Here is a 277,632-nt window from a genome sequence, read left to right on the forward strand (position 1 = left end):
ATCATACTTCAAGGACGCGCACTACTCTGGATAGCACGTTGCAAACCAAAGGTTGCAAACCATGTGCGCGTCGACAAAGAGCATGATAATGGTGACACGTCCTATTTACTCCTGCTGCATTTGCTCTGATCTTGATATCTCAGAAGGCATAGGATAAGCGTTAAGATTGTAATAGATTTTGGGGTTCAGAATAATGTAAATATTGGGGTTGAAGGTTAAGATTTATGTTCCGTTTATTGTGCAGACTTTCCATCGGAGCAATTGTCGCCGGAGCAAATGTCATAGTCGGGTCGTGTGGTCCTGTGGTTAGAGCATTGGATTCATAATCGCAAGGTTGTGAGTTCGAATCCCAACTCTGCCATTGTCTCCACTTTGATAAAAAGGCCCAAGAGTGATATATGTCGTCTATAACGTCAGCCACTATGACTGATTAACCTAGACGTAAAATGTTTCATAGGTAATTGGTTATATACCAGCTTGGCGTTTACCAGCAAAAATGCTGTCCTACCGAGTTCCTACGGGAGTTACCACAAACAGAAACAGAAACCCTTTGTGAAAACACCCCCTTGCTTCCGACCCTGATGTAAGGGTTGGCCTATCGGCATGCTTAACACGGAATAGCAGTACTGTCAGGTAATTGGCTTGAATTTCAAATTGGCAACGTAAGGTGTTCATTCGGAGCCTAAGGGGTAATGTGACTGATAAAACACACGCCTACAATTTACGACCACTGAATAAAATATTAGAAGAGAAAGCCATTCCAAGTATAGACAAAATATCGACGTCAAAACGCGGCCGACATTAGGGAGGGGATGAATATCTTATGAGTGAGTGTCCGGAACTGGCGGAAACGCTAACATAAGAATCGGATGTTCTGAAACGCATAGTTTGCTGGGGTAGGGGTAAAGTGTTCAACCCAATAAATTATGGACCTACTGTTACCCCCCCCCCCCGTAGGCACATTCTTCGATGATGTTTTCCTGAGACCCGGAACATACAGATATCAGAATCTGCCTGCATTTTCATGAAGTTGATGGTGGGTGCATGGGGTCACCAGGGGAGCGTTTCATCAACATTTTCATCCGAAAAGTTGTCAGATCTGACATCTTTCTCTTATGTTGACTGGCTGAGAGGTACTGTTCCTATGGTAACTGTCGGATAAATTGGGACTTGTCGGACAAAATGTCTGACAAGTCCTTTCATAAAACGCCTGTTAAGGCCCTAAACCGCAAATTGCACCTAAACCGCAAATCGCCGCCTAAGCTTGTAGAAAAAAGTATTTTTGAAACGAAGGACCTTGGATGAGTGGTTTCACTCCCCTGGTAACAAAAGCTTGAAAATTTTTGAAAATAAGCTACTATTACTACTACCACTACTACTACTACTACTCCTACTCCTATACTACTACTACTACTACTACTACTACTACTACTCCTACTACTACTACTACTCCTACTACTACTACTACTACTCCTACTACTACTACTACTCCTACTCCTACTACTACTACTAAAACTACTACTACTACTACTCTTACTGCTACTACTACTTCTACTACTGCTACTACTACTACTCTTACTGCTACTACTACTTCTACTAATGCTACTCCTACTACTACTACTACTACTACTACTACTACTACTACTACTCCTACTACTACTACTACTACTAAAACTACTACTACTACTACTCTTACTGCTACTACTACTTCTACTACTGCTACTCCTACTACTACTACTACTACTCCTCCTACTCCTACTACTACTACTACTACTACTACTACTAAAACTACTACTACTACTACTCTTACTGCTACTACTACTTCTACTACTGCTACTCCTACTACTACTACTACTACTCCTCCTACTCCTACTACTACTACTACTACTACTACTACTAAAACTACTACTACTACTACTCTTACTGCTACTACTACTACTACTACTACTACTACTACTACTACTAAAACTACTACTACTACTCTTACTGCTACTACTACTTCTCTACTTCTACTATACTGCTACTCCTACTACTACTACTACTACTACTACTACTACTACTACTACTCCTACTCCTACTACTACTCCTACTATACTACTACTAAAACTACTACTACTACTACTACTACTACTACTACTACTACTACTACTACTACTACTACTACTCCTACTCCTACTCCTACTACTACTCCTACTACTACTACTACTAAAACTACTACTACTACTACTACTACTACTACTACTACTACTACTACTACTACTACTACTACTAAAACTACTACTACTACTACTTCTACTACTGCTACTCCTACTACTACTACTACTACTACTACTACTCCTACTACTACTAAAACTACTACTACTACTACTCTTACTGCTACTACTACTTCTACTACTGCTACTCCTACTACTACTACTACTACTACTACTACTACTATTTCGTACTGATTATGACTATAATAACATGAGTACATGGCTTCATTACCCTCGTAACATTTTGTATTAAAGTTTTAAAAAGATTATAATTAATATTTAAAAAAATTATTTATAGCGATTCTTTATTTTCTCCCTCTGTGTTCACGCCTCTTACGCGCACACGGTCCTTGTTAATATACCGTGTGCGCGTAAGAGGCGTGAACACAGAGGGCGGCAAACATAAATCGCAGAAGGATAGAGGTTGAAGAGTGAGGAATTAGAACTAGGGTGCTGATCTCATTTTTATGAGAAATGTTGTTGTTGATCCCTTTGTTGATACACGTATTTATTTATTTGTTTATTTATTTATTTATTTAAATATTTTACCAGGGTGCTCATTCAACATAAAGTTGGTCTCCCATGGGGCCCTAAAAGGCTATCATTATTGTTCTTCTTGTTTGTTGGTTTTGGACTCTTGGTTATGGTGGGAGTTGGGCAACTTGGGCTGTACATAGTGCCGTTTTTTTGTGGTTTTTTTTTGGTGTTTTTTTTTGTGTATCCCTAATTCTCCCCTAGTATAATCTAACGCCTGTAGGTTTAAGCAAAGGAAAAGGAAAAGGGAAGAAATGAAAGGCGGAAAATAAAGAAAGAATCGCTATAAATAATTTTTTTAATATTTATTATAATCTTTTTAAAACTTTAATACAAAATGTTACGAGGGTAATGAAGCCATGTACTCATATTATTTTAGTCATAATCAGTACGAAATAGTAGTAGTAGTAGTAGTAGGAGTAGCAGTAGTAGAAGTAGTAGTAGCAGTAAGAGTAGTAGTAGTTTTAGTAGTAGTAGTAGTAGTAGTAGTAGTAGGAGTAGTAGTAGGAGTAGGAGTAGTAGTAGTAGTAGTAGTAGGAGTAGCAGTAGTAGAAGTAGTAGTAGCAGTAAGAGTAGTAGTAGTAGTAGTTTTAGTAGTAGTAGGAGTAGTAGTAGTAGTTTTAGTAGTAGTATAGTAGGAGTAGTAGTAGGAGTAGTAGTAGGAGTAGGAGAAGTAGTAGTAGTAGTAGTAGTAGTAGTAGTAGTAGTAGTAGTAGTAGTAGTAGTAGTAGTAGTAGTAGGAGTAGGAGTAGCAGTAGTAGAAGTAGTAGTAGCAGTAAGAGTAGTAGTAGTAGTAGTTTTAGTAGTAGTAGTAGTAGTAGTAGTAGTAGTAGTAGTAGTAGTAGTAGGAGGAGGAGTAGCAGTAGTAGAAGTAGTAGTAGCAGTAAGAGTAGTAGTATTAGCAGTAAGAGTATTAGTAGTAGTAGTTTTAGTAGTAGTAGTAGTAGGAGTAGTAGTAGGAGTAGTAGTAGTAGTAGTAGTAGTAGTAGTATATAGGAGTAGGAGTAGTAGTAGTAGTAGTAGTAATAGTAGCTTATTTTCAAAAATTTTCAAACTTTAATACTAAATGTTACCAGGGGAGTGAAACCACTCATCCAAGGTCCTTCGTTTCAAAAATACTTTTTTTCTACAAGCTTAGGCTGCGATTTGCGGTTTAGGTGCAATTTGCGGTTTAGGGCCTTAACATCCGCCACCCAGGTCTGTAACTATGACATCACAAAGGGGGAGGGAACGAGCCCCTCCCTCATTGCCATCTTGCATTTCGAAATTTTCCTTTCTGCCCCCCCCCCCCAAAAAAAAAAAAATGTTTGCTTACTCCACTTATTCCGCGTAGATGGAGATGTTATAGAACATTACATCCTGTCAACTTTTTATTTCATGGAAAATATCTCATAAAAATCATTATATTGCTTTCTAGCTGAATGGCAAAAGAGGGTTGAACTGTTGTAACGGTCTTGACCTTCATGAAGTAGGGCTAACCTATGATAGAGACTTCCCCCAAAGGAATATGGGTAAGGATGCCAATTCGAGTAGGGACTCTCTGTCAAGAGGAGCTTTCGTGTCGCCCCGGTTACTCCACTTCAAAAATAGACTGCCTCCACCCGTGATCACATACATTATGTACACTCTAAAAGTGAAAGGGTGGAAATGGGTAGGCCAGATCACTTTATTAAAGGGCCGAGAAAGGACCATATTTTTAATTAGGGTGGAAAAGTCTGTCACATCTCAGTATTTTGTATCCTCTTCCCTTCTTCTCGCCATACAGAGAGCAATGGAGCAAACACCTCCCAACATCCTGCTTTTCTAGATGTCACAAGGGATGAAAGGAGAAAGAAAGGAATAAAGAAGAGTATTAAAAGAAATAGATAGAGGGGTCTGATTGAATAATCTTAAATCGATATAAACCGCTGTTATTCAATCGATAAAAATATATATACCATCTGTAGGTCATCGTACGTGTGCGTCCCCCCCCCCCCCCCTATCTACTTACTTCTAAACGGCAAACTGGAAATGAAAAAGAATCGAAATTCAAAGTGAATCCTCACAAAATCATCGTAAACAGAGCACATAAAGTATTTAATAAAACAGTAATTTCCCCATTTCTCCTTTTTTCCGAAATAATCACAACGACCTGATTGTCTTATCGCAAGATCAGTCAAGCAGACGACTAGTGACTTTGAAGTGATCGATATCGAATGCCCTTTGACGATCATTTCCTAAACTTCTTCCTCCCACATTGTCAATTATCGATAAACCATCCACTATCGTTTACTTCGACATATCGGCGTTTAGCCGTAGACTGTCACTTGACTATGAATGAATTACTTCCGATACCATTCCTAGTTTATCAATAATTCATGCTAAATGTTTCCTAAAAGTAGTATTAAAAATTGTCGAAAGGCAAGGGAGAGATCAAAATATATCACCGTATTGCATACAGATATGGCTGCTTAGCAAGGCAGGAAGAATATAGGTGTAAGATATTCATCATAAACGAGGAAGCGAGGCAAGTTAAAATGATCGCAACAGGTGGTATTTTAAAGCATTGTTAATACCTTGATCACATTTGCTCTACGGCGAGTCGAAAACAGCCGTATTAACATTTTTTTACCAGCTGCATATAGGTGGTTTGGATTAGAATTAATAAAACGGCTGTTTCGACTCGCCGTACTGCCGCCGGTGAGCAAATGTGACCAAGGTATTATTTTTCACCATAACCATAATTACTCCGTGTGTATATATTTTAGAACTTGTCAAGTAAGAATCATTTTAGACATGTTGTAGAATAGGAGATGAGAAACAGGGATAATGGTTGGGCTTCTAAAATGTGGACCGACTCCAAATTACCGTAACCAAGAACTGTAATCCGTACTTCCACGGAATGCTAGATTTCATCTTCCATTGATGAAAAAGATAATGCTCCAGATGTTTGTACTCATATTGTTTGTTTTTCCCCACAATGATAATAATGATAATAATAATGATAATAACAATATTAATGATGATAATAAGCATAATAATGATAACAATATTAATAATAACAACAATTACAATAGATTGGACTTATATCTCGCCGAATGCTTAAGGCGCTTTTCTGTAATATTTTAAAGGAAATGAAGAATAAAGCAAAATTCAACAAAAAAAATTTAGGTGTAAAATCCTTTTTTTACAACTTTTCCTGAGAGGATTTTTTCTGTCTTTGGAAAATGGCGCTCAATAAAAGGATTGTCTAAGTTAACCTAGGTTTAATTGTGACAATATCACCAAATGAGTAGTGGATGGATACCAATCGTGGGTACATATTAAGCTGGAAATATATTTTTTTTAATTTGTAATAAATTTGTCAAGGAAAATGTCTACTTGTCCCCATCCCTCCCCTCCCATTGCTCTCTCTCTCTCTCAAAGATGATTTCTTGTTGTATGTAGTTTACTCATATATATTTCGTTCATGATATCATTTTCCATGAACTGATAATATAAAGGAGCCGAAATTAAGGAACTAGGTTATGAAAATGACGTCGTTGATTAAATCAATACAACGTACATTGAAGGGATAAATACGTTTGAACGTGAGCAGATAACCATTATTAACTGTGGACAGTGGTTTAAATTTGTCTCCTTCTCCGTTTCATAGACAAAGGCTGTCCCATGTTCATTATGTAATGCATATATAATATCTGCACTGGTTTTAGGAAAATACAAAAAAAGAAATGGAGGCATTTGCCCCTCCCCAAAAGAGTTATACGAATAGATAAAATAAATATATTAGTAAATAAATAAATAAATAAATGACTATGAAAATGTAAGAAGAAAGATAATGACAATAACAATAATAATAATAACAAGACAGAAATAAATAGATAAGAAAAAGATAACGTTCCCCCCCCCAAAAAAAAACGGAAAGAAAAGCGCAAAATTTGTGAAATATGATATTAAATTCGGAAGGTCGGGAGCTTAAGACCCGGCCTCTTCAGACCAAAAGACAGTAAAAAAAAGCAGTTGCTGCTACTCTATTTGGCGTTCAACGATTTAAGGAACGTTGATGTGGCGCTGTACAGCTGCCGGGCCCGCGATCATTTTTATCGGGCAAAATGAACTTTCGGAGTGTTTTTAATGTATTTCGAATAATAAAATATAGATTTTCATGGACTTTTATATTTCATGTAAAATCTATCACAAAAATATATTCTCAAGTTAAAAAAGATCAAATTATTTTTCGCTTGCTTCAATCGCATTTTGCTTTTTTCAATATAAAGATTGCCCATTAACCTTGCCCCCTCTAAATGTTTAGCTTATTGCGCCACCGATTGTCTGGGTCGGCACCACATTTAGTTTAACAGACTTGAATTTCATTTTTTTTTTCAAAAATGAGAACTTAAGGATGTTTATGTCACAATATATATCATGAAGAGTTAAACATATTTTTGTATTTAGATTTATGTTCAGAATCTGCTTGAAACATTATACGGTATTCAGTTTCATCTAATTTGCTATTGCAAAAACATAAAGATTTTTTTTTTTAAACAAGTCCACACCTAGTTACCAATAATGCAAATAGCATTTCCATTTATTTGAAAGCAAGATAAAAGAGCATTGTAGATTAAATGCCTCGCTCACGGACATAGGTGCCGCGGCCGGGGATCGAACCCCGGACTTTCCATGTATAGCCAGGCGCCTTAGACCACTCGGCCACGGCACCTCCACATGTTAATCGATCGACTTTCCTCAAAGAGTTTTTTTTTTTAAGTTAATAAATACAGCACATGGATTGTCCTTTTTTCATATCTGTTTATGATCGTTATATCGTTCATAATGGTTTCTCATTAATATTCTATATACGGAATGACGTAGCGATTGTTTCATCAACATGATAATTTGGGATGCCAATTATAGCTATTTTAAGACATCGCGTGCTACTCAAGTATCGTTGATCATGTTTATTCCACTTCTTTGACCATAACATTTTCTAAAAACACTAATTCGGTCGGAGGGGTGGAAAATAAGGAGGAGCGTGTTTATGAAAAGATGGAATAGTCATTAATAATGCATTGTGGGGGAAATAAATGATTTTCGGAAGGATGAGTGAAGCCACGACAATTATAAAGCTACGGATTTGGGGCATTTTTTTTCAAGGTCAAACACACGCAAAAAAATATTGCCTGCTCGTCACTTTAAAAAATGTTTTTCTTATATATATATATATATATATATATATATATGCATCATTTTCTCCATCTATCCCCACCTCCCCCCTCTCTCTCCCTCTCTCTCTTTCCTCCATCCCATCACCTTAAAAACCTTTTGGAATAATATTTAGAGACTAACGATTTTCAACTGAACTTCGCGTGCTAGTCGGTGAAATACCAAATGGCAAATCAATGTCCGTCTCGGAAGTACTTAACCTGATAAGTTAACTTAAAAACATCCGAATCTACCACTGAAGTTATAGGATGTAGACATATATCTTGATTCTATTGATTAAAAACATCCGATTGTTTTATCCATTGACGGACGCCATGGCGGAACCAGGGGGGTGCTTCCTACCCCGTCCCATCCCCCTTCCGTAATAACTGTTATAAGCGGTTATTCTTATGTCTCGCAGATCTCATTGCACACTGCAAAAACTCCGGTGTTGATTTAACACCAGTTTGGAATCAAACCGATGCTGTTTTTATACTAATTGGTGTTGTATAAACACCTATCTGGTGTTAGACAAAAACGAAACTGGTGTTGTTTAACACTTCTCTGGTGTGGACATATGTAGATCCAGAGGTTTTGCAGTGCAGTTAACTCCCGAATTTCATTTTTTTTTATAATATGTGGACCGCGCTCTTCCTTCAAATGCCCCTTCTCTGTAGAATAAGTTACCTTGAAGTTTTTACATTACAATACCAAGTCCGTTGTACAGTGCGTGTCAGTCCCTGCTCAAAACATGCTTTTTAACAGAATCGTCTATAAAATGAACAAGGTCGGTCAATTTAGTTCTTTCTTTTATTAACCTTTAAATGTAATTAGATAATACAAATCAGATCCAAATAAATGGTTCGACATTAAAAAGCATTTGAAATACAGCATATTTGAATAGAAATGACGGGGGCCACTTAAATGCTTGTGAGGTGTCGATACCCTACAACATAAAAAAATCAATAGCTGTACACTTAAAATTATATACCCCTCAAAGAAATATCGCTTAAACTTTAACCAGCACGAAGGTAATTATGTGTCCAACCAAATTTGGGCAGTATTTTACCCAATGCAGGAAGCATATTGTCCAGTAAGTTTAACAAATAAGCAGCAATTACTTTAGAATGAGCAAAATTTTCATCACACTGAATAAAAAGAAATGCCCAATGTTGGTTGGACACATAATTACCCTCATGGAGCATTTTTGCCCAATATTTTTTTAGAGAGTAGGAGTAATAGGGGAAAACGGGAAAGGTAAGAAAAACACCGACTCAAAGACAACTACATTATTCCGAAGGGCATTCCATCCGTCGATTTCCTTGCTCCAACTTCAACATAGTAACCAAAATTAATCAAATGACGTGGATTTCCAGTCAAAATTATAGGGCCCAAATACGAAATGCTATTAAAACATGACTACAGCCCCCGAGATGAATAGCACCATTATACGTCATTGAATATAGATTACCGAGTCATTGATTATTCATTTTAAATTAGTCAATACTTTTCCGGTACCCATACAAATTTCCAGGGTGACATATGATTGTTTTGCTCTATGGGGAAAGAGAAATAGCAATGAAGCACAAGATATGAAATTGTTTATACTTATTTGATTTGTTTTCTTTATTTCGCTTTGCTTTGTTTAATTTGGTTTCATAAGGGGGATTTACGTACTGTTTTGTTTTCATTTCATATATTCTTTTTTTATTAATCTTTAACAACCCCCCCCCCCCCTACAAACGGAAAAATCCTGTAACGTCTCGATGTGATTATTGACTAATCGTATACCATTTATACGGCAGAATGATAACGAAAAGGGCTATATAAAATTGACCAAGAGAAAAGAGATAACACAGTGACCTTTACAAGCATGTCGCGTTATAATTATGCATTAGAAAAGCAGAGAAATTGATAGTTTGCGTGTTGGAAACTTCTACAAACATGTCAAATTATCCACTCACTTACCGTCTATCTATTATTTCTATCCATATCCATTTTCAATCTACATGATCTAATTGTATATCTATCTAAATATCTGTCTATCATCCATTCATTTATCTATCTATCTAATATAATCTGTATATCTATCCGTCAATCTACCTATTTATATATCTATCTAGTTATCTGTATTTTTATCTATCTATCTATCCATCCATCCATCCATCCATCCATCCATCCATCTATCTATCTATGCATCCAGTTATCCATCCATCTATCTATGCATCCATTTATCCATATACGGTTCAATAAAAAAAATAATGTAACACAGGAAAGGAAAGCGAGCAACAATTCTCGGATTTCAATCTTGAAAATATGAAGAAAGCCAAGATCCGATGGTAAATTTTCTGCGACCTGTTAAAGTTATATGATAAGATAAACCATATTGTAAGAAATGTATATACGCTAACTTTTAGTGTACATTTCACCCTTGGCTTCTAATTTCATTACTTTTAATGAAACTTCACAAACCGATCTGACAAATATCCTGTAAGATGTTCATACTTGTTCATTATAAAGTGTCAAATATTTTAGCTTCATATCTCGTTCTTTGTATTTGACCAACTTTTTGGTGTCCTCTTAAAACGTATCAATTAATCAAAATCAAGAGATCCAATTTCAGGCGCTGAATTTCACTTTAACATGAAAGGGAAGCGAACAACAAGTGGCACTTTAAATGTAAGCAAAACTCCGGGGCAAAACTACTCATCTCTCTGGAGAATGACAGCCAAAACCTCATGAAGAATAAGAATTAATTTGATTGTAAAGACAATACGGAAAAACACATAGAGGTAAGCAAACAAAGGACTGGCGAATGCATATAACAAAGAAAGATCGAAGAAATTTGTGATTTTCCGGGTTTCGTGCCATTTTATGAAACATCTTCATACTGATGGTAATGAAGTTAAAAAACAAAGATTGGAAAACTATGGGAAGTTTGCCGTTTTTTGCTTAAGAAAAATAAGGAATTAAGTGCAGTTTGCCTGTTTCCTATTCCTTTAAAATATAAACGATCGATTTCTCTTGGTATGCGCGTTTCAACAAGCCCTTTTTTTTTGGGGGGGGGACTTTTCAGTGCATGCCCCGGGTCCATTCATTTGTGAATACTTTTTCATATCCATCCGCTAATTATTATTTTACGATATATTATCACCGCTTGTATTGCTGGGGAGCGTTTGTAATAAGGACTTGTCAGACGTTTTATCCGGCAGTTACTAAGGCAACAGTGCCCCTCAGCCAATCATAAATCAAGGAAAGTTGCCAGACCTGACGAAGATGGGAAATTCCAGTGCTCCTTTTTTTTACTTTCTTTCCAAGGTTCTTTTGAGCATTCCGGGGCTAAAACAAAGATTGAAGAATCTAATTAACTTTATCGGCTGTTAAATTCTATGGAATATCTTCATAAAAGACAAAGGGGGGTCCTCATACGAGGTACTTTATTTCATAAAATCAAATGACACAAAGTTTTAATAAAACACTACAACAATATATCGTGTATTTGGTACACTACATGAGTTTGAAATCATTTAACTTTGATTCTTATCCTTTCCTGTAGATGATTCAGATGCCCCCCCCCCGCCACCAAAAAAAAAAACGAGAAAACAGTTTCAATCACTGATTAACTTTTGTTATTATGAAACGAGCAACAAGTGTTACATCAATGAGCGCACATGATCTCAAGTGTAATCTGGAAAATATGAAGAAAGTCAAAACCGCATGAGAGGTTTTTTAAAGGACACGAATTTTGTTTATAAGGAAAACGAAAATGATAGCGCATAAACGTATTAGCAATACAAAGACCGTGGGTGAAAATTATCAGGCAAACAAAGATCGGGTAAATTTGTTGATTTTTTCTTTGTTCGGCTTTACGTCATTTTATGAATATTTTCATAATCATGGTAATGAAGATAAAAATATACTGTTGATGAATGTAAGTGTTTTGGCTTCACATTAGTTCAGATTTATGAAATAACCTCTTGTACTAGTAAAGTGACGAAATTTAATGAAATAAAGATTATGAAGTTTGGGAAATTTAGTAAAGTTTTTCTGTTTTCAAATTCATGTTGTGAGTTTCTGTGCTGTTATAGTTTCAGAACGTTTAACACAATACAAATATTGGTGAATATCTATGAAGTTTGTCAGCATTTTTATTTCATGAAATACATTTCTGTCCTCATAGTTTTTTTTTTTAAATACAAAACAAAATAGGAAGATCAATTCAAGTTTGTGTGTTTTTCAATTTCATATTCAGGAAAGTAACGTTCAAGCTTTCATTGGTTATTCAAACTGACAATACTTGCTGAAAATAATACATCAGCAAGAGTTTCACTATAGCCGTAAGAGCAAAATTTTGCATGTACCCGGTTTCTTCAACATTTTTATTCATTCAGTTAGATTTGGTATCATAGGCAAGCGATATCAATCATGTTCAGAAAATTTATCAATGAACTGCAAATGGATAACCTATTCACTGCTCTGTATAATGCATGAATATACACTCTCAAATAGATCAAGCATGATTTCATTGTTGGACAATTATTTCTTTATTCTCAAAATTCAGGACACAAAACATGAATCAATCACATTTTAATACATATCTTGTAAATCTCCTCTAATTGCCTGTGATAAAACAGCATGATATAAACCACACTGGAGCAAAATTCCACAAAGTGATTACTGCAAAGCATCCTTTGGCAAGGCATCAATCCCTACTTTGCCACTCTCCACCCAGGTGCTATTGGGTATCCATTAGGATGTGAAAGTCATTGTAGTTTGTACAATATTGTGTGTATTCCTTGACTGACTGGGCTACTCCACAGGGAGTGGAGGATGTGCATACATTGTGTGCAGGAATGACAGATTGAATGTGATGGGTATCTTTAAGCACTTAGATACATACATTGTATGTCTCCAGTACCTTATGAATAACATTATTATCATTACCATTTATCATTATTTTTAATGTTTTATACACCAGGTAATGAATCATCGTATCCATGTATTTTTACTGTTATCTAGCTTTTTTATCATGAACAAAAGCATTTAAGCACCAAATAACTACATGTAAATAAATTTGACATTTCCAGATGTCAGTTACAGAGCTGCAATCAATTGCAACTTGATTTTCAACTAATCAGAGGAGTGCATTTTGGACTTGCAAGTGATTATTTCAAGTTGCATTTAAATACTATCATTCTGCATTGGGGGCCAAAATGAACAAAACATTAAATAAAACCATAAATGAAATATTAAAATTGAAATATTGCAAGGGCCCAATTTGGTCCCACAGATAACTCAGCCTTTGATCTTGCAATCCCAACACAATTCAGCATTCACATCATCAACAGTATATCAAGAAAAATCATTTAGATGGTTGTTCAAAATCATTCAAATACATTTCCAACCAATTATTCTAATTAGAGCATAACAATAGATTTTGGCTGTAAATCTTTCAGTAAAGCTATGAAACTGTAATAAAGGTATAGATGCTCTTTTCAGGATTATCATCAAATGAACATACACAAAGGAATCAAGTCTTTCTGATGTATTTGATCATATTTTTCATTTATTTATTACATATTTCATTGTAATTCTAACTTTTCTGTTGTACTACATCACTGAGGACACTGAGCATATATATAAAACTTGAAATACATTCTTTTAACCCTAAAAGAGCCGGGTCACTTGGACCCATCTCACAGGCAGGGGGATTCCGCCCCCCCCCCCTGAGATCCCGGCCTTCGAGCGCACAAGTGCCACAAAAATTTGCATGGTGGTAGTGTGCGGTGAAATCTACAAGGGTGTATGATTTTTTTTTTAAATCATAATTTTTTTTATTTGATGAATAATCATGCCAATTTATGCATGAAATAAAACTTGCTCTAATCAACTATCATACGGAACCAAAACTGCAAATTTTTTATTTCATAGACTTTGGTATCACAAATGTTTCTTTTGTATTTTTATTCTTTTATTTTTTATTTCTTAGGTATTTCTTTGTTTCTCTACTTTTTGTTTTTTATTGTTTTTTCGATGGAAATTGTTGTAGACTTAATTCTGATCATGAACAAGACAAAATTAATTCAGTTCAATCATTAAAAGTAGAAATAATGATACATTAATAAATTTTGGCTAAATACACAGATTGCATTGGATTTGTACATGAATTATTGATTTTTAGCAGTTTTGGGTCTGACATGCACTTACATAATGTTGCATAATTTTGTAACCACGTACCCGGGCAAAGCAAATTTGGTCTAAAAAGTTGTGCGAGATTTGAAAGTAAAAAGTCAGCGAGCGGCGCGGTCAAAAAAATTTCGCATGGTGGATTTAACATTAAAAATGTTTTTTTACGGTTAAATCAGCAAAATCAAAAATAATGATAGATGTACATTTTTTACTTTTGGTCCAAAACAAAATTTGAATTTGAGTTGTACAAAATAACATTTTTAGAACAATTTCAGGTCTGACATGCACTAACAATGCATCAAGTAACTTTAGAACTAGCACATGGCAGCCTCAAATTTGACTTCTGAGGAAAATTAGTCATGAAACATGGACAAGCTATACATATCATAATTATATCCTAAGAAATGTTGAGGGCTGCTAATCTCAGTAAGGGTAGGCAAAAGGTCTGCAAAATATCTTCAAGATGCCTTATTTAGATGAGTCTTTTATTGCTATATCATAGTTGACTGGTGTCATGATCTTTCTGGCAGCAAGAGTTTCTCGTTCTGTCATTTCATTATGAGTTGGCACATTATTTTTTACACCCTCAAGTCATAACAAGGATGGAGTAACTTTGACCCAAATTTCCCAGTTATAGGATACTCCACCTCTCCAATATCTGCAAAGATTCTTGAGTCTTGAGTCGAAGAATTTAAACATTTTGGGAAGAATAACTTGAAATTAATGTTTTTCTCTGTCAGTTCGTGCAGTTCTTTTTCATCCAAAAGTCATGGGACCAGTAAGCACCTAGTAACTTCCATAGGACTTCCCAGCTATCACCAATGGTAAATGCTAGATGACTTCGGTGTCTTGTTGTCCAATCTTTTAGACCATTAAATATGATCAGCTGGTATGAGCACTTGAAGTGAGTTTCTTCCTCTTTTGCTATATTGGATATCCAAGTCTTCACCAGTAAAGTCTATTTGGAGAAACGCCTGCACGAATATCCTCAAAGAGTCCTTGGGCCTTGTGCATAAAACTTTTTACCTGAGAAAACTCTGGTAAACACTAAAAACTAAGGTTAGTCTGATTGCTGCCATTGACTTTAACACAGGGCAAAAACTCTGGTAAAAACAACCTGAGTTTTCTCAGGTAAAAAGTTTTATGCAACGGGCCCCTTGAGTCTAGGGCAAGGTTTGGCTAGTGTCATGATAACTTGGCACCAAGTTTCTTACTCTGCCAGTGAGCGTATTTCTTGTAAGCAGTTTGTAGTAGATCTTCCATGTGGTTCATTAACTGTATTGACAAAAAGAAAATGCATAGAAAGTCAAACTCGACGCAATATCTGGTGCATGTTTCATAAAAAGTTAAGTTACGGTACTTGTAGGTCTTTATGAAACCGGGACCCTGATGTTTGGTATTCAATTGCAATTTCAGAGTAATTGATTAGCTTTTGCCCTGCAGTTCACAAAGTAACATGTGGAGCGTTGTGGCCCAGTGGACTAGTCTTCGGACTTTGAAACAGAAGGTCGTGGGTTCGAATCCCAGCCATGGCGTAATTTCCTTCAGCAAGAAACTGATCCACATGTGCTGCACTCAACCCAGGTGAGGTAAATGGGTACCGGTAGGAAGTAACTTCTTAAAAAGCTGTGTGCGCTATGAACGCCTAGCTTAGCCGGGTAATATAGGAACGCCTTGAGCACATAACAAGGTGGATATGTGCGCAATAGAAATACCCCATATTAACAGGACATTCTGTCTGACGTCAATTTGGCATCTCAAAATGGAGTCACTTCAATGTATTATAAATTTTTAAGGCTTTTCCTTCTTCAGACATGACTAAACAATGTACAGCAACAATATGAGTTAATCTCTATTGCCCAAATTTACAAAGGTGGTTTTAATTATAAACAAAACATGGACTATGCAGTTTAATTGTACTAAAGCATGAATTTAGCGCCAAAGCGTACATTCATTATTAGACTTCCTTGATATCTGCTTGTTCTTTTCAGAAGCCATGTTGAGAGGGTGTATATTCACATGGTTTACAAAGAGTTGGGTCTACTTCCCAGATAATCTATTAACACATTAACCCATTTATTCTTCAACCAATTTGGTCTTAAATGCAGTTTGGTATACAAACGACCTATTACCCACTTAGTCTAATTGCCATTAAGTCTAATGCCCAAATGGTCTAATACTAACTTTGTTTTCTTATCATGCACTTTGTCAAATAGAATTTTGGTTCATGAATAGTTCATCTCATCATACATACAAATGTAATGCATTAGACCTAGTGGACTAGACGTTTGACGAAATGTTAAATGGGGCTAAATGCTGATTAGGCCAAATGGTAGGTAGACAAAATAGGGTTAGACCATGTGTGATGAGATCAAATAGATAAAAGCCAAAGCAACTGCAGACCAAGTGATAATTTAATGTTCAGCATTGTCACATCGTCATGTCTGAACAAGACTATTTACGAGAGCGGTGTTGGCTCAGTCGGTAACGCGTCTGCCCGTCGAACCAAAGATCGTGGGTTCGAGTCCACCCCGGGCAGATGACTGAAGCCAGTGCGTTGTGTGTAAACGTCTCTCCCATGTTTCATAGATGCAGGCTATGTTACAATGGAAAACACTCCGTCCCTCGGATAGGACATTAAATGGAGGCCCCATGTAGAGGAGAGTCACCACCTTTGCACGTTAAGAACCCACTGCACTATTCGTATAAGAGTAGGGGGGTAACCCCGGTGTAGTGGTCCACCTGCATTCCCCCCCAATCAGTTATATCGGGAGGAGAGACCTGCGGGTCATAGTGATTCAGTTCGCTTTTCGCCTCCCAGGCACAGGTGACGCCAAAACAAATAATAATAATAATAATAACAAGACTACTTACATTAAGCCCTATATGTTGCTTTGCAAGGGTATCTTTGAATGGTTTCATTTTCTTGGCCTGAAACTGTTCCAGAGTGCCTTTCATCCTGAAGACCTTCTCCTCAAGAGAGCGATTGGTGATGGGGAAACATGACCAGAAGTGCCTCAGAAGCTCTGCAAGGGCAGCATACAACCTCTTGACTTCTTTCTGGATCTCAGGACTATACAAGGCTATGAAGGAAAGAAAGAAGAGTACACTGAAGAACGGGCTACTTTACATATAGCTGATAGAGCATTTGGGGCAGGAAAGTGCCTCAGTAGCTCCACGAGTGCTAAGTACCTTTTAAAATTCTTTCTGAATCTCAGGACTATACAAGGCTACGAAGGAAAGAAACAAAAGTAAACTGAAAAATGGAGCTACTTTGTATAGAGCTAATAGAGCTATTGAGGGCAGGTCACATAGCCAGATGTGCCTCAATAGCTCTGCTAGGGTTGAATACAACCTTTTAAAATTCTTTCTGAATTTCAGGACTGTACCAGGCTAAAAAGCAGAAATAAACCAGATAATTTGAATTGAAAATTCACTCCATTTCAACGTGTACTCAACTGTATCTTCAATAAGCGCTTTTTACTGGGGTTTTCAAAAGACATTAACAAATCTAGTGATTTTCCTGCTTTTTTTCAATAAGTTTCAGATATTGCCTGATAATAAGATCCACCATGATATATTCATCAAAATGACTAATGAATGTTGAACTTACTGTGAACAGGTTGATGGGCTGAGCTTGCCATTAGAGCGCCCCCTGGTGTCAGCTCTCCCATTACTGACCTTGCTGTGTTACTGGAGATAACCTATTACACAAACCATAAAAAATAAGAAAAAAATGACTAAAATACAGCGTCTCACTGAAAAGATACTGTTGCACTTGGGTCTGTATTCTGATGAATATTAGGAATTATTGGAAAGCAAGAAAAGTTTTTCTTCAACCTGGGGAGCGTTTCGTGGAATACAAATAATGAATGTTCATGAGTGTAATGGACAGAATACTTCTTGAGGTAAAAGATAAAATTATCCATTCAATGAGGCAAAGATGAGTTGAATGGACCATTCATTTCATCTTTCACCGAATTAAGTATTATGTCCTTTGCACAAATGAAAAGTATTCATTATTTGGTTTATGACACCTATTAAAAATATATCCATGTCATATGAAATTTATGATTTTTGATGCAAAATATGCTCATGAAGTGGGAGTTCAGTCTGTTGACATACATGTGCACTGCAAACAGAGTCTCGGTGCGCGTGTGCAATGGACATGATCATATGGATCCAAAATTGCATGATGAAAGGATTAACATTGCACAGATGACGTCATTGTAAAATGGGCTGAGTGATCGATATCATCAAACACCCAATTAAAGAACGAGGGTCTATTTAGATGTCATATAAAAGGTCTTTTCGAAAGTTTTATCCTAAAAATCCTATTTTATCAAATAAATACCATAGTGACAGTGCTTTTAAGCCAACTAAAATCACAGAAAGACGTCTAATCAGTCAACTTGTCAGATTACTAATATTGATGAAACACTCTCCTTAGCAACTCTTTTTAATGATAACATCATCATCTCTACTGGGTTGACTGCTTAAAACTCATTGATTTGGTTAATTGTTTGTTGTTTGTACATTTCTTAGTTGTTGTTTTGCTTTGTGTAAGTTTAGTACATAAGATGGATGACTTAGGCACAAACACCCTTTCCCTTTATTTCTTTTTTTTAAAGTTTGATGACCTTACTAGTTGTTTGTGATAATGAATATAAGAGGGAGTTTTTGATGCCTTTCTATCTAATAATAATAATAATAATAATAATAATAGGCATTTATATAGCGCCATCTATCTAGAAATATTCTATTCCGAGGCGCACAAGAAAAGAAAGAAAGAGAAAGTTTGGATGAGTGTCAAAGTGCCAATAACTAATACTGTTAGAAAAGATAAGATTTCAGTTTGGATTTAAAGGTCTCCAGTGATTGTATAATTCTTAAATTTAATGGCAAATTATTCCAGAGAGAAGGTGCTGAGGCAGAGAAAGCTCGTGCACCATATGCTACACGTGTCTTGGGAGTCTTAAGAAGTTGCTGGTGTGATGATCTCAGGCTTCTAGCTGGTGCATAAGGCGTGACAAGGTCTTGTAGATATTTTGGTGCCAAACCATTATACACTTTCCAAGTGAGAAGTATTTTAAATTCTATATGCTTCCGGATAGGCAACCAATGTAACTTTTGGAGAATTGGTGAGATGTGTTGATATTTTGATGTACCAGTTAAAACCCTGGCAGCTGTATTCTGAGCATACTGAAGTTTATTAACATTGCGTGAGGTTATATTAAAAAGAAGAGCATATCTAATTGGTATTCAAGCTTCTTTGCTTGATTGTTTTACCTTATGTAGATTAGGCACAGAAGACATGACCTCAGACTGGACAGCTCTCAAGGCACCAAGCACCTCCTCCGATGAGAAGTAATCAGTAGACTGGACAACGGTTGGACCATGATAGTACCTAGTGAAAACATCAAAAGAATAGTAGAATTATGGTGAAGATAAAAATGATGATGAAGATGATACCTGTAGTGGTGGTGGTGGTGGTGATAATGATGATGGTGATGATGATGGTGGTACTGGTGGTGGTATTGGTGGAGGTGGTGGTGGTATTGGTGGTGGTGGTTATGGTGATGATGATGATGATGGTGATGATGATGATGGTGATGATGATGATGATGATGGTGATGATGATGATGATGATGATGATGATGATGATGATGATGATGATGATGATGATGGTGATGATGATGATGGTGATGATGATGGTGATGATGATGATGATGATGATGAAATGATGATGATGATGATGATGATGATATGATGCTGTTGATTGTTGACAGTGAAGGTTGTGAAAATCATAAAGACAAGCAAAATTACAATCTTGAAATGCCAAATAAGGAATTCCATACCTGTCTGTCCTTTCAAGCCTCAGGGAAACGCCATCTTGCTTCGAGGTAGATGCTAGATCTTCAATCTCTATTGCTTCTCGTAACCTGGCTTTCTTTGCAGTGCTCTCATCTCCATCTCCTCCTCCCTCTACTCGATGATTTGTGTTTGAGTTCTGACTTGGTGTGGAAGATTGGGAGCTGGTTGATGGTCCATCGACGTCGTCTATGCTTCTCTTGCTGTAAGGATGTCATTGAAAGAACATGATTAAAATAAAAATAATTGGAAATGTGCTTCATCTGATTTTTTATTTCATTCATCATTTGTAAAGGGGAGGTTAAAAGTTGGTAGGGGAGGTTTGAAGTCAAAGGTTACTAGCTTGGCTAGCTTGGCTCCTTGCTGACCAGGCTCCCTTTGGGGATGACAACCTTAGCTTGCATCCGTACAGGCTGTGAAGGGGAGAAACCCTGTTTCAGCCCCAGGAACAAGTGGCTTCGGCCCCTGGCTATATTTGGTTTGGGTTGACTGCCCACTCCATCTAATTACAATTGTCACATCATTTAATTATGGTTCATTATGTGGCAGTCATGGGCCACTTTTAATCGATTTATGATGGCAACATCAGGCCCACACAACAATGTAAAAAGTCATCTTTTGAATCTTTTATAAAGCTACTCAACACAGTTCTATCCACCTCATAAATCCTTATGAGCCTTGAACATGCTACATAGCGGATTTTTAACAAGTGATGATTTAATATGCATTGGGAATCAAGTAAGTTCTGAAATAGACCTTGGAATGAAAATCAAATTATGTATTTACATTTCTATCAAATCTTTATTTAGAGTGCAGTGATTGAGTGGTATGGCCCCAAAACTTATCGAAAGAGCTTCTGAAGATCAAGGTGGAAAAATATTACAGAATGTTTTTTCTATATATTATAAGAACTATTTTACATTTTTGGGGTGTTGAATATCAAATTTATACCATAAAAACAACATCAAAACCACTTATAAGACAGCATCCCAAGTTGTCACTTCACTCAAGACGAGGATATTGTGATGTTACTTTATGCGGGCAAGCTCAAATCCAACAAACAATTCGTCGCACGCACCACGAACCGTCCTCTCTGCGCACTTCGATGCAAAAGCTAGTTTTGCAGAAAACGCATTTAAAGAAAGCTTTTTTAAAACCAGCAATAAGGGCACCTACAAGAAGAGCCAATTATTTACCGGTGTCTTTGTTCAAAAGTTCAGGTTCTAAGGTTTCATCCCCTATCTTTATATTTTCTTGAAATCAATTATTTACGCCACAGTGGGCATCGTAACAGAGAGGACGGTTCGTGGAATAGATACAGTGCGCTATCGCACATCGAAGTGCGCAGAGAGGACGGTTCGTGGTGCGTGCGACGAATTGATTAAACATCTGCAAAATACTTTTTAAATGTTTATGTATATTGTGCTGCACTCAATCCAGATGAGGTGAATGGGTAGCTGATAGGAATTCATTCCTAGAAACATGGAGCAAGTAACTGCTGCTCTGCTAAAGCCAGCTCATGCTGCAATACTTTCAAAGTTCTCCTTCTCACCTACAAAATTATCAATCGCCAATCCCCAAAATATCTCACAAATCTTATTTCTTTACGCTGTAATACTACTTTAAGACCTCTCTGTTCATCGTCTACAATGCAGTTAACTTCGGACCTCGAACTTCTACAAAGTATAGTGACCGCCCTTTTTCTTCAATTGCCCTTCTCTTTGGAATAGGCTACCATCTTACAGTCATAATGCCAAGTCTGTGAATCAGTTCAAAACCCTACTCAAAACCTACCTGTTTAATAGATGATTCAGTTGTGGGTCGGTCAATTGGAGGTGCACACCAGTTTTGATTTTTGATTATTAGTATAGTTGCATTAGCTGTGTTATTTTTCCCTGCCACGTTTTTTTTTCTTTTCTTTTAATCCCAAGAACAAACTATAAACATAACACAGTGTGCTTAAAAACACCAGTAGTACGTGCCTTTTAAATGCTATGTATTGTTATCATTACTGTCGAGCGCTTAGAGATTCCTGATAGTATAATTGTATATAAGCAAGAATAGTTATCATTACTATCTTTACATGTTGAAACTTACTTAGATTCTGATGCAGCTAGTACCCGTGTGTTGTGATGGTTAAACCGTTTAATGATGGATTTATTGACAGCGTTACTTGAATGCTTTACATTGTCCAAAGAAAACCCAAACTCCTGAAAAGAGATTAAATTAAAGCAATGAGAATAAATAATGGTATCTTTTAGAATAGCTTGGTTGTCAGAGCAATGTTTCATAATCTGACATCCCAGCTTTAAATTCATTGGTCAACATCACAAATGTCTTTATTCAAAATAACTCAAACTTTGACATGTGTAGTATTTAATTTTGTAAACACAGAATTAAACGAAAAACCAACACCAAGGGATATCATATCAAATTCGTGCAGTCACTTTCTAGATATCTGTGAATGAAAACCCATCATTTTATTAATCTCCTGGCAAAGTTTATGTGTATTACAGTATACAATTGGGATGGTGCTTCTAGTCTCTTCATTTGTCACTATTTTGAAGCACTAAAAATTTCAGAACTTCATTTCTCAAACAGAGTACTCAGTTACATAAAGTCATATAAAACTAAGAAACAGCTTCTTTCTCCAACTAAAAGAGAAATTACAGATAACAGAGATTAATCTTGAATTTGAGAGTTTTACCTCATTTAGTGTCCTGTCAGATAACCCCTGTATATCAAGAAGAGGATCTTTTACAGTTTGGTTTGCTTCCTCTGTCATATCTAAAAAGGAGATAAATAAGGCATTTTAAAACGATTAAAATTGTTCCTAATGTTTAAATTATCTTGTTTGTTTATCATCAGCTATATAGACATTCATAACATACATTTTCAGTCACTTACACTTTTTTTATTCCTTTCTCTCGAACTCAAATGTGCCTTCATTTAAATAAAAATGGGAATTGCAATCCAAAAATTGTATCTATCTTCAATAAAGAGAAAAGGAAACAATTGCACTTCTTATCTTGAGAAAATAATCATCAAGATAAGGACAGGGGAAAAAGTGAAATAGAAAAAAAAATGGAAGAACAATGGAATAAGAAAATGAACTAGAAGCAGATTATGAACTAGAAAAACAAGAATGAGAAAAGAAGAAATACACAGTGGCGTAATGAGCCAAAAGTTTTTAAGGGGGCTAAACATGGCAAATGGGGTAAAATTTCTTTTATAATCTGCAAGCGAGCAAATTTTATTAATTTTTTAATACAGATCAAATTTCAAGCTTGATTTTCACATATTATTCACAAAGCAATAAATTTCTCCCTTTTCCATTTCCTTTCCTTTCCTCTCCCTTTTTCTTTTATTTTCTCGGTTATGAAAATTTGGAAGGTCCATGGCCCCTAATGCCCCTCCCCCTTCATCTATACGCAAGTGGAACAATGGAAAGAAAAGCATTCAGTACGAATACAACTCTACAGCAAAAATAAATTGTTTAATACCTTTCTCATCTCTCTTAGCACACTCAGCAAAGAGATCTTTGCTTCCAGCGTTGATACGATCTCGATGGAAGTACTGAGATTGGAAGAAACACGTCCAGAACTCTTTCTCGGACATAGTATGAGGGACACTCTCTAGATGCTTCTTTCTCACTGGATATCAAATGAAAGGAGAAAGAAAAACACATCAAAGCAAGATGGAATCTGAATATCTTCTTCCCGCATAGATGTGATCTTGATACTGAGACTGAAAGAAACACATTCAAAACTTTTTTCTCGTGAGGATGCCCTCAAGAATGTGACAAGATATAATAAACACAAAATAGCAATACACAAATTGAATCCAGCAATGTCATCAATGATTTTAAGAATTGGCCTAAACCTAATTTTTTGGTATAATTTTCAAAAAAAATTGGAGGAGGAAGGCTCCTGAATGGCATGCAGGGATCAAAAACCTGATCTAGATACTGCAGATATGCATTGAGTGATTTTATACACTGGCATAAAACCTGGTGTAAGATGCTAAAAACCACAAGATGCACATGGTGTAACAAAGTGACCTAAATCCCATTTTTCATGAACAAATATTTCTGAAATGCCTACCTGGGCTTCATTCAAGTATTGAGAAAATTAATTTGAATTGTGAATAAAATTGGAACACTATAAATGAAACAATTTTTGCTTTAAAGATTACCTACAGAGGGCATGATCAAGTGTGATATCCTCCAAGGTAAATTCAATTTTTCTAAGAGAATTAATGGAAAGAGAAATTTTCATAGCCATAACACTTTTGTAAGATTAGAATATCAAATGATACTCGAGCACAACCCACATTCCTAAATCTTGCTAAGGAAGCTTTACTAAAGCTTTAGAAGGCTTTAAACATAAAAAGGAGGGTGTTTCATAAAGAATAAAGTGTTAAATTCCCTGTTTCATGCAGTTTGATAATCATTGCATTGGTCAAAATCATGCTTAGAGGATGTGCTTCAGCATCTATACATAAATCTTTGTGAAACCATGTTTTTTGGTAGCCTTGGCAATTACAAGGAGAATCAACCAAATCTATTACCTGCAGGGTAGATACGGAATATAGAATCAATGATGTCTGCCGTTAGGTTATACTTGACACCGTTGCAACCATCCGTCTGAGGTTTGATGTCAGAGAGGAACGCTGCTGATACACCGACCCCTTGACCTCCATCACTGCTGGTTGAAGCCAAAGTGGTGGAAGACGAAGCACTCTCTTGCTTGGCCATCTAAAGAAATAAAATATTTTTAGGAATAGCAAGAACTGTGAAACAAAGCTTTAATGAATTGGCATGATGCACCAAACATGGACACTTTTGTCCTTAACGGTAATGCAAGTTGTGGTAACCTAAACATTAGTTTGAACAGAATTGAATTAAAGGACCTTCAAAGTGCTATATGCTAAGAAATAAACAAGCATGGAATTCCAGCCAGACATGTTTTTTTTTTCAAACAATAATAATACCCTGCCCCCCATGTAATCATCTGTAAAGGTGATCTTTAATATAATACAGGGTTGTGTATAGGGTTTTTCCACCATAGATTTCATTTATTATTTCAAAAATCTTTGTTTATGTAAATAAACCAGATCTCAATCTACATATACCATGTGGTGATTTTCAACCTCGTTTTTATAGACTTTCTCATGAAAGAATGGTCTTCTTCAATTACATGTACTTAGTTTTAAAAAGATTTGTTTTAATCAAGTCCAATATTTGTGAAATACACCCCTGCTCTGCTCATAGATACTACATATACTAACTCCAAATGGAACAAAATGAATTTACAAGTGACTAAGGTTTCACAAACTCACATTGATACGGCTGGCCCAGAATTCGTCTGCAGTCATGACCCCGCTCATCACAAGGTCACGGTAGAGCTGAAACAGTTCCGGATCATCCTTCAACATCCTGTATGACAATCGTAGAAATTATAATCAAGCATAAATTGAAAGAAGATAGATACTACACAAATGAATAGATTTAATATGTATATAACGCCCAATTAGGTGCCCAAAAAGAGTATCATGTCACATATGTTTTGACCAATAGCCAAACTAAGTAATAATAAAGCTCCTACAGAATTAATCTAAATCTTTATTCAGTTATACCTTTTTCTTGTTAATTCATAACACTGATGTAAATAGAAAACAGGCATGTGAAGATGTTGCTTTGCAAAGAAATAACACTTGATGTGTTTCATAACCAAACCCACTCATACATTCTCACAGAAATAGCGTACTTATTTTTCTGCTCCAGTTCTCTACTTGCTTGGCTGCGAAACTTTGGAAGCAGCTGCTGGAGTAGCTCCTTGACATCGTTACGGTCTTGCTTCTGGACCGCTGGACCCTCACGGTTTGCAAAGTGAAACTTGGTGCTTGACCCATTGTGAAGCAAGATCTGAAGCTGGACTTTGGAACTTGTATCCTGACTGATTCTCTGTTCTGAGAAGTCAAGAGAAGAAAAAAATATATTGTAATGATATAATGATAACACAGTTCTTGTATAGCGCATATCACATCATGTCATAACGTCCATATGCCCTTCCAAAGGACTTAGATATACATTTATAGATGTAATTAAAGACAAGGATTGAATTTGATTCAGGGTTTATTTAAAACACAAGTTGCAGTGCAAATGGCTAAATTTGGCATGTGTATAATTAAGAGACTCATTAAGGAACATGAGAAAAGGGGGGAATTTGTATATTTCCTCATATCTTCAGCATTGTACTTTCTTCAGCTATGACTGTTATTTTCATACATTGAAAATTTAATTGGGAAATGGCATACTAAAGTTGTAATAGCACATGATATATCCCAGAATACAGATTACTATAATACTATTTTTTTCTTTTAATTAAAAAAAATCACCCCTACAAAGGGAATTTTATCTTTCAAATCAGGTACTTACGCTTGACATCTGCATAGTAATGGCTGATAGTAAAGACTTCTTTGTTGTCTTCTTGCCAGGCCAGACGTTTACCCATGAGATAAAGGCTACCATTGCTCTTCCTGCTACGGACTTGATTCACAACCAGTAAGACTTCTTCTGATGAGGTGGCCATGATTATAGATGATGATACCAGAACCTCTGAGATAAAAACAGAAACGGGTTGTTTTTTCCTTTTCACTGCAATGATGAGTTAACATGTATTTTATTTTACCTCAATGCATTGAGGAACATGTTCTGTGATGAGTTGCTCTACATTGTTATCTTTGAACTGTTTATACTGTATTTATGTTGTTTTTAAAAGAGCCTTTTCAATCTACTTGTGAAATAAAGATGAATTGAAATTGAATTTAAATTGACATGATTTCAATTATTATTTAGAGCTGCATCAATAGCTCTCAATCTTCTCTTATCTGGCCCTGCTGCTTTACAAGAGAATATTCTCCTATATAAAGAGTCAACAGCAGGTCATCCATCATGCTCTACTTCTGAACCAAGAATCTCACCTCACCAGTCTTGCAACTCAGTCTCCCAGGAGTCATTAACACAATCCTACATATATATAAAGAATCTTGTCTTTCAATATGAGAGATTTTGAGCTAAACCAGTTCTACCTTTTTAAAATTAAAAACATAGTGGATATTTTTAGCAGTAATCTTTCTGTGCTGAATCCTGAATGACACCCACTTTCAAATGTAAGATAATGATTGATAATGGATTGTCGCAGAAAAGCCAATGCACATAGCCCTTTTCCTGCATCGTAGTTTCCATGCAATCTCTAGCGCCAAAGATATCACATATAACAGAGCTCTGTATGCATGTTTTGTGACAATGATCCTTGTGGAAGTAATAGAAGTTGTAGTCACTAGTAGTGGATGTATGCCTTCTTGCAGTAGTGCAGATTACGCTGTATATTGTGATATCCTGTCAGAAATTTCTTCCTTAACCAGTCAGTACATTGGTTCCCAAGTCATACTAACAGGGGACTTCATTGCTGATATCACAGGGCTACCATCTTCTTGGTACAAGAAGGCCCAACTACTACAGCAATACCTCACAGAGTAAAGCTCAGTAAGTCTGATGATAATCAATGAAGAACCCAGAGATTACACCTAAATGAGTGATGATTGATCAAAGAAATCCAACATAGACCATAACTCAATCCACTGATGTAGGCAAGTTCATCTACAGTATGGTAATTCCTGATGACCCTGTTAATATTCAGATCACCTGCCAATACAGGTTTCATTCAACTCCCAACAGTCATATACGGAGATAATAATAATAATAATAATATGTCCATTTATATAGCGCAGTTACTATGTGCATATACTCAACTGCCCTTTGATAAAATGGTATATTATTACCCCGGCTGTAGCTCAGCCGCCATATTAATAGGCGCTAAAGCGTTCTAGGAATAAATCCTACCGGGTATCCATTAACCTCACCTGGGTCGAGTGCGGCACAATGTAGATAAATTTCTTGCCGAAGGAAGTTACGCCATTGCTGGGATTCGAACCCACGACCCTGTTTCAAAGTCCGAAGACTAATACACTGGGCCACAATGCTCCACAATTCAGAAGTGGAACGAGGCATCTTCACAAGAGATACAGGAGGTATACTTAATACCTATTGATGACATCTGTAACCAGTTATTGTCCTGTGTATCAGATGAAGCCTCTTTGATGAGAAAACAAAATCAACCAATGCTGAATACATCATCTCACACTTTGTTGAACCAGAGCATGAGAAATCTGCCCCATGTCTCCAGTAAGAAATGAAAGCGCCAGAAGCCGTAATGGAGTATATCAATTGACCTGACATACAAAGTCATAAAGATTTCTTAGAAGTGGTAAAAAAAGAGATTACAAACAAGCCCTCTTTGGAATGATAATTAGAAACAAGATAAATTTTACAAGACAATGTTAAAGCAGCATACACACTTTTAATATTTTGAACTTGAAAAAAATAAGCAAATAGGCTAAAACCATAATATTACAGTTGGAAGGAGTTTTAGTATAATTCTTAATTGTCCATTCAGTGCTCCAACTTACCCCATACCATGTTCCAACTTACCCCATACATGGGATAAGTCGGAACGCTTGTGATGGTCGTGTTCAAGGTGGATTTTTTTAGTAACCATCATAGAGTTAAAGCATTTTATGGGGTACAGTTGAAGCCCTTGGATATATGCTACAAGCTGAAGTATTGATTGTTTCTCGAATAAAATCTATTTGGATTTTACAGCTATTTTTGTCAAAAATGTTCCAACTAAACCAAATCTCCCGTTTGTAAGGATGATAACGTCATCCAAGATGGCAACTTACGATGACCAACAAAAGGATCGAGGATGACTATGTTTTGATCATCATTTTAAAGGAATTAAAAAAGTGCAGCAACGCCACATGCGCTAGCATGCATTACTTGCAGGTGCAAATAGCTTCTAGAGAGTAAAATTCTAAAATCATTTACTATCGTAAGGTTACTCTCATACGAAGCCAGGGGCCCGTTGCAGAAAGCAAAAGTTGCAATCGAACGCAACTCAGATCAACCGCAACTTTGCGGGTGATATCTTACGCAACTTGCAATCTATCGCAAATCTCCGTTGCAGAAAACAAGTTGCGATTGATTGCAACTTGCGTTTGATTCGGGTGTGAGAAAAAATAAAAAATCTTCGTGAACGAGCCTGATATGGTCGCGCGCTGTTTCACCCGCGAAAATTTTACAGAAATCCACTGCCTGCACCGGAAATTTCTGCAAAGGTAAGACATTGAATTTCGCCCCTACTTTCTAAATTATGTCATTAATACTTATGTAAACCACGTAATTTTAGCATGAATTGGTATTTCAAGTATAAAGATGCTAAATATCGTTTGACCAATCGAAGTGATCGTGATGATGTGAAATTGCAAAATTTAATGCACATTTTTCGTCTTGGCATCGTTGAAATTCTCGCACAGACGTACCGAGTGACACATGCAATCGTCTTCCCCGGAGTTGTGGCTGTGCTGTAGTGTGGTGACCTGTGGCGTTGCATGTGTAATGTCTAACGTTAGCAATGGTGTTTGTGCGGCCCATTTAATACCGACTCCAGGTAATATTATATTCAATGTCAGATAAAATACTAATAGTAATGACACGTTAGAATAATGTGAGTAAATCTAATGTTTGGTCCACATTTCAACCTGTTTGGAGAGTTTCCTGAATTCCCTGAAATATTATTAATGTACGGTAGGCTACCGTACCGTAGTCGAAGTCTGAGACTCTGACGTTAGAAATATAGAATTTAGGCATACCTGAGACTAGAGATGCTTTCAGACCCATTTTATTTTCAAGAGCAAATGCTGATTATTCTATTTCCATTAGTTTTTTCTTCAACCAGTCGACTGCGTGCGCGGGCGATCGTATTATTCGGCGAAGGTTTTGGGCACTACGAAACAAAAAACTATATTGAAATTCTCTATCAATCCTAACTAGTCTAGATTGAATACTAGTGCCATTCAGTGCAAAAGACCATCGCCGCATAATTTGATCCTCCGCGCACACAGTCGACAGATTGATAAAGAAATTTACCGACAACAGTTTATCCTGGAAATAACAAAGGTCTGAAATTCAGAATCAGATATATTCCCTATTTCTAAATATTTGGGGAAGATGTCCACAAATATTTCAATTCTGCTGGGTTGAATACTAGTGGGCATACTAGTCTAACTTGCACTTGCTTATCAAAAAAAAAAGGTTTACATTACACTTTAAAAAGCCATCATGATGGCCATGGGAATTAAAAATGTACATGTGGCCTTTGTGGGCAATACTTTCACATATAATCTTGCTTGGGTTTGGCCTGCATGGGTGTCGATCACAATATTCAAGTGAGGGGGTGGCCTGTATAATCACCCCCCCCAAAAAAAAATAATAATAATTTAGGGCAGAAAAATTATAATGATGAAAAAATGACAAGTTTGATCAGGTTTTTGCTGTGTACATTTTCAGTGACACAACAGAATTTCCATTTTTAGATAAAGTTAAAATGGAATTACAGATTTTCAGAAACGGAAAAGACAAGTTTTTTAATGGAAAATCACTGTCTCTAAGAGAGGTTTGGAGATCACAATTGTTGAATCATACGGGCATCGCCATTGGTAAACCCAATTTTGTTATTTTCGAAATTCTTTTTTAAACTATAGAAAGGGTTAATTTGACAAACTGGTTCTGACTTGAAAAAAATAAATGATTAAGTTTGCTTTCATTTTTTCACCATGATTTGTAATCTTTTTAAATTTTCTTCCATTGTGCAAATTCTTCTCCCCCCCCCCCCCCACTTAGATTGTCAAGACTCAAAATATTCCAGCACTACATGTATATATGTACATGTATGAGGAATAAACTAAAAAAAATTCAACTTAAGTGTTTTTTTTTCTGCATTCTATTAGTGGTAGGCCTACCATGATTTATTTCCAGGGGGGGTATGAATTTTTCTGTGGGGAATTCATTATCAAAAATTGCAGTCTTCTCTTAATTTGATACTCCCAAAATGTATTTAAAACATCAGACTGTATAGTTTAATTGATTTGCAGAAAATTGCATCATTCGTTGAAAAAAGAAAAATTAAAATGTTTTAAAACAAAAAACATTTTTTTTTAAATAAAATGTTTTATTAGAACCCTGCTGACATATAGCTTTTATAAAATTATTTTAACTAGGGTCATTTAAAAGGCAAATCAATACCCTTTAATATTTTGGAGTACTGGCTTTAAATTTCACATAAAAACTTGTCTCTGTTTATATTTTCAGGTATGAATATTCATATTTCTTGTGAAATCATAGTTTTTGATTGGTCAATGTTTCAGTCATGGATAATGTCAAAGTCTGAAAAAATCTGAAAATGCTAATTTTATCGGTTACCAACATGCAAGATGGTGGCACACATTAAGTTGGCGCTATGCATGTACGTGATTTTATTTTTCCCTTTTATCTGATAGAGCTGCATGAGGTTTACCAAACTTGTACACAGAATTTTGAAATTTTGACCAGAAAATTACTCATGCTAATTTAGGGGAAATTTATAAGTGTTTTTCAAAATTAACATAAAATGCTTCTTTATTTGTTGACTGATTTTGACTTTGTTTCCATGTGGTAGATGATCATGAGGTTCACCAAACTTCTACCCATTGTTGCAGATTTCACAAGTTTCAAGCCAATATAAAAATGGTAAGAATCAGTGCCATCCTCCCAATATAAATGGAATGAGGAAGGGGGGGGGGGGGTCACTGAGAAGCATTGATTCTTTTATGTAGTTTACTTTGTCAAAACATTTTTTTTATGTTTCAATTGGCTTTGAAATTTAGAATAGTGTTTACATACATGTACAAGTGATCATAATTCACATTAATTTGTGTATCAAACTAAACTCTTCTCAAGTGTTATCATGACTCCACATTAAAGCCGAACCAACCTTAAAATTTGTGTGAGATATTGAGTGAATGCATTATGAAATGGCATGGAAGGTAGAAGGCCAGATCTCTGTGCAATCACATCATCCTAATTGCCAGAAAATGGTTGAGAAACTTAATATTTTAATGGATCCATATTTTTCCTTGTCTAAGTTGGTACATAATTTTTTTTTTATACAGGAAGATGAAAAGAAAAAAAGACGAAGAAATTGGCATGATGGGGAGGTGCACTGCCTGTGCCACTATGTTCAAAGGCACAAATCTGTGCTTTTTGGCAAGGCTGGCCATGCCAGCGTTCCGGTAAGAAAGATCTTCCTTTTTAGCTATCATCATGTTCAAAGTAAAGATTGTAACTTTATTCCAAGATGGTCATAATATCTCAATGGATTTCAATTTGTAAATTATTTGTTTCTTTTAGTTTTGGGCTCAGTAACTCAAAGGTTTGCAATGAATTGCAAATATAAAAGAAGCGCACCGTTTGGTTCCCGATCAGTATTTTAAACAGCACGCATGCAATGATGATCTTGCTTGGTCATTGGTATTTAGCGATTGATTGCTAACCTTCGTGTTAAGAAGCCCTGGATATTAAACCTATGAGACCTGAAACAACTCTGTTTAAATTGAGAATTATAATGTATTTGAATTAAAGAAAAAATCAGCTTGATTTCTGTAAATTCTGTTTTATGTTAAAATAAAAAAAATTCTTGGAAATAATTATGTATTTGTCATTTTTCATTCATCCATCAAATGTAGTTTGTGGTATTAACTTTTTTTGGGGGTGTCACACTATACCAATCTTCTACATGTACATGTAAGTATTGTACATGGCTTTGTCCTCAGATTTGCAAGCATGGGTCTTAGCCTTGAATTAGATACAAAACTGCCAGAATAGAGTCAATTCAAAGGTTTGTTAATCCGAATCTGTAATATGGTTCGTTGTCCAAAAACGCAATAAGATTTGTAGTTCTTTAGGTTTGTTGGACAAAAAATGCAATAAGGTTTGTTAATCCAAAGATTTGTTAGTCTGAAAATGAAATACAGTTCGTTAATACAGAATTAAAAATCAAAATATTTTTTTCATGTTCAGGTGGAGAAAAGAAAAAAAAAGTACTGGAAAAAGGCAACGGCAGTACTTAGGGCCAATGGCTACCAGAGGGAGGAGGAGGAGGTCGTCCGGAAGTGGGCTGACCTCAAGCAAAGAGCCTTAAAATATAAGGCCCAGCGAAACATGACAGGTAATGAGCATGATCAATCGGTTAAGACTTAAGGGTTAACACCTTGTTGAATTTTTTTTCATAGATTTTTCTGTAAAAATTGCTTTTAAAGTAATCTTTATCTCAAGTTTAAAAAACTTCAGTTTTATGAAGATTGATGAGTTTGAAAGTACCGCAATAAACCAATTTGTTCATGAGGATGCTGTTGCGTCTCAACACGGACAGACATTCCTACTCAAATTAAGTTCACTCTAGTAACTCCTACTTTAGTTGGATGTTCTTGCACTCTGAACATTAATCCATCATCAAACATAAACTAGTAGAACAAAGATAAATTCTTGAGTGAAATATTGTTTTATTGATGGAGAGATGCTATGCTCAAAGGAGTTGGCAAATTATTGTGGTGTGTTTACTGGTTGGCATGAATATTTAAATGCTAATATTTTGATGATCTTCTTTCATCAGACAATTTTCTTATATGTGATTTATTTTTTATCTTTGGAAAAAAAAAATTTCAATTTCATCAAGGTAATGAGTAATGGATTTCAGTTTGAGATTTAAACTGACTGTTATATTTATTGCTACTAATGGGCACACATGAGTAATACAGACCCCCATTCACTCACGTGTTATATCATAGCTCATCAAAAAATCATTAAAAATCAATCCCTCGATAGATTTTGCTTTAATTCACTGACATTAGTCACAATTAACAGTGCATTAAGACTTGATATGTTAATCAGGTACTTGACCAGCTCAATCAAAAGTTAAATGGCCTGAAATAAGACTAACCATAATTTCGGCCAGTTCATCGCCAGAAAAACCAGAACTGCATTGTGGGTAATAATGATTAAAATGAAATACAAAAATGCAGTCTAGCCTTCCCAAACGCCTTGATTATGAAAGAGTATGAACATAGCATTATGTCTATCGTTTTTCTTTTGATATACAAACATTTGATCTATTTTTAATGAATTATTTTAATCAACAAAGTCATGTGATCTTTACTTACGCCTGTCCGGCATGCATTGCGCGCAGATGAATTACACTCGTGTGCCCTAATGCTCTTGCTGTGAGATATTGATGACTTCATTTTTTTTTTGTGTATTGAAAAAAAAACAGGTGGGGGCAGCCTTGAAGTCCGGCCCACGTTAGAGGCTGTTCTGGAGGTTCTCGCAAGAGAAACGGTGCAGGGGGTAGTCGGGTCCTCCGACGAAGCAGGCTTTAGCTCGTCCCAAGTAAGAACATTTTTCAATTTTGATTTTGAAACTGTGATTTTACAAAATTATGCTCAACTGCAATTACTTGGAATTTTGCTGTCCATGTTTTGGAAATATGTAAAAGAAATTGCTCAAAGAACACTTTCTGTTATTAATTCCTCATTCATATCGAGCAAAACACATCAACATTTCTGTAATGTTTCAATGTTGTGAGTAAAAATTTCTGTCTTACGACATTAGATGCATTTGAAAAAAATAATTTAGTGACAGAATAAATTGATTAGTTGTGCATGATATTGTTTAAAGGAGAAAAAAACCCTGGGAACAAGCTCGCTTGTGTGAAAACAGAAAAACCAAAGGAACAATCCAATGAAAGAGAGAAAAATTGACCATCTTCCCATTGCAATGCGACTGTTTTTTTCTAAGTTGTACAGCTCCCCAATCACTTGTTTACATATTTTTTACTGAAATTTCTACTTTTATCAAGCCTGTTCATAAATCAGGTTTTTTTCTATTTCTTTTTTTTCCCTTCATAGGAGGGCATGTTATAGGGGTTCCATTAGGGGCAAAGAATGTGTACTATCATAAGAATGAGCAAAAAAAGGATGTTTTGGAGTACATTTACAAGGGGGGGGGGGGGTGTAGAATGATTTGTGGCATCACAAATTTTGGTGATTTTGCCAGTGGAACCTCCATAGCATTAATGATTTCGACATTAAAATGCTCCTTTCTTATTTGCTGTTCCAATTGTTCTCTAACTTTCTTTGATCTTATAATTTGATTGCAACTTTTTCATACAACATGTAAAAGCAAACTATGGTTTCATTCTTCTTTAAAGTTAGATGTAACCATTGTTCTTTTGATCCTTTGATCCTTTTCATTTTTACATTTCCTTTGTCATCTCCTATATCCATCTCATCTCCACCATTTCTACCCATTGTACACATACATTTCCTCATTTATCATGCAATTATGTATACTTGCATTCCTTTGCTAGGATTTTCATGAGAGTCAAATAAAAACAAATAGAAATCATTGATTTGTGGTATTAAGTCAGTACTGTGAAGTTAAAATTACTTCATTTTATTGTTAAACCACAATATTAAGTTCATTGAGATAATAAAAATGCTTATGTGTCAAAATATTTAATCATCATTCAAACTAAATGCAAAACAATAAATGCACTCTACTATTATGTTGATAGATTGTTCAACCATAATGATAAGTGTTGTATTCTGACAATTAAATCCATATTCCTATTCACGGAAATAATGTCTCAATTTGCTGAAGATGTTAAAACTGCCACTCCATGACTTCTGAATTGAGTGGTCTAAGTTAAACCAGGGTTTAAAATAAAAATTGAAGATAGATGAAAATTCACTTAAAATAAGGTACAAGTTGATTTTGCACTTAGACTGCTATCTAATAGTCTTATAATCAATGAACAGGTTTTTTTATTCATGCATTTAATCAAATGACAATGTTCATTTCTGCTTAGGACACAATAGATGGAGACAATGAGGCTTGCCTGCTGTTCAGCAGCATGGCTGCAGGAGCGTGTTCACGCACCCCTGATCGTGTCAAGACAACCTCCACTGTCGTCAACACAACAACTACTGTCGTCAACACCGCCACCGCTGCTGTCAACACCTCCACTGCTGCCACAACCACTACCACAACTGCAATACCTGCTGCAACCACCTCCGCCTCCACCACCAAGACCCCTCAAAGAAAACTTTCCTCAACTGACCAGCTTGTAGAGCTGGAGAAGGAGAGGATTCGACTGCTTGAGAAACAAGTTTCCCTCTCTGCAGAGCGAAACTTGTTTCTCAGTAGAATTGCAAATGCCTTAGAGGCCATTGAAAAAAATGGCATTCAGTCATTGGGAATGATTGAATTTTAAGGCATTTGCAATGTGTATTTCATGTGATGTCCACCTTGGTAACAACAAGCTGAAACTTCAGCTTGTTGGTATCAAGATGGACTTTTCATGAATATACTCTACATGAAGGAAACCATACTCTGTTGATGATTGTTTTTTAATTTGTTTATCTCTTACATTCTTTACCTAATATTTTCAAGTAACCTTTAAAAAAAATCCTAGTTATTCCACAGTGCACATATTGAGAGAAGAAAATTTGGTACACAAAATATCGATGGCCAATGAGAGAGGCATATTAACCATTGGATAGGGCATGAATATTGCATTTTATTGATTTAAGCTGGGTTTATTCCACAAAAAATACATAATATTGGAGATACATGTTCATGTTTCAAAAAAAAATTTATTGCAAACCAACAATTTAGAGATAATTAAGCTTTTGGTTCCTGATCTGCTTCTCATTTCACTGTGGATGCTATTTTTGCCCAAACTAGTTACATTCACTCTGAATGTAGTAACAAGGAGACATTGTCTTCTGCGATTCATGTACAAGTATGGTTTTCTTCACGTCGAATCTTCTCCTTCAATATGTAAATGACATCCATGTCAATTGAAAGGCCAAGTCCATTACAACAAAAAGTAAAGTTAAGCACGATACTGAAAGTTTGTTCACAATTAAATGGAACATAGGATAGTTACTACGTTTATTTATATTATCAAAGTGCAGTAATATGCAATTCGTCTTCAGAATAGAAATGATAAAGTCACTGCTACTACCATCAACAGCAACTTCCAGAATAAAAAAAATGTTTATTATTTTAATGTTCAGGTGGAAAATAAAAGAAGTAGTACCGGAGTAATGCAACTACTGTTTTGAAGGTAAATAGGTTTCTGAGGAAGGACATTATGAGGAAGAGGCTGAGCTTAACAAACCGTTTGAATGTGATTTTGATGGAATGTTCAGTATCATAAATGCTTGATTTGTTTTTTGTTTTTTAGTAAACTTTTTCAGAGTGGACTTGGCCTTTACTAAACATAACAATTTGCTTTTCAAAATGTTTTTTAAACCAATTATTCCTGACAATAAAATCAACCTTACCAAAGGTGTGTTTCATTCCTAACAATTATTGCAAGCAACACTTCTTTTCAACTTGGTATTGTATTTGAACAAAAATGTGTACAGGTACAAAATTGAAATTTTGCTGCATTTGCTAGAAAAATTTGCATGAAAGTAAAATCAAACTTAACAAAGAAAGAGATCCATTATAAAGGATACTTATTCTACAGAGCATACATTCCTTAAAAAAAAGGAACAAGAGTATTTGGCCATGGAAAAAAAGACAACTTGAATAACTAATATATAATTACATTGATGTACATGTAAATTCAATGTAGATTAAAAGTCTAAAAACCTTCAAGGTAGTGTTTTTTAATGGTATAAAAATCCAGCAATACCAACACATCAATAGTATATTGATGCTCACCTTGTTCAAACATTTCAATGTTGCTAATTATCAACACTTGCTGAGGTTGAGATTTGACATGAAAGGGCATTTTAACTCGAACAATCACTTTGAAAGATGCGTTAGATTGTGTAAAGAATATAAAAAACGCAAATCATTCCCATTCTCAAGACACTTGATTTTTAAACGCAATGGTAGATTCCCTTGCATTGTTGTATATGAAAATAATAACATGACAACTCAGTATGTTTTACATATTATGTTAATGTCTTGCCATAATACGAACCTTTTAAAATGCTCAGTATGTTTTATATACAGTAGTATATGAATGTCTTGCCATAGTTGGAACATTATTTAAAATTGTGTTCTTAAAATCTTCACCACAAAAACAGTGTGTGCCATTTTGATGCATATTAAACATGCATTTCAAAAGTACAAGGATTCTTTACTTGGCTTTTACAAAATGAAGTGTTTACTGTGTTATAGCAAATCACAGTTTCATCTAGTGGACAGTAAATATTTATTCATAATGGAAGAGCATCAGTGTATATAATTTGAAAACTTATGACCATGTTGTTAGGTATTTTTGAAACGGACTACAACCAAAAGAAATTTGACCAACAAGTGTGTAGAAGGTTATACGTAATTGCCAGCTCCAAATATTACTTTTTAATCAACTTGTTATCCTTATGAAGGGGGGGGTGGAAATTATTAGTGCTTACGGCATTACATAAATCCCAGCATTGATATAATGATAAAGCCATTGAAAAAATGATATACTACACAACAAAAGACTGTACGATCTGGGCCCGGACAGCGATGGCCGCTGCATCTCCCCTTTCCCTGTTGATTTCTCCTTCCATGTTGTCATCGATCATGTGGTCATCTTCATTATCGTCTGCTGCTGGCTGTCTGAATCTTTTACTAATGTTGAATAATATGCAGCATGCAGTAATGATGTTGCAGGCCCTATTTGGTCGAATTTGTAGGCCATGGCCGAGCAGACATCTAAATTTATTTTTTAGCTGTCCATTCACTTGCTCGATGATTGATCTCGTCTTGCACTGTGCACTGTGGAATAAGTAGATAATGTATGATAATCAAAAGAATTTCATTTTGAGCAAAAAGATATTTAAAGACAAATTGAAGTGTATCTTTTAAATGCAATCTGTATGGACAAAAATATTCAAGATAGCTTTGTGATGAGAAAAAAGAAATTAGGAAAATATTTGGTTTGAAAAGAAGGCACAAAAGCTATCAATATTTTGGCATTATAACACTACGAAGGCTTAGGATTAGCGGATATATCTCAAAGCAAACAATATCATTGTTAGTGGATACATGAAGTATAGAAAACATTACAGAGTACATGTCTAGTCGTAAATTTTCCAGGATTTCTTGTAATCACACACGAGTCTGCCAAAACTGTTAAAGGACAAGTCCACCGCAACAAAAATTTGATTTGAATAAAAAGAGAAAAATTCAACAAGCATAACACTGAAAATTTCATCAAAATCGGATTTAAAATAAGAAAGTTATGACATTTTAAAGTTTCGCTTTATTTCACAAAACAGTGATAGGCACATCTCGGTCGGTATGCAAATGAGGGAACTGATGACATCACTCACTATTTCTTTTGTATTTTATTATATGAAATATGAAATATTTGATTTTCTCGTCATTGTCATGTGAAATGAAGTTTCATTCCTCCCTGAGCATGTGGAATTCCATTATTTTAACATTTCGTGCTTCAGGCAAGGAGGTCCTAATCATCAAATTTGTAAAAATTGAAATATTGTATAATTCAAACAATAAAAACAAAAGAAATAGTGAGTGACGTCATCGACTCTCTCATTTGGATGTAACTGGCTCGTTCATATGACTATTTTGTTAAAAATAAGCGAAACTTTAAAATGTCATAACTTATTTTACATCCGATTTTGATGAAATTTTCAGCATTGTGCTTGTCTGATTTTTCTCCATTGATTCAAATCAACATTTTGCTGAGGTGGACTTGACCTTTAAATATAAGAATTACTTTTCACAACAAGGCGGTTGTTGACTTGAGAAGGTAGACTTATGCAGACACAATTGATATACGATAAATTGCATGATGGATCATAAATTGAGTGTCGACTGTTATGTGTAGCATTTATTACATGGTACAGAAATCGCTCATTCAAGCGATTTCAAAAATTTTCTTTTTTTACATGGAAAAGTTGAATTGCTCACTTGTTGTAGGCTTGTTCCTCTGGTGTCTGTGGATTAAGGATGGGGGTCATTAACCATGTCATCAAGGGATAACCAGAGTCACCGAGGATGATCCCTTTCAGTTCTCCATTATTGTACTTGCGGTACAGTCTGCTATTCTGTTAACAAATTAATAGAATAAATCAAATTTACTAAGATATCTCAGCTTTATGGTGATGCTTTTCTAACAATTAAGTTTGCATAATCTTGTGAAGATATTGGATTTTCCTTCTCATAATGCTTTTTTTAACAAGGATTAGTTATGTATTGCATGGGATCTATGATCATTTGCAAAGTGGCAATTCAAGTCCACAGCAATTTATCTAGTATTTGACATTAAGTACAAGAATACAATTGTACAAATCTAAATGCAAATGATGCTGATTGTTTTACTCCCAAAGAATAATTATTACTGTGGTGATAACTGATAAAGGTCTGCAAGCATAGACTATACTATGTTATTTCATGTGACTACTACCAAGGAGCTGGCTCCTACAAAGATGGTCACAGTGATGTTGTTGCAGCTAACCTAATATGTCTCTTGTATATCACAGTGATGTTGTTGCAGCTAACCTAATATGTCTCTTGTATATATACATATGTTACAAAGAACTGACTTCTAGTATGTTGTTTGCCTCCAACATAAGTCGGTAATAATTACCTGAAGAATCCTGGAGTCGTGGGTACTCCCCGGCCATCTCGCAACAACATTTATTATCTGGAATTTTGCGTTGCAAGCCAATTGGACGTTGATGGAAGACCTGCCCTTTCGATTGGTGTAAACGTATTCATCTGGGCCTAATGGGCAGCCATGTAGGCACACGTGCGTGCCATCAACAGCCCCTACCACTCTCGGGAAGCCTGCGATTCTATAGAAATCCTGAATATTGGCGGCTGTTTCGGCATCAGTCCTGGGGAACTTGATGAACTGCCAAATAACGCATACAGGATAAAGAAAAGAAAAAGAATATTTAACATTATTTTGTGGAATTAAAGATAAGTCTCTTTTATTGCACTGTTATGCTGAGAAAAAATTATTATACTTGTATATACTTTTGTTATTGGAATGTAGAAATAAATCAAATTAAATCAAATCAATATTTCCCTTGTTTATGTGAGTATGATAATCCACAAAGAAAGGGATGAATGATGTTGTATGAGCAGTGAAAATACAGCTTGGAAAGTCGGTGAGCTCAGAGGCAATGAGAAGAGAAGTGGCAACAACCCTTAAAAAATTTCTAAAATGATTTTCTTCAAGATAAAAGGGGGCAACATTATGAGGCAATGTTTACAGCAAAGTGGCAATCAAACTTAATGTTTGTATACAAATTTGGGATGCCTTTGAAATTGTCTGCCCCATATCCAAACAGGTACCATGAGCATAAAAATTATGGTAAATTGGTGTTTGAATCCCATCATACCAAGTACACCAATTTAATTTCTGTAAGGTATTGAGATTACATTTTGGTAAAAGACAGTATTTCATGGCTTTTCATAGCTTTTAGAATTAAGTGGGGTTTTTTTGGGGGGGGGTGGCTGACAATAAAAAGGTTGCAATAAGATTGTCATTTTATATTTTTGAAAAATGTTGTCGATAAAGTGGGGTGTAAATGCTCTCACCTGAATCATGAAAGGTTATAAATAATTTACACGACTACCGCATATGCACTGGCATTAATATAGGCCTTGATTATGATTGAGGCAGAGATGTTTGTTCAAAGACTCGTATAAAGCTCATATATTCATTTTCATTTAATTTATAATTATTATTTCATCATTAATTACTATCATCATTATTATTACCATCATCATTATTACCATTAATGTTATATTTATCTAAGTTATTATCTATTCAAATTTAACCAGACCCATTCTTATCATAAAGATGGCTCAAACATACTACAAATGATGAATGTAATTATTTTCGTATAGCATAACAGTATATAAATTAAGGTTACTAATTAGTAATAGGAGAAGGTAGTGCACTGGGGTTTAGGGTGATAGTCTGATAGACATAGTGCATGTGCCTGTTTTATTACTATAGTCAGGGGCAGCAAAAGGGGGAGGGGGGCTGAAAAAATCACAATTGTATGGTCATTTTTGCATTTTTGTACATGGTTTTGGAAAAAAGTGGGGGCTGAAGCCCCCCCCCCCCCCCCCCCCCGTTCTGCGGTCCCTTATTGTTTCATGCTTTGGTGAATTACCTAAAAATAAAAAATAAAAATTAGGCTATTTTGAAAATAAATCAATTTTCATTTTCTTTTTATGGTAGATCAATAAAGAAATTTGCCAAGAGATTGGTTAGATACTATAAGTATTCTAGGCATGAATGAAACTAGCATGATTTCAAAATATTTTAATTGAAGGAAAATTCCTAATTAATTTAGATTTCAGTTGGAACACTTAAATTGATTTGAAGAGACCATCGACTTCATTGTATCAGCAGGCAGGGCGAGCACGATCGATAAGCTAGCTCCTATCTTCAACAATAACAAACGAAAGTTGGATGTCGACTCGAAATTTTCAACCCCACTTCTTCAAAAAGGGTTGGCTTTAGAAATTGTAATCAATAGAAGTACAAAAAAGGAGAACCATTTAATGGTGAGTATATCAAGTCAAACATTATCGACATGCATATTGGCATTCATATCTTAGTTTGCGGTAATAAATTATTAATATGGATTAATACATCCAGTTCCGAATATCACTAGCAGAATTTCAGGAGCGCTCACCATGCATGCTAAACCGCATCCTGCCGGAAAGCCCCGGCCGTGCCTGCCCGCTCGCTCTGCACCGTCGGGCCGGCTGGATTACGGCTATCGCCGGATAGGCGTCTATTAAACTCTAAGTAATAATATCCATTTACGTTTTTTTTAAAGTTTCGTGCATTATCATCTTCACTAACTAGACTCTATTGAGTCTTGATCAATGACATGTAAATCTAGAAGTCCCTCATTTATTTCTGCATTTCAGTTGACAAACTCTGAAACATACAATTTTAAGTGTGGTGATCATGATGAAGAAAATAGAAAAGTAAAGAATATTTACCTGGCTCTTGTGACCACACAAGGCTTCAGAGACCCTGTGGATTATCCTAGACACGGTGCTGCGATGAATGCCATGGATATTTGCATCACTTTCCAAGACCGATCCGGTTGCGAAGAAATTCAGGCTTATCAAAACTTGTAGTGTGGGATGGATTGCCTTGTTGCGTTCCGTTGTTGGTGCGATTTGATTGGTGAGTAGATTAATTAGAAAGAAAATTGCCTCGCGACCGAACCGGTATCTCTTAACTAACTGCGTCTCAGAAAGAGAGTCGAGGGGCTGGTCCCTATCCCTTATCACTCGGCCAGGACGTGGCTGCACTTCCTCAGCTTCTGCTAATAGTATGGCTGCCATGTTGTTGCTATGGATTTACTGCAACTTGCGTATGATCACTGATCAAACGCAAAGTTGCGTTTGATCGAGGAGAGTTGCGCTTGATAGATGCGTCAAAAATCAAACGCATCTCTTTTCTGCAACAGAGTTGCGATCTAACGCAACTCTGTTGCAGAAAAGAGATGCGTTTGATTTCTAACGCATCTATCAAGCGCAACTCTCCTCGATCAAACGCAACTTTGCGTTTGATCAGTGATCATACGCAAGTTGCAGTAAATCCATAGCAACAACATGGCAGCCATACTATTAGCAGAAGCTGAGGAAGTGCAGCCACGTCCTGGCCGAGTGATAAGGGATAGGGACCAGCCCCTCGACTCTCTTTCTGAGACGCAGTTAGTTAAGAGATACCGGTTCGGTCGCGAGGCAATTTTCTTTCTAATTAATCTACTCACCAATCAAATCGCACCAACAACGGAACGCAACAAGGCAATCCATCCCACACTACAAGTTTTGATAAGCCTGAATTTCTTCGCAACCGGATCGGTCTTGGAAAGTGATGCAAATATCCATGGCATTCATCGCAGCACCGTGTCTAGGATAATCCACAGGGTCTCTGAAGCCTTGTGTGGTCACAAGAGCCAGGTAATTATTCTTTACTTTTCTATTTTCTTCATCATGATCACCACACTTAAAATTGTATGTTTCAGAGTTTGTCAACTGAAATGCAGAAATAAATGAGGGACTTCTAGATTTACATGTCATAGATCAAGACTCAATAGAGTCTAGTTAGTGAAGATGATAATGCACGAAACTTGCCAAAAAAAAACGTAAATGGATATTATTACTTAGAGTTTAATAGACGCCTATCCGGCGATAGCCGTAATCCAGCCGGCCCGACGGTGCAGAGCGAGCGGGCAGGCACGGCCGGGGCTTTCCCGCAGGATGCGGTTTAGCATGCATGGTGAGCGCTCCTGAAATTCTGATAGTGATATTCGGAACAACTGGATGTATTAATCCATATTAATAATTTATTACCGCAAACTAAGATATGAATGCCAATATGCATGTCGATAATGTTTGACTTGATATACTCACCATTAAATGGTTCTCCTTTTTTGTACTTCTATTGATTACAATTTCTAAAGCCAACCCTTTTTGAAGAAGTGGGGTTGAAAATTTCGAGTCGACATCCAACTTTCGTTTGTTATTGTTGAAGATAGGAGCTAGCTTATCGATCGTGCTCGCCCTGCCTGCTGATACAATGAAGTCGATGGTCTCTTCAAATCAATTTAAGTGTTCCAACTGAAATCTAAATTAATTAGGAATTTTCCTTCAATTAAAATATTTTGAAATCATGCTAGTTTCATTCATGCCTAGAATACTTATAGTATCTAACCAATCTCTTGGCAAATTTCTTTATTGATCTACCATAAAAAGAAAATGAAAATTGATTTATTTTCAAAATAGCCTAATTTTTATTTTTTATTTTTAGGTAATTCACCAAAGCATGAAACAATAAGGGACCGCAGAACGGGGGGGGGGGGCTTCAGCCCCCACTTTTTTCCAAAACCATGTACAAAAATGCAAAAATGACCATACAATTGTGATTTTTTCAGCCCCCCTCCCCCTTTTGCTGCCCCTGACTATAGTAATAAAACAGGCACATGCACTATGTCTATCAGACTATCACCCTAAACCCCAGTGCACTACCTTCTCCTATTACTAATTAGTAACCTTAATTTATATACTGTTATGCTATACGAAAATAATTACATTCATCATTTGTAGTATGTTTGAGCCATCTTTATGATAAGAATGGGTCTGGTTAAATTTGAATAGATAATAACTTAGATAAATATAACATTAATGGTAATAATGATAATAATAATAATGATGATAGTAATTAATGATGAAATAATAATTATAAATTAAATGAAAATGAATATATGAGCTTTATACGAGTCTTTGAACAAACATCTCTGCCTCAATCATAATCAAGGCCTATATTAATGCCAGTGCATATGCGGTAGTCGTGTAAATTATTTATAACCTTTCATGATTCAGGTGAGAGCATTTACACCCCACTTTATCGACAACATTTTTCAAAAATATAAAATGACAATCTTATTGCAACCTTTTTATTGTCAGCCACCCCCCCCCCAAAAAAAAAACCCACTTAATTCTAAAAGCTATGAAAAGCCATGAAATACTGTCTTTTACCAAAATGTAATCTCAATACCTTACAGAAATTAAATTGGTGTACTTGGTATGATGGGATTCAAACACCAATTTACCATAATTTTTATGCTCATGGTACCTGTTTGGATATGGGGCAGACAATTTCAAAGGCATCCCAAATTTGTATACAAACATTAAGTTTGATTGCCACTTTGTTGTAAACATTGCCTCATAATGTTGCCCCCTTTTATCTTGAAGAAAATCATTTTAGAAATTTTTTAAGGGTTGTTGCCACTTCTCTTCTCATTGCCTCTGAGCTCACCGACTTTCCAAGCTGTATTTTCACTGCTCATACAACATCATTCATCCCTTTCTTTGTGGATTATCATACTCACATAAACAAGGGAAATATTGATTTGATTTAATTTGATTTATTTCTACATTCCAATAACAAAAGTATATACAAGTATAATAATTTTTTCTCAGCATAACAGTGCAATAAAAGAGACTTATCTTTAATTCCACAAAATAATGTTAAATATTCTTTTTTTTTCTTTATCCTGTATGTGTTATTTGACAGTTCATCAAGTTCCCCAGGACTGATGCTGAAACAGCCGCCAATATTCAGGATTTCTATAGAATCGCAGGCTTCCCGAGAGTGGTAGGGGCTGTTGATGGCACGCACGTGTGCCTACATGGCTGCCCATTAGGCCCAGATGAATACGTTTACACCAATCGAAAGGGCAGGTCTTCCATCAACGTCCAATTGGCTTGCAACGCAAAATTCCAGATAATAAATGTCGTTGCGAGATGGCCGGGGAGTACCCACGACTCCAGGATTCTTCAGGTATTTATTACCGACTTATGTTGGAGGCAAACAACATACTAGAAGTCAGTTCTTTGTAACATATGTATATATACAAGAGACATATTAGGTTAGCTGCAACAACATCACTGTGACCATCTTTGTAGGAGCCAGCTCCATGGTAGTAATCACATGAAATAACATAGTATAGTCTATGCTTGCAGACCTTTATCAGTTATCACCACAGTAATAATTATTCTTTGGGGGTAAAACAATCAGCGTCATTTGCATTTAGATTTGTACAATTGTATTCTTGTACTTAATGTCAAATACTAGATAAATTGCTGTGAACTTGAATTGCCACTTTGCAAATGATCATAGATCCCATGCAATACATAACTAATCCTTGTTAAAAAAAGCATTATGAGAAGGAAAATCCAATATCTTCACAAGATTATGCGAACTTGTTAGAAAAGCTTCACCATAAAGCTGAGATATCTTAGTAAATTTGATTTATTCTATTAATTTGTTAACAGAATAGCAGACTGTACCGCAAGTACAATAATGGAGAACTGAAAGGGATCATCCTCGGTGACTCTGGTTATCCCTTGATGACATGGTTAATGACCCCCATCCTTAATCCACAGACACCAGAGGAACAAGCCTACAACAAGTGAGCAATTCAACTTTTCCATGTAAAAAAAGAAAATTTTTGAAATCGCTTGAATGAGCGATTTCTGTACCATGTAATAAATGCTACACATAACAGTCGACACTCAATTTATGATCCATCATGCAATTTATCGTATATCAATTGTGTCTGCATAAGTCTACCTTCTCAAGTCAACAACCGCCTTGTAGTGAAAAGTAATTCTTATATTTAAAGGTCCACCTCAGCAAAATGTTGATTTGAATCAATAGAGAAAAATCAGACAAGCACAATGCTGAAAATTTCATCAAAATCGGATGTAAAATAAGTTATGACATTTTAAAGTTTCGCTTATTTTTAACAAAATAGTCATATGAACGAGCCAGTTACATCCAAATGAGAGAGTCAATAACGTCACTCACTCACTATTTCTTTTGTTTTTATTGTTTGAATTATACAATATTTCAATTTTTACAAATTTGATGATTAGGACCTCCTTGCCTGAAGCACGAAATGTTAAAATAATGGAATTCCACATGCTCAGGGAGGAATGAAACTTCATTTCACATGACAATGACGAGAAAATCAAATATTTCATATAATAAAATACAAAAGAAATATTGAGTGATGTCATCAGCTCCCTCATTTGCATCCCGACCGAGATGTGCATATCACTGTTTTGTGAAATAAAGCGAAACTTTAAAATGTCATAACTTTCTTATTTTAAATCCGATTTTGATGAAATTTTCAGTGTTATGCTTGTTGAATTTTTCTCTTTTTATTCAAATCAAATTTTTGTTGCGGTGGACTTGTCCTTTAACAGTTTTGGCAGACTCGTGTGTGATTACAAGAAATCCTGGAAAATTTACGACTAGACATGTACTCTGTAATGTTTTCTATACTTCATGTATCCACTAACAATGATATTGTTTGCTTTGAGATATATCCGCTAATCCTAAGCCTTCGTAGTGTTATAATGCCAAAATATTGATAGCTTTTGTGCCTTCTTTTCAAACCAAATATTTTCCTAATTTCTTTTTTCTCATCACAAAGCTCTCTTGAATATTTTTGTCCATACAGATTGCATTTAAAAGATACACTTCAATTTGTCTTTAAATATCTTTTTGCTCAAAATGAAATTCTTTTGATTATCATACATTATCTACTTATTCCACAGTGCACAGTGCAAGACGAGATCAATCATCGAGCAAGTGAATGGACAGCTAAAAAATAAATTTAGATGTCTGCTCGGCCATGGCCTACAAATTCGACCAAATAGGGCCTGCAACATCATTACTGCATGCTGCATATTATTCAACATTAGTAAAAGATTCAGACAGCCAGCAGCAGACGATAATGAAGATGACCACATGATCGATGACAACATGGAAGGAGAAATCAACAGGGAAAGGGGAGATGCAGCGGCCATCGCTGTCCGGGCCCAGATCGTACAGTCTTTTGTTGTGTAGTATATCATTTTTTCAATGGCTTTATCATTATATCAATGCTGGGATTTATGTAATGCCGTAAGCACTAATAATTTCCACCCCCCCCTTCATAAGGATAAAACAAGTTGATTGAAAAGTAATATTTGGAGCTGGCAATTACGTATAACCTTCTACACACTTGTTGGTCAAATTTCTTTTGGTTGTAGTCCGTTTCAAAAATACCTACAAACATGGTCATAATTTTTCAAATTATATACTCTGATGCTCTTCCATTATGAATAAATATTTACTGTCCACTAGATGAAACTGTGATTTGCTATAACACAGTAAACACTTCATTTTGTAAAAGCCAAGTAAAGAATCCTTGTACTTTTGAAACGCATGTTTAATATGCATCAAAATGGCACACACTGTTTTTGTGGTGAAGATTTTAAGAACACAATTTTAAATAATGTTCCAACTATGGCAAGACATTCATATACTACTGTATATAAAACATACTGAGCATTTTAAAAGGTTCGTATTATGGCAAGACATTAACATATGTAAAACATACTGAGTTGTCATGTTATTATTTTCATATACAACAATGCAAGGGAATCTACCATTGCGTTTAAAAATCAAGTGTCTTGAGAATGGGAATGATTTGGGTTTTTTATATTCTTTACACAATCTAACGCATCTTTCAAAGTGATTGTTCGAGTTAAAATGCCCTTTCATGTCAAATCTCAACCTCAGCAAGTGTTGATAATTAGCAACATTGAAATGTTTGAACAGGGTGAGCATCAATATACTATTGATGTGCTGGTATTGCTGGATTTTTATACCATTAAAAAATACTATCTTGAAGGTTTTTAGACTTTCAATCAACATTGAATTTACATGTACATCAATGTAATTATATATTAGTTATTCAAGTTGTCTTTTTTTCCATGGCCAAAATCTCTTGTTCCTTTTTTTAAAGGAATGTATGCTCTGTAGAATAAGTATCCTTTATAATGGATCTCTTCCTTTGTTAAGTTTGATTTTACTTTCATGCAAACTTTTCCAGCAAATGCGGCAAAATTTCAATTCTGTACCTGTACACATTTTTGTTCAAATACGATACCAAGTTGAAAAGAAGTGTTGCTTGCAATAATTGTTAGGAATGAAACACACCTATGGTAAGGTTGATTTTATTGTCAGGAATAATTGTTTTAAAAAACATTTTGAAAAGCAAATTGTTATGTTTAGTAAAGGCCAAGTCCACTCTGAAAAAGTTTACTAAAAAACAAAAAACAAATCAAGCATTTATGATACTGAACATTCCATCAAAATCACATTCAAACGGTTTGTTAAGGTCAGCCTCTTCCTCAGAAACCTATTTACCTTCAAAACAGTAGTTGCATTCCTCTAGTACTACTTCTTTCATTTTCCACCTGAACATTAAAATAATATACATTTTTTTTATCTGGAAGTTGCTGTTGATGGTAGTAGCAGTGACTTTATATTTCTATTCTGAAGACGAATTGCATATTACTGCACTTTGAAAACATAAATAAATGTAGTAACTTTCCTATGTTCCATTTAATTGTGAACAAACTTTCAGTATCGTGCTTAACTTTACTTTTTGTTGTAATGGACTTGGCCTTTCAATTGACATGGATGTCATTTACATATTGAAGGAGAAGATTCGACGTGAAGAAAACCATACTTGTACATGAATCGCAGAAGACAATGTCTCCTCGTTACTGCATTCAGAGTGAATGTAACTAGTTTGGGCAAAAATAGCATCCACAGTGAAATGAGAAGCAGATCAGGAACCAAAAGCTTAATTATCTCTAAATTGTTGGTTTGCAATAATTTTTTTTAAAGAAACATGAACATGTATCTCCAATATTATGTATTTTTTGTGGAATAAACCCAGCTTAAGTCAATAAAATGCCATATTCATGCCCTATCCAATGGTTAATATGCCTCTCTCATTGGCCATCGACATTTTGTGTACCAAATTTTTCTTCTCTCAATATGTGCACTGTGGAATAACTAGGATTTTTTTAAAGGTTACTTGAAAATATTAGGTAAAGAACGTAAGAGATAAACAAATTAAAAACAATCATCAACAGAGTATGGTTTCCTTCATGTAGAGTATATTCATGAAAAGTCCATCTTGATACCAACAAGCTGAAGTTTCAGCTCGTTGTTGCCAAGGTGGACATCACATGAAATACACATTGCAAATGCCTTAAAATTCAATCATTCCCAATGACTGAATGCCATTTTTTTCAATGGCCTCTAAGGCATTTGCAATTCTACTGAGAAACAAGTTTCGCTCTGCAGAGAGGGAAACTTGTTTCTCAAGCAGTCGAATCCTCTCCTTCTCCAGCTCTACAAGCTGGTCAGTTGAGGAAAGTTTTCTTTGAGGGGTCTTGGTGGTGGAGGCGGAGGTGGTTGCAGCAGGTATTGCAGTTGTGGTAGTGGTTGTGGCAGCAGTGGAGGTGTTGACAGCAGCGGTGGCGGTGTTGACGACAGTGGTTGTTGTGTTGACGACAGTGGTTGTTGTGTTGACGACAGTGGAGGTTGTCTTGACACGATCAGGGATGCGTGAACACGCTCCTGCAGCCATGCTGCTGAACAGCAGGCAAGCCTCATTGTCTCCATCTATTGTGTCCTAAGCAGAAATGAACATTGTCATTTGATTAAATTCATGAATAAAAAAACCTGTTCATTGATTATAAGACTATTAGATAGCAGTCTAAGTGCAAAATCAACTTGTACCTTACTTTAAAGTGAATTTTCATCTATCTTTAATTTTTATTTTAAACCCTGGTTTAACTTAGACCACTCAATTCAGAGGTCATGGAGTGGCAGTTTTAACATCTTCAGCAAATTGAGACATTATTTCTGTGAATAGGAATATGGATTTAATTGTCAGAATACAACACTTATCATTATGGTTGAACAATCTATCAACATAATAGTAGAGTGCATTTGTTTTGCATTTAGTTTGAATGATGATTAAATATTTTGACACATAAGCATTTGTATTATCTCAATGAATGTAATATTGTGGTTTAACAATAAAATGAAGTAATTTTAACTTCACAGTACTGACTTAATACCACAAATCAATGATTTCTATTTGTTTTATTTGACTCTCATGAAAATCCTAGCAAAGGAATGCAAGTATACATCATTGCATGATAAATGAGGAAATGTATGTGTACAATGGGTAGAAATGGTGGAGATGAGATGGATATAGGAGATGACAAAGGCAATGTAAAAATGAAAAGGATCAAAGGATCAAAAGAACAATGGTTACATCTAACTTTAAAGAAGAATGAAACCATAGTTTGCTTTTACATGTTGTATGAAAAAGGAGCAATCAAATTATAAGATCAAAGAAAGTTAGAGAACAATTGGAACAGCAATAAGAAAGGAGTATTTTAATGTCGAAATCATTAATGCTATGGAGGTTCCACTGGCAAAATCACCAAAATTTGTGATGCCACAAATCATTCTACACCCCCCCCCCTTGTAAATGTACTCCAAAACATCCTTTTTTTGCTCATTCTTATGATAGTACACATTCTTTGCCCCTAATGGAACCCCTATAACATGCCCTCCTATGAAGGGAAAAAAAAGAAATAGAAAAAAAACCTGATTTATGAACAGGCTTGATAAAAGTAGAAATTTCAGTAAAAAATATGTAAACAAGTGATTGGGGAGCTGTACAACTTAGAAAAAAACAGTCGCATTGCAATGGGAAGATGGTCAATTTTTCTCTCTTTCATTGGATTGTTCCTTTGGTTTTTCTGTTTTCACACAAGCGAGCTTGTTCCCAGGGTTTTTTTCTCCTTTAAACAATATCATGCACAACTAATCAATTTTATTCTGTCACAAAATTATTTTTTTCAAATGCATCTAATGTCGTAAGACAGAAATTTTTACTCACAACATTGAAACATTACAGAAATGTTGATGTGTTTTGCTCGATATGAATGAGGAATTAATAACAGAAAGTGTTCTTTGAGCAATTTCTTTTACATATTTCCAAAACATGGACAGCAAAATTCCAAGTAATTGCAGTTGAGCATAATTTTGTAAAATCACAGTTTCAAAATCAAAATTGAAAAATTTTCTTACTTGGGACGAGCTAAAGCCTGCTTCGTCGGAGGACCCGACTACCCCCTGCACCGTTTCTCTTGCGAGAACCTCCAGAACAGCCTCTAACGTGGGCCGGACTTCAAGGCTGCCCCCACCTGTTTTTTTTTCAATACACAAAAAAAAATGAAGTCATCAATATCTCACAGCAAGAGCATTAGTAGCAATAAATATAACAGTCAGTTTAAATCTCAAACTGAAATCCATTACTCATTACCTTGATGAAATTGAAATTTGTTTTTTTTTCCAAAGATAAAAAATAAATCACATATAAGAAAATTGTCTGACGAAAGAAGATCATTAAAATATTAGCATTTAAATATTCATGCCAACCAGTAAACACACCACAATAATTTGCCAACTCCTTTGAGCATAGCATCTCTCCATCAATAAAACAATATTTCACTCAAGAATTTATCTTTGTTCTACTAGTTTATGTTTGATGATGGATTAATGTTCAGAGTGCAAGAACATCCAACTAAAGTAGGAGTTACTAGAGTGAACTTAATTTGAGTAGGAATGTCTGTCCGTGTTGAGACGCAACAGCATCCTCATGAACAAATTGGTTTATTGCGGTACTTTCAAACTCATCAATCTTCATAAAACTGAAGTTTTTTAAACTTGAGATAAAGATTACTTTAAAAGCAATTTTTACAGAAAAATCTATGAAAAAAAATTCAACAAGGTGTTAACCCTTAAGTCTTAACCGATTGATCATGCTCATTACCTGTCATGTTTCGCTGGGCCTTATATTTTAAGGCTCTTTGCTTGAGGTCAGCCCACTTCCGGACGACCTCCTCCTCCTCCCTCTGGTAGCCATTGGCCCTAAGTACTGCCGTTGCCTTTTTCCAGTACTTTTTTTTTCTTTTCTCCACCTGAACATGAAAAAAATATTCATTTTAATTTTTAATTCTGGATTAACGAACTGTATTTCATTTTCAGACTAACAAATCTTTGGATTAACAAACCTTATTGCATTTTTTGTCCAACAAACGTAAAGAACTACAAATCTTATTGCGTTTTTGGACAACGAACCATATTACAGATTCGGATTAACAAACCTTTGAATTGACTCTATTCTGGCAGTTTTGTATCTAATTCAAGGCTAAGACCCATGCTTGCAAATCTGAGGACAAAGCCATGTACAATACTTACATGTACATGTAGAAGATTGGTATAGTGTGACGCCCCCAAAAAAGTTAATACCACAAACTACATTTGATGGATGAATGAAAAATGACAAATACATAATTATTTCCAAGAATTTTTTTTATTTTAACATAAAACAGAATTTACAGAAATCAAGCTGATTTTTTCTTTAATTCAAATACATTATAATTCTCAATTTAAACAGAGTTGTTTCAGGTCTCATAGGTTTAATATCCAGGGCTTCTTAACACGAAGGTTAGCAATCAATCGCTAAATACCAATGACCAAGCAAGATCATCATTGCATGCACTGATCGGGAACCAAACGGTGCGCTTCTTTTATATTTGCAATTCATTGCAAACCTTTGAGTTACTGAGCCCAAAACTAAAAGAAACAAATAGTTTACAAATTGAAATCCATTGAGATATTATGACCATCTTGGAATAAAGTTACAATCTTTACTTTGAACATGATGATAGCTAATAAGGAAGATCTTTCTTACCGGAACGCTGGCATGGCCAGCCTTGCCAAAAAGCACAGATTTGTGCCTTTGAACATAGTGGCACAGGCAGTGCACCTCCCCATCATGCCAATTTCTTCGTCTTTTTTTCTTTTCATCTTCCTGTATAAAAAAAAAAAATTATGTACCAACTTAGACAAGGAAAAATATGGATCCATTAAAATATTAAGTTTCTCAACCATTTTCTGGCAATTAGGATGATGTGATTGCACAGAGATCTGGCCTTCTACCTTCCATGCCATTTCATAATGCATTCACTCAATATCTCACACAAATTTTAAGGTTGGTTCGGCTTTAATGTGGAGTCATGATAACACTTGAGAAGAGTTTAGTTTGATACACAAATTAATGTGAATTATGATCACTTGTACATGTATGTAAACACTATTCTAAATTTTAAAGCCAATTGAAACATAAAAAAATGTTTTGACAAAGTAAACTACATAAAAGAATCAATGCTTCTCAGTGACCCCCCCCCCCCTTCCTCATTCCATTTATATTGGGAGGATGGCACTGATTCTTACCATTTTTATATTGGCTTGAAACTTGTGAAATCTGCAACAATGGGTAGAAGTTTGGTGAACCTCATGATCATCTACCACATGGAAACAAAGTCAAAATCAGTCAACAAATAAAGAAGCATTTTATGTTAATTTTGAAAAACACTTATAAATTTCCCCTAAATTAGCATGAGTAATTTTCTGGTCAAAATTTCAAAATTCTGTGTACAAGTTTGGTAAACCTCATGCAGCTCTATCAGATAAAAGGGAAAAATAAAATCACGTACATGCATAGCGCCAACTTAATGTGTGCCACCATCTTGCATGTTGGCAACCGATAAAATTAGCATTTTCAGATTTTTTCAGACTTTGACATTATCCATGACTGAAACATTGACCAATCAAAAACTATGATTTCACAAGAAATATGAATATTCATACCTGAAAATATAAACAGAGACAAGTTTTTATGTGAAATTTAAAGCCAGTACTCCAAAATATTAAAGGGTATTGATTTGCCTTTTAAATGACCCTAGTTAAAATAATTTTATAAAAGCTATATGTCAGCAGGGTTCTAATAAAACATTTTATTTAAAAAAAAATGCTTTTTGTTTTAAAACATTTTAATTTTTCTTTTTTCAACGAATGATGCAATTTTCTGCAAATCAATTAAACTATACAGTCTGATGTTTTAAATACATTTTGGGAGTATCAAATTAAGAGAAGACTGCAATTTTTGATAATGAATTCCCCACAGAAAAATTCATACCCCCCCTGGAAATAAATCATGGTAGGCCTACCACTAATAGAATGCAGAAAAAAAAACACTTAAGTTGATTTGTTTTTAGTTTATTCCTCATACATGTACATATATACATGTAGTGCTGGAATATTTTGAGTCTTGACAATCTAAGTGGGGGGGGGGGAGAATTTGCACAATGGAAGAAAATTTAAAAAGATTACAAATCATGGTGAAAAAATGAAAGCAAACTTAATCATTTATTTTTTTCAAGTCAGAACCAGTTTGTCAAATTAACCCTTTCTATAGTTTAAAAAAGAATTTCGAAAATAACAAAATTGGGTTTACCAATGGCGATGCCCGTATGATTCAACAATTGTGATCTCCAAACCTCTCTTAGAGACAGTGATTTTCCATTAAAAAACTTGTCTTTTCCGTTTCTGAAAATCTGTAATTCCATTTTAACTTTATCTAAAAATGGAAATTCTGTTGTGTCACTGAAAATGTACACAGCAAAAACCTGATCAAACTTGTCATTTTTTCATCATTATAATTTTTCTGCCCTAAATTATTATTATTTTTTTTTTGGGGGGGGGGGTGATTATACAGGCCACCCCCTCACTTGAATATTGTGATCGACACCCATGCAGGCCAAACCCAAGCAAGATTATATGTGAAAGTATTGCCCACAAAGGCCACATGTACATTTTTAATTCCCATGGCCATCATGATGGCTTTTTAAAGTGTAATGTAAACCTTTTTTTTTGATAAGCAAGTGCAAGTTAGACTAGTATGCCCACTAGTATTCAACCCAGCAGAATTGAAATATTTGTGGACATCTTCCCCAAATATTTAGAAATAGGGAATATATCTGATTCTGAATTTCAGACCTTTGTTATTTCCAGGATAAACTGTTGTCGGTAAATTTCTTTATCAATCTGTCGACTGTGTGCGCGGAGGATCAAATTATGCGGCGATGGTCTTTTGCACTGAATGGCACTAGTATTCAATCTAGACTAGTTAGGATTGATAGAGAATTTCAATATAGTTTTTTGTTTCGTAGTGCCCAAAACCTTCGCCGAATAATTCGATCGCCCGCGCACGCAGTCGACTGGTTGAAGAAAAAACTAATGGAAATAGAATAATCAGCATTTGCTCTTGAAAATAAAATGGGTCTGAAAGCATCTCTAGTCTCAGGTATGCCTAAATTCTATATTTCTAACGTCAGAGTCTCAGACTTAGACTACGGTACGGTAGCCTACCGTACATTAATAGGGAATTCAGGAAACTCTCCAAACAGGTTGAAATGTGGACCAAACATTAGATTTACTCACATTATTCTAACGTGTCATTACTATTAGTATTTTATCTGACACTGAATATAATATTACCGGGAGTCGGTATTAAATGGGCCGCACAAACACCATTGCTAACGTTAGACATTACACATGCAACGCCACAGGTCACCACACTACAGCACAGCCACAACTCCGGGGAAGACGATTGCATGTGTCACTCGGTACGTCTGTGCGAGAATTTCAACGATGCCAAGACGAAAAATGTGCATTAAATTTCGCAATTTCACATCATCACTTCGATTGGTCAAACGATATTTAGCATCTTTATACTTAGAATACCAATTCATGCTAAAATTACATGGTTTACATAAGTATTAATGACATAATTTAGAAAGTAGGGGCGAAATTCAATGTCTTACCTTTGCAGAAATTTCCGGTGCAGGCAGTGGATTTCTGTAAAATTTTCGCGGGTGAAACAGCGCGCGACCATATCAGGCTCGTTCACGAAGATTTTTTATTTTTTCTCACACCCGAATCAAACGCAAGTTGCAATCAATCGCAACTTGTTTTCTGCAACGGAGATTTGCGATAGATTGCAAGTTGCGTAAGATATCACCCGCAAAGTTGCGGTTGATCTGAGTTGCGTTCGATTGCAACTTTTGCTTTCTGCAACGGGCCCCAGGTCCTCTATTCTATACATGTGTGTGTTCCATCAACAAACCTGAAACTTTCGCCCCCGAGATTTCTACTTTCTCTCTTAAACTTTTAGAGAGAAAGTAGAAATCTCGGGGGTAAAAGATCTAGCCCTAAATCATGTACATCGGATACAACTTCATTTCGGACATTTCTACGCTATGGATTTTATTTTCAGACAAGAATAAATTAAAAAAATGAGAAAAATATCATGAAAAGGACGAGACTTGCCCAATATTTACGCCGCCATCTTGTTTTCTATTGTTCTTCACCCACGATACAGACAGTAGAGGCGCACGGCCAATATGGGAGACTCTCTCCAATAGGGGAGACAATCTCCCACATTGGAGACTTGCTTTGCAAAAGGACAAAAGAAACAACACCAACAAAAGCATGATTTTTTCCACCCAAAATTTTGTCTCACTGAGGTCAGAAGCCCATTTGTTTTGTGTGTGATTGACAACAAAAATCCTTATCAAAACAAAAGTAGACAGTGAATTTTTAAAGTAGACGGTGAAAAGGGGTAATTTTTCATGAGGAATCTGCTTATCACATTTTTATTTGCCGCCAAGGTAATCCTTTTGCCGCAAATGTAAACAAAGGAAATTGGTCTCCAAAACTGGAGACTGTCTCTGAAATTGGATACCCAAATTCTTCACAAAAGTCTCTGATATTGGAGATAATCTCCCACATTGGAGACAGTCTCCAATATTGGCCGTGCGCCTCTACTGACAGACGCTTGAATTCTTGTCTAAAAATAAAATCCATAGCGTAGAAATGTCGGAAATGAAGTTGTATCCCATGTACATGATTTAGGGCTAGATCTTTTTAGGCCTAGGCCCTAGCCTAGAGAGAAAGTAGAAATCTCAGGGGCTAAGTTTCTAAAATCAGGTTTTCATATTTTTTGGCTGTACACACACATGTAAATATGTATAGAATTGAAGACCTGGCTTCGTATGAGAGTAATCTTACGGTAGGCCTAAAAGATTTTTACTCTCAAGAAGCCTCCTGGCTAGGTGCGAAACGAAACTGCACTTGCGCCGGCCTTCGTTGCCAAAGGCAAAGCCTAACCGCTCGTGCCACATGCACTGCGACCACGCCGGAGCTCTGCCGCTAGCAGGCGTGCCATTCACGCTCACATGATAAACACTCACACTGCCATGTCATGGCGAGTACGTTCGATAAAAAAACACGATAAAAACGCAACTAATGAATTGAATTATCCCTAATTTATATATTCGACATTGAACTTACCATACAATCAATATAAAAGCTAATTGAAGAAATAATATCGTAGATTTCTCGTAATCCTTGAAGTAACTAAGACCCTCTTTTATTTTTTTCGCAAGTCCATGTAAGTTGCCATTTTACCTGTGACGTCATATGATTTGTGAAAGAGCGCCAGCTCACGTTCAGAGTCACGTTGGTACTTCGTCAAGGTAACGCCTTGGCCTGGCTTGCTTGTTGCAATTAAAATGCAAAGTTAATTAGGTACAATTATTCTTTCTTTCTTAAATGAAACCCTTGATGTCTGTCATACCAGGGTCTTAATCATTCTAAAACGAAGTCAAGCCAACAGAATTTTTTGTCTGGTATTGGTCCGAAAGTTACCCCACTCAGCTAAAGACAATTCACCTGTCGTGCAGTGTTGCTATGACGACGAGTTGTAATGTTTGTGCCGCGCTGGTAAGGTCGTAAACTCCGATCGTATGTATGCAGTGAATGCATACAATAATACTCGGCACTCTTTCCAGTTGTAAAGGAAACACTGCGGCACGAAAACTGACTAAAACTTTGTTGAATTTGATCAGGTTTCGAAGTTTGACATCATCATGGCTACGACGTTACCGTCATTAGAAGGTATGTTACTTATATGTTTTTATTAATTATCAATGGTTGAAATACTGTTTTTATCTTTCATATTCGACACATTCGTTGGAGATATATCGTGAGCATATACTGCAACTCCTTTCGTTCACGGTTTTCTCATACAGCAATATAAGTTTAAAGTTTAAACATACATATCTTAATCTTTTATTAAATATTTTGGTATATGCTAGATCATTTATGCATCATGTTACTGACAAGTTGTACTTTTTTAATTGATGTCACTTTCTAAGTCTTTTTTTTTACAATAGTATCCCATTCATGCCATTTGAGCCCAAATGAGATGGGGTTAAATCTCCATCCCCCATCGTTTTAAGGATATGTACTGTGTGTTCTTGATTGATTTTTGTATAGGCCTGCATGAAGCTTATCCTGATGCAAATCTTTCATTTAGAATAAAATTTAAAAAAAACTCTCTTTTTTCCAGCTCTTCTTGGGAAGGAAAAGAAGAGTAATGTCTCGTTTGGAACGACTGCAGACCGACCTCTCTTCCCAGCAAGCTTACCAGTAAATAGAATAGGAAATGGTATGGCCTTAGACACAAAGCCAAACAGGGGGCCAGGATCTTACAATAATGCTGAGGTAAATATTCAATTAATGAGGAGTTGATGGTGATCATGAAAATATATTATCATATTAATAAAAATATATTATTATTGTTGTTGCTGTAATTAATATTATCATTATTGTAATTATTGTTATTATTATCATTGTTATTACTATTAATGTTGTTGTTATTATTATCATTTTTGTTATTAGTATTGTTATTATTATTATTATGTCGTTAATATTAATGTTATGTCATTGCTATATTAGAAGGAGAATATGCCAACAATGTTTATTCCAGTTTTCCATTGATATAAAAAAAATGAATTTATATGTTCTTCTTTTCATCATTTTTTTAGAAACAGCACTTCATTGCATTATAAATGTTGACAACCACATGATGTGATTTCCATTTTTTCATAGTTACCAAGAAAATTTATATATTCCTGTTATTTGTTATTTTGACAGAAAACCACATCAATGTATCATGTTGAGAACCAGATAACAAGCAAAAATGGTTACACAATGGGAGCAAGAACAGGGCCAAGGATACGAAAAGAATTTCAAGTAAGTATTCCTCTACTTAATTGTAGAAATGTTCAGAAAGAGACTTCAAGAGTTTGCTCTTACTTTTTGTCAATAATCTTGTACAATAACGTAAAAATTACTGATTGTGATTTTGTACACGGTCAGTTCCCCCTTTCCCATACACACTTTCAAAATTATTCCCCAGGCACATGTTACACATGAACAAAGATGAATAAGAAGAGAAGTGAAAAAATTAAGAAATTTACATTTCAGTATCTTTTCTTCAACTGATTGAAAGTAATCTTTATCTTAATCAGTGTTTCAACTGTTTAATTCACATGTGAAAGCATGTAGACTAATGATTTAATGCCTCTTGTTGTCCCTCCAGACCAAGACACCTTGTCCAACTACCTATCAAACTAAATGGTCTGTTCCAAGGACCTTTGAACCCTCCAATAAGCCATTTGAAGTCGGAGCAAACAGATTTTACAGGAACACGGTCGACCCAGAGTTAACACCAGGGTGAGTGTTATGTTAACCTTTTTTAATAACTGATAGTTACATGTAATCATGTATTCCACTACAAAGAACAATATGCTCTTTGAAATTTAAGCAAATTGTTATGGCCAATAATTTAACAACTGTTTAAACTTTTAAACATGTTTGCTATTTCAAATAAATTGTTTTAACTTTCAAATAAGTTGCAAAAAAGTTTTAAAATCATTTAATAATTTAAACTTTGGAATGATGATCTTAAATGACGTGCTTAGAATTTTAAACACTGTTTGTGCTGTACACATTAACATTTAATACACTCAGAAATTTCCAAAAGATCTCTCTCACATAAGATCAAACTTAAAAAAAAATTAAGTAATTATTAGTCTCTCTTTATTCACAATTTACATTAGGGTCTATGTGGATGAAGTCTAGATTCCATATTTGTTGGGTTTTTTTGTCTCTTAGATTATGTCTACTCTTCGTGTGAGTGAAGAGTATCATCGGTTACAAGCACATTGAAAAAGTGAAAAATAGTTTTTAAGAATGAAGAATATTATTTTATTACTCTATTTTCTTTTTTCGCCCATACTGAATCACCTCTGTCTCAATTTGCAATATTATTTTTTTAAATGCAACTTTGATATATTTTGATATTGTATATAACATGCAAAGTCTAAACAATATCTTCATTTCAACTTTCCCAATTATTCCCATGATTCACATAAGTATTTCTTCTGCTTTTCCTTTTTTTGGAAAACAGAGCTGGAACGTACGAACACAACGTGCCAAGAAACAGGAAGGTAGCTTATCATGGAACATTTGGAGGTCCCCAGCTTCTAAAGATCCCGCCAAACGATGGCGTCTTAATGCCAGAAGATTGCAAAGGAACAACGCAAAAGAGCCGCCTCATGACGTATAAGGAGAAGAGGAAATTTGCAATCCGAGAAGCGTACCTGAGTTTATACTATTGAAGATGAATCTATTTTTATAAAGACAATTTATACAGAGACTTCAATGCTGTTGGAAGCGATGACTATTATTTTGCTTTGTGGAGCTGCAATATTCTCCTTAGTTTCTCCAGTATTTGCTTTTATTGTTCAGGCGAGAATCTTTTTCAGAGAGCTCCTGAATTGTGCCACCCTTGTGGTCTATGTACTCCTCCAAAGTGTTAGGACTTGGTAACCTAAACTTGGTTTACTTCACTCTTTTAATCGTTATATTTTTTCCATTATTGTAACTTTATTCTGGCTGGTACAGATAAATTACAGTACCCAGTATTTTCAGGTGGAATGATTTATATTTTGTGTAAACACTTTAAACAAAAAAAAGTTCATTGCTGCATTTAATCATTGAGGATGCAACCCTACAAAAACTATTCTAGTTTGTATTCAATATACTTTTTTTTTACAATGACATCAATTGTCAAGCATACTTTGAAATTAATACAATATTACAATGAATTCATTACAATCACATTTGTTTTTTTGGTCTTGTTAATGTTGAAGAGTATAGTGTACAGTTCCAGCTATTAGCTGCAAGAGGAAGATATTTATCTTAGTTTCCTCAATCCGTCCTTCCGTTCTTTCTCTCTCTCCCTCTATATTTACACCCTTCCCTCTCTCTCTCTCTCTTCCTCTTTATCTATCTTTCAATCACTCTGACTCAATTTTTTTCTTTCTCTCTCGCTCTCAAATCTCTCTCTTTCTTTTCACTCTTTTCCATCTGTTATTTCATTTTTTTCCTAAAAATATAATGTAAAATGTTATTTATCCTATGTAACATGTCAACCTGAAATGTACCTTTTTGAGTGATCAATTTGTACATACATTATAAGAATAATACAAATGTAATAAATGTTTACATACTAAACTCATAAAAAATACAAATGCTTGAAATAGTGCTTGATTTTTACAGGATGTAAGTTTATTTCTGAAATATATGTTTGTATTGTGTAATTGTAAACCTACCAAGAAATAAGGTACAGGGGAAATCTTCTAAAGTCAACTCTCTCGTTAACAAAGAAATATGTTTGACAAGGGTGAAATGACACTTAGATAACAACACGTTTTGCATATTCTGGTCTGGAAAACTGCATTTACTTGGGTCATTATTATACTTAGAGAAGGTTGATTAATGCACATAATACTGTACAAAGGGCCATAAATATGTATTGTTGACCCTCCCCCCCCCCCTGAAAAAAAGTGTTATGTCATATACATAGTGGACCAAATCAATCAAATGCCCATTCCAGGATTTTCTTGCTTGGAAATGTCTTTTCATAATTTGATCAAACAAATGCTTTCAAGAATAATATTTTTTGCGAGTGAAATCATTTTTTTTTCATGAAAGCAGATGCTTGATAACATGCACCCTATTTCTTTTAATGTTTTGAATTTAGACAGATTTAAATGATTTCCATTTGTAGCCAAATTCTGTTTTACAGAGCTGATTGAAAAGTTATGACCGATTTTACAAGCTTCTTGAATATTATCAGATAATAACAATATAACTGCAAAGCATCAAAAGACTTAATTTTGACCCATCAATTGCTAAATAAAATGAAACATTTTCATCATTATATTCATTGTGATGTCATTCAATCTTTCAAAAAGACTGCTAAAAATACAATTGAGACAATTACCACAACAAAACAAAGCAACAATATGGTTAGCTTTATAAATATATGAAATAAAAAGAAAGAAGTTCTTCAATGTGGAGTGTTGTGGCCCAGTGGATTAGTCTCTGGACTTTGAAACAGAGGGTCATGGGTTCGAATCCCAGCCATGGTGTAATTTCCTTCAGCAAGAAACTGATCCACAATGTGCTGCACTCAACCCAGGTGAGGTAAATTGGTACCGGTAGGAAGTAATTCCTTAAGAAGCTGTGTGCGCTCTGAACGCCTAGCTTAGCCGGGTAATATAGGAGCGTCTTGAGCACCTAACAAGGTGGATATGTGCGCAATATAAATACCCCCTATATTATTCAATATCCACCGTTGATTTATTTTTTCAATGTTTCACATTTGATGACATGAACGTTTGTGCATTACATATTTGCTGAGATCTCTTTACTCCAGAAAATTAAGGTTCATCAATATCATTGATCATGATATGTTTTATAAAATTCTAAGTTATTTAATGTCTCAACATACACGACATTAATATAATAAACAAATTATAAAGATGAGAGGACTGCTGAAGTCCAAATAAATAAATTTAGGAACTTTGTCTTTCTGGGATTCAAAAGTTAAATAAAATCAGCGAGAAATTGGTCCACAATATGCTGCACTCAACCCAGGTGAGGTAAATGAGTACTAGCAGGAAGTAATATAACGGTCAAAAATACTTTTACTAACGACGTACAAACTATTTCATACCACTTTTGCTATGTATAAACATCGGTCGTACAGCGATGGTAAAGGTGTTTGTAACTGTAGCTTAACTCCGTAACAGGTTGTGAGCACCAGAATCTGTAGTGTAGCTTAGCTAAGGTAATAAAGGAGTATCTGAGCACCTACTAAGGTGGATTTTGCACTATAGAGATACATTATATTATCATCCTTATTCTTAATATAACAGAAGTCACTCAATCAAGCAGGAGCCGAGTAAAGCATGATTTTCAATTTCTGTTTTTAACATAACATTCTTGGGAATATAGTTCTGGCCTGGGGTGGGGGTAGGTATCACTAAGCAATCATCGATTGTTGGAGCCTCAGATGCACATCTTTCTTCTTGTTATCAAAACCTTTCATGAACTTTGGAGGACATAGAGAATGATGATTGGAAGGAGGATGGGGTGCTATCACTAGTTTCACTTCTTTTTACCAAAACTTTGCATAAAGTTTGAGAATATCCTGGGGAATGGAGACTGGGTAGGGGCAGGGTGGGTATCACTAAGTCATCATTTGCTGCTGTAGACTATCAAGTCTGCCTTCTACTTGGGAGAGGTTGTTTTGCCAGTTGACCAGATGCTCTCGAAGTTGCTGCCATTGCTGACGACCAAACGTCCGATGCGTCACAAAGCTACAGAGAAATTATATATCATATGAATTACACTCTCAAGATGAATATTAACTTTGAGCGTTCAATGTAAAAATAAATAACATATGATGATGATAATAATAACATTGATGCAGTACCATCTTATCTCAAATATATTCTATTCCAAGATCCAGTATTTTTTTCATTCTTGGTGGACAAAATTTTAATAAACAGAAATTTGTATACAATAAATGCACAAGAATAAGAGGGGATATGACATCATCACCTTTCTCATTGCATATTCATGAAGAAATGCACAAAACTATTTCACTACAATAATGGAAAACTTCCAAATTCATAATTTTGTAATTTCTTGTCTTATATTGATGAAATTTTCAGTGTGGTGTTTGTCTGATTTTACTTTTCTGTTCAAATCATAGTATTTTCAGCCTAGAGTAACCCCTTTCATGATGCCCAAAGTAGACTATCAGTGTCTGACATATCAGCTGTTTGTGACAATATGGATTTTATTAAAGATTATACACCAGGAAGAGTTACTCTAAGTGCACCTGTTCTACCTTTAAAAAAGATCTCTAATTCTTTCCTGACACTCACCTGACATTGACTTTGTTCTGGAGCTGATCAATCTTTGCCTTTGCCATCTTGGATTTTACAACTGAAAAAAGAAGGAATTAAAATAAGAAATATATATACAGAGAATACAATCACTTGTAAAGATTGATGGGATCTTCACGTCTATGAGACACAATGATCTCAGAATACAATCACTTGTAAAGAATGATGGTATCTTTACATCTATGAGACACTATGATATCAGAATACAATCACTTGTAAGGAATGATGGTATCTTTACGTCTATTAGACACTATGATATCAGAATACAATCACTAGTAAAGAATGATGGTATCTTTACATCTATGAGACACTATGTTGTCAGAATACATTAAATTGTTCAGGTTGATTGGCTGCCTTTATGCTACTGAGCCGTGATGCAAAATGTGTTTGTTGCATGGTACATGAGATTCTTCAGTGGAGGCATGGCAAATCTGTTTAGTGATGGTTTTACATAACGTTCAAGCCCCAGAAAGACAATGATCTTGACTCTATTTCAAGTAGTATGTTGCAGTTCATCATATCCATCTCAGATAACAGGCATTTCATTCAAATATCAAAATTACAATACAGTAAAAAAAAAAAAGTGGGGAAATCATATGCCAGGACAAAATGGCAAAAACATCATTTACTTTTGCATTTACCATTAAATTGGAATATTATTACATTAAATAGAATGTGCATGAGGGGAAAATAATTGTTGCAAATTTGAGGAATGGACGCTGATCCTTACCATCAATTACGAATCCCTCAACGTCATCTTCTGACATCTTGAGTTCTTGCTGAAGTGTATCAAAGCTGATCTCTTTCACGTCGACTGCCATTCCCATAAAGGTCAATATCCTCATCTTCTTTATCATTGCATCATGGGAGAGACCTGCAAAAGAGTGAAATAGTAAGATATTCCATGAAAATGAAGTTCTCTTATTCAATATCATTATTCTATTCAATCGCATGTATATTCTTGTTTTCTTAAATATTATCTGGAAGAGATCTGCAGTTATGTGAATTATTAAAAATAAGTCATGAAAATGATGTTCTATTAAATAGCAAGACAATATATTCTCTTTTCCTTCATCATTGTATGAGAGAGATATGCAGTAATCTGAAAAAGAAATATTTCATGAAAATTCCAGTCTCCTATCAAAAAGCAAGACAATATATTCTTTCTTTCTTCATCATTGTGATGAAAGTAATCTACAGTTCAAAGTATAAATTTGAAACACCCAATGGGTTAGGCGCATCTAATTAAACTCACCTAATCCTTTGATGAAATCCTGGTTTGAATTGAAGAAGTTCATGTAATCATCTAACCTCCCAGACACAAATATTGTCAAGAGCTGAAGGATTAAAGAGACACAAGTCAAATTTTTAGAATACTGAAGTGACGCTGTCTTCAAGCTGTAGAAGATTTTAGATAATGCATTTTCAGATATTTTCTTTCTGAAAGTGACTTCAATTGTATAAACTGTGAAAGAATCATATCATCAGGAAATCATCTTTTATTATTCAATAATTACAAATATCCAAAGAATTCTGGTCAAAACGTACTTTGCACTGATGATTTTATAAGTCTGATTTTTTTTTTTGTGACTAAAAGCCCATAACACAAAGCTTGGCAATTATTGTACAACGCTTTTCACAATTGATTGCATTGACTAAAATGTACAGTTAATCTTGAAAATCAAGCATACAAATAAATTTATGGCAACACAAAAGTGTTTTTATAGCAGACCTGATTGGTTTCCAAGGTCCATTAACACAAAGGTTAGAGATTATTTATGTTGATAAGAATGTTTTATCATTAGAAAAAAATAAAAGTATGCAGCTCTGAGCATTTCACTTAAAAACTGATAAATTTCCATGGCAACTCACATCATGAATCCTCTCTCCCTCCAAGAACTTGACCGGTCTGAGGGTGAGGAGGTGGTCAAAGAGGTAGACCTGAGGGTCAGCGATGGCGTTGACGATACATCGGTTAGCCTCATCACGAGCCTGTGAGGCATTATCTTCTGTGTAGGTGCCTAAAAGCTCAACCATTACAATACTGGCTTCATCACTAAGACAGGGGATAAGGGAAGAGATTTGATTTGACTTATTTTATTTAAACATGGTAAAAAGCCCTCGATCAGCCAATGTCGGGTTTTCAGAGAGGCCGTGCAATATACAAACAATATAAAGAATAACAAATCATAACAAAGTAAAATAAGTAAAATAAAAATCTATATAGAGAGATTTGAATAATTCCCTTTCTAACTAAAGTCTGCACATAACATATTAAATCAATCAGGAAAAATTATGATTATTCACAATCTGAATGGCCAAATATTTTCATTCAAATAAATTTTGGCCAACAAAAAAACAACAAAGTTTTCATCACAGAAATTCCCCACCAATTAGCATACATGCAAAAATAACAGATTACTGAAATTCTGATCTGAAGTTAAAGACTTTACATTAAAACTTGACAATAATACACTCAAAAGGTAGTACTAAGTAGTACTGAATTAGACATTCAATGCTCTCAAAATTAAGTGAAAACTTGCAACTGATCAATTTTCAATATAAGTACTTAACCAGCAATCAAAAGCTAATTTAGAACTACTTTGAATGTGTTTGGCTCATAGAGGTCTTTGGAAGAGTATACAACTGACTAGCAAATATGGATTTTTTTTTTTCGATGTCTCCTTGGTCTTTAGTCTTGTTTCCAGACTTTAATATTTACCTCTGTTTGCTTTCTTTGAGTCCTTCATACAGCAATCTGTAGACATTGTTGATTCTATCTCGATTCAATTCCCATTGAACCGTCCACTTCTTAACCTACAGATAAGAAACGAAAAATGGTAAAATTCTAAAAATTATTCCTTGTTTTTCTGAATGAAAAATTGAAGAAATAATATCCACATTTGAACATTCCCTTTTTTGATTGTCTAAAATACAAAAAGGAAAACACCCAAACTTCTCTAACTTTTTTTTTCAAAGACTATCTGAATTAATCTACTGTTGGATAATTTTGATTTGATTCTATTGAAGTTTGTCTAAATAGAAGATTAAAAAAGAAATACTATTGCACAAGAAGAAATAAATGGTTTATTGGGTATAAAACTTATTATGTAATGCTGTAGTCCAATGACTAATAAATTGTTGAGAACTTGATTTCACTCAAGAAAGAATCACAGGTTGAACGTTAAGATATGTATAACTTTTTATAGATAGTTCTTTGGACCTGATGTTGTCATAATGAAATGATTAAAAGTGGCCCATAATTGCCAAATAATAAACCATGATTAAAATAAAAAGTAGAAAGTTTGTACATTAAAAGCTAAATAAATATGAATTAACACTGTTCTTAAATCTGTCCAGGTTGGGAGTTAACTATATAGCTTTATGAATCACCACCACCAAGGTCAACAACCATCTGAAACTCACCTTGTCGAGATCTGTGACGACTTGGTCAATGTTTTCATATTTAGCAGCAACTCTTAACATACCACAGTAAACATGGTAGGCAAGGGGATTTGTCTCTCCTACACCATGGAATAAACTATTCAAACTGGAAAGGGAAACACACAGAAATCAAGAATAAATTGTGAGGTAGGGGAGAAACATAAGATAAGGGCAAATCAACCTTCAAATGTCATAATGGCTTCAACAAAACAGAACTAATTAGTTGCTTTCCTGCTGAATAAAAGGCTTGATTGGGAGGTTGATTGGAAGAATGTAAGTAGCCACTTTGTAGCAAATAGTCCCCCCCCCCCGGATCTAAGCCAGATTAGAGAGAGATAATATCTAGAGTGGAATATGAAATGAGAGATAACAAAATGACAACTTACAGATTAAATCACCATTTTAACAAATATATGGAAAATGTACATGAAAATGGGGTTGAATGACAACTTGCAGATAAGATCAATAATTAAGAAGTGGATATTGACATGAAAACTTTTACAAATGACAACTCACATTTTAATTCTTATGTACGACTGTTCAGCTGTGCCTGATTTGGTGATGTGTTCACTAAGTTTTGGGACGAGTTTTTCCATCGTTTCTGGCGGGAAGTAGATTAGAAGAGACAGGATACTGTTGAAAACACCTTCAATTTCTGTAAAAAGAAAAGAGAATGAAAACATCCTAACAGATAATTCAGAGTTGACGGTTCGTGGAACATTCAGCAATCAATCGCGATTACTATACTGTAGTTTGTTGTTCCTTGATATCAATAGTCGCTACCAGTCAGCCATCTTTATCTCTCTCTTACCTGTAAAAACTAGAGAATACATTCAGTTGACCAGATCTATTGTTCTCTGGATTTTGCAAGTAATAGTGAGTTAAAGATAGCTGACTGGTAGTGTATATGTGTAAAATGATGAATTAAATGAATTTTATTACCACTTAGGGATATACAATCATTTAGACTGTGGGATGGACAAGGAAAATGTCTCTAGTTTTTCATTTCCGTAGGGCGGCAAATACAACCACGGTTCTTGGACATGATAATGTGTAAAATATTATGAGTGAATACATGCAACATGTTGCCATCGGTAAATTCTGCTCCTGACCTCAAAATTAAAATAATAATATGCAAAATCATACCATTGACTCGACTGGAAATTCCGCCATTCACCCTTTGTGTTAAGGACTTCCGCGAACGCGCGCGTGTACAATGCATGTAACCTCGTTCGCGTTTATTTTTTTTTATTCGCTGTACATGATATACGTTATATACAGAATATACGATGGCAGATAAGATTGAAGGAATTCAGTAGCTTTTAATTGTAATTGCAAATTTGTTACTATAACAAGTTTTTTTAATGAAATAGACCCCTGGTCTGAACTACACATATCCTTACCATTCACGTCAGGTAGTTTCCAGACGACTCCTACATTATCTATGATTGATTCCAGGTCTAATTCTAGTCCTTCCTCGCTCATCGTCTCTGAGATGTCCGCTCCCTTTTCTTTCAGAAATGACCTCAGCTCCCCAGCCTGAAAGACATAAAAAAAATTATCGCGTATTGGTATTGAGCACTGACGTTATGAACTCAGTAAGGTAATCCTGCTTACCTTGGTAGTAGAGACGAGAGACATCACCGGTATCCGACGACGAAGTTCCTTGTAGCTCTAAATCTCTGGTATAATCTCTTGTAGTGGTCTCAGTAAATGGTCTCTTGAAATGGTCTCTGCCGTGGCCCGGCGTGGCAGCTCTTTATATACGGGGCTGCCGGGCCTACGGCTGACTGGGCAGCAAGGGCTATTGATCGGGGGAAACCAGGGGAATCAGGGGCAGGGTCTCCTGCCCTACAATGTAATCTTACCGATTACTATATTCCCCCCAACCAACAAAAACCAGGCCCATCTTAAAATCCGTTTAAAAACTTGACACAGTCTGTTAATAAAAACTGCAAATCTTGCCATATATTAAAAATTGTAAATGACATAGGCCTATCTTCATCATGTACATGTATCATGTCCGTCTCGATAAAATGCAATGAGTACTGAATAATCATTGATCGACTATTCTACTTCTACATCAGTATATGCCCTAGCACAAGTATATTTTGATGAACATTACAATACACAACTCGAGGGCGTATGCAGTGAGAAATATTGGAGAATGGACAGCATACATGCACATCTGGGATTACCCAATGAGATTCAACTTTCAAGAATGGCCACAATAAATAGTTCACAATAAAATGATCTTTATTCTGAAAGTCACTGTCTACTTACTATTTATAATTCATGATTTCAAAATGATTACATGAATGATCAGTGTCTCATTAATGCGACTCAATGTATAATGTGTTTTGTTTTTCGTCTGAACAGGTAAGGACCTAGTGAACCTCTTGGGTAAACCCATACATTTAAAAAGTAACTACAGTTAAAATAGAGGAAGGACCTTATTCATATTTAGCAAATTAAATTCTATTTCCTTTGTTTACTTCAAGGGCAATGCAGTATTTAAAAGGTAAGTGTAAACACAAAACTATATAGCATTTGAACAATTGGCGGTCCGACATATAAAGCCACTTAAATGTTTCGCGAAAGTAATGTTGCCACATTGAATTTCAGAAGATGATTCATTATGATTTGCTAAAATATTCAAACTGTCCGCAATCTCCTTTGTAAATTTTGTCCTCATAATATTAAAGTGGGACAATTGGTACTTCTGGTTAATGCACATCAAGTAAAACATCAAAATGTTTTCTGACTTGTTGAGGTACACGTTTTGACATGTGCATAATGCTAGAAAGACATAAAATTCAAAGAATAAAGTCCTATCCCCATATATATATATAATAAATTTATAAAAAATAGTTGCAACAGCAAAAGGCAATTGGTTTACAACATAAGCAAAGTATAAGAATATTTCATTTATCTTGATAAAGTGTTAGGGATATCATTGCAAAATGTGTAATGTTTACTGTCATAGTTGTTATTTTATTATAATCACCTTCCAAATAAACTTACACTCAGGCCTAAATGACCTAAGGGGGGAAGTCCTTTAACTGCATGCAGGTATGTGCCAGAATTTGAGGCATTTGATTGAATGCAAACTAATGCAATTTTAATGTAATTCAAGTAATTTGGAGCACTGAAAAAGACATCTTGTTTGTTGTGCCCTGAAGTAAATCCTAAAATCTGGCTGTCATAGAATATTGCAATGAAAACCCATTCTACTTTATCTTAACACTTCTCTACTTTATCTTAACACTTCTCCCTCTCCCTTTCATCTTTTTTTTTTTCAGGTGGTGGCCATGGAGGTAGCAGCCAAGGGGTGCAAGAGAAGAATGGAGTATCCCCAAGGGAGAACAAGATATAGGCATACAAGAGAGTCCCATCTCCATCATGAGATGTGGAGGGTCTACCTTGCATCCCAAGTGCATCCCTAATCGTCTGCTGGCCATACATGTACATGTTCAACTGTTTCAATTGATCACAATTATCTGCCGGAAACATTGAAAAACTTCTACCCAGGCAGGAAGAGTTGTTATTTATGATAGTTGTGATCTTTGGCGACTTTGAAACAGGGGGAGAGGGTTGGTCCTTACATATTGGGATCGAGGTCGGACCCACTCCTCCGATCCCAGATCGTTTCCCTGACTTTGTTCAGATGTAATGGATACCGATTCATTAAGCAGGGTCTTGGGCTCAAAAGGACCAGGCTTTTCATTTCCATGGCAACAGACACTTTGACCTGGTGTTGATTGCACCAAAATCACAGGTTTCTCTAAATCCATGGAAGAAGTCTGATTCTTAGCAGCCTCAGGAAGACCCTTAGGGTTACCCATGCTAGGTTCTTGTATTGTACTCCTTTCTGAAGTTAGTTGCTCTATTTTGGCTGTCAGGTATTCGACAGATGATTCTAGTGCGTCAAGTGCTTTAAGGCGATGAAGCACGAAGTCCATCTTGTATTCCAAAAGAGTAACTCGATTTTCAATTAGCCTATGATTGATAGAATTAGCACTAACTTTTTCAAGCATTTCTGACTGTTTAGAATGAGCTTCTGAGGGAGGGGGAAGTTGTTCGTTTTTCCCGCTCGGTCCCTTATCATGCTTATATTCTAATGAACTAGACTGTTTAGTTAGAGCTTCAGAGGGAGGGGGAAATTGTTTGTTTTCCCCACTCGGTCCCTTATATCCTAATGAACCTGGGGTTGCCCTGATCTGCTTGAGTGAGGAGGTGTGTGTAACAGAGGGCAAAGGTTTTGCTCTTTGACATGTTTGCTTTGGTTTTGAGGTTGCCACTGAGCTGACACCACTACTCACATCACTCTGGTATCCATTACTAATTCCCTGAAGATGGGCAGATGAAGGGGAACGAGTATCCCTCAAACGCTCATGAGGTGATTGCGGGGTTAACCGTTTACAGTCTTCGACTGCCCATTCTTCAGAAGATGAAGAAGCCCTTGAGTACCCACTGCTGTTTGAAGGACGAGAAGATGAAGGGGACCGAGTCTCACGCCTTTGATCATACTGATTATCATAAAAGGATCGAGGGGGTGAACCATGGTGTCCTTCATTCTTCCGTACTCGGGAATGAGATGTGCTAGGGTGCTCTGTGCTTACTCGAGAATGGACGGGCGAAGGAGAGGGAGTGTTCCACCGGTGAGGATCAGAAAACGATCCTCGAGGGGAAGACTGCCTTTGGCCTTTACCCTTCCTTTCTGAGTAACGGATGGATGAAGGGGAGGAAGCATCCTGCCTGGAAGAATCAGAAAATGATTCGCCAAGAAGATACCAACTATGCCCGTCATCCTTCCGCTCTTCATATTGTGATCGAGAACGACGAACAGGTGAAAAGAAACGAGTATCCCATCCTCGCATCCTTGAATCATAAAATGATTCTCTCGGGGGATCCCGCCTATATTCTTCACCCCTCCGTCTTTCTTCAGAAGGTGATGGAGATCTATGTTTGTTTCGATACCTACATGTAGGCGAATGTGATTCACGATCATCGCCCAAACGCCGGATTGGAGATTCGTTACGATCACAATCATAATCATCCCGATAAGAGTGGGGTGAGGATTCGTAACGTCTCCCACGACGTGGAGGAGAATGATCGTGATCACTTGGGTAATCACAATAATGGTAAAAATCCCTGTCTCGCAATGGAGAATTGTAATGACTGTCGTAATGATAATCATCCCTGTATCTTGATGGGGATTCGTAATGCGGTCTATTACTGCGACGAGGGGAAGACTCATAACGATCACCCTTTGAATCATATTGATGACGATCGCATTCGCCCCGCAATGGAGTCTCGCTAGAATAATCATCTCCCCTGTAATCATGCTGTGGGGAAATGGAGCGATCTCTCCGATTGTGGCGCGAATGGGATCTGTCAAGGTTATCCCTAGTTCTGTTAGCCTTGGGTTTTTCCCCTTGGCCGTTGTCATGACTTACTGCATCGCAATGAGCGTTGCGGTAATGCCGTGAACGTTGAGGGGAAATATCATGATCTTCCATCAACCTTCTTTTTACATCTCTAGAATTCCTCCTTTCAGGGGAATCTGAATAATTATCATATCTACTTGAGACTTCACGTTCATTCCACCAGCGATGATGATACTTATCTGACATATGGGAGGAATCATCGCTGGAGGAACTTGAATGGTAATGGTCATAGTCCTTTGACCTATGCATGTTAATTTAATGTTTAAACTTGTATTCCAAAAAGTTCAACAGGAGGTGGGACAATGAAATATTACCGAAGTCTCTTGGCGATAACTTGTACAAAATATATCTATATATTACAATTAATAATTCACCTACGAATTAATACTAAGTATTACAACAGATTCTTATAAACAAGCTGCAAATTGTAAATATTCAACCTACAAGTCGCAAGATACGTTGCGAATTGTAAGAATACAAGTCGCAACCGGATTTGCGAATTGTAAGATACAAGTCACAAATCAATTTGCAAGTTAAACAAGAAAGTACAAGCCGCAAATTGGATATGGTATGACCTGTACCCAACTTGAAAATTTGAGTGCACAAAATAATCAGAATGCTTGACTTTACGCAATTCGCGTAGCTAAAGCCAATTACTGAACTGGTAATACGATCAGCAAAATTGGGGCAATAAATAAAGCACGCAATTCAAATAAACGCTAAGTGTACTCAGCGCTGTCAAGTTACATACACAAGTCTTAACTACGATGTGAAAATATTTACAATGAAAACAGTTGAATACTAATAGTAATATAGATCTGCACTCGGAATACTGAGTAATTTCAGGATTCCGCTCGCACAAAATGCAAATTAAAGAAATATCAATGTGTATGCTACTATGCTTTATTTACAAATTGATATGTTCATGCACCAATTACGAATTTATGTATGATGTAAGTTCTTGCACTAAAAATAACTTGAACGCCTCTTTGTTCTTGGAAAGTGCACGAACTATATTTATTTACAAGTTATACAAGTATCGATTGACAAGGAACTCTTGCTTGTCAACAGACAATAATTAATTGAACTAAACAACTTCAATTAGCCCACTTGGCTTTGATTCAGGCGTTCTTTCACCAACTAAACTAAAAGAACACTCAGTCTACTTGACTGTATAACAAATAAAAATAAACTGTTATGCAAGAGGTAAATTCTTATTGGTACTGAAATTCTTTACTGCTGCAAAATTCTCTTAACAGTACAGCAATAACAAATTATGTCAAATTCTTGAGTTTCAGAATTTTATTTTCAATGATGATGATCCTGAAATCCAAGAAACAAGTAATCGCTGCATTAAATCCTAAATATTTCCTTGATAAACCTTAATAGATAATTTCAATGGCTCCAATAATTCCAATGAAATATTACTTGGAGCGAGGGAGTGAGATGAATGGAATCAAGCAATTAAATATACTATTAAAAACCAAATTATCCCCAACATTGACTTATTAAACACCCAAGAATTATAATGACAATCGCCAAAAAGGTGAAAAAGAAGTCAGGATTACATGTATCTAGCTTCAACACTAAAAATAGAAACTTCTAATATAAGATGGTGTTCTTTGCCACCACAGGAATTAACAATAGGAAATTAAGCCAAGTCCAAGCTGAAAACACGCTTTAATCAAGCTAATATGTTTCAATAATCCAGTGGACAAAACCCTAAATTCCAAATGTAATCTCCTGTTGAAGCTAATAAATAATAATATAAATTGCTAACTGGTTAAACCTGCTAATTAGAAGAGCCCACGACTATCTTCATGTAGGGAGGCAACTACAAAATTTAGTAACAAGTTCAAACAGTGAAGCAATAATTAATATTAAACAAACCCCAACTATTAATAATTATCTTTTAATTAGGGGAAAGCTTAATAAATTCGGTAAGAGCCTACTAATTATCAAAGTCAAAGAAGTCACTTTCAATTCCAGCTAGTGTGAGATGCCCAACATTGAATTTACAGGGGCAAATCCACAATCTAAAATCTGAACAGTCAATTGATGGCTAATTCCATTAAAAGACCTATCGAAATAAAGATAATCCTAATTCACTCCACTCCCTTTCTTTTATTTTTATTTATTTATTTTTTTTTTTGCAAGAGCTAACGGAGGTTTAAATTGTGGGAAAAGGTTATCAAAAACTAATTACTAGCCCCGATGTCTTGGAAATCTGCTCCCTCTGTTGATTACAAAGATAGAAAATTCCAAGAAAGGAGGAGAAAATTCAGCTTGGAAAATAAATTAGAATTGATAATTGGAAACTCCGATGTAACAATTACGTTCAGGAATTTCAAAAACAAAAGCAGATTCGCGCCAGAAACGCGTGTTGGAATTTATGAATTGGAAGAAGCGGGCGCGAGCACAATAGAAAATATTTGGTCAATGACCTGCACGGCGATCCCTTTCACCAGAAAATGCCACACCCAAAATCAAATTGAGCTCCAAATAATCTTCAAACTTATTATTTTCCACGGAAAAATACTAAAAATTGATCCCCAAAACAATTACTTTGCTTTATCTGAAAGCTAAAATTAAACTCGTACGATACGGCGTTGTGCAGCTCTATGCAGTTCTGCACATGTAAATAGCAGTGCAGCACAGCGCGAAAATTTTAACAATTACGGCCTACGCTACAAAAATACTTATGTTTATCGGCAAAATAACCCCTACTTTACGAGAAAATAGCTTCACTCCTAATTAAATCTCAGTGAAAATACAATAATATCATTCCAAGTGATCAAAATGCAGCTCGTATGTCTGCGGATTTACGTGTCCGATAACTGAACACACGGCGGCGCGTTGACGTGTCCGATAATTGGACACACGGCAGCGCGGTGACATACACGGACATGCAAATAGGCCTATAAGAAATTCTCAAAAATCACAAAATACTCGATAACCGAGCTAAAAAATGTTATTAAATAGCGCAGTTTCGATGTAGACGCAGCGCCAATAAGGTAATCCTGCTTACCTTGGTAGTAGAGACGAGAGACATCACCGGTATCCGACGACGAAGTTCCTTGTAGCTCTAAATCTCTGGTATAATCTCTTGTAGTGGTCTCAGTAAATGGTCTCTTGAAATGGTCTCTGCCGTGGCCCGGCAAAGCAGCTCTTTATATACGGGGCTGCCGGGCCTACGGCTGACTGGGCAGCAAGGGTTGTTGGTCGGGGGAAACAGGGGAATCAGGGGCAGGGTCTCCTGCCCTACAATGTAATCTTACCGATTAGGAACTCAGTCCCCTCAATAAAAACAAAATTCTGCATCAAAATTCCTGTTCACCGAAGAGCTTCATTTCCCCTGAAGTTGCAGAAAGAACAAAGTACAATGATGAGCTGACTGCTACTGATGGTGCTGCCTTGACAGCTGAAATCTGTCTGTTAGGAGGAATTTTTAAGCATATTTTTTTTTACTTTTCTTGGTTTCTCCTCCAACATAGTCGGCTAGCAATCTCACACAGTATGAGGAACTTGTGCCCCAATGGCTCAATGTATTCCCCTAAATACCAAGGTTCTGATTTTACTATAATGATTCTTACTTTGCTGTAAAATTGCACAGAGGTTGTGTCAACTTAAGACTTCAATCATTCATAGAACAACATTCAATGAATAATGTTGTATAATGGAAAACATAATTCATTTGGGGGAATAGGTTCCTTCACTTCTTGCATTAACTTCATGAATGTCAAACATTCTTTGTTGGTAATAACTCATGTAGCCCACCCTCTTCCTGAATAAGCTTAGCTTTCATGTCTTTTGTTTCTTATGAATTCCTATCAAACCACTATTATCGTTGTATGTAGCTGCGCTGATGGCAGGCAATCAAAGAACCTGGCTGATCCTGATCTGTTTTCATCAAAATTCATTATTTTCTAGCCTATGTTTTGAAAGATGGTTAGCTGACTGTATTTAATAAAATTGTATTCATCATTTCTTCCTTTTCAAATTTCAAAAAGCAAAATTTTAGGAGAAATCGAGCTGATTGAAGAAGGTACAAAATTACACTCTTTTCATCATAGACGCTGTAGTTAGCTAGGGCGTCGGTACAAGCTCAACATCCGTCTGTGTACTACTATTATGTCAGGACAACAAAATCAGTGAAAATGGTGAACTTGATCTTGAAAAACTCCTCCAAAACAGCTGATTTATCAGTCTCTAGCCAGCGGTGAATTACGATGCTTGCCAAATCAAATGTGCACTACACACAGTAATACAGAGACAGAGTAACACTAGTAATACAGGTACTGCTAAAACAATTATCTTTTCTTTCTTTCTTTCCTTCTTAACACACGAGGTGACGAGCAGCGCGCAAGCGCGCATGACATGCATGAAGTTAGTCGTAATAGTTTTACAAACACAAATTTCAATAGGTGGGAATAAATAAAGAAAACGTGAAATTCGGGTAACAAAACAATAATTATTCAAATATTTTTTCTCTTTGTCCAAAGTAATAATGTAAGTTTACGTTAATTACTTACTTGTTCTGCCTCAGGAATATTGATAAAAGCCGGTAAACTCATGATTTTGTGACTTCTTTTCTCCCGTATGTCTCAAGGAAAATTAACACACGCAGCACGCGGGTAGAAATAAAATGAGATCTCAGGTATGTCTTTGACCAGTCAGGCATTAGGATACGTTTACAAGTGAATACGTTATAGTATTAAGAAAAGGTACCAGTCTTTTCATTTGTCAAAGACCCCCTCCCTTCCACCTTTTTTTTACGACGAACTGCCCCCCCCCCTTCCTTGCTTACCGCTTTCTAACATAAACTTCAAAATATTCGATGCATGCATCAAACTCATTCTTCTTTAGTACAATTCGGAAGTTACAGAAGATTCTTCATGATCGAAAGAAAATTGAAAAATATTATATGACAAATTTTCTACCAGAAAATATTTCAAATAATTCGGTACAGGTTGAAATAAAAGTGCAATAGATAATGCAGTCTTATCAGAAACAGATCCATACCCCATGTCATTATCAATATCAGTTATAAAATTTGATATTAGGTTTTGGTATCATGTTAAAGAAGTTTGATCCAAACATAGATAGATAGATCGATAGATAGCATAGAGTTTGATAGATAGATAGATAGATAGAGAGATAGATAGAGAGATAGATAGATAGATAGATAGATAGAGAGATAGATAGAGAGAGAGATAGATAGATAGATAGATAGATGGATGTGTGGAACAGTCTCCCAGATGTAGTTACTGCTTCTTCAGTGATTGCTTTTAAGGATAGACTGGATAAGCATTGGGAGAAGATTGCCTATGACTTTGAGTAATTTTCGTTTCTTGTGTGTTTCCATGGAATTTTTCACTGTCTACGATATCCCTGCCAACCCTCCATGCCAATATAAGTAGCGCATCTAATTTTGTCTGAAGGAGAGCAGCAATAGACAGGCTTCGTCCTACAACATCGTTGGAGTAAACTAAACTAAACACAAAATGACTTTATAGGCCATTGTATATATGGATGGATTGGAAAATAAAACAACCCTCATTAAAAAATAGAAAAACTTTTTGATATATAGCAGGATTCACACACTGAAAATCAGAATACGTTGGTAAAATGTCAAAAAAAAATTGATCGTTGATGAATTTAAAGAGAGATATTTAAGATATTGGAAAGAAAGCCATGACCGAAAATGAAATATATAAATAAAAAAATTATTTCCTCTTGGGCATTGACAAAATGGAAATTTTTTCATCAAGCTCAGGATAATCTACAATAAATTGATCGAACAAAAAAGATAAAACATTAACAGATTTCAGTATCGGCTCTGCCCCTTGTCATACGAAATTTTATTAAATACAAATGATATGTTGAGAATAACATTTTGTTAGCGCCCAAATAATCGGATTTATTTAGAATATGCATCAATAAATAATATGTATGATTTGCTATCCAAATTAGTATGGCCCAAATATTTCACAAATTATATGAATTGCAGTTGATAATTAGAACGCCTGCTGATTATTATATGCAATGTAAATTGACAGATAATTGAGAGACAAACAGTGTGTGACTGCATGTAATGGCCCGGTCTTGTAGTTGTTTAATTCGTGACTCTGCATGTTTAATGTTGAAATTTTTTATTTATCAATGTAACTTTATTTTTTATCATTGTAAAAATTATTAAAATTCTTTGATTATAATCCTGTATGGTTGGATTTGAAACTAGAAACTAATTGCTTTTAACAGGTGGGAAATCAAGTATGAAAAATTGGCATACGGGTAAATATATTTTAAAAAAATTGTGAGAAAAAAGAAAGAGCAACCGTTATTAAAAAAAAAACCTTTTTTTTTGCTTGTCGAAATTTCCTTAAATTGGGAAAATGTGCCCTCCCTTTGGAAAATCCTGGATGCGCCCCTGTTGCTTAAGGCATACATGCATGACATCGGGCTCGATACTCCTAAAAAAATAAATTCAATAGAAGCAAAATAAAACTTAGGTCGCCAGTCATCACCCCTTCTGGGAGAAATTTTTACATTGAAAAAAAAAAATACCCCCCACCTTTCTTTGGTATTCGGATACGGAACTGCGGCAAACTGCAGAGTTGAATTGGAATATCAAAAGTTTTCAACTCGCGCTACGAACACGCGCTCGCATACACTGTAAAAACGCTGTTTAAAATTTTAAGGACGTTGTTTAAGCCTGTCACTCTAACAACTGCTGTTCAAACTTTTTAAACAGATGTTTAAACTTTTTAAACAGTTGTTTAAACTTTTTAAACAAGTTGTTTAAAAAGTTTAAGCAATTACAAAAAAGTCTAAACAACCTGTTGTTAAAGTGACAGGCTTAAACAACTTGCTATTTTTTTTTACTGTGTAGTCATCAAATGGGTTACAAAAGGTACGTGTTTTAGTCCAGTGAGTCTAATCCTTAAATATCATATATTTTCAGCTCGCGCTTCGCGCTCGCTGGATTTTTGAGAGATCCTTTACACGAGTCACTCAATTAGTCCTGTCCTTAACAGTTTGGGTCAGTATATTCAGAATTTCAGTTCAGACTTTTATTGCGCTCGATTTTATGAAATATGCAAAAAAAATAATATAAAAAATTCTTGTCCACCTTATTGTTCCACCGAAAATGTTCTTTTGCCCCCTTTGTTGGTGCCGCCACTGCAACCATTCGGGGAACCGTGTCATGACTTGTTGGATATCAATTATCTGTTAGTTACCACATAAAATGCATGTGCTTGTCGATCAGCCAATCAAAATTAAATCAGATCTATTACCGCAATAATTTGATGAAACGCTCCTCGATCAAAAACTCGAAGGTACTACAAAGGCACACCAGCAAAAAATATGTCGCTAAGCGTTAATCATATTTTTTCTTATCTTTTTTTTATTTTGTTCTTTTTCTCTCACATCCCTCCCATTTTCTCCGCCAAGAAGTCGCTTCGGCAACTTGAATCTGCTTAGATCACCCCCGTTTATTTGGTACAATTAAGTGAAGACAGTGGCCTTTTGGATCCTTCATTTTATGGATGAAAAACAACTGATCATATTTCTCCCTATACAGTATAGACACTCTTTCTCTTTTTTTTTCGCTGTGTCTTTTCTTCTGTCTTACCTTGTTTTCTTTTACTTTCCTTTACGCTATATACAGGAGCGGATCCAGGATTTTCCGGGGAGGGGGGGGGGCACATATTTTCCCGAGGAAAATTTGACAAGCAAAAAAAAGTTTTACCAAAAGTTGAATGTCATTTTGTCCACGTCTATTTGACAAGCAAAAAAAAAGGGAAAAAATGGTCCTCACTTGTGTATGAACGACCGTGCTATAACATAACGACATATGCTGCGACTTTTAACAGGAGGCACACTGGTGTAAAAAAGAGATTTTGATTATGGTTCTCAAAGGAGGGGGGGGGGGGGGTCACATCTGGCCAAAAATTTTAGGAGGGGACAACCCAAAAAATTTTGACAAGCAAAAAAAAAAAAAAAAAGGTTCTGAACCCAAAAAATGTTAGGGGGGACTTAGGACTTAGGAAAATAAATTGACAAGCAAAAAAAAAAAAAAAAAAAAAAAAAGGTCATCAACAACAAATTTAGGGGGGACCGTCCCCCCCCTCCTCAAATTTAGGGGGGACACGTCCCCCCCCCGCTCCCGCCGCCTATGCTAGCCCCTCCCCCCCCCTTGGATCCACCCTGTCTCATGCTTCCCCACTTCATTTATACTTTCCCTCTTTTCTTTTTCCTTTTAGATTTCCCTTCCACTTGTTTCCCGATCTTTCCCTTTTGGAGGGGGGGGGGGGCGGGGCAAGCAAAGCCTATAATGGGCATAAGCGTATATAGATTATAACGTCTTTGGGCATAGGATACCATTTCCAGTTTCCTTTTTGTTTCTCTTTATCTTGATCTCCCATTTTTACATTTAAAGGTCAAGTCCACCTTAGAAAAATGTTGATTTGAATCAATAGAGCAAAATCAGACAAGCACAATGCTGAAAATTTCATCAAAATCGGATGTAAAATAAGAAAGTTATGACCTTTCAAATTTTCGCTTATTTTTAACAAAATAGTTATATGAACGAGCCAGTTACATTCAAATGAGAGAGTCGATGATGTCACTCACCATTTCTTTTGTTTTTTATTGTTTTAATTATACAATATTTCAATTTTTACGAATTTGACGAATAGGACCTCCTTGCCTGAAGCACAAAATATTAAAACAATGGAATTCCACGCCTTCAGGGAGGAATGAAACTCCATTTGACATGACAATGACGAGGAAATAAAAATATTTCATATGATAAAACACAAAAGAAATAGTGAGTGATGTCATCAGTTCCTCATTTGCATATACCGACCGAGATGTGCATATAAAGTTCTGTTTTGTGAAATGAAGCGAAATTTTAAAATGCCAACTTTCTTATTTTGCAGCCGATATTGATGAAATTTTCAGTGTTGTGCTTGTTAAATTTTTCTCTTTTTATTCAAATCAAGTTTTTGTTGGGGTGGACTTGTCCTTAAAAATATATTTTTTTCTTTCTCTGCTTTCCCATCATTTTTTATAATTCTTTTCGGCCCTTTCTTTCTAGCCTTTCCCTTCTATCACTATTTTATATAGATTTTCTCTTTAAATTGATCTATTTCCTTCATTTCTTTCCCTTCTCTTTATCTCTGTTTCTCCACTTCTTTCATTATCCCATTTTTGGAAGGGGAGGGGGGGGGGAGCATGTTTGATCCCCATTGACCCACGCCCGTTGTCATGGTCTTTGAAAATTTAAATTCTGTTAAGGGTACTATTTTCGTACAGGTCCTCCCGCGATGCTGAGGATTAATTTGTCTTTAATTTAAAATGATTTCCTGCTTCTAAAATCTTATTAATCTTGATTACAGTTTCAAAATAATCATGCCCCTTAGGTGCTTAGTTCTACATGGTTGAAATGCCCGGTTGAAATGACTCTGGCGTTTACAAGGGTGTATATTTCAGTTTATATTGAATATCAGGAATTTGTTTGATGTAGACAAACGTATTTAACACTCGGCCTCGTGGACCTCTCCCACCCCCCACAAACACATACATACGAAAGAGATTCAGAGGAGACGAAAAATGACTGTTTAGAGGACAATCAGGTAAAAAATAAAGAAAGAATCCCTGAAATTTGATTTTAAAAGTGAAAAAAAAAACACAAATTACAAAAACAAACAAATGTATGCAAAATTTAAGAAAATTTGTAGAATATTTAATTCTCAGACTTTTGAAGCATCTACATTCTTCAATACACAGTCATTCTTATTCATGTCAAATACTAGAAATGGGGAGTGTTTCATGAAGCAAATATTGATTTTCAACTGACAACTGTTATAAGCTACCGAAATCCTTGCATCTGATTGGCTCGTAACACATTAGTCAGTGAAAATCACTGTATTTGCTCGAAGAAAGACTCCCCTGAACTTGTAAATAGTGTCATTTTCACCTACTACATTAGAACAGTAGTTGGATTTTATTTAAAAAAAAAAAAACATTTGAAATTTTCATTATATTACATATACAAGTGGTATATTGTATTGTATGGTAACCATTCCAAGTTTAATCCCGAAAGATTAAGTGATTTAATTCTTGACTGATAACTGATTTACCTCTAAAATATACATTGCAGTTCTCCAAAATTAAAAAAAGACATAATTTTCAGTACCCCTTGTTTCATAAAGATGTAAAGAATTGCACTTCTCTTGTAACACACAATTACAAATCTTGAAATAAAGTGTACAGATATTATGTTTTTAACAAGCAAGCCATGATGTATTACAACATACATATAGATTAATTATATCACTCATTGAAATTGCTGGGAAAAGAAGACCTCTGAGCTCAAATTTTGTGGAACATTTTGATTGAATTTTAAAGTTTTATTTCAATCCAGATTTAACCTCACACACTATTGATAAACAAAAAAATATTTTTTGTTTATCAAATTATTTTTATCAAACAAAAACAGCAAGCCCTTGAAGCAGAGAAAAATATGTAAATAGATTGGCAAAGATGTTTAAAACAAATTTGAATAGACAGTTCCAGAAAGGGTTTTAGAACTGTAATCAATAAAATGAGAATTTCAAACCAGATAAACAGTTTCAATATCACACATAGTTAAAAGACAATTTTCTAGAATTTGCACTGCTACACAAGCTTGATTTTTTTTAACCATACACAAGTGTCACCAAATACAAGTTTATTTCATTAAATTAGGACCAATTAAAACATGCTCTCAATAAATTCAATGACTACCCTGAATTAAAATGCACAAAAGAGACAGAAAAATCAAATTTTAATCGCAATGCACAGCCATACGCTCACCACTAATACTTCAAATTGGAGGAGACTTTCTAGTTCACTTTGCAAATTGTTGAGTACTGATAAGAGAGTGAGTAATCTTCCAAGATCAGGGCCCCGTAACACAAACATTAGCAATTAATCGCTAATTGAAAGAACAGTTCTGATTGGTTCGTAGTCAGTCTACTGAGCAAAATGCGGAAGCAACAATGATCTTGATTGGTCATTTCATTTAGCAATTAATCACTAACCTTTGTGTTACAGAACCCTGGTACACCTGTCATAGAAAAACTGTTATAAGCTACTGAAATCTGATTGGCTAAGAGAGAAAATGACTGACTTATTTGCTTCAAGTTCATAAAACACTCCCCATGCTTCTTTACAGTCAGAATGAATATTGGCATATTAAGGAAGAAAACAAAATAGAATGGATTTCACAACTGCTGTACCCCGCTGTGGGAGCATTAATCTATACTGTACTGAAATAAAGTCAACTTCGCAAAGGATAATTCTGAGTGGAGTAGCTGTCCATTTCAAGTTATTTCAATCCCAAATTTCTCAGAAAATGTTACCATGATTAACAGATAAGATGCATCATCTATGGCAAGCATAACACAAGCACTACTGAATTATTTGAGAAAAAATCGAAAAAATCTTACAAAGCTGTGTTTGCCACAAAGTATGCAGGTATTGCAGCAGAGGACAGTGACAGGAGTACCAATTCAATACATTAAAGCTCAAATTTAGCACAACATTCAACATCTAGACAACTTTCGCTTAAAAAACAAAATAAGAAAAGTTGGAGTTGATCTGAGTTACATGTAGGAAAAGAGAGGATATACCCTCAATACATGATATTCACAACAATGTTCATATACATGTGTACAGATATAAGTTCAAAGAACATCATATTGGTTCATTGGCTGTTGCATTTGACATTACATAGCTTACCAAAATTCAGTTGTAAGATTTGATACAAACAGAAAGAGTAGACCCAATGTAAAAATAATAATATTCTTTTATAATATATAGCACTTATATATCGCAATGACTTTTCTAAGCACTTAAAGGGGAAGTTCACCCTGAAGAAAACTTTGTTGCAAAAATAGCAGAAAAAATAGTAAAAAATATTGGTGAAGGTTTGAGGAAAATCCGTTAAAGAGTAAGAAAGTTATTAGAGTTCAAAGTTTTGGATTGGTGACGTCATAAACGAGCAGCTGCCCCATGTGTTATGTAATATAAAATGCATGAATTTCAAATTTTGCATGGTTCCTGATGGCTTAATTTTGTTTTCTATTCATGATCGGGTGTGAAATAATTTGTCTATTGATATACAAAAGGTACAGTGAAAACCATTTTCAATTTTCTGAGAAAATAACATTTCATTGATTTTTTACCATTCGCTATGTAGGAATGCTGCTCGCATATGACGTCACAAATCAAATAATTGAAATTCTAATAACTTTTTAATTATTCCAACAATTCCAACACATATGTCAACTGTGACATAATGGAATCGAAAATAAGCTAAAATAAGACCTCATGGAAGACAATTATATACAGTGTCTATAATCTCAACCATGTTCTAGTATCAATTTCAAAAGAAAACTTTGCGACATTTTCATCATGTTGCATTCCAGGAGCATCCTCCCCTTTGGGGGTATTTTCATGAGATATGGTTTGGTTGGTGGTGTGTGTGTCTTGGTGAAGGGGAGGGGGGAGTATGTTGGAAGCCTTGACAGAATTGGAATGGTTGTCATGGAAACTTGCTGTTGTTTCTACAGAAGGGCCACTTCCTCAAAGTAGGCACCTAAGAGCTTGACCTGTATCGAAGAGAAAGAGAGTGATATCTTAATAGAAGTAATTTACAGGGTATTTTGATAATGCTATAAAGCTTTTGAAAGAGATTACAAATCACAAGAAATCAAAACTGATTTTAATTTCACTACCCTGTAACAGGTAATGATTGTTTTTGGGTGGTTTTCATTGATTTAATAGAATGCTTTCTCATTGCATTATATGTATCCACTATTTCCATTTGGATTATTTTCATCACCTCCCATGAATATATACATTTACCTTATTAATAATAATTGTGCTTGCTTATTAAGCCACTTTTCATCGTTTTATTCAAATTGGACATTATACAGATTCTAAACTAATTTTTAACTACAGTTCTATGTAATGCTGGGCTTAATAACATTTCTGTCATATTCGCGGCAATTATTATAATGTATCAGTTACTTCAGCAAAATTTATATAATTTTGCAGTTTTCTATTCTTCCCATTTCATGTCTAAATTAATTTTCTGATAAATTAACCAGCACAATAAGTATAATTTCAATTGGAGAATGAGTTGACAACTGGTATTCCATAAAAGTGTTGTCTAAGTTAACCCAGGGCCCCATCTTACAAAGAGTTACGACTGATCCATCAATCATAGCTCTATGGAAATCCATCAGTGTCATAATTTTTCCTACGAAAAATTTGCACAATGTCCTTAGTATGAAAAGAGAAGCGCAGTGAATTTTCAAGAAAACAATGAATGCATGATTAGGCCTATACATCATATACATATACATCATGATAGATGTCGACGTTGCTGGCCGTCCATAGTTACAATTGATCAGATCAATCGTAACTCTTTGTAATACGGGGCCCAGGTTGAACTAAACCATGGCTATCAGAATACCATCCATTGGTTACACATGTATCAAGAGTAAAAATCAAGCTCTAATCTTACCCCATTGATATAGTTTGAGCGATCAAATTTCTCATTCTGTGAGTGGGCACCATCGTCTGCTGCCCCCATTGGCAGGAGCATGACATTCTTGCCTGTCGCCTTCTGAAGAGATAGCGTAACAGGGATGCTACCGCCCTCTCTTGTCATATCAGGAGTAACTCCGTGCACTACAAAGAAATATAAAAAGTGATAGCAATGAGTCTCTTCAATCAAACTGGAATATTTTGAGTACATATTTTTCAATGCAATGGCAATAAGAATTAAAAACAAATTCTGATTGATAAATTGATATTTTCACTTGCTTTCCTTATTTCTTAATTCATTAATAATGTTATATAAAAAACAATGTATAGATTTACAGGGCACAGAAAATATTCATTAAAGTATACATTCTACAATACTATATACGAATCCTTATATGCGTGTAATAGTTTAATGAAATAGGTATGTTTTTGTTTTATCTATTTTCAAAACAAGACAAGCCTGTCAGTATAGCATTAAGTCCAGCCCAGCGCGCATTATCCCACACAATCACACGCCAAGAACCAATTGCAACAAGTTGTCAATCGCATCTCATGCAATTGCATTGCAGGCAAGCATACACAATTGCAACAGCTCTGCAGTGCGCTTCATCTCATGGCGCCTCTTCTTTGCGCGCATGTTGTCTGCACTGCAGAAGCGCAGAAAATTGGCCAAGACGTAGTCTAGGACAATTCTGATTGACTGAAATTAACAAAATTGCAGAAAGATGTGACATTTCAAATGTTTGAGATTTGGTCTGTGATCTTGCAACAAAGTGGGTTGCACTTGCAGTGCATTGTAGGTTGGCCCACACTTGGCACAGACTTTAGACAAGTTGCTTGGGTGATATAATGAATTCTGGGGTCCGTTGCAGAAAGAGTTGCATTTAAACGCAAGTCAAAAAATTAAGTGCAAGTCCCAAATGCGCGCTGTTGATTGGTTGAAAATCAAGGTGCGCATGATTTTTAGAATTGCGATTGATTGCAAATCTTTCTGCAACAGGACCCTGACCTCTCTTTGTAGCCTTGATTCCAGCCTGATAGTGAGGATGACTCGGATCACTCAGCCAGCATTCACCACCATGGTAAGAGGATGCCCTTTAGAAAGAGAGGATGAAAGTGAGAGATTATCTAACATATATGATTTGCATCTGACATATGATTGATTCATTATCCTCATCACCATCATCAAGATCATAAATATCATCATCATTATCACTCTTCATCTTTTAATATTTTATCACTCCCAATCAGAGCTTGGAAGCACACCTCGGCATGACCAATCAGTTATACCAAGGTGGTAGGACCAATATGCATGAATAAGAAACACTGGCTTTGGGTGACTTTTTACCTGATCGAGAAGAAAGCACGAATGCATGCATTCAAGCTGAGAATAGTTGTTGTACATGATGATTATAAAAGGTTGACACTGCCAAGTGGCCTACTAGATGAGGTCAAGTCACTCATTGACATCATAGACAGATATTTCAATTGAAGGGTGGTTTTTGTCTGCAGTACTTCAACAAAGACTTCAGTGACTTTGTTTGTTAATCTTGGAAGTGTAAATGAGATCAAGGACAAGGATACTTTAAATGTTGTTGTGTTCTCTGTACAAGAAACTAAGAGTGAACTGGCAAGTTTCATAAAGCTGTTCGTAAGTTTAGAGTGACTTTAAAGGACTAGTCTGGTGATCCTTTCTTGTGGTAAATGATATTCACCATTAAATGTTCATTGATTATTTAGTGTGTACAAGATTCACCAGTCGTTCTTAAAGTCAGTTCCTTCTGGTGATACACTGATGCTGTCAGATGATTTATCTTTTGATTAAAGCTCATCACCATACACCATGGACTCTACGTCCCACCAGAATACACACCTGCTCAATTCCCCATTTGAAGATGACAAGAACACACTTGTTGAAATGTCGAGTCTTGGTGATTCTTTTCAAGACCAACAGGTGCCCACGAAAGATACGTGATGTACCGTGAAACCCACTACTCTGCATATGACACTGAAATAAAGTTGAGCAATGGTTAGAAGCAGAACAGAGCAACAGATGCTCCTTTGAAAGAAGATCAACAGGCATGACACATTGGAAAAAGCTGGCTGAACAATCTTTTTTTTTATGTATGAAGCAAATCCCTCGGAAGAACCCTTATATGATGAGGCTTGAAGACTGGGGTAGAAGAATCCATGCCTTCAGGAACCTAATGGACCATGTTTTGGAAGGAAGAAAAGCATAAAACTCAAGATGGGCAATTATCGCTCCAAGCTTTGAAAGGTTTGCCCAGAAGTTAGGGTAAACACCCTAACCAGCAAGAGACCCAGAAATGAAAAGCCTGCAAGTTGTGTGAAAGAACCATGTTGTAGTGAGATCAACTACCTACCCAACTTGCTAGATGATGAAACACAGGATACCATAAAAGAGGAATGGAAAGCCCTACTTGATGAAGTCAAGAAGATGAATGAGGGTAACATTTTTTTCTTTACAAATTACGAGAACATTTCCAATGCAGAGAGAAAAAATAATAGTTGATTGACTTTAAGTGAGCACATTACAAGATGACCAGGGATCTCTGTGGGACCTAGTGATGACATAAATGCCTTACTAGTGCATCAAGTGGGAATTGAACCCGAGTCACTGGAAACCGAAACCCCACTCCACTGAACAAGTTAACATGCCTCCAACATTTCACGTTTACAGAAGTTAGATATCGTGCCTGACCTTATACGTAGTCGATAAACATTACTTAGTTGCCTTTTTACTTAAAGTGAAGATAATGGATGATAATGGCTAAAGCTTAATAACCTCACAATCATAAAGTCCAACTCTCTATCCACTCCCATCATTAAATCATCTCATGATGTCATCATTCATCATTTGTATAAGAGTAGGGGGAAACCCCGGTGTAGTGGTCCACCTGCATTCTCCCCAATCAGTTATATCGGGAGGAGAGACCTGCGGGTCATAGTGATTCAGTTCGCTTTTCGCCTCCCAGGCACAGGTGACGCCAAACAAATAATAATAATAATAATCATTATACTTATTATCATCCTCTTTATTATGCTCCTCATTATCATCCTCATCCACCTCATCATCATCTTCAACACCATTACCACCAACATCATCGTCATCATCATCATCACCAACATCATCAACATTATGATCCTCACCAACATCACCCTATGCCTATTCAAATTCCCTCCTTTCACCACAATCCTCTAAAACTGACTTACTTCATGATGTTTGGAGAGCCTGTATCGGCATGGACTTTATTGAGATGAGCAATCACCAGCTTGTTCACCTCATCTGGTGTCTGGTTGGGGACGATGCGGATAGAGAACTTTCCAGTCACCTTACACGGAATGACAGTCTTAGCCCCGCCCTCACTGAATGCTCCCTCAATCCCTGATTGGTGGAATGATAAGATGTTATTCTAGCCATAGAATGTTATTACACAAACCAAACAGTGTATTTCAAAGTGCTATTAGTAACTGCCTAGTGATTGATAGAGGTGGGAGATCAGTTATGAACATATCTGTAATGTTTCTTTATAGACAGATGAGTACATTTTGGGGGTTTGGAAAACAGGGGTTTTCCAATATCATAAATCAAAGTGAGCAAAGCTTTGCAAATGGATGAAATTTGTGGTTTTGTAGCCCCTTCTTGTACAAAATCCTACCAAGAAATTTTCAAACAAAAATTGCTATTTTTAGTTGTTTTTTTTAAAGGGCTACAATGTATCTTGAAAACTGCATAAACCTCTCCTCACTGGTATGTTTTAGTAAGTACAGCCATCTCTAGCTTGAGGATTTAATAAAAGAAAATTTTCAAGTCACAATTTTCTAAAATAGTAAATGTCTCTACCCTCGTACCGTGAATAGAGACGGACGGAAAGCGCCATCTATGTTGAAGTATCTTCTCTTTGCTGCTGTGTAGAAGCTCATTGGCACCGATGTCCTTCCGATATTCCTCCTGTTTAGGGTCAAAGGTTAAAATCTAATGAGTGACAAGAGCAAATGTCATAGGCCATGATTACATAGATACTCAAATAACCTATGGTATGAGCTGTTTTTTTGTCATACAGAATTTTCTTTTTTTTATTCGAATCAACTTTATGTTGAATTGAACTTGCCCTATTAGCTTCAAGTGTCATACATTAATTGCATTTTTAAGTAGAATTAGCAAATTACATGTAAGTAAAAATAGGACCTTTAAAATTTGTAAATAATGCACTATTTTGTACCTTGGGGTACAAAATGAAATTTGCTGTTTTGTGAAAATACTTTGAGGGGAGCTGCACATATCTTCCTAGATAAAGTGAAATTTATGGATGTGTGCTTTAATAATGCTCAAAATGGTATCAAAATGCTATTATCAATGTTCAAACCACTATCATTGTGTTTCTATTACCGCATAAGGCAATCATGTGTGGACAGGAATACGTACACTTGCTTGGATGTGTCCGTGATTGTTCAGCATTATGCAGCTGTACTTGAAATGAACGCAAGATAGCGCTTCGCAACATGGCACACCCTTACACAACAGGCACTCTGTGGTACAGTGTGGTGCATCACAGGGTTATTGACTTTTCTCACCATGCAGAAATCTATTGGACCATAGAGGTCCTCCTCCTCCGGTGTGACCTCCACGACAGAGTCGTAAATTCCAGGAACCAGAATCTTGCCTTTGTTGTCCTGAAGACTGCCAAAGAGAGTTACCAGATCTCGCATGGCTTCATGCCTACAATTAATAGAATAGTACTATAATTACTTAAATATTGCAATGGAAAAGAATGAATCAAGGTAGAGGCTTAATCATCATCATCATCATTTGCTGTAATCTTCAGAGGGCTCTGCAGCCTATATCGAAGATGAAGTTAAACTTGGATGCATGTTATGAGGAGTGAGGGATATTTTCAAGGTGATTTTGCAGGAGCTTTTGGAAGCTAAAAATAATCATACATTTATGAATTTTGGTTGAAAACACAATTTGCATTGACTTTGTACACAAAACCACGTTTTTGAGCATTTTTGGTCTGACATGCACTTACATAATGTTGCATAATTTCGGAACCACGTACTCGGGTGGAACAAAATTGGTCTCAAAAGTTGTGCAAGACTTGAAAGTAAAAAGTCAGCGAGCGGTGCGGTCAAAAAAGTTTGCGCTGTGAAAATATCGCGCTATTTGTTGAGGGCCCCCCCCCCCAGGCCTAGATAGGGTTAAGCTTGGTGACTTATGATGCCATTCATTTTTTACATTTTAATCACCTGACTAATCTATAACAGCTACCAAAAATTCTTCACCAATCTATATTATGATGGCAGCGGTGGGATAATGCGCTACTTGTATTGAAGAAACCAAGGCCCAGTGACACAAGCTTAGAAAATCGATCATACGGCTCATTTGTGTGATTAATTGGACATTCAATAGACTCGTTACAAACATCAACCCTGTGTTCAATGGCTTCCCCTTTATGACAATGAATATTGATCAACCAATCAAAAGATTTCTTAATAAAGTGTGACATGAAACTTACACAGAGCCACCAAAGACACCGGAATGAAGATCTTTCTTAGCACACTCAACCTCAATGAAGAAATAACAGATCCCTCTGTGAATATAAAAAATAAATGTAACACTCTTAAAAGTATGTAGCGTAGTATATGTGTGTTAACTCCAGATAATTGACTCCCACTCTAAAGTATAAACTGTTTGGATCAGATTTATTACTCTTTCATGAAATAAAAAGAATTATACTTCATACAATACATAAACACCTAAAATTATTGGAAGCCGGATATATCAACACCCCCTCCCCCCCCTGCTTTGGTGGAGAAAAATAGGATTGTGTTGAACCATACTAAAATATTTCATTTCTTGGTAAATATTGTAGTGTAAATGTTTTTAAGATAGAAGATAAGTAGTCATCATTTTTAAGCATTCTGACTACTTTCCATCTACTGTGAGAGATTTATGTCACAATTGGCTACCCATAATAACCACAACTTTATACCAGAGTTTACATTAAATCAAACATCAGAATAAGGAACTATAATTTTTTGGGGAAATCAGATTTTTATGGTATTTATATATCGCAAAACATATAGAGGAACTGCTCATCTGTGACGTTACAAAATCAAAAATTGAAAAATCCATAACTCCATATTCTTTGATGAGATTTCATAAACCTTCACCAACATAGAGTAAATGATCACATGTCAGAATAACCTCTAAAAGATAAACTTGCCTTAGACCGTATGTGATACAAGGTTTCTGCTTGCCAAGCCAATAGTTATCTGATATACACACATAATCAACATCCTGTCAATAAAAAAAAGTAAAGTCATTAATTCAGAAAGTATAAACACAGAGTGATAACAAAGGTATGTGATCAAAAATTAATTCTCAGATTTTAGCTGGGCATGTATTGACCCCCACATAAATAAAAACATGTTACATGATCCAAATTTGATGAAATATATTGATAAATGTCATTAACTAAGACACTTAACATTAAGTGACAAACATGAATGTGATAAAAATCCATTAAAATTATACAAACACTTGTAAAGAGATTCACAAATATTTTCCCTGCATGTATTCGTATAATATCAAATACAATCCACTTCTTATATCACGATAATCACAAAGTGAAGCAAAGTTTGTGTTTGCTGAGTACATAATTATCAGGAATACAGGATATATTCACATTATGATTATCAGTACATATAATTATCAGATATGCACATACAGGTAATTATCAGATATAAATAAAATTATCAGATATAAATATGTATGTAATATCACATTAACATTAATTAAATTTTGATACTACACCTGAAAATAAAAATAACATGGTCAGGATTTTGAAAAAAGCATTCAGTCTCTTATTATCCTCCTGCTTGTATTTGTTTTTTTATATGTTTGTTGAATATCCTGAATATCATAATACTACATTTAGAAATATAGAACATGATTTCCAGACAGTTGGAAAGTATTACTCTGAAGTTCATGCTAACAAGGCAATAAATGCAAAGTACATTTATATCAGCCTGTCCATGTAAATAATTTCTACAAAGTACTTGGTATTATTGCTTTAAGGCATGCTGTAAAATGTCATAGCAAAGATCATTTCCTAGATAACAAATAAAATCTTGCTCGTAATATATGAATTTCAGAGAAATAAATCAAAGTACAACATTTCTGCACAAACATACATGTATATAAAAAAAACTCAAAATTTTGGCATACAATGCTAGATAAAACTGCATGTCTTCAAATATAGAGGAAATATTCTGGATAATGGATGAAAGCAAAGTAATGAAGTTTATATCATAATATATAAAACCAAAGTCTAAGATTTTTTTTATCCTATTTGAAAGACACTGTCATAAAAATACCAAAAGTCTCTTACATAAAGATCCAAAATAGGAGAGTTGGGTGTGTAAAATAATTTTAGAGGAACTTGTTAGGGGTAATCAAATCTGTAGAACTTGCAGTCAGATACAGCCTACAACTGCATTTGTTAGGGTTTGGAAATGATACAAGATATGAATTAATTGTTAGACCTATAGATGTACAAGTCATTAACTTGTTCACATGACCTCAGTCTATCTGCTTATCCTCCTCCTCTTTTTCTTCTTCCTCATCCAAACCTCCTCCTCCTAATAATAACGATGACAATAACAGCAGTATTAATGATAATAATAATGCCCATTATAATCAATGAAAGCTTCGAATAAATTATAACAGTTTTTTGTTTTCTAGGAGAGGGAAAGGGCTTTCCATATAGTATTGTAATAAAACAATGAATTACATAATTCTGAAACCATAAGTGGAAAATCGAATTACAATATTTGGTGATTGGTGTCATTTATTTCTTTGTGCCCTAAGGTAAATTTGTTATAATATCATATAAACAACATCTATGTTTTTTTTCTGAATATTTAGCAACCTCCTCCTCCTCCTTCCTCCTTTTCTTCTTCTTCCTCCTCCTCCTCCATGAGTATTGGTTGAAAATGAAGTAGTACTAACCACAAGATTTTTTACCTAATTTTGGGCATTGAATATGTTGCTACCATGGCAACTTGATCTCTAACACAAACAAAATTTGCATCTTGAAAATCTTTACCTGGATAACCAAATTTCATAAGAATTTTTTGAAAATTTATGAAGTAATTCAAACTGCAAGATTTTCACCCAATTTTCACCATATAATATGTTACCATGGCAACATGATTTTTAACACACACATTATATAGGACGTGCACATCTTTACCTCAAGACCAATGTGTATGCCAAATTTCATGAGAATTGGTTAAAAATTGAGGAAGTAGTGTGAACTGCAAGATTATATATACCTTATTTTTGCCATAATATCCTGTTACCATGGCAACACAGTTTCCAACACATACAACAATAATGTCTTGCACATCTTTACCCCAACACCAATATGTGAGCCAAGTGTCATGAGAATTGGTTAAAAACTGAGGAAGAAGTTCAATGCGCAAGGTTTGCAACGGACCGAGCACCGACCGTACGCTGATTTCTATGTACCCCCTTCAAACTTTGTTATATAACAAATAATAATAAAACACATAACTTCAAAGGATTACTAACTACAAGAATATCCTGCCGATGGCACAAGTATGTTTTTGATGTATCATGAACCCAGGTAAATCACTTCTTTTAACTAATACAGATGAAACAATTAAAAAATGAGAAATCCATTGGCAGCGGAAGCCAAAAATTTTAGGGGGGACCACAAAATTGACAAGCAAAAAAAAAATTTAGGGGTTATCGTCCCCCCCACCTCAAATTTAGGGGGGGACACGTCCCCCCGTTTCCGCCGTCTATGGTTTTATCACTCTTACCTTGAAGAATGTATCCTTTCTCTTTTCGATCATCTCATCTAACCCCTCAGAACCACTCTCCTCCATACCTTCAAAACAAAACTTTAAAAGAAAGAAGACAAAATAACCAGTTTATTGTCAGAGCATAATTTTCCTAACCATATATTTTAAAAATACGAATAAAACATACACCTTTTGTTCAAAATACATTTTCGCAATCTCATCTCATTCCCGAACCCCTAATTCTCCTCCATTCTTCATTTATCCTAAAGTTATACCTTGGTCACATTTGCTCTACGGTGGCCGTACAGCGAGTTGAAAACAGCCGTTTTCAACTCAAACATTTTTTTGTCCAACTACATATAGGTGGTATGAATTAAAATTAATATAAAGGCTGTTTTTGATTCAGCGTACGGCCGTCGTAGAGCAAATGTGACCGAAGTGTTAATATGATTCTCTCGCATTAAGGCTTTGTATGCCTCTATCACATTTTAATAATCCAAGCAAGAGATATCTCATATCATCTTTTGTTAAGCTCCTCCCCTTTTCCATACCCCCCCATTCTCCTCTTACCTTCTTTGTTTCTCTAAATATTCACCTTAATATTAATTGGAATATCTCTCCCCAAGGCATTGTCTGCCTCTATCACATTTGAATATTCCAAGAAATGTCCCTTATCATGTTTTGATATGCTCCTCCCCACTCCCTCTTCCCCTCCCCCCTTCCATCCCCTTTCCCTCCCACCTACTTTGTTTTCTCTAAATATTATCTTTATTCACCTTAATATTAATAGGAATATCTCTCCCTAAGGCTTTGTAAGCCTCTATCACATTAATCCAAGCCAGGACAGGTCCCTTATCGTCTGTTGCTCCACGTCCATACATCTTACCATCCTTCTCGGTCAGAACAAAGGGATCTGTATCCCAGCCATCCTCCTAAAATAATCATATTGTAAAAAGATTGAATTAACTTGATTTGAATATAGTATTGATAATAATATATAGAATTTTTATCACTTTCCATCTTAATTATTCATAGCACATTAGAGACAGAAAGGAGGGGGGGTCAGTGCTTAACAATTTATATATTCACTAGGTGTTCCAGCAATTCTATGAACAGATTGTCTAATATCTAATGGGTTACACCTATTTGATGTACTATAAATTTGGTATTCTGTCTAATTACCATTAGGCTAATACTCACTTGATCTAGCGGGTAATACTAATAGTCTTACGCCCAGATGGTTAAATTTCAACTTGATCTTCTATGATATTATTTTGTATTTTGTCAAAAAATTGGTACATAAACATTTCATATAATCCTATAAAGTTCGACAATAATAATAATAATAGCTGGATATAAAGTGCTCTTTGCCTGAGGATACAAAGTGCTGCTATTATTACCCCGGCGCTCAGTGCATGCAAGGAAATACTCCTGCCGGGTACCCATTCACCTCACCTGGGTCGGGTGCAGCACAGTGCGGATAAATTTCTTGCAGAAGGAAAACACGCCATGTAGATGTTAGATTGAGATTAAACACAATGATAAATGGGCTAAATGAACATATGATGAAAGGATGTTGGTGATGCTAGATTTCCATAGTTGCAATTGATTGGATCAATCACAACTCATTGTGAAACAGGGCCAAGATTTATTCCATTCATACCCTCTTAGCAGGCTGGACATCCAGATGACCATAGATACACACGGTCTTCTTGGCTGGGTCGTTACCAAGGTAACCAAGGATGGCATCAGGGAGGGGGATTTTACTTCCATCTGGGAGAGTCTGCTCACCGACTGGCACCAACTCTGTTGTCGCACCAAGTTTTTTCAACTCCTACAAAAAATAAAAGGCAATCAAACTGATATAAAACGGTTCATGTATCAAGAGAAATTTGATTAAAAACATAAAACCTGCAGGCACTTATATCTATTTATACATTTATACAGAATTTTTACCTACCTGTTCAGTTGATTACTCTAGCAATCTAACATTGGATTTTGGATGACTTAGGACTACAGTGCCAATGATCTTTAATCAAGGCAATGGAGAAAGGCTATAAAACAGAGATTTAGATCCAAGCTGACGTTAGTATTAGAGATGCCAACCATTAACTTTGAGATATCAATATTTAGACTACCCACAAAAAAAGGTGTTTCCAAACCTATAATTTCAGAATTAGACACTTGTATTTTCCATGAAACTGATGGTACATACTCCCCTCTTCCAAAAAATATTACTACCCCCCCCCCCCCCCCTCCGGCTCAGAACTCAAAACAAACCTGACTGAAGACTTAATAATAATTACCACAAGTTACAAAGGACAGGTGTGTCAGAGATAGAATTACAAAGGGGATCGGGCGATTTCACCCTCAAAATGCTCAAAGAAACCCATAAAGATCCTCATGCACTGCAATATTAGAGCTTATTCAATGATTGAGCCAGTAAAGTGTGAAAAGTAGCCCCAGAAAATAAAGAATTTTGGGTCTGAGGCAGTGTGTTATCATGAACATTCATATTAACTTATTGACTCATTAATCTTTAATTGCAAATTTTCACAAAATACAAGCAAACTTGAATTCAAAAAGTAGACGAGGTTAAAATGATAACCCCCCCCTTCTCCAAACAATCATTTTATTTTAAGATGTACTTTTGAATGTTGAATTTAAATTAACTTGTCAGGTCAAAAAGTCTGCTTGAAGTACTTTGACAGTCTGTATTTTCCGAAAATGCACACTCCCAAGTCCCAAGTGTCTGCCTGTTTGATACTGAGTATTGAACAGGCAGACACTTGGAAGTTGGGACAATTGAGATTATTACCAAGTCAGACCAGTCGGGTCACTTAACATTTTCTATCATTCTTCCTTGAGTGGGAATTCAAGCGTTTATTTCTAATAAACAACTTGGGCTGGGAGGTCAAATTTGGTACAAGATATTGTACATCTACATACATACCCACACTGACCAGAAATCATGTGACTAACAACTTATATCATTCTGAGTCTCCTTCCGAGACATTTTTATTGTTTGTCATGGAATTTATTATGAACCACCAACCACGTTTTGTGTCAAACCAATTGTTACTTGTGGCTTGAACCTGATAATTTGTTTGTCTGAGAAAAGATTCTCAGGTCACCAGAGAATAATAAAAGAGTCTAGATTGATCAAGACTAAGTATGACCTCCATTCAAAAGTTTATTTTCAATTCATTTGCATACAAAGAAAACCTACCAGGAGTGGAAGTAAATTGAGGAAGTTCCATATTAAACTTGACCCTGTATTTTACTTTTAAGTACAACATTGAATACTGGAATGTACAAACAGCTCTTAACAGGATAAAATCACAAATCATAACTGTAAAAATATAATACATGCACTCTTGTTTTTTTTCTTCTACCACATTTCATTTTGATGAATTGTTGTACAAATGAAAAACAAAAATAATATACATAATGAAAAGGTTAATTAAAATGATTTTGCCTATACATATAGGCCCAAAAACCAACATAAAACAAGTCTTCAAAAACTTTCTTATTTTTGAAAGGGTTTCGATACAGGATCCATCTTGGAGGAGAAAACCATTTGAACAGGTTTGTCCATGGAGGAAAGTCATCCTTGTTATTTTGAAGAATAAGAGTGGTAAATGGTCTAAAATTGTTCACTCGTGTATGCACACCTTGGTCAGGTTGAACAATACCAGCAAAAGTTTAACAAAGATCCTCTTAACCATTTATATCAAGGAATAAGCTGACACTTGACCTTAGTCACCTGACCCTTATGATCTAGTCTTTCATTGAGAAATAACCAGTTAATAATGATAAAGGGAAACTTCCCTGTGATTTTAAAACAGGTTAATATTAACAAAAGCAGAAAGATAAAGAAAATTCATTGGGGCCAAAAAAAAATCAAAGAAAATCAGAGAATAATGGAATTCTAAAGTTTTTGTTTGTGCTGTCACATGTGAGTATACATACAGGTACAAATGAAAGGTTTCTAAAAATGCAAAAAGTAATACAATCTTCTCTCTTCATATAGTGCCTTAATAAAGCAAGCACCAGATGAAAGTATTTCAGTAACTTATAACGAATGGTGAATGAAAATTTGTTTCATAAAATGCTCCTTAACCCTAATACTCCCAGAGGGGGGGGGCATGGCCCCTCCCCCCTGTCAAATTTTAGTTAGTACTTCCTGATGCCTAAATATTTCGAAGCAAAATAACTTTCTTGTCTGATCCTATCATGCAGGTGTCGGATTACGCTTACAGACCACATGTCACATAGTTTCGCTATTTCTCTAAGTATGACCCTAAAAAATCAGGAGCTTTTCCAATTTATACTTTTTGTTTTTTAGTAAGTATTATAATTGTTTCATATAGTGCAATTAATTACCAAACATACACACACACCCATACCCATGCATTTGAAAACAATTGATGAAATATATGAGAAAATTGGAAAACAATAATGTACATAAGAATTAATAACGACAACCTAAATTCTTTCAGGAATTGAAGAGGGAGTTATACAAAAAGTTACTATTCCTGAGGCTTTATTTAGTGAGAAATACCAAAATATATGATTTCTCTCATAAATTAGCATACCCTGTAAATGAATTAATAAAAAAATAAAAGGACTTTCATAAATTTAGCTAAACAAAATTTAAATTCTTGACCTTTGTGCAAAATTTTGAGGGAGACCTAATACCCCCCCCCCCCGTAATTAAAACTTTAAAATACCCCACAAATATTAGAGAAATTTATAAAGAATTACAACTGTGATAACTTTGCCGTGAAAATAAGCATGGTAACAGGGCTGAGCAGCCAATCACAGACAATATTTCCAAGGTAATTCCAATTATGGCAAAGTAACTCTCTCTGAAGCTCTCTAGATATATGGACTTACGGCTTCAACACTTTGGACCATCCTAGTAATCTCTCCTCTTGTCTCTGGCCATGCTGACACACTCTTGATGGCTACAGCATCGGCTAGACGCTTGATATAGTCCTCCTGGTGCTCATCAATATAGCTGAAAAATAAAAATGATTTTTTTTTAATCTAATAGCCAGGGACAAGTTTGTCACATTGTTTCTTAAATGAGTCTGTATTTTCGGTTACACTTCGTAATTCCGAAGCTTCGTAATTCCGAAGGTTCTTTATTCCGAAGGTTCGTAATTCCGAAACACGTAAATTGCCTATACCTCGATGTTCGTTAATCCGAAAACGAAAAAGGGTTCGTTAATCCGAACATTTGTGGCGTTATTCCGACGGTTCGTTATTCCGAAGGTTCGATAATCCGAAAACGAAATAAGGTTCGTTGTTCCGAAGGTTCGATAATCCGAAAACGAAATAAGGTTCGTTGTTCCGAAGGTTCGTTAATCCGAAAACGAAATAAGGTTCGTTGTTCCGAAGGTTCGTTAATCCGAAAACGAAATAAGGTTCGTTAATCCGAAAACGAAATAAGGTTCGTTAATCCGAAAACGAAATAAGGTTCGTTAATCCGAAAACGAAATAAGGTTCGTTAATCCGAAAACAAAATAAGGTTCGTTAATCCGAAAAATGAAAACCGGGAAAGCAGAGGCAAGGGGGATGGGGGCGGGGGACACTGTTGCCGTTCAATTGTTATGAGGATGGGAAGGCAAGGGCGGCCGAACGAATTTTCGTTTGGGGGGTAAAGCCAAAAAATGAAACTCATACGTCAAAATGGACACTTTGGTGATATTTTCCCCTTAAGATTATCATCTGCTTGAAGTCATTGTGTGTTTGATAGTGATTAAGTAGAGAAAAACCTTTTTTGAAGTGATTTCTTATTATGGCAAAACGTATATTTAGGCTTTATTTTTCGGGAGAGAGTGTAATGAGCGAGCGGCTTGGTAAAACAAATTCAAAGGTGAAGTTGTAAAACGTTTTTGGGGTCAATTATTCTTAAAATGGCATAATTGCGAGGTGTTGCGAGCGTGAATCACAAGCTAAAACTTTAGGGTATTTCAATAAAAAATGAAAATAAGTTTTTAAAAATCCGAGCAGATTTCTGCTGTCATTAAAAAGATGTGCATCTAACTAAAAAATTAACACGAGCGCAAAACGCAGCTTAAACATACTGACCAGAAAAGGAACCTGTTAAAGAAAGCATTTAGTGACCTCTTTAGGATGCATATTTCACCAATCGAATGAGAGTGCGAAGCGCAAGCTGAAAATTTGCAATATTCCAGCCTGAAAACTTAACTTGTATACTTTAAAGAGTATTTTATTTCGAAAAAAAACACGAAAAACGGCATATTCATTTTTGAAAAAGGAACTTTCCCATTTTGGAAAATATTAATTTCCCTGTTTTTTATTTCATTTTGGGGGTGCAAGTGCCACCTGCCTCCCTCCCGGCGGATCCAACTTTCGTCAAATGGGGGGGGGCAATATTTTTTTCAGCCACATTTTCCTCGATCGGCAGCTTAAAGTTGATCTTTGTTTGTTTCTTTGAAAGGGTAGTCCTAACAGTCAATAATTAGCTTTATACTTATAAAATAAAGTAAATATGTAATAACATGATAAACCCTTTTTAAATAGCCTAATGCGAGCGCGAGCTATATATATATTTTTTTAATATGATGGGCAATATGTTTGTGATCTTCAAAACGAAATGCCTATGTAACTAACTTTAGATAATAACTGCGAGCAAGATCGCAAACAGAAATTTTATAAGCTCTGACCTGATCTAAAGGGGACATTTAAAGAACTTTTTGCAGTTAGCCATGAAGAAGATTCGTGTTTCAACCAGTGGCGGCGAAATATATTTTCCGGGGGGGGGGGGGGGGGGGCAAAGCCAAAAAAGGGGCCAATAGGGGCAATTTGGTGCAAACGTATATTTTCACCATGAGATTATCATCTGTGTAAAGAGGTTGTGTGTTTTGTAGTAATTGAATTGAGCAAAAAAATTTAAGTGATCACTGATTGATGAATTATATATTTACGTTTCATTTCTGCGAGCGTTGCGAGCAAGCGGTTTGGGGGAAAGAAATCAAATCTGAAGATGTAAAATTCGCCTTTTTGGTCAATTACTGTTAAAAGGGCATCCTTGTGAGATGTTGCGAGCGAATCACGTGCTCAAACTTTTGGAAATTTCATGTAGGCCTAGAATGATAATAATGATATAGATATTATTTACCCAGGGAAGCCACTTCAGTTCTGAAAACTGTTCTCCCAGCTATTATTTTTTTACAAGAATGCTTAGAATGTCCAGTTTTCAGGTTGGAAATCGGAAAATTTTGGCTCACGTTTCTCGCTCGCATCAAGTATTGTTTATTGAGGAACTCATTCTATTCCTGGTTACAAAAAATAGTAAATGTCCAGTTTTCAGGTGGAATATCACAAATTTTAAGCTTGCGGTTCGCACTCTCATTATTTAGTTCGTGAGATATATATTCTATTCATGAGTCACTAAATGCAGTCCTTAAAACAGGTCAGTATATAAACAAATTACAGCTCGCCCTCGAGTTAATAATTTCTTTAGAAAGATACACATCTTTCTCACAATAAAAAAAACTGCTCAGAATGTTTAAGTTCACGTCTTGTTACATGAAATGTCTACTAGTTTGAGCTTGCGATTCGCGCTTTCAACATCTCACAAGGATCATTATTATAGTATTATTTTTATTACCAGCAGAAGCTGTTATTAAAAATGACATCCCCTCCAATACAAATCCTATTATCTAGAGGTTACTCGCACGCGACCAACACACTTGATCCCCTGCATCTTTAAACCATTTGCTTAGGCAGCAATTGCTCAGATAAAGTCGAAATTAGCCTATGCTTGATCAGGGCGCCTATTCTTAATGAAATACATGCTTTTGGCCACAACACATGCATGTATCATCGATCGTCATTGCATAATATCGTGTAATTTTGTAATGACAACACCGTTTTTGTTACCAAAATGAATAATTTTTCATTTTCGGAAATACGAACCTTATTTAATTTTCGGATTAACGAACCTTATTTCGTTTTCGGATTAACGAACCTTATTTCGTTTTCGGATTAACGAACCTTATTTCGTTTTCGGATTAACGAACCTTATTTCGTTTTCGGATTGACGAACCTTCGGAATTACGAACCTCATTTTGTTTTCGGATTAACGAACCTTCGGAATTACGAACCTTATTTCGTTTTCGGATTAACGAACCTTCGGAATTACGAACCTTATTTCGTTTTCGGATTGACGAACCTTCGGAATTACGAACCTTATTTCGTTTTCGGATTGACGAACCTTCGGAAATACGAACCTTCGGAATAACCGAACCTTCGGAATTACGAAGCTTCGTAATTACGACTGTATGCGGTATTTTCAGGGTGGCAACTTTCCAGTTACACAAGGATGCACGTATTAAAGATCTATTTTTAATTGTGTTTCTTCCTCTCTCCCCCTTTTCCCTCCTTTTCTTCATCTTATCTTTCTGTCTCTCTCTTTTTTTCTTTGGGGGTGGTGGGGGCAGTAAGTAATCAGCAAGGACCCTCCGGCCCCCTGGATCCATTTCTTTATCTTCAAGTCAATTCTTTCTTCTCTCCTTTTTTCCCTCACTATATACACATTTTCATTTCCCCTCTTTTTCTTCTCCTGTTCTGTCTGTCTGTCTCTCTCTATCTCTTTTCTTTCTTTCTTTTTTTTTTGGAGGGGGAGGGGTCAGGCCCCTCTGATCCCCTGGATCTGTTCTATCTTTAACTCTGCCCTTTCTTATTTTTCCTTCTTCCTTTTCTGACTGTCTGTAACTCTCTATCCCTGTTTTTTTTGGGGGGGGGGGGTGGGAGGCAAGTCCCTTCCAGCCCCTGAATCTATTCTCTATCTTTATTTCTGTTATTTCCCCCTTTTCTTCTTTTCCCTCTTCTTCTCCCCCCCCCCTTTGTTTTTTGGGGGCCTCTCTGGTCCCAATTTCTCTATCTTTAATACTGTTCTTTCTTATCTTCCATCTTTTTTTCTTCTCTCTCTTTCTCCCCTTCTTTTCTTCTCAACTTGCTGTCTCTCTCTCTCCTTTTGTGGGGGGGGGGGGCAGGAGGGTTGCCTTGGTCCAGGATCCGTTTCTTTATCTTCAATTCTCTCCCCCTTTTTCTTATCTTTCTTCATTTCCCCCTCTTTATCTCCCTTTCACTTTTCACCTTTCTCTTCTTTTTTCTAATCTGTCTCTTTTGGGGGGGGGGTGGGGCAAGGCCCTTTTCTATCCGTATTTCTGTTCTTTCCCCTTCCTTCCCCCTTTTCTTAATTTTTTTCTTCTTCTTTTCTTTTTTTCTGTTTTTTTTTTAGGGGGATTGCCCCTCAAGCCTCTTGATCCACCAGGTTAAACCAACTTGCAGTGCATGGCCCAATTATGTAGCAGGGCCAGGGTAATAACTTCTTGGGAGCTAAAAGCCTTTGTTCTTTGAAAGAAATTTATAGCCAAGTCCCAAGCCCAACCAAGGCACAGGAAAAATTGATTAGCTGGCTAGCTTTCATTCTGTTAACAGCCCAGCTGTTCAAATTCTGCCCTCATTTACAGCTGCCTATAAATTTAGACGAAGTTTACTTGCCACTTACACATGGCCTTATAGGTACCTACATTGTAGGCCTACTCTATAGCAGGTTTGGCCTTAACCCAGGGAACATAGTGGGCGGGAGCCTAGGAGCTTACCGTGTAATTGACCATACTCACCGGACTAGCGTGAAGTATGGTCAAAATAATTCTCCGAATAAATAGTCAAAATAGAAATTAAGCACTAAACCATGATTATATGGATGAAGGTCTAACGGGTGGCAGTTTTCTGACATCTGGGCACAAACTGGAACCTCAAAAAACCCCGAAAAGTTCTCTCCTTCTACCCCGTCTCGATCGGCCATTTTTGTGATGAATTGTCATGAAATGGCTGATCAAGACTGGGGTAGGAGAGAAATTTTTGTTTTTTTGAGGTTCCAGTTTGTGCCCAGATGTCAGAAAAACTGCCACTCGTTAGACCTTCATCCATATAATCATGGTAAGTGCTTAATTTCTATTTTGACTATTTATTCGGAGAATTATTTTGACCATACTTCACGCTAGTCCGGTGAGTATGGTCAATTACAAGGTAAGCTCCAAGGCTCCCGCCCACTATGCGGGCGGGAGTTCCCTGGGTTAAGGCCAAACCTGCTATAGAGTAGGCCTACAAAGACCTTATAGGTACCTATAAGGCCATGTGTAAGTGACAAATAGACGAAATTTACCATGGTTCACAAGAACACACAGGAGAATGTGTAGAAAAAAACAAAGGTTGTATAATAAAGCAAAGAGATCTGGTCTACCCAAAGATTGGGATATTTTCAAAAGGTTTTGCAATGTAATTAGAAAAGAATTAAATAAATCTAAATCAGAGTATATAACAGACAATTTACTAATGTCATTAAAAGAAAATCCAAAGGTTTTTTGGTCTATATTTGCAAAATTAAAGAAAGAAAGTACTGGTATTGATGACTTCCTAGTCAATAATAAGATAATTAGTGCTGATAAAGAGAAAGCTGTGCTTCTTAGCAAGGTATTTGTAAACAACTTCACAAAAGAAGATGTAAAAAATGTACCACTAATCTCTACTCAAATACCGGAAATACAAAAACTTGTTATTAGTGAATCTGGCGTACTTAAACAACTACAGAACATTAATCCTAACAAGGCATCTGGACCAGATGACCTTCCTCCGTGGCTATTTAAAATGGTAGCAAATGAAATAACCCCAATTTTAACTGATATATATCAGACCTCAATAAATGAGGGTTATGTACCTTTACAGTGGAAAAGGGCCAATATTTGTCCTATCTTTAAAAAGGGGGATAAGTCAGATCCAAATAATTATAGAGGAGTATCATTGACTTGTATTGCTTGTAAGATCCTCGAACACATTGTACACTCTCATATTATGAAGCATTTGGAAATGCATGAAATCTTGGTTGACAACCAACATGGTTTTAGAGCAAAACGTTCTACTACCACCCAGTTAGTACTTACTATCCATGACATAACAAATGCTCTCGAGAAAGGAAAGTCTGTACATGTAGCTTTCCTAGATTTTGCCAAAGCGTTCGATAAGGTACCACACGAACGACTACTGAGAAAACTACAATCATATGGCATTACTGGATCGCTCCTAAAGTGGGAAAGACAATTCCTCACAGGACGCTCCCAAACAGTCTTGGTCAATGGATCTCCCTCCGAGGAGTTGCCAGTGCTCTCAGGAGTGCCCCAGGGCACAGTAACTGGCCCACTAGATTTTCTTATGTACATCAATGATCTACCTGATGGCCTCCTGTCAACGACAAGGCTGTTCGCCGATGATTGTGTCATTTACACTTCTGGCACAAATTCTAATGACTTTCAAATCCTCCAAGACGATCTGTCAAAACTAGAGGAGTGGCAGAATAAATGGGCCATGTCCTTCAATCCAGCCAAATGTGTCATCATGAAAATACCATCCAAGGCAGTACAGACTCCTACAGAAAGAGATTACACCTTCTGTGGCCAAAAACTACAAGAAGTGTCTACATGCTCTTACCTTGGTGTTGAAGTGGATAACAGGATGCGCTGGGACGCCCAGATCAACAAAGTCTGCTCCAAAGCTTCCAGAGTACTCGGTTTCCTGAGAAGGAACTTTTGGTCTGCTCCCAAGGAAATAAAACAACTTTCCTACCAAACGTTGGTGAGACCAATCCTGGAATACGCCTCCCCTGCATGGGATCCCCATTACAAGAAGGATACCCAGAAGATAGAAGCCATCCAGAGAAAGGCAGCTCGTTTCTGCACGGGGAACTACAGACGAACCAGTAGTGTCACTACCATGTTACGGGCCTTAGAATGGGACTCATTGGAAGACAGACGGAAATACAGTAGACTGAGCCTAATGTTCCAAATAATCAAAGGTCTTGTTGCCATCAACCCCAAAAACTTCATCCAGCAAACCACCCGGCAGACCAGAGGAAATAGTATCAAGTTCCAGCGTCTGCTAATCAAAAGGGATGCTCATAAATACAGCTTCTTTCCTCGAACTACGAAGGATTGGAATGAGTTAAATATCGACACAACATTGATAACCTCATTGGACTCTTTTAAATCCAAACTCTCTCAAAAACCCAGCAAGTGACCTGCTTACTTGGTGGTCTCACACATCAATAAAGTTGGCGGAGTACAGCAAGTCTGCATATGCCGACTTAACCCAAGACAAGACAAGACAAGTAAAGTTCGTCTAAATTTATAGGCAGCTGTAAATGAGGGCAGAATTTGAACAGCTGGGCTAATTTCTATAATCTATTTTAACTATTCTGAGAATTATTTTGACCATACTTCACGCTAGTCCGGTGAGCTGAGTATGGTCAATTACACGGTAAGCTACTGGGCTCAGGCGGGAGTTCCCTGGGTTAGTTTGGCCTTTGCTGTTTTTTTTTTTTTTATCGAAGTACTATAGGGGCCTAAGGCTAAGGCAAGGTCAAACTTATTCGATTCAGAGGCCTAACTTTACTGTTGGAGCATTCTTTCTTTTTTTTCTCTTTTCTTTTCCTTTCCTTTCTTCTTCTCATTCTTCCCCTCCTTAATTCTTCAACTGACTGAGTCTGAGCTCTGACATTTTCGCTCTCTGAGTTCAGTTTCTCTTCTTTTAACTTAATAAGTTAATTTAAGTTTTGTTATCTTCCTCCTCCTCTGGCTCTGCCTCTGCCTCTGGGCCTCTGGCTGAGGATCAGGTCAGCTCAGAATGACTCAGTTTCTGAGTTTTGAAAAAAAAAATCATAAAGTTGCATAGATCTAGTTAAGTTGTACGTACCTGAAAAGTTTGGGTAGAAATTCATCCGCCATTTCGATTTTCGGTGATCTCTATCTGGACCAAGCTAGCTAGCCTAGTGTTGCACTTCCAACTCTTCGACACAATGCGAATTTGGGATAAGGGTGGGTACATCCAGCGCTGTGTGTGCGCGCGATGTACCGAAGGCCAAGCAAGTCACGGGCTTTCAATACGGTCACCTGACCTGTCATATGACTTTCTTATGGGCAGCTAGCTGTAGCTGTACAGCTAGCTACAGTACAATCGTCATTCTACATCCAGTTTTATTGACTGAAAATATTCGTTGTGTAAAGTTTTATCAAGTATTTATCAAAATTATGTCAATCATTTAATCCAATATATTGATTAATTTGATTATCTATTTAACGGAAATAGCTTTTAAGAGTTGAAATTCCGTTTTATATATTTGATAAAATTGCAGCGAACAAGCAGCTTTCCGTACACTTTGCTTTTGCGCTATACGGTCTAGTCTACATGGTCTAGATCGATCCTGATATGATCAGCATTGCAATTTGCTTGTCCAGCGGAAAATCTCTCAGTAAAATGAGGTCTGTGGTTTTCGTTGAAAAGATTGAACTGGATTTCTCTGGCAACATATTTGCTAATGCATTGGTTCTCGGTGACGTGGACAATGATTCGGTAATTTCTTTTCTACCCAAAATTGACGGTCTTAGTACGGTACTATTTTTGAGATCGCGAAGCGAAGGCCGAAGCCCATTCACTTATTAGGCCTACCGGTACTGAGTTTAGCACGATGTTTCGCGCCAAGGCAAGCCGCCATGCGCCAGGGTAGCTGCGTGGCCGTGGGCATGTGGGCTGTTGTGTTGTGTATGGGATGCGCGGCTTACCTTTAGAATCCAATGTCATGAATCGATTACAAAAATCTCTAGATTTTAAAACGAGAAAAACAATGGATACGACGTACTTTTTCAGAACTTTATACTTAATAAGTCTTTGAGACAGAAGTGGATACATGGATACACATGGATACGAGGATACGTGGATACTACTGGGATACGTACGTGGATACGTAGGATAAGTGGATACATGGATACGATGATACGCGGATACGTGGATACGAGGATACGTGGATACGAGGATACGCGGATACGTGGATAGGAGGATACGAGGATACGGCCGGGCATCTGGGATGTTTGTGGAAAAGGGGGAAAGGAAGGGAGAGTCCAGGGTGACCAGATTTCACAAAATGAAATACGGGACAATTGACAAACGAAGATCAACAAAGAAGCCCACACAAAGTGTGGGCTTCTGAGAATCCATAGTATAATTATAAGACTTTTGAAAAAAAAATATAAAGAATTAGAAGGGAAGGTGAACGAAAGAATGAAGGAGAGAAAGAAAAGAGATGATTGGGAAGGAAAGAAAATAAAGGAAAACAGAAAAAATAACAGAAAATTAGAATAAAAGAAGCCTGAAAGAAATAATAAGAGATAAAAAAAGGTTTCCGTCATTCTTTGAAATGAATGTAGAAAGAAAGAAAGAAAGGAAGGAAGGGAAGATTACTTAATGTCTGAAAGACAAAATAAAGGAGGGAATTAAAGGGGGAAAGGTGAGAAAAAGAAGGAGGAAAGAAAGAATGAAGGAAATAAACATGTTTCCTTCATTTGAAAGAAAGAAAGAAAAGAAAGAAAGTAAAAAATAAGGGAAAAGAATAAGAAGGGAAAATAAAGAAAGGAATAAAGAGTGGAAGGGAAGAATGAAGCTAGGAGAGAACGAAAAAAGAGAAAATAATGGAAGGAGAGAAAGAACGAAAAGAAACAGGAGACGAAGAGAGAAGGATGCCATGGTAATTATAAGGAAAGAAAGAATGAAGGAAATAAAAAAGTATATTTGATAAAGAAGGAAAGAAAGAAAAATGAACAGGCAGAGAGAGAGAAAAGAAAATGTTTAGGAAAGAAAGATAGATGGAACAAAAAAGGCAAGCAGAAAGGATAGGGTATACATAAAATAAAGAAAAAGGGAAAGTTCAAACTTCAAGTAAACAAAAAAATCCAATCATCTAATAAAAATCATAATTTTATTTGGTGTTTTTTAATGTATTTTCAAAATTTTGAACAAAATGTTTTAGAAATGAATAAAATTTCAAAGTGAAAAATATTGTCAAACTTAAAAATTAGATGAAACATCGCGGCATCGTGCACACCAAGACTCAAAACGAAAGCTGAAACAATTAACTAGATCTATGAAAAGTCAATAACATGTTCCTCCGATTACATCTCCAAATCATTAATCTGAGAATCCATAGTATAATTATAAGAATTTCCCGCCGATTTTGTGATTATTTTGGTGGAAAAACTGTCATGTGAGATGTTTGCACCATTGAGAATTTGCTTCGATCCTCCATGCCTAGCTAGTAGCCTGACAACACAGGCAGGAGGCCAGTTCGTTTGCAATGTATTAGGTTAGCAAGAAATCACCGCAGAACTTGCAAAAGTTTACAGTTATCGATTTAATTGTTGTCCCTGCTTCGTCAGCTGTTGGTTATTTAATGAAAATTCGCCACTTTTAAATGTATTAACTACATTTTGTTCAATATTCTGAAATACGGGACAAATAGGCGTCCCGGGAAGGGTTATTTGTCGGGACGCCGGGACACAGGAGCAAAATACGATTTCCACAAAAAAAACGCGCTTCGGACTGATTGTGTATATACAAAACGTGATGAAAATATGACATTTCTGATCGCAATAGGCCCTATAACATATTTTTATTCGCGCTTTGCACTCGAATCACTAAGTTTAGTCAGATAACATTCCTCTTCACCACTTCAAATAGCGCTAAGAAAGTCATGTCTTTTCATAAACCGGTCACTTTATTCAATTTTTATCTAGGTATAAATTCATGAAATATTAGAAATTACATTTAATAATAAAGAATTAAGAATAAAACGAGTCATATAGGACTAATACTTATTCGTATTTATAATCAGAACGAGACATTCACATAATAACCAACCAATGAAAGTCAAATCCAATTTGTGCTCAAAACGAAATATTATATCAAAGGCGTCATTGCATGCCGATGTTCTGTTACAAATGCAGTTCTAGTACTCCATGCTCTTTTGAAAGTCTTCTGGATGTATAAGTAGGAAGATAATTTTTTTTAAATAAGTAACTTATATGCCAATGATGCAGTATCTCATTCACAAAAATTTTATTGCACTCCCTTACTTCTTATCCCTATTTTTCTTCATTCTCTTCTCCCTCTTTTCCTTTTCTCTTCATCAAGTTCATTCTTTCTATAATTTTTGAAAAAAAATAAATTATACAATGTATGCCATTCATGCAATAACTCATTCACAAAACTTTATATTCACATCTTTCTTAAAAAATCGGACAAAAAAATTAATTATCAGGTCAATTTTGAACTATTAAATCTCTAGTTTTAAGTTAAAAATGATAAATAGAACGACTCATATTAGATAATTCATAATCAGAACGAGACATTCACATTGACGAATGGCTAAGATACACCCAGGGAGTAGGAATGACTGCTTAAATCCGATGACCGAATCTGTAAGTGTTTAAGTAAAATTGGTTCTTTAGCGCTTTTTAAACAACGAGATAAAAGCGCAACAAGACATAGCCCTGAATGAAATTAATTTGTTTAAAAAAGGGATTGTGATGTAGGCCTTATACGATGTGTCTCGTTGCAATCACAAGCAGGACGGGGTGAAATTAATCGTCGAATTGTAACCATGTCAAATATGTCTCTATGCGACATGTTTTGAAATTGATTGGTTATTTCAATATAACCCAAACGTCTCAGTGTGGTATATCGTTCTTAATATCCCCTTTCTTACTATTTTGTTGTTATCTGTTGCTCGTGTCTATATCACTGAGCTGTACATGATTGTAATTGGTTTGCGTAATATATGCAAAAACTTCAAAAGGCATAACTTTCTTATTTTACATATTTTTTTGATGAAATTGGCTTGTTACTTATTTTTATACTGATTCAAATCAATAATTTTTTGGGTATAGACTTCACCTTTTATAAGCTGCATATTCGTATATGTTATTATATTAGCCTTTACTGAAAAATCTATAATAATCCAAATAGTTTATTTATGTTTTGTTTACTGAAATCAACTTAATTAAATAAATCAATTCTAAAAAGGATTAAAATTTATAGGTCAAATTGTAATAATATGGGCTTAGGCAATTGATACATGTTTCGCTATAAAGAGAGCAGCCAATTTGGAACAAATACCCTTTTCTATCTTTCCGAGAAAAATACAAATTAAAAACGATGTAAATTATCTGGCAGAAAGGGTAATTAGGGTGTGTGATGCTTCGTTCTAAAAGTTCTTTTAGTATCATGTACTTCTTTATGTGGCTTCCATGTTCTAGAGTATCAGGAACTCCTTGATGTTCCTTCAGTACCAATGTATCCGCGTATCCACGTATCCAAGTATCCATGTATCCAATAGTATCCAAGTATCCATGTATCCAATAGTATCCAAGTATCCACGTATCCGCGTATCCACGTATCCAAGTATCCATGTATCCTATAGTATCCAAGTATCCACGTATCCGCGTATCCACGTATCCATGTATCCAATAGTATCCAAGTATCCACGTATCCGCGTATCCACGTATCCAAGTATCCATGTATCCAATAGTATCCAAGTATCCACGTATCCGCGTATCCACGTATCCAAGTATCCATGTATCCAATAGTATCCAAGTATCCACGTATCCACGTATCCATGTATCCAATAGTATCCAAGTATCCACGTATCCAAGTATCCACGTATCCAAGTATCCAATAGTATCCAAGTATCCACGTATCCACGTATCCATGTATCCAATAGTATCCAAGTATCCACGTATCCACGTATCCATGTATCCAATAGTATCCAAGTATCCACGTATCCACGTATCCACGTATCCACGTATCCAAGTATCCATGTATCCAATAGTATCCAAGTATAAGTATTCATATCCATAACATAAAAATCTCCCAGTATCCCTGTATACATATCAACGTATATCATTCCTTAACCAAAACATAAACATCATCAACATGATTATATACCTTTGCACATGTCCTCCATCACGCGCCCCCTCATTGATCCCTTCATAAATCTTCCCTTTATAAGTCCTCTCATTATACATCTAATATTGCTGCCACTCTCTCAAGATTATACATCAACCCCCGGGCATCAACCATATTGGACAAGTCGTGTACCCGTACTCCTTACGGGGCTATTCCCCCCCCCCCCTATCCTTTATCCATCTCCCTATTAATTCGTTCACGAACGTAGAGGGCGACAAAATTGCTATCATTGCACAACGGCAGCAACAATTAGGAATAGGAGGTTGCTCTTGTAATCGATTCATGACATTGGATTCTAAAGGTACTCCGGATGCGCTGAGAATGAGCAGAGTCGAGAGGATGCAGTGAGAGTGAGATGAAAGTGTTAAAGGGGAAGTTCACCCTGAAGAAAACTTTGTTGTAAAAATAGTAAAAAATATTGGTGAAGGTTTGAGGAAAATCTGTTAAAGAGTAAGAAAGTTTTTAGAGTACAAAATTTGGGATTTGATAAACGAGCAGCTGCCCCATGACATGTGTTATGTAATATAAAATGTATGAATTTCAAATTTTGTATGGTTCCTGATGACTTAATTTTGTTTTCTTTTCATGATCGGGTGTGAAATGATTTGTCTATTGATATACAAAAGTTACAGTGAAAACCATTATCAATTTTCTGAGAAAATGACATTTCATTGATTTTTTACCATTCGCTATGTAGGAATGCTGCTCGCATATGACGTCACAAATCAAATAATTGAAATTCTAATAACTTTTTTATTATTTGTTGAATTTTTCTCAAACCTTCGGCAATATTTTTTATTATTTTTTCTGCTATTTTTACAATAAACTTTTTGTCAGGGTGAACTTCCCCTTTTTTTAAGCCATTAGTTTGGCCTTGAAATTAGAAAATGAGAAAACAAATGTTTTAAATTCATGAAATTTAGAAAACAAAATATAAAATAAGGAAAAACAAAAAAGAAAACAATTAACATAATGATGATTGAAGAAAAGTTAGAAAATAGTTAGGCCTATAGGCTAATAGGCCTAACTATAAATTATACTAAGAAAATCTAACATTGTCAAGAATAGTGTTTCAAGGAAAAAGGCAAAAAAAAAATAAAAAGGAAAGGTAAAATAAAGCCTGATCAGATCATATGGGCTTGTCTTGTGGCCATTTATTGCAAGGGGGCTCTATGATGATTATTAAGAAGATAGAGAGGAAAAATCTGTGTTGAATTCCTCTGGCAAGCGGAGTTGCATAGATCCCTTGGCCTTTGCTGGCCTGACTATGTCTATGCAGCTATGCTGAGACCTGAGTCATGTGAGTTGTGCACCCAAGCTCCCTCTCTCCTGTATTCTTCCTCCGCTAGGTCGGAGATCGATGGCGCCGTTGGAAGGGCAGCTATTCATTTAAGGCATTAGTAGATGCAATCATGAAGTACTGAGTAGGTTTTGACGAGTTGTGTGGAGGTTGCGTAAGTAGTTTAGAAGCATGGATGAATGCCCAGGGCTTGGGGGTTTAATTTGGGCCTATTGTTGTGTGCACAGAGCAGAGCCTGTAGCTTATAGTCATAGTACTAGAGGCGCACGGCCAATATGGGCGACTCTCGCCAATAGGGGAGTCAATCTCCCACATTGGACACTTGCTTTGCAAAAGGACAAAAGAAACAACACCAACAAAAGAATGATTTTCCACCCAAAATTTTGTCTCGCTGAGATCAGAAGCCCATTTGTTTTGTGTGTGATTGACAACAAAATAGGGGCGTCGATCCATTTTTCAGATGGGGGGGCAAAATCATGAATCAATTTTCCAAAGGCGCTCGATCACACAAACACACACATATGCCTATATATCTGTGTACATATATATATATATATATACATTATGTATATATATATACATTATGTATATATATATATATATATATATATGTGTGTATAATACATATATATCTCACCAGCAGATTAATGCGTGCGCGAAGCGCGAGCTGAAAATTTTGATATTTCGTTTTAAAAAAAATTAAATTTAATGGACGTTTTTTAATAAAGAACAAGATATAAATATCCAACAAAAAATTATTGCAAATCGAAATGGGAGTTCTTTTGAGGTTTAGAACTGAAAACGGGACCATATTCACCTATTTAATCATGGAAAGTATGGGTTTTTGTTACAAAAATGATACGAGCGCGAAGCGCGAGCTGAAATTTTTTGATATTCCAATGTGAAAAGTGGACATTTTGAGCACGATTTTAGACGAAGAAAGAGTTGTGTATCTCAATCTCGCTTGCTGATTTCTGTGTAACATTACAATCTTATTTTATTTTTAGCACATGCGGAATTATTGGGGGGGCAAAATGATAGGTTTGCCCCCCCAATATTTTCATTGGTGGGGCGATCGCCCCCCCAGAATCGACGCCTCTGCAACAAAATCCTTATCAAAACAAAAGTAGACGGTGAATTTTTAAAGTAGATGGTGAAAACTGAAAAGGGGTGATTTTTCGTGAGGAATCTGCTTATCACATTTTTATTTGCCGCCAAGGTAATAGCAAATGTAGACAAAGGAAATTGGACTCAAAAACTGGAGACTGTCTCTGAAATTGGATACCCAAGTTCTTTACAAAAGTCTCCGACATTGGAGATAATCTCCCACATAGGAGACAGTCTCCAATACTGGCCGTACATGTATATTATATGCTCCAACCAAGGAGGTAGTTGCTCCAACCCATCCCACAGTAGTAGGTAGCAGTCGTGCGTGCTCTAGGCTGTGGTACATTTTAACAAAGCAGTAAATTTTTCACTAACATTAGTTTACTACATTAGTGAATGATTTTTACTCTCTAGGACAAGGTATGAGCCATGCATTCAGACTCGAGAAGAAGCAGTGCGGATCCATCCAGGATTTTCCAAAAGGGGGGAAGCAAATTTTTTCGGAGGAAAATTTTGACAAGCAAAGAAAAGGTTAAAGCACAAATAAAGCCGAAGGATATTTCATACCCAAAAAAAATTGAAAAACCAACAAAAAAGGTTTTCATTTTTCAACCCACAAATTTAGGGTATTTTGTACCGGAACAAATTTTACAAGCAAAAAAATAAGGTCTTCAAATTCTAAAGAGGAGACACACCTCTGTTTCAAAGGCATTTTTACATAAGAAATGTTTTATTTTGCTTCTCAAAAGTGGGGGGGGGACGTCATCACAGGAAATCACTGAGTAAGGTTGTCCACTTAAAGCCTCTGCAAGTCACCTAAACCACGCCCTTTTGCCTACTTTCACTAGTGTCAAGATGAACCCGCCTGAGGAGTTCAAATTAAATCTGATTAATATATAAAGAAATGCCAGAAAATATGAATTGTATTAATTCTTGTTTAATCATTTTGATATTTATGTTATAGAGTTCTAATTTGTAAAATATGGGCCACTTTTCATATTTTATAGGTAACATTTGGCCCATAACACCGCAGATATATTTTTAAGATTTTTTTTTTAGGATGAAGTGGAAGAAACTATTTTAAAATGAATATTCATATTTCTGTTTTCTAGCTTCATGAGCTGATGGTCGGAAGTGTCGATGGGGAACTATGGATATACAAAGGAGATAACACAGTGCCCTTGGCGACGGCATCAAATCTAGGCATGGTATGTAATATGCATTTTTTTATTAACGTATATTCAGATGGTAAAAAAAAAGAATGGGGGTAATTTCTTTTTTTGGAGGGGGGTTTGCTCAAAGGAACTCCAGTTATTTTTAAAAGAGATCACTATGTATAGGGAGACAGGAGCAATTTTAATTTGAAAAATGATTTTTGAGTGTGGAACATGTTCATACTAATAATATTGAGAAGAGACACTAATATTTAAAAAAAAAACAAAGCAATTGTTCTGAAACAACCTTGGGTAAATAAAGCAATACATGAAATGATGTTAACAAATTTTACAAAACAGTACATGTAGGCCTACTGGGTTTTACCAATAATAGTTTAGGGCTCATATTTTGTTATACCATCCTCTTGTATTATATTTGTATTTCTGTATTTTACAAAATGTTTTTCTGAAACTTCTTGAATCTAATTAAATATTAATTGAATTGAATTGACCTGTCGCTAAGTTCATCCTATGAATGAAATTCTTTTTGCATTGATGTTTTTTTTTCACCATTCCAGATTGTATGCACAGAAATAGCTGATGTTTGCAATGCAAGTAAGGTAAGACAATCTGGTAGGAAATTTGTTAAGTTAAATTTTGTATGAATTATTCCTTCCTAAACCTTTTTTTTTTTTTGGGGGGGGCGGAGGGGAGTTAAAGCAAGTAAGTAACTTGGGGGGGGGGAGTTAAAGCAAGTAAGTAACTTGGGGGGGGGGAGTTAAAGCAAGTAAGTAACTTGGGGGGGAGTTAAAGCAAGTAAGTAACTTTGTACAGAGAGTCAGAGACCCTTACATAAACGCTTGCAATGAATAGCTCATGTAAAAGAACAACTCTTATCGGTTCCTGGTCAATGTTTTGAACAAAGTGCTTATACAACAAGGATCCTGATAGGACACTTCTGTTACTGAGCAGAGGATTCAAAATAAAATCAGTGATTCAGTTGCAGCATGTAATTCAATCATAATTGCAGTCCTTTAGGAATGGCACAAACTTATTAAGCAAAGCTGTCAGTACTGCCTGAAATGAACCCATTAACTGGCCTTAAATACCTCTCCCATTGGTGTTGGGAGATTTGTACAAGTTGCCTTTTGTACTGTATATTAAGAATAATAATAGAAAATTCATTTACAGATAGGCTAGATGTAACTTTGCCCAAGTCAAATATATTGGGATCATGTTAATCTCTTTCACTTCATATTAATGATATGATAAACTTAAATGTTTCTGTTAAAATAAATCAGTCTCTTGGAAGAGTTACATCGATCGATAGTTTGCAATAATCAGATCTTAATCTTTGCATTGACTCGGGCGAATATTCAACTTTAAGAAGTTTTACTTCACGCCACTTTTCTATTTATTTCCCTATTTTTCCCTGATCATCTAGAATGTTGCTGTGGTTCTGTGTGCTGATGGACTCTGTTACCTTTTTGCTATTGACAAGCAAAGCAACGACATCCAGCAAGAAAGAAAACAGACACAGGTAATTCATCATGTTTTTATTCACCTCAGGCCCGTTGCAGAAAGAGTTGCGATCTTGCGCAACTTGATTATCAGCCAATGAAAAACAGGTATTTGGGACTTGCCCTTGATATTTTAACTTTCATTTAAACGCAACTCTTTCTGCAACAGGTCCCTGGTTTGATATTAATGATCTTTTTAGTGCACAATTTTCTAAGCATAAATTAACTAATATTTGAATCTATAAATTCAATTTTAATCAATAAATACTGAATCACTAATTGTCAGAATAACAAAAAACAAAGGTGTGTATCTCCATGGCGATGAACTCTCAAGAGTTTAAAAAGTGGGGAACATAAGTTATGAGACAAACTTGCAAATGATTTGCTGGGTTATTGGAAGCCAATGCATGTTCAGATTTCCTAGAGAAACAACATCTTGGTGCAGAATTTGTTGTACTATTCAGATAATCTAATCAGTGTTTCCACTCTTCTCGAAATTCAGGAAATTTTGACTTTTTCCAGGATAGGTTCAGGAAATGGAAATATTCCAGGAAATTTCGGGAAATTCAAAAATTACAATTAAACAACAATTAAACGTAGAAACTATCAATATTCATGATATTCATGTTAGATTTTAATGTTTTACAGCCATACGTAGGCCTATAGCTCAAAATTTTCCGCTCGCGCTCCGTGCTCGCCTTTGTAATTTTGTTCCTATTTTTAAGAGGGCGTGAACAATGAAAATGCCCCGGAAAATGCTAAAATCCTTGATTTTGGCCACCTAGGCCGAATTTAGGCTCGCTGTATCATTGCCCGATTTTTGTTTAAAATCAAATTTTGAAAAATTCCAGGAAATATCTATGAATTTTAGGAAATTTGGGATTTAGTTTCGGGAAATTTATTTTTGAGCTGTGGAAACACTGAATCTAATACCATATGGGCTAAGCCCATTTGGTCTACTTTCAATTTGGTGTAATTACTGTTTGGTCTATAATACACCCAATGGGCTAATACCCTCTAATACGGTAAATAGTCTAATCAGGCATGATATTCTCACAATTAAAATCTGTTTTTTTTTCCATTTTTTTTAAATATTTTTTTTACAATAGATGAAATCCTTCGCCCAAGAACATTTTTCATGCTGCTTTTTTTTACTGCCTTTATCAAGTCAAAAGAAAACTCATGCAGGCTCACCTTGAAAAATCATTTATGATTTCTTTACTATGCAAGAGCTTGTGGCCCTGACAGGGGTGCCTCGGACTTCGTTGGTGAGTTAGCGACCCTTGGCTTCTATTTGGATTTATTTTCAGAGGGGAATATCATGCCTGTCTAATTAATGCCCAGTTGGTCTAATTTTTACTTTGTCTACTATCAAGTTTTACTTTGTCAAAATGAATATTTATTGCATGTAGAGTTCATCTAACCATATAGAATGAGTGGTGTTAGACTTGGACCGAGTGAATATTAGACAAAATAATGATATAGGGTATTTATGTTGCGCACATATCCACCTTGTTAGGTGCTCAAGGCTCTCCTATATTATCCGGCTAAGCTAGGCCTTTATAGCTCACATAGCTTTTTAAGGAATTACTTCCTACCGATACCCATTTACCTCACCTGGGTTGAGTGCAGCACATTGTGGATCAGTTTCTTGCTGAAGGAAATTATGCCATGGCTGGGATTTGAACCCATGGAAACTGTTTGAAGATATTGAAATTTGTGAGATATTTCCTACTTTTGAGCAAGCGCCATGAGCGCCCAGCTGAGGCGGATACCGGCGCTATACAAGAAAAAAAACAGTATTTGTCAAGAAATAAACAACTTTCATGTAATAAAATGGTGTTAACAACTGCCGTGATTCTGATAATATTTCAATGACACACTCTCTGTGTTAATGTTTTTTCTTCAATATTTTGCCTGACATGCAAAAAATGCATAAGAGTAAGTATGACTTAGAGTCGCATTTATCATATATATTATGGGAGACTTAAATAAGCATATGGGCAATTCCACAGGTTGGTGGACATGAGCTTAAAAATTCAAATTCAATATTTTCTTGATTTTTTTAATACTTTAAGTCCTTCATTCATGATATTTTCAGGAACGAGAAATAAAAAGTTTATTTTCATATGTATACTTTGGAAAAAAATGGTCAAAAGTTGTGTCTTCCATTGTGTACCAAAATACAAGAAAAATAGTGAAAAATGAAATATGCCTTATTACCATTTTGTTGTTGCAATAACATACCACTTTATATATTTCTGAAGTTTAGAAGAGTCAAATTACTTAAAATACACAACTGCTTTTCAAGTAAATTTGTAGTACTCATTCAAAAATAAATATTGCAACCTGCTCAGGTGATGTAACGTGAGTAACCGAAAAAACTGACTTTGTTTTCTGAGAGAAAAATTCTTCACAGTTAATTGGTGGGATTTTAAATTCTCTTCCTTCAAACAATCTTTGACACAGTGATGATTATCAAATTCATTAAAAAGTACAATTTTTTTATAAAATTGATGAAGAAACACTGTAACGTGAGTAACTTTGTAACGTGAGTAACCAACATGTAATGTGAGTAACCAGTAAAAATTATTCAGTTCGGTAATATTTTCTGTGGGATGTCAAGTTTTAAGTCTCTTGGTGAATTGTGAAGTTATTTTTGATTGATTAAAAGCAAAATGAGGGTACATCTCTTTGATGCGACTCTTTGTTCATCAAAATATCAGTGGTCATACAATCGCACAAAAAAAATGAATATTAGTAGAAGTATTCACAATGCGAGAGTGCATTAGTAAGACTTGGTTTTGATTAACCAAACTTTAAAGAGTGTTTGAACAACACATTGAATGCCCTTACCTGTAACCCTATCTAGGCCGGGGTATTTTGGGAGTTGATATGGCCCGGGATGGGGAGGAGGGGGCTCCCAGGCCCCCCTTGAGATCTCAGCCATTGGCCGCACAATCACGCCGAAAATTTGCGTGCAGGTTGTCTTGGACATAATCTACAATACTATACAGTAATTTATTTCATGCAAATTGGTATTAAGCGATTATGCTAATTTATGCATAATTAGTAAGCGAAATCATACTTTTCCCTCCTACTCCCTAATAAAGCTCCAATTGTTCCAATTTTTGGTATAAAATCTCTTTTAGATGTTCCTAGCAATGAATTTTACACACATTGAATTTTTAATGACATGTGTGTTGTTAACCATACATGGACAAAATGTAACGTGAGTAACCATATTATCTGCACCCCAAGTAAAAACCATGTGTTCTTTATTTTTTTATTATATACAAAGTTTGTCTCCCTAATATACTTCTTCGAAATTGATATAGGTCAATTCCATTGTGACTTACGGGACATTTGATACTTTTTTCCACATAACTGAAGTACATATCTGAAATAGTAGCTGCAGAAACATGGATTTACTTAATCAAACTGAAAGAAGAATACTGAAACTTACTACATACAAAAATGTATGCTTTCAGCTTGGTTGCATAGGGTGCTATATCTTCAGAAATGTCATTGTGACTTATGGGACATCGATGGACCACACAAATTGAGCTCTATTGTTCAAAGTGCCATATCTATCTCAGTTTTATGACAATGTTTTTAAATTTGGACTTGGAGATTAACCAGTGATAGTGCTCACAAACAGTACTTGAATTGGACTTGATTCATTTCATTTGTTTCAGTAGTTGTGTGCAGTCATGTGTGACTTATGGGACAAGTGAATGTGACTGATGGGACCCTATCTCATTTCATGGAATTTACATTTCCTCTCAATGACTTTTTAAGTCAAACTTAATTTCAGCATGAAGAAATATTCCCTAATAACATGACACCTTTAATAATTCATGCCATTGTGTCAGAAATAAATTCAACAAAGGGCAGAAACATATTTTCATGCACTTCATGATTATAAAGGGAACATTAACAAAAAAACTTCCTAACTTGTCAGCAAGCTTTAAGAACTGTAATCAAATAAGTACAAAATAATCAATAAACAATTACAATCATAAATATTTAGCAAACAGATGAAAAATGAACAATTAGAATATTAATGTACACACTTTCCATTGTGACTGATGGGACACAATGATAGGACATATTTGTTACAGATGGGACAAATAAATGTTGCTTTCCTCTCTCTGTCCCATACAGTATGGTAAGAAAATGACCTCTTCAGTGTATTGTATGTAAGCAAATTAAGACATTAATGCTGCCGTGAAGTATATCAATATTCTTGTTAATATATTCTCTTTATGTCGAAAGCTGATATTTTTCATTAGTTGTTGATGTTTATGATAAAACAGATCAGTGCACATGCAAATTTTTGACAAAAAACATGAAAATTTTGGCATAAATTCTTTTTAAAATTTTTTATTTAAAAAATTATTCTACTATCTAAACTACATTTATCTTGTAAAAAGTGTATTTATTTACACGGAAGATTTTACCATTGTCTCTGCAAAAAATATTAAAATAATTGATTTTCATAAAAAAATCCAAGATAGCCACCAAGATGGCCGCCAAAAATTGCCAATTTTGAAACCTATGGGACACGATTTGGCAAAGGGTACATAAAGATTCATTAACTATACACTTTCGGCAATACAAAAAAGTTAGATAAAAAATATATCATGGGGTGCACCATATCACAAATTCTTTTTTTGCCAGCTGCTTGGGTTGTTATTTCATCTCTTTCATAGAAATTCAGAATGCCTGTATAAAGGACATCACCATTTATAGAGTACCGAAGTGATGATGTCAGTTGCCATGGTGTCATGGCGGCCTGGTTCTAAACAAAATAACCAGGGGGCTTTTTTTTATAAAGCTGTTTGAAAGTTAGGAGCAACTTTAAGAACGACTGGTGATCCTTTCTCACATGCTAAAACATTGCCAATTTATGATGACATTTACAAGTACCATAAGGATCACCGGTCGTTCTTAAAGTCACTCTTAAGTTATGATTAGCTTTATGAACCAGTGCCCTTTTACGACTCAGAATGATGGCAACAACCAGGGACAACACACATCACCATTTTTGCAAATACAAATGTGTATTGACGATCATGCAGCTGTGACTCAGTTTAGAACCGGCTGATTCGATGTCATGACATTGTGACGTCACATTTCGGTACTCTGCACATTTCGCATGTTACTTTCTATTGGCAAGTGGCAGGAATGATTCTAAGAAAACTTGATTGCAAGCTTCTGAACAACTTTTTGGTATTTACAGGGGCTGGTAGCTAGGGAGCGTTGTATGTGCCCTTTTAATATCTCTGCTCATGGTAGCCTAATGCATCTGAGGCCCAGTGCTCTTATTTTTGACAGGATCCAGAGGATCACTCAACTACAAAATTTGTGACTGATGGGACATTGCAATAAGTTTAGTTTCCATGGAACTATATACCAAGTTCACATCATATGTAAAACAGTGGATGCATACTCCAAGGAGACAAGAAAACCAAGAGAGTGATCTGGACCTTAAAAATTCATAAAAGCTGGGGTGAAACAAACCCAATTCACCTGTACTCAAGCTTTGCATTTTAGCGATCATATTCAGTTTTCTCCTTTTTGGGGGGATGGGGACACAATCCAACCTTTTTTTTGTTCCATGCACTGCCTACAATGTATGATATTCTGACTGTTTTTTTCTGACAGTCAACTTACTGTTCTCCAGCTTTTAAGCATTCTCATCTCACTCTTTGATGTCATGGACAGCTTTAAGATGGCATGGTTTACGAACTATATGTGTGACTTATGGGACATGTGACTTATGGGACTTAAATGTATGTCCCCCCAGTTTCGCTATTTCAAGTCCAATGCAGATACAGCTTGATTTGTTGAAGCAAGCATGTACTGAGGTAGATAAAAAAATCCAATACTTGTCTGCAGGAGTCTATGGCAGCATATGAGGGAAACTTAATGCTTAAAACTGTGACTTATGGGACATCAAACATACATAAATCGAAATGTATTTTGTGCCTCACCGTTTCACTGCAGCATGTAAAACAATACAGCTAATGGTAAATTACTGCTTAGAGGTCACATGGACAGTGGAATTTTTCGTTAGCACCCTTTGCATGCCAGGAGCCAGGGATGGGTCAAAGTTGTACAATTTCTATGAAATCTTAGTACCAAATTGCAACAGAGTGCACATTGTGTATTTTATGAATAAATGAGGGTATAGTAAGTATAATTGTGTTTTTGTAAACCTTAAACTGTATACTTTTAAACAGAATAAACAAAATTGCTCAGAAAAGAAATTTTTAAAAACGGAAAAACGCAACATTTGGCTGGAATTGACCAATAATCAAATTTCATGAAAGCCTTGTATGAGGAGACTTTTCACTTATGTTGACTTTTCATTTTATGCATGTCCAAATCATGTAACGTGAGTAACCGACACATTCCAAAGATTTGCCAGGAGCATAATAGAATTTCCCAAGTTTTGTTTTTATACGAAGGATAGTCAGACTGTGTACTTTGTTGTGATAAGGAGATGTTTAGTTCCTATCAATAATAATGATAAAGAGTTACAGCTCCAAGTATGAGTCAAGGTGTCTCCAAATGTAACGTGAGTAACCGTGGAATAGCCCATATACTCAACAATTTGATGATAAAAGTAAACACTTTACTAACAAGAATATATATACATATATATATATATGATATATATTGCTGAACATCAAAATGCCTAAACAGATACCTATTCATGAGCATTAATGTTTAATGTTTCATTTGTGAACTGATGAGCTTAATTTCTTTTCATGTGTTTGCATACTGTGACTTAAGATTGGAAGAAATCATGTAACTTGTGAACACTTTACTGACATGAATATCAGTATGTGGTAGGCCCGTTTCGGGTACACGTGTACACGCACGGTCAAGTCAGTGCACGTGTACTAAATTCCATCACCGTGTACACGGTAGCATCTGCATACAGCTTGCATGGGACTGTAAAGTCAGTGAACAAGCTCACAGCCTCACATTAATTCTTAGTTCTAAGACACTGCACATGTTTTAATCACTAATATGTCAATATCTTTCAATTAACCTTTCAAAATCGCCGATTTAATCCACATTTATTCTGGAGACTCAAGTTTTTGTACCACACGAAATGGGTATGCTCCGGTCAGTGCAGGACCCTAGTTAGCGCCGACGTTCGTTGGATGCGCATTTTGCATACTGTACCGTACATACATGCACAGATCGCTGCAGAATTGAGTGTAACTGAAGTTATCGATTGATTTTCATTATTTTATTGCCAATTTGAGGAGCGTGTGTTTGTAGGTTTGTAGCACATGTGTATGAGCGTATAGCACATGTGTATGAGCGTATAACACCTAACGAGACTCTCGAAAGCGTTCTTCAATCACTTTTAGAGCCAATTTGAGAATCACCAATTGCGACAGCGATCACTGCTCCAGTTACGTGTTATACGCTCATAAACATATGCTACAAGCCTACAAACACACGCTCCTCAAATTGGCAATAAAATAATGAAAATCAATCGATAACTTCAGTTACACTTAATTCTGCAGCGATCTGTGCATGCATGTACGGTACAGTATGCAAAATGCGCATCCAACGAACGTCGGCGCTAACTAGGGCCCTGCACTAATTTACTTTTGCATTCTTTATTAATTTAATGCGCTGCTAAGCTGAGTAAACTTTTTAATTGCACCAATTTTTGTGGATTGATACTTCTAACTTCTCAGGTAAGCTTTAAAACAGTGACTAAGGCTACATGTAGGAAACACTGAAAACATACTGTAACTCACTCTCACTCAGTGTTTACAACGTGTACACGACCGAAAAACACGCCGTGTGTACATGTGCATCAAAAATGGACTTTCAAACCGGGCCTAGTATGTGGGACAAGAGTGAAATTTCATGGTATCTTTGGAAGAGTTTTAAAAGGTGAAGAAATAAAATATCATTGGTTTAAACTAAGATATTTTGTCAATATCATACAAATAATTAACATAAATGAAAATCAAGTCAAAAAATTATTTGTCCGGGGGTCAAAGTAAAGGTCAAGGGTCACTACCTTATAAATCGCTCCAATACATTATTTGATGCATGTTTTGGATTCCTCTCTGAATTTCCTATTAAATGGTACCAGTTTCGTGAAAATTGGTCAACACGTTACGACGCAATGGCCATTGAAAGTTGAAGGTCACGCCCATTTTTGTCAAAACAAGGAGAAAAGGGCGGGCTGTAGCGCGAGAACCGATGGACCGATTTGACTAATTTTTTTTGTTTTGTGCGTGGGCCATGGTGAATTTTATGTGTACCAATTTACAACGAATTCTGAGACGGTCGGGTGCAACCACTGGGTGAATCCAGATGGAAGGACCCATTTATGTATTTTTTACAATATTTTGCTTGTTAGGCAGATAGTGGTCCTGTTGCCACAGATGGCCAGGGCACAGAAGAGCTGCCTCAAGAAACAAGGAAGCCTTTGACCTTGACTCCTTTTCACACTCAACATCTCCCTGCCAATTCAAAGGTGGTTCTCGTTGCAGATATTGGTAAGTGATGAGATAAGGTTTGGCAATTTCCACTAAATGGCTTGAATTCAGAAAGGTGGTTTCAGTTACAGATTTTGTGTACATATGTAATTACACTATTTCACTTTGTCCAATATTAAATGTGTGCTTTTGGCAAAGTCACAAATTCCTACTTGAATACTTGTGATAATACAAGAAATCTGTATAATCCATGCTTTTGTTTCATCATACAATGAAACCAACATTGTAAATTTGGACCGAATGGGTAAAATGTGAAAATTTCATTCTTGATAACAGACTGCCATTCTAGAATGGTATCTAGGGTTTTAGCTGTATTTCAGACCACTCTAGAGACTATTTGCCTTTGTGTGATCTTATGCACATATTTCAAACGGGATATCACAATTCTAAAATGATAATAAGAATAAATAGCATATTTTACCCAGGGAAGCTAAGTATTTCAATTCTGAAAACTGTTCTCCCAGCGGGCCCTGCTTAACATGATAATGATATTATTACCCTGGCTTTCTGTGATATATTATCTCAAATCGCACATATCACATTGATCATGCAAGGTTTATCATAGTGTTCTTTACTACCTTGCATCATCGTCAATCATATATTCCATAACTGTAAATATATATATTTTTTAATAAAACAATTCAGATACTATTATAATTTGAGGGGGCCTACATTATACAAGCTCCTCTTTTCAGGTGGCCCTCCCTCCCTTTCAATTTATATTTTGTTTTGATAATTTTCTAATGTAATGTGTTAGCTTTTATATATACTTCAAATGTGATTATATGTTACTATGTCAACTGTATAATAATTAAAAATGTGAAAAAATTGGATTAAATTGAATTGGCAGAGATCAAAATGCCATCATACAGTGGAATCATAAGCGGAGACAGTTTTTATGCACTGCCTTTGATTTCAGAAATAAAGATAGCTTTCGTGAAGGATCCATTGAGGTTTTATGAGATGAGGATGAATGATTTATTGAATAACATATGTTGAAATTTGTTTGATTTGAGCTTTGGAATGTGTGTGTTTGTCATGTGGAAAAATGCCTTGCACAAAATGTCTATTGCATGTTATGACCCGCAGCAATCAAATGATTAATTCTTACAACATGCAGATTTTCTTTCATTTTCCTTTACCACCATCCAGATAATGATGGTCAACTGGAGCTAGTTGTTGGATACACAGATAGAGTCATCCAAGCGTACAGGTGGCAAGACAAAACAGTGCTCCCTGAGGTAAGAACATGAGTTTATTAGAACCTCAGAACAGGAATCTTAATCGATGATAATAAAATGTAATTTTTATGTTGAGCTTGAACATAAACGCCAGTTGTGGTAACGATTTCACAATGAGTTCGTACAGAATCCAATGAATTACCACCAAAGTGTCTGTTTGTATGAATAAAAAACATGTGCCAAAGGATTCTGGAAGAAATTGTGTAATTGCTGAGAAATTAGCAAATAAGCACGGGATTCGGGTCAAGCATTGGGCCGACATTCAAAGCAATAATAATACACTGTCCCACGAGCGCTTATCTGTGTTTGTAATCTTCTGTGTGAACATTTTTAGCGTAGATTTCAAGATTTCACAAAGTTCAGTTTATGTAACTGTACCAGATCTAGATCCTCAATGATATCGTGACAATTCGGCTTGGTTTTACAGACTTTCTCGTGAAATCAGTGTTTACTGCAACTACTTTTATTAATCTTTAATAGCGGGATGTAATATTGTTTTTCATACCGTGATGTATTCTCACTGTTTTATATTTCAGGATGCTGAGGGATCAGGAGAAAAGGGCTTTGTGCTTCTTCAGAGATGGAATGTGGATGGTCAGGTATGTTTAATCCAAGGAAAAATAATTGTTTTCTTCTGCTCCTGATAATCACTTGATTTTCACTTTAATTCTTGTTTTAAAGCTTGGTTTAAAATGCATCTCATTAACATATTGAGGATTGCTATGAATCTAGTAATCCTATGTTTTCATATCTTTAAAACTCATTAATGGTTCTAAAGTTGGTGTGTTTTTCCTTAGTAAAGGTCTAGAAGTCAGAAGTTCATTCTTGTTTGATATTGAATATTTCTCAGATATCCCAAATGCCTCTACTATTTAAGAATGGATTGTTATTACTTATTTACAATATTTTATCCAGGTTGGTTCTCTCTCCCTGAGTAAGAATGATGATGGCTCTCCTATGCTAGTAGTCTCTCAACCAGGCTGTAATTATGCTGAGCTCAAATGTAGCTGGATTATACAACACGATGCTAGGCAAGACAGTGCCATAGATCTCAGGTACTAATCACAAGTTGCTTCTTATGAACTAAAAAAGACACTTGAACTACAGGTTTGAGAAAGGAGAAATTTAAAGAAACTTGTGAGTTTCATTGTAAAGATTACTCTTCCTGCGGTGCATTTCTCAAAAGTTAAGTGTGACTTTGGGGGACTGTTAAGTTTCTTGGAGGGGTTACTTTTCATTGTAAATCAACCAATTATTCCATTTCCCTCTTTGCATTGTGTGTTTTATCCATATTCTATTTTTTTCTCTCTCTTTAGAGCCAACAAGGATCCATATGTTTACATGCATCTAATCACATCCCTTAGAGCAAGACATGCTGATGTCTCGACAGAAATTGTTGCTGGTTTATCAAAAGGTTATCTTTTTTCTTTTCTATTTATTTATATGTCTTTTGCACATTATCAGTTGTTCCCCATTCTTTTCCTTTTTCCCCCCACTCTTATGCACCAGTTTATTATGCCTTTCTTTGTAACCTGTTTGACCCACCTCTCACTAATTCTCTTGTTATTCATTTCTTCCTCATACCCTCTATCACTGTTTTGTTCCAGATCCTGTTTGATGTTGCCTGCCTCATTATCTTAATCCCTCTTGGCTTGAGGTCTTTCATTGGCCTTACTTACATTAACTTCCCTTTGTGTCTGCATACTCCTTTTCTTTCATCCCCTTCATTAACCTGATTGGTCATCTCTTTTCACTAATGCCCCTTTTGTTTCCTTGTTTCCAGTGTTGCTGTTGAATGTCTATGGTCTATATTATGGTTGTTCCACCTTATATGTTTGTCATTCTGCCTCCGAAGAAGATTCTGCTAGGATCGAAAGCTTAGCCCCCTTTTGACTTCTTTATTTAATTTTTCGTAATTTATTATCCATTTGTAATTGTTATGTATTAATTTTTTTTAGTAGTAGTTAACTTATTTTTATATTGATTATCTTTTCACATAAAAATATATTGTCATTTTCTATTCAGTTATTAAGGGACAGGACAAATATTTAACCAAGTTTAAGCATTTTTTTTTTAATCAGAGTTTGCAAAAATGTTCTAAACATCTTCTAACTTGAATTTTTCCTAAGTCAAACAGATTTCTGTAATCTTGGTTCTCAGATTTGACATGGGCAAAGTCGCCTGTAATAGTATTTTAATCATTTTGTTTGTTTTTATTTATCAGGAGAGAAAGAAGGTAATGAGGATATTGAACCTGAACCAGACCGAATAGCAATGTGTACTCTCGATGGTAAGATGATAGTCATCTTTTGTGTGTCAGCTCATATGATGATGTGTGAAAATTCACTCAATTTTTGCTGTATTTTGTAATGATTACTTTTCATTCATTCCCAAAATTAAAACATACAAATACACAAATGCACTGTTGAAATAGTTTGGTAGACCAATAAAGCTCCTCAGTCTTGGTGGCCCAAATTACCAATTCATTAAAGGACAAGTCCACCCCAACAAAAACTTGATTTGAATAAAAAGAGAAAAATTCAACAAGCATAACACTGAAAATTTCATCAAAATCGGATGTAAAATAAGAAAGTTATGACATTTCAAAATTTCGCTTCATTTCACAAAAACAGTTATATGAACGAGCCAGCTACATCTAAATGAGAGAATCGATGATGTTATTCACTCACTATTTCTTTTGTTTTTTATTGTTTGAAATATGAAATATTTTGATTTTCTCGTCATTGTCGTGTGAAATGAAGTTTCATTCCTACCTGAACACGTGGAATTCCATTATTTCAACATTTTGTGCTTCAGGCAAGGATGTCCTAATCGTCAAATTCGTAAAAATTGAAATATTGTATAATTCAAACAATAAAAAACAAAATAAATAGAGAGTGAGTGACATCATCAACTATCTCATTTGGATGTAACTGGCTCGTTCATATAACTATTTTGTTAAAAATAAGTGAAACTTTGAAATGTCATAACTTTCTTATTTTACATCCGATTTTGATGAAATCTTCAGCATTGTGCTCGTCTGATTTTTCTCTATTGATTCAAATCAACATTTTTCTGAGGTGGACTTGACCTTTAACATAGTATATTACATACATAGTTAATTCAAATTAATGCATAAGAGGAACTGAGGAAGGGGTTGTTGTATACCAATGTAGAGTAGGACTAAATGTTGAGTGTATCATATTCAAAATATATCAAATATATATGTTAATATCTCTTCTACATGTAAGAATATTCAGTAAGTATTGTTAAACAGTGGTTCATGTAGGAGCTCCTCCGCTAAAGTCAGGGTCCCATATTCTGAAGTCGGGTTTAACTTAAACTCAGGTTTAAAGTTGCGGTTTAAGTACAGAAAGCCAATTGTTACATAAATCACTAACAGTAGAGATACATTTCAGCTCATTTGGCTCTAAAATCATTCATAATTGTCCAGAAGTATAAATAGATGATTGTCTTCACCATACTGTGGGGAATAGGCCGGGGAGTAAAATTCAGTATTATGCTTGTTGAATTTTTCTCTTTTTATTCATATTAAGTTTTTGTTGGGGTGGACTTGTCCTTTAATCGAGATTCCTTGAATGTCAGAAATGACACAAAAAGGTTGACCTACTTATGACCCACCCGTAGCTGCACTGACTGGTAATGTGGGAGTGGAAGTTGGATCATGTACTTGTGTTTGTATAATACAAACTAGGAACATGTACTTGTGTTTGTCATTTATCCCGCCCATGAGTGCACACAATGGACGAATAGCAAGGGAGTTTGAGAAATGTGTATGAATGCTGGGGTGCATTGATGTGTTGTATGTATTATGTAAGCCATACTTGGCCTGATATATTGTCATTAATCCAGCCAGTGAGCTAACTCAAAGAATAGTACTGTTAGCAGTGTCAATCAAACCCACCAAGTGCACATGCCAAAAGGTAGTGTAAAGAATTTTGTGCTAGCCCGTTTGTGCTTGGGCGGTTCCAGTTTGACTCAGGTCTGCCTCAAAACTATTTTGTAATGTGTAATGCTTGCAGGCACACTTGTTAATTCACTGATATTGTTGAGTGGGTGGGTATACAGAAAGATCGATACTGTGGGGTGTGAATTAACTTTTTCTGAGGACTGACTGGAGATATGATGTACATGTAAGCTATTATAACAAAATGGGTGTATTTTAGAATGAATTTGGCGTGGCTGTAATGAGATCAGCTGTGTTATTGCAAATCAATAGACGTGCACATTAATTCAACTTCCACTCCCACATTACCAGTCAGTGCAGCTGGGTGGGTCATAAGTAGGTCAACTTTTTTGTGTCATTTCTGACATTCAAGGAATCTCGATTAAAGGACAAGTCCACCCCAACAAAAACTTAATATGAATAAAAAGAGAAAAATTCAACAAGCATAAAACCTAAAATTTCATCAAAATCGGATGTAAAATAAGAAAGTTATGACATTTCAAAGTTTCGCTGATTTTTAACAAAATAGTTATATGAACGAGCCAGTTACATCCAAATGAGAGAGTCAATGATGTCACTCACTATTTCTTTTGTTTTTTATTGTTTGAATTATGAAATATTCTGATTTTCTCGTCATTGTCATGTGAAATGAAGTTTCATTCCTCCCTGAACACTTGGAATTCCATTATTTTAACATTTTGTGCTTCAGGCAAGGAGTTCCTTATCGTCAAATTCATAAAAATTGAAATATTGTATAATTCAAACAATAAAAAACAAAAGAAATAGTGAGTGAGTGACATCATCGACTCTCTCATTTGGATGTAACTGGCTCGTTCATATATCTATTTTGTTGAAAATAAGCGAAACTTTGAAATGTCATAACTTTCTTATTTTACATCCAATTTTGATGAAATTTTCAGCATTGTGCTTGTCTGATTTTTTTCTATTGATTCAAATCAACATTCTTCTGAGGTGGACTTGACCTTTAATCAAACTATTTGATTGTTTACTTTGGTGAACAATCAAATGGCAAAAGGGTATTCGTCCCAGGCCTAGTGGGGAACTAGTTTGTTTGTGTCAGGGTTATGATCCTTTGATTTGTGCAAAAGTTCACCTCTTTTACAGAACATTGCTCTCCCCAAAATAGCCTTCATTTACATTCCTTATTACTTTGCCAAATAGCCTTCTTGCCTTTGTTATCATCTATTCTCCATTCCTTTCATACCTTACTGGACCTTTCCTTTTGTTATAGAATTCCTTATCTTTTGGCCCCCTCTTCAACTATTTAATTATTGTCCTCTTCCCTGGTTGGCTAGTCATGGAGACTCTTAGTGATTGGACCTTCTTCATGCATACATTACTTTGTATTGTTACTCTCAACTTAATTTGAATATTTTATGTACCATGTGCAAAGACAACCAAGTGTTCTTTTGAATAATAAATGATTCCCTGCCCAAATCTGGGATTACTGTTCCTGTTCTTTTATGTTAGGGCAAACCTACAAATAAGAGCCAAAATCTACAATATAGCTCCCACAACTGGTGACAGCAGTTATATCTTTTAGCAAATTCTCTCAGGGAACAGTATAAACTCTTGTTTCAAATTAACTGTTTTTGTCTTGGGAAGTGTTCCACATGCTCTATTGAATTCTTTGATAATGACTCTTATACTTTTTTGCTTTTACTCATTCCAAAATGTTTATTCAAATTCAAAGCAATTATGAGGCATTTTAATGCAACTCAAGAGGGTTATATTTTAATTTATATTTTAGAGAAATTATCATAAGCTCCTTCAGACTTCTTCCTTGGTGTTATGAAGCATTTTATCTTCATTTAAGTTAAACATTTTTTGCCTCTTTAATATCAGGCACTCTGATGTTGATTGAAAAGGATAAAAGTCTTTGGTCAAGACTTGTTGACCATCAGCTGTTTGCATTGACCAAACTGGACATCATGGTAAGCATTCATGTTAAATGTTAAATATGAATTCTAATTTGAAATATCCAATGTTCTGTTTGGTTATTATACATAGTGTTGGTTGGGGTGAGGCAGTTTCGTTTTCATGGGATTGTATCATATTGTTGCCCGTGCACAGTAATCCCAATATTGTCACTGATTGGCTAATTTTGAATTTCCAATGATCTGATTGGTTATTTTGAAGTGTGATGGTTTGTATGAGACAGTCTTTTGTTCATAGGATGGTATATTCTTGTATCTACACAGTAATCTCTGAATTGTCACTGATTGGCTAGATTTGAATTTCCAATGATCTGATTGGTTACCTTTTGAAGTGTGATGGTTTGTATGAGACAGTCTTTTGTTCATAGGATGGTATATTCTTGTATCTACACAGTAATCTCTGTATTGTCACTGATTGGCTAGGTTTGAATTTCCAATGATCTGATTGGTTACTTTCCAGTGCGATGGTTGGGATGAGGTAGTTGCATGTGCATGGGATGGTCAGACGTATATCATTGATCACACACAGCAGTCAATACGTTTTCATCTCAAGGAGAGTGTCTGTGCTTTCACTGCAGGTAAGATGCATGTTTCATTATATTTGATTCCATTAATTTGATTTGATTACATTTAATTGATACATTTAATTACATCTGACTACAAATGATTACATTTGATACAATATCACCCATTTGACTCTATTTGATATTATTTTATTGCATCTGATCATATTTGATCATAATTGATTCCATTTTAATTCCATTTGATTACATTTGACCACGTGTGATTTCATTTGATAAAATTTTATTCCATTTGATTATATTTTATTACATCTGAACAAAAATTAAAAAAGAAAGATCAAAATGTGCCTTGTAATGACCTTGCATTCATTGATTCTGAATCATTCATGCTTGACAGATCACAATTTACAACTATGTAAAAAAGAAGGCTTTCCTTCTCCCTCATATGACATGTAATATGGGATAGCCTGGGGAGCATTTTATCAACATTTTTTGTCCAATAAGTTGTCATATCTGATAACTGAACTTGATTTTGACTGGCGGAGAAGCACTGTTACCGTGGTAACTGTCTGATATAAAATGGGACTTCTCCGATAGAATGTCAAATAAGTCCTTTCATGAAACGCTCCTCTGAACATCTCATGTCATTGAACACGAAAGGGAAAGTCTAGTATGATTTTAGTCCTGTATCTAAAACCTTTTTGACACAACCTCCAGGTCTTTACAGCACCAATGGGAAAAACACACCTTGTCTTGTTTACGCCACGTTCAACAACAAGATCTACATATACTGGAACGTCCAGCTGCCTAGGATCCGATCGGCAAATCTCATCCATGTTGCATCTGCAAATGATGAACTGAAGGAGAGATTGGACAAGTTAGGAATAAGTAAGTTCTTATTTTGGTTCATATCCACATGGTGTAGAAGCAGATGGTCTAATTCTGAGATCATGTGTCCCGTCATCATGGCTTAACCCACATGGTCAAATGTCAATTCGGTAAAGAACTCTTTGGTTGAACCATAACTTGGTCTTACTGACATAAGTCTTTTTTGTACTTCGTCAAATGATTTTTTTTCACAAACAGTTCATCTGATGTTGGGTACAACCTAACTTGAAATTAGACAAAGTGTTAAATGGGTTCAGTTAGACCAAATGGTTGGTAGATGATTTGGTTGTAGACAAACTAGGATTAGACCTTGTGAGGTTAGACCAAACTAGGATTGGACCTTGTGGGGTTAGACCAAACTAGGATAAGGCCAAGTTGGTTTAGACCAAACTAGGATTAGACCAAGTGAGGTTAGACCAAACTAGGATTAGACTAAGTGGGGTTAGGCCAAACTATGATAAGATCAGTTGGTTGTAGACCATGTGGCAATTTAAGACAAAATCCAACCTTTGAAAAAAAGGCATCACAATTTTTTCAATCAAAATGTAGAATAACCTCAATGGATTTTAAAGAATTTAGACAAGTTTGGAATAAGTATGTTAAATTGTATTCTGTCTCTCTTATGTTCAAAATTTGTATTTGTAGTTGCGCTTTGGAATCAAATCAACTTTCACATTATTATTTTGTTTCTTGTCATTTTATTCAGAATCTGAGGATGAAAAGAGGGAGCTCTTTAAGCGACTGATCTATGGAGGATCTAAGAAACCAACGTCCAAGCCTGAAGGGATCAGCTAGATCTTCCGATGGTCTAAACTGAGGGACCTGTTCCTTGAATCAGACTGACCGAGGGCAGCCTATCTTCCTTGCCCTGTTGCTTGATAACATGGTGCATTCCTTGAATGTCTCAAGCAAACGAAACAGGTGCTGGATCTATGGCTATGGTGATATATGCATTGCGCCTTTGAATAAGCATTCAGATAAATCATGCTTTACAGATCATATTATTGATACCGGGGTAGGCTTATGTGCTATCCATGTGAGGTTAGAGGAATACATATATAATATAATTCTATGAGAAGAAAAAGTTTATTTGATTTTGGTTTCATTTCAGAGCCAAATATGACAGAAACAACTTCATCTGTATATCAATGATTTATTATGTAATTTAAGATGAATAATCCTAATCAAATGATGTTTGTATGAATGCAGGTGATTAGGCATTACTATTGCCCCAATGCATGAATTTACTAGTGATGAGCTGGGCATTAGTAATGTATGACGACCTGTTATAATTTTTAGATGATGATGGTTTATCAAATAACAAGGATCCACATCACTATCTTATAAAACAAATAATGCACATGTTTTGAGATGGTGATGGTTTATAAAAGTAATCAACATCACCATTTATAAACCAAATGATACACATCATTTAGCTAGGTCTAGATTTTGGGTACAGGTGCAGTGGATTAGTCTTAGGACTTTAAAACAGATGGTTTTAGGTTCAATCCCTGCTGTGGTGTAATTTCCTTCAGCAAGTAGTTCAGCTGTTAAACTTATTCCAGATATATTTGGTTTTGATTTTCAGCTTCAATTTAGCTTTTCTTTGTTCAAGACTATGGGAACTCTTCCAAATACCACTTTTTCAACACACTTTGTGATCACTCTCATTCCTGGCCCCATGCCAGTCCAACAATAGTCCAGATTGACCTTGTTGTTTGGAAGTGCCCTTTCCCAAAGCTAACGTAGCGGGCACATGTCTCCCAATCTCTAATCAGCGCCAATCCACTCATCTTCCCTCCCCATGAGTGGATTGGCGCTGATTAGAGGTTGGGAGACATGTGCCCTCTATGTTAGCTTTGGGAAAGGGCACTTCCAAACAACAAGGTCCAATCTGGACTAGTCCAACAACGGAATCAGGAGGGTACATATATAGAAGAGAATCAATAGAAACACTTTATTTTTATTCTGTTCATTGGAATGACTTCCTGTTGCCATTTACCATTTAAGAATTTTAATCCTAGGCACCCATCTGGGTGCAAAGATCATGCCAATGTATGTAAAATACCCCCCAAAATAGGTCTCAATAATTGAACCCACTTTCAATTATTTCCTGTATACAAACCTTACATACAGTCCTGATGTTGACTCCAGCTGTTTCAAGTTGTTTTATTTGCTGACCTCTACACATCTTACCTTGAAACATTCATTTGATTTCATCCCTGATCTTCTTTGATATGGTAGTAGGTTCAGTTCTCAATGTTGGTCTTTTGGGCATTTTTCACAGTGATATTTATTCTTTTTTCCTCATCCAGACCTGCCAACCAGTAGGCATATTTAGTATGTTTTTTTCAACCAAACTATGGCAGTACGATTTTTCCTTTTTTTTTTACAAATTAATTTAGAAAAATCATCTCTATATGTCTGTATTTCATAAAACGGACAAAAATATGGTTATTACATTTTCGGGAAACTTGTTTTTAATTCCAATCATTTTGTTAAAACCAGGGTGAAGATATACACATGTTTCAATGTTTTTTTTTTTTTTTCATGTGCAAGAGCAGTGCGCATTTTAACATGCATGCAGCTTGAGCGCCACGATGAGTGAGTGCGCCAAGCATTTTATTATGAAATACACTTGTGGGGGGGAAATACAGTTTTGTTTTATCGCAGAATACAGTTTTTCATTCCCAGAGATTGGCAGATCTGGCTCATCTGCCTCCGCCAGGGCAACTTTTTAACATATTAGGTTCTACTCACAATATTGACACTTCTCAAAGATCCTGCCTTGTTCTTTAGGAGGGGGGGGTTACAGTGATTTTGATTCATATTTCCTCAAAATTAGTACGACCATACGCGCATATAGATTGATATAGTGTCCATATTTACAATGTTATGTATATCCAAAACGAATATGGTTCTTTTTAAATCAAATCGCCGCCTCCTCCATCTCCTCCAACTCATTCTCTGAAGCAGATCCTGCTTCAGATTCCAGCCCTTCCTATTCCTTGTCCAGTTCCTGGTACCCACTCGACTGATCCGCCCACGTACTTTCAGAGCACGAACTGTTACCTGATTTTCCTATATATCCTGCATTCTATTTGAACAGGTACGCTCATTCTTCTTCATCACTTGGTTCGCCTTCCCAATCATCAATAGTGTCTTCTTCATTTTCATCTTTGTAATTTTGTGGATCAAACTGAAAATTATGTTTTTCCAACCGGTAAATTTCCTCAGTTTTATTTTGTATTTCTGCAAAATGTTCTTCAATTTTATTTAGTTTCTCTAATATGCCTCCTAACTCTATCCATTTTCTCCGAGATTTTCAATGTATGAGTAGAGTTTGAGTCGAGCATGGCAAGTCGTAAACGCAGCCACCACCACGTTAGTATTTGGCAAGACTTCCAGGAAATCATCTTTGCTCTGGTATTGCATTTGCGCCATCGTATCATTTGGAAAGGCCAGGGATTTGATTGTGAGGGTCGGATCGGTCACCAATGAGTAGAATTCTTCAGGTTGTGTGAAATATTTGGTTTTAGAAAAATCATTTCGTTGTCCAAACTTACCCAAAAAACTGTTCAGACAAATCTTGCCCGTTGCCCTAAGCCCTTTGTTGGTTTTAATTTGCAGAGGGTCTAGGAGCACGCCTTCTTTTTTGTGATATTGATTGATATAATCCGCGCGCTTTTCTTGCAGATCAGCGGATACCTCCTCGTCGTTGCCACGACATTCGGCGGGCCATCCGCTTGATTCTTGTTTTACCTGGGAAACAGATTGATATATTCACTGAAGAGCCCTCCCATTTGGATTTCCGGACTGTATTCACTAGTCTGGGGGTAGTTCCACACTTCTTGAATCTTGTTCAATCTATACCCCAGCTGTACAGCCTTTTTCACTTCCGTGACCCATGTACCCTGCAGAGCCCTTTCCTCGTCCGTGTGATGGCACAGCGTTGTCTGCTTTGTGTTGGCGCAAGTGCGACACAGGAAAGTTTAACTTTCCCTCCGTACTTCTGTGAGGAAGGACTGGGGCAAACGTCAACATACTTAATTGTCTTGTTACCCTTCCCTTCGGTCATCCCATCTGGGTCATACTTACTTTTGGGAGGCATAGGACCCTTGTAGTTTTGATTGTCACGAGTATTGAAGAAGTGAGGGAAAAATCCCTTTATCAATTCTTCCAAACCGAATGTAGAGGGAAAGAAGAAAGTGGCATGGCTGAGAAATTGAGAGAATCAATGAGTTTGACATCATTCACAGTCATGGAAATGATTTTGGTTCCATTAACTTTAATATCAGGAACAATAGCATTCTTATAGCAATATTCCTGAATAAATTGCGAATCATAGCTCCGGTTATTGTGAGCGATGGCGATAGCACCTTGTGTTCCGGCCCACTCCCTAAAAGCCATTGACAAAAGTTATCCAAAGTACTTTCCCCCTATCTTCCCCCTTTTATTATCCAAGAGATATTTCATTCCCGTTGAGGATGACTTAAACTGAAAATCCTTTCTCAAGACTTTCTTTTGTAACTTAACAGTTTTCCCATAACCACACACTTTTTTGGCGTGTGGGACTTTTTACAACTTTTTTTCTTTCTGGGGGCATCAGGAAGATGGAGAACAATGAGAGATGTATGTAAATAGTTGGCAGATTGAGTGCACATTGGCAGTGTTTATCTTTTCATTTCACTAAGAACTTCAAAGTTACCATAATGCTTCATGACAGGAATGACATTATCTTTCTGCCGCCTCTTAAAAAATTGATGAGCCTGATGAGGGTTACCAATTTCCACTCTGGCTCAACTTCCTGTACATCCAAGTCCTCGGCCATGAAACTTGATTCAATAACAGAGGTGGTTTTCTTATTTTGAAATATGTTCATACATTTTGAGCTGCGTGTGATTATATTGGGATTTATCGAAATGCAGGCTGCATACATGAATATGTCTCACCCTTGAATGATCAAACACACGGTGTCTTTTGATGAAGTTGATCCATGCCATTTGGTAGGAGCTAAACCTACCGGTACCTCCTGGTCGAGGCATGGGCATCGTGTGCACAGTAGTTGTCGCATAAGTAGACGAACAATGCATCACCATGCATCGATACCCTCCGGAATCCTTCTTTTTTGCCTTCCCCTTTTCTTCTTTCTCCAGACCTGACGTCCCATCGCCGTCCTTCATCACTAATCTCTACACAGACAAGCACTATAAAGCAGAAAATCAGACTATCAAAACAAAATTACCAAATTTCCGAGAGTATATAAGAACCAAGCAGCAACGGAGTAACCGGATCACTAGCGCATAACTTTAGCGGAGCGTGCAACGTACCAGCCCCACAGGCCAGGCGGCTCCAACTTTGTCGATTCCGCTCGCTTATGTTCAATAGCCGCATCACTCGCGGATGAATATATCAAAACAAATGTCGTCGGCTTGCCTTTGACAGTCAAGAAATCGTGATTTAAACTTCATTTTTAACTAATATCCTTGCATAAAGTATTTCTTCGATGGGATGATTTAGGCTAGAAAACATAGTTAATTATGTGTATAGTCACAATTAAGTTTGAAAGATCGACGATGGTTTAACACACATTGTCTATTTGCTCCAAGTTTTGCAAGTAAGTTTGTTCATTACAGTGCAGTATACCCACACACCTTGCACAACTGTGGTTTCTCTTCCCCCCAAAAAAGTCTATTTCATGATATAAAAATAATATTTTGGGTAACATAATGTTTTGCGCTGTTTATCTATTCAAAATGGATCGAAAGAAAACAACAAATTCATTCGTAATAACATCATAAGCTCTGAAACAACAATGTATCAGGAGTATATATGGACGAAGACTTTCCACACACATCACAGGCCCCACCACTTTATAAAAATGAATGTTGCCATTACGTGACGTCACACAAAACGAACCGAATTCACTCCGTGAGAATTGGCATCGATGACTTCCATATTTAGGTAGTTTTAATCGCTTATTTCTAATATTTTCAATTCGTTTTATTGTCTTAAAGTAACTTATTGGTATTAAGTAGGTTGAAAGCTTTCTAATGATGTAAAGATCTCTACTTTTGTGATCGTCTTCTTATGTCAACTTTAAAGTTTTTACATTCGGCATTGACAAGTCTTATTTTCAAAGATCCTGCCTCGTCCTTGAATACCGCCTTGAATTGGTCCTTGTGTATGACAGAGAAGTATCAGTATCCCTCTTTGTTGAGACGGCTGTAGCCACTCCACCCATCAGTGAAGATTGTCGAACCAGGGACGATGTGGCGCTTGATGATTGTCAGCAGGGTCTTCTCTGATCTGTCATCAACAGGATACATGATGAGCTTGTTCATCTTTTGTTCCACCAGCCCCATGATATGATAAGCTTGTTCGTTTCACATTCTACCAGCCCCACGATATGATGAGCTTGTTCGTCTCTCGTTCTTTCAGATGGTTACCAATGATTTCGGAAGTGGGCTTGGAGTTAATATCCTGTGCGGTTCTTTTTAGTTCCTGCGGCACCTGAAGTACCGCGGCACGTGCCTGGTCCAGCGGATGGTTTTGCGGTACCCTCCAAAGGGGTTCCCATAGGCCAGAGGGCCATCAAGAGCTACAGCCCCATTACAGTGGCCACTCCGCTGAAGCTCACATTGCCAGAGACTTAGCCGGATCTAAGAGCCCTTGATGTATAAGAATCTCTCATACCCCAATTTGACACAACCTCGCATATTCTCAAACGCTTCCATTGCGAAACTGGTAACACCCTCAGTGCTATACATTCACTGTGATAAAATTTTTCCTCTGCAAGGCGGTCTACGCATGCCCGTACAGTATCTCATACATGTATGTTTCTTGACGCTCAAAAGTAGGGGGGTTGCCATGGGGTTAAACATACATGCTACCAAATACTAGTAGTGATGATGATAATGTTTCTCCATTTCATCTCTCTCTTAGTTTATGAATTTTTGCTGGATCCTCTTTTTTGTTCTGGTCCATTCTTCGTATGCCTTCTTCATCTGGTCAGCCTTTGTCACTGACATGACTATAAACAACCACCAAAAATATTATAATTATGGGCTGCATGTATTGATTTCAATAAATTTGCATATCTTACCATCTTTTCAATAGCCCAGGTGGGTGTCTAATGAAAGTTGTCAGCACTGACTAATTTGTCAGTGCTGACAATTTCAGTGAAATCCTTGGTTTTGATTGGCTGAAAGGCATTGGCTCTGACTGTTACTATAGTAACTGAGAAAGACAACTTGTCAGTGCTGACAACTTTCATGAAACAGTCCCCTGGTCTCCCTCTGCATCATAAGTCTTGTCAGCTTTAGCATTTATGGAGGCCTGAGCTCCTTCCTGTTTCTCCTTTGGATCTCTCTCTTTCTCAAGTTGATGAATTGTTGCCGGATCATCTTTTCTTGGTCCACTCATCATGTGCCATCTTCATTTGATCAGGCTTTTTCACTCCCTTTTCTTTAGGGCTCTGTCCACAGAGGATTATCTATTGTTATTGGGGGTGCTGAGCATTGTCACAGCACCCCCAGTAATCCTCCGTTGCCAGGTCCATGCTTTGCTGCAACATTCAGAAAATATTCCCTTTAGATTACAAATATTGCAGGCCTTCTTCCTTTTTTTACCACAGTGAGTGATTGGCTCCATAATGTATTGACAAAAACAAACCTCCATTTGATGCCAAAGCATCATGCATTCTTTGACTTTCTCTTGTTATCTTGTGTTTGCTTGTTAGGAGTTTTGCGGCTTAGTAATAATATGAAATATAATTTTTCATTGTGAACAAGGCCTACCCATGAATTGAAGATACAGGAGGAGGAATATATCTAAGAATTTCAAGAGCAGTTTTGCCAAACGAGCATGAAAATGGCCGAATACGATGGGAATATAGTAACGGAATGGCTGCGATCCTTCGACATGCTTGCCTATTCACAAGTTTTGTTGGATAACGAGTATGATGAGTTGGAAACATGCAAGCAAATTGGACCCGATGATTTGGACGCGAACGGAGTTGTGGATTTGGAACAGAGAAGCGATTTGCTTATGGCTGTGGATAGGCTACGAAAAAAAGGAGGAACAGCAATTTATTTCACCCTTGTTGGTCCATCTTCTGACAATGAAGGAGGGAGTACCATTGACGAGCTCTCAACGTGGAGGGTATCAAGCATGGACTGGACTGGGAGTGATGCGGGGTCGGCTGACTCCATGGCTCCGTTGGTGAGCCGGGTCATACGAACGCTGTCGATGGAATCGGCAGATGCTAATTTAGGATTAGTGGGTATATCGCATGTGGAATATCAGGATTTTCCCGGTTTACAGAATAGATGATTACACAGGGAGAGAAGGACATCAGCAGATAGCCGAGTTTTGAGTAATACCCCTGATATACTACGGAAGTATGGTGCAACTTTGTCCACAAGTTTGGATGGCTCCACTAATCAGCTTTCAAGAAGCGGATCGACTTCCGTGAGTTCAGAGGGCTCTTCAACAAGCCAAACATCACCGGATTATACCATGAATAGGAGCAACAGGGGCGAGACGGCGAAGAAGAGCGAAGCCTGAGTCTGAAAGGTATCCTGAAGGTTATAGGAGACCACTTCAGAGGAGGACAGGGTGGCAGTGCCTCCAACTCCCCTCCTAAAGCAGAAGGGTCTGTGGATCACTCTGATGAATGGCTAGCAGTAAACTGCAATCTAATGTGTGAGGAGTTGGCTAACATGACGGAGTTCAAATAGAAGATGAACTTTGGAATAGGGTTTACGACAAAGAGCGAGAGAAGAGGAGATTTTTATTTTGTGGAGGAGGTGGTTGTCTGGGGTCGGCTGTATCCTATTGGGAAATGTTTTAAGAGTGTTGATTTCTTAGATACAAAGGAAGAATACCTGTTTGTAAGGGATCCATCGTGCAAAATTTGTTACAACAGCCCAGAGATTAGCAGAAATCCCTGCTACCTGACACTTAGCAAAACACATTTCAGGATATTTAAGGAATCATATGATAATTGCAGTGTGATAGATTCGCTGTGATTTTTGAGAAAATGCAATGGAATCAAGCATGTTAGTAGCCAGTCATGTAATCTAAAAGACAGCTCACTCAACTGTATTGAAATTGTATAATTATTAGATTATAATAGTAATTAATTATGCGCATATGCTAATTTTTCTAGAAATTCTTAATTTCACACATTGATTACCACGTCTGGGCATAAATTTTTTTTCTAGTTGTGTACTGAAGAAAGGTGATATTTACTTTATATTTTGACATTATATCATCAAAAAGCGAAAATACTTATGCAAATTAGAGATAAATGAATATTCATTAGCAGCCAGAAAGTAGAATATTTCAAAGTAATTTATTAGATGTGACTTATGATTCAGCAAACTCAAGAGCAATCATGAATGGCATGTATATCTGATTTTTGGAACTCTACTGATAACAAATCATAAATGTATGCAAATCATTAGCATGATTTTTTACAGGTCACATAGTGTTTCATAAAGTGTCATGAATATTAATTGGGGCAAAGTATACAAAATTTTTCACCTTGCACTGATGTCGAGATCAGAGTGTTAATTGATTGAAAGAGTACTGAATGACAATACAAAAAAATTATATTTGGATGATCACAGTCTGATACATGTAATCTCATTCTCAATTTATGCAAATCATATGCATAACTGTTCTTGGGTTACATCTTACATCAAGCAGATAGTGTAATGAATACAAATTAGTAAAAATTTGCAGGAAAATTCAAGTTTTGCATGGGGTGTTTACTAAATGACTAAAAACAACAATGAATGACAGGAAGAAACAAATGTACCCTTCTAAATGTGTCTTCATATTCTAATTTGATCTAATTTATGGTAAAAATTAACTGTAGTATACCCTATAAGTGTAAATGGAAAAGATTGCAGACATTTCCTTATGGGTTAATAAATAATAAGTATACATGTACCGTAAGTAACGGTGTATTAACCGCACCCCCAACTTTGGACAAAAAAAAAAAAAAAAAAAAAATTCTCACATTTACATGCATATTTGAGGTACATGTACGAAGAAACAAAATCTAAGTTTTTAAGATTTCAAAGTATCCAAAGAGATTACCGGTATGCGGAAATATGCTGTTCTTGATCAATTCATCTACAAATGTTAGAAAGAAAGAACGGTCCCCGGCCGACAATATTGGCAACTTATACACTCACTCACCTCACAGTCACAGTGTACACACACAGCACTGCCATTACATTGCAAACTACGATACAGTACCAGTCATGCCAGTACATCTTATCAAATTATGATCTGTGTCTTTCCCAGCGTAGGAGGAAGAAACATTCACATTTCTTGCATCACAATCTCACAATCACTTTCAGAAATTTGATGTCTTAGCATGAATTTTGGATACGGGATTACAGGAAGGTTCAAGAAACAAAGAAATTGACATTTTTTCCAGTTGTTTTTTACGGCTTCGTGCCGTCTCTCTCGCTGCGTGGTTTACATGGTATCTTATGAAAAGCAAACAGGAAGGAAAAAAAACAAGCTGGCGCGAAAAGGGACTTTGAATAGCGCCAGCTTAAGTCGCACTACAACCACATTACAACGCAATAATTAAGCTCACTCAACTCTCGCTCAGCAGTGACAAAATATTACCGAGTATGCTTGGCGTCTCTTTTAAATTAGCCAGGGAACTTCACTACTTTGAATCAAGAATAAAGTCAAAATTAGTGTCATGAAGGTGGGTGCGTTTGTTATGGACAATATTTGATTAAGATCATAATAATTGCTTCCCATTACCCTCGGCTCATACCCCTCTAAACGACATTGCCTGGGCGGCTACGCCCGGCCACTCGATGTGTTGTGATCTGGCAGACATCGTACATGTACGGGAGGGGTTACGGCGGGCTGGCTCAGACCCGTCACCGTGTATAAACCGCACCCCCGACTTTTGCTTCCATCCCGCCGAGAAAAAGGTGCGGTTAATACACCGTTACTTACAGGTAATCATTTGAACACAGCAGACGGTAAATTATGTATGAAGACATGTGCAACTTAGTTTATCATACTCTAATCGAGATTGTTATTGTACAAAAATGTAAGAAACACCTGACAAATGATAATCCTGACAGTCCATTTCATCATGAAGTCCAACTTTCTTCTTTTTCTTTCAGTTAGTTTTGTTTTGCATAGGATGCCAGGCAGAGGTAAACGATATGTTCTTTGTAGCTTGCCTCACCACAGATCTGTGCATTGCCTTTTTCTTCTGTTTGTGTCCTTCACCATGTGACTGATCTAAGCAGCCCCTACAGCGATGACGAGAATCACCGTGATGATCCAACAGATCTACCTCTGGCTCAGGATGTTGAAGGTCGGCTGCCTCTGTTGGCAGTACTCTTCTGGACAATGGGTGTCGATAGTTCTTGACGAGGGCGCGCTTGTATGAATGGTGCAGTCAGCTGCTCTGCTAAAGTCACACCAAAGTCGAATGAATCAAGCTCTCGGGGGTTTTCTCCTTTATTGAGGGCATAGATGGTCAGCGCATTTACTCTGCATGTGTCAAGAAGGTATGCCAACGCCACCATTGTCCATCGGTTCGATTTCATCTTGCATGTGAAGCTCATTGCCCGCTGGTCAATGTCAGTTCCTCCCTTCATGTAATCATAGAGTTTATAAGCAGCAGGCTTGTGCTTCCCATCATCTTTCGTCACTCCGAGGATGTTTCTCCAAGAGATTTTTCATGACCGTTGAGGACGACTTGCACTGAATATCCTTCAACACTTTCTTTGGTAACTAAAGGGTTGTCCCACATCCGCATACTCTTTTGGCGTTGGGGACTTTTTCAATGTCACTTACTCTCTTCTCCAAGAGATTTTTCATGAACGTTGAGGACGACTTGCACTGAAAATCCTTCAAGATTTTTGTAGGTAACTTAAGGGTTGTCCCACAAGTGCATACTCTTTTGGCCTTTGGGACTTTTTCAATGTCACTTTTTTCTCCAAGAGATTTTTCATGCCCGTTGAGGACGACTTGCACTGAAAATCCTTCAAGATTTTCGTAGGTAACTTAAGGTTTGTCCCACAACCACATACTCTTTTGGCATTGGGGACTTTTTCAATGTCACTTTTTTCTCCAATAGATTTTTCATGCCCGTTGAGGACGACTTGCACTGAAAATCCTTCTTCAAGACTTTCTTTGGTAACTTAAGGGTTGTCCCACAACCGCATACTCTTTCGGCGTTGGGGACTTTTTCGATGTCACTTACTCTTTTTTCCAATAGATTTTTCATGCCCGTTGAGGACGACTTGCACTGAAAATCCTTCAAGATTTTTGTAGGTAACTTCAGGGTTGTCCCACAACCGCATACTCTTTTGGCGTTGGGGACTTTTTCATTGTCACTTTTTTCTCCAAGAGATTTTTCATGCCCGTTGAGGACGACTTGCACTGAAAATCCTTCTTCAAGACTTTCTTTAGTAACTTAAGTGTTGTCCCATAACCACATACTCTTTCGGCGTTGGGGACTTTTTCAATGTCACTTTTTTCTCCAAGAGATTTTTCATGCCCGTTGAGGACGACTTGCACTGAAAATCCATCTTCAAGACTTTCTTTGGGATCTTAAGTGTTGTCCCACAACCACATACTCTTTTGGCAGTGATGCTATATCAGATGACACCATGTCTCTAACAGACTCCAGTAAGTTTCCATCATTTTTTCGTAACAGGAATGAAATCTTTCTGACGCCTCTCAAAAAATTGATGAGCCTGATGAGGGTTACCCATTTCTACTCTTGCTCAACTTCCTCAAAGGAAGTTTCATGGTCACTTGCTCCTTCTGCCAATTAATTTGGCTCAATGCCACTTTAGGCCAAATTTTGCCTCGACACCATGCCCAATTTCTGTCTCCTTATGTCGTAGACCCAATGTTTTTAGTCATCTATCATTGGAATCATGAATTCCCCAGGTGTGTGATGAAATTCTTTTCCTTTGAGGTTGGTCAGAGAAATACAGTGCAACTACCTGGCAGTTATGATTTGCCCACATTTGATGAGCCCAATAAGGCAAAATCAAATACAATTACATAAATTAAATCACTAATAATTAAGAATTAAAACCTGATTAGCAGAAATTGGAAACAAATCTTTAATTTTACATTTCACACAACTCTGTGACATGAGTAAGAGGTATTGAAAAAATAGTTGACTATAACACAACTTTTATATATATTTTGCCTTACTTTGACAAAATTTTCTGTTTTAAATACTCCACCCAAAAAAAATTATTCAACTCGTCAAATTTAGGACTGAGTCCCCCCCCCCCCCTTCGTGAGCTGAAGAATTTTAAACACACAAAAAAATGAACTTGAATACGAACCACAAGCTCATTCTTGGCGAGCAGAGCACGAATTCCACCTAGTCAGATCATGCGGACCCTTGCCTGTGGCACCCTAGGGTAGTCGACCTGCTTCTGGTCTTCATCTTCTTGCGCTGGTTCAGTAGAGCGGTAGCTATCAAGCCATCCACTGCTGCAGGCACTCAGACACTTCAGTAACCAGCCACAGACTAAAGAATAGGAGTGGGTGGATTGGGGGTCTCAAGGTCCAGGCTCGGGTCAACCAGACCTTCGTTCTGCAGGACAGCAAGAACTTCTCAGACACAGATGCATGGAAAAAATAAGACAAGCAATAAGAAATTTTGTAAGCTTCATTTCTTTTCTTCAAAAGACCATCTGTTTATAGTGTAATTTGTGATAGTTAGCTGACGTGTCGATACCCGGCTGGATGGAAGACCCGCCTAGTTGAGGGTTTCCGTTTCTTCCCTCACTTTGTGCTGGGTCCTGGTTTGGAAGAGTTTTGGGGGAGATCATTGACGTCGTCATGCTCTAGTTCAGCATCGCCGATTCTCTGGACTGAGGTATCTGCGTTGCATTTTAGCCATGACTGAAAGTGACAATAGTCTCCAATAGGGATGGACCAGTCAGTGGGTACAACTGGCGGACGAGATCGAATAATGCCACAAATATGTTCTGCCCTCTGATTAAGTAATGCCACAAATATATTCTGCCCTCTAATCGAATAATGCCACAAATATGTTCTGCCCTCTGAACACCAGATCACCTCTGCCGGATGCGCCTTGAAGTTTGATATCTTGGTCCCATTTGTCTTCCGAAAATGGTCCTTTCCATGCTTCCATGCCCCCTTGATTGCGTTGGTACACACCTCTTTTATCTCTCCAGTTGCCTCGTCCTTGAATTCATCTTAGTGAATTACCGAGAAGTGGCGGTATCCCTCGTTGAGACGGCTATAGCCACTCCACCCATCTGTGTAGATGGTCGAACCAGGGACGAACTGGCGCTTGATGATTGTCAGCAGGGTCTTCTCTGATCTGTCATCAACAGGATACATGATTAGCTTGTTCATCTCTCATTCTATCAGATGGTTACCAATGATTTTGGAAGTGGGCTTGGAGTCAATATCCTATGCAGTCCTTTTTAGTTCCTTCGGCTCGTGCCTGGTTCAGTGGATTGTTTTGCAGTACCCTCCCAAGGGGTTCCCATAGGTCCCACAATCACACACTCTTTGCATTGGGACTTTTTCAATGTCACTTACTCTTTTCCCAAATTAGATTTTACATGCCTGTTGATGGTGACTTGCAAATAAAATCCTCCTTCACGACTACCTTTGGTTTCTTCAGTGTGGTCCCATAACCACATATTCTTTTTTCGTTGGTGTGCTTACCCCCGCAAATTACGCAATCGCTGTTCTCTTTATTTTTACTGTCATCAAAACTGTGTTCCCCTCCACACTTTACACATCTTTATAAAATGATGGATGTTTAGATCTGAATTCCAAATATTTTTCTGAGCGATGTCTTGGTAAGACCCTCCTTAACCCCCTAAGTCACTGAAAATGAACACATTTCACTGGTACATACCTGATCAGGTCAGCATTCTCTTGAAGGAAACATAGTTTTGTGAATCTCCCGTAAAATAATGGGTTTTTAAATTTTATGCCATCTGGGGAGTCCATCCACCTTGATATTCTTTTCGCAATGTCTTGGTAGTGGACCCTCCTCAACCCTAAGTCTCTCTCTTTTCGCAATGTCTTGGTAGTGGACCCTCCTCAACCCTAAGTCTCTCACTGAAAATAAACACATTTAATTGGTACATATAAGGATCTTATCCATTCCTTTTGGCAAAATGGAATACTGCCAACAATAAGCAACTTTAATAATTCTAGTAAGCTTTACAACATGTTCACTTTTGAAAGACGCTATGCATGGAGTTTACCTGGTTCTACATGGTATGACAGCAATACAATTGTCATATACATGTATGAATGTGCATACAAAATGTATATCCTAGAATAAAGAACCTTGAAAACTCACTGTACTTTACATTAAAGTGAGACTTCAGCCTCATGCGCAGGGCATCCTTACTAAGTGATTCTAGAGGTCTCTGGCCTGGAAGTGTCATAATGAAAATTAAATGAAGTTTGTATTCATTTGAATCTTTTTCAATACATTCTATGAAGAATGTTAAGATTCAATCAAGTTTTGATAAATTACTGATCTGTGCAGGTTTTACCTGGTGATACTGCGTTTGATAATGTGAATAGGACGTTCTTTTCCTCTGATATGGATAGACCCTCCTCACTCCTTGCTTCTATGCAGTCGCCATCTTTTCTTACAGCCAGAAATAGGCACTCACAGCCGATACTGCTGAGACATTTGCACTACAATTTTAAGAAAAACTAATACTCGCTGCAGATGAATACAAATGATTCCAACACTTTGACTATACACTGCAAAACACAGGGTGTTGAAATTTTTACAACAATCTGGTGTTAACTCTTACCAGTCCAGTGGTTTTCCCTGTAATTGCAGTTGTCAGTACAAGGTACTGTAAGACAAGGCTTTAGGAACAGCTTGTGAATAAATATATGGAAACCTATATATCATCTTAAACTTTAACGAATTCAATTATGCAAATTTTATGCAGAATTATATATGCAAAATAGCTCATGAATGTTCGCAGATGTCCACTGCTCTATGCTCGCGATCACCGGAGCCTTACTTTGGGGGCGAAGCATTAAAGCTGACCCGGAGGCACAAAGGCTGAAGGCCTGCAACTGGGAACCTTCCTCACTTAAGCTTTCCCTTTTTAGCAATCCACCTAACTCTACAAACTCACCCTTCCAAATCTCCTTAACACTAGAAGGCACCTCCCCGCCCAATTCATCACACACGCAGCTAAGCATATCTGGCTGCGTAGGAAAAGGAGGGTTGAGGGCTGGTGTAAAATTATCATGACTATTAACCCTAAATCTCCCGGGGTATTTTGATTCTTGTCATTCCGGGGGGGGGCCATTATGGCCCCCCCTTAAGATCTCGGTCGCCGATCGCGCGAGCGACGCAAAAATTTGTATGCTGGTAGTGTGCCATGTAATCTACAAGGCTGTATGGTAAAATTTTCCAAAATAATGAGATTTTATTTTATATGAATTAATTATGCTAAATTATGCATAAATCATACTTTTTGCTCTAATTCACTAAATAAAGCTCCTAGAATGCTAATTTTTGGTAAAAATTTTCTTTGTAGCATTCTTAACAATCGTAATTCAAAAAAACTTTGGTTTGGAAATAAATTTCTTATGTATGTTATTGTTTTATGAATTTCTTATGTATTTCTCTGTTTTTTTACTTTTTGTTTTTTATTGTTTTTTCAATGGAAATTGTTCCAGACATAATTCTGATCATAAACAAGGCAAAATTAATTAAGTTTAATCAGTAAAAGTAGAAATGATACATTTATGAATTTTGGCTAAATATGCAATTTGCCTTGGATTTGAACATGAAATCACGTTTATGAGCAATTTTGGGTCTGACATGCACTTGCATAATGTTGCGTAATGTCGTAACGCGTACCCGGGCGCGAGAAATGAATGTAAAAAGTCAGTGAGCTGCGAGGTGAAAAAATTTCGCGCAGCAGATATATCGCGAAAATTGTTGAGGGGGGGCATTATGGCCCCCCCCCCCGGGAGAATTAGGGTTAAGCCCCTCAGCTACAGGGGCAGGAGGGATAGAAGGGGGAGCTTGAGATTGAATTTGGGGAATGACCGGATCTTGTGGAGAAGTCACAAGAGGCCAGGATCCCCCCATTGTCCCGAACTCACCGTTGCTTGTCGACGCCGAACTTCCAGCAGATGGGCTCTGCGTCGAACTAAAAACTTGGCCGACGTCTGTCGCGAGGTCGACAGGAGAAGGCTGGCTGCCGGCATCTCGGACCGAACGACGAGTAGACTTCCTCTGACTTAACTTTTTGCCGGGCTTAACCTTAGGCATGATTGGAATATGCGAGGGTGGTGATGAAATTGAAAAATCCTAAGAGCAAACTGTGACTCCTAACAACTCAAAAGTTCAATCCGGTAAAGATCCAACAAACGGATATAAACACAAAATATGTACAGGTATGTTCCCAGATAAGGAAAATAATTCTCAACTGCGAAGCGTTCTTTAATAGCTATACGATTGGGTTAAAATGACAATTAGAAGGATCACAGGTAAAGAGTCCAACGAACGGATAACAAAAATACAGGAAGTATGTGGCACAAAACAGGTGAATTGAGATAAAAGATGCTTTCCACTCGACTCCACGAAGAAGAATGCTAACTTGTTAGAAATTGGATTTTGCCCCCTCCCGAAATTACCACGTCAGCTAACGCGACGTAGCATCTTTAGCCACGCCTCCTTGTGATGTCCGAACTACCAAAATTCGCAATGCAACATTTTTTGGGCCACGCCTCCTCGTGAAGTCCGAAAAAATACCATATTTGGCATCGCAACATATCTCCACCAGGACAAAGGAATTCGCCTGACCAGGCCCCTTCCTTGTAAACACCTGTTACGTACCACTGGCGAGATATGTTGTTGTCCAGCTAGTCTGACCTGAGATAACCTCTCATTAACTCGCTTTGCGCGTTAAGAGGTATTACATGGAATAAATGAACAAGATTGACAAGAATTTTCATTTTAAATGCCCTGCTTGATAATTTATTTTTTTCAAATGCTCAAAATTCTGACAAAATAAGTTAGTACATGTCTCCTGCTTTCATATGATGCATAATTTATGTCACTTTTCTCTTTACCTTATTTTTTTTCAGGTATTAGCAGATAATGACGATGCTACTGGTTTGTTACAAATGGATATATGTGTGCATATATCCATTACCTTTGCATGGAGGCATAGAGAAAGAAAGTAGAGAAAGAAAGTCCTAAAGGATATGATTTCTTAATTCATGAACATCAAATCATTAAAATCAATTTGTTTTTACCAATTTTGCAGCAAGAAAATGAAAAAAATAAAGATTCAGTGTATCTAAAATGCTTATGAATATTAATGAGCATACCAAAATATTCATGCATATGCATTTTTTCGTATTATCATTCACTACATCTATTATGATCTAGTCTTTTGTTATTTATTTCCACCAAAACATTTCAAGCTTCCTGTCAAATGATTAAGTACAAAGTCCATTATCAATACTAAAATTGATCCCCCCCTCCCGTCTTTTTTTTTGGGGGGTGCCTTGAACACAAAAATTATGCAGGGCAAATACGTAACATAGGCCCAAATGACAGATTTTTTTGGGGGGGACAGAATTTTTGTTACAAATCTGAATTATCATTGAAGACTAAATTCTATATTTGTACTTATCTAATTTTAACTGTTTTGTTTTACCAAATATATGAATGATATCCATGAGTAAAACTTGTAATTTGCCTCCTGGGCACATATTCTAGAATATAATAAAGTTATGACATCTTATACTTACAAGCTATTTTTATAATCAACTTAACAAGGGAAAGGAAAGTTTTCTCTTATTGGAAAAACATATTTGACTGTAATTCAATCCATTACTAAAATGTACTTTGATTGAAAAGCAGGAGTGTGCCATTCTTTGTAACAATTTTTGTCTGAATTACAATGTAAATAAACATCACATGTCTCATACCGTACAGATACTTTATATTCTGTCTTGGTTTTTTTGTAGCAAACTTGACAATTGCGTCCTAGACGTGTACAATCAGGCATATGTTGTGGTATATGTAAACAAGTGCCTGCATTTTCACTTGTCTTGGGGTTATACAAAGGAACCGGTCCATCAACAATTCCTACCAATTGTCTAACAAGTTCCTCTCTGAATTCCAACTGTCCGTAATCAGAGCTGCGTTGTAACTCCACATTGTTTGGGTGCATTGTCTGGAACAATCTAAACAGAGTATAACAACAGCTATATCTATCATGTGATAAAATAAAGTTTCCCACCACTTGACTGTCTTCCGTAAGATATCATAGCGACCGATAAGTTGATTTGATCTGTCAACACCATTCATAAACCTATTATAATCCCTAACTGCTACAGGTTGGCAGACAATTTTCAGCGAAAGATGTCCATCTTCCTTCACTCTACTCAGTGTATGGGTAGCATCAGGAGCACCATGTATTGTTGATACAATAGTTACTACTTCATTATCTTTCCATTGCAGCGTAACAATGTCACCATCATCACTTCATTGCCACCTCATGTTGCCCCATTTAGCTTTTCTCCCCCAGGATTTTACAGCCTTTAAAATGCTCAGGGAAATTTCAACGATTTTACAAACGCTGTTCCACAAGCTAAAATGCCCAGACCTTTCAACTCCCTGAATAAATTATGCGAGGTATAGAAATTGTCACAATATAGATGGTATCCTTGATTTGTAAGGGTTTGGTCAATTTAATCACCACATCAAATGCAAGCCCTTGATGCTTTTCAGTGTTTTTCCTCCCTGTATAGATATCAAAATGGCAAGTGTAGCCATTTTTAGAGTCTGCCAGAACCCAAAGTTTGAAGCCAAATTTTGTAGGTTTATCTGATCTGTAATGTACATTCAAAACCTTCCTTTTGATTCCTTTTTGATCGTAACATTGCGCCTACAAAGGGCCCTGTTATAAGTGGTAATGTTGCCGCGATGGCTAATGTCAGAGTAATGCATTATTTACATCTGGGATCAACGCTTGACATCGCAATCTGTATACCATTATTCATTAACAAATAAGCTACTAACAACATGGGTAGAATGACTGCTCAGAAAGCACTGTCAAGGGGCGCGAGTGTTAGGGATTTGAGTTTGTTTAAATTTTACGTAGTGATCTAGATTTAAGTTGAGATTTAGTTATGATTAATTGCACATCCTCCAAGCCTGTTATTGCCCAATACCGGTACTAATAAAATAGTATAGCGTGACTTCTGTATATACATAAGTAGTAAATGCATATCTTATATGAAGTTTAACTTACAGATATTTCTGTACACTGAGTTGAACTCAGTCTACGATCTTCTCTTTTCATGCACTGAAACACCACTCCCTTGCTGGGACATAATTTCTTTCTGGCATTCTTCCCCCACAGCACCACTTCTATCCTGGCTCCATCCCCTTCAATCCAAACAGACCGGCGATGATAAGTCTCGGTTGAATAACATTCTCCAACCTACAATACAATATAACAAATAACACATTTAATTTTCACTATAAACAAAACAAACAACAACACATAAACCACACCACTTCAATGCCAAATAATTTCTTATTGTCAAGACTACTGTACTCATATCCTCTCTATTGTAATATACACAATATATTATTAATTACACTATTACTTTCAAGACTAAATTACACCAAACATTACAAAACATAGTCCCCTCAACTAACAATGTCATTAAAGAGGTACATGTACTCCAGAGTGAATATATAACTATTTCAACACATACAAAATTCAGACAAACAAAACACTTTAATCACAATTAGACGAGAACTACATACGAATGGATTTTTTAAATAAATTAGTGCCACAAATGCCAGCAGAATGATCAGTTTTCTTTTTCTATCTCTCCAATTTGGCATTGATATGCGCATAGTACACCGATCTCTCATGTCTGCAGTAATAACACCTTTCATTAGTTTATACTAATGAAATATCTACTGTTTTTTCTATTATAAACATCTTAATTTGTACACATCTTTCATAAATCTAGTAAAAGCAATTAATATCAACATCAATTATAGCATCGAACAATTACAACAATTAATATGCATAATAATTACACCTGTACAACATCAAAATACAATTCAGGAATCTACAAATGATCACTCCCATAAGCAACAAAAATGCACAATTCATCAAACCCCAACACAGAGTCAATTTAAAAACGAAATATCAAACAACAATCATAAAGTCTCACTAGTAATAAAGAATAGATAACAATCATAATCTCAATACAGTTATCACATTCTCAATCACTTAACATTAAATACACTTCTTGCACGAAGTAATAGTTACTTTTTCATCAAGAAAATCAAATAATACATTCATGAATACATTTCACTTTTTACACACCCAAATTGCTGTCTGTTTCATATTCCTCCTTGTCATTGTAAACCATTCTCCTGTGGCTGCATGTGTATAACTGTATATAACTGTCGAAGAGTGAATCTATCCACGCTTTCACTACAGGCTCTACTAGGTAGTTTATTCTGTACATCACTGACTTCAAAGTCAGATTTTCATTTTCTGAAATTAGCATCTTTGAAAATTTGCCTTGCTTCGATCAGAAATAGTTTGTTTACCTCTTTCTAGTAAGAGAGGATATCATCCTCTATCAGTGAGTTGATTTTTCCTTAAGTTGAATTCCAGGGAGATATGTAAATTTGAATTGGATTAAAATCTCTTATGGATACTGACAATTCAATATCGTTGATTGTTTCTTTTAGCTCTTTGACTCTCATTCCAGAGTAGAGTCTCATGCTAAATTGTATAAACCTAGTTTATGAAACTTGGACACAAGGGTAATCAAGCAACGCTGATCATCTTTAGTTTTTGGTCACCATAACCAGATCAGCCAAACTTAGATAGGCCTTGCACCTCTTGCAGGCTTGAACATGACTTGATGATATCCGCAATAAGTTCCCTTTAGATTCTTTCCAATAATGTATTTATTTTTAAACAACTTAATGAAATATTTGGAATAGAACAAACAGAAGTCATATCTGTCATGTGCAATAAGCGCGTAAATGCACAAGTTGTTTACAAATTTTATTTTATTGCGCAGATGTTATGGTATCAGCAATCACTGCTGAAATGGGGATCTCAGCCAAATTTAATTATGCCTGTTGTTGATGGGTAGCTGAGGGGGCAATGGGCAGGAATATTGTATTGGGACTGGTGCAAATATCACAGGAGCATATTATGTCCTGTTGCCAGAAATGCAAGGAAATGCTACGAAATGTATTTCTTGAATATTTTCAGTCATTGCGTATGTGTGTTTCTCAAACATATTCTAGCATATCCCTGTACATCTTAAATACTGTTGTATTCTAGGTGATTTTCAGGCTCTCTGATCAATTACAACTGACATCCCTAATTTACAATTTTTTCCAAATATTTCCTACCTGAGTGGGAAAAGAAATACTAAGTTTACAGGGAAATTGCACACCCTGGTTTTGAGATAGGAATGGTTTATCAAGAGAATCCACATTGCGGTCTTAAAACATATTTAATGTACATCATTTTGTTCAGACATTGAAATAATTATGTAATACTTTTGAAACTGTTCAAACTCCCCCCCCCCTGGGCCCTGTTACATAAAAGTTACTATTGTGGTAACTTTGCCATCAAATGTTAACTACCATGGTAACGCTGATCAACAGCCAATCGAAATCAAGGATTCCATGCAAGGTACCATTTATGTGTATTATTTGTTTAGGAGCAATGCTACATGTAAGTTATTCTTTCTTGCCATTTTATTTCTGTTCAAATATAAAGTGAAAAATGTCACTCTTTTCCCATGTTATCAATGACAATATCATTTCTGAGTGAGTAAAATTTGTTAATGAATATGATTATATTTTTTATGAACTGGGGGCCGTTTCATAAAGCTGTTCTTAAGTTAACAACTTTAAGAACAACTGGTGATCCTTTCTTTTGGTAAATGGTATACACACCTTAGGCGATGGTTTAGCACGTAAGAAAGGATCGCCAGTCATTCTTAAAGCCTGTGTATAGCTTTGGTAAAGGGTCAATAATGTGATTGATAATCGAATATCATCTAATATGACAGTCTTACTGAAGCGTAGAGACCGTTAGATTTTTTTCCAACTGCACTTCTCTGAGAAAATTTCAAATATTCAAATCTTGGATATATAGCGCCCTCTCTCGGCGATGCTTGTTTTAAATTAAAAAATGGGCATTCAAGCACTTATTTTATAAATTAAGTGATTAGATATCCAAAGGTTACAGACAAAGAACATATCTTGAAAGTTTCAGCCCATTCCATGATTTGGAATAGGATTTAATTGAAAGACAAAAACACACAGATATTTTAATTTGATCGGGTGACCCGATCAAGTTAAATTTCCATGTAAAATCTCAAAATTTATCCTGTAAAACACATTTTCATTTCATATCCTCCACATCATAACTGTTATAGGGCATATCCATTCATATTAGCTAGCAATGAATTGGAATAGTGATAGGTGCATTTTGGTGGATTTACCAAAACTATACACAAGCTTTAAAGTCGCTCTTAACTTACAAGCAGCCTTATGAAACACCCACCAGATACAAGGACCCATTTCATATTTGCTAATTTGTATTTTACATTTTAAAGCTACTACTACTTATCATTCATTATGATTAACTTCTGGCTGATAGTAAACTGTGTATTGCTATTGTAATAGGTCTTCATGAAACAGGCCCCCTGGATTCTAATTTGCTAAAATCTATCATGTGATCAATTATTATACTATGTATAAAGGATGTGATTGATTATAGTTTTTTTTGTTCATATTTTGTGCCTTATAATGATGAAATGTGATATTATACTATGTTCTGAAATGAAATAGTATTTTGAATGGCCAAATGCATTTAGTTTGAATAAATTATGTCAATGCATGACTTGTTTTTATTAGAAACAGGATGAGTTATTAGTAGTATGGATGAATGACGTAAATAAATAGAGTATTTAATTAAAAAGTAAATGAATGACTGAAAGAAAAAGAAAGAAAGAAAGAAAGAAAGAAAGAGAGAGAGAGGGGGAGGGAGGGATGGATCGATGGGTGCATGGATGGATGAATGAAGCAAATGAATGAATGGATGTGTTAGTGAATGAATGACTTAGTGACTGAATGAGTTAGTGAATAAATGAGTAAATTAATGAATGAATAATAAATGAATTGATTAATGCATGTAGAAAGAATAAAAGGTGGAACTTCAAATAGATGAATTATAATTACTCGACCAAATGTAAGTCTACGAGGAATGAAGTGATGAATGAATGAATCGGAAAACGAATGGATGGGTGGATGAGTAAAGAAAGAAAATGGGGTAAATGGATGGATGGATGAATTATCAAAACCTGATGGATGAGGGGGTGGCGGGAAGAATCAATGGATGACCGTAGTTCCGGGTGAAAAATGCTTTCATGCTTGGGTGCTAGGGCAAGAGAAAGTATAGCTATAGTCGCCATTACAGAGGCATTTTGGGCAATTACGTAATACAAAACATACCTCTTGTATCTTGTTATTTTCATTCCTCTTTTTCACTTCATTTCAAACATCGATCGACTAAGGAGTCGCCTCCCTGCTGCCCCCCCCCCCCCCCCCCGGTTAGCTAGCGTAAGTATTGCCCCTGTTTTCCAGAGAGGAAAGTGAACAAAAAGAAGAGCAGCATGTGATGTCACATAGTTATAGAAGTGTAGGGCCTATGCGTGATCGAGGGATGTGTGGTGGCATTTGCTCTCATCTTTTTTTCTCTTTAATTCCTTTTTTTTGTTTTTAGATTGGACAAATCTATATTTACACAGGGCCCTGCATGGGAACGATTTTTTGGATCGGCCGGGTTGTTGAAGTCAAAGAATTAAAAAAAGTTTTCACTAGTTATAATAAGGTCATTTTTGTAAAAACAAGTTAAACATGAAGCAAAATAGGGGTTAAATACACTTATTTTTCATACCAGAATTCCAAGGGGTGCTGCTTATGGAAAATACCACAGGCAGTACTCCCTGGGAAAATCTTAGGGGTGCTCAGCACCCACGCTTCCCGGGTGGGGGCATGTTTTTATATCAAGCCGATGTTCTTCTCGGTTCCTATTTGAAAGAAAAGTTTCGCACACAGGAAGTTGCATTGCTCTTCCGGGTCATGCACCTGTCTCCTCGATCGGGGGTCGAACCAATTATGTTAATTGAACATCGCGATACGACCCGCGCTGATCTGGCTGGCAACCCTTAGAAACCAGACAATAGCCGCCCTAGCTACCGGTCTATTGTCTGTGAAGTGAGCGAAGCGACGGCTAATCCATGCGAAGTGATTCTCAAAACGTGTTATCTTGTTGGGAATAGTATTTCACGGACATACGGTAAGTTTTATTTTTTAACTTGATTTTCCAGATTTTTTGGTATAAGGCCTTTAAGGGTGTTGTTTTAAATTAAGAAATGCGAGAAAGATGTCAATATGTTTTCAACGGGTTTCTGTTTGTTTTGGCCTTTGCTTGGGACAGTTTTCGCTGAATGTTTACGTCCATTACCCAGACCGAGAATATATTGACTTGCTTGATATAGCTTTGCTTGTGTTGTGGGTTGTACCGATGTATTATGCGAAGGCCAGATGTTGGTTGGCGCTGGCTGTAGTATGAAGTGACAAATTGTTTTACAATATGAGCATATTGTGTTTATTATTCATAATTATCACATGTGGAACCATTTCCTGTACAGTTGTATTAAAGTCAAAGGCATTAGAGACGGAGTGATCACATTTTTATTAAGTTTTTACTTTTTAAGTTGTTGATTACTATCATGCTGAAGTAATTATTTCAATTTGAAAAAAAAAATCCAATGACAATGAAATGAATGGAACTTCTAACTAAACTAAGATCCAACAGATCTTTAATGCCAATCCACACTCGAAGAATGTTTTGTACACTACTGACTACTGTACATGTAGTATCTTTTTCGTTAATTTGTTTTGTTCTATCTTAATTGTCATGTATTTCGTATTTACCTGTATATATGTTATTTTTATTGAGTGAAATAAATGAATTGAATGAAGTTAAGAAAATTGACAATTTTATTTTAATGTAATTAATTCACAATTTTATCACATGTTGGCAATTAATAAAAGCACATGCCTAAGTAGGCTTTTTGTATATTTCCTGAGACCAAGTGTTGAGCAAGATCTAATACAGATACTGTATACATAAATCTTCTTTTTTTGTGGGTTTAAGCGCTTTACAGATAAGCCTCTGCACTATGAAAACACAACAAATGGTGGCCTGAACTAAAGAAAATATTTTCATGGTTACTAAAGTACATAAAGTCGAGAATTTGCTCTGGACAGCAGATTTGATGGTTTGCCAATTATGCTTCTTATTGTTTCTCTTTGTTCTTTTCCATTGAGTTTTACTTTATTATCCAAATTAAACTTTATATGAAAATATTTACTGGAAGAAATACAAACAATTATTTGGATGAAAGATCTGGAAACTCGACTGCAGACCTCTGCATTTTTTCAGTTCATCCACTGCTAGTGCTAATGCACGTAGTATATGTGTTTGTATTAAGTTTTCTATCTTTATTCACATGAATTGAGTGTATCAAATAATAGGTGCATACAATGATACATGTACACAAATTGATATTTAATGCTCTACATTTTTGAAATTTTAATGAGAACTAAAGCATCAGTTTTAATGAAATTGATGAATATTTTTAATTTTTTCCATTAATCCCTAACAGAGTATATGTGAAGGCAGCTCGTCATCATGAGTGCTGTTATCTACCCTCCTGCGCCGCTGTCACGGCAACAGGAGAAGGCGGAGCTTGCTGAACTAAATGACCGGATGCAAAATTACCTAGGAAAAGTGAAGAAGATTCGTGAACAAGCAAATAAGGTACATAAAAGTTAAGCCAGCATGTTTCAGGGAAAATTTAGGAATGGATAATAATGATCATATATATGTTGTAATTGTGATATTAGTTGTAGTAATAGAAGTAGGAGTAGTAGTAGTAGTAGAAGTATAGTAGTATAGCAGTAATAGTAGTAGTAGTAGTAGTAGTAGAATTAGAAGTAGTAGTAGAAGTAGTAGTAGTAGTAGTAGTAGTAGTAGTAGTAGTAGTAGTAGTGTAGTAGTAGTAGTAGTATAGTAGTAGTAGTAGTAGTAGAAGTAGTAGTAGAAATAGTAGTAGTAGTAGTAGTAGAGTAGTAGTAGTAGTAGTAAAATGAATATAACAATGATAATAAGAATTTATTGAATATAAGTTGTTGACATTATTGATGATAATGGTACTGGTAATGGAAACAAATGTTGTTTGGGCTGAAATGGTGTTTCGATCTGAAAATTGATTTTTCTCTGTATAGAATAGTATTGTGCTTGTATCCCTTGATAAAACCATGATTTCAGTTGGTTATGAGAAGCTAAATAGTAATAAAGAAAATAAATGTTTTGAGCAGTTTCTGTTACCTACTGGCTACTGATAATAGTTCAAAGATTGAATGATTGCCCTCAATTCATTTGTTTGCCCTTTATTTATACATATATAAATTTATCTATTTTATCTGTTGTTTTATTTTGATAGGGTAGCCCTTTCAGTTAAAAAATGCTTTACCAAGGGGCCCTTATCAATTTAAAAACATAACAAAATAATACATACAATAGTCAACAAATTAAAATTATTATCAATGAGAAAAAAAAGAAAGACAAAAAAATCAAAATACCGGTAAGCAAAGTATAACAAGTGAACATCAAGTATATTTTCCAAGTGTGCTGTAATAAATTGCCATTTTTTTAAGTGACTTTGCCTCAAAAATATATAATTCAAGGCCAGCAAATCAAATTTCTTTCTAATCACAATCACATTAGCAAAGGCAATGGATAGGTCTTGGATATTATTACCCTGATAGCCCCTCCGCCTTTGACACTGAGGAAGCATATCATATCCTGCTAGGTACTCATTTACCCAATACCTAGCTCACCTGGGTTGAGTGCAACACAATGGGGATTGATTTCTTGCTGGAATATGACCCCAGGGTTCTCTGTTTTAAAGCCAGAAGACTAATTCACAGGGACACAATGTTCTACAATATTTTGTAGTCTACTTTACAAGAAATACTATCAGAAATGCTATCAGAGGCATCATGGTCTTGTGGTTATGACTCCTGTCTCTTAATCAAAGGGTCATTGATTCAAATCCTGCCCTGGGCATCAGTTTCCTTCAGCAAGAAATTTAATTTGTCCATATATTGCTGCACTCAACCCAGGTTAGGTGATCTGGGGATCTAGCATGAATTTATTCCTTGAAACCAGGGGGGAAAATAATTTTTGAAAAAATTACGGGGCTAAGTTTTGGGTTCATCAACCTAAATTGATTTACAATTGGCATTGCACCATTTTGGAATTTCCAGGGCTTTTATTAAATTTTTTGAGGGCCCTTGTGGACAATCTGATGGCAAAGTTAACCTGTGCCCCTATGTAATACTGCATTTTTATTGAAGAGCACTTTGAGACTTCTGAATGAAGTGTGTGTTAAGCACTACATAAGTATTATTATTACCTTTTCTACTACTTTGATCAGGTTGATTCATCAGCATTACTGAACTCCATCAGAGTTTTAGAGGATGAGGTGGCTTCACTTAAGAACATGTATGACATGGAACTAAATACCCTTAGAAGACAGCTTGAAGATACTACTACATTGAAGAATAATGCTGAGACACAGGCACATAGGAATGGTGTTCTAGCTACCGATTTACAGGATAGGTAAAGAGAGGGATTCAGCCATTTTCTGTTTCAGAATTCTGTTATTTTTATTATTATCTGTGTCATATTCTCCCATCCATCCCTTTTGGTCGTAATGATTAATTTAATAATCAAGTAGTGTAAAGATTATCACTTTTCCAATACATAATTTGTTTCCATGTGTCCAAATATGGGGTACTTCGTCCCCCCCCCCCTGCAAAAATCTTGCCACTTTGCATGCCTTCCCTTATTTGAAAGATCATTCTTCCTAATTTTAGATGTTTGGATAATCTATTCATTATTTTATTTCTATTTTTATTTTATTTTGTTTTATGTATTATCAATTTTTTTTGGGGGGGATGGGGGGCTTTGTTTTCAAATGGTGGGGAGAGGGGGTATGTTATTTCAATCTTTATTTGAGTATTGATAACTCTTTATTGCCAGGAATTCTTAAGAATTCAAGTTTAAAACAACTTTCTGTGCCCTCTTTTTTATAAATATGTTAATGAGACTATCATTTATAATCCTACCATTGCGATCCTGAAATTCAAATTTTCAAGCATACATCGTAATGTCATTAAGCATTCAATTAATATTTCTCTTGAATTGCTTTGGTGTAGGTTGTCAGTTGAGAACCATCGGAACAAGGCTCTCGACGGTGAGATCGACAATCTCCAGCGTCTTTGTGCTCAGAGGGACATGGACTTCCAACAGGCCAAAGGAAAGGCAGAGGAACTGGGACGAAGAGTGAGAGATTTAGAAGATGATCTTGGAGCATCACAACGAAAATGTGAAGATACCCAAAGAGGGTGAGATGTTGTTATGTGCAGGGGTGTATTTCACAAAGATTGAAGATTGAAAATCGCATTTACAATGTATTAGGCATTGCAATCCAATTCTAAATCAAGCGTTATTCCTTCGATAAATTGCAAATGTTTTATTGACTTGCGTTCAGTTAAAACTCAACTTCTGATAATGTTTCATGACAATTGATTTGGGGACTTTACAATTCACAATTGAACTTAAGTTTCTTGCAATGCTCTATTAGATTCTGATTGCTTGTTGAATGTAACACATCAGTGCATTGGTCAGATAATGAATAGGGTGTGCGTGCTACCGTATTTTCACCAACAAGATATGTGTTAAATAATATGAGCATATTGGTGCTGAAGTATAACTTGAAGTCATACTAGAATCTGTGTGAAATCACATACATATTACAAGTATTTGAACTACTTAATGTGGAGTGTCGTGGCCCAGTGGATTAGTCTTTGGACGTTGAAATGGAGGGTTGTGGGTTCAAATCCCAGCTGTGGCATATCATACTTTCTTTTTAACAGCAAGAAATTGATCCCCAATGTACTTCATTTTACCCAGGCTAGATAAATGGGTACATCACAGGAATGTTCTCCTTGAAATGCTTGTGCGCTATAACAATCCTGGGTAGTAATACCTGAGTCCTTTGTATGCACAAAGAGACATTATATTATAATATGACAAGTTCTTCAGAAGATTCTCCATAGCATTAGTGATCTCTGCATTCAACTCACATAATGCTCATTCAATCATTATTATAATAACGGCATATTTACCCAGGATAGCCACTTCAGTTCCGAAAACTGTTTCCCTGCGGGCCCTGCTATTATTATTACCTGGCTAAGCTACTCATTTACCTCACCTGGGTTGAGTGCAGTCATTTTCAAACCCTCAATGTGAGTTTCTTTAATTTTTTTGTACAATTCAACTTATTTCATGTGTTTTATTCTCATTTGATGGATATCATTTGTTTTACTTGAAATAGCTTGGACCGAGAGATGGTAGCAAGGCAAGAGGCTCAGGATGCTAGGAACAACCTTCAGAAGAAACTTGACTTTCAAGAACAACTACATAAAGAAGTAAGTATCAAATCACCAATTCCATCTATAAATGTTTATACTCAAGTGCATTTAACAATTAGAGGGGCCCATAACACAAAGCTGTAAAATGATCATAGAAGATTTTTTTTCTTACCACTGATTGCATTGACTACAATGTACAATTAATTGTGAAAATCAAGCTTTCAATTAATTGCTAAAATTTGCGTAAAGGAACTCAGGTGAATCTGCTAATGTCAATCCTTTTGGAACACAGAATTCAGTTTCAACTAGATGAAATCCAAATTAGAATTAAGTTTAACCAACACTTTTGGATATATATTACAGTCTGAAGAAAATACTTTGACATTATGAAAGGTTTATTATTGATAGGTTGACTAAGGCAGAGTCTCCTGTAGTTTACATTGTTAATATAGTTTTGTGTTACATTGTTTTCTTTTATTCTATAATTCCAAATTACAAGATACCATTAATAATAATAGCCATTTATATAGCGCCAACTATCTAGAAATATTCTATTGTAAGGCGCATTGTTATTATTATTATTACCCTGGCTTTAGCCTAATGAACCTATTGGGGAGTCTAGATATTTGTCAGTTTCTTGAGATCCTAAAAATATTCATAACTCTGGCAAAATTTGATCGAGAGGAGATAAATCATACCACATGTATGCATAATTCAGTTTGAAAAATTGCTTTAACTTTAGCAACTTACATACGATGAACTTGTTATTTCACAATAGGTTATAGCTACATGTTATATGGTTAATTGGTTGATGATGATGATGGTGATGGTGATTACTATTATCATTATTTTTTTTCATTACTATTATTATTAATATTATTATCATTATTATTGTTGTTATTATTTTTGTTATTATTATTACTATTATGTTTTTAGCAAACTAATGAATGGCGAAACAGACTAGAAGATGAAGCCAATAGAATACTCCAATTAGAAGGAAAAGTGAGGGAGCTCAGTCGTCCTGATAACACACTTCAAGAGGTCTTGGCTAACGTGAGAGCAGCAGCTGCCGCAGAACTACAAAAATATAAGGAGCAATCAGAATCAACATTTCATAGAAATGTAAGTAACTTATCAGGGACTGTGTCATAATACCTGTTATCAGTAAAAGTTAAGTTAAATGAAAGATTTTGATTTGATAGTAAATTATTTTAAAGTTTAGATTGTGTGTATGTCTTGATAAAACAGACTCATGAACTACCGTGTAGGCATCATATCCATGTGAAGTATCAGTATATTTTGTTACAGTGTTGATACAACTTGGGAGTTTTCTTTCAAAAACAGTTTTGTCCAGGCTGTTATTCTTAAATCTGAGACAATTCTCAACTTGTTGTATTGATGGCATGCTGAGCAGAAAATTTCTCAAAATGGATTGTGGGCATCAATCCATTTTCCAACATTGAAGTGGGGTTTGAATGAAAATTTGGCAATTATTTAATTTCCCCTCAGAGTAACAGTGGGCAACGAGTTTACCCATTGACTTTGGATTCTGTATTTGTGTAAGGACTACCCAGTTCCAGAACGAAACGGTCAATTAATTTGAACTACATTTCCTTTGAATAAATAGATTCAACAATTGAAGAACAAGATTGATGCAGATGCTACAGAGCTTGAATATGTGGGCAATGAGAACAAGAGACTCGGAACAAAGATTGAAGAACAACAGTGTGACCTCAACAGGCTGAACAATCAGGTAAATCATTGTGTTATCTAAATTTAGTAAAGTTGATGATGACGGAGTAATGTTGATAATGATCATAAGAATCACAAAGATTATAATAGTGATAAAAATTATGATTATAATAATAATTATGATAATGATAATAATGAAATGATAATGATGATGAATATGAAAAAAATAATAATAGAATAAATCATATGATAACAACACCTACAAGCATTTGTACTTTTGGTGGCAGCGGTGGGATGAAAGCAATACCCTAAAAATTATTTCCTTTTTTTGTTTCTAACAGCTCACTGCAGCTGAGAATGCTAACCGTAACCTACGGGATACTGTGTCAATCGAGCGCGAAAAAACAGCTGCTCACATCCGCAATCTGGAAGACAAACTAAGAGATATGCAGGAGGCCCTCGTTGAAAAGATGAGGGAGATTACCAAGGCAACTGATGCTAAGCAACCAATGAGGGTGGAGCTTGAAGCTCTTAAAGGCATGCTTTTGGAAGAGGAGAGAAAGTAAGTATATATCACAATAAATCAAATATTAACATTCAAATTCAAGATTTTTTTATAATCTGATCAAAGCACAGTATATGTAATGAAATTTCAGACTCGGCAATATTTTGCCGGTGATAATTGACTAGCATTGAAAAGAAATATCGACCAGTACGATGACAAATCATTCAAGTATTAAAACCTGCCTGTTAGTCCATATTATTGTGAGGCCTGAATATATTATGCACATATTGAGTATATGTTATAATTTAGTAATTTTATGACCTTTAACCTGTAGGTTAGCAAACATCCCAGGACCATCAATACTCCCAGCCCGAACAGTCACCCTCCCTAGTCCACCCCTTCACCATCGGCCAGCCACTGTGGATCCTTCAGCTTCATATGTTAGGAGTACCAGCCCTCGCAGTAAGTCACAATAACAAACACTTATTTAACTCAGCTATTTGACCAGAATATATGGGGGTCAATTTGCTTTTGCCTAATGGCTATTTTGTTTTTTCAAGTCCCTATTTCACTTTTTTATCATCTGGCACATATACACCATCAAAATGCCATTTTTCACTCTACGTGCAGCTATCATAGGGATTGCTGTAAGAAAAAATTGCAATCAATTGCATATATCTATTGCAATTTTACAATTGATGTATCAATTTTAGCTGTTGCAAATCAGTTTAAACTCATTTTTGCAGGAAGCTGATCAACAAAATTGGTTTCCAAACTTCAAATTCACTGCAAGACATAAGATTGATTTGGAAACCGTAAATAGATTTTTGTATTTTTAACTGATAGATATGAATTCAAAAGAACCATGATGTAATCCAATCAAATTAAATTGAATTGACAGGCACTAGACCAGCCTCGGTACCAGTCCTATCCACCATGGGCCAGGGCAAGGACTACTTTGATGCTATGTTTGGTGATCTAACCCAAAGGAAGACCATTGGTCCCATCATCAAGGCTAGAACTGGACCACCTAGTCCAACACCAATCTCACATGACTACACCACTGCAACATCAAGGTAAACAAAACATCATTCAGGATATAAAATTTGTATATCTGTGGAAAGTCTTCTTTCTTTGATGACTAGAGCTTTGTAATATGAAGCTTCATAGCAAAAACACGTAACACAAAATCATTTTAGCTTAATCTGAAATGTATCAACACTTTTGCTATCTCGGATCTCTCGTACGTGGGAGGGAATTCCATAATGAGGGGCCTGCATGGATGAATGCCAAAAAGGGAAATCTCAACTTTAAGGAATGTTTTATTTATGACCAGGGCCCTGTACATAAAGCTTATGCATGTAGCTTGATCACTGAGAGCTGATGTGTATGCTTTATTATATTGATCATATGTGCAAAAGAGGGCCCCCCCCCACACCCCACCAACTTTACATGGACAGCACCCCTGCAACATCACAGAGCAATGTGACAGGGTCTTTCAGAATATTTAAAGTCACCTCTACTTTGTTTCTAACAGTGCAACAAGCTCCTTGAAAATCCTTGAGATCAATGAAGATGGCAAGTTTGTGCGTCTCTTCAACGCTTCAGGCAACGAGGACGTTGAGGTCGGTGGTTTCCTCATCCAACAGAATATCGGTGGCCATCCTGTCGCTGTGTTTCGCTTCCCTCCGAGAACACGCTTTAGACCTGGATCTGTCATTACGGTAAGATCTGCTGGATGTTAAATCCTAAAGAAACTATGGCAGAAATTACATCTTGTTTTTCAGTGCAGTAGCAGATTATTTTCCCATGTCATCTTTATAGCACTATTTTTGCTGATTTTGTGCATGCTTTCAAAGGATATTATAAGATTAACATGAAATTCATTGTTGGTATAGTTATAATAATAATAATAATATAAGTAATAATGATGAAGATGATGATAATGAGGATGATGATGATGAAGATATTAAATCATAATAACAGTAGTAGTGGCTACTTATATAGCACACAGCGCCACCTTTTGGTTCTCACAAAAGGAAATCTACCTATGATTTAAAAGAAGAAATATAATATTAATATGACTATATATTTTTATTTCCATGGCTAATTTGATTTTGTTTTCTTTGAAATGGTTTAGGTGTGGTCAGCATCCAGTCTAGCCCATCACAACCCACCTACAGACTTTCTTTGGAAGGAGCAGCATAAATGGGGAACAGGTCCAGAATGTACAACCATTCTGTGTAAACCTAATGGACAGGTAGGTCCTTATCATAGTGGAGAATGTTTTTGAGGAACAACATTCCTTGAAGACAATTTTCCAGAAACTTGTTTACTCCCAAAATGAACGTTCAGTGTCTTGCAATAACTTGGTTGGAAGAGCAGGAGTTTGGGATTCCGGTGACCTCGGTCCAATCCCCACTCGGTGTGCTAGTGCCCTTTGGTTAGGCATTTATCCTCATTATCAGGTTCCTCAAAACTTGCCTTGACTTTGCCTTTGATACTCTGAAAGCCTGCTTAAAATCATTCATGCTATCTTAGCAATCAGGTAAAACAATTACCATACACAGTAATACAATGCCATTTCAGGCTACATGATATTGTATTTTGGTTATTCAGTTATCACATGATCTGAGGTTCAACTCCCCATCAAGCACTCAGTTCATTTGCCAAGGTGGTTATTTGCATTCTTGGTGTGCCCAAGAAATGATTAGCTAATCCAAAAAATAGTTAAAGCATGATATCAAAGCCATGTTTTATTTTCAATGCAGGCTATCGCATGGACCACTGCTGCTCACCGTTTTACAAAGACTGCAAGATCATTTGATGGTGATACAGATAGCTCAGCAGGTCATGACATCCTGGATCAGGAGTACGAGGGCGGAGCTTCTAACCCTCATCCAGAGCTTGAAGTGGAGATTGACGGCAGGCCTGCCACCGTCTTAAAAAGGTCAGTAACAGGATGAAGCCACTCAAAGGGGGCATTGCAAGAAAATATTTGCAAGCAATTTTACAATATTTGTAGATCAGTATTAAAGATAAATGCAAGTTGTGGTAACAATCTCAAAATGACTTTTTACAGAATCCAATATAATGACCACCCAAGTGCCTGTTTGTATGAATAAAAAAATATGTGCCAAAGGATTCTGGAAGAAATTGTGTAATTGCTGAGAAATAAGCAAAATAAGAGCGGATTCGGGCACTTCAGTCGGGTCTTTATTCCAGCAATAATGATATACACTATCCCACGTGTGCCTATCTGTGTTGGCAAACTTCAGTGTGTATCGTTTTTCAGCTTTTAGATTTTATGATTTCACAAAGTTCAGTTTATTTAACTGTAGCAGATCTAGATCCACGATGATATAGTAATACTTAACCTTGCTTTTACAGACTTTCTCATGAAATCAGTGTTTTACTGCAACTACTTTCATTAAGCATTAATCAAAGCAAATCAGTTCACATGCTATGTAGCAAGAATCAGGTCAGCAATCAATTGCAAGATATATCATTGATTTGTGGGTCCCAAAACGATGTGCAATTGATCATAAGTTTCTTGCAACACCCTTGATTTGTAATTGGAGTAATTGCTGTATATTCTAATCCAACATAGTGGTATTTGAGTCACTAGTCACAATGTGGAGCGTTGTGGCCCAGTGGATTAGTCTCTGGACTTTGAAACAGAGGGTCGTGGGTTCAAACCCCAGCCGTGGCTTAGTTTCCTTCAGCAAAAAATTTATCCACATTGTGATGCACTCAACCCAGGTGAGGTGAATGGGTACGTGGTAGGAATTTATTCCTTGAAACGCAGCATGCCTAACAGCTGCTCTACCAAGGCCAGAGTAACTTGGCAACTTCTGATAGAGTAATAGTGTCAAGCGCTATATAAGCAAGTATAATTATTACTCTTGGTGTACCATTATGTTTGATTGTAGAGAGAAGCAAGATCCTCCTTCACTGTCACCAGCCAAGCACCCCCATGGTAACTATAGTGGAGAATCAACGCACCCTTCCACTGGTCAGCCTAGGGTACTGACCAATGGCAATGATAATAGCAGCACATGTAGACAGACCAGGTCCCAGAACTCTAAACCGGTTCCAGATCCTGTTCCTGGTATGTATATTAAAGGGTTTTTTTACATTGAACTGAAATCCTATTCACCTGCCCATTTTATGGACTTTGAAAAAATTATTTTTCATTTCTTATAAAGGTGTTTTCTCGAATATTACTCAGGGGTTTGAAATTCTCAAATTTATTTTTGTTTATCAATGCACAAAATGTTTTTGGAGGTACAACATAAAGACAGGATCTGTTGCAAGAAAATGTTTCAAATCAATTAATGCTAATATATAATTAATATATCAGTTGTTTTTAGAACAAATTGTATTATATCTCTATTGTGAGAAGCAGACAAGCAATTAAGTGCAATTAATTGCCAGAATTGCAATTGGTTTTTTGACGCAAACTTTTCATGCAAGTTTCTTGCAACATCCCAATAATCATTAAGCTTTCTTGCCTTGACATTACCTTTATTCTTATGCTCTTCCAGGAGAACTGTATGCAGGTTCCGGGGCACCAGGTAGCAGAATGGGATCTGCAGCACTAAGGAAGTCTGCCCCGTCATCTGCAGGAAGTTCAAGGGTAAGTGTTGAAGTTAAGATATAAGATGCCTGAGTTTACAATAACCTATCTGGCGCCCTCTCACTGCAGTTGAAGTTAGAGAATAAGATCTAATCAAAGACCCGACTTCTATGTCTCTTCATTTAGTTGGAGCAAGGTTTTTCTTATTGTTTGTTTTTACATTAATTAAATAAAAAAACAGTAATTATCCATTCTTTCAGTCATGAGCTTTTCTGAAAAATTGTAGTTGAGTATGGATATATTTTATTTCAAAAGCCTTCTAATAATAATAATATAGGTATATTTACCCAGGGAAGCCACTTCAGTTCTGAAAACTGTTCTCCCAGCAGGTCCTGCTATTATTATTCTCTGAGCAGGGGCAATGCACTTGTATTTTAATGGAAGATTGGGGGCCAAGCTACCAAAAGTGGAACATCTTCTTTTTCCCAAGTGGAGACTTACACGACCTTTACTTATTTTTATACTCTGTCTTCCTTTTTTCTTTCTTCCCTTTTTCTCATTCTGTTCTTTTGTTCTTTTCTTTTTATCACATATTTTTACTACTTGAAAAACCATATGAAAGTCATCCTCTGCCTACCCTGTGGTACTTAGTATCTTTGAATGACTATAATTATGTATTTTAATATTTTCTTTATATTTAATATTGATAGGGTGGTGGCAGCATTCGCTATAGCGCACAACCAAGCCCCTTCATGTCACCCCACCAACAGCACCACGCCCAACTCAGTCAATTAGATGGGGGACAGAAGGTTAGCTTCAAGCCCCCGATGCCACGCCCACCTGTTATATCATCATGGTGAGATGTAGGACACTCCCTCCATGTAAATAACCACACCCCGACTGTTTTGAAATATCAAGATTAAAGAGAGCTCCCATCATGTCATTGTGTATCTAATGGCCACACCTCCCATCAGCTGTTTGCCACACCCCTCTTTCTTCACCTCAATAAGGTCATGGTAGGCCACACCCAATATCAATGTTGCACCACTCCTATTGTTGTCTTGAAATTGAAATGTTAAATATATAAGATGTTACAGACCTCCCTGAGTTGTGTCAGTCCTACCTTCCCATTTATTTCAAAAGATTATGATGATGGCCACACCCCTGATCAGTTGTAGAGCCACTCCCACTTGTTGACTTATGTTTGAGATGTTGACCACACCCCTTCTCAGTGGTATGCCATGCAATGGGTGAATAGGATATTGCTCTCTTCTAAAACAATTAAGAGTGAGCAATCTTTCTGTCACACCCTACAATGATGTGTTCTCGTGCTCAAGAAACTTTTTATATCATATATATGTATTCATATCCACATCTTGTATCTTTAACTCTGTTGATATCTACTATCCATTCTATTCTGAAATCTTATTCGTTTTTATTTAAATGCCTTTAAATGTGTGCAAAAAATATTCATCTTATTCCGTCCAGAACTTTGTTTTCTATGATCAAATCATAGTATTTAAAGTATCTATATCATGTCTTTGTTTTTAAATATTAATTGATTAATGTATTGCAGTAACATATTTGTTCTTGATATACCAATCATGAAAATATGTGATTCTTGTTTGTAATTGTCTTTCAGCTGAAGCTATGCAAATTATATTGTATTGATAATTATGCAAACTAACTCTGAAGTATTATATGTTTATGCAAATCCTCTCCTTTTTCTTGAATTATTTAGTATTATCTATTATCACAAGGCTTATTTGTAAATTTCAAATATTTTTAATCCAATATTCATGTAATACAACAAATTGTGTATAATAACAAACAAATTCTAGTTCTATATTTTGTAAATATTACTAATTTTGAATTCTTTGTGGTGGCAATTATGCTGCATATTGATGTGGAAAATATAATTGTATTTTATCATTTATTGTAACAGTCGATCACATATATATTATTGTGCCATGATTACTTGTACAAATAATTTTGCTTCAAATTGATATATGCAAATCTGCCAAGTAAGCAATTTTTTGTCCTTTTTTTCATTATAATTATTGTGCCATGAAGTGTAGAAATATTATTTCAAAAGTCAGTTAGAAAAAGATAACTTGCAAATTTTCATGATTAGCTAAAGCATATTTTATTGAATATGATATGTCAACTTTGTGCCATTACATAAACAAAATGTAATTTAAGTAGTTTGTTACTGAATTATGTAGACAAATCTGTAAAAGTATGAAAGTAATTTTCAATATCAGGGCCAGTGTTTCAGAGAGCTGTTTGTATATTCCGCACAAGTTTACATTCAACTTGTGACTTGGACACTGCAATTCCCATTCCAGGCCTGTAGCCAGGGTTTTCAGTTAGGGGGTATGATCAATTCTCTTTCTCTTCGTTTTTCCTTGCTTTTGGAAATTTTAAGGGGTGTTTGACCAACCCCCCCCCCCACTACCCTATTGCATTCCCATCCTCTAAAATTGTAATCTGATCTTTTACCATTGGAATTCTTGTTGTTGACATGCATATAAATCATTTTTGTTTGTCAAGCAGAATCATTAGCCTTGTTTCTTGTAACACCAGTCTTGTACATATTTGTGTGTAAATTAAAAACAGCTTTGAAACACCACCCTTTTGATTAAAAACATTTTTTGCTAAATTATTGAAACATGGTAGCTATAAATTAAAAAAAAATGAACAGATATCTCATAATGTTTTACAATATTAGTTTTTAATACATATGTTGAATATGTAATATTATTTAATACATATGTTGAATATGTAAGATAATATACTATTATCTCAAATTCTACAAGCATGGTTCTAGACATAGGACTGGATGCATTCACGGTGAAAGCATCTGAAATTGATGGATTCATAATATATAGTGAGAATTACATCAGTAGGTTAAATACAAACCTGTGTGAGAAACAATCATTTCTTAATGTTGCTGCAAAAAATGTATAGTGGATGTATTTTCTTTAATATTTCAAATATTAGACAGATTTGTTATGAGTGAATAGAAAACCAGGAATGCATATATTTGACATAAGTAATCAGAATAGATCAAGCTTTTATTTTTATTAAAAATCATGCATCTTACTGTCCAATTTTAGAGCTTTTTTTAGCGTTTTCCACAAGCACAAATATTAAATTTGAAATAAATAGTCAGCTTTAGTGACACATTTCATATTGATATGAATGAGCAGCATTTTATTGCACTTTGGTTTTCAGCTTTTGTTGTAAGAGAGCAAATTTTCATTTTTTTTTTTTAGCACATCTCAGCACAGATTTTGATAATAGTTCATGCAAAATTATGAAGAGTGTTTTTCTTATAACCTATATGAATTTGGATGTTTTCATTGTATTTACAGTATTGTATTAAAATAGAATATATCGTGAAATGAATATTTATTTGTGGTTATTCCGTGGTATTGATTTTTAAGCTTGCATAATATTCTTCACCTTTGGAGGAAATTTCAAGCTTTTATGAAGAAAATAGGATATGCAAAACTTAACGTCCTGTCGAAGTCTCTGGATGCAACATTTTCTTTGTCAATTGTATGATATCAATACCCAATGAGTTGCACTGACGTATGAACCCTATCCTTGTTAAATTATGCTATTAGTCTATCTATACGTGTATGGATATTTCTGAAGATATAAAGAGAAAGTTTTTACTTGTAAGTCTTGAAATAAAGCAGAATTGAGAGGATTTTATAATAAGATATGGGTGAACTGATCATGACTTTCATAAAATTGAAAAGGAAATACTGTTCGTCTTATTTGTACTAAAAATGAATAAGAATTCTGATAATCTCAACAGTGCTTTAAAAAGACTACTTGCTTGACTGAAGACAAAGGCTAATTTTTTATACATATTAAGACTATAGATTATGGATAAAAAAAGTTCAACTTGAAAAGTAACTCAATATGATTTGGAAATAGGCAACAAGGATAATATTCTTTTGAAATAGTAAAGATGTTACATGTACATCCTTATTTCTATCTAGATATATTAATTATTTTAGGGTATATTGCACAAACCTTACTATCAATCACAATTCAAATTGAAGTCTTTAAAGTCAGACCATAATTCTCACATGTTATTGCACATTTGCAAATGCCTGTTTGTTTCAACCAAGTATGAATTTATTTGGTTAGAAATGATTCATCTTCTGTAAAGTCAACTTGCATTGATATTTGCAATCAATGGCAATTTGAATTTCTTGCAAATCCCCCTAAGACATTACCTGTTGAAGTGTGCTATTATTTCAGAAACTTGTAATGTAGGGCGATACCAAACCACTTTGCATGTGTCTTACCACATTATCTCACGGTAAAAAATTATAATTTGAATGATGATTCCAATGAAAAATGAGGCTAATGACGAAGTTTAGCAAGCACTTCCATAGATTATACAATTGTCATACGCTCATCATAGCTTATTTGCGATGCAGTGCTTTGATTGACAAGTCACCAAAGATACATACTGCCTTCGCTCAGAAATTCAAATCACATGCAGTTTTCAAGTGTGTGAAAAGATGATTCTAAAGACGATCATCATTACAATGACTCAAGAATCACGTGTGAAAAGGCCCTTAATCACCACAATTGAATTTCAATAGGCACAGTTTCAACGAATGACCCCTAACCTATATTTTATCATTTCTTAAGTATCTTTTCTATTCTTATACAAGAAACAAAACTAATCCAATAGACTTGTAAAATATACCACGATATTGTCTTATAATTTTGACAAAAGAACATTGTTTATATCAATGATAATAATTGGATTTATATAGCGCTTTTTCCAGAGGATACAAACTGCTGTTGATGAGATGTTTTGAAGAGGTTAAGAGAAGAGAGGTTTCAAAGAGATGGAGGGAGTTTGTTCCAAAGACGGGGGGCAAGAGATTGAAAGGAGTTGAAACCGGCCTGTTTTCTGGACTTTGAAATTACATAGGAAGGAGTAGCTGCAGAACGAAGAGAGTATGTAGATCTTTGTTGCTGAAATAATGAAGAAATGTAAGAAGGTAGTGTGGTTGACAGAGACTTATAGGTTTGAAGAAGTATTCGATAATGTATTCTATCAGAAACAGGTAGCCAATGTAGTTCATTTAGAAGAGGGGTAGCATGACACCATTTTGGTTTTTGACAGATTAATCGTGCACATTTGTTCTGAAGGCGTTGAAGTCTTCCAAGATCCTGTTTACTAATACCCCCCAGCAAGCAACCACCATAGTCCAGCCTGGAGAGCACAAGAGCCCTAACGACATTATGACACGTGTCCTTATCCAGGAAACTTCTAATGCGATTGAGATTAATAATATCTGATACTAAATATACGGACATCTTTCTTTTTATCACTTATACATGTAGTTGTAAAAGATTTTGTATCCCTTGTCTAAAACATCAATTTCAATATGGTTGAAGTACTAGATGTGCTTAACAGAAATGCAGATTTTAGCAGTCAAATCCTTACTTAATTTTGAATAATTAATAGACCTTGAACACCAAACAAAATTGCACAAAAGTGTAATTTTAAATGCTTGGATGATTATGCAGTTGACAGAGAAGCATAAGGCCATTACCTATACAATCATAATACATGTTAAAAAGACATTTCACACAATACCTCATTTATACCACCCCAAAAGATTGCCCAATCTATGTTCTCTTGTGAGATAAGGGACAGACCTACATAGAATGTGTTGCAATCAATTGCATCTCCAAAAATCAGTTATTACAAGTTGATTTGTCATCCAAAGTCCAATGAGTATTTGGTATATAGCACTTTTCCCTTGCCGCTAACATTACAAAGCACTTGACAATTGCTTCACTAGAATAAAAATTGATAACATTCCGAAAGAGACCAGTTGAGCAATGAAATCAGTCAAATTCACAAAATAAACGTACCTTGGTATATCATAATTTCAATTTGCTTTTAACCAATAAGTATGTATTACAGTCTTGTTTTTGATTTGCTTTGTTCAAATGCATCTTTCTGAAATAGCCCCCAACCATGGCCCCAACACTCAAGCATAAAGTGTAAGATGCAAGAATTGTATTTTCAATGTGAGTTTGTCAAGAACGTTTCAAAACGCTCATTCAAAGTTTTAATATTCTGTGTAAACACACCCCCTATCAGGTCTATTTGTGAATGAAACTAAAACAGAATCTCTTTTCTGTGATAAATTAATTTTGATGTGCCTCTTGCGTGTTGGCTGTATCCATCCTTTAGGGGTATTCTTACTGTTTGTCAAGTACTAGAGACCTTAACATGATGACCACACAAACACGCAAGGAATATATTTTATGGTTAAATGATGATTGATTGAAACGCTATCTTGAAATTTATTTCTTTGTGTAACATGGAAGACGCTTTTTGAGAGTGATTACGGGTTAAAGTAATTAGAAGGTCTTTGGGAAGGTTCATGAAATAAATTTTGAGGAATAGATTTTGATGGAGGAATGGACCCCTGCAGAATTCATAGAAATATAGAGTCTGAAAGTGAATACATGATATATTAAAAGAACTATATTTGGACTCTTGAAATTAACAAAGAATGCTGCAACAAAGAATCATGTTTGATATATATTTTAAGAGTAATGAAGAAAGTACACAAACCATAATAACTTCAAAAGAGATTGAAAATTAGAAGACACTTCTTACCTTTGTGATTTGATGATAAACTTTGCAAAGAATTGTGGTCAATTTATTTTGTAGAAGTATTCAAATGCATAAACATTGATTTTGAAATTATATGAAAATATATACAAATATATGTGAATGTAAAAATTATGTGTTCCTTTAAAATCCGATCTGCATGAGTCTGGCAAATTAAATCTTGTATTTTTTCCAAGGCTTTTATGAAAAATTAACTGGATTAGGTTAAATCGTGATTATCTTTGTTCGTCATTGAATTTCTAATATGACAACTTTTGACTAGTCACGTTTTCATCCTCACTATCATATAAATTGATATGTGATTTGCTTCAAGAACCGTTATTTCTTTAATTTTGTCCTTCCCAAACTGCACATCATAAAAAGCATGCAACAACATATTTTCTATTTTATTGTAAACTTCCACTTGTGAATTTTAAGACTCTTAGGACCGAGTCTTAACAAGAAGTCTATTATGTTTTGTATATCCTTTATATTTATCCTGTAGGTCTACCCATGTCTGTTTTACAAGGATGCAGTTTGTTTATGAAAGTAGCATTCATTCAAGTGTTCTGTTATATGACAGCCTTTTTTATTAATCATTGCTTGATCTTATCTTAGTTGATGTAATGTTGTAAATGTCAGCAAAAGTGTTCCTCTGTATTAAGATGAGACCGTATTCATTACAAATATGGCTTGCATATAGTGGCTTGAAATGAAGGATAGCTTAACAATTCAAATCGTGCAAAATAACCCATTAATATATTACAAATGAATAAATTTTAGTCTCCCTAATTTGTGATTTTTAAATCTTGTAACTTTTTACTTTAGATCTCCTATTTCATAACATTGCTTTTTTTTCCAATTGACCGCAAAAAGTGTCATTTTATAGGACGAATAATGATCATTCAACTCGAATCAAAGCTAGCTTTGTTACCTCTATATGAAAAAGAAGGAATAGTCATTCAAAATCAGATTTCTAAACTATTTTGAAGAGTATATTTACAAGTTTGATGTGTTATATTGAGTATATATCCATGCATATATTAGACCACAGTTTGTAACTCACAAACATGAAGGGAAACTTCAACCTGCCAAAAAGTTTATTCTAAAAATAGCAGAAAAATATATAAAAGATATTGTTGAAGGTTTGAGGGAAGTCCATCAGAAAATTAAAAAAGTTATTAAAATTTGTGTGACGTCATATGTGAGCAGCTTCCTGTGCATTGTGAATTTAGAAAAATCGATGAAATATCATTTCTCAAAAAATTAAAAATGTTTTTTGTTTTATCTTCATTATATCAATAAACAAACTATTAAACCCGTTTCTGAAAGAAGAAATTTTGTAGTCATCATGAACCATTGAAAAAATAAGAGGGGCCAGCGGATATGACGTCACAAAAGGCCCCTTAAAATTTGATAACTTTATTTAATCTTTGATGGAATTTCCTCAAACCTTCACCAATATTTTTTTTCATTTTTAAAAAATTTTACGATTAACTTTTTGTCAGGGTGAAAACTGCAGTAGATTGAATTGGTATAAAGTTGATTTCACTGGTTTAACTAAATGGATAATGGTATGTGCAGATTTTTTTTATCAATGATCGTAATTATTGTGTCAATTTTATTTGTGCTAGAATTTGCACTGGGCCGTATGCAATGTGTGTTTGATGAGGGTAGCATTTCATGAAACAACGGTGATTTACAATACTTGTTGTAAGCTACTGAAATCCTTGCATCTGTTTGGCTCAGACCGAAATTGTCAGTGGAAAATGGCTATTTGTTTATGAAATGCTCCACAAATTTCAAATTTGTGCCTAATTGTTTCTTTTCGATTTATATGAGTATTGTGTATAAATAGTGCGTGTTTGTAGCGCTAATAAATTAACCGTATATAGCCACATCACGTATTGAGCTGAGAATGAGTGTCTTTTTTTTAAGAGAGAGATCCGAGTGTGAAAGAGAGAGTAAGAGAGAAAAAAGGAGGAGGGGTAATATACAAAAAACAAGGATTATAACTAGGTTATATCAAGCAAACTTAAGAGTTACCAGTTTTGGGGAAGGACGTTTTTAAGATGAATTTTTAAAATAGGAAGAGGAAAATGATAAATCCTTTGCCACTTTCGTTTTTCCTGAGAAAATAAAAGACCGGATCTTCTATTGAATATTTTGAAGTTAGAAGAAACTTTATTTCTTCATAATCACTTCCAAAATTAGGTCAGTACCTGTTCGCAGGCAAATGTAAGCTTGGCTGCAGGGGTAGATCTCAGTAAAATATAGCAAGGGGAGATCACCCCCCCCAAAAAAAAAAAAAAAAAATAAATAAATAAATAGATAAATAAAAAATTAAAAAAAATATTGGTGGTGAGCACCGATTCCCCCCCCCCCCCATAAGTTTGACAACTTGAATAATACAATGCAATGTTTTAAAAAACTTTGGAAAACACTAAAAATCAAAACCATTAAACCTGGCCTTAAATTCTGTAAACAAATGAATTGTCAATCTTTAGTGCGGCCTGCGCGCGGAATTCTGTATTATAATCTGCGTACAAAGAGCGCCAGAATTTTTTTTTCCAAATGTCTAAGTTTCATGAACTATATCCATAAACTTTCAAAGTTATAATAGCAATTTAACCTCTAATATGGCTGAAGTTCGTTGACACTAATGACCTTTGACCTTGGTAATGTGACTCAATACTCGGGCATGATGATCAGAGATAATTGATTGCTCTTTTCCACCAAGTCTCATGAACTAGCTCCATAAATATCAAAATTACGATGAAAATTCAACAAATGCCCCAACAAGTTCACTGACCTAAATGACTTTTGACCTAGTTGTGTGACTTGAGACTCAGGCAGGATATTCAGTGATACTTGATTACCCTTATGTCCAAGTTTAATGAACAAGGTCTATATACTTTCTAAGTTGTGATGACATTTCAAAAACTTAATCTTAGGTTAAACCTGTTTACTACTTACCCTTCACTATTTCAATATGCTATAAATATCATTTTCTTTCTTCTACTCGTACTATCAAAATATTGAGAGTAATATAATTCAACATAGATTTTTAGTATGACAAATTATTGAAATTATAAATACAATTACATGAATCGAAAAAAGGAAGAAGAAAAAACTAAAACACTATTCATCAGAGTGATTTCATCGGCCCCAATCCCAGCCATGGCGTAGTTTCCTTCAGCAAGAAATTTATCCACATTATGCTGCACTCAACCCAGGTGAGGTAAATGGGTAACTGGAAGGAATTTATTCCTTGAAATGCTTTTGGAGCTACAGCCGGGGTAAAAATATCCTAGTCCTTTGGAGGCGCATAGAGACGTTATTTATAATGTGTTATGCGCTATACAAGAACTGACTATGATTTCTATTTTTACTGTATGAATAATTGCATTGTTTACAATTGAAACTGATAATATTGAAACTATCTGATTATGAAAAGTTCTTTGACCTTTTATAGACCGCTATACGAAATATTGAGAGAGAGATGGCGCGAACACTATATAGTTACCCATTAGTCACGCGAGTTTTGTAGACATACATGGGTTACGTGACATAATATTGAACATGATGACCTTTCTTTATCTTATGCCTGCCAAACAGGGGGTGTATCGTAAGGGTGCACCCCCCCCCCCTCCATTATGTAGTGACAGTGTGGTAATAAGATACATAATGCAAAGATCTTCATTACGTTTATTAGAAATTCCCATCGCCCAGTTGTTGTTTACTCAAACATTCCCATTGTTGCAACGATGGGAATAACATTTCCAAATATTATTTAAGTTGTTGAGCGATTTGATATAATAATATTCACAACAGATCCTTTTTACAAGGGGTCTGCTAAAAGAGGGGACGGAATATGATTTTCCGACAAATTCCTGGGGGAAAAATACTTTTTAAAAAGGCACAAAAAAACAACCGTTAAAATTTGCATGAGACACAAGTATAGGGGTTCTGTTAACCCTAATAACACTAGGGGCTGATTCAGCCCCCCCCCCCCCCGAAATTTTCGCGATAAATCCGCCGTGCAATTTATTTTGTCCGTGTTGCTAGCTGATTGTTTACTTTCAAGTCTCACGCAACTTTTCGGGTCCCAAAATTACGACCCCCCGAACGCAGTTCCAAAATTACGCAACATTTCGTAAATGCATGCAGACCCAAAATTGATCAAAAATGTGAATTCGAGTACAAATCCGATGCAAATAATTTTTTGCCTAAAGAATGGAAATTCTAAGCACTTTTTGTAACTGAAACATGTAATAGGTATATAACTAAGCAATATTATTGATGCGAACGCGAAGCGCGATCGGAAAATTTTGAGATTTAGACCTAGATGTATAAGAACGAGACACTCTATTCATGTTTTGTAAATCATGAAAAGGATGGGTAATTGGGGGCCTTCCTTACACCCGGTCCTTACATTCATAATGCGAGTGCAAAGGGGAGTCATAAAATATTCTTTTTTATTTGAACTGATCGAAATGGTACTTGTTAAGCACTGCTTGCACTTAACCATGAAGACATTACATATTTCAACAATCAAATAATGCTAGCGCGAATCGCGAGCTGAAATAGTTGACATTTTTACAAAAAGAATCGAAAATTTTAATCAATTTTCGTAATTGTGAACAGGGTAGCTATATAACTAACCAATTGATGCAAGCGAAGCGCGAGCAGAAAAATTCGAGATTTAGACCTAAAAACGGGACACTCTATTCATGTTTTGTAAATCATGAAAAGGATGAGCAATAGGGGATCTTCGACATTAATAATGCGAGCACAAAGCGCGAGCAGAAAATTTTTGATATTGCGATCTGAAACTGGATAATGATTTAAATAGAGAACAAGTTGAATATCTGAATAAACATGCGCGTGTTTCAGATTTAGACCTAGAATCTAGGCATTCTACACCTCCTTTGTCATGAAAAATCTGAAAAGAGTCAATTTCAGCTATATATCACAAGCACCGTCTTTGTAGGAAAATTGTGAGGTCGATAAGGATAAACAGCTGACATTTTTTCATTTTTATTTGAGTTTTGACATAGGACCGGGACATCCTTGGGACATGTCATATGAAAATGATGACTATCTTCCTATTCCTCTTGCTAAGCGCGAGATAAAACAAAAGGGACAATTTAATCGTTAAATTATTAATATCTTATTTATTAATGCCAAATGAGGGCGAGAAATCTGATATTATGGCCTGAAAATTGGACATTACAAGCGATTTTGTAATTATGAATAGAATGCATCAGTCAAAATATTTTTAACCACTACTGCGAGCACAAATCGCGAGCCAAAATCTTTGATAAGCTGTCATGAAAATCAATATTGAGACATACATAAATCGCCAATTAAAATGCGAGCGAGTAGCTGATACGTTTTGACAATCAGATTTGATTTTTTTTTCAAACTAAATGGAATACACAAAAATAATAGGTACTTAATACATCGAAATTTGCGAGCGCTCAGTGCGAGCAGAAAATGTCGATATTCAGACCATGACCATGTCACTTTTACAGAGCACTTTTTAAAAATCAGTTTGTAAATCACAAAAAATAATGAAAGTTCGATTTCCGAGGTGAAATGAGTAATGTATATTGACTTCCAAACTTGATATTTAAGCTTCATATTGAAAAATATTGCCTGACAGGCAATGCGAGCACCAAGCGCGAGCGAAAATTTCATATAGTGACATGAAAGACTCTTTTTATTTTCCAAGTCTTCCCCTCATCTTATTTTAGTCACTCTGGAAGATTTGACAAGCCCCCCCCCCCAAAAAAAAAGGAAGGTTTTCACCCAAAATGTAAAGTCATTTAGTCCTAAATACAAGTATTATATCAAATGTGAATGATGCATTTTTCTCCATCATCAAAGACCAAAAATAGTAGGGGGGACATTTGATATTGTGTCCCCCCCTACTATTTTTGGTAGGAGGACGCGTCCCCCCTGGGATTTCCGCCCATGTATTACGCATAAATTAGCATAAATGATTAGCAACTGGGTTTTTTCGCAGAATTTGATCTTATAGTTTCGTAAATTATGCCATGGGTAACGCGCGTGCCCATTTTCGTCGCGATCACACGATCGGCGGCCGAGATCATAAATGGGGGGGGGGTGAATCAGCCCCCTCCCCAGTCTTCTTAGGCGTCGAAATAGCCCAGTCTATTCAGGGTTAAGAAAGGGTAACACTGCTGGGAAAAGTAAGAACTATAAAAGGAAACTTCCGCCCAATGCCACACTGATCCCCTCCGGTAAAGCCGGTAATAGAATATGCTTCAGTATTTTAAACAGATTAGTTTAATAAAAATTGAATTTCAAAAAAATAACCGACGAAATCGATCAATTGCTAGCTTTGTAAAATGATACCCAAAAGGCTATACCATGCAACTTAAATATATCATTGGATCAAACATCACCAGCCCCCTCCCCAACCCCTACCCCATGATTCCCTATTCCGAGAATACCTCTTCATATCTTTCATAATTATCCATTATACATTGTCTTGTTGACAGTAATACAATGCAATTACAGGAAATATGAACATCATTGACTAGGGCGAAGTTCATATCTATAAAATCTTATACTTTGGAATCACATGTATACAGGCTTGATGCAATGTTGAAAAATACTGATAAGATAAGTGATTAAAAAGCAAGCGATTCCTTCTAATTTTCTCCCATTAACATATTTTAGAGCAAATGTAATTTGTCTTGTAGATAATCCTCAATAATTTATGGTGACATAAGGGATAGCCCCACTTCAAAGGCCACGCCCACCTCCTATACTTTACTTAAATTCTTTCTAAATTCTAGTATTCTTAGAGCAATATAATGTGCTTGAGCTTCTAGATAATCATCAATTGATAATCCCACTTCCAAGACCACGCCCAATTCGACAACAGATTTATTTAAAGGGAGGTCAAATGAGCTCTACCACAAAATGCTACTTTACAAGATACCCTTTCATAAACTAATCAGAAATATAATTCGAATTTTGATTGAAAAAAACTATTGCAATTTTAACCTTACTAAAAAAAGGAATGATGAATGCATAAAGTATTTGTTTCTTGGTAAATAATGTGGGATGAATAATGAGTGACGGAATTTATTTATCAATCTAAATGGTTTATATCATAATACTAAATTACCGTTTGCATCCTGGTTAAATGTTCTGGAGCTGTTTACTTCACAGTGATTTTGGCAAAACATATAGGCCTATAAATCAAATTAAATCAAATCAAATCAAACAAGAAGCATGTAAAATATGCAGGTAAGAGTATATTTTGCTATGTTTTACAGAATAGGTAGATGGTTTATTAATAGCCACAAGAAAGAATTCCGATGTACAGCATTGCTAGGAAGTAGGGTCCATCACAAAATGCACTCCTTCATGCCAAGTGTTGAATGTCAACCATGACAACAGTACAATGTGCGACAAACTTTATTGGAATAATGCAATATTTTATCAACTGTCTCACTTCACAATGGAATTCGATAACATGGCAAAACTTCAACACTTTTATTAAAATATGTTCATTCTCTGGTGTTGTTCACTAAGATATTAGCACCATTGTATTTATAATGATACAACATCGTTCAAACATAAGCACAGATAATTCATAAATAATAAATAAAATCAAACGAACATATGAAATTGTCTGTCAAGAGAAATCAAATTTCACGGAAATTGGTTATCGGTTTTATCCATCCTCGTTGAAGGAACTGCATTTATTTTAAAAATTACGATTCATTCATATTTCCTTTATTTTCATTTTCAACATTAAAATACCATATGTGTGGCTCTGCATTTTGATATAAAAAGTAATTAAATAATTAACACATTTCTACATACAAAAATTATATAATCAAGATTATCACATGATCAAATTACAATATGTCAATAGTCCTCTTCTTTACTAGTGATTTTTGTTTGTATTTCCACAGTTCCGTCATTCTCGACACTGAAATACAATGCGATTCATCCCGATGGGATATACAAAAACTCTTACGAAAGGTCAAGTTATATCGTCCAGCTTCAGTCATTGTCTTCGGTAAATAATCATGTTATATGAATCACTCATCTGATGTTGTCCCGTTGCCATGGTGATGCAGTGATGCTCTTTATCAGTCGCTGTCGCACGCACAAGAGTGTATAGACATAATGGCTCTCTTGTGCCGCGTGACAGCAACTAACCAGAGAGCTGGGTGTAATTGACTAATCGGCTTCCAGAGATAGGTAAATCTGTATGACGTCACAAAACTTTCGACCAATCAGCGACCTTCATGTTTAAGATGTATTATTGAAACATGTTAACACAATAAGTGAATTGTAGAGTAACATTTATGACGGATTTTAGGTTAATCCCTCAAATGAATGATAACAATAATAGTAATAATAATAAATAATAATACACAAAATTTATAACCTGTTCTTGATATAGGCCTACGTTTCAAAGCTTAATTAAGAAAAGAAATATGAATGGTACAATACATTTTAACAATACTTATAAAAAATATACAACTGTAAAAAACATCATTTCATAACTACAACGTATTAGAAATGCAACATATAAAATGATTGGAATTATACAATTTAAATACAAGGGATCTGTTTGTCAATCATTTCATTAAAAAATCTTGATTTAAATAAAGAACTTGTATGATGTTAAATACAATATAATTAACATTGCATATTAACCGAGGGATGTCGTTCCAAAGAAATCATTATGGAAAGTGTGCTCTAATTAATTGTTATTTCATTATACTTAATAAAAGGGTACATTATCCCAAACCGTGTAAATATACCTTTAGTGTACATTTAAAATTCCATAAACATGATAAAGCATTCTATCAAAACAAGAAAATTCCGATGAACGAAGTAAAAAAAAAAGGTAGAACAAAATAAAACAGGAGATTTCCAACGCAAAATTTGATTTGCTGGAGATAAATGCGCTGAAATCAGAACATGCCTCGGTATCCAGCGTATTAAAGATATCCGTTTCATATACCACAATGTAGACGTGCGTGGAGGCATGTATTAACACAGACTCGTCTTTCAATATCGTGTCAAGTTTGCATACATAGGTTTATCATTTCCGATGTTGGAACTACAATTAATATATACATCTGGCGTATAGGTTTGGGCTTGGGGCGATACCCCCCCCCCCCCCATAAATAAATAGAAATAAAAATATTGATAACAGTAATAAATGAAAAATAATAAAGTGGGGGAGTGAAATTTTGGAACTGGAAAAATGGAAGTCGACGGTATTTCTTTGGGGTTCTTTGGACTTCGCTGAAGTTATACCCAATAAGGTATGATTCAAGATTTATTTAAACAAATGATCGCAGCTTGTTAAGCTGAATTGACAAATGTTTTACAAAAAGGCATACAAATACACATAAAATCAACACAAAAGCAATGTTACAAAAGAATAAAAAAAAAATTACAAAAGAAAATACGGTATAATCATGATAATAATGAAGAAGTGATCTTAGTTTTGGAATACTTTGAAAAAGTATATGTTGGAAAAATAATTCACTCCTAAATATAAAATTATTGTGATTTAATATGGGTTTAGAGAAGAATTAAAAGGAAATTTGATAAAATGGCTTTAAGTAGATTCATTATTAATAATTGAAAATGTGAAAAGAGCAACAAAAATTACTGTATATTAAGGTATATCCAGACTTGTATCTGTCAGAAGAAATGGAATGGCCAAACATGCCAATGCCCATAAAAGTATAGGCCTATAACTCAAAGTTCTCGTACATAATTGCGAACGCTTTCACCTTCAATTTTAAAAATGATGAGTCAGTCGACAAGGCCCCAGCTACTGTTTCTTCTCCTCCTTATTTCCAAGTGATCTTTCAGACTATCCCGTTATTAAGAACGAAGCACACATGTTGGGATTATCCATCTCCCTCTTTTTTTTCGAAAGTAATACTCCTCGTCTCCGTTCTCGTAGAATTCGATCAACTATAATATTGTCACATTTCCACATTCTGACATGTTCCTGTAACTCAATAAAGTATTAAAACACCATGATTCGGAGCATAACTATGAACATGACCATGACCATAAATAACTCTCGAGATATAAACTGGATACTAGAGTAGACTGCTATATACTGCATCTTGATGAAGGTAACGAGGGAATAATTAATACATTTCATGTTCAATGCATGCCGCTCTGTTTGATATATTCATATTCAAATTCATTCACGTATCTCCGCCCACATCATGACGTCACTTGACATGCCACGCCCTGCACTGACCGCACGTGCGATCATGATACACGTATGTTCTCAAAATGACCTCCGATCGGGCCTCCGATGAGTATATTCGTCATTATACTAAACAGCGGGAAAACTCGAGTAATGGAGCTTAACTCACCGACGAAGGTGAGAGGATTGTTATTTTTTTAATGAACCTTTTACATATAAAACTGAGAACATTTAATACAGGCCTACTGTGAATTGCAGATTACTATTGGCGTCTATACGTTCAATTTGGTCGCATTCCACATTTTGGTCCTATACTGTTAATTATAGACATAATGATACAACCAGTATCATTTGGTCTTTAATGGCCATTTAGCCTAGTTTTGTCTAATTTCCTGATACTTTATACCAATTTTGTATGATATCCATTTCGTCTACATGGTCTAATTAACATGATAGTCTATATTATGGTTATAAGAACTGTTACACAAATTTTTCATTTGACAAAGTAAACAGATTGATAATAATGGTAATAGTAATAATTAGATAGCAAAGCCAACAAAATACTTAATTTTGCTTAGGATTTAAGAATCAGTATTATTTTAGTATCTCATGACATGGTATAGACACAGAATCATATATATTTCAAAATTCTATATCATTAATGTAATAAATTTTTAATTCTTTTATGGTTTGTTTTGTAATAATATTTATTAATCATTCAGTTCAAAATCAAAGCGATGGTACATTGTAAAATATTACAATTCAATATTAACAAAACACTGTTCACAAAAGACAAATTATTATCCATAATACAAATAATCGTACAAAATATCATGGTATTAACATATACAGTGGATAAATTCAGTAGACAAAAATTAACCATTTATAACCAATATAAATTCACAAATCATACAATAGTTATGCAGGAAATTGATTGCTCAACATTGATTAAACTGAATTCAATTTACAATTAAAAAAAAACCCGGAAAACCGGAAATTTCTTAAAGTTTCTACGATAACAAGGGCCGTTAACTTTTGCCTCGCAATCTCTGTTGTCAAAAATATTGTAATACATTCATAGTATACATTAATGTGAATATGAGTTTGTCAACGTTTACTTTACAATGCCATCGAAACATTAAGGGTCGCGTAGCAGCGTCATATCGACCTACTTCATAGCGTCATGCTGCAGGTTCATACAGAGCAGACGGTAAAACGTTTATAAGGAAAAAGGCGGGAAACCCGATGAAAGATTGGGGATAATCTTAGCATCCTCTAGCAGGGGATATATGATGATGCCTGTTCGTTTAAAGGCGTGCAATCAGACTGAAGGAAAAGATGGATGGGGTTAACATTTTCACTCGAGTTTCTTAACATGTTGTGAGGGCTCAAAAGAACTGCCGTGCATAGACTGAGGAAAAGGTTCTACCACCAAATAATAGCGCAACAAAAGAAACGAAAAAGGATGGAATATGATAATATTTATTGATTAATATACAATATACGGTAAAAAATAACAAAATAAGCTCTCGTTATATTTAAAGAGTTTTAAAATAATTTGCTCACTCGCTTCGCTCTCTCATGACTTTTTGAAAATGTTTCGAATTTTTATTATTTTTCAATGTTGGCAATGTGTGGACTCCCCCGATTTACAAGAGTGTCATTTGAGTAGAAAGGAAGGAGGTCATGAGGGAGAGAGAAGAGGGTGCCCCCTGACACCAATGGGGCTCTTTAATTGTTAGGTACGCAACTATACGAGTAATATTTACTTATTGAATATGTTCAAGGGGAAGTTTACCTTGTTGATAAGTTGGTTTTAATAAAAGCAGAAAAACAGAGAAATATATGATTGTTTGATCAACATCTCTCAATGAATAAAAGAGCTTTGATATTTTAAAGATTTTTTCTTTTGTGACGTCATATGCGAGCAGCTCCCCAAACATCATGCTAAATTCCATCGCTTTAATGTAACACGACGAATAAATAAATATTTTTCAAATGTTGAATATAAATTGATGTATCTAGTGATAAAGCCATTCCACAAACAAAATCGATTTTATTCTTTTTTTTCAGAAGATTACAATTTTATCATTCATATGACATAAGAGCTGCTCGCCTGTGATATCACAAAATTAATAGTTTAAACATTCACATTCCTCTGTTTATCTTAATGGATTTTCATCAAACCTTCATCAATATTTTTTTCAATTTTCTGCTTTTATTTGAACATATCATCAGGGTAAAATTTTCCTTTAAATACGCCCCCCTCCCCTCACGAAAAAGGTCAACCGCTGGTAAGTGCCCCTATGCAAATTATAAAAACAATTCGAAGTTATATTTCGATGGCATCATTCCATTTTATTATATTCCACATTTTCGAAGGGTATTCTACTTGACTTCATAATCATGGTATGTTTTCACTTATTACAATTTCAGATATCTCAGAACATAATCATCACAGGGTTTTTCTCAAGTTTCGAAAAAGATAATGAAAACAAATTAATTCACAAGATAAATATTACTGATACACAACTACAACTTTCCCTCTTCAAATTAAGACACTCTTCCAAATTATCTATAAAACTATGATTAAGAGCAGAGGGACTTATATTGAAATAATTTTGTTTATGATAATCAGGATCGTCTTAATGAATATTCAAGTGGATGACGTTCTTTTAAGAATAGTCTGGTGGTTAAGTCGCTGCCCGGAAAGAAGTAGATGACAGGTTCGAATCCCACTGGTTCCAAGTTTTTTCTAATTTTCATTACAGATCGAGAATACTGATCGTAAACAAATAGGAGTAATGCCGAAAATTTGTAAACAAATTATAGTTATTTTTATAGTTTATACATCTGTCAGTCTATATATAGGCCTATTATATTTCTTTTTAAAAATGGATTATTTTCTGGAAAGAAATGTTGCAACATATGTTTATAAAATCCCTTTATCGACACTTGACAGAGGCGAATCTGAAAAAAGTAATGATCTACAATTTAGAGCCAATCCAAATTTCTTGTTACCAAAATGACCTTCATTTTGTACTTTTTTTGCTTGTAAAATTCCTCGGTCATATCTCCTCCTTGGCAAAAAGAGCTAGATCCGCCCCTGATTGATACGAAAGGACAATCTGATAAAACATTATATAAATTGACATGTGACATTCATGAAATTAATCCAGTCTCGTTTATGATACATGTACCTGACACATTTACAATGTTATTGACGTAATACTGATAATGTAAATGTCCCATAAACGAAGCTAAAATGGCTCCTAGAATGGCTCATTTACGTTTAGCAACAATAATCATTTACGATTAATAAAACAAATAAAATCGGTTAATAATCATTACAAAATATTAATAAAAACGCATAGGCATTTATTGTGTTAAGAATACTTGAGAGATATGCATCTTGGGAGATTTTAGGGGTGGTATAGGGGTGAAAATAATAACCCCTTTCCTTTCTACAGTGAACTTCTCAAACTCATCGCGTACTAACATGAGACAGATGAAGTTCTGAAATTTGAGGAGGGCATGCTATTACATTTCCCACATGCACATATAGTCTCACCCCCCCCCTCCATATACATTTTGTGTGATAAGGGACGCACCATTAGATATCCAGGGGTGGAAGTCCCCCCCCCCCCGAAAAAAAAAATCTTAAATTGTCGTCTTTCCATTAATGCCCACAATCATAATATTGATTATTATGGCATATAATTTCTATTATATTATATGTATTATATGATATTGCTATATAAGCAAAAACAAAATTGGCTCACCATCAGAGAAAAAAAATTGGTCCACTGACAAATCATCTGAAAGGCGCAAAAAAAATCTTAATGGAGTAGGGAAGGAAAAAAAATGCTCAGAAAGAAAGAAAAAAATTGCATCAACCTTAACTTCCAGCCCCCCTTCCACGTATCTTATGGTGCATCCATAATGATACTGAAATAAACACAATATAACAGATTTGAGAAGGGGAGGGGGAAGGAGTTAAAGATAACAACCCCTTTCCTTTGTAAAGTGAGTTCCTCACTCAGACTCATCGCTCTAGCTAGTATAGTCTATCAGATAGATAATGTTCTGAAATGTGAGAAGAGCAAAGTCACATGAGAGTTCATTCTAGCTGTCTCTAACCCTTGCCCTCTATTGTATAAGGTTCTATTTTGATAAAGTGTGTCTCGTCTTCGCCATGTGCAGGATGACCCAATTTAGTTTCCCTTAGACTTTGGGGCAACGAAGGGGGGCATGGGAAGAGGGACCCCCCCCCCCCCTATATTGCAAACACAAATGCATTAAACGGTGCAATTTTACCGGCGGGTCGGGCTCGAATGGAAAAGACAAGTCGATCATGAATCTTAGGGACAATAATGAAAGGAAATAAGCAGAAAATAAGCAGGCAACGAAGAACAAAAAACAATAATGATAAAGAATGGAGAAAAACGATAAAATGAAAATGCATGAAGTAAGTACTGGGAAGATTGAAAGAAAGAAACTGGGGAAAGAAAGAAAGCCGAAAGAAAGAAAGGAAGAAACAACGAAATGAATGAAGAGAGTGAGCAAGAAAGAGAGTAAAAAAGAAAGGGGTGGGGGAAAGAATAAAGGGCATAGCTCAAAGGGGTGAAAGAATCGGAAGACTCACTGTAAGGGAAATTTGGAAGGGGTCAATCCATGCACATTTTTCCATTCTCAAACAAAAAACTGACGAGAAAGTGACAAACTTACAATCGCTCCAACAAACAAAATCTGACGAATATTCAAATATGGGAGGGGTTGCACTTCAAATAATTATTCGGAGGAAAATAACATCCATTCATCCGATCGGAGCCACTCCTCATCGCCTCCTAATATCAGTTTAATAGAAAAAAGATAACTTCGTACTTTTAGCTTTTGACAGAATAATATCTTTCGCACTATATCTCAGCATAACCCCATTGAAGAGAATATCAGACAACCAAATGAATGACATCATCGCATTATAAAAAGCAACATGATATGAATCGAAAAGATAATAAAAATGGGTCGAAAGTCCTGTTGTTTTTAGATCATTATTTGTTCTTGTCTCAAGTAGCAAAATGGCTCACATGTCTTCAACACCCCCTTTAAGAATCTACTCGAATTTGAATAGATGTCGAGCAGGGAAACCACTATGACCAGAATTCTAGTAAACTTTGATATATAATCACCGTGGAAACATCGTGGTCTAGTGGTTCTGACCATCGCCTCTTAAGATAAGAGCAAGTTACATTAACGCGTAAACGTAAGTGGCTCACCAAAAAGACGCGCCAAATTTGAGATTTATTAGGCCAGGGGCAGTGTTTCATCAACATTTTGTCCGACAAGTTGTCAGATCTGATAACATTCCCCGATTCTGATTGGCTGAGGCCAGGGGCACTATTACTATGATAGCTGTCGATATGTTGATGACCTACTCAGAATCTATGTTTAGCATGTATAAGTGTGGGTGGATGTGGTTGTGTGTGTGTGTGTTTGTGTATATATGTGTGTTTGTAATAGTTTTTTCCATTCTATTTTTAGCATATTAACCTTATCATACATTTTTTTTCTCTCTCTCCTTTGTATCTTGTAGATTAGTATATCCTATGTTTTATATTAATAATCTTAAGTATTCCAGGGCCCTACTCACAAGCTTTGCTTTAAAGGGGTCCTAAAACCAATTCTTATATGCTATAGTCTGATGATGTATGTTCATATACTCATTTACGTTGTATGTACATCTATTTTGATTATGATGTGATGTTTTTGGTTTTGAATAAATAAACTTGAAACTTGAACTTGAAACGTTCTTTAATGCTACACAGATGAGCAACACTCTTTGAAAACGGGTATTTGGTATGTGCTATTCAGAAAGTGATTAAATTTAAAAAAGCTGAGTCCACCCTATCAAAAATTTGATATTGATAAAACGAGAATAATCAACAAACATCATACCGAAAATATCAGTAAGCCCTTCGAAGCCGGGGGATCGATTCATCAAAGGACTTGTCGGACGTTTTATCCGAAAAGTCACATTTTATCTGACAGTTACCACAGTAACAGTGTTTCTCAGCCAATCAAGGAAAGTTGTCAGTTCGGACGGTTACACTTCGTAATTCCGAAGCTTCGTAATTCCGAAGGTTCTTTATTCCGAAGGTTCGTAATTCCGAAACACGTAAATTGCCTATACCTCGATGTTCGTTAATCCGAAAACGAAAAAGGGTTCGTTAATCCGAACATTTGTGGCGTAATTCCGACGATTCGTTATTCCGAAGGTTCGATAATCCGAAAACGAAATAAGGTTCGTTGTTCCGAAGGTTCGTTAATCCGAAAACGAAATAAGGTTCGTTGTTCCGAAGGTTCGTTAATCCGAAAACGAAAAAAGGTTCGTTATTCCGAAGGTTCGTTGATCCGAAAACGAAATAAGGTTCGTTTTTCCGAAGGTTCGTTAATCCGAAAACGAAATAAGGTTCGTTAATCCGAAAACAAAATAAGGTTCGTTAATCCGAAAACGAAATAAGGTTCGTTAATCCGAAAACAAAATAAGGTTCGTTAATCCGAAAACGAAATAAGGTTCGTTAATCCGAAAACAAAATAAGGTTCGTTAATCCGAAAAATGAAAACCGGGAAAGCAGAGGCAGAGGCAAGGGAGGGGGGCGGGGGACACTGTTGCCGTTCAATTATCATATGAGGATGGGAAGGCAAGGGCGGCCGAACGAACGAAATGGGCACTTTGGTGATATTTCACCTTAAGATTATCATCTGCTTGAAGTCATTGTGTGTTTGATAGTGATTAAGAAGAGAAAAACTTTTTTGAAGTGACTTCTTATTATGGCGAAATGTATATTTAGGCTTTATTTTTCGGGAGAGAGTATAATGAGCGAGCGGCTTGGTAAAACAAATTCAAAGGTGAAGTTGTATAACGTTTTTTGTGGTCAATTATTCTTAAAATGGCATTATTGCGAGGTGTTGCGAGCGTGAATCACAAGCTAAACCTTAGGTTATTTCAATAAAAAATGAAAATTAGTTTTTAAAAATCCGAGCAGATTTCTGCTGTCATTAAAAAAGATGTGCATCTAACTAATGAATTAACACGAGCGCAAAACGCGAGCTTAAACATACTGACCAGAAAAGGAACCTGTTAAAGAAAGCATTTAGTGACCTCTTTAGGATGAATATTTCACCAATCGAATGAGAGTGCGAAGCGCAAGCTGAAATTTTTCAATATTCCAGCCTGAAAACTTAACTTAACTTGTATACTTTAAAAAGAGTATTTTATTTCGAAAAAATCATGAAAAACGGCATATTTATTTTTGAAAAAGGAACTTTCCCATTTTGGAAAATATTAATTCCCCTGTTTTTTATTCCATTTTTGATGCCCCCTGCCTCCCTCCCGGTGGATCCAACTTTCGTCAAATAGAGGGGGGGGGGGCAATTTTTTTTTAGCCATATTTTCCTTGATCGGCAGTTTAAAGTTGATTTTTGTTTGTTTCTTTGAAAGGGTAGTCCTAACAGTCAATAATTAGCTTTATCCTTATAAAATAAAGTAAATATGTAATAACATGATAAACCCTTTTTAAATTATGCGAGCGCGAGCTATATATTTTTGTTAATATGATGGGCAATATGTTTGTGATCTTCAAAGCGAGATGCCTATGTAACTATAATTAGACAATAACTGCTAGCAAGAAGCGCGAAGAGAATTTTTAAATATATAAGCTCTGACCTGATCTAAAGGGGACATTTTAAGAACTTTTTGCAGTTAGCCATGAAGACGATGCGTGTTTTAGCCAATGGCGGCGGAACGTATTTTTTTTTGGGGGGGGCAAAGCAAAAAAAGGGGCCAATAGGGGCAGCTTGGTGCAAACGGATATTTTCACCATTAGATTATCATCTGTGTAAAGAGGTTGTGTGTTTTGTAGTAACTAAATTGAGCACAATTTTTTAAGTGATCACTAAAGTTATATATTTACGTTTCATTTCTGCGAGCGTAGAGAGCAAGCGGTTTGGGGGAAAAAGTCAAATCTGAAGATGTAAAATTCACCTTTTTGGTCAATACTGTTAAAAGGGCATCCTTGTGAGATGTTGCGAGCGAATCACGTGCTCAAACTTTTGGAAATTTCATGTGGGCCTAGAATGATAATATTGATATAGATATCATTTACCCAGGGAAGCCACTTCAGTTCTGAAAACTACCCTCACAGCTATTATTTTTTTTTACAAGAATGCTTAGAATGTCCAGTTTTCAGGTTGGAAAATCGGAAAAATTTGGCTCACGTTTCTCGCTTGCATCAAGTATTGTTTATTGAGGAACTTATTCTATTCCTGGTTACAAAAAAGAAGTATGAAATGTCCAGTTTTCAGGTTGGAATATCACAAATTTTAAGCTTGCGGTTCGCGCTCTCATTATTTAGTTCGTGAGATATATATTCTATTCATGAGTCACTAAATGCATTCCTTAAAAGATTACTTTCTGAAGCCTGTTGCATAAAACTTTTTACCTGAGAAAACTCTGGTAAAAACTGAAAACTAAGGTTAGTCTGATTTCCGCCCATGACTTTAGTACAGGGCAAAAACTCCTGTAAAAACAACCTGAGTTTTCTCAGGTAAAACGTTTCATGCAACGGGCCCCAGGTCAGTATATAAACAAATTACAGCTCGCCCTCGCATTAATTCTTTAGAAAGATACACATCTTTCTCACGATTACAAAAAAATGCTCCGAATGCTCACTTCACGTCTTGTTACATGAAATGTCTACTAGTTTCAGCGATTCGCGCTTTCAACCTTTCACAAGGATCATTATTAGTATTATTTTTATTTTTATTACCAGCACAAGCTGTTATTTAAAATGACATCCCCTCCAATACAAATCCTATTATCTAGAGGTTGCTCGCACGCTTCCAACACACTTGATCTCCTGCATCTTTAATTAAATCATTTGCTTATAGGCAGCAATTACTCAAATAAAATCGAAATTAGCCTATGCTTGATCAGGGCGCCATTCTTAATGAAATACATGCTTTGGCCCCAACACACGCATGTATCATCGATCGTTATTACTATCATTGCATAATATCGTGTAATCTTGTAATGACAACATCGTTTTTGTTACCAAAATGAATTATTTTCATTTTCGGAAATACGAACCTTATTTAATTTTCGGATTAACGAACCTTATTTCGTTTTCGGATTAACGAACCTTATGTCGTTTTCGGATTAACGAACCTTATTTCGTTTTCGGATTAACGAACCTTCGGAATTACGAACCTTATTTCGTTTTCGGATTAACGAACCTTCGGAATTACGAACCTTATTTTGTTTTCGGATTAACGAACCTTCGGAATTACGAACCTTATTTCGTTTTCGGATTGACGAACCTTCGGAATTACGAACCTTCGGAATTACGAACCTTCGGAAATACGAACCTTCGGAATAACCGAACCTTCGGAATTACGAAGCTTCGGAATTACGAATGTATGCGGTTCGGACAACCTGTCGGATAAAAATGTTGATGAAACGGTCCACAGGTCCCATTCTTTCTGTTTGTCTTTTCACAATATAAAAATAAGCCAATTTAACTTAATATCATCCGCATTTCTGTTTGACAATAAATAATCCTAGGCTTGGCATGAGTCAGTATAGGCTACGAGTAGGCATAATCCTGCTTAAGTAAAATTGATATACTGCATGCACTGACTAATGAGAAAAACATGACACTGGGTCGGAGTCACAATAGCTATGAAAAATATTATGTTCACTATAAAGAAAACAGACTGGAGAACATTCACGGTTGCGTCCTCAATGGAAAGGAGCAAGCTCCCTCTCGCAATAAGACAATCCCCAACAATCAAGTCTTTTAAGAAGTCACTTAAAACTCTCTTGTTCTAGGCAATTGCCATTCTGATTTTTGTTTGTATTTTTATATGTTAATTGAAATTGTGAGCGCTTTGGGCCATTTGGGAAAAGCGCGTTATAAATATCAAGTATTATTATTATTAATCATGTTGATTCCATTGATTAAACTAAGATTAAAAATATAAAATAATTTACGCCACGAAGGTACAGGATTACGCAAAGTAGAAAGCAACAATGGTGTTCCAAAATGTGTAAATCATCTTCTTTGAATGAGAGAAAATATATTCAAGAATTCAAATTTACAAATCCCCAAGATAATATAGTTATCGTCTATACCAGATAACCCATTTATGTATATGCAGGTTCCATTCATTTAGACCTCCATCATTCTCACAACTATTCTGATTCTTCTTTTGTAAGTACTACATAAATTTTGTGCTTTTTTGTGGTATTATTCACATGGCAATACGCAGAAATTTTTAGGGGGGGTAGGTGGTACTGGTCAATACGTGCATTTTTCTTTAATGAACAAAAAAGCGAGGAAGCGAATCGACCGAGCCTGTCTTGGCGACGCTTTAGCATTATTTTATAGAGTGAATTTGAAGGATTTCCTGCACCATTTTGGTGAATTTTGTGAAAATATTCATTAAAAATTATTCTTTTAATTTCTGAGGCGCAACTGCTAAGTGACCTGTCGGATTGTCCCACCACCGGTGCGCATGGTCATTAATATTCAATAATATATTATATACTTGTGGAGCATGGGAATATTTTCAGATTAAAAATTGAATTCCAATTCAAATGGTGTTCCTTTTAACAACCTTAAGCTGGATTTGTCACAAGATATCATGTTATCAAATTGAATGATGACCTAATAGATATTGGTGTCTATGAAGTTCACTGTTAGATATAATTTGACCCAGTGTCGTATTATAGTGCATGCGACTCCAATTTAAAGATAAGTTGATCTCTGTTGGAAACATGGTTAAAACGTATAAGTTCATGGATCACAGACGTACGAATAATATGGGGACAATATATTCCGCCCCTGGCTATATTTGGTTTGGATTGACTGCCCATTCCATCTTATTACTTTTGTCACATTATCTTGGTTTATTATGTTGCAGTTTTGGCTACTTTTCATCATTGTATAATGGCAACTGTAGGCCCAAAGAACAACCCAAAAAAAAGTGTAGCCCCCCCCCCCTCCATGTACTCTATTAAGATTTAACTCTTTGGGCGCTGAATTAATATTTGGGAATAATGAATTACAACAGTAGGGAAAGGCGGGGAAAGTTGAGCATAGGGGCAAGTTGAGCCACCACCCCCAGGCTAATAATGAATGATATTGTGGTGGTGTCATGTGTTGATGACCCATTGCATAACCCTTAATCCCACCACATTGTTTTCAACTTTGAAACAAAAACTAATTTTTTAGAGGGAAAAATACAAATTTCAGCCCAAAAAGTAAAAAAGGGTGTGAAATAGATAAGTGTTTTTTACCCACACACGTCTTTAAATACATTGGAGAAATAAGAACAATATTGGTAGTCCAGGCATGGATTCTCATTCTTGTCATAGTCTTTTACATGATGAATGCATAAGAAATGTGTGGATGTGAAAATATCGCAATAAGTTCGGACTGGGGTAATTTAAGCCAAATCAACATGGGACAAGTTGGGCCATGGTAATTCTTATGGTGATATACAATAAAAAAAAATTAAATACATAAAAAGCCATTGATATGCAGGCAGAAAGGAGCAAATTCACATGACAGTTCTTTTACTTTTAGAAGATGTTAGTATTTATAGAGAATTAGCAAGTGAAAAGACTTTGAATGAAAAATTGACATCCTGGTTCTTCCCGCATACATTTTGTACATTTTTGTGGCTCAACTTACCCCAGATGGTGGCACAACTTACCCCACAGATGGGGCAAGTTGAGCCATTTGACATCGTTTTTTCAAAGGTCATGATGACTTTCAGTGTGGGGGTATAAGTTATATAAAGGTGATATTTTCCCAAGAATCAAATTTAAAGGCAAGGTACTTATTTCTACAATATTACTAGTCATATCAATTCTAACATGCAAAATGCAAAAAGTGTCACAACTTACCCCGCCTTCTCCTACTGATGATAATTTTCTTCGAATATAGAGTTCCAAATTTCACCATCGCTATTGATAATAATTATACCCGAGAAGTATAGCTATTTATCACATTCCCAGCTATTAAGGTAAGGGAGAAAAGTAATTATTACGATTTTTTAATTTAATTGAACGAATATTCAAAAATTGCAATCGGTGCAGCAAGAGTTAAACACGTTGTCCCGAATATGAACATATATAGGCCTATCAATTGTTATTCAATTCAATTAAAAAATAAATTTCAGACAAAGCTGCATAAACGGAGGTCCATATAAACAAACATCATACATCAAGACAGAGTTATGAAACAAAATTGCATGCAAAATGAATTTGGATATTTAACCAACAGTTGGTAAGTTCGAATTTTCACAACCTATCGGGTTGGTTAAAACAATATGAGAATGTGTATTGAAAATATAATTAATCTTCAGTTGAATCTATTCGATTGATCATTTTATTGACTGTCGATAAAACAACAACTTGGAATTCGAAAATTGCATAATGTTGGTATAAAGAACCGTTTCTAGACCATTGTATGGTGCTAATTCAAACCTAAAAAAACTTAGTTGGGGTAGACTTGCTCTCTCACACCTCAAAGTGTATGTCTATTAAAGAGCACTAGGTTTATCAACGTCCAATTCAACTGAGACGAACGATATCCATTTTTTTAAGTTTAAAAGGATTCTAAATTTGATCTACAAACATCAAATTCTCTCACAACTGCAAATAGATTGAGTCATGCATGCACGCCCTGGGTATATAAACCAAACAAAATATCATACAGCAAATCATTTTATTTACCCATTAAACAATTATCTCAACTTTTGTCTGTTGAGTGGGGCGCAGGACTGTACACTGAAATGTCAGAGTCCAACTCATTTTTCAAGTCATGCAATGCCCATTGCTATTTACACTTGAATGATATTAAGATGCATGATATTTCGCACGTAGACTTTTAACTGGTATGTGATCGAAAATGAAAGAGGTGATAAATTTATCGATAAGAATCGAAAAACGGTTAGCGGGAAATCGGAACTAAGTCTAACCATTAACAAATCATTCTCGGTAGATTTAATCTTTTGAAATATTTCAAAATATATCTTCCACAAGCGCATATAAATGAGTTTACACCTACAGACAGTATTCCCTATTCAAGTTCAGGTAGACATAGGCCTAAATATCGAACAAAAATAATCTATTAAAAAACGTGGAGGTGTTCATTGGCGCGGTTTGGCGCCCCTGTCTAGATTGGTTGGTTGATTGGTCCGTTGATTGATTGATTGATTGATTGGTTAGTTGGTTGGTCAGTTATTTTGTTGGTATATATGTTCGTTGTTGGTTTGCTTGCTTGGTTGGTTCATCAACATGATCAATGTCTGCTAAACGGTTCTCTTAAACCGTGAGGCCCTTCACAGATGTCTATCTCTGCTCTTTGACTATGTTCATTTTGAGCAGACATGTTTTAGGGTTTTTATATTATGTTTTTTTTTCTTTCATTATTAAGCAAGGAATAATTAAATATATATATATAACAATTTTTCTCATTAAAATGTGATCAAGGTACTGGTATTATTTCCAAGTTAATAAAAGTCTTTGACATGAAATCTTAACGGATAAACATGCAAACCCATGATACGCAGTCTTGAAATATGCTATTCACACTAATAAGTTTGTTTAATTCATGCAGAAAAAATAGAGAAATATGAAGGTTTAATGAAAATCTATCAAAGAATGAGAAAATTTGTTTGTTTAAAAAAAATAATAATAATATGCGACGCCTCCCCCTTTGGCCTATAGATATTTTTTAAATGAATTACATGATGAAGAAAATATTTCTCATAATAGAAAGGATTTGAAATGGTGCATAAGAAGACGAACACCCCCCCCCTGCACAATATAAAATCACTTTATTCATTTAATTTTTTAAAACAAAAATTACAATAAAAATAGTAACAGTGGAGCTGCTTATATATATGTGACATTATAAATCAAAATTGTAAACATTCGTAACTCCGTTTTTCTCTAGATATTCATCATCAAGCCGTCAAGTATGATTTACTCTATTTTTTTTCTGCTTTAATAAGAACCAACTTCGCGGCAGGAGTGAACTGTCCCTTTAAAGGTGCAAACTGATACACGATGTTTCCCGCTCGAAAAAAAAAAATTAAGATATATTTGCTGATTGACAAGGCTTCACTCCGTGTCTGCATGCACTGCGATTCATTATCACATGGCAAATTCAGATATTGAAAATCACACGAATATGGGAGGAAGGGGGGCCGTGGGGCGTCTTATTAAATTTCGTTTGTAGGTTTATAATTATGAATTGTGGAAGCGTCGTGGTGTAGCGGTTCTGACTCTCGCCTTGTAATCAGAGGGTCGTGTGTTCGAATCCCACCATGGCCTAGCGTCCTTTGGCAAGGCGTTAATCCACACTTTGCCACTCTCCACCCAGGTGTGAAATGGATACCCGGTATATGTGAAAGCCTATGCCTAGCAATTGAGTCTTAATACTCCCAAGGGAGTGGAGAAGGTGCATTGTATGTGGGCATGCAAGGATCCGATGACCGGGGTTATGTCTTTAAAGCTCTTAGAGACGTCGTTCCGATGTATTAAGCGCTGTATAAATGTGGAATATTATATTATTATTATTATTATTTATTTAGTATGTATCATCTTAAAAATTACAATCACTGATACGATTGCTTCCTTAAAAAGGCTTAAGCTTTTTTATTACCTAATCGAATCTCATTGACCGTATGTAAGCCTATATGTCATTTCAAATTCATATTGATTCATTTACAACCGAAAAAAGTAATTCAAAATCACATTACATACGATGCAGAATAAACAGATAAATAAAATGTACAAACATAAATTATTTGGGTTTTTTAAAATCATAATACACATTTTAATAGAGATCTTTACGACTATACAGTATTATACATGCATAACGCCGCTGGTTTTCTCTCTAAAAGTGCAACGAAAATTATTGGCTTGTAAAAAAATCCGGGTGAATTACAGTAAAATTCAGGAAGAATTTTGGGATGAAAATTTGATTCCAATCAACTTTGAGTGGAATTAGAATTCTCCCAGAGGGGTTCATTATGATGGAAAATTCGTATTATCAAAGTTAAAAAGATTATTCACTCTTTTAGGATCAATTCCCTAATTTTCAAAGGTCGAGCAACAGATCAATTGAGATTAAAAAAAAAAATAGTAAAAAATCTAACATCGAAATCGAATAAGAAAGTTTTGCCCTTTTTCACAAAACCATTATCCTTGGGCAATATCGAAAGTGATAAATTACCTCACTTTCTTGTATCGAGATTTTTCTTTTCTTCAAATTATAATAAAGGGGCTGTAATCAATTATAATTATCATAAAGATCTGAGGAATCAAACCAAGTTTTATTATTGTAGAATAAAAAAAACATAAAAAATAAACACGAAATTTCATCGGATCCCTCGTTTGTTGCAACCCGTCCATGCATAAAGCGAATATCACCACTTTCACAGTTTTGGAATTTCTAAGCGAAACTTGAAAATCCCATATTTCATTTTTTTATATATTTCACATTCCATTGTGATATATGTTCAGTATTCTGCATGTTTGGTTTTTTCTATTTATTCAAATCAATCTTTAGTTGGGGTATAGGCCCGATCTCGAACTTTACGCTTACATATAGCTTGGGAACATTAACGCCCTGACATTTTATAGGGACATAAACCCATGCAACAAATCATATTTGAACAGGTACAGCGTGTTTTATTTTCGAGATAATTCATTTATTAGCTCTCTTCATAAAGTTCTCAAAATTAACGGGCCATTAATTGCCTACATGTGCTCGTATAGAAAATTACTCGTACAATATACGAACAGCTAGTTCCATGTTAAGCAGAACATGAGCTGAACAAGGGAAGTGAGGGACTTCCAAAAGAGGCTCAAATATCGCTTGATAAAAACAAAATAATAATCTTCAACTCTCCATCAGACAGCTGAAGGGCAGATACTGATCCAGGAGTGACATGGGGTATTTTACCCGAATCTTTTGCCACTGTTTTACTTGTCAGATTTATGGGAAGTGAGTCATGGATTTTTTTTCGCAGAATTTGTTATAAAATCACAAGACTTTCAGCGTCGATTTATAAAATTTAATGATGAACAAGATTCAGTGATTCTCCTGCGCCAGACAGCCCTTCCTTCCCCCCTCCCCCATCCACTTTTTTTTCTTTCTTTATTCAATTCAATTCTTTATTCCATTTCCATTCAAAACAAAGTAATACAAATCAAATGCAATTCTTTCTTTCTCTCTCTCTCCGATTTTATTTCCTGGGGGCAAAGGGCCTATCTGTAAGTGAGGAATCCGCAGAAGTCGTTCATTGTCATGTTGAAGGGGAAGTTTACCCTGACAAAAAGTTTATTGTACAAATAGCAGAAAAAATAATAAAAAATATTGCCGAAGGTTTGAGAAAAATTCATCAAATAATTCAAAAGTTATTCGAATTTCAATTATTTGATTTGTGACGTCATATGCGAGCAGCATTCCTACATAGCGAATGGTAAAAAATCAATGAAATTTTATTTTTTTCTGAAAATTGAAAATGGTTTTCACTGTAACTTTTGTATATCAATAGACAAATCATTTCACACTCTATCATGAAAAGAAAACAAAATTAAGTCATCAGGAACCATACAAAATTTGAAATTCATAATTTATATTACATAACACATGGGGCAGCTGCTCGTTTATGACGTCACAAATCCAAAATTTTGAACTCTAATAACTTTCTTACTCTTTAACGGATTTTCCTCAAACCTTTACCAATATTTTTTACTATTTTTTCTGCTATTTTTACAACAGAGTTTTCTTCAGGGTGAACTTCCTCTTTAATTGCATATACTTAAACAAAAATCGAAAATGCCTGGGGGCTGGGGCAACAACTCCACCCTACTTCATAGACCATGCACCCATTCTTTCTCTAGTCTCTAGATTTATTTCACTATACGTGAATGCCAAATGAATTACACTTGTCATTTCTAATTATAATAAATATTTGGCCTGGTATTGGTTGAGGAATACTAGTACGTCAATTACTCATCATAGAACCATACCTCATTATTATCGTTAGCCTCATATTTCTTTTTTGTTATGTATAACAATTATTATCAAAATATAGATATCATTATCTTTTAACCCCATTACTATCACCACCACCATCATCATCACCACCATCATTGAAGGACAAGTCCACCCCAACAAAAACTTGATTGGAATAAAAGGAGAAAAAATCAACAAGCATAACACTGAAAATTTCATCAAAATCGGATGTAAAGTAAGAAAGTTATGGTATTTTAAAGTTTCGCTTATTTTCAACAAAATAGTTATATGAAAGAGCCAGTTACATCCAAATGAGAGAGTTGATGACATCACTCACTCACTATTTCTTTTGTATTTGATTATATGAAATATGAAATATTGTTATTTTCTCGTCATTGTCATGTGAAATGAAGTTTCATTCCTCCCTGAACATGTGGAATTCCATTATTTTAACATTTTGTGCTTCAGGCAAGGAGGTCCTAATCGTCAAATTCGTAAAAATTGAAATATTGTATAATTCAAACAATAAAAAAACAAAAGAAATAGTGAGTGAGTGACATCATCGACTCTCTCATTTGGATGTAACTGGCTCGTTCATATAACTATTTTGTTGAAAATAAGCGAAACTTTGAAATGTCATAACTTTCTTATTTTACATCCGATTTTGATGAAATTTTCAGCATTGTGCTTGTCTGATTTTTCTCTATTGATTCAAATCAACATTTTTCTGAGGTGGACTTGACCTTTAATGTATCATCATTCTTAATTATAACACCGAGTAGGCCTTCGTTTAGCCAAATGACATGAATGAGGACTCGTTGCACTTACCAAAAAAAAAGAATTTTATGACAAGCAAGTAACGTTTTACATGCTTTAAGCAAGTGTTTGTGGTTTGCAAATCTACCGGGCTTGGGGGTTATATTATAATTATTTGCCTATCAAACTACGAAAAGTACGAAGAAATAAAGTAATTCATAGGTCTATCGTGTGCGCGTGGTTATGATGTTCATTCTTTTGGGATGACTAAAAAATTGGGAGTAAATTTGGAGCAGCCTGCAGGAAAAAAGTATTATTTCTTACTTGAGAGAGGCTTGAATACAGAAAGAAAAGTAATATATATAACAATAGATGTAAATAAAATATAATATTTATGTACATGGAGCTTAAGGCATATACTGAAGCCCAGAAATCATCGAGCATGTGTGAGATACGCCTGTTAGAGTATACAACTTAACAAAAAATACAAAAAGAAAGGGCTAAGAGAAGGTAAAGAAATAGAAGAGGAAAAGAAAAGAGCAAGTAGAAGAGCGGGCATGAATTACTTCGCATGATGCAATTGATTAAGTATACATGATTAAACAGTACAACATGCATTTATGATAAAGTACCAACAACGAATGCATAGTGATTTTAGTATAGGGAACTGCACGGTTACATACCACCAGGACTGATACCCAATTGCCCATCCTTTTCATGATTTAACATTTTAGATCAGGCATGCAGAAAATGTATTAAACATTTCTGCTCGCGCTTCGCGCTCTCAGTTATAATTGCATGCGCATTTTGTTCTGGATCACAAACAATTATGTTCAATTTTCAAAATACACAAAATTTCAACAACGAAAAACTTAGCTCGCGCTCCGCGCCCGCACTATTCAAATAGGGCTTGATTATTATGATGTTATAGCTAAGAGGCGACTGTTAGGACTACCCCCTTCATTAAACAAACAAAATCAACTTGCATATGGAGCGGCCGATCAGTTCCTGCATGTAGCACCATCTCATAAAATCAGACAATCGTGAACCCCTCGTGAACAAATTTCTACTTAGAAATTTATAGATATTTACATATAGAAATACCATTATGACAAAAGATGCCATACAATTCGAACTATACATTAAACAAAAATTACCATAAAAACTGCAGATCGTCCAAATACTAAATCAAAATTTCATAGAGAAAGCAATAGGCTTACAAAGGGCAGTCTAGTCGAGTTGGTGAAACGTCCGTCGTCCCTCTCACAACCTCCAGTTCGTCACTTTCATCGGTTGGACGTCGACAATATTTTTGGCGGGCTCCTTCGATCCATATGCATCAGATCTACAGGTGCGTTCATTCATTTATCTTCAAAGTTTGCAATATGGATGCCCTATATCACGGGTGCTGCGACATCTAAAGATATCGCGCGTGGCTTCTGAAAATGAGGGAGAATCGCCTTAATGACACCATGTGCTAAAGTATGTATTGATAATGGTGCATGGATGTTGGACTTCGCTTGCACTTGACATGGGAATAATAATCTTGACGTTTATCCTCCATACTGCATGCTCTCACTCTTTGCCATGTGGTGTCGCACGGAGCACACGTAGGCCATGCCTTATTTGGCTAAGCCACACCTATTTGCCTTGCAAGTCGTGAATAATGTTGACTTTGGGTGAAATATTACATGCATATTCAATTTATGGGCGCGGTCTCAGGTCTGGTGACGTCATCAGACGAAAGTATCGATTTCACGAAGACCTCCGATCGAGCAACTCATCGATTTCGTCTGGTGGCTGTTTTATTTGTTGGTTTTACGCCAAGCAAAGTTGCAACCAGTTTATTCTAATATCGCAATAAACTGGCCATCTCATAAATATATTCTCAGAAGTACGCGATTCGTATAAAAAATACAAAATAAAAAGAAATGTTATTCCAAATTATTGATTTGTGAAGAAATTACTACAACAAATGTCTGTTGCACAAAGGGAGTGTTGCTTGAAAAGGTAATGACGAAACCAAGGTACCGGTTATAAACAATATGGCGGCCTACACAGGGATTTAGCAAAATACCAATTTAATAACTGTTTAGGTCTACAGTGTGTTAAAATGCATTTAAAATATCCACATTCGAAAAAGTTTCTCACTTGGGAAGAGTTGAGGTAAGATGATAGCTAAACATGTATATGATTGTGCTGTAATGTGGACCAATTTCAGCGTCGATTATTTAAGGATTTACACTACAGTCCGATGCACCCATATCTGTGTGATGTGTATACTACTTGGATAGACGGAGAGCTGAGACGCGACGCTTGCATTGCAGCATCAGTTGTTCGTCGAAGTTAAACAATTGATATGATAAATAGAGAGAAATCATTAGTATCAATTGTTTAAATTGTGCAATCCATCTTTGCCATGTAATGTCGATGATAAGTTGTTTGCAAAATAATACGACAAACATGACAAATTAAAAATAGAATAAAATTAAACTTTTCGTTAACAGGTTTAATTTGAAATTAAGCAAAAAAAAAATTCCAGTTTGCACACCAACTTGACCAAGGGCCAGGCCCAAGCTAACAATCTAACTGAACATGCTGAAGATCAATCATGAATTTCTTTTAATTTCTCTAAAAATCAGTTGAAAATGTTTGTTATATTCTTTCTAATGACTAACTATTTAGTCTACATGTAGGCCTAAGTCAGTGTGCAATATTTTCATGGAAAAAAAACTCACCAGCCAATCATTTTCAGATTGAACAAATAATGGTGCCTCATCCCATGTCTGTGCACCCATTCAATTTTTCAAAACACGATTCAAGAATTTTGATGAGAAAGGCTTCATTTTGAATCACACGAAATTCAATATTTTTTTCACTTTTTTAGTCAGAATCAGATTTTATAGATTAATCAGTATTGCAGTTGCAAAGTTTTTGTTTTATGAGTGTTGAAATACATTATCTCAGTAGCTACGACAATACTCTAATTATTATAGATACTAAACAGAATAATCATTTTAGATACCATGATTGGAATTTGGTCATTTCAATTTTTGCATTGCATTTTTTGATATTCTGTTTTAATAGAAATATATTGTTTCATAATTTTATTTCATTTTCAGCTGCCTTACCAGTGCTCTAGGGGTAAGTAGATGGCTCGCTTTGATCATTGAAAGAAATCTTTCGGGAAAGGGAAGCGAAAGCAAAGGAGCAGGGAGATGATGAGGAGAAAAAGAAGGAGAAATAAACATGATAAATGGGGGAAAAGGAGGGGTGGAACAAGTAGGACCCTCGATTGTGGAATTGCACCTAATGCATACATAATGTAATGATGAAAAATTGACAATGATAAAGATAATTTGTACTAATTAAACCCTAATGATACAAATCAAATATAATTTCCAAAATTCATAATGATTATGATGATACAGGGTATTGATGATGACAATGATAATTAACAAGTGTAAAAAAAAGAATGAAGATGATGAAAAATGGTAAAAAATCAAAATGATTATGATGATAATGGTAAAGATGTTGTGTACTATATAACTATTATGATGGTGATGATAAAATAGTTTATGCAAGATAATACTGTTTACAGTGATATATGTTACACTAGTACATTCCCTGCCTTAATGATAGGCCTACATGTACTGCTGTATGTTATTGGATTCAAGTACACAAAATGTGAATTGATAATGGCAATTCTAATTTTTATCTAGTATCCCAATGGAACTCTTCGTAACTGTATTCCTGATGACCATATAATAAGAAAGGATGGAGTTAGCTATCGGGTGAGTGTTGAAATAAACATCAGGAACCATTACCCGTATTTCATAAACGAGATAAGCATGCTCAATTAAATAATCTGAGCATTTTGTTTTATTCTTTGCCAAAACGCGTATTCCATAAAGAATTGGCTAAGAATTTTGTCTTAGAATTAGGCTAAGAGGTTTTGCGCGACTAAACAGATGTAGGATGAATGGCTAAGCAACTTTTCTTAAAACTGCAGAGTCTGTATTCCGTAAATTCAACATGGCTAAGAATTTTGCTCTAACATTAAGGCAATTGTGAGTCGTCTCAATTGTTTTAGTTTCAAGTCAATTTCGGCCTACTCCTTTTCTTTATCCTGAAAAGTGGTACATTAATTAAGCGGGGGTCTCAAGATCTCTTCCCTTTCTCTTATTTCTGCCATTAGCGTAATTTTCTCTCCTTCAGTGAAATTGGCCTTCCCTTTTTCTCAGCCTCAATCTTGATATTTGTTATGATGCGATTTTTGCTTTAACACATAAAACGCATAGACGTTTTACCGTGGAGCAGCTGTTACGTTCACGACAAAAGTTGCGTGACGTTGCAATTTTCTCATGACGGCAAAGAATTTGAGACTTTGGCTTTGCCATATCGTCTGACTTGAGACAAATGTCTTAAAGTTTATAGAATATTTTTAGGGAAGATTTCTTAGACAAGTAAAAATGCTAAGACATATTGTTCAAACTTAAGCAAAACACTTATCTCGTTTATAGAATACAGGCCCATGGCTATTGTTTCTTCAGTATTCATACAAATCATTTCATGAATTAGTTAAGCTTGATTTACATTTACAAGAGCATAGTGTATTAACATTCTTAACTTTTGGTGTTTATACATGACAACAAAGGGGAAAAGAACCTATATATAAACATTGATTTAATAATATCTTGTTTTATAAAAAGCAAAATGCAGAAATATTTTCAAATTTCTGAATTAACTACAAATTTTTAAATTCACAATTATTAGGGTTTTTTTTCATCTAATTGACATATAAAGAAAAAACTGGCACAAGATTTTTCCATTAAGATTTACCTATTTCCAATTCAGATGAATTTCAAACTCTGTATATGACTTGGGTCTTTACATATTTATTTGAACAATGCAGCTTGAAAAGAAACATTGTAGAACATTTTAAACATTATAGGTAATTAATATGATCATAAAATAGTTTTTAAAGGTAATCTTTATCCATTCTTCCAGGAAATATTGAAGTTAATTGATCTCAAGTACTTCAATGAAGCACTCCACCTTTCTGTCAACATGCACACAGCAGATTACAACATCAATGTCCTGAGAAAAAGCATGAACCTCATAAATCATAGGTTTCTTACGTGAGTATAAATCAATAAATCAATTTAAAAAAAAAATAGGTTTCTAAAGTTAACTTATTATTTTTTACTTATTATTTTGTTCGACATAATCTGCAAACAGATAAAAGCGATACAAGCAGACTCTTCATAAAATATCAACAGCATAGTATGTTGTACATGTAATAGCCTAGCTTAACATACTTAATAATTGAATTGATGATGTGCTAAACTCACTCATTTCTCTTGTCATATCAATAAATGCAAAGATAATTTAATTTGGGAAAGAAAATAATGACAGAGAATTCTTTGTGATAAGTGGAGAAAATTCCCAAGTTTTTTGTTTTACATGTAGCATAAAATTCAATGGTCATTAATATGTTTCAAAAAAAGGAAATGAATATAAAATAGAAAGCGAGCTTGAATTAATGCATAGAATCTGCCATAGAGTTTTCAATTTTGTGTGAATGATTGCCACTGCAAATTTGTATTATCTCCATATTCTAACCCAAATCATACACAATATAACATAAATCTATTGATTCTTCTAGTTTTTCCCTTCATTTCTAGTTACTAGAAATTGGTTTCAAGTAAATAAATACAGAATGGTTATTTTTTATGTTATTGACAGTTTTGATGAGCTCAGTGATGTGAGAGTTGCCTTCCAAGTTTATGAAGCAGGAGACATGAAAGGGATGATCATTGATAAACATACACTTATGAGAACTCTGAAGGTAACACATTTCCAAATTCGAAATGGTTTGCTTAGCTCAATCACTCATTAAAAACTGAAAATAAAATTATATCTAGATAAAGTAAATTCACCAAGCAAAATGCTGAAAATCTCATCAAAAATCTGATATCAAATAACAAAGATATTGAATTAACAAATGTATTAATATTTTATTAGAACAGTTATATGCACATCATCATCATGAATATTTATCAGGTTGGCTGATGAAGTCATATCCCCACTTTCCTTTTTCTCATTGTTCTTATTTTTTGTATCCTGACCAATTTAATTTTGCTCAAATGACTGTCACCTGTGTTTGAAATTTTGGATCTAAAATCGTGTAATTAAAAATCAAGTGCTAACTCTCCTACTGAATATTACCTTTAGTCTTTAAAGGTAACATTTTTGAGCATCTATATTGTTACCTAAATGTTTTTGACAACCTCATCCCCATGCAGCTCTGTGGACGTACCATAGCTCCATTGAAACTGATGCACAGGGTTAAACACATGGAGGAGAGGTTGGATGAGCCTGGTCGTATCCAGTTCTATGAATTTCTCGACCTGATTGTTCTGTAAGTCTCCACGATGTTGTAGCAGTTGTAGTAATCACAAAACATCCTGATGCATGAATTGTCATGAAAAGTGTTGAGGGGATTTTACATGTATATAGGACTTTTTAGTTGGCCCTCTAGGTAATTCCATGACTGTAATGTCCCGAGTTTCTGTGATATTTTCTCCTGCAAAAATTGCTCCTGCCCAAAGTCAAAACCTGGGGACCATTACATGAACATTTTTGTCTGACAACTTTTCAGATCTGATAACTTTGCTTGATTCTGATTGGCTTAGAAGCACTGTTGCTATGGTAACTGTTGGATAAAACAGGACTTGTCAGATAAAACGTCCAACAAGTCCTCTCATGGAACGCTCCCCTGAACTTCAAACGAAATCCTAACCTAATCCTAATCCTTGCATCATTCTTAACTAAAAACAAAAACCTACATGTAGCATAAGACCCACCCCATGAAAAATTGGTAGACAGGCAAATGTTACATTACCATCCCAAAATTTCTTAGGCCATTTTGACCTTAAAGCCTTCCTTTCTCTAGTTCAAAAATGATAAAATTGATAAATGATATAATACTCAGTCTTGTTTTCTAAAATCACAGGTGCTATCTATCCAAAGATGTTGTTGTTCCTGATCCTAGGGTAGGGCCAATGGAGAAAACATGGAGGAAATTATTTGAGGTAAGAATATCTATTTTACAATACATTACTATTCCGCTCTCTGTCTGTCCATCTATCTCTCTTTCCCTCTCTCCATCTCTTTGTCCCTCAATGTCTACCTCTATGTCACTGGTGCATTGGCTCAGTTGGTAGAGCGTATGTCTCACTACCAAGAGGCTGAGAGTTCAAGCCCCAGTCGCGTAAGACCAAAAAGATATTAAAAGCTGGGTCTTGCTGCTACCCTGTTTGGCATTCAATGATTTAAGAAATAGACCACCAATTATCTTTGTATTGAAGATTTTAAAGAAATTTCGTCAAATTTTCATGTATTACATATATTAACTCTTTATGTTCATTTCATGTCCAGTATCAGTCAATATATATAATGATATATTATCATTCTTGTATATATATTTCTATATATATATCTACCCATTCCTTATCCAATTATGTTGCTTTATGTCAAATGTCTATCTTTCAAGAAAATTTTAGTCAGAAAGGAGGCTGTTCAAAATAATTTGACTAGAGAATTTTTTACTTTTCAAAATTATTTAGTGGCAATAATGGCAGCATATTCCTCACTCTCTTTGCTATCTTTTTAGCTTGATGATTTTCAGCGAGTTTTCTCGACCAGTGATGAAAAGCTAGAAGACCAGCTGAACAGGGAGTTCATTGGGACTGAGCGAAACTATGGACATGAGATCCTTGGCAGCAAACGCATTCCTCGGGAATCATCTGTTGATCCAAGTCTTAGGAAAACTCAGGTATGTAAGAGGTTGCCAATTTAGAGATTTAATGATTAGCTTAAGTTAAATGAATGTTTTTCAGCACCACGTACTGCACTGGGAGTGATCTAAAGTTTGTCATTACATATTTCTCTTTCTTATCTTATTCTGTGTGGTTCTGGATGAAACTGGGGTGTATTTAGCTCAGCATCACAACCAGGAAGCCAGGAGTTCAAGCCCATTCAAACCCTGGCTGCATCAGATCAAGACTCTAAAAGATGGGAGTTGTTGCTACCAAATTTGGCATTCAATGATATATTGGATAGAGGAATGTCGATCTGGTACTGCTAAGTGGCTGCCGGGCCCTCTAGTTATTTGGCAAAATGAATTTTCGGAAGATTTCTATTTCCAATCATTTTGAACAATAAAATTTAGATTATTATCATCATGAAGAGAGGCTTTTTCACATTTATTCATTACTGTGCTATTCTTTGTTGGAATTTTTTCATTGTGTGTTTCATTGATTTTTCTGCTTCTAATTAAAAGATCTTCACCTATAAGAGTTGAACATATATTCAATTATGTTCTATTATGTTTAATTTACTATCTTCAGGTGCGCTACCACTCGCGTCGCTACCAAGAACTCAAGTCTTCCCTCAATAAATCTACTGGTCAAGTCCAGAACACCAAGGCCGGCCACGTTAGAGCAAGACCGGTATCAGCCCCAGGGATCGACCAGTTCCGAGTGCCGGCCACACCCCCACCAATCTTTGACACGCGCCCACATACTGTAGCAGAGGTATTTAATAAAACTAAATTCTATTAATATGTTATTACTAATAACATGACACTGAAGCGGTATGCAAAACATTTCAGCTTTACGATTATATTACATTTACCTCATTAGGCTTTTACAAACAATTTTTTTAAAGGGGACATAAATTAGTAATTATGCAAACAGAAATATTAACATAAAACTCTATAACTTTGAATAAACCTTACATGTATTTCGGTTTCTCTTTTATTCAGATCTAAAATTTATGAAATTCTGAGGTCATGTTCAATATGATTTGCCTTTTCATATGTCTAACTGTAGCAATCACATCATATAATAGTGTTCATATAGTTACATTTAGATTTTTACAATTAACCATACCAAAAATTTGAAACTATATGTGTCATTGTGAATTTTTGGAAAATAAAGAGAAGTTAACATATGCTTAAAAGTATGTTAGATTTAAAGTGGTTATTTTTCTTTTCGCTTACAAATTGATTAACAAAATGTATTTGATGCCCTGCTTTCATAGCATGTGATTGTTGTCAAGTCAAATATAAAAATACTTTGCACATCCTCACAGCTTATATCATATTTATTCATTGTGTGTAGGTGCATGTATATATCAGTTTCATCTCTGTAAAGTTGATATGAATAACTTATTAATCCTTAACCTAATCACATTTCCAGAATTAACTGGTAACATAGACCCTTGTAACTGACCAGGCTAATAGTCCCCACTCACCATCAATATTATTTTATCTTAAAACAGTGTTTTTTTTTATAGAATTTATTATTGTTTATCAACTAAATTCTATTTAATTTATCTCCACTGAAAAAAATGTATATAAATATCATACAGTAATATATATGAACAGAATAAATTCACAAATATGGTTTTTAAGAATGACCCCTGATATAAAATTAGATACATTGTTACTTGCATGTACATGTTGACTTTATGCAATCAATAATACATACATATATATATATATATATATATATATATATATATATATTATATCTTTCACTATAACAGCAATGAATTTAAACAAAAATTTAGTTGAAAAGGGGTGCGGATACACCATCTGAACTATAGGCCTATAGGATCCTGCGTTAAAGCTAATTTAAACAAATGATTTTTATAAATGAATCTCTTAAAAGGTATTTAATTTTGATAAAGAAATGGTGCCAATTCCTTCCTTACAGCAGATTAAATCATTCATTACCACCCCATTCCAATTGTCTGTGTAATAACATTGTGAAGTAATAACCTTTTAACCTTGTGACCTACATGCATGACCTTAACCTTTACCCCCTCGACCTTCACAGTCAACCAATTCTGCACATTTTAGCACAACAACTCGTTCCCTATCTGCACGCTCAGACACCCTAAAGGTAAGAATAAGAAACAGCACTCGAGTGTATAGATTGTGTTAGCCGCATTGGTATCGTAGTCTTTTTCTACCTGCTTGAGGGGTTCATTTAGAGAGCTTATCCCAAAGTGGGATGTCACAATGCTTATGTCACTCTTCACAAACAGTGTTTTTTATATCATACCTCTGCAAAGTATACCTCTATGGGTTAAAGATATTGTTACATTAACCCTAAGAAGACTGGGGGGGGGGCTGATTCAGCCCCCCTTGACATTTTTCGCTATAAGTCCACCCTACTAATTTTTTTGACCGCGTCGCACACTGACTTTTTACTTTCAAGTCTCAAGCAACTTTTGAGACCAAAATTTGCGACCCCCGGATACGCGTCTCTGAAATTACTCAATGTTTCATAAGTGCATGCAGACCCAAAATGGCAAAATTGCCCAAATTGTGTATTGCAAATTGTGCTTTTAGCAAAAATTCATAAATGTAGCATTATTTTTCCTTTTACTACTTAAAATTGATTAATTTTATCTTGTTTAAGGTCAAAATAAAGTTTCTGAAAATTTCCATTGAAAAAACAATAAAAAACAAAAAGTCAGAAAACAAAGAAATTAAGAAAACAATAAAATACATAAAAAATAAATGATGTATTGACATTTTTTAATATAAATTTGATCAGATGCCTATAAAGAGTATCTGAAACAAACAGCATTATAGAGGCATTATTTTGTTAATTAGAGCAAACTCATTATTTTATGCATAAATTAGCATAATCAATGAGTAATGAGATTTTTGGCAGAATTTGATATTATAGTCTTGTAGATAATGCCATGGGTAAAGCGTGTGCCAATTTTCGTCCCGATCGTGCGATCGACGGCCATGATCATAAGGGGGGCTGAATCAGCTCCCTCTCCCCCCCCCCCCCCCGTCTTCTTAGGCGTTGAAATAGCCCAGTCTATTTAGGGTTAACGAAGATACCATCTTGGAAGTTCATTGCTCATATGTTTCCAGAAATGAGAAAAGGAGGTGTTAAAATTTTTAGCCACTAGACTCTTCTGTGCTAATCTTCCTAGTTTTTAGGATAGGCCTACTGTGTCACATACATTGCTATTGTACTCTTTTGTATCATGCTTGCCAGGTTTTCTTATCTTTTGATGTGATTGTGGTATCATTATAGGATACTTTTCTGATGGTTATTTTTCTTATTCTTTGAGGGGTACATAAGTTGTACATGGGTGTATCTTTTTAATTCACTTTGTGTATATTTATTTGTTTATTTTTTTATCAATTTGTTGGTGGCTGGCCAGTATTTTCCAACTGACACTCCCTATAGAGAATGATGGTGAAGGGAATGAATCAAGTTGGAGTGAAATTCTAATAAATTGCACTTTTGTGATGTTCATGCATCAAGACATCTTCATTCTTAATTTCACATTTGCTTAAGGTGATCAGTTAGGTATATTCAGTATGTTTCATGCTCTCTGTATTATAAGAATATACTTGTTTATCCTGACAAGATACTGTTGGAAAGCTTAAAATTGAAAATAATCTCAACATTTGATTGAAGGCAAGCATGCTACAAATTTAATAAGAAAATGAATTCCTGAAGGTTTGATATGTTCATTGTTGCAAATGCTGCTTCTCAAAAGTGAGTAGATTCAAGGAAACATAATAATTGCCTTTCAAAGATGACTGCTATCACGATGTTCCAAAAAAAATGGTTTTCACAATTTTGGAAAAAATTGAATAGGATTTCCTTGGTAGATATTGAGTGTACTCCCAAAAGTCATAAATTTCTTCACATTCTCAAAATTTCATCAAATTTGAATAAAAGCCTTTTGCATTTTAGATTTTTTGACAGAAAACCCAAATTTTTAATTATCAATCAATGAATTTTGGGTGGGTCATGTAAGTTTTGCTTTCGGAAGTCTTATTACTGTGTACCAGAAGTAAGATAAAAAGGAAACTTCATTGTACTATTTGTTTTCATTGTGAAACTAAATGTGCTGTGCAATTTTAACATAACACATAGGTTAGCCTTTGGGGTATTCAAGACACTAAATTGATTTTTTTTACATTATGACAGTCGGACGCAGATTCCATTGATCCAAGGATTAGACTACTTCAAGAAATTCATGACAGAAAAAGTAAGTTATTTCCTCACTATAATTCATTCATTTCCATTTGTCAATTCAACTTCTCCCTTCATGGTGTGTTGGTTTTGACTTTTGCTTTAATTGAAATCAAAGAAAGCATTATGTGTTCAAATCACACTGTGGCATAGCATCCATTGGCAAGGTGTCACTCCACACTTTGCCAGTTTCACCCCTGGGCCCTGTTGCATAAAAAGTTACTATTATGGTAACTTTGCCATCCTATGGTAACTACCATGGTAACAATGATGATCAGCCAATCAAAATCAAGGATTTGATGCAAGTTACCATTGCACGGCAAAGTACCATAATAGTAACTTTTGTGCAATGGGGCCAAGGTGTTATTATAAATGGGTCCCCGCTCGGATGTGAAAGCCAGGGTAGTATGCCTAGCAATTGAGTATAAAGATTTTTTCTGGCTTACTCCCTGGGGAGTGGAGGAAGTGCAAACATGAGCAGGCAATCAAGATTGAATCTGATAGCAAGTTTAATAATAGATCTGGTAGACCAATTATACTATGCTGATTGGGGAAGCATTTTCATGAAACAAGCACTAATTTTCAGCTAGTGACTATTTGTTATAAGCCACTGAAATCCTCGCATATCATTGGCTCTAAATGTCAATTAAAATCACTGTTCGTCTCTTGAAATAGTCCCTATGTTCATACCCTCTAAGGTTTCTTATCTTCTTCTTATCTTCTTTATATTTGTAGAAGATTATGAAAACAAAATAAATGTAACTTCTCTGCCTAGATACAACAATTAGACCTTTGTATGTTAAACACCATGTACAAACAGGGTTATCTCATGGAAAAATGAATGGATCATTTAGACCCATTTGCATGGAATCATTAATCTCATGAAAAGAATAGAATTCATTATTGAATGCACTCCACGAGAACCACACAAACAAATAAATTATAATGTAGAAATTTTTAAATATTTAATTCTTCTTTCAAGGTTATTTGGACACTGTTGATTGTGTGAGACCTAGAAATAAAATCATGTTAGAGTGTTCAAATGTAGTTAGCTATTAGCTTTTTTTCACTGTGTGAAATGGGTATCCTAGAAGTAGTCTCATCTTGCCTTCATTCATTATCTGCTGTCTGTATTGTCAGCTAGGCCCGCTTCTATATTCTGTGTGAATTTATAGCGGTCTAATGCACTTCAGGAAGTTCAGGTTGAGTGTTTCATTTTTTTTTCAGTCATTTTATTTTTCATTAATATAAAAAGTATTTAGATGAAGAGTTGTTCATCTCATTTCCAATTGAATTTTAATTAGAGCATTTCTCTGTTGTGCTTTAGGGGTATTTGGGCTATTGCAATTTCAATCACTGAATACACCTCCATGGTAATACCCAACATCTCAATAATGTTGAGTGCTATCATGAAGGTGTATTTTGATAGTTTTGACATGCATCATTTCATAATATCTTTTTTTTTCTTCTTTCTCTGCTAGCCCTCCACTCTGCACCATCTAGCATCCAAACTGCAGGTCTGAGGTTCAAACCCCCACCAAGCATGCTTCCCTCTGCCTTCCCTGGAGGACCTGGTGGTGATAACGAGAATATGTTACCGTGGAAACAGAAGAAGAAAAAGCAGCGAAAGCGGACAGAAAAGATTGTTGTTACCGAGGAGAATGTGAAAGAAAGGCAAAATATACTTGACAGTCTGCAGTATGAGATTGAAACACTGGTAAGTCAATTCTCCCCTTCTATTAAAAAGGCAGTTCACCCTGAAGATAAGTTGGTTTCGATAAAAACAGAAACATTTTAGAAAAAAATTGGTGAAGGTTTGATGAAAATTTATCAAAGAGTAACAGTAAATGCATTTTTGATATGTTGATATTGTGACCTCATATACAAGAAGCTCCTTTATATGTCACATGATTTAATTTGTTTTAAATCCATTTCTTAAAAGATGAAAAGTGATTGTGTTTTTGTGGAAGATATATCATCTGATACACTGCTCATTACCTCATCTGTAAGAGAATAATTTGTATTCATTACGTTTTATCAAGAAAATTGAATTATTGTCAGGGTGATCTACTTCTTTGTTAAAGGAGAATGAAACCTTTGAAGCAAATTCAGTTGCATTAAACTGAAAAATCAAAGAAATAGTTCAATGTGTGAAATTGAATGAAGAAAAAGAAAGGTATGAGCATTTGAATTTTGAGATCATTAAATGTTCTAGAGATCCTCCCTTCGGCAGTGTGACCAAGATGTGATGTACACTTCCCCATTACTTTTTTCCTTTGTTTTTCACTTAAATTGTTTTAGGTGAGGACATGTACTGTTTATATGTTGTATTTTGCAAGAAACATAGTATACATATCCAACTGAAGAACCTTCTACCTTCATCATCACACCTATTAATGTGTTTCTTTTAGTCTTCTTCCTTGTGCTTTTGTCCAAAGGAACTTCATTTAACAATTTAGCCAATATTCTGGGGACTTGATTCAGAACTGCATAACACGATCTTTAATTATGATTCTATTAGTCCATTCATGTGAATTCATGTTACTTATTTCAGGAGGAGCGGACCATGCAGAGCCTTCATTCCCAGCTGAAGGAACTCCTACCCCATCACACATTTAAGAGTGCAGCCCTCAAGCGAAAAGAAGCTGAAGAAATTGAGAATGCGAGGTTGGCTAAGATTGAAGAAGAGGTAAGTCTGTCATTGAGTTAAGGTTCTTATGACCCTGAAAGGATTGGTCAGTGTTGTGCACAAGGCTTGAAATCCAAGGCCCAAGCCTGACTGCTAGACCTAAAATCTGTCATTATGACAAATTTTTTATAATAGTTTAAAGCTAATTCAATCATCATTTAAATTTGTTTGGTTGATAGTGAATGTGATATAAGAAGTATACATTTGTTTTTATGATATTTTATGAAATTGGACCCATGTGATTATTAGATCAGGTGTGATTGGACCAAATGGCAGTTGGACGGAATTGATAGACGACATTGGTTTAGCTTTGATGCTATTGATGCTTTGAATGAGGCCATCTTCTAGTAGACCAAGTAGATATAAAGGAATACCTAAAACTGTATCTTCAGAAAGTTTATACAGTTCGATCAATCTTAGATTATAGTGAATCCAACCTTTTGATAAACAAGTAAAAGATGTATTTCGTGAGTTGTCAAGTTTTCAGTATTACAGATGATGTTCTTCGTGTAGGCCATTTACTTTTGATATAGTGTCTTGTAGCCATCCAGTGAAGAATTATATCATCGTGGGCTTATTAAATTCTTGTATATCAAAATTTAGAAATTCAAGAACAGCTAAAAAAAATCTGCATTTTATGGCCATGGTGGCAACCTCATAATTTCTGAAGACAGCATCCTAATTCCTGTAGAAAACTTTTTATAGGTTGCCACTTGTGTCATAACTCTAAAATAGAGCTACATCTTAGTTGTCCTTAAAAAAAATTTAATTTCAAGTTAAGTTGTCAAAACAAGAATGGCGCTCCAGCCAGATGTCATATTGAGTGTTTTTCCAAGCAATGATAATACACTGTCCCGCTTGTGCTTATCTGCGTTGGTGATCTTCATTGTGGCAATGTTTCAGCTTATGAATGACTGGAACATGTTCTTATGTCCTAAATGAATGACATAGGGATGTATCTTTTAGCACAAGAAGGGGTCACCAATCGTGCATAAAGTCATTCGTATCTTACGAACAGCTTTATGAAACACCCACCAGATCAAGCTCTACAATGATATGGTGACATTGAAACTTGATTTTAAAGACTTTCTCATTAATTCTTTGTTTGCTGTAATTAATTAGCTGTGATAGTCATCTTATTTCTTCTTAATCACAGCGGATGAGGAGGCAGAAGAAAAGAGAGGCCAAGAAGGCAGCTATTGATTCACTGGAGAAGTTGGTTCACCCAAATCCTAGAGCTCTCAGCATTCTCCATGACCGTAACTGTGATGCACGCAACCAGGCCTTTGTGGGAACCCGTCAAGACCGTCGATTCCCGCTTGGAAAGTCACCTGCAAAACCGCTGCTTACGCTTGATGGTCAAAAGTTGGCGAATGAGAGTGAAGTTTCCATCCGGCTGGACAAGAATACCCTGACCGGTGATAATATGAGTTCGGCAGGTAGTATGGAAGATACGGCCAGCAGTATAGCGCAGACTACAGATATTGTACACCATGCTGGGTTGCTACGTCAGAGTAGGAATGCTAGTCAGACACCCTACGATCCAACTAAGTTCCGGGAGTCCAGGATGGGTACTGTTGCTCTCCTCCATGACTACTTCCACAACAGTGAGACAGCTAGCGAGGGTATCGACGAAGGCATCGGGACAATGCCTCCCAGCACCAACAAGCTGGATAGCAGAGAGAACGAGTCCAAAGCAACGAACAAAGACGCGGAAGCTCAGAAGGAGGAACCAAACTCTGATAATCCCAGGAGATCTATCTCAGAGTCTGGTCCCCGCAAAAGTTCTGTGAACTCTGACGAAGGGAAGTCAAAATCGCGGAAGCCAGTCAGTCGTAGGTTCCGCTCACCCGTGGCTCAGAATCTGCAGTTTGAGCGTACCAAGTTGACGCGGAAGATCCAGGTTGGGGAAGAAGACGAGCTGTTCCTCCATGGGTATCCTCTGAGTGAGATTGATAGGTTGACCTTTAAGAGTGGTGATGAACAAGTCATGGGTTCAAACCTCCTCAGTGATAGCTTCTCAGACTTCAACAGTAAGGATGGAGAGTAATCCATTGACTACTGACACCTGATGGTCCCTGTACAAAGCCTATGGGATTGACAGAATTCAGTAGTCAACAGGTTAACCCATTCCTTACAGGAACCATGTGATCCCTGTACAAAGCCTATGGGAATGACAGAACTCATTAGTCAACGAATTGCCTATTGGAACTGGTTGGTCCCTGTAAAAGCCCTCTTTCTTTCAGTGTTATATCAACAGGGTATATAGCTTCTTCTGTCATCACTGATTGAATATTCTTTGATGTCTATGAAATTATAATATATTTTATAGTTGTGTGCAGCTGAAAATGGAGTCTTTCTCCATATGTTAGCAGTTATTTCAAATTTACTTTGATGTCAGTGGTGGATCAAGCTGGATAAGACACAGTACTTTGGACAACCATAGTGCACAAACAATATGGTTTGTGAAATTATGTTGTGTTAAACCCAGCAGGATGCACCACTGATTTCTTTTTTACCCTATTTTGGACTTTGTTTATGAATTCTTCCTTAAGTGTTTTATTCCATGATAGTGATATGGCATCAAATGAAAGATGTCATGAAAAGTGTGTGATATGTGTGCATTGTGTATAATGTTTATGAATGGGTTTATATTTGATTAGTCCACAGCAAGTAGTCTACTTCTCAGACATTATTAGGGCTGAACCCACCTTTCTACTGTAAATTTGGTCTAGTTACCATCTGTTCTACTGGTCACTTGATATGACACCCACTAAGTCTATTATTTGGTCTAGTGCCCGATTGGTCTAATTCCACTTCGTTGGTCAAATGAAGTTTGGTTCATAAACAGATCATCTAATTTTATAAACTAAGTGGTATTAAACCAAGTTGATAGGAGACGAAATGGATATAAGCCTAATTAGAGCATTGTGGCCCCGCGGATTAGTATCCAGACTTTGAAACAGAGGGTCATGGGTTCAAATCCCAGCCATGGCGTAGTTTCCTTCAGCAAGAAATTGATCCAAATTGTGCTGCACTCAACACAGGTTATTGTTACCTGGCAGGACATTATTCGTTGAAATGCTTGTGCATTGCAATCGGCTGCCAGGCCAGAGCCAGCATTATATTCAAGTCATGTAGAAGCACATGCATGTAGCTAGTTATATATCATGAATTCATGTTGTATAATAATAATATGTCCATTTATATAGTGCAGTTACTATGTGCATATACTCAACTGCGCTTTGATACTTGGTATCATATTATTACCCTGGCTGTAGCTAAGCCACCATGTTAATAGGCGCTAAAGCGTTCAAGGAAAAATCCTACCAGGTACCCATTCACCTCACCTGGGTCGAGTGCAGCACAATGTGGATAAATTTCTTGCCGAAGGAAATTGCGCCATGGCTGGGATTTGAACCCACTACACTCTGTTTCAAGGTCCAGAGACTAATCCGCTGAGCCACAACGCTCCACATAATGTTAAATGCACTATAAATGAATTGTTTATCATTAACTGGAAATCAAACAATATCGTTAATGGGCTAAATGGTAATTAGACAAAATTGTTTGAAGGGGAACTAGTTTTAGATGAAATGAGATTAGACCATGTGGGATGAGACTGATGTGATATGTACAAAGTGAGTGTAGATCAAGAAGCAGTTTATCTCAAAAGGATTACTTGATGATAAATGTGTGATGTGGGTAAAGTTTTTTTTTAATAGCAGGATACATATAGGTTTACTCATATAAATTTTCCACTAATTATTGCACCATATCTCTCAGTTCCAAGATTTCATGGTCACATAGTTACAACATTTAGTTGCTAAGATTCTTTGTTGAATTATTAAGCAAAGCTGGTCCTTCGTCAGTTCAGCAATACATACCCCCCCCCACACACACACACACACACACTTCTTGAGTTTATATTTACAGCCTTAAATATACTTTAAGAATACATTTGTTTGAAGATAGATTTAGACAGAGGCCTGATGGTATGAATTATGTTGTAATATTCACAGATTTTGTTGATCAAGTTATTCATTTTTCATAATTGTTCCTCTCTCACTTGCCATCTAATTTGCATATTCTTTCACATCTCATTAGTTGCAAATTTTACTCTTTTTCTTATTTTTGTGTAGATTTTAATTAGCAATTTGTTTTTCTTTCGCTAGAATTATATGGATTTGATTAGAGTTTTGAATCTTTACAAATTTGTTAGGAGCAAGTACTTGTGATCTTTGCCTAGAATATTCAAGGAATTATTCAAGACTTTCAATGACATTTTCTCTTGAATAAACTCTGCAAGTGGTTAATTAAAATGTCATTCAAAGTTTAATTTTGTAATGACCGGTTAGAAATTTGTTTTCAAGAAAAGAGGTAAATATTCATATTCATCAATATTTTCCTTGAGCAAAAATCAGAATAGATTTACTTCTAGGGAGCAAATATTACAAGACACACAAGTCATTGTATACAGAAGGTCGATTACAGTGCACATAGATAGTTTAGAAAGGGCAATAATCCTCTTGGTTTTGAAGGTAAGAATTTTATTTTTGTATAGTAATATGTATTTCAGTTGGGCAGTTTTATTACGTAACTGTTTGTACAAACATAATTTTCTTCATTTTTAATTTACTTAGTACTTCAGTAAGCCATGATTTTAACAAAGCAATTGGTTGCAAAAAGGACTCGAAGACATGATAGCTCAATTGGTAAAGCTGTGATTTTGTGATCCGGTTACCTGGATTCGATTCCCGCTTGGTGCCCTTTGGTCAGGCATTTATCCTCATTACCAGGTCCCTTGGAGAGGATCTGAAGCCTTCAGTCCTTTGACTACTTGCTTATAAGCATTCATGCTTTCTCTGCAGTCAAGTAAAAATCACCATCGCCCCCCCCAAGAAAAAAAAATCTTACAAAATGATGATTCAAGAGCATTACGTCTAATATGAACCAAAACAGCAAAATATTTACAGAAGATCCAGGTGCTTTTATGTATGAGATTATTTCTCGTTTCTTCTACAGAGAACAAATGAAATTATTTATTACGAGTATAGGGTAATGTTACTTACGACTGAGATCAAAGATGTTTAAATACTAACAGTATTATTTGTATTCATTAATAAATAATGCACCCTATCAAAAGAATTTTCAAAATGCAATGTTGCTGCATATTGGTATGGTGGTGAATTATGCAAACACATGAATTGAATAAATCTTCAATTTTTTTTCACAAATGTTTGACCTGAAATGGCTTTTTTGTGTGTGTTTTGTTAGATAATCAAAATAGTATTCTCTATAATTACTACTTAAGAAATTCGAAACTTAAAGTAATTGGGCGAGGTATAAATTCAGAGGAATAGCAATTCCCCTTTTGTAATATGAATGTTGCATTAGTTTGGAAATACCAATCTTAAAGACTTGTAAACATATGAACTAGTTTTTGTAGCAAAAAAATCTGAGCGAATTTTACTATGTCAACTTCCTTATTCAACTTTTGAAAACTTTTTAAGATTTGCATTTGTTGCATTGATATATATACGTGATAGTTTATAAGGCCATTACGTCAAACCCGTTTGGAGAAAGACCGCAGTTCAGATTGCAAACTGCGGTGTTTTACCCCAATTTTCATTTGAAACTCTCAATACATTTCCAAGCCCCGATAAACCCTTCTTGGCCAGGTAATCCCTGTTGTCTCAATTTCACCTCCACAGGCCAGTAAATGAGCGTTGAGCCAAGGACGAAATGATATTCAACAGCTGTGCTATTACGTAAGAATTTTCTACCTGTAGTAGGACCTTCAGAATGAAACTATTGTATTCGATATTTAATGACATTTTTCAAAGGCATATTGTATTCAGAAATCCAATGTTAGTCCATTTTCAATTTTGAACGTAGAAAATCAACCTCGAAATAAGGAAAGTAAGTAAATAAAATGGCGGCATGCTGTGCACTCGGGCTGTTGTGTTTTACTTTTGGACCGAGGTCAAGAAACGGGTGTTTTGATACTTAAACATGGAGCAGTCGGTTTGTCGTACTTGGAGAAGAGAATTGATTGGGGAAAATTGGGGTATAGTGTTCTCAAATGGAGGTTTTCGTCATGTAAAGGCTCGTAGTTCATTTTTAATAATGAAAATCAAACCCAATGTTTGGAAATGACAAATGGTGACCAGTTCTTGAACCATTTTATATATTCCTTTGAAAAAAAAGAAAGAATGCTTTTACATATTTCCAAAAAATGTTTTTTTGTTGTTGACATATTTCCTCTAAATTGCAAATTTCTTTAGTAATTGTTACTTTTATTGATTTTATTTTGAAGAAATTTCTATTTTACATACTGTGTTCAATTAATTACTTCCAAATATTGAAATACATTACCCCCACCTCCTCAGTCTCTTCTTTGTGTTATCTTTCTCTCCTTTCATGTCATTCTCTCCTTTATCTTTCTCTTATATTTCTATTTCGTGTCTTTTTTTCCTTTCATATTTTTCACTCTTTTCTCTTCTTTTTCATTTACCTTTTTATGATTTCATTTTTTCTTTCTTTCCTTTCATAATCTTCCTTACCCTTCTTTCTTTTTATCCTTACATCCTTATCTCCCAAAATTCCATCCATTCTTTCACCTCTCTGTCCCCCCCCCCCCCATTCTCTCTCTCACACACACACATCCTGTCTTTCATCATTCTCTCCTTTCTTTTATTTTTCTCCTGTCTTTTCTTTCTCTTGTCTTGTCTTTGTCTCTTTCTCTCCATTATCTGTTATCTATCTCTACATTATTCACTTTTTATTTTCTCCTATATCTTTCTGATTCACCCCATTATATCTACTCTCCAATCTCTCTCCTCCCTCTTCTCTCTCCCTTTCCACCTTACACCATTTCTGCCCAGTCTTTATATTTACATACACATATAAACTTAACACAAAACAATATATACAATTACAAAAAGAAAATCAGTCAAAGAAAGCATCCAGGTCATAATTATTAATTTATAAGGCACAAATAATGACCAATCGTGTCGCAAGCAGCAAAATATACATATATATTTCAAAGTTAATATTATTCGTGACAAGTAAATTAGCAAACAGATCCACCATTTGGTACTTGGATTTCAATAAAATAAAGAAGATTTACTTTATATGTTACGCTGTGATGTTAAGCTTCTATATGCTAAATATGTTTTCATGCTTACATAAAAAAGAAATTTGGTGTAAATCAGTTAAATATAAATAACAGAGAAAAGTCAGGAAACATCACCAAGGCAATTAATACTGACAAAAAAAATTCTATGTATAACTCAAATTAGATTAGAACCCGCACCCTCAAAGCAAGTGACGAGTAAAAACTTCACACACTGAAAAGGTGGAATATTTCCCAACCTTAATTTTCATTGACAATTATTATAAACCACAGACCTACTTGTATCATAAACAAGCCAGCTTATGCTATTCACCATTTTCTATCTGTTCTTCCTCTTAATTTAAATGAAGAATTCAAACTTCCTAGGCGTTTTGTAGTCAAAAGTCCGACTTTGTTTGTGTCTACACAGAGCCTCCTTGAGGAAATTAGTGCATTCAAGAGAATGCCAAAGGATGTCCTCAAATTTTGCTTCTTTCAAGACAAAGCATACCATTGTTATTTTATTTGGTAGAATATCAAACAAGTCAAATACAATGATAAAAGCCTGATTAAACACCAAAATAATGGGTACATGGACCACTATTTTCTACAATATTCTCAAACCCTCTTTTCTTCTACATTTTTGTAAAGTTGCTTATCAATAATAATTGTATGAAATAGGGGCCAGTGACACAAAGCTAAGTTTTTTTTATCATAACGTGATGCTGAATGTAATCAAGGATAAAAATTGACCTTACAATCAAGAGTCCAAGTGTGGGCTGCCAATCTGGCCATAATCAAGCTTGAAACTTAAAAACAAGGTGGGTTCATGAACTAAGAGTCTTGCCTGATTTTACCATCAATAAAACATGCAAAATGACCCTTTGACCCCAAGATAACCCTTGATGAAAGTTTTGTAGGTATATAGATGTATGTGACAATACCTAATGATCATTTGTTTAAAGTTTAAACAAAGTTTATAAGGAAATGGTCACTTTTGTAACAGACCGACAGGAATGCTTTTTCTGAAGATGTTTGTCATCACGGCAAATTCATTAGAGTTTGATTGATCACTAGTCTCACGAAGCAGTTGAAACTGTAAGAGAGTTCACAACTTTTCTTCAGCAAGGAAAATTTTGTAACATAAAAAGTGATAATCGGTCTCTGCAGAACTTCATTCAAGCGAGAGATAAAAGGCACCAAAATAAATCACAATTGATTGCATTTTTTAAGAATTAAAGACATATAAGGAATACTTTTCTGCAGCAAGGTACTTGTACTTCTACATACATTTTAATTTAGCTGTTTTAGCAACGAACAAAAAAACACAAAAATACCCCCAAAAAGTAAATACCTGTATAATTCAGTTTTTTATCCAAGTAACATAAATAAAAAGTACTAAAATAAAGTAAAATCAACTCTTCTGTTTATCTGATTTCATCAGAACAGTTGAAAATTCATAAACTAAGAGAGTTAATCAAATATTTGTTTGTTAATATTCAAACCAAAAAATATACGTATAAATACGGAAATAATCTAAGATTCCACAACATTCATACAGGGAATATCACATCGATGGACTTTGCACTAGAACCCTTCAAAATAAATGTACTGTCAAACTCAGTGGTAGTAAAATAAGAAATGAGATTAGAATGAATACCATCTCCGAAAACAAATGCAGCACACAGATACAGAAATGAGAATAACAAATTAAAAATACTAATCAAGTAGCATTTTAGTAGTCAACACAATAAGTATTAAAAGAATAAAAGAAAACTAAGGAAAAAGAACACATTTAAATGAAAACTTCAAAACCAATTGTAATCATTCCATCTATACACTCTTATCTGTGTAAATTCTTAACTTATAAATCTCTGTATTTATAGTTTAAGGTGAAAATACTGTCAGTTTCAAAAGATCAACTCAAACGTACAAGTTAGCAGCACAGAAAACAGCTGCATTGAGTTGTACATGGTACATCATATATTGGCAGTTGCACTACGCTTTTCTACACAAAGTCAGTTTGGAGAGGTCAAAGGTCAAACATTGCGTTTCTAATCCCTCCATCCCTGCAACAATAGAGGGGGCTGTTTGGGTCTTCATGAAAAAGCATCGGAAACGTTTTCCCCTAATAACACTCTATTTGTCTACCGATGCGCATCATACCGCTATCTATTGTTCACTCCATCTGATGTATGGGGTTTCAAACCAGGGAAAGCGATTGTCTGTTGCTATCCAACAATTCCTCCCTCTGGTCCTTTTGTATAGTCTATTCCAAGTTGTTTCAGTCCTACAGCAATCTCAAACAGATAGTCGTAGCATTCACACCTGGATCATAGGGGAAACAGACAAAAGAGTGGCAAATCATGAGGAAATGAAAAACAGAGTATGCAAAAGACCATTTTTACTTGCACATATTATCAGTCTGTCATGCGAGCCCGTAAGACTATACAAATGTGCTGAACATTCAGACAGCTCAAATCTGAAGTTGTTGCCATTTATTTCTGGTTGGTACTTATCAAGTCCTTTCCTTCTCACAGACCATCCTTGGTAAAAAAAAATCCTTCTCTTTTTATTTTACATCTCGATAATTTTTTGGGACAACTTGTTGCTACAGGATTAACCCTAAATAGACTGGGCTATTTCGACACCTAAGAAGACTGGGGGGGGGGGGGTGATTCAGCCCCCCCTTATGATCTCGGCCGTCGATCGCGCGATGGAGACGAAAAATTCCTTACTAATTATGCTAATTTATGCGTAAAATCATAAGTTTGCTCTAATTAACAAAATAATGCCCCTAAAATGCTAATTTTTGTTTCATATACTCTAGATAGGCATCTGATCAAATTTATTTTGAAAAAAAAAATATTTTAATAATAATAATATTCCGCATTTATATAGCGCTTAAAACATCAGAACGACGTCTCTAAGCGCTTTACAGACATATCATTTTCTAAGTTTGTTTTCTAAATTTCTTATGTATGTCTTTATTCTTTTTTCAATGGAAATTGTTGGGGACTTTATTTTGACCACAAAAAAGATAAAATCAAATGATATTAAGCAGTCAAAGGAAAAATGATAATTTATGAATTTTGGCTAAAAACACTATTTGCATTGGATTTGTACACAAATTCACATTTTTGAGTAATTTTGGGTCTGCATGCACTTACGAAATGTTGCTTAATTTTGGAACTGCGTACCCGGGGGTCACAATTTCGGTCTCAAAAGTTGCGCGAGACTTGAAAGTAAAAAGTCAGTGAGCGACGTGGTCAAAAAATTTTCGAGCAGGGGATTTATCGCGAAAAATGTCGAAGGTTTTTTTTAGTCTTTTAGTCTTTTTAGGGTTAAAACCTTTTCTACTTGCTAATTTACATGACAACTGGCACTCCATAAAACTCTGGTCTACGTTAACAACATTGGGTTCACTACCCGGCCATTCACATCAATACTTACATAGTTTTAGCCTTCTCCCAAGAGTCTCCCCATACATAGACACCATGACGACGTACTAACACAGCATGTGTATCTGGGTATTTATGCATTGCTTTCTCCAATGAACCCTAGGAAACCAAGTGAAAGAAAGAAAAGTGTTTTTATCAGTGTGTGGAAGCTGTAGCACTGATGATACAAGTCTTTGGAACTGCTGTAAACATGAAAACAAGAGAGCAGGCAGGAGGACATCTTATCTGTTGCTATCATGTTGCTATCATTGCTTCTTGTTGTTGTGACATTATAGAAATTTCCATCCCTATGTGTTCTCTCAACAGAAATACACTCCAAAATCAGAAAAAAGAGTAAATAGGTGAAAACACAAACAATTTTCATATCTGTTGTTTACTTGTTGCTAGAAAGATAATTTGGGGTATAACTTTTCGATTGTGATCATAGACTATTGACCTCATGGCGCCAAAATCTGTTTTTTTAGCAGCTTCTTCCATTACCAACCTGTTTGCAATATATTCAAGATGTATAACACTTAACATTGTAATTGTTGGAAACTGAAAACGAAATGAAACAAGTGGAGCGCCTCTCGCAGTCTCACCTGTATCAAGCGATTCAATATAGCAGCAGTGCTGACTTTGAAAACTACTATAAAATAATTATTCACAATAAACACCATTAATATTGAGAATCATTGACAACAAATGACATTTGACCTTGATCATGCAACCTAAGACTTTTCAGTGATACTTGATTACTCCTATATCTACAAACTAAATCTATAAACTTTGAAAGTTATGACAGCAATCTAATAATTACTTCCCAAATGGCCAAAGTTCAATGACCTTAAATGACCTTTGGTCATGTGACCTGAAACTCACATGAGATGTTAAATGATATTTGATTACTCTAATGTCCAAGTTTCATGAATCAGATCCATAAACTTTTAAAGTTATGATGGTAATTCAACAAATACCCCCCCCACCAAATTTGGCCAAAGTTCATTGACCCTTAATGAACTTTGACCTTAGTCATGTGACTCAAAACTCAGGCAGGATTTTAGTAATACTTGATTGACCTTACGTCCAAGTTTCATGAACTAGGACTATATATTTTCTAAGTTATGACATTTCAAAAACTTAACCCTAGGTTAAGAGTTTGATGTTGACTCCCCCAACATGGTCTAAGTTCATTGACCCTAAATGACCTTTGACCTTGGTCATGTGACTCAAAACTCAGGCAGGATGTTCAGTAATACTTGATTAACCTTATGGCCAAGTTTCATGAACTAGGTCCATATACTTCCTAAGTTATGCTGTCATTTCAAAAACTTAACCTTCGCCTATAGTCTCACTCTGCTTGGGAGACAATAAAATGAAAATATAGCCACTCCTGTATACAGGGTACTTGAACAAATTTTATCATGAGAATGAAAATGGGATAAATCGACAGACAGACAACTCCAAAACATAATACCTCCAGAATTAAGGTCTTTGTTTGATGGAGGTATTATCAGGCAATACTGGTAACAGGCACAGGCGGGGGCGTCGTGGTCTAGTGGTTCTGACTCTCGCTTTTCAAACAGAGGGTCGTGGGTTCGAATCTTAACCATGGCGTGTTTTCCTTCAGCAAGAAATTTATCCGCAATGTGCTGCACTCGACCCAGGTGAGGTGAATGGGTACCCGGCAGGATTAATTCCTTGCATTCACTGAGCGCCGGTGATGGCAGCTCGAGCTAAAGCCGGGGTAATAATAGCAGCGCTTTGTATCCTCAGGCAAAAGGCGCTTTATAAATACCGCTATTATTATTATTATTATTATTAGAGTGGAAAATTGAGACTTATTCTTGCACCCCACCCCCGCCCTTCCCCTGCACCATGATATTCATGCATGAAACTAAAGCACATCTCCAAATAATCATATACATCTGATTACCTTCAAGTCTTTCTCAAATGGAGTGTTTTCAACTATAGGGACGACCAACCGTTCATCATATCTGCAAGGGGGGAGGAAACATAAAATTAGAGTAACAAGCTTTCAAGTAGAGTCTGGCTCAGTTCAGGGGTTATTATATCAACATTGTCATCTGACGAGCAAAGATTTCTGACTGTTACTATGGTAGCCATTCGATTGAACAGACTTGTCAAATAATACATAGAAGCCCCGTATTACCAAAAATAACGAATGATCCAATCAACCTACAATGTATGGAAATCCAACGATGTCATAATTTTTTTCTCCAGGAAATTTGCACAATGCCCTTTGTAACCAAAGAGCACACTGAATTTTCAAGAAAACAATGTATGCATGATTATACCTCATATCTAGAAAATATTTTGAACAAACATGCACTTTAAATGTCGACGTTTGCTGGCTTTCCATAGTTGTGATTGATTGAATCAATCGTAACTCTTTGTAAGATGAGGCCCTGATAAGTCCTTTCATGACATACTCTTCAGGGAACATATAGATCTAGATATCAACCCAAAACTTGTCAGATATTTCACAAACTAATTTACACTCAGCCAATCAGATGGTGGCATTTCAGTAGCTTATAACAGTTGCCAGTGAAATCAATAATTGCTTTATGAAACACAATCCAGTGGTATCTATTTTTTTTTCTTTGTTACATAACTCAACTAAAGCCCTTCTGACAAATGGAATGTTCTAACCCTAACATATAAAACATACTTTAACAGGACTATATGAGATAAATGTAACTATATTCTCTTGTTGCCTCCTTTATTGCCCTTTTTCTTGGCATCAAAAATAAATTTAGCCCCTTCTGACAAATGAAATGTTCTAACCCTATCATTTCTAACACACACATAGGACTATTCCATTGCATAAAAGGGTGAGATACCTGTAATCTTATTTTCTTGTTGTCTTCTTTGTCCCTTTTTTGTTGGCATCAAAAATAAATTTAGCCCCTTCTGACAAATGAAATGTTCTAACCCTATCATTTCAAACACACACATAGGACTATTCCATTGCATAAAAGGGTGAGATACCTGTAATTTTATTTTCTTATTGCCTTCTTTATTGCCCCTTTTCTTTGTAGCAAAAATCAATTTAACCCCTTCTAACTGACAAAATGTTCTATTACCCTAACATTTGAAATCTGCATATCTGACTACTCCACTGCATAAAAAGGTGAGATACCTGTAATTTTGTCCTGTCGTTGCCTTTTTGATGCCCTTGATCATTTCTTGATGTGTAATACTGAACTCACAGCCTTGTGACATCATAGTAGCATAGACTGCATTCTTGGAGTGGGTGTGGATACACGCTTTAGCTCCTAAACAGGAATCAGATACATCAATACATCACATGAATTTAATAATAAAAATATGTCCATTCATATAGCGCAGTTACTATGTGCAATTACTCAACTGCGCTTTGATACTTCAAGTAACTTGGTATCTATTATTACCCCAGCTGTAGCTAAGCCGCCATATTAATAGGCGCTATTAAAGCATTCAAGGAATAAATCCTACCGGGTACCCATTCACCTCACCTGGGTCGAGTGCGGCACAATGTTGATAAATTTCATGCCAAAGGAACTTACGTCATGGCTGGGATTTGAACCCATGACCCTCTGTTTCAAAGTTCGAAGACTAATCCACTGGGCTACAATGCTCCACGGTCATCTACATACGTAACTGACATAAAGAAGTTGAGTATCTTCAGAATGACCCATGAACTTTTTGAAAGCCACCTTACTGAATAAGGTCATCAATTCTTGTTGGACTAAAAACACTAGAGAACGCACCACTTGCTTGGAAAGGATGTGTTAACCGTTCATCAGATACATGTAGCAGATAGCTGCATATCTCTTCCATTCTCTAATATTATAAAAACATAATCTGTAATCTTGGTATCATTTGTAGTGGGCAAGTGCTTCAAGTGAATGTTTCCATTGCTTTGAACCCCCCCCCAAAAAAAAAATCTAGCCTCTTATCCATCATTGTGTCTGTTGATATAATCGACTGCCTTAAAATCACAATAAGATGTGGTATATTTTTGTTTTCCACTCCTCTGTATCTTGTCTCATTCTCTGTCTAGTTCTCTCTCTCTCTCAAAGAGAAATGTCTCACGTCTCCGGAGGTCAGAGACATCTCTGAAACACTGAAACAGAGCTCAATATAAACAATTTTAATGTCACTGCTTTAAGGCTTGGTCCCACTGCACTTTCGGATGCAGAGAGGATGTAAAATGGAAAAGAATCTTGCCATCCATTGGAAAATGTTATGTATCCATTGTGTACTCTTTGCATATGTGTTTCATACGCTCTATATCCATCGAGCATCCATCCACTGTGATTTCATTGTTCGCCCATTTTGTCTATTGTTTGAAAACGGATGGAGTCACCCTGAAAGTTTGCGTGTCCACTGTATCCATTATGAGAACATTTTGTGTCCGTCGGCCAGTGGGACCTGGCCTTTACTGTAACTTCAAACTGTCAATGTTGGCTGCTATCTCATGTCTCGTTTCAAAAGAGTCTGGACATAGCGTCTCCATCTTGGCTTTCATCTTGTGTCTTATAGTCTTGGTCTAGGTTCCTGTCTCGGTATGAGTTCAAGGCCCCGTAACAAAAATAAAATGGCCTATCATGATCACCATTGCATGCGCATTTTGCTCAGTAGACTGACAGGGAACCAATCAAAATTGCTCTTTCAAATTAGGAATTAATCGCTAACCTTTGTGTTACGGGACCAAGGAGAGTAAAAAACCCTTGCATCATAAAGCTTAACAAATGAATGTAGTGCTGATTTCTATGATTGTATCAATGACTATGTATGATCAGTCGCAAGATTAGCATCACAGCACTGAGTTTTATGTTACAAGGTACATGAGAGTGTTTCATAAAGCTGTTCATAAATTACGGGTGACTTTGAGAATGACTGGTGACCCTTTCGTGCGAGTCTTATAATATGTAACTGATTTAGCCCCTAAGAACATGTTCCAGTCTTGTGTTAAGTCATGCTGAACTTACAAACAGCTCATGAACCATGGTCCCGTAACACAAAAGATTAATCGAAAGTTTTATTTTCACGACCGATTGTACATTGTAATCAATGCAATCAATTGTTACAGTAATGTTCTATGATGATTGCTAAGCTTCGTGCTGCGTGCCCCAGGACACATTCCCACACAAACTACATCATGACCGGATATGGATAGATTAGAGTTAGATAATTACCTCTTAATGTGTAACAGCTCATGAAGAGTGGAGTACATTGACTCTTCTTTAGTTTCTTGCTTGGCGGTGGTCCACTCACGTCCTCTTCTTGGAGATTGGTCACAAATAAATCCTCTGGCTGAAAATATAAACAATTAGCTTGAAAGTACATGGATCCTTTCAAAGAAATTTTACTGACAAATATATAGACACCAGTTTTCATTTTCTAAAATTTGTGTACTCCGGTGTTCTATACAGCATATTCTGTGTTCTTCTATGGGCAAAACATGATAAAGCAAATGGAAAAAAGGTGGAAATCATAGAAAAATGTAGGGTTTCCATGCTGATAAAACTAATTTTCAAGGATATGCTAAACCCTGAAAAAGCTTTGATGGGCAGTTTGCATAGGTGTTTTTATCGTGATTCTGGGGCCTGAAAATTGTGTTTTCAGGCCCCAGATATTTTGGTAACTTCTGCATGGTTACATGAAAATGCACTCAGCTTTAATATCAATGACTGTACTTACCTGAACTCTTTCCTTTTGGACTCCAGAGGGCGCAATGAAGATTTCATCACTGTTATGGGTTAACAAAAATATCACACATTAATAGCCTTTCTCTTTAAAATGAAAAATAAGAACATGAATGAATCAAGCTCCAATTTGCCCACCTCCCCCTCCCCTATAAAGAGTATAATTAATCACATATTTTATTTTTGTTTTTAATGTAAGCCTTCAGAATGAAAATTGGATAGCAAATGATAAGTTCATAAAAACAATATTTCCTAAGCAAGGGATATTTTATTCAAGAATACACTTCTGTCCTCATCTAGACCCCCCCCCCCCCCCGAAAAAATCCTCCCATTTCACCTTCAAGCACTATGAAGATTTTTATGTGGCTGCCAAGAAATTTTGTTTTGAGGGCCGGTTGGAGGTTTCTTAAACTCTTTGAAAAAAAAGTTTCATTTAATTCAAGCCTCTTAAAATCTTTGCAACAGCCACTTAAACCTTTTTCCTCTTCCTGTAATCCCCCAAATGAGTAACTCTTCTTTATGTGTTTGTGTATTCACTGTAGTGTGCTAAAAAGATGCAAGTTTTTAGCAGAACATTGAAGAAAAAGATGCGTTGAAAAGCAGCTCATACTGTGAAGTCCCAAATACATACTTCTAGTAACTGGTTGGAAATCAAGCCATTTTCTATTTTTGGAGTTCTTTTGATTGAAACCCTTTCTGTATCAGATCCCAGGTGGAAGTTTCATATAGCTGTTTGTTTAGTGACACATGACTTTACGCATGACTGGTACAAGTTTGTAAGTTCTACAACAGCTACATTAGGTCAGCGTTTCATAAAGCTGTTCGTATGTTACGGACGACTATATAACAACTAGTGATCCTAGCTTGTGGTTAATTGTGTACACTGCACCAACTTTTCATCGGTGCTGATTAAGCTCCAAAGAGTGGATCACCTGTCATTAATTGAAGCATCGCTCTAACGAACAACTTCATGTAAACCAACCGGGACAGTATAATAAAGTATCACCAGTCGGCAGTTGTTTGTGAAGTCATTTGTAAGTTATTACACACAGCTTTATGAAATACTCACCTGGTGGGTGTTTCATAAAGCTGTTCATAAGTTATCAGCAACTTAACTTATAAAATGACCCCGGGGGGGCCACTTCCATTCACGGGTGGATACCATGCGCGACCATGGGGTCTCGAAAAGCACGCTAAACACGTAATTTCCATATTCTGAAAATGCATGTGAAACCCTAAACAAAACGAAACTCTTGGCAAATATTTCCTGAAATGAACCCCTAAACAAGTACAGGAATGTTTTATTGTTACGGGTCCTTCGGTCGTCGGCTTTACCTTATTTGGTTTAGTACGACCCCATCTTCTACACCTCGCGCAAATCGGACTCACGGACTCTAAACACGAAGTGTTGGGGCAAAAAGGACATGCTTTATAAAACATTTTAATTTTGTTTGATCATCCCCGCAAATTCGACCCTAAACACGTAATCTTCCTAGCGAATTAGATACCTTTTTTCATTATTTTTGTGTTTTTGACACCCTTTTCCCATTACGTACGTAACGTGCCCTGTCGTGAAAAAGAAATCCTTTTTACGTGTTTTTTTGGTCGCGCATGGTATCCACTCGTCAATGTAAGTGGCCCCTCCCCCCCCCCCCCCCCCCCCCGGGAAAATGACACACCATCTTTTCAGTGATGTTGATTAAGTGTCTAAGAAAGGATCATTAGTCATTCATAAAGTCATTTGTAACTTACAAAAAGCTTTATGAAACAACCAATCAGGGCCATGTTGCATAAAAGTGACCATTATGGTAACTTCCATGGAATCCTTGATTTTGATTGGCTGTTGATTAGTGTTACCACTGGAAGTCAAAGTTACCATAAGAATAAATGCAATTGACTCCCGTTCTACTGACCCGTATTTGATAGAGATTCCACCTCCTGTCCCTGTGACCCAGCCAAGCCCATAGAACTGCTTAAGAAGCTCTGGAATCAAGGACCTTGGATGCTCCTACAAATTGAAAGAGAAAATGGTAACAAATATTATAAAAGTGAAATAATGAATTTGCTCAAGAACTACACTTCCCTCTACAAGTCTTCAATCTTGAAGGAGACATATCATAATCAACCCAGGGGAAAAAGAATAAGCAGATCATTTATTTACATTTACATGTATAAATAAAGATGCACATAATTTCAATAATTATTAAGAACTAAATCAATGACGCTAACTCAATAAAATTAAAAGACATAGCTAATAAAATAGATATTTAGAAAAATACACAGCAAAGTATTTTAATAAATGTAATGTATTCAATGTGTGTAATCAATCAGCAAATAACATCCTCGATTAACAGAAATAATTGGAGACAAATATTAGCCTAATTCAAATTTTGAAGAAAATTTCTAAGCCATACAATGAATCAAGATTTTTTTTTAGAAGAAGCCAAACTTGATGCACCTCATACATGATTTTACACTGTAACTAAAATACTTCACTTCCATCTTATTTAAACATTTCTCATTTACCTTAATCATTTCATAAGGGTTTGACCTTGACATTTCCTCTTTTTCTCTCATATTGCTATGATTGGACATTTGCATCCCATCAGAATGAGCCTGATACAACCGACGTTCCTTAAACTGCATGGTGTTTGGGCCATCACCCATGCCATTTCTCTGCATTCTGACATTCTTGTGTCTATCTGGCTTGGTACTCAACGACTTTGGTACAGGAGCATTGGTCATTATCTCGTAGTCCTGAGGACGTATCAAGGAATCATCATCTTGCTCCAACTTGATGCAGGTTCTTGTGGGCTGATCTTCTCCGGAGTGCTCTGTTTCGATGCTTTGATGGGTGGAGTGTGCTGTTGTCACTGGAAGCTCATTACACTCCATATTCTCATTTATTACCACATACTTGCTCCTGACTGCCTGTTGTACTAGGTCCATCTTGATGGAAGCCCCTGGAACATCATCATTAGGAACATCCATCTCTGGACTATTGATCATTTGTGAAGGATCGTCCAGTTCGCCATCAGACCCACTTAAATGCACCTCTTCTGCGAAAACATAATCAAACTGATCTACTTCTTCTGGACCTCTTTCTTGCCAATCTTCAGGTTCAGAGCCATAACTGTCATTTTCATCCTGCTGAGTCTTACGACATGGTAAATCCTTTCTGACATCTTGATAAAATCCATCAGATGGGAACACTACTGCTGCTGATTTGGGGGCTATTCTGCCAGGTGCCGATGCTGGTGATGTTCGCGCCCGACCTTCAAGTCTAGACCTTTCTAAGATGGGAAGCCGATTGGCCACTTCATCGGATAAGAATTCATAGAGGTACTTCGTCGGGAAATTCATGAACTCTGCCTTTCGAAGTATCTCTGGTGTCACCTCCGAGCTGATGTTGGCAGCTATCATGTTGAGCTTGTGTCGATTGCCTCTCATGTGGCGGACCAGATCAAAGCGGCCTTGGTGGTAGCATTTCACAGTCTTCTGGCAGGCTGCACAGTAGAAAAAGTGTCTATCCTCAACTGGCTGGATGAATGGGAACAGTTCATTCCAAGATGGTTGAAATTTTGCCAGGTGCCCATCACCCCCCTTGCGAGGTCTAACATTGGATGACATTTTATTTGATTTTCTTGGTCTTTCCATCTCTAAATTCTATTCTTTGTGATGTCAGACAAAGAGGACAATAACAGCGATTAATTAGACAATCCTTTCAGTAAGGCTAAGTGCATAATTTTAACCTGGCTTGGGGAGCAGAATGCAGTGACGTTCTTCTCAAGACTGCAAAACTAAGTTTTTATCATCCAATCCAGCTGGTTACTCTTGTTGTTTTTTAAATGTGCCACGCTGTCAACCAAGGAAATTCCAAATCAATGTCATGTGGTTGTGGATAGAACAGTAGTGGAGTGTACGCCTACATTAGACTGCAATGCGGCCCTAGTAAACCTTTACGGTTATAGGCAGGTTAGGCCTCGATCTTGTATTTTCCTAGAGAATAGAGAAGTTACCTGTAGAACAGGATGATTCAGGAATCAGCAATCTTTCGCTTGTTGGCATACTCAATTCAAAACTGCATCAATTTGAGACTCTGATTATGTCTGATGAAAATTGAAAATTGAGTTGAGTTTGAGAAAGCTGAAGATCAGAAATCAAACCCTCTTATTGCTCCCAACCAGTGAGTGACTGTCAGTATCATGACGTTGCAAATACACAAGCAGCATGAACAGCAAAGCTACACAGATCTAATGAGTAATGTACGCCTGGCAAGTGCTTTGTTGGCAGCTTGCGTGTTTTATTATGCATACGAAAACAGCTTTGTGCTTTGCGTAAGCGTACGTCATCAGCGTACGCACAGCTGGCGCGGTCATTTTGATTGCACGCATGTAAAAGAGTCCACACATACGCTCATACCAGCTGGCAATTTGCATGTGGGATGAGCAGCTAGCCCGCAGCCGCTGTTGTGCAATGCAATGGTAACCATCAGGTCGAGCGCCCAAGCGCAACGCCAGAACTCGGGGAGAGACGAACCTTGGATTCACGATGATATGTGATCCGATTAATAACGCTTTGATTATACCAGCACTCTTCAAAAAATAAAAGTATTAAAAGGCCCGTTGTAATCTCGTACCTGAGCCTGGATCATATTCAGATTTTCACTCATTCTGGGTTCAATTCACGGAAACAAACAAGTTCACAGCCCAGTTCGTTGGTTCGGGAAATCCTCACGCTAAATTATTAGCTTGCATCATCGAAGGTTGGTGTTGTTGATTCAGCTCGAAATGGGCGTGGTCTTGCGCCAATCTAAAACCAATTGAAATATGAAATTCGATCTTTATCAAATTCTCTGGCCAATTCTCCACTATTTCTTGTAGAATTTTTACGCAACTTATCAAGGAGGGCTATATTGCCCGTTCTGCGCCCCCCCCCCCCGGCGCCGCCCCTTCATCAATTATAATGCCCTCGATCGGAATAGGCCTAATTATTTTGAATTTTTTTTATTTCTGCTTTTTTATTCACATGTATAGAATATATAGGGCTATCACTGGCGTATCCGGGGGGGGGGGGCACAGCCGGCCGGTGCCCCCCCCCCCTTGAGAGGCAAAATTATAGTTGTTGTTTTTTTGTGTAAAAACAGATAATGTACCCCCCCCCCCTCTGAATTGAAGTGAGGACCTTTTTTATTAAAGGGATGGTCCGGGCTGAAAATATTGATATCTATACATAGAGTAGAATTCACTGAGCAAAATACCGAAAATTTAATAAAATCGGATAACAAATAATGAAGTTATTGAAGTTTAAAGTTCAGCAATATTTAGCCGGGCTGATGATATGTCACATCTCCACTTTCCGTGTCTTATATGTCATTACATAAAATCATATTTTTTTCATTATTTCATACTTGTGTGAATAATATGTATCCCTTATAATGAAATAAGTTGCAGCAATAAATATCTAATGCACTAAATCAGTTGCCAATCCAATTTTTCTAGTTCTTGGAGGAAAAAAAATGAATAAACCTTATTTCATATAATAAAATATAAAAGAACAAGTGGGGATGTGACATTATCAGCCCAACTAATGAATATTCATGATAAATGTTTTCACAAAATATTGCTAAATTTTAAAATTCAATAACTTTGTTTTCCGATTTTGATGAAATTTTCGGCGTTTTGCTCAGTGAATTATACTCTATTTATTAAGCTATAAATACTTTCAGCCCGGACCATTCCTTTAATTTTGCTTGTCAAATTTTTCGCTCTGGAAAGTACCCCCCCCCCCCTTGGAAAATCCTGGATCCGCCCCTGAGGCCTGAGTGTCCCTTTTGTTGTTTTTTGTGCTTTTTTCAGTCGACCATTTCCCCCCATAAATTTAGAATAGAAGCGAATGAAACATTGGGAACAAGTACATGCATGGTATAGGGACAATCAGAGAAACAAAACAACGATTATGTTTGAAAAAAAAATGATCGAAGAATACTAAAGATTAGCATTATATATAAAGAATTGAAATTCTTCCATTGGCATGTACGGCAATATAAGCTAGGGAGCGAAATAATTAACTGATTCCCTGACATGCATGGGTCGAGATTCAGTTGAAAGTATTAATGAAGCGTTTAATTACTTGCATTTATTATTATCATTACTATCGTATTATCATTATTATTGATCCGGCCCTTACTTGTCCACAACTTGATGTTCAGTTGGCAAAGGCGCCTGAAGCGGGGGGGGGGGCAGTTGCCCCCCCCCAAAAAAAAAAAAAATTATAAATTATTCAAGGACAAAAGTAAACGATGAAGGCACTTTTCTGCCTAAAAATTGTCATTTCCATTGTCAAAAATGAAAAAATTTCGCCCCTGACGAGGCAATCACATAATCATAGTAAGCCTCGCGATTTTTGACGAACATGTTCCTCTATGAAACATACCTTTGAGAAGCCCCTTTTCATCTTATTACAGTGTGATAACGTTTAACCTTTTAATGAATATATTTCAGACTAAACCCGAATGGCAAATTGAAAGTGGTTCACCAATGCAATGCTGGTTGTGTCGGCTAACAAACGCGCGGTCGCCCAGAAACGCTCAGACCGGACCCGATATCACCAACGCGCGTGAACTTACTCGAGCAACATAAAAACAGAAAAGGTTAAAGAGATGAAGAGGCTTGAGTTGTTGGATTATTGGATAAATGAGAAGATGCTAGCTTGAGTCGGTGAATGGAGTGCAGAGCAGGAGTGAGTACTTAGCTATCAAATACTCATTCCTCTTCTACCTTTTCTGGTTTACTGTCTTTTTCAGGACTACGCGCATTTAAACAAAAAAACTTCTCGACTATTTTTCCTTCAGTTACAAAATATGAAATGTATTGCCCATGCATGGATAATCAGGGACTATCTCCAATGCTGATGTCAGAAGTGATTTGCATAGAATGGGTATTTAAGTACTTATCGACGTCTGCCACGTCTGCCTTGTTTCACAGTTCCTAAGGCTCCGATGACTATCATTGGTTCTACCAGGCGCGTAGCCATGGGCTCCCAAAAAGAAACAACAAGAAGGAGAAAAGGAAAAAAGCGAAGGGAGAAAAGAGAAGTAGGGTTAAAGCTTTGTTGTCTTTTCCCTTCTTTTTTGGTTAAAAGAATAAAAACCTAAAAGAGACGTATACGTTCTTCAGACGTAATTTTGCTTCTGCGCTCCGCGCGGGAAAACATCAAAGTTGCCATTCCCTTTTTCCCCCGCACCTTTTTTCTACTCCATTTTTCCCCTTCCCGGTTGTGGGAATTGTATATTCTTGACAGCAATTTTAAAGTATATATGAGTGTAAAGAGTATGACAAGTATTTTTTTTCAAATATTTCATTGACACAAAAGTTTGGCTCTTCTGTTCTGAGCGGGTGAACATTGCCGTCATTCCCCGCTTCCCCAAAAGCTATTCCGCTTTTCAGCAAGTAATTTTTGGCAGAGTATCTGCTCAAAGGGGGTGGGGCATTAAATTCGTGCCGTGCTACATGTAAAAGTACGGATATTATTCAATTCAATTCAATTCAGCATTTATTTCCAATTCATTAAAAATACAAGGCATGATCATGTACAAACAAAGAGACAATAAAAATAAAAACATATCATTGAAACATGAATAAATACAGACGAAAGTGATAATCGAAGTATTATTGCCAAATCATTGAAACAGTATAAAAATAAGAAAGATAAATGAATGGAAACAGGAGTGTACTAAAAAGCCAGGAGAAGGCTTGTTAAAACGCACACACCCAAAATAAATAAATTCTTAAAATAATTGTAATATATGGATGCGGCAAGTAGCAATAGAGTAAAAACAAATAAAACAAAAACAGAAACATAAAAAAACATCAACAAGACATAAAACAAAACTTATGGGAATTATTCTACTATGAGGATCTTAGTAACTTTGGATCAGTTTATTTTTATATTGCTTTTTAAAAATATTATGAAAGGTAATATTAAATTGTTCAAGATTCAGACTATTCCATATTGTGGGACCAGTGTGACGCAATGAAAATTTAGATAAGTCATTCTTATAATTCCATCTGTGAAGTTTTCGTGAAGACCTTGTATAGTGATTATGTATATTACAATTGAAAGAGAACATATTCATTAATTGAGGAGAAAGGGTTCCAGTATGATACCGCTGCATTAAAGAAGCAATCTGTAGTTTATTAATATCTTGTAATTTAAGGGTTCTTAGCGACTTAAATAGTTTCGAAGTAGGTGCTCTATAATCTGATCCCATACAAATACGTATTTTATTTATTTATTTATTTATTTATTTATTTGTTTCTGCATGTCATGATAATTTACATAGTGTAACCATCACAAAATTGATTACATTGAATTTTACATAATAATAATGTATAATTATGATGATTAACATAACATTAACATAACTGATTATAACAAGGTTAATATTTGCAGACATGCAGTGGTATGACAAAATAAGCAGATGCTTGAGCTGTTGTCATACCTTTGAATATATGAAATGCATACATAAATATAAAAACAATACTGAAAAGTCAAAACTAATGATTACTCAAAGAAGGGAAAGAATAAGAAAAACAAAACAAAGAAAACTAAATAAACAAATTATTATGTTCCACAACTATTTACAAATATTTACAAGGAGTGTATGAGGCGTAATAATACTTGAAATTATATCAATCCTTAAGTTTAAAATGTACAGTACAACAAAATGTGTCTTGCTAAAGAAATTACATCTTAGAGACAAGTATGCGTTTTACCGCATTTTTGAAGGAATGCACTGATAATATATTCCTAATACTAGTAGGTATCGAATTCCAAACATCAGGTCCATAATGTCTGACAGATTTGTGAGCCAACAGTGTGCGAGGGTTATACAAATGCATATTAGATGCTTGTCTTGTGTGGTAGGTATGGATAGTATTATTTTGTTGAAACATATTGGAAAAGCAGGTAGGTAACATTTTGGCATTAAACCGATACATAAAAAGGGAAGTTTGAAGAAAATGGACATCATCAACAGTAAGACATTGCAGCTTTATAAAGAGAGGGCGTGTATGATCACGGTAACCAACTCCAGCACAAATGCGAATTGCTTTCTTTTGCAACAAAAGAATTGGGTTTGTGACACTCGTTGATGTTGCCCAAAGAATATTGCAATATGACACATAAGGTAGAATAAGAGTATTATACAAAAAATAAAGTATTTTATAAGGTACAAGGTACTTAACTTTATACAGTATACCTATATTTCGAGAAATTGGTTTACTGATGTGTTTCATGTGATCATTCCAGTTAAGTTGATCATTGATATAGACCCCAAGGAACCTCGTAGATGTCTGTCTTTCCAGCAAAGCATTGTCAAGTTTCAATCTTAAATCATGATCAGCACATGACTTTCTGCCTTTAAAGTGTACATAATTAGTCTTTCTAACATTCAGTGATAACATATTACTTCGAAACCAATTAGATAATTTCGGAAGTTCGACATTAATGGTGTTTTCTAAGATATCAATATCACGGTGTGATAGGAAAACACTTGTGTCATCAGCAAATAATATATAATTCAATGTGTTTGATACCAAACAAATATCATTAATATAAATCAGAAATAGTAATGGACCCAATATAGAACCTTGCGGCACACCGCACCTCAAAACTGATATACCAGAATTAGAATAGTTATAGCATGTGTATTGTCTTCTATTTGAAAGATAACTAGTAAACCAATTTAGGGCAACGCCCCTTACTCCCATATGTTGGAGTTTATAAAGCAGTATTGAGTGGTCAAGGGTGTCAAATGCCTTGCTCAGGTCCATAAATACACCAATAACGTGCTCACGATTAGCCAGAGAACTAGATACATAGTCATAAAATTTCAACAACGCAAGGTCTGTTGAGTGAGACCTGCGAAATCCAAATTGGTTGGGATTAAGTAGGTGGTTTTTGTCAAGAAAGGCAATCAGTCTATTATAAACAATTCTTTCTAGTATTTTTGAGCAACTAGGCAAAATTGAGATTGGTCTATAATTGCTTATAACGGTCATGCTTTCCTTTTTATGAACAGGAATAACCTTGGCTAGTTTAAGAGAGGAAGGGAATACACCAGTTAAAATGGACAGATTACAGATATGCAGTAAAGGAGTTAGGACTGAGCCAATTATTTGTTTTAACAATTCTGAACTTATTTCATCATGCCCAGATGACCTACTATTTTTAAGAGATTTAACAATGTTTAATATCTCAAGATGATCAGCTGGCTTAAGGAATATAGATGATTCGGACCTGTCTTGTAAATATTCTTTGTAATTAACTTCTACGGGAGTTATTTTCTTTGCTTGGTCAGGCCCAATGTTCACAAAGTAGCTGTTGAATCCATTTGCAATGTCATTATCAGAAGTAAACTCTTTATCCTTATGGACAAATTTTGTGGCAGGTTCTGACTTATTTCGCTTACATAATATATCTCTAACAACATTCCATGTCAAGGGCATGTTACCTCGAGCATTCTCAAACTGTCTAGAATAGTGCAAACTCCGTGATGATCGTATAATAGAAGTAAGCTTATTTCGGTACTTTTTGTATTTTTCAACGTGCTCTTGTGAAGGTTTCTTTACACTCTTTTTATATAAGACATTTCTTCTTTTGATAGATTGTAGTATACCTTTTGTGATCCATGGCCGTTTTCCTTTACTTCTATTATTTATTCTAACAAGTGGAATAGTCTTGTCCAAATGGTGATGAAAAATTTTACTAAATGATTCATAAGCCTGTTCAACATCATGACATTCCAATACATCCTCCCAATTATCTTCCTGACAAGCATCCCTCAAGCTAGAAATATTGCTTTCAGTAAATTTGCGCTTTAGTATAACTTTGGCCTTATTGTATTTGTTGGAATGAATATCATAAAGCATGCAGAAGATTGGAAGATGATCAGAAATCTCACTAAAAAATAAACCTGATTGGGAATAACCTTTGGTAGTTTTCACGAAAATGTTATCAAGAAGTGTTGATGACCTGTCAGTTATTCTTGTTGGCTTGTTAATCATTGCACAAAGAGCATTAGACTCGAGAATATTTTGGAAACGGAGAGTGTTTGCATTTTCTGTCAATAGATCAACATTGAAGTCACCCATAATGCAAACTGATTTACCAGATGCATTTATATCAGTCAATAATAACTCAATACCTGTGAGAAAATTATCAATATCAGTTTGAGGGGGTCTATACACTATACATACAATCATGTTCTTATCAGAGGGTAAGTCTACTTCAATACACAAGATTTGTTGGCGACAGCTTTTTTCTGTAATAAAAACAGTTTGTGTAGATGGCAAGAATATGTATTTCCCCATATTGAGTTACAATAGGTCAAATGTGATAAAATGAAAGCGTTATAAAGAGTAATTAAAATGTGTTTTGGCAAGTCATATTTGAGTCGATTTAAAATTCCAATAAAACGAGAAACCTTATTACAGATAAAATTAATATGAACATCCCAACTTTATCTTTTGTCGCTGCACATCTATGTCTTGTTTTCGCGTCATTGATATGAAATTTTGAATATCTCTAAAGTTTCTTAATCAAAAGGAAGCGCTTAATATGAGCGAAATTACACATTTTTTCCGAAATAAATCACAAAGGTTTCCGCGCTTCGCGAGCATGGAAAATGTCCAAAGACCTTATAATAATGTCCCTCTTCTAGCTTGCATCATCCCTTTCACATTTTGAGCTCGTTTTTCTTCTTAATCGAGTTATATATAATCTAAGAAATGTCAAATTTAGAACAGACTAAAGTTTCAGAGATTTATTTTTTTATCATTTTGTGTGAAGGAATGTAGCGCCTATTTCCCGCCTGTATAGCCTATATACCGTCTTCTACTCTTTTTTGCGACTTGAGTTAAGACATGTAATGTGAATACACTTTTTTACAATCAAATCTGATGTGATCAAGGTAGGGATAATCATTTCTGTTCTCTATTTCTATAAAACTTTTTAAGCTTCCACGCTTCGCGCGGTAAGAGGAATTATTTCAAATTCTTCAATTTTTTCCCTAATTTTTGGGGCGCTCATAATTTCTTTCGAAAGCAATTTTGTTTTAATCATACCAAGTCAATGTTCGAGTTGTCGAGTTGATAAGGATACTAGAGACGCAAAATATCATTTTGATAATTTGAATTTGATGAGATATCGAAAACCTCGCGCTCCGCGCGGGAGAAACTATTATTATTCAAGTTATCATAATTATTCATACACAGCTTGCAAGAAAAGTGGAGGGCTGCGCATATACCATTATACTTCATTCCCCGAACCCCCCCCCCCCCCCCCCCCCCCCCCCCACACACACACGTTGCATAAACATTTTTACCTGAGAAAACTCTGGTAAAAACTGAAAACTAAGGTTAGTCTGATTTGTGCCATTGACTTTAACACAGGGCAAAAACTTTGGTAAAAACAACCTGAGTTTTCTAAGGTCAAAAGTTTTATGCAACGGGCCCTGTGCTAGTTGGGAAGCCAAATGTGTTATCATATCATACATGTGTTCATCTTTCTCTATTCTTAAATGGTGTAAACAACTATTCTCATTTATTTGAGAGTATATAAAAACGAATTTATAAAACAAACCTACAGGCTACACTGGTTGAGAATTTGTGTCACAATTAGCTATCGATATTCAGCTATCTATAAGAAAGGGGACAAGAGTTTACCATCCAACTACCGCCCGATCTCTTTGACCATCATATGCTGTAAGATCCTAGAGCATATCATCCACAGCACCATAATGGGCCATCTTGATGTTCATAAGATTCTCACTGATGTGCAACATGGCTTCAGGAAGGCAAGATCTTGTGAGTCCTAGCTGATCCTAACTGTGGACGACCTTGCTCGCAACATCGACGCATGTGTCCAGACTGATGTGATTCTGCTTGACTTTGCCAAGGCTTTTGACAAGGTGCCCCATCCTCATCTTTTACGTAAGCTAGAGTACTACGGTCTCTCCGGCAGCCTCTTGACGTGGATCAGAAATTTCCTTCATGGCCGTACTCAGCGTGTAGTAATTGACGGGGAAAGTTCCGACATTGCACCAGTAACCTCAGGTGTACCCCAGGGCAGTGTACTTGGGCCGCTCCTTTTCCTGGTCTACATCAACGACCTTCCCAACTGTGTCTCCGATGGCACCAATGTCAAGCTCTTTGCCGACGATACCATGGTGTATAGGGCCATCAACAGCCATGATGATGCAGTTCAGCTGCAACAAGATCTAAATGCACTACAAGAATGGGAAAGGAAATGGCTAATGGAATTTCTTCCCGGGAAATGCCAGGTTCTTCATGTCTCCAAACGGAAGAAAAAAGACCGACATAGCCATACATATACAGTCCATGGAACTGAACTAAAGCCTGTTGAATCTGCCAAGTACTTGGGCGTTGAGATTTCGAGTGATCTCTCCTTTGACAGACACATTGACAACATTACCAAAAAGGGAATGAAGACACTTGGCTTCTTAAGGAGAAACTTGCCCGGTAAGTCATGCTCCAAGGAAACCAAAGCTGCCTGTTACAACACACTTGTTCGGCCTATCGTGGAGTACGCAAGTTGTGTGTGGGATCCCCACACCAGCAAAGCCATTTCCAAGGCAGAATCTGTGCAACGGAGTGCAGCTCGCTATGTGATGAACAATTACTCAAGACGATGTAGCGTCACAACCATGATTGATGCGCTTCAGTGGAAGACCCTGCAACATCGTAGAGCAGTGTCAAAGCTTACTATGATGTACCGAATCACCAACCATCTGATTGACATCCCCGACGACCAGTTGGTACCGCTCAACACTCCAACCAGAGGCCACAGCAAGAGATCTCTAATCCCACGATCACGCACATCACTACTGAAGGATACGTTCTTCCCAAACACCATCCGTTTGTGGAACGGTCTACCTGAAAATGTGGTCATCTCACCATCGATCGACATCTTCAAGACACGAGTCAGAGATGTCGTCTTAAACTAACTCAAAATATGAGAACAATTTGTATATAGTGTATATGCGTTCGTTTTTGGACTTATTTTCATCGAGCTTTGCTACGAGCAACACGTTTAATTAGCCGATAGACAACCAACTGTTGTGCGACGATACTCCGTGGAGGTTTATGCACACTACTGGAAGAAGAAGAAAACCACAGACCAGATTAGACTCAAGTTCAGAATACGGGCCTATATCAGGGGCCCCGGAAGCGAGGGGAGAGGGGCTTCAGCCCTCCCTTCAAAACTATGTACAAAAACATAAAAATGACCATATATATATGATTGTGATTTTTTGCATGGGCAGCCCCCCCCCCCCCCCCCCTTGAAAACCTTTCCGCGGCCGCTGTATCTGAAGCTGCATTTCCCCCTTCCACATCCATTGACGATGATCCTTATAAATTTAAAGCTTCCTTCCTTTTGTCATGTCATTTACACAAAAAATTCGTGACATAATGACGTCACAATAGCTTCATATCATGTATGTTTACACAAAAAGTTCGTTCACCTATCAATATGTATGCGCATAAATTTGACGAATGCAAAACTTACGCGCGCGCGTGTCCAAAAGGGGGAGTCCCCGTCTCGCCGAAATATGCACACAGTGCGCAGGCGCCTGAAAGAAAGGGAAATTCCCGGAATTCGTACGCATTTAACGGGCTGTATGAGCCAATGGAGGAGGGATAATCTGACAACTGTTAACTTCTCAGACTTGTCAAATATTTTCGAAAGGCCCCCAGATGCCTATTAGTTGTATAATTTTTCTTTTAATCCATATTCGGCTCTCATGGTTGTCACGGTTGTTTTATAGTAATTTCTAACTGGGGTGATTCCATACCATAGGGGCCCGGAAAAATGGGAGGGGACTGGGTGCATGGGCTTCAGCCGCCCCCATCTTTTTTCTGAATTTTGGTCAGCCCCCCCCCCCTAGACGGCCTGGCTCATAAAACGCATTTATTCTTCTAACCCTCTGGCTAATTTTGTGATGGCACGCCCGAGATGGTTTCTGACAATTCGCCTCCCCCCTCCGAAAAAAACACACACTTTCACTGTCTCAGAAATTGAAAATTATACCTTAGCATTCACATCACATGACATTGTCATTCATCATGAATGATTGAAATTTAAAATGGAAATAATGTAGAATGACTTGGATCCACTTAGCGCCGTCATAATCTTCAAAACTTTAACATTTTTTTAATATTTTTTTTTCCTCACTTTAAATGTTTCTCTCATTTCCCGATGGACTTGCTTCTTGGGGCATATCTCTATCCCTACTCGTTATCTTCTTATTCATTATTGATTTATTCATTAATAAAAATATACTTGAAACTTATTAATGGGGATACATATAAACTCCCCACAATTAATATAATTCAAGTTTATTTAATTGATTTCAAATTCAAACATAACGGATTATAATCAAGTAAAATTTAAAAAGTCATCAAAAAGTTACATTGATAAATCAACATTTTTAACAATTAACAGAGTCACAAATTAAACAATGCCCCCAAAAGACAAACATAACAAAAAATAAATGATATATGCCGTAAGAAACTGGTTGACTCTCGATTATCTGTCAATTTACAGGGCATAATCATCTATCACATAGCACTAATTATGCAGGTATTATCGGTTCTAATTATCATTTGTCATAATTCGTGAAATATTTGTTATTGCGTTTCAGATTTAATTTGAGGCCATGCTGGATCGCAAATCATACATTTATATTTACTCCAGTGATGCATATTTTAATTACATCCGTCTTTTGGCGCTAACAAAAACTCAATTTTTTTAAACATTATTGTATTGAATGAAATTTGGTATTTCGTCTGTTATCTTGTCAATCAAATTAGTACGGGGATTATCGAGATTTCTGCATTCGGTAATAAAGAGATATTCATCTTACACATCAAGACGACGGATTCAGTTGTTCGATAATTAATTTATTATCGATTATTCTGAGTTTGATGAACGTTGTAATTCTATTTTTGTCAATACCCAACTTGGGGAGTAATTATTTTCTAATTCATGATTTATGATATTTTTATATTTTTATTGTATTAATTTCTTCAAGACCGAATTTCTTTCCAATATATCTCTCTTTAAATTTGTCAACTATAGTGCTTTTGCTAGACATTTTACCAACTGGGATGTATTCTGATTTTTACAGTGAGAGTTGTTTTATTTTCTAATCCGTCGATCCATAATAAGTCATTGATAATGCATGTACTTGTGTATAGATCTTTATTATGGTGCAAAAACCTAAAAACAGATATGATATTGGGTATCGATCACTTTCAGATAAGACTGTATGATTTCTGGCACTTTTATTTAAGCCCAGTGTATCTTTTGAATATTTTTGGTATTACATTTATCATATGATAAGTTTTCTTTTTGTCATGAAGAATCTTTATACTGATCCCTAGCCTTCAGAATTGTACAGAAGAATGGGTTTAGTGCATGCATAGAATATTTTGAAGTTTTCTACTATAAAGATTTTGGGGATATTGCTTTTTTCGTTAACTTTATGCTTGACTGCTGCGGAAAAGGCTCCAGTCCAAATATGTTTTGAATGTACTTTCTAAATTTGTGTCCCGTAAATTCATATATCTTTTCATCGATCAAAGATCATTATTTTAGTCTTTTCAGCATTAATATTTAAGTCACATTCGTCACATATAAGAAGAGATCGAAAGCCAAATGAATAGTGAATTAAAAGAAATAATGATAATAATAAAATCCCTCTAGAAATAGACTGATTTCAGTTCCGTTTCAGTTTGGGCCAAGCCTATACAGTGCGTATAAAAAAAACGGGACAGTTTTGAAAAGTCTTTACAAAATTTGTTTCAAAATATTATATCTATATTTTGATGTTAATAAATACTCTGCGATCTTATATGCCATTTAAAAATAAATTTTGTTCATGCTTGAGCGAACACGGGACGTTTTTGTCGGGGGATCAAAAAGAGGATTGCGCTAAAATGGCAGAAATTACAAATTTGATGATTATAGACTTTTGGCTAATCAGCAGACTTTCTCTTTCTCTTTTCATTATCTTTGCCATAATTTTTGAATGGTGCTGTCAAATTTCATTTATAAATTTATGTATTTACCTGAATTATTTTCTTTTTCATTCAAACTTCTTTTACCTTTGTATATTTCCTTCATAAGAAAAGAAGACTTTTGTCAACCCAAGTGAGAAGAATTGCATTATCAATTGGGAGAATTTGTAATCATTCAAATCATTTTGGTATACCTATAAAACACATGAATCCTATATTTTCAAGGTTTATGTGTTTGACACTTGACAGGACAAACAGGAAAGGATATGGCAATGGTATATTCAGTAAATTTTGAAGGAGCAAGATATGGCAGATCGGGTAAAATGTATCAAAAAGTTGTGAAGCGAGCAAGCAAAAATTTCCACTTTTTCATTAAAATATCAAATTTTGTGATCTTGACATAATATTCAGAAAATGATATCATATTTCACTTTCTATGTTTTCTGTTATTTTTCTTTCCACTTTTTTTGTCATGATTTTTTTTAATTGGGGAGGAGCACCCCGAGCCCCCAGCCATCAGTATGCCACTGTTCAGAGGCACCATAACCTTTGTAGCACACAATGAAAGGATTTGAAAAAAATGCAGGGGTCAATTGCGCACTCAGCTCAGAGCTCGGCCGGGGGGACCCCTTACATGTAACGCAGGGGTGAAAAATGCAGGGCCAGTTAAGATTGGCACTTCCTCTCATGAGCCGGAAATGTGGAATGGAGTTCTGAAAAATTGAGGTAAATATGTGATAAAATTCAGTAGTATCATATCAGGACCGTGAGTAGTAATAATCGTTTTTACTAGACGTGCACGTCTATTTGCATCGACTTTCATGTGTGACTTTGGATTTGATTTGTGCTGTGATGCGAGCGTGAACTCGGTAATGTAAGTCAACAGTGAGTGCCATGCTTGCCGCGCCGCGCCGGTGGCTTTGGAGTGGAGTGTTCGACCGACTCGACACTGCTGCAGCCGATCAGAGTTCGCTGGCCTGTTGAGTATGCACTGGAAGTATTGTTGAGTTTGCTATAATCATTCAGAGAATGATGTGTAAAATATGCTGCCTGTTTTGTTCACATTGTGAAAGCCAAGGATATTTGCATTTTTGTTATACAGCTCAGGATGGAGACTGAAGAGAAAATAAACGAAAGTGAAAATAAACAAATTTGAACTACCGATACTAATAGTGGTAATCCTCTGTTTTAGGGGTCCAAATTATTTTAGGTTGCTAACTTCAGGCAAAAGTCACAAATGCACTTACAATGAGAATAAGTCGTCCGCAAGCTAAAGGCCGTGAACGTACGAGCGCGCTCGATCGCCCATCGGCCTGGCTGGTCAATTGACTGCACTCCCGGGGAGTCAAGGCGAAAGGTGGGGGGGATCCAATAGATACATATATATTGCTATATAACACCTCTGTTTGAGGGGATTTTATTTAAGGGGTGCTATACAAAGCAATACATATCTGCTAACCCAACCCCTTGTGCCCCCCTTTAATATCGGACAGGTTCATCCCCTCTTGCCACCACTCTTTCTCCTTGCTACCAATGTCATCATGCCCTAAATGCCCCCAATGCCACAATTAATATCCCCTCAAACAGAGGAGGTGATATATAGCAATATATATGTATCTATTGGACCCCCCCACACCTTTCGCCTTGACTCCCCGGGAGAGGAGTCAATTGACCAGCCAGGCCGATAGGCGATCGAGTGTGCTCGTACGTTCATGGCCTTGTAGCTTGCGGACGACTTATTCTCATTGTAAGTGCATTTGTGACTTTTGCCTGAAGTTAGCAACCTAAAATAATTTGGACCCCTAAAACAGAGGATTACCCTAATAGTCAATACCATTTTATTTCATGTAGAACTGAAAGCCATATTGATTTCAAAACTTTCAAACTATGATAGGGTTGCCCTTTTAATTTTAGGGCTTTGAGGTTTCATGCTGTATTCTTCAGGCTTAATGTAAAATGCAATTTGAAGAGATAAATTCAAATTATTTGACCAACAAGATAGTTTTACAAATTATTTTGGTGAAACAGTTAAAAAATGTGAGAATTGGAAAATACATTTGAGAATTAGTGTATAATTAAAGGTTAAAAAAACCCAGCCATTCATTGTTTCACTTGAATTTATGAATTCTTGTTGCTGATTCTTCCGTTCTTCAGATAAAAAATAAAGGTGTATAATCCACTCTGAAATAGTTTTATAAATTCAAAATGTTCCTTCAATGTGATATGACTGAGAGATTTCCAATATTAGTTTATACACAGGATAGCAATCTTATTTGTCGAGTTGTGACGCCTATCTCCTAGCTAGCTGAATTTCATGGATCCAAGTCTCAGAAGGGGTGGACTGGGTTGATGTCTTTGTTTTTTAAATGTTTTCTTTGTCCTTATTTTACTGTGTACTTTAAAGAGAAATACCAGTAGTTGCAGTAAACACTGATTTCATAAGAAAGTCTGTAAAACCAGGTTTAATTGTCGGTATATCAGCGAGGATCTAGATCTGGTACAGTTACTTAAACTGAACTTTGTGAAATCTTGAAATCTACGCTGAAAAATGTTCACACTGAAGATCACCAACGCAGATAGGCACACGTGGGACAGTGTATTGCTGGAATAAAGACCAGACGGAAGTGACTGAATCCACGCTTATTTTGCTTATTTCTCAGCAATTACACAATTTCTTCCAGAATCCTTTGGCACATATTTTTATTCATAAAACAGAGACTTGGGTGGTCATTATATTAGATTCTGTAAAAAGTCATTTTGAGATCGTTACCAGAACTGGAATTTATCTTTGATATAATGAATTTGGAAATAATACTTAAAAGGGGAAGTTCACCCTGAAGAAAAGTTTGTTGTAAAAATAGTAAAAAATATTGGTGAATGTTTGAGGAAATTCCATTAAAGATTAAGAAAGTTATATTAGAATTTTAAGATTTGGATTTGTGACATCATAAATGAGCAGCTGCCCTATATGTTGTGTGATATAACATACATAAATTTCAATTTTTCAATGGTTCATATTTTTGTTTTCTTGTTAGGAACGGATATGAAATGATTTGTTTGTTGATACTGTATACTGAAGATGCAGTAACTGTAAAAGCCATTTTCAATTTTCTGAGAAATTACATTTCATTGATATTTTACCATACAATGTGTAGAAAAGCTGCTCGCATATGACATCACTATTCAAATAATTAAAATTCTAATAACTTTTTTATTCTTTGAAGGATTTTTCTCAAACCTCCGGCAATATTTTTGCCATTTTTACTTTACAAGTAAACTTTTTTGTCCTGGTGAACTTCCCCTTCAATTGGAATGAAAGCCAAAAGTGGTAGAATGATTGCATGATATAGGTGAAATCAAGCAACAATTTTATGGAACAGAAATTCATTCATTTTAAGTGTCCAGAAAATTCAGTGTGACCTTTAACTGTTGTCCAAACAATCCCAGAAGTTTTTCTTTGTTGGTGCCATTGATACTTCTAGAGGCCATCTGTTAGAAGTTTGATTTTCCTTTCACTCGATTCATTGCTCTCTCTCTCTCTCTCTCTTTGTCTCTCCCTCTCTCGCGCTTTCAATCTCTTTCATTGTATAAACAGTTTGATTTGTTGTATTTCAGATTGGTCCACTAAATACATGATGTGACAAACGTCAACTTGAAAAATGAAAGGCATGATACAGTCACTTCTCCATACGCTCCTGTGCTCTCTCCACTCAACAAGATGCCACGCCCAAGACTACTTCACAAACTTCTTTATGCTGGCGTAATCGTTTTGTGCATTGTGAGTTGCTGGAATGCACGTTTGCTTTATACGGTAAAAGGTATGCACTTATTCTAGTCAACATTTTCAGTCTTTAGAATCTGTCTCATTCAGATCAACTTTACTGTTTTTATTTCTCAACCTTACCTATTAGATGTACTAAGTTAGTGTTTAATAATGAAACAATCATGTTGGGGCTTTTATCAAGAATTAGTTTTGATCTTTTACAAAAAAATGCATTTTGATGTAAAGTTTAGTTTAATAATTACGCCTGTATATTAGAAATGAACAATAAGAAGTCTTCTTTACGGCACAACAGCTAAGAACATCCATTGTTTTCAGCTGCTCCAAAACCATTTATGTACGTTTTATCTTTTGTCAGCCCCAAAACACTCACACCTCACCCCTACTTATAACACTCTGCACTGGCTACCTGTACAACATAGGACAGTTTGAGACTGGTACACTTCTTTTCAAAGCACTTAATGGTCATTTGCTCTCATACCTGTGTGATCTCATTCATGTAAAGTTTTCTACAGGTATATGTATATATTTCATTGTAAATTCTTAATAAATGCACGTTGTACCTTTTCAAGAAATGCACGATAGAAATATCATGATGATATAGCTTACAGACCTTGACTTTTCAGGCAAGGCATCTTCGTCTTTTTTCCATAAAAGCTGTGAAATGTACCGTTATGGCTAGGAAGAAACTGTTGAGGATTAATTTGAGCTGGATGAAACAGAGACGAAAAAATTGACGCAAATTTGTGAGGGAAAAAAATCACGAAACGGGTGGGACAACACGGCCCGTGGTCCGACTTGTCACGGCCCCGGCTGATGTGTTGAGGAATGAAGATGGTAAAACTGAAAAGAACATGGAAGGGGATCGATGGATTCGAAGAGAAAAGTGAAGACCAAATATCGGAAAGATAAAGCAAAGAAGGAAAGCAGTAATATTTGCGTGAATGAGGAAGCTGCTCAAGCCAAAAAATAATGGGAGGAGCGACCATCATCATGGCACAAGATTCAGCAATCCTTTGAAACTGACCTAAATAAAATCAATGATGATGATTGTGAGTAACATAGCGATTAAAAGGAATGCTAGTACTGGGAGAGATGGTGACATGGGTTGTGCAAAGTATTGTACATTAACCTCCTGGTTCCAGTAGGCAATGAGTTAACATTCATTTAATAGAATTAATATCCTATTTTTATTTCTACATATGCAGATGACAAGGAGCCTATCAAACATGCCCAGTTCATCAAACAGGTCATAAATCAACGGGACACTTTGTTTGACACTATTGGTATACTCAAACAAAAGTGCTCTGGTGATCATGGAAGAAGGCGTGGATCAGGGAGGGTAATTCGTCTGGTTTATCTTACTTGCTTTGGTCTTCCTCTATGGTAGTCTAACACCAAATAGGTTTAAACCATTTTGATTGCTTAATAGATTAATTTGGCTGATTGATTTTTGGGGTTACACTTCGTAATTCCGAAGGTTCTTTATTATGAAGGTTTGTAATTCCGAAACAAGTAAACTGCCTATACCTCGATGTTCGTTAATCCGATAGCGTAAAAGGGTTCATTATTTGTGGCATTATTCCGAAGGTTTGATAATCCGAAAACGAAGTAAGGTTTGATGTTTCGAAGGTTCGTTAATTCAAAAACGAAATAAGGTTCGTTGTGCCAAAGGTTTGTTAATCCGAAAACAAATTAAGGTTCGTTAATCATTTGGTTTTCGTACTAAGGAACCTTCGGAATTACGAACCTCATTTCGTTTTCGGACAATTGAACTTTCGGAATTACGAACCTCATTTCGTTTTTGGACTAACGAACCTTCGGAATTATGAACCTTCGGAAATACAAACCTTCGGAATATCCAAACCTTCGGAATAACGAAGCTTCGGAATTACGTATGTATGTGATTTTTGGTCAACTATAAGTTTGTCTAATCTTGGTGCATAAATGAAGCTGAGTCGAATGTTCAATCAAAAGTGCTCTGTTGACTATGGAAGAAAAAGAGGATCAGGAAGGGTATACAGGTACATGTACCGGAGATACCAGCTGTTATAAAAAGAAAGTAGGATAGAGGGTTAGGTGTCCAGACACTTAAAAATAGTGAGGCCTCATCTTTTTTCTTTTGATTAAACAAACACTATAAATTGAAAAATTGTAAACATCATCAGTATTTGTTCTCTATAATTTTGCCTAACACTTTGTCCTAAAATTGTAGAAACTTTGTGTGCAAATTTTTTCAAATGGCTGTTTGAAATTGAATGTCCAGATGACCTGTCCAGACACACAACCACTGAGTATAAAGTCAAACCTGTCTTAGTGTTCACTTGTCTATAGTGGAACCTGTCTTTAGTGGCCACCAAATTGTTTCCTATTTCGTTGGCAGTCATCCGATATGACCATGTGAAACCCATTTCAAAGAAAATCAACTGAAAAGTTTACTATAATTTGCACTTTTTCTCCCAAGCCATACAAAATTTTTATTATATGAATACTTGTTCGGAAAGACAAAGACAAGTGTTTAACATTGATAATTTTTTTAACATAACCATGAATTAGAGAAGATATCGCAAAAGAGCTACATGTACATGCTTGTAATTTTGATCTGAGCAGTTAAGATTTTCCCTATAGATACAAAAACACCATAGGGCATACAACAACCCTGACCATGATTTCAATGCACATGATGAGTCACATGCAAAGTCAATGCAATGCAGATACGATAGTTTGGCTGACCGCATTTGCATATTAAGTATGCGCAGCTGTTGCATGCTTTGTTACAGTCCACATTCCCATCTGGATTTGCGTATTTTATCAAAAAATTGTATGGCATCACCTTGAAAATCCTCTCATATCTCACAAACTAAAATAAATTGCTGCCTAGAAATTTACTTATGCAATGAGTTGGACTTTTACTATAATTTTCAGTCAAAATCTCATAATCAATTTTTTGACTAAAATTGACTGATACGACAGTTCGCATGAATGTTGACGTTGTGAAAGGAATATCATATCCTTTCAAATGAAAAACAATTTTGGTGTGTTGTATAAACTTTAAAGGTCACCTGTTTTCAGTGGCCCCATGTATTGTTCCATTGCCTGGTCTTACTGGACAAGAGTGACTGTATTTGTTATGAAAATATGTCAGGAATATGAAAAGTAAAAATTTAAAGGGCATCCAAAGATTACAAATTCATGGTAAAAAGCTACCTATAATACAAATGAGTGTCAGATCATGAATTCTACCTATTTACTCCTATGGAAAGGCATCTAAAATGTACAAATACCTGGTAAAAATGACAAGCTATGATGCTGTAGGGTTTTCACTCCCCTTGTGTTTTTGTAGAGAAAAAGTTGACAAGAAAACAAAATATTAATACAAATGAGAGTAATTGATCATGAAGTCTACCCATTTACCCCATGTAAGGCAAAGGTCCCTGTCATACTGTAGTTTAAAATTCATTGTGCTTATGATTAACGCTCATTGTTTGTTATGAATGGATGGGGTTGTTTGTATAATGGTGATGGGGATCTACATGTATGCACTTTGTTCACAATTGATAAAACTATGCCAATTTTAATATTTGAACAAATTATTTTTCACTCATTTTTGGTAAATATTCTAAAGATCCTTAACCAAGAAGAAAATATTAAAAAATCTTACTAATACGAAATTCCCACCATGTTTTCCGAACACCTCTTGATATTGCCTCCCAATGTAGAACGGGTCCTAAGGCTACACACTCGATTTATCATGCAAAGAAATAGTATTTCCTGTGCCTCAATATCTAAAGTATGTTCATATTATTATAGGAAAATATGAAATTGAAGTTAATATAATTCCAAAATTCCAAACAGTTGATGGATTTCTGTGCATTTAGTGATTATTGCAGCCTCTATAGAAAAGGTGAGTAGAAATCATTCGTCACTCTGCAGTCACAGTTCACACAGAGTGCACATTTTGCCATTGCAATTATATACATGTGCGATGAGTGGTGCATAGCTTTAGGACCCACATAGCTTTACGACCCCATACCATACATACCTGGGGGCCGTTTCATAAAGCTGTTCGTAAGATAAGAGCGACTTTAAGAACGACTGGTGAACCTTTCTTATGCGCTTAACCATCGCCAATGTATATACAATTTACCACAAGAGAGGATCACCAGTCGTTCTTAAAGTCGCTCTTAACTTACGAACAGCTTTATGAAACACCCACCAGTACTTCAAAACACCCATTCATAGTAGAATATCTTTCATAAAACTTTGTTTCTATAATATATCGATTGCAACATTTTAGAAGAAAATGCTTAAAAAGTGATATTAAACTCTTTCTGCCATTTTTCATTTGATTACAGAATTCCTCTGATGGATCTGTTAGGATATGGACCAAACCCAGTGACATAGACCTCAGAAAATCCCTTGTTTTAGGCTATAGAAAAGAGGAGACAGGTAGGATTGAAATTCATTTTGCTTTCAAATATATTTAAGCTTTACGTGGTGGCCGAAAGGTCTATATACATAGTTTGTACCAGGCCTAAAACCCACTTTGTGTACTAGCAGAAGATCTGATCCTGAGATTGGCTAATTCTAATACCACCATGGCTAAACCCACTGGCATGTATTTGAAGTTGGGTTTGATTTAAACTGTGGTTTTATGTTGTGGTTTAACTATGGAAAGCCTAGGGACAGTGATTTTCCGCGATCGCGGAAAACGGACGGAATTCACGGAATCGGCTGTTTGAAACGGAAAGTGGCTTTTCAAACGGAAAATCACGGAAAACACGTTTTTTCTCAAAATGTACAAAAAAGCAACAGAAATTAATCCCAAATCCTCAACAAAATACTAATATCAACTGAAAAAACACGATCTCACTTTGCAACAACAATCATGACAATCAACACATCGTAACTACACTCGAGCCTCTCCATCACTCGATCGTATCCAAATTAGTTTACACTTACGTCCGCATAGAAGGCAGAATCCGGCCGTGTGTTGCTGCCCTCTGCGTTCGGTCATAATATAATGATCACAGTGATTCATCAAATCCAAAATGGCGGATATTCGGAAGTCGTCGACTGCTCAAAACGATGTCCGAAAAGTCCCCAAATCAACGATAAAATCCCATTTGATAATAAAACAATGCTAATAATATGAAAGGTGAGAATATATTAATGTTGATTATGTTTCCCTAATTTCTTTTTTAGCTCGAATCTCTTCGATTAAAATGGATTTTAAAGCGATGTTAGTACATTGGTAGATGCAAATTTTGAGCAGCGCTAGCATTTTGACATCGCTACTCGTTGCGTATTGGTTTTCTACGTAAATGGAATTGTCAATTTTTCTTGTACACAAAGTCTATGGGGAAACAGAATTTCCGTTTCCAGACATGCTGAAACGGAATTTGAGATTTTCTGAAACGGAAAAGGCAATTTTTAGAAACGGAAAATCACTGTCCCTATGGAAAGCCAGTTGTTACATTAATCTACAACTTGTCGGATGAAAATATTGATGAAACGCTCCCCAGATGTAGCTAAATTAATATCAATCATTCATGATAGTTGTGGTTGTGAGGAGAAGTTCAGCAATCAATCTCCAATTTACATTTCCTCAAAGAGTTGTAAATGATTTCAGGACTTACAATAGACTTTCAATTGATTGCACCTTTCATGCAATTTGCCCCATTACTTCTTTCATCATCAGTATTTAATGAAGTGTCTTGGGAGTGGCTATCACTGCTTCAGTTCTGAGCCAGTCTGATGCAAGAATTTCAGTAGCTTCTAACATTTAATAAATGAAAATCACTGGCTATTTGTTTCATGAAATGCTTCTCTCTTCTCCAGGTTTTCTGACGATAGGCATACCCACGGTTCAAAGAGAGAGTGAACACTACCTGACGCAAACTCTAGATTCCCTCATTGAGAACTCGACCCCAGAGGAACAGGCAGAGGTCACACTGCTGATATTCCTGGCAGATTTTGAAGAAGAGAAGCGCAATGTCTTGAAGAACCTGCTGATGGACAGGTACCTGAACTATCTTGAAAGTGGATACATGCAAGTTATCCAAGCCCCTCAAGAATTCTATCCACCCCTTGACAACTTGAAATTATTATATGGCGACTCTAAAGAAAGGGTCTACTGGCGCTCAAAGCAGTGTGTGGATTTTGCCTTCATGTTCTTCTATGCCGATAGTCTTTCAGAATACTATATTCAAATTGAAGATGATGTAGTTACAACTGCAGGGTATATAAGTGCAATTCAAGAATATGTTCAGTTGAAGAGCAGTACTGATTGGATAACGCTAGAGTTTTCAGTCCTAGGTTTCATCGGGAAGCTCTTCCATGCTTATGACCTGGACAGGCTGGCACAGTTCATCATGTTCTTTTACCAGGAGCAGCCTGTTGACCTCCTCTACCGGTATTTCAATTCATTGAACGGCCAGAAGGAGATGCACCAACGGCTGCCATCGATTTTCCAGCACAAGGGGAAGCAATCATCGCTCAAGGATAAGGAAAGCCACTTGGAAGACAACTTCTTTGACCATTATAAACGCCAGTATATAGATAGTGACAATCCTCCTGCCAAAGTGTATAGCGATATGAAGCAGTTCAGTATGTACCTTGGACCACAGCTGAGTTACAGTGTAGAGCCTGGGTACTTCTGGGCGGTGAGTCCTCAAGAGGGCCAGTCAGTAGTTGTGGTCTTTGATGATCCTACAGTGCTATCCCGCATCGCCGTTGCAACTGGATCGGACAAACATCCCGCAGACATGTTAGAAGTGGCTGCACTCGAGTTGAGCTCTGCCCTACTCCAAAGTGGAAATGAAGGATCTTTGCCAGAATGTAGCAGCTATGTTGAGATAGGGCAATTCGTGAAAGGTAGTATTGATGTCAATGTGCAAGAGAAATTTACTGAAACTGTGGCATGTCTCCGTATTCATGTTCTTGTTTCTCAGGTTCAGTGGGTAGTTATAAGAGAGATTGCTGTTTGGACACATCATTGATTGTATAACTCCTTGCATAGTTCCTTTACTGTTAATATTCACTTGAATATTTGTGAGAATGTTTTACAGGAACATGTCCATGATGAGCATTTTCTCATGAATGGCATTTTCCTTGGGCATTTTTCCATATGCTGGTTTGACTGTTTGAAGTACAGGAGACCTACTACATCTGGGGTCATTTCATAAATACAACTACATGGTTGATGCAGATTTCCTGTATAAATTATGCTTAATTTGCCGCATATACTGAAAAGTGTCCAATATTGATGTGAGGCTAATTGACGCCTGTTACCATGGTTAAGTACGCTATTGTATAATTGTATTCATGAGTCCACTGTTTAAAGAGTGGACTTATTAATTCAAAACTGTGGACTCATGAATGAAATAGCGTATTTAACCATGGCAACAGGCCTCAGTTTGGCGCACTGTGACAAAAGCGTGCATCAGCATCAGACATTTTTTTATATGCGTGGAAAATATGCGTAACATATACAGGAATTCTACATAAACTGTGGGTTCAAACCATGGTTGTAAAAACCTTCTTTATGTATTCGGGCATTTGAGTTTGATTGGCTGTTCTTCACTGTTTACATGAAAGTTATCTCTGCCTCAGGACCTGTAGGAACAGTCATTTTCCGCAAAAAAAATTGCTTTTACTGTTTCTGAAAACTTGTAATTCCATGTCAAGCTTGATGTAAAATGAGAATTCCATTATTTTATAGAAAATACAACACAGCCAAAGCATAAATCCTGTTTTGCAAAGGTACGTGTAAGTTCATGAAATTTTAAAATGTAAAGAACCATAAAGGATTTTTTATTTTCATTTCCTTGTAAACCCTAGACCCAGGCATGATGAAAAAGAAAGTAATGTTTCTTTATTTTTCTTTTCCTTAATCCCCATAAGACCAGTGCATGCATGATTTATATTTCGTATTGCTTTGTCTGCGGTAATATGAAAATGTCACCAAACAGAAGTATGTTAAACCATATTTGTGGTGTTAGAAATGCCTGCTGATTTTTTTAATGCCATAATATATATGATGTGGATAATATAAACTGAAGAAACTGCGTTGATATGAAGCAAAATTCTCTTAAATTGAATTGATATGAATTTTGATCTGCAAGTTAGTATTTTGAGGTGTCTTGTCAATGGTATTTAAGTCGATTGATGTTCTCTGTGTAATATACTGCAATAGTTACCATATACATCTTATGTTAAGCATATCTTTTTTAAATGAAACTTTTTAAGTGCAATTACATATTTTTACACCAGGATGACAATGTACATGTAGGAAATTAGCTATATTATATATTTTAATGACATCACTTTTTTGAAACCAAAGAACTCTCCATATTGTTTTTACACAATCAATGTGTAATCTAGACAATTTCAGACTCTGGTTGTAATATTTCAGGAAATTCTCTCACATGCTGGCAGGGTGAATACAATATTTATTAGCATTATAAATATAAAAGAAAACAATGAAAATTCATTGACTATTCATTTTGTTGATTTTTGTCTCACCTGCATAGCAGTGCGAGACTATAGGCGCCGCTTTTCTGACGATGGTGGCGGCGTCAACGTCAAATCTTAACCTAAGGTTAATTTTTTTAAATGACATCATAACATAAAGTATATGGACCTAGTTCATAAAACTAAAAATTGACATAAAGGTAATCAAGTATAAATGATTGTTTTGCACACATCTTAAATCACATGACCATGATCGAAGGTCATGTTGGGTGAATGGACATACATGTACACTATAGTATTTTGATATCTTATGAATGTTTTCTTTCGTGAATTATTATTCAAAATAAGCTGTTTTCAAAGTCGGCACTGCTGCTATATCGAATTGCATAATGCAGGTGAGACTGCCAGAGGCATTCTACTTGGGGTTTTTTTTTTGGGGGGGGGGGTAGTATTGAGCACTCCTTCAAATATGTAGATACATCACTTGTCTGATAAACTGGAACAGCATTATAATATGAATGTTGATATTTAAGAATCAAAGTGCTTGTAAGCCCATTGTATCTCAAAACTATTATGATGCTTTTTTACCCCCATCACAGTTTCAAATCATATCATGTATTTTTGTATTAATTACATACATACATCTTGACATTACGTGCCTTTTGAGTTTATTTATGTATGAATTAGAAAACATCTGACCTATTTGAATGTGATATTATTCAACTCATTTTGTGGTTATGATATGTCTTTCTCTCACATGATTTAAAGAAGCTTGATTCTCACCAGTGTGTATTTTTGTCAGGATGACACATTTTTCTTTGCTTGACAGGGTTGCACTCAATTACTGTCTTCAATTACAATTACGTAATTGAAGAACTTTTCAATTACAATTACTTTTCAATTAAACATTTTTTCAATTACAATTACCAATCACTTTTGTCAATTACATTTTCAATTACTTTCTAGAAAAGTCATAAATGAAACTAATTTTCATTCTGTACGTAGTAACACCTATTATAACATATCTAAGTTACAGATAAACTGACAAGATGAAGACTATATGTTAACAAGGCATATGTTCTGCCTTTTACACTCTTTGATTCTGCAACAGTTGACATGAAAAAGTCATGAAATTTATAAACCATAAATTAATTAAGTTTAATGTTAAGTAGTTGAATGTATCTAAAAGAAATTGACAGTACATGTAATTTAACTCAATTGTATTTTTTAGATTACAAGTACTTTCCCTTTTAAAATTTCAAATACAATTACAATTACTTAATAAAATGTAATTAATTACGTAATTGATCAATTACATGTACCTTGTTATTGAGCCCAACCATGATGCTTGAATTTTTAATACTGAAAGGTCCCCATGATGGTTGTACTTAATGCTTCTTAAGGCCCCATCACATCGTTCCGTGCAAGCTTTGCGTGTGACTCGCAGGTGACTATTGTTTCTACCCCCAGGTAGCCAGCATGGACAGTATCCCTGCAGAAGTGCATGCAAGTCTGATTTGCATGCAGAAAACTTCTGAACATTCTCTAAACTCTGTTGCGGGTGACTTTCCACAACTCACCCACAAGGCTTGCACGGAATGGAACGAGGGGACAGGGCCCTAACATAAGACTTGATGTCGATAGTAGACCAGCAGTAGAAGGTCTCCACCTCTAATGACCAAATCTGGTTCAGGTACATTTATACTGTAGAAACCCATTGCTCAAGGAAAGTGCTCTGAATATGTAGCCTTAAGTCTGTGACTTGAACTCTTGCACAGAATGTCCCTTTCATACAGTTAAAACATCAAGTCGTATTTGTGCTAGTCTTGTGTCAAAACGCACTTGTTGAAGTTTAAATTGGGTCTGCTCATGCAGACGAGTCTCATTTAGGATACTGGACTTGACAGTCTGTTATTTACATGTAGAAATACTAGAATCATGTTCATTTTAACACTTTTCTCATTTTGATTTTGGGGAGCTTACTTTTTGTGCTATGTTAATTTAAACTGCTCCCCTTGAGTATATATACATGTATAATTGCCGCTGCTGTATGTGTATTATTGTGGGCCAGTACTTTAACCAGTTGTTGGTGCAGTAGCAATTGTTTAAAGCTACTAAAAGGTGCAATGTGATTGATCGAGAGAAAAAAATCCTATTCCAAATTATACAAGCATGTCTACTTGCACAGTTCAGAACCATTTCTCATTTGTCGGTGCAAAAAGCTACTGTTAAAAGCTACTAAATGGTGCAATATAATATTCTCATTGAATTTCAAACAATACTGTATTTTGAGAGTGGTAAAGAGCAAGTGGGAAAAAAAATGTACACATGTTCAATTTATCAAATCTGTGAAGTTTATACATTGTCAATGTGATGTCATCTTGTGAAATTTGTAAGCAATCTGGGCCCCGTCTTACAAAGAGTTATGATTGATCCCATCAATCTCAACTGCACGAAAACCATCTATACCATAATTTTTTTCTACAAGAAATTTGCATAAACTCCTTAGTAAACAAAGAGAATCACACTCGATCTTCAGGAGAACGGTGAATGTATGTATGTATCATATCTAGAAAATATTTTGAACAAGTTTGCGTTTTATATGATGACATTGCTGGCTTTCCATAGTTGTGGTTGATCGGATCAATCGCAACTCTTTGTAAGATGGGGCCCTGACCTTGAGGCCATGGCCAATAACCCCAAGATTTGCAATTGATCATATCTGATTTCAATGAATGATTGCTATCATTGCATGATCATTAAAACAGAAATCAATCATGAAACTTAACCACGTTTGTGTAAATCGGCCCTGATATTGACAAACTTGTATGAAGTCAAAATCAAGTGCATAACTGTATAAGACAGAGTGTGCAGAAAATGCTACATGAGTTTATTTTAAAGTTACTAAGGACATTTGTTGTTTGAATTCAACATTTCACATTGAAATATCACATTTTTCACATTGTTATTTGTATCATTATATGAAATGAAGGTTACACAACATTTGCTCCAGTGACAATTGCTCCGATGGAAAATCTGCATGTTAAGCCAAACATAACACCCAACCTCTAATCCTAATCTTGACATTCTTCTGAAGCAAAAACTCTACATACTCGAACCTTATGGCCAAGATATTAAGACTGGAGCAGATGTCGTGTCACCGAATTAAAAATGTTAATTAACGCTGGAAAGAATCATGTTCATACTTAGTTTGAAGTTTAGGGGCCCGGGGTGATCATTATGATTTATAAGAGACTGAATGCATACATTACATTGACTACTTTTACCAGAAATTGCTGAAACTGTCATGAATTTACAGCAATTTATCAACAATTATTTAGTGTAAGTGTCGGTCTATCTTTTTAAGACCCTGTACTGCATTATCTAAGGAGAAGTGAGTTATTGATTTGATGCCAAGTTTAGGAGAAAAAAAGTGCCTTGTTTATTTACTTAGTTGATATATAGGCCTACAATTCAAGTTTACATGGAGACCTGCTTACGTAGGCCTATCGTTTTTCTGAATAATGTTATTTTCCAATTCTTTTTAATGTGCATTTTGTATTCAGAGATAGTATATCTCAATGTTTGTAAACTAAAAGCTTTTAACTTTATCCTTGCCACTTAATCTTTTATCTGGTGTGAAGCATTGTCAAGAGGTTTTTATTTTGATAAAATTCTTTCAGGTCTTTATAGAGTAATAAGAACTTCATTTTATAGTATTCAAATTATTTACATCTTGCTTTATTAATTGATGGATTTTTCATGCCCTGTGGATCAAGTCATGGTGCATTTTAGTGTTTCCAAGAGTTACGATTAATCCTATCCATCGCATACTTTTTTCAATAGGAGAATTATAAAATCTGCTTAAACAAAGAGAATCAATAAATTTTCAAGAGAATGATGAATGTATGAATATACATTGTATCTGATTTAGAAATTATTTTGAACAAACTTGCATTTTAGATGTAAATGTTGCTGGGTGTCCATAATTATGGTTGATTGGATCAATTGCAACTTTTTGTAAGATGGGTCCCAGGGCCCCGTTGCATACTTATATGGTAACTTTGCCCTCCAATTGTAACTACCATGGTAACAGCCAATCAAAATCAAGGATTCCATGCAAGTTACCATTGGATGACAAAGTTACGTACCACAATGGTAACTTTTACGCCCGGGGGGGCCACTTCCATTCACGAGTGGATACCATGCGCGACCAAGGGGTCTCGAAAAGCACCCTAAACACGTAATTTCCATATTCTGAAAATGCACCCCTTAACAAGTATTGGCGTGTGAAACCCTACCCTTAACAAGTATTGGAAACAAAAACGATACTCTTGGCAAATATTCCCTGAAATGGACCCCTAAACAAGTACAGGAATGTTTTATTGTTACGATTCCTTCGGTCGTCGGCTTTACCTTATTTGGTTTAGTACGACCCCACTTCTACACCTCGCGCAAATCGGACTCTAAACACGAAGTGTTGGGGCAAAAATGACATCCTTTATAAAACATTTTAATTTTGTTTTATCATCCCCGCAAATTAGACCCTAAACACGTAATTTTCCTAGCGAAATAGATACCCTTTTTTCATTATTTTTGTGTTTTTGGCACCCTTATCACGTTACGTACGTAACGTGCCCTATCATGAAAAAGACATCCTTTTTACGTGTTTTTTTGGTCGCGCATGGTATCCACTCGTCAATGTAAGTGGCCCCTCCGGGCTTTTATGAAACGGGGCCCAGGGCCCCTTCTCACAAGGAGCTGCAATTGATCTGATCAATCTCTAAGATTAGAAAATGGGCACACCCACCAAGATGAAATTAACATTTAATGTATGTTCTATGTATGATAGATACATCTTAGTTTAAGATTCATTTAATCCTTGTATATTATCTGGGATAAGTTGTTCCAGTTATAGATGTATGTAATTCATTAGTAGCATCATTTTATATATCACATATTGTGTATATAGTCAAGTTAGGGAAAGAAGTGGAAGTAAGCTTAGAGCGAGGAGTTTATGACTCATCATACTCTGGACAGTGCTCGCATCTCCTCACAAAGCCCTACACTGTGCATACAATGCATGCAATACACAGATACCAGTGTGTGTGAAGGGATGCAGGCCACTTTTAGTCTGCTATGCAGACTCTGAATGGCTCGTGAGGTGGGATCTGCTACTGGTTTGCGAAGCAAACCAGCCTGGAAGGGCGAGCGTAGCGAGCCATTTCAGCCTCAGTAGACCTAGTCTGCTATGCAGACTCGTTGAATCAGCTAAGGTACACACACTGCAGATGTGGGTCTACATTTGTAGACAAGGCCACTTTCTGGCTGGTGATGAATCAGACTCCAGAGCAGAGTTTCAGAGAAAACCACTGTTTGAGGATCTGTTCATACACAAACATAATTCTCACTGATTCAAGCCAGTGTGAATGGGGTTTATAGGAATGTCATTTAAACCCCTTTCATAAACCCCATTAAAATGAATTAGGCGGCTAATAGCAGCATAATTTGGTCGTAAAATTGGAGGAGGACAAGAGTTATCCGCATTACTCTGATGCTGCTATTATCCGCATAATAGCAGCATCGGGACAAGATTTTGAGTTTATGAAAGCATTTCCAAATAATGCGGATAATTGCCATGGTGCGGTCACAAGGTCACCCTTTTCCAACACAACCGCATCGGAGGGGGCGTGTCCAGTTGTCATGGCGATTATCCGCCTTTTTCAGGACGGGCGCTCGTAAAAATAATGCGGCTTATTTTCGGAGTTTATGAACGCAATTTTTATTGAATTATCCGCATTACTCTTAGGCGGCTAATTGGAGGATAGGTTTATGAAAAGGGTATTAGAGACAGCAACAAAAGTTTAGTTTTAAGTTCTTATTAGTTGTACTACAGAAAAGTTAAAGGAATAATTTATGTGTAGTAAACATGTATTTAGTTAATGTTTGTGTTCATATTTAATCTCAGTATCTAATTTAAAGAATAGATCATGAATAACAAGTTATGATCAGTGCATCATTAATGCACCTTATCACTATTTAGAGCCCGATTCACATTTGGTCATACATACACACCTACACCTACGCCATATAAGCTCAAGCAGTGTTCACACATTACGCTCAAGTCGTGTTCACACACAAGTTTATGTTAGGAATCAAGTGACACTTCGAAATTTGTTATTGCTCGTCGATCTTTATCCATTGAATAAATGCAACAAGGCTTTATTGATTGGAACTTTAAGACAAGGTCTTCGTGGTGATTTATTAAGCGTCGTGGTGACGTGGTCACAAGTTCGTGTCCGTTAGAACGTTATAGTTTCCCTCCATGTAGGAAGTTTATTTCGTGAGCTGTAAACGACCCTACATGGCTGTGTATTCATTTTTATTCAAACCACCTACATGTATATGCAGCTGGTACAAAAAATGTTAAAATGGCTTTTCATGTGCTGTACGGCCGTCGTCAAGCAAATGTGACCGAGGTATTACACATGGAATATTACAAACAACAAAAACCAAGGCCTGAAAGTAAGGCCATGTCCCCCTCTTACAATGAGATGAGATTGATCCAATCAATCAAGACTATGGATAGCTAGCAACACCTTTCAAGCCGTTTTCAACATATGATGTATGCTTTATCTGTGCAGACAAATAATTGTGTTCATCTTATAATTAATGATAATAATAATGATGGGCATTTATACGGGGCCATGTATCGTCTATTCCAAGACATACTTTTATTATTGCTCCCAGCTTTCCTGCATACAACGAATAAACTTTTTGAAAACAAGTGAAAACAGGTTTCTTATCTTGCTTTTATGGTTGACTTGTTTTGGGAGTGATTTTTTTTATTTGTTTGTTCTTTTATTTTGTTTTTCTTGTGTATTTATTACTTTCTCTGTTAGATTTTAATTATTTTTTAAGATTTGTTTTAATTTTCCATTTTTTAAGGATTGGTATTTATTGATATTTTTTATTATCACCCCCCCCCCTCCCTCACAAAGTTGTTATGTTATTAAATTAAGATGAAGTTTAGGTTAGTCTCAATAGAAGCGTGAATATTAGAGAACCATACAAATAAATTTCATCAATAACATGAATGTGTAAATTTTCATATTTTTTTCCTTCACGTGCAAGTAGCTGCCCCCTTTTTTAAAATCCATGAATTCCATATTCGTACATGTAGTTTATGATGAGTGATATAACTTTGCTCATTGAAGCATGTATTACATGTCTGATACACTGAATGCCCAGGTGAGGTAGGGTGTCAATCACGGGGGGGGGGGATACATGGCCCTCAATATATTGGGTGGGGGATGACTTGTGTTATCGTCCCCCAATAACTTCAGATCAAACATACGGTCATGCAGCTAATACCCTTCTAATTCCATCGGGAAAGAAAATGTAAAGGTCGTTTTGCCTACAACCCCTGCCCCCTTCCGCCCAGGCTCCTTTTTCTTGTGCTAAATGACATATCTGAAAGTAGCAGACTCTAAAGAACATATTCTTGTTCGTAAATTCATGCATTACATTACGAACAGCTTAATGAAACATCCATCTGGGATAGAGTGTATCTTTGTCTGATGCTGAAGATCAAAAAGATTATTTCATAGCTCTTTCAGACATTTATGAATGATTAATTAGATCATACAAGATCTTTATTTGATTTTAGGCATTTATTGAACTTGGACTATTTTCATTGTTTTTTTTATACATTTATTAGTCAAACACTGTCTTTGAGGGGGGCAGACGCAGCATATGGGGCAAAATTGACAAAGAAAATGCAAGATAATGAAGCAAACAAGCAGTTTTAACTTTTTTTAATCCAGATATTCAATTTTGCATTATATTTTTACATAAAATTTAGAAAATAATGTATTTCACCCTTTACCTTTCCCCTTTTCTCTTTTTTATTGCATGGTCATGAAAGTTTTTGGTGTCTATGAAATAATGGCCCCAGGCTCCAAATCAGAATGCAGGGTTCTGTTTTTAAAATGGGTTATTATGATTAT

The 277,632-nt window shown here is 35.8% G+C and overlaps 13 protein-coding genes across 15 annotated transcripts; 7 read left to right on the plus strand and 6 right to left on the minus strand.

The window, feature by feature from the left end:
• Window positions 1-15,311: 15,311 nt before the first annotated feature.
• Window positions 15,312-26,667, minus strand: LOC121421426 (general transcription factor IIH subunit 1-like). Its single transcript, XM_041616120.1, has 12 exons — window positions 26,467-26,667; window positions 25,796-25,997; window positions 25,368-25,464; window positions 24,597-24,783; window positions 23,531-23,680; window positions 22,735-22,814; window positions 22,125-22,237; window positions 20,015-20,230; window positions 19,446-19,563; window positions 17,770-17,860; window positions 17,031-17,239; window positions 15,312-15,431 (listed from the first exon to the last, which is right to left on the minus strand). Exons 1-12 carry the CDS (start codon window positions 26,618-26,620, stop codon window positions 15,342-15,344), a joined length of 1,707 nt encoding a protein of 568 aa, XP_041472054.1. The 5' UTR covers window positions 26,621-26,667; the 3' UTR covers window positions 15,312-15,341.
• A 2,528-nt stretch (window positions 26,668-29,195) lies between these two features.
• On the plus strand, window positions 29,196-37,973 carry LOC121421071. Its single transcript, XM_041615684.1, has 5 exons — window positions 29,196-29,267; window positions 32,139-32,258; window positions 33,046-33,193; window positions 34,295-34,410; window positions 35,891-37,973. Exons 3-5 carry the CDS (start codon window positions 33,187-33,189, stop codon window positions 36,293-36,295), a joined length of 528 nt encoding a protein of 175 aa, XP_041471618.1. The 5' UTR covers window positions 29,196-29,267; window positions 32,139-32,258; window positions 33,046-33,186; the 3' UTR covers window positions 36,296-37,973.
• LOC121421070 (putative nuclease HARBI1) lies at window positions 37,084-43,473 on the minus strand. Its single transcript, XM_041615683.1, has 4 exons — window positions 43,036-43,473; window positions 40,649-40,915; window positions 39,970-40,106; window positions 37,084-38,808 (listed from the first exon to the last, which is right to left on the minus strand). The coding sequence occupies exons 1-4, from the start codon at window positions 43,384-43,386 to the stop codon at window positions 38,517-38,519; spliced, it is 1,047 nt and encodes a 348-aa protein (XP_041471617.1). The 5' UTR covers window positions 43,387-43,473; the 3' UTR covers window positions 37,084-38,516.
• A 51-nt stretch (window positions 43,474-43,524) lies between these two features.
• LOC121421646 (putative nuclease HARBI1) lies at window positions 43,525-48,551 on the plus strand. Its single transcript, XM_041616413.1, has 4 exons — window positions 43,525-44,007; window positions 46,124-46,390; window positions 46,885-47,021; window positions 48,175-48,551. The coding sequence occupies exons 1-4, from the start codon at window positions 43,657-43,659 to the stop codon at window positions 48,464-48,466; spliced, it is 1,047 nt and encodes a 348-aa protein (XP_041472347.1). The 5' UTR covers window positions 43,525-43,656; the 3' UTR covers window positions 48,467-48,551.
• A 276-nt stretch (window positions 48,552-48,827) lies between these two features.
• On the minus strand, window positions 48,828-57,285 carry LOC121421603 (spore coat protein SP96-like). Its single transcript, XM_041616357.1, has 5 exons — window positions 57,214-57,285; window positions 54,240-54,359; window positions 53,316-53,463; window positions 52,571-52,686; window positions 48,828-51,095 (listed from the first exon to the last, which is right to left on the minus strand). Exons 3-5 carry the CDS (start codon window positions 53,320-53,322, stop codon window positions 50,670-50,672), a joined length of 549 nt encoding a protein of 182 aa, XP_041472291.1. The 5' UTR covers window positions 53,323-53,463; window positions 54,240-54,359; window positions 57,214-57,285; the 3' UTR covers window positions 48,828-50,669.
• Window positions 57,286-58,908: 1,623 nt separating this feature from the next.
• On the plus strand, window positions 58,909-62,259 carry LOC121421528 (protein pitchfork-like). Its single transcript, XM_041616271.1, has 5 exons — window positions 58,909-59,347; window positions 59,802-59,956; window positions 60,389-60,487; window positions 60,837-60,970; window positions 61,707-62,259. The coding sequence occupies exons 1-5, from the start codon at window positions 59,320-59,322 to the stop codon at window positions 61,915-61,917; spliced, it is 627 nt and encodes a 208-aa protein (XP_041472205.1). The 5' UTR covers window positions 58,909-59,319; the 3' UTR covers window positions 61,918-62,259.
• A 1,602-nt stretch (window positions 62,260-63,861) lies between these two features.
• LOC121421237 (eukaryotic translation initiation factor 3 subunit M-like) lies at window positions 63,862-79,120 on the minus strand. The gene is made up of 10 exons (XM_041615900.1): window positions 78,989-79,120; window positions 70,410-70,545; window positions 69,523-69,661; window positions 68,989-69,112; window positions 68,285-68,379; window positions 67,435-67,618; window positions 66,818-66,899; window positions 66,293-66,436; window positions 65,542-65,602; window positions 63,862-64,968 (listed from the first exon to the last, which is right to left on the minus strand). The coding sequence occupies exons 1-10, from the start codon at window positions 79,028-79,030 to the stop codon at window positions 64,839-64,841; spliced, it is 1,137 nt and encodes a 378-aa protein (XP_041471834.1). The 5' UTR covers window positions 79,031-79,120; the 3' UTR covers window positions 63,862-64,838.
• Window positions 79,121-86,692: 7,572 nt separating this feature from the next.
• On the minus strand, window positions 86,693-109,835 carry LOC121421052 (cytosolic non-specific dipeptidase-like). Its single transcript, XM_041615652.1, has 13 exons — window positions 109,707-109,835; window positions 101,817-101,940; window positions 98,581-98,751; window positions 97,694-97,849; window positions 96,936-97,016; window positions 94,310-94,383; window positions 93,599-93,673; window positions 92,658-92,802; window positions 91,935-92,034; window positions 91,296-91,467; window positions 89,071-89,156; window positions 88,039-88,205; window positions 86,693-87,118 (listed from the first exon to the last, which is right to left on the minus strand). The coding sequence occupies exons 1-13, from the start codon at window positions 109,736-109,738 to the stop codon at window positions 87,074-87,076; spliced, it is 1,428 nt and encodes a 475-aa protein (XP_041471586.1). The 5' UTR covers window positions 109,739-109,835; the 3' UTR covers window positions 86,693-87,073.
• Window positions 109,836-110,220: 385 nt separating this feature from the next.
• Window positions 110,221-138,698, plus strand: LOC121421395 (KICSTOR complex protein ITFG2-like). Its single transcript, XM_041616095.1, has 14 exons — window positions 110,221-110,363; window positions 118,326-118,421; window positions 118,946-118,987; window positions 119,812-119,907; window positions 128,295-128,433; window positions 129,586-129,674; window positions 130,211-130,273; window positions 130,590-130,729; window positions 130,991-131,088; window positions 131,899-131,964; window positions 135,508-135,596; window positions 136,060-136,177; window positions 136,838-137,008; window positions 137,715-138,698. Exons 1-14 carry the CDS (start codon window positions 110,268-110,270, stop codon window positions 137,801-137,803), a joined length of 1,392 nt encoding a protein of 463 aa, XP_041472029.1. The 5' UTR covers window positions 110,221-110,267; the 3' UTR covers window positions 137,804-138,698.
• Window positions 138,699-162,344: 23,646 nt separating this feature from the next.
• On the plus strand, window positions 162,345-177,874 carry LOC121421086 (prelamin-A/C-like). Its single transcript, XM_041615698.1, has 16 exons — window positions 162,345-162,453; window positions 163,829-163,983; window positions 165,665-165,849; window positions 166,449-166,637; window positions 167,630-167,723; window positions 168,603-168,788; window positions 169,294-169,419; window positions 169,700-169,920; window positions 170,198-170,325; window positions 170,765-170,939; window positions 171,401-171,587; window positions 172,004-172,123; window positions 172,635-172,813; window positions 173,796-173,974; window positions 174,411-174,502; window positions 175,153-177,874. The coding sequence occupies exons 2-16, from the start codon at window positions 163,855-163,857 to the stop codon at window positions 175,300-175,302; spliced, it is 2,340 nt and encodes a 779-aa protein (XP_041471632.1). The 5' UTR covers window positions 162,345-162,453; window positions 163,829-163,854; the 3' UTR covers window positions 175,303-177,874.
• Window positions 177,875-211,230: 33,356 nt separating this feature from the next.
• LOC121421352 lies at window positions 211,231-227,248 on the plus strand. 2 transcript variants are annotated; one of them, XM_041616047.1, is made up of 14 exons: window positions 211,231-211,382; window positions 212,339-212,360; window positions 212,939-213,010; window positions 214,227-214,357; window positions 214,965-215,067; window positions 215,525-215,640; window positions 216,235-216,313; window positions 216,895-217,056; window positions 217,631-217,816; window positions 219,125-219,190; window positions 221,258-221,318; window positions 222,784-223,019; window positions 223,857-223,991; window positions 225,148-227,248. In XM_041616047.1, exons 1-14 carry the CDS (start codon window positions 211,330-211,332, stop codon window positions 226,039-226,041), a joined length of 2,316 nt encoding a protein of 771 aa, XP_041471981.1. In that variant the 5' UTR covers window positions 211,231-211,329; the 3' UTR covers window positions 226,042-227,248. The 2 variants fall into 2 exon arrangements, with proteins under 2 accessions (XP_041471981.1, XP_041471983.1); XM_041616049.1 differs by lacking the exon at window positions 219,125-219,190 and having other exon boundaries at window positions 211,232-211,382.
• Window positions 227,249-231,810: 4,562 nt separating this feature from the next.
• Window positions 231,811-244,877, minus strand: LOC121421047. The gene is made up of 8 exons (XM_041615646.1): window positions 242,789-244,877; window positions 242,176-242,270; window positions 240,258-240,306; window positions 239,753-239,870; window positions 237,712-237,847; window positions 236,485-236,545; window positions 234,562-234,668; window positions 231,811-233,436 (listed from the first exon to the last, which is right to left on the minus strand). The coding sequence occupies exons 1-8, from the start codon at window positions 243,917-243,919 to the stop codon at window positions 233,340-233,342; spliced, it is 1,794 nt and encodes a 597-aa protein (XP_041471580.1). The 5' UTR covers window positions 243,920-244,877; the 3' UTR covers window positions 231,811-233,339.
• A 13,118-nt stretch (window positions 244,878-257,995) lies between these two features.
• On the plus strand, window positions 257,996-269,685 carry LOC121421344 (alpha-1,3-mannosyl-glycoprotein 4-beta-N-acetylglucosaminyltransferase C-like). Of its 2 annotated transcripts, none has more exons than XM_041616037.1 (5): window positions 257,996-258,093; window positions 260,983-261,185; window positions 262,357-262,490; window positions 265,504-265,597; window positions 266,990-269,685. In XM_041616037.1, the coding sequence occupies exons 2-5, from the start codon at window positions 261,086-261,088 to the stop codon at window positions 268,147-268,149; spliced, it is 1,488 nt and encodes a 495-aa protein (XP_041471971.1). In that variant the 5' UTR covers window positions 257,996-258,093; window positions 260,983-261,085; the 3' UTR covers window positions 268,150-269,685. The 2 variants fall into 2 exon arrangements, with proteins under 2 accessions (XP_041471971.1, XP_041471972.1); XM_041616038.1 differs by having other exon boundaries at window positions 258,008-258,093; window positions 260,963-261,185.
• The last annotated feature ends 7,947 nt before the right edge of the window (window positions 269,686-277,632 follow it).

The sequence above is a fragment of the Lytechinus variegatus genome, chromosome 9 (assembly GCF_018143015.1).
Source record: "Lytechinus variegatus isolate NC3 chromosome 9, Lvar_3.0, whole genome shotgun sequence".
NCBI lineage: Eukaryota > Metazoa > Echinodermata > Echinoidea > Temnopleuroida > Toxopneustidae > Lytechinus > Lytechinus variegatus.

Coding starts and splice junctions, on each gene's coding strand:
- LOC121421426 (XM_041616120.1), bottom strand. CDS start 26,620: ATGGCCACCTCATCAGAAGAAGTCTTACTGGTTGTGAATCAAGTCCGT. Junction 24,784..25,367: donor TCTGGGCCAGCCGTATCAAT/GTGAGTTTGTGA, acceptor TTATTTCTTTAG/ATGGCCAAGCAAGAGAGTGC. Junction 20,231..22,124: donor CTAGCTGCATCAGAATCTAA/GTAAGTTTCAAC, acceptor ACATCCTTACAG/CAAGAGAAGCATAGACGACG.
- LOC121421071 (XM_041615684.1), top strand. Junction 34,411..35,890: donor CAGGCTTTAGCTCGTCCCAA/GTAAGAACATTT, acceptor ATTTCTGCTTAG/GACACAATAGATGGAGACAA.
- LOC121421070 (XM_041615683.1), bottom strand. CDS start 43,386: ATGGCAGCCATACTATTAGCAGAAGCTGAGGAAGTGCAGCCACGTCCT. Junction 40,916..43,035: donor TGTGTGGTCACAAGAGCCAG/GTAAATATTCTT, acceptor GTTATTTGGCAG/TTCATCAAGTTCCCCAGGAC. Junction 38,809..39,969: donor GAGGAACAAGCCTACAACAA/GTGAGCAATTCA, acceptor CTTATTCCACAG/TGCACAGTGCAAGACGAGAT.
- LOC121421646 (XM_041616413.1), top strand. CDS start 43,657: ATGGCAGCCATACTATTAGCAGAAGCTGAGGAAGTGCAGCCACGTCCT. Junction 46,391..46,884: donor ACGACTCCAGGATTCTTCAG/GTATTTATTACC, acceptor ATTTGTTAACAG/AATAGCAGACTGTACCGCAA. Junction 47,022..48,174: donor GAGGAACAAGCCTACAACAA/GTGAGCAATTCA, acceptor CTTATTCCACAG/TGCACAGTGCAAGACGAGAT.
- LOC121421603 (XM_041616357.1), bottom strand. Junction 51,096..52,570: donor CAGGCTTTAGCTCGTCCCAA/GTAAGAAAATTT, acceptor ATTTCTGCTTAG/GACACAATAGATGGAGACAA.
- LOC121421528 (XM_041616271.1), top strand. CDS start 59,320: ATGGCTACGACGTTACCGTCATTAGAAG. Junction 59,957..60,388: donor GATCTTACAATAATGCTGAG/GTAAATATTCAA, acceptor TTATTTTGACAG/AAAACCACATCAATGTATCA. Junction 60,971..61,706: donor GACCCAGAGTTAACACCAGG/GTGAGTGTTATG, acceptor TTTGGAAAACAG/AGCTGGAACGTACGAACACA.
- LOC121421237 (XM_041615900.1), bottom strand. CDS start 79,030: ATGAGTTTACCGGCTTTTATCAATATTCCTGAGGCAGAACAA. Junction 68,380..68,988: donor TCGTCACAGATCTCGACAAG/GTGAGTTTCAGA, acceptor TCTTATCTGTAG/GTTAAGAAGTGGACGGTTCA. Junction 66,900..67,434: donor AGGGAGAGAGGATTCATGAT/GTGAGTTGCCAT, acceptor TTAATCCTTCAG/CTCTTGACAATATTTGTGTC.
- LOC121421052 (XM_041615652.1), bottom strand. CDS start 109,738: ATGGCGGATGAATTTCTACCCAAACTTTTCAG. Junction 98,752..101,816: donor TGGTCCAAAGTGTTGAAGCC/GTAAGTCCATAT, acceptor TATTTTTTGTAG/GAGTTGAAAAAACTTGGTGC. Junction 92,803..93,598: donor GGTGTCTTTGGTGGCTCTGT/GTAAGTTTCATG, acceptor TATTAATTGTAG/GCATGAAGCCATGCGAGATC.
- LOC121421395 (XM_041616095.1), top strand. CDS start 110,268: ATGAGGTCTGTGGTTTTCGTTGAAAAGATTGAACTGGATTTCTCTGGC. Junction 119,908..128,294: donor AAGAAAGAAAACAGACACAG/GTAATTCATCAT, acceptor TTTGCTTGTTAG/GCAGATAGTGGTCCTGTTGC. Junction 135,597..136,059: donor TGACCAAACTGGACATCATG/GTAAGCATTCAT, acceptor GTTACTTTCCAG/TGCGATGGTTGGGATGAGGT.
- LOC121421086 (XM_041615698.1), top strand. CDS start 163,855: ATGAGTGCTGTTATCTACCCTCCTGCGCCGCTGTCACGGCAACAGGAG. Junction 165,850..166,448: donor GCTACCGATTTACAGGATAG/GTAAAGAGAGGG, acceptor GCTTTGGTGTAG/GTTGTCAGTTGAGAACCATC. Junction 166,638..167,629: donor TGTGAAGATACCCAAAGAGG/GTGAGATGTTGT, acceptor TACTTGAAATAG/CTTGGACCGAGAGATGGTAG.
- LOC121421352 (XM_041616047.1), top strand. CDS start 211,330: ATGCATTTAAAATATCCACATTCGAAAAAGTTTCTCACTTGGGAAGAG. Junction 215,068..215,524: donor CACTTATGAGAACTCTGAAG/GTAACACATTTC, acceptor ATCCCCATGCAG/CTCTGTGGACGTACCATAGC. Junction 223,020..223,856: donor AGTATGAGATTGAAACACTG/GTAAGTCAATTC, acceptor TACTTATTTCAG/GAGGAGCGGACCATGCAGAG.
- LOC121421047 (XM_041615646.1), bottom strand. CDS start 243,919: ATGGAAAGACCAAGAAAATCAAATAAAATGTCATCCAATGTTAGACCT. Junction 242,271..242,788: donor ACCCTTATGAAATGATTAAG/GTAAATGAGAAA, acceptor TTCAATTTGTAG/GAGCATCCAAGGTCCTTGAT. Junction 240,307..242,175: donor GGAATCTCTATCAAATACGG/GTCAGTAGAACG, acceptor AACCCATAACAG/TGATGAAATCTTCATTGCGC.
- LOC121421344 (XM_041616037.1), top strand. CDS start 261,086: ATGCCACGCCCAAGACTACTTCACAAACTTCTTTATGCTGGCGTAATC. Junction 261,186..262,356: donor TTTGCTTTATACGGTAAAAG/GTATGCACTTAT, acceptor CTACATATGCAG/ATGACAAGGAGCCTATCAAA. Junction 265,598..266,989: donor CTATAGAAAAGAGGAGACAG/GTAGGATTGAAA, acceptor TCTCTTCTCCAG/GTTTTCTGACGATAGGCATA.